Here is a 288358-nt window from a genome sequence, read left to right as displayed (position 1 = left end):
CTCTCCTCTCTCCTTCTCACTGCAAATCTCTGCTATCTTCTACTTTCTCCTCTCCCCTCCAACATTTCTCCACCAATTAGCAGTGCTTCTTCTCCCACTGGCTCCTGTCTCATATGCCATAAACAGGCTCAATCCTCCCTAAGCTTGGAAAATTCTCCCTTGACCTTACTATTCCATTGACTCTTCCCATTCTCATCTTCTCAACCAGACTTTTCTTAAACAAGTTGAGCACAATGTCTCTGCTTTTGTTTACTCCTTAATGTACTACAGCCTGATGTCTGTAGTACATACATGTTGGCAGAGTCTCCACCCAACGGCCAGTTGTGACATAAAACTACCCCCTATAGTGCCTGTGTTACTTGCTTTTCTGTAATGCAGAATGCTCAACTCTGAAGCTCTCTAACTCTCCACTTTAACACAAGTTTTCATGGTTTTTCCTTTCTCTCATCACTCCATCTAAGCCTCTTGCTTGACCCTCAGTCTTTTAATATGGGCTTCCCTGGAGGCTCAGTGGTAAAGAATCCACCTGCAACACAGGAGCTGCAGGAGACGTGGGTTTGATCCCTGGGTTGGAAAGATCCCCTGGAGGAGGAATCGGCAACCCACTTCAGTATTGTTGCTAGGAAAGCATACTGGACTAGGTTGCCATTTCCTCCTTCAAATTAAAAAGAAATAAAAGTAATTGTGTTCTTAGTATCAGACTGATAGAAAATGAAATGAAATGAAATGAAACACAGTTACCAAGCATCTGAGCATATAATGCTTGAAAAAGAGCACATACTCTTGGTAGCTTGTATTTCTACAGGTCATCCAAGGGAAAAAGGCATGCATCCAACAGCATCTGAATGGTGTGCTGATGGTCCGCCTGCCAAAGCAAGAGACATAAGAGACACTGGTTCCATCCCTGAGTCGGGACTATTTCCCTGGAGGAGGGCACAGCAACCCACTCCAGTATTCTTGCCTGGAAAATCCCTTGAACAGAGGAGCCTGGTGGCTACAGTCCATGGGGTTGCAAAGAGCTAACACAACTGAAGCAACTTAGCAAGTATGCACAGGTCTTTAGTATTTCCATGTTTAATTATGTAACTCTTTTCCTTTCACCACATTCAGTCTCTCTAATATCCACTCTTAAACATTTAAATTTTATCTGTAACTACATCAGGATGTACAATATGGATTTATTATGGGGATGAAATATAAATGATCTCTGTTCTTATCCAAGGCAAATCATTCAATATCACAGTGATTCAAGTCTATGCCCCAACCACTAATGCCGAAGAAGCTGAAATTTAATGGTTCTATGATGACCTACAAGACCTTCTAGAACTAATACCCAAAAAAAAATGTCCTTTTCTATAAGGGACCGGAATGCAAAAGTAGGAAGTCACGAGATACTTGGAATAAGAGGCAAATTTGACCTTGAAGTACAAAATGAAGCAGGGCAAAGGCTAACAGAGTTTTGCCAAGAGAACACACTTGTCATAGCAAACACCCTCTTCCAACAACACAAGAGACAACTCTACATGTGGACATCAGCAGATATAAATACCAAAATCAAATTGATTATATTCTTTGCAGCTGAAGATGGAGAAGCTCTATAAAGTCAGCAAAAAACAAGACCTGGAGCTGATTGTGGCTCAGATCATGAACTCCTTATTGCAAAATTCAGACTTAAATTGAAGAAAGTAGGGAAAACCACCAGACCATTCAGGTATGACCTAAATCAAATCCCTCGATGATTACACAGTAGAAGTGACAAGTGAATTCAAGAGATTAGATCTGATAGACAGAGTGCCTGAAGAACTATGGACAGAGGTTCCTGATATTGTGCAGGAGGCAGTGATCAAGGCTATCCGCAAGAAAAAGAAATGCAAAAAGGCAAAATGGCTGTCTGAGGAGGCCTTACAAATAGCTGAGAAAAGAAGAGAAGCTAAAGGCAAAGAAGAAAAGGAAAGATGTACCCATTTGAATGCAGAGTTCTAAAGAATAGCAAGCAGAGATAAGAAAGCCTTCCTCAGTGACCAATGCAAAGAAATAGAGGAAAACAATAGAATGGGAAAGACTAGAGATCTCCTCAAGAAAATTAGAGATACCAAGGGAAAATCTCATGCAAAGATGGGCTCAGTAAAGGACAGAAATTGTATGGACCTAACAGAAGCAGAAGATATTAAGAAGAGGTGGCAAGAATACACAGAAGAACTATTAAAAAATGATCATAATGACCCAGATAACCATGATGATGTGATCACTCACCTAGAGCCACACATCCTGGAATTCAAAGTCAAGTGGGCCTTAAGAAGCATCACTACTAACAAAGCTAGTGGAGGTGATGAAATTCCAGCTGAGCTATCTCAAATCCTAAAAGACAATGCTGTTAAAGTGCTGCACTCAATATGGTAACAAATTTGGAAAACTCGGCAGTGGCCACAGGACTTAAAGAGATCGGTTTTCATTCCAATCCCAAAGAAAGGCAATGCCAAAGAATGTTCAAACTACTGCACAATTGCACTCATTTCACATGATAGCAAAGCAATGCTCAAAATTCTCTAAGCCAGGCTTCAACAGTATGTGAACTGAGAACTTCCAGATGGGCAAGCTGGTTTTAGAAAAAGCAGAGGAACCAGAGATCAAATTGCCAACATCCTTTGGATCATCAAAAAAGCAAAAGAGTTCCAGAAAAATATCCACTTTGGCTTTACTGATTATGCCAAACCCTTTGCCTGTGTAGATCACAACAAACTGTGGAGAATTCTTCAAGAGATGGGAATACCATACCTCCTGGCCTGCCTTCTGAGAAATCTGTCAAGAAGACAGATGCAGGTCAAGAAGCAACAGTTAGAAGTGGACATGGAACAACAGACTGGTTCAAAATTGGAAAAGGAGTATGTCAAGGCTGTATATTGTCACCCTGCTTATTTAACTTATATGTAGAGTGCATTATATGAAATGCCAGGCTGGATGAAACACAAGCTGGAATCAAGATTGCTGAAGAAATATCAATAATCTCAGACATGCAGATGACACCGCCCTTATGGCAGAAAGTGAAGAAGAACAAAAGAACTTCTTGATGAAAGTGAAAGTGGACAGTGAAAAAGCTGGCTTAAAACTCAACACTCAAAAAACTAAGATCATGGCATCTGGTTCCATCACTTCATGGCAAATAGATGGGGAAACAATGGAAATCATGACTGACTTTACCTTCTTGGACTCCAAATTCACTGTTGATGGTGACTGCAGCCATGAAATTAAAAGATGCTTGCTTCTTAGAAAAAAAATCTATGACCAGCCTAGATAGCATATTAAAAGGCAGAGACATTTTGCCAACAAAGGTCAGTCTAGTCAAAGCTATGGTTTTTCCAGTAGTCATGTATGGATGTGAGAGTTGGACTATAAAGAAAGCTGAGTGCCGAAGAATTGATGCTTTTGAACTGTGGTGTTGCAGAAGACTCTTGAGAATCCTCTGAACTGCAAGGAGACCAAACCAGTCCATCCTAAAGGAAATGAGTCCTGAATATTCATTGGAAGGATTGATGCTGTAGCTGAAGCTCTCATACTTTGGCCACCTGATGGGAAGTACTGACTCACTGGGAAAGACCCTGATTCTGGGAAAGATTGAAGGCGGGAGGAGAAGGGGAAAACAGAGGATGAGATGGTTGGATGGCATCACCAACTCGATAGACATGAGTTTGTGCAAGCTCCAGGAGTTGGTAATGGACAGGGAAGCCAGGTTTGCTGCAGTCCATGAAGTTGCAAAGAGCTGGACACAACTGAGCAGCTGAACTGAACTTAAATAAAAATAAGCACATAAAATATTCAATACCATACTTGCAAGATAGGAAATCCTCAACAAAGTGTGGTCACTATTTCAGAGAATTTTTAACTCTGCTCTAGTTTATTTGATAGTTCCCAAATATGACTCCATCACATAACTCCTTGATGAATATTACCTAAATCTATGACTATGCACTGAGTCTGTATAACCAATGACAACATTCAAGATATATTCAAATTTAAACTTTCATATACTTTCTTACCTGCTTACCTCTAATACCTCCTTCAACCCCCAAAAATGGTCTGTCGCTCTTCCTTACATATTCCCAATTTTCCCTGAAGGCAACCTGTCTCTCAAATCTAAAACATGTCATTTAAATTCCTTTCTCTTGGATCTTGCTCACTACACATTGACCTCACTATCCCCACACCCAACCTCTCTCCTCAGGTGTTAGAGTCTACCCACTCATCAACCAGAACCTACTCTCTTCTCTAAATGACCCTGTTGATTTCAGGTTCCTGTCATCTCATTTCTGAACTGCAGCAACATCCTTATGGTAGCCTCTTAGTCATCACCTCATTAGTCCATCTGAAAATCATCTATCTTTTAAATTCCAAATAATTAGTTCTCTATCCTATACAGTTGAATTTCCATCATCCCAGAAAAATTAACTGTTACGATCTAATCATTGTTAGGGTCAAGCAACATGAAAGGATAAGATTTGAATCTGGGTTCATCTTCTTTGTAAGTATATGATCTATAGTAAGACACTTAGCTTCGCTTTGCCTCATTTTCCCCACCTGTAAAACGGGTACAGCAGTTATGTGGCCTTGCTGTTATGAATAACCTGAAAAATGATAAATGCTCACTAAGCTTTAGCTATATGTACATGTGCAGAATTATGTAGGTCTTATTAGGCAGTAATTTATCATTTTTATTATACTAGGCTGTCTTGTCTTCATTGCTGGATTATAAGATCTTTTAGGAAAGATTTTACACTATGATAAATCTCTGTATCTCTAAAACTTAAGGCTGTGCCTGACATTTACTAGCTCTTCAATAAATATTTGTTGAACAAATGTACAAAATAATGAATATTTGCTGTTGTTATAAAGATATTAGTGAGTGGGAAATAATAAGAACTCAGCAGCTCCGTCACAACCGAGAATCCTTTATTAAAAATCTTTGGCTAATCTCCAGTTGCAACAAGAACACAGTTGTAAGTCAATATTCTTTACTCTTGGATGCCGCAAAGTATCTTTCTGAAGGTCGGGGAGTGGGAATCAAAACAACAAGCTTTGTTTTAGTTGAGTTTTGCCTTGGTTAAAATGATCACCACTCAGTGTGGTACTACTAATTATCTTAGGGTACTCAAAAATCTAATTAATGATTTTATGCATTTGAATAATATCTTATAACAGCTAATTATTTACACCTAGTAAGTACACTGAAGTAAAAATAAAAATTTCAAATCCATAAAGGAAAATCAGTAAAAAGGAGTTTTGGGGTTTGCAAGCTTGGCCATGACTGGCTTAATACTGTGATATCAGTAAAGAACACTCTCCTTAACTCAGGGACCTCTCTCCTCTTCCTCACCCCAAGGACACTTTGCAATGCAGAGTAACCACCCCCTACCCATGAATATTTAGTCCTCAAAGGCCCCAAGAAATCAGTCATCATAGCTTTCCATTTGAATATACATCACTGTGAGGTTCAGTCTCATGAATTAGAGTTGTCTAGGAGAAGACTCTTGAGAGTCCCTTGGACTGCAAGGAGATCCAACCAGTCCATTCTGAAGGAGATCAGCCCTGGGATTTCTTTAGAGGGAATGATGCTGAAGTTGAAACTCCAGTACTTTGGCCACCTCATGTGAAGAGTTGACTCATTGGAAAAGACTGTGATGCTGGGAGGGATTGGGGGCAGGAGGAGAAGAGGATGACAGAGGATGAGATGGCTGGATGGCATCACTGACTCAGTGGACATGAGTTTGAGTGAACTCTGGGAGTTGGTGATGGACAGGGAGGGCTGGTGTGCTGTAGTCCATGGGGTAGCAAAGAGTCAGACAACGACTGAGCGACTGAACTGAGGGGAAGAAAGAATTCGACAAAAGCTTCATATTTAGCAATCGTAAATTTGAGGATAAGTCCGCAGACCTGCCCTAAGCTTGACTGCTGGGTGAACTCTTGTGCCTATGTCTGCTCTTCACTCCTCATACCAGCATCCCACCACCCAGGACTGAATGTGATGGACTTTTCTTTGAAAGCATCCAGTTTCATACTATAGTTGTGGGGTTGACTTCACTTCCTTCATAATCCTCATTTTGTGTAATCAGCCCTTAGTGGGTAACTGCTGTGCTTCAGTCAGTAGTTTACAGTGTTGGAGATAAGATTTTATTGCCAGAAAACTAAGATCGTGGCATCCAGTCCTATCACTTCATGGCAAATACATGGGGAAACAGTGGAAACAGTGGCAGACTTTATTTTGGGGGACCCCAAAATCACTGCAGATGGTGATTGCAGCCATGAAATTAAAAGACGCTTACTCCTTGGAAGGAAAGTTAAGACCAACCTGGACAGCATATTAAAAAGCAGAGATACCACTTTGTCAACAAAGGTCCGTCTAGTCAAGGCTATGGTTTTTCCAGTGGTCATGTATGGATGTGAGAGTTGGACGGTGAAGAAAGCTGAGCGCCGAAGAATTGATGCTTTTGAACTGTGGTGCTGGAGAAGACTCTTGAGAGTCCCTTGGACAGCAAGGAGATCAAACCAGTCAATCCTAAAGGAAATCAGTCCTGAATATTCATTGGAAAGACTGATGCTGACGCTGAAACTCCAATCCTTTGACCACCTGATGCGAAGAACTGACTCATTTGAGAAGAACCTAATTCTGGGAAAGATCGAAGGCAGGAGGAGAAGGGGACGACAGAGGATGAGATGGTTGTATGGCATCACTGACTCAATGGACATGAGTTTGGGTAAACTCTGGGAGCTGGTGATGGACAGGGAGACCTGGCTTGCTGCAGTCCATGGGGTCACAAAGAGTCGAACACGACTGAGTGACTGAACTGAACTGAACTGATGGGGGTTAATACATGCTCCTTTTTGTATTGATGTACTGTTTCTCAGTAAAAGAGAAAGACCCTGCAAAGTTCTGTATGATTCCTATTATCCTCTCCTAAGACCACTTCCCCTGAAGGTCGTATCTCAGGTGTTTGGGGTATAGTTAGTGATCTCTGCCTTGTGCTATGTGCTTAGTCACTCTGCCTTGTCTAATTTTTCGACCTCTTGGACTGTAGCCCATCAGGTTCCTCCTGTCCATGGAATTCTCCAGGCAACAATACTGGAGTGGGTTGCCGTGCTCTTCTCCAGGATCCTCCCTGGTTGGATCTTCCCAACCCAGGGATCGAACCCAGGTCTCCCGTGTTACAGGTGGATTCTTTACTGTCTGAGCCACCAGGGAAGCCCAATCTCTACCTTGAGATCATCCCTGATGCCAGGCAGAAGTTTAATAATAGGCTGTGGGTAAGTATCTTCAATTTTACATGGTTAACATCTAATTTCTTTATATCTTTAGATAGAAGATAGATAGATCTTAGCATACGTGTGTGCTAAGTCACTTCCGTTGTGTCTCTCTCTTTGCAACTCCATGGACTGTAGCCCTCCAGTGTCCATGCGGTTTTCCAGGTAAGAATACTGGAGTGGATTACCATGGCCTCCTCCAGGGGATCTTCCTGACCCAGGGACTGAACCCAGGTCTCTTACCTCTCCTGCATTGATGAGAGTTCTTTACTGCCCCAGATAGATAAGAATAGTGATATAAATATATGCACTAATATATCACAAAAATTCACTTTAATATAGTATCCTCAAATATGATACTTACTCTTAATGCCTTTTCTAGGGGGAAAAGACCTCCTTTTCTTAATACACATGTTTATAGTGCTACATATATCTGAGAAAATAGTTACTGAATTTTGAAACCTACAAGGCTACCTAAAAATTTTAAGCTTCAAAAGACACCAAGTAGGAGGGTTCCCTTTTCTCCACACCCTCTCCAGCATTTATTGCTTGCAGATTTTTGGATCGCAGCCATTCTGACTGGTGTGAAGTGGTACCTCATTGTGGTTTTGATTTGCATTTCTCTAATAATGAGTGATGTTGAGCATCTTTTCATGTGTTTGTTAGCCATCCGTGTGTCTTCTTTGGAGAAATGTCTATTTAGTTCTTTGGCCCATTTTTTGATAGGGTCGTTTATTTTTTTGGTGTTGAGCTGCAGAAGTTGCTTGTATATTTTTGAGATTAGTTGTTTGTCAGTTGCTTCATTAGCTATTATTTTCTCCCATTCAGAAGGCTGTCTTTTCACCTTGCTTATATTTTCCTTTGTTGTGCAGAAGCTTTTAATTTTAATTAGATCCCATTTGTTTATTTTTGCTTTTATTTCCAGCATTCTGGGAGGTGGATCATAGAGGATCCTGCTGTGGAGGTGGGAATGCAAACTAGTACAGCCACTATGGAGAACAGTGTGGAGATTCCTTAAAAAATTGCAAATAGAACTACCTTATGACCCAGCAATCCCACTTCTGGGCATACACACCCAGGAAACCAGAATTGAAAGAGACACATGTACCCCAATGTTCATCGCAGCACTGTTTATAATAGCCAGGACATGGAAACAACCTAGATGTCCATCAGCAGATGAATGGATAAGAAAGCTGTGGTACATATACACAATGGAGTATTACTCAGCGGTTAAAAAGAATTCATTTGAATCAGTTCTGATGAGATGGATGAAACTGGAGCCGATTATACAGAGTGAAGTAAGCCAGAAAGAAAAACACCAATACAGTATACTAACACATATATATGGAATTTAGGAAGATGGCAATGACGACCCTGTATGCAAGACAGGGAAAGAGACACAGATGTGTATAACGGACTTTTGGACTCAGAGGGAGAGGGAGAGGGTGGGATGATTTGGGAGAATGACATTCTAACATGTATACTATCATGTGAATTGAATAGCCAGTCTATGTCTGACGCAGGATGCAGCATGCTTGGGGCTGGTGCATGGGGATGACCCAGAAAGATGTTATGGGGAGGGAGGTGGGAGGGGGGTTCATGTTTGGGAATGCATGTAAGAATTAAAGATTTTAAAATGTAAAAAATAAAAAACTAAAAAAAAAAAAAAAAAAATAAAGGCAAGGAAGAAAAAAAAAAAAAAAAAAGACACCAAGTAAGAAAGCCTGGATCTTGAGGGGGCCAGATGTAGGTCCAGGGGTTGGTCTATCACTTGCCTTAGTGAACTCGGCCAGTCTTCTCTATCAGTCAGGACCTCAGTGTTCTCATCCATAAAGTGAGTAGAGTCCTTCTCTGACCACTCTGTCTCCACCTCCAATTCGCCATCTGTACCAACAGCCTGCTCCTCCCATCGACACACTAGTATCTATAATTTTCTCAACTTGTGATTACTTGATCAAGCTGATGAATATTCTCAGAGCTGAACCCAGCATCCTTGTGCAGCACACACCCAGATCTAATAGTTAAGTTCAAAGATTCTTCATGATTTTTAAAAAGAGTCCTTAATGTACCGTAATGAGGCCTGGGCTTGAAATTCTTCTCCTCTACATATAAATTTTGTGACTGTGGGAAAAGAACTGAATTAATATTTTAAATCTAATTGCTAATCTGTGGAAATTATATGGAACATCTACCTACCTTCCTTTATGGAATTGATATGGGTCTTAGAAAAGATAGCTCCATCAAAGCATCTAGCGCACATAAAATTCTCTAACTGCACTTTAACTTGAAAGTTTCAATTTACCTTTAGGAAAATTCATCATTAGCAAAATCCAGCTTGTTTTGTTCTTCAAGGTCAATGTGAAAAAAACAAACAAAAAAAAAGGTTACTGCTTTTGTAAGAAAAACTGCAGAAATTTTTAGTAATGACAATTATATAAAATATTAAAAACATTTATAGAATTACCTGATGCTAGAGTAATTAATCAGTTAATATGACTTTAGGTTAATGGAGGATAAAATTTTTGCCAAAGATTAAAAGGATACCTAAGAGAAAAATTATCAATTTTAAAAGAAGACTGAAAGAGTAAAACTTCAATAATGTTGAATTCTGGCTATTAACATGGCCCTGAGTAACCACAATCTAAAAATTCAGAAAAACTGCAATCTAGCAATAATAACTGCTAATAACAATACTGACAAATGCAATAACAACAGTCAATATGCATTTATGACTTCTTATGTCAGAACTATGTTTCTGTGTATTAAATCTCATCGAATTTTCTCTACAGTGCTATAAAGTTAGTTTCTGCTAATACTCACATCTTATAGATGAGGAAACTGAGGCTTAGAGAAGTTGAGTGAGTTATCCAAACTCAACTTTGGAGATTCTGAGGTTATCACTAAGAAAACAATACTTGAGACCAGATGAATGAAGACAACACTTCTGGGTACGAGGCTAGGGCTGCGTCCTTCTTTATTTTGCCTGACAGCCTGAGAAGCCATTTGCTGCAACTACTCAGTTGCTGAATATTCAAGCATTACATGCGTTAGTAGTTCAGCTGTGTCTCATTCTTTGGGACCTCGTGGACTGTAGCCTGTCAGACTCCTCTGTCCAAGGAATTCTCCAGGCAAGAATATTGCAGTGGGTTGCCATTTCCTTCTCCATGGAATTTTCCTGACCCAGGGATCGAACCCAGGTCTCGTGCATTGCTGGCAGATTCTTTACTGTCTGAGCCACCAACAACTGCTCAAACAAATGAAACTGCTGTTAGTCTATCTCTCCTGCTGAGACACATATGGACAAAGAGTGTATGTCAGGGGACTGTTACTCAGGTAAACAAGAAACCAGGTATCAAACTAGCAGGAAGACAAAAAAGCAAGGCCTGTGTGGGTCCACACCATCTCCAAACCCCCTCCCCATGACAACGTAGGCATCAAATAAGATCTCAATATACCCACAGGGATACTAATTTATTATCATAATTACATAATTAAATGACTAGCATTCTTTCTCTGGGTACCATCTAGCATTTCTTCTTTGGGTACCATTTAAAATCACAATTATGTAATTAAGTACTTAAAAGTATTGTTTCTTCATTCTTTTTTTTTTAAGTGAATTATTTCATCCAGTTTTTAGTTTTGTTGTCAATGCTTTCATTTTAGATATTTTCCATTGTACTCATTCTCTATTTTAATGATCTCTTTGGATTAATACTCAGCCCAGAAAACAAAAATCTGAATTAAATGTACTTTATACATTTAGCCAGTAATTTAACTTTCATGTGTCAAGCATTGTCTAAAATTTCCAAATTGGTATATTCAACTTTCTGATGGAATAAATATAAAAATAATTAAATATTTTCTTTAATAGATGGTTCAGGATTTTACAAGATTCTGAGATACTTGCTATAAACAAACAAAAAACCAGAAGACATATTACTTTATTTTTCTGTTTATTTCATCATTAGAGAATCAAGGTGATGAAATGACCTCACCAAGATCACATATCTAGTTAAAGATTACCAGGGCTAGACTAAGGTCCCATGTGGATTCCTCATTAGCCTTGTTATTCAATGTGTAATGTGAGGACATCAGAAGGACGAGGGAGCATGCTCAAAATATAGAATCTCAGGCCCCACCAGATATACTGAGTCAAGATCCACATTTTACAAAATCCTTAAATGACGTGTGTTACATAAAAGTTTGAGGAGCTATGCTCTCTAGCACACTGCCAATTTTCCTAATTTTCTACCTATAAAATACTGTGGCCCTAAGGAAGATGAATTAGCCTAGAACTTAAAAAGAAATTTAGAAAAACTAAGGCCTGGAAATTTTTAAAAACTTATATTGAATAATTTCAAATGCATATTTTTGTTTTTAAGCAGCCTTTCAAAGAAAAAACTCATGATTATATTTGTAATTACAAATATAAACTGTAATCTGTATATGTGTTTAATATAATATGTATGTATATATATTTACATATATACTGAAAGAGTTGTGTATCTCAGATTTTTATTGGGCTTCACATTTCTTCATCCCTAGACATCTACACAGGAGAGCATCTGCAGAGCCCATCAACCCATCTTTGACAGATCAGGCCATCACCTATCAGAAGCACACCATTGCCACCTACTGACTCTGCTATAGAAAAGCTAGTGAATTGTCCTCTGCATAGACTTAAATGATTACCAGGAAAAGCATCCCAATTTATGATTCAAAAAGTAAAATCAATATACCATGTGCAGTCTACTGACCAATGCAGAAAGCCTCATACCTGTGTTAAATGAGTATTGAAGAACCATTAGTTATGATAAATTCCTGTCTTCATCCCACCTTGTTCCTTGTCTGTATATGCTTCTGTAAAAGGGCTGCTTTCTTTCCCCTATATTTAGTTTAAAATGCATTAATATCATCATACTTTAATATCTTTCTATCATGTAAAGACAAATTTTTAACCTCTATTTTATTTTTCTCTTCAACTCTGATTAATTTGCACCCAAAACAATCTCCATTCTCTTCCCTACATCATAAAATACCTGATCTTAAGAAAGGCAACTATATAGACAGTTCTAAAAATGTTTAAAAACCAGCTTCAAATGATTACTCAGAGTTGATATAATCAATTGAAAGAACCTTGAGAATCTCAAAATTTTCTCCAAGAAGCCCCAGAAATTCCACTGGTTAGCAAAGATAATTTTTATCACAGCTGTTTTCTTTTTGATGATAATTAATTATGGCATCTTTTAAAGAGATCCATTAAGGGAGAACAATTGCCTACCCCAAATATTTCACCACTGGATAGTGTGATACCCTGTTGAAAAGGGATGCAAAATATCCCTCATATCAGAGTTACAATGAAGAAAATTTCTGCATTTCTCTTTTAAACATCTTAAGCATCTATGAAGAGAGAATGTTACTTCAATATTAGCAAAATTTAAAGAGATGAATTCAAAAGAGAAGAAAGTTAATTCCTGAAGATGTATGTACTTTCAAATCGTAAAGTGTCAATTTAGTGTGTTAAGAAATGACTAAACATAAAATTCTCAAAAGGAATGAGAACAAAAGGAAATTGACTTTTAAGGGTTTCTCGGATTAAAATTGATAAGAAATCATGGTCGTTAGCATTGGGCAGTTAAACAAGCAAAGGGAATTTTACCCAATACTTTTACAATAGGGAAGAGAGATTGAAATCTACTGCAGCACAGACATCCCCTCTGGCGCTAGCAGTAAAGAATCCACATGCCAGTGCAGAAGATGCAGGAGACACGGGTTCAGTCCCTGGATCAGGAAGTTGCCCGGGAGGAGGAAATGGCAACCCATTCCAATATTCTTATTGGGCAAATCTTACGGACAGAGGAGCCTGGAAGCCTACCGTCCATAAGGTCACAAAGAGTTAAATATGACTGAGCACATGAACGCCCTGCTACTGGAGTGCAGGATGGCAGGCTTCTCAGTGGGGGATGAGCTAGTGGCAAAGCGATGGGGGACTTCAGAGCAGAGGCTGGTCCGTAGGATCAGGCTATTTATATTTGCTAACTGGTGCTTATTTGTCAGGTTCCTATGAAACCGGCAAAAGGCTAAAAAATGTATATTCTAAGTGGTAAAGGAAGAATCTATAATTGCAATTTTCCTAAAGTAAAGGTTCAAAAAAGGAGGGATGGAGTCAGGGGCTTATATCAAGGAAGAAATCTACCTAAAGTTTAATCAAGCTAAGGGAGTTAAAGCCTTCTAGGTCAACATCCAGTTGTGTTTAGAAGTGTGTTAAGAAGCTTTAAAAAATATTTGTTTTTTGCATTCATAAAATATGAGTAGGAAATAAATAACCTGGATTTTCTTTACTGATTCATAAACTGGCTCTGAAAGTAATTTGAAAAGAGAATTCTTAACTTATAACAAAAGTATTAAAATAATTGAATGATCTAGCAACAAGAAGGCTCTGAGGGCCATACTCATTCAAACATGTTAGTTTTTGCAAGCTTGTTTTAAAAGTCTATTCATCTAGTGCTGTAGGTGACTCTTTATTTTCATTGGGTAATTCTCATTTTTTTCTTAAATTGAAGATAATTTATTTCCACTTTGAAACTGTATTAATTAGCTATTCCCCTAAAATCATTACCGTGGAATCATCAAAAACAATGACATTTCAATGACATACAACAATGAATATTTATTTCTCATGCTTTTGCAGGTTTAGTTGTTTTAGGTAGGGCTTGATGGAGTGATTTAATATTTGCCCACATCCTTTCCCCACAATTAGCATGCAAACGCAAACATATCCTTCTCAGGAGAATGGTAGAAGCACCACAGCAAGCAGAAATACACGAGGTCTCTTAAAGACTAAGCATTCCATTTCTCCTGCCTAACACTGGCCAAAAAAAGTCACACAGTTGAGACCAGCATCAGAGTGGAGAAGCACTGCCAAGTGACAAGGCAAAGGGCACAGACACAGGGACCAGTGAAAAATTAGGGATATTAATGCAATCTACATATTGATAATAGATGTCATTATTAAACAGTCATTGAAAACTTGCTATATTCATAGGAAAATGTTGAAGACTTCTCTTTTTCTCTCATAAAAATATGATAAGGTCAAAGGCTAAAGGAAACACAACTAGCATTAAAGAACAAACACCATTTAATTGAGTGGAAATGGAGAAAAGGCATTGTGGAAGAGGAAACACTATAAACAGTACACCAGTTGAGAAACATAGCATATTCAGAAAGATTTCATTTGAAAGGAGTAATGAGCACATGAAAAGTAATCATTGGAAATACTGTTGAGAGAAAATATCGATATCCTTCACAAGACCACCACCTCTGTCCCATTGCTCAAACATAAATTGCCCTTGGAGTAAGTTTTCCTTCTGTCTTTACCCTCCCTGGTTGACTCGATTTCAGCACTCAAATTTAAGCAAATGTCTCACAAAGCTGAATTTCCGGTCATCACCACTCTCCTTATCAGTTCAGTTCAGTTCAGTCACTCAGTCGTGTCCGACTCTTTGCGACCCCATGAATCGCAGCACGCCAGGCCTCCCTGTCCATCATGTCCATCGAGTCAGTGATGCCATCCAGCCATCTGTTTTCTAAATATCTATAACAGAATATCCTACAAAAGAAAGTTCTTTACAATTGAGTTTCCCTCACTCCAGCACATTTTGTCTCTTGTATTCCTCATCTCAGGCTTCTCTGGTAGCTCAGCAATAAAGAATTGGACTACAATGCAGGAGACTGCCTGCAGTACAGGAGATGTGGGTTTGATCCCTGGGTCAGAAAGATCCCCCGGAGAAAGAAATGGCAACTCACTCTAATATTCTTGCCTGGGAAATCACATGGACAAAGGAACCTGGCAGGCTACTGTCCTTGAGATCACAAAAGAGGTGGACATGACTTAGCAACCAAACTACCATACCACTTCTCATCTCAGTGATCAAACCAGCAGGTCCTCTTAGCTAAAAACCTAGGTGACTTCCTAGCTTCACCCCTCTACCTAATTTGGCCATGTTTGACCATTCAAGTCACATCGATTCTTCCCTTTAAACACATCATAAGTCCCTCTTTCCATTTCCACATTAAGGAGTCTTACTTGCAATATTATGGGACTCTGAAAACTTACCTCATGTCTCCAATACTTTCAAAGCCAGAAAGACCTATCAAAACTGAACTATTTCATCACTATGATCCCCGTTATAAAAATTGCAAGGGCACAGCCCCATAGTTAGAGAATTCTCTTATACGACCATTCATTTGCATAAGGTCCCATTCATTCAGGCAGTAGAGATACATAAGTGAAGAACACAGGCAAGACATCTGCTCTCACATAAATGACATTCTGGTGGAGCAAAAATAATCAAACAAGCAGAGAACTACAGAACATGATATATTTTAAGAGAATAACAAGCACTGTGAAGAAGGTAATGAAGCATAGTGGGTAATGGACAAAGAGCAATCAGGTGTGAGGTGTCTATTTTGGAGTCTAGTTAGGAAAATCATGCTGCTAAGAGTTGATGATGATTTAGATTCAAGCTGGGAGCAGTGAAGAGGTGATGAAAGATATATTGAGATCCAAGGTACATTTTGAAATTTTGAGGTAAAACTGACAAGTTTGAATTATAGGTTAGGTATGAGAGATGAAGGAAAGAAGAATCAAGGACAGTTTCTGTGTGTTTGGACAGGACAATTGGGTAAACGGCTGTGCCATTGGCTAAGATGGGGAATCCTGGGAAAAGAGTAGTTGACAATGGTGGAGTCATGAGCTTTAATTTTACAATGTTTCATTTGAGGTGCTGATAGTACACATGAAATGATTGCTTCATGGGGCTTCCCAGGTAGCTCAACTGGTAAAGAATCCACCTGCAATGCAGGAGACCCTGGTTCAATTCCTGGGTCAGGAAGATACCATGGAGATGGAATAGGCTAACCACTCCAGTAATCTTGGGCTTCCCTGGTGGGTCAGATGGTAAAGAACCTGTCTGCAATGCAGGAGGCCTGGATTCCATCCTAGGTTGGGAAGATCCCCTGGAGATGGGCATGCATATTCTTGCCTGGAAAATCCCCATGGACAGAGGCGACTGGTCGGCTACAGTCCACGGGATCCCAAAGAGTTGGACAGGACTGAGAGATGAAGTACAGCACAGTTGCTTCATGATGCAGAAATTAAAGGAATTAATTGATCAGTGAACCGTGGAAATGCAATATGCTTTAAGTTAAATACATCAGTTGGAGTGGAAACTTTAGAAAGTATATATTAACGCACTTGCCTGTTTTGCATTATGATCTTGCTAGTCACTAAGACTCTCTTTCTTAATGATGAGGTAAGACGGTGCCATGGGTCATGATTAAGGTAGAGGTCACTGCTGTTTGCCTGCGTGCCCAGTCAGGCAGCTGTGTCCCACTCTTTGAGACCCCAGGGCCTGTAGCCTGCCAGGCTCCTCTCTCCAGGGAATTTTCCAGGCAAGAAGACTGGAGTGGTTTGCCATTTCCTCCTCCAGGGGATCTTTCCAACCCACCGATCAAACCTGTGTCTCTTACATCTTCTGCACTGGCAGACACATTCTTTACCACGGGTGCCACCTCGGAAGCCCAGAAGTCACTGTTAGGACCCATTATTATTGAAATGTCCTTCCATTTTGACTAAAAATGTAAGATTTGTAATTGACGCACTAGTCTTGAGAGCTATTATACTAGCATATCTATAATTAAGTCTAAAATGTCAGATTCTTCCAATCATTTCAGCATATAGGTGAGGTCATCTTTTCACTGATTCAAACAATCATTTAACAAATATGTATTAAATGTTAATACTTCTTATGGACTGGACTCTGCTTAGTTTGGTAAAAGTTAGTCTATGAGTCTTGCTACCCAAAGCTCAAAGAAGAGAGGAAGTCATGCAGTGGAAGGAAAAACACTAAGTCCACTTCCTCTAAACTCAGAAATTGTGGGAAAGGGGAGAGAGAAATGCTCAGACCCTCAGTGCCTGTCTCTTCTCACCTCTTCACTCCACACTTCAAGCAGTCCCTTGAAGACCTCATTTTAACATCCACATGTGTATGAAGCTCCAAAGATGATAAGAAACAGAGCTCTGTATTAAGGGGCACAGTGAAAGGAGAAATGTACATTCAATGAAAATGATACCAACCTGGGCTCAGCACCACACCCCTTAAGGCAGGAGAGTGAATTGGAGGAAGTGGCAACAGGAGGCAAATAGAGAAGTGAGTTTGTGCTGGGGGGCCAGGTTCTTCACAACCTGTGCTTGGAGTGCCTGGTGAGGGAACACTTGAGCCAGGAGAGTCCCGGGTGAGAGCAGGGACTGCTTTAAATATGGCTTCAAGCTTGAGCTCCAATGCCAGAACCACAGAATTCAAGCGGTGGGCCCACTACATGGATGGTTTTCAAACTAAGGCTTGTGTAACTGTCCAAGTATTATGTAGGCATAGACAGTTTTAAATAAATTATTTTCCAGATCCTCAACTTTCATAGCTTTTTCCCTAAATACTGATATGACTGGGAACATACTTGTATTCACAACACCCTCATTACAATTTTACAAGAAAGGAACAACCTCACGCATTCCAAATCTTGGTAAGAAAACTGCCCTGCAGGGTGAAATAGAAAACAAATATACGGTTCAAGTTATTCATTTTAGAGACCCCTTTTTCCATGATAAATCAAAATGTCATAAGCACAGAGGACTTCTAATTTTCTCTTATTTATACATATTTCTATTACAGTGGGATCATGATGTTGGTAATGGAGTATTTTGCCCTGAGTTGTAACTTTCTGAATACTGTGTATAGGTAGTTGAGTTCGGTAAAGATATCCTTTTGTTTGACACTTCAATCTATTGTCAAAGAAGGCATAGATTTTGAAGCAGGCTCCCACAGAGAAAAGGAAGCGTTGAAAATAAATATTGAACACTAAAGATGGCTTTTTGCAGCAATTTGTTTCATGTATTCTCAATACGCATCTCTAGAATTCATCATTTACTAGTTTAAAACAGAAAAACACCTTCAAACAGATGAAGCAGTAAAAGCTTGTGACATTGGCTCTTTAAAGGTAACAAATGTTTTCAAGGACTACCTTTCTTGAAGTCTTTCCTGATAACATTGGTTGAAACCCACAGGTAAAGCTTTCATTTAATTACTGCCAGAGTTATATTTTTGAACTCAATATTATAATTAAAACCTGTTATACCAAATGAAATATTTGCTCATTTTATTTTATATTACAAAGTATTTATCTACTTATTACCATGAAAAAAGTAACATACATGCTAGCTTTCAGAATGTTAATTTTACTGGTATGTATCATTCTCTTTTATAAAAAAATTACATAGGGAAAATTATATTCTAATACCTAATGAAGTTAATAGAATTACTTTCCTATTATTTCTTAATTCTCATTTCACTATTTCCAAACTGAAACAACTGAATTAGATGTACATTCTTTAAAAGAGCATCATGATTGTTACATGTTGAAATTTGTCTCTGCAAAAAGATGTTGAAATTCTAATTCCTAGTAACTATGAACATGACCTTAGTTGAAAATAGGGTTTCAGTTCAGTTCAGGCACTCAGTCGTGTCCGACTCTTTGCGACCCCATGAATCGCAGCACGCCAGGCCTCCCTGTCCATCACCAACTCCCGGAGTTCACTCAGACCCACGTCCATCGAGTCAGTGACTCCATCCAGCCATCTCATCCTCGGTCGTCCCCTTCTCCTCCTGCCCCCAATCCCTCCCAGCATCAGAGTCTTTTCCAATGAGTCACCTCTTTGCATGAGGTGGCCAAAGTACTAGAGTTTCAGCTTCAGCATCATCCTAGTTTAGCCAGGTGACAAAGTTAAGACGAGGCCAATGAGATGGGCCTAATCTGATTTTTATCCTTAACAAAAGGAGAAATTTAGACACAACAAAACATACAGAAGGAAGATGTTATGAAGACATTGTGAGAAAGTATCTACAAGCCAGTGGACATCTAATGCTACCAGAAGCTAGGAGAGAGGTATGGAGCTGATTCTTCCTCAAAGCTTTCAGAGGCTCAGTGCTGCAGAAACCTTGATTTCAGACTTCTATCCTCTAGAATTAGAGACTTAAATTTCTCCTGTTAAAGCCACCCAGTTTCTGGTACCTTGTTATGACAGTCCCAGGAAATGAATACGATGCCTTTTATCAAATGACATTTTATATATAACATAATTTCCCAAATACAGTGTATAGCAAAATTACATGTAATAAGAAAAAGCCTACTGTTTAATCTTGAATTAGATTATAAAATAGGTGAATTAATTATATTTAAACATTTCAGTCTTAATTAGACAGCTTATAATAGTTCATTATGTTATGTCCATATCTGTTTCTTAGGGATTGTGAATAATATATTCTCAAGCACATATTGATAAATTGATTTCATTTGAAAATGGATCAGAACACATCTGACAAAACTGCTCTGGTTTGACAGTGGGGATAGGATGTTAATTCACTTTTATAATAAATATTTTTCCATACATTTGAGGAGCTAATGTTGCTGCTTCTTGAGAAACCTGTATGCAGGTCAGGAAGCAACAGTGAGAACTGGACATGGAACGGACTGGGTCCAAATAGGAAAAGGAGTACATCAAGTCTGTATATTGTCATCCTGCTTATTTAACTTATATGCAGAGTACATCATAAATGCTGGGATGGAGGAAGCACAAGCTGGAATCAAGATTGCCAGGAGAAATATCAAAAACCTCAGATATGCAGATGACACCACCCTTATGGCAGAAAGGGAAGAAGAACTAAAGAGCCTCTTAATGAAAGTGAAAGAGGAGATTGAAAAAGTTGGCTTGAAGCTCAACATTCAGAAAACGAAGATCATGGCATCTGATCCCATCACTTCACGGAAATTAGATGGGGAAACAGAGGATACAGTGTCTGACTTTATTTTGGGGGGCTTCAAAATCACTGCAGATGGTGATTGCAGCCATGAAATTAAAAGACGCTTACTCCTTGGAAGGAAAGTTATGACCAAGCTAGACAGCATATTGCCAACAAAGGTCCGTCTAGGTCAAGGCTATGGTTTTTCCAGTGGTTGTGTATGGATGTAAGAGTTGGACTGTGAAGAAAGCTGAGCACCGAAGAATTGATGCTTTTGAACTGTGGTGTTGGAGAAGACTCTTGAGAGTCCCTTGGACTCCAAGGAGCTCCAACTAGTCCATCTTAAAGGAGATCAGTGCTGGATTTTCATTGGAAGGACTAATGTTAAAGCTGAAGCTTCAGTGCTTTGGCCACCTCATGCGAAGAGTTGACTCATTTGAAAAGACTCTGATGCTGGGAAAGATTGAAGGCAGGAGGAGAAGGGGATGACAGAGGATGAGATGGTTGGATGGCATCACCAACTCAATGGACCTGGGTTTGGGTAGACTCTGGGAATTGGTGATGGACAGGGAGGCCTGGCATGCTGCTGTTCATGGAGTTGCAAAGAGTTGGATATGACTGAGCGACTGAACTGAACTGAATGTTGTAGTTCCAAGAGTTTGGTGACACACATTATAAGATAAAAGTGTTTTACCAAAAAGTTGCACTGGAAGATGTGTAATGCAATTAACTAAGTCCTCAGCCGTCTCCGACTATATTTGGCAGAGCTGCCTCTAAGTAAAAGATATACTTGTCATGTTGTAATTTGGTAACCTCTTTTTAACATATTAATCAGAAACTGACAATGTGAAAAACTAATGGCACGCCACTCCAATACTCTTTCCTGGAAAAACCCATGGACAGAGGAGCCTGGTAGGCTGCAGTCCATGGGGTCGCTAAGTCGGACATGACTGAGCGACTTCACTTTCACCTTTCGCTTTCATGCATTGGAGAAGGAAATGGCAACCCACTCCAGTGTTCTTGCCTGGAGAATCCCAGGGATGGGGGAGCCTGATGGGCTGCCGTCTATGGGGTTGCACAGAGTCGGACACGACTGAAGTGACTTAGCAATAGCAATGACCAAGTAACTAATATTTTTGTAAGTTAGTAAGTTTCTAGATTTATACTCTGAACTCTATTAAAAAAAAACATCTAATTTAATCAATTATTTTAAAAATTTTAATGATAAATCTACAATGATAAATCACTATTTGGCTTTTGCTTCATTACTACAAAAGAAGGGAACTCTCTTGATGGTTCAGCAGGTAAAGAATTCACCTGCAATGCAGGACACACAGGAGATGAGAGTTTGACCCCTGGGTTGGGAAGATGCCCTGGAGAAGGAAATAGCAACCCTTTCCAGCATTTTTGCCTGAAAAATCCCATAGACAGAGGAACCTGAGCTACAGTTCATGGAGTTGTAAAGTCCAAAGACTTGCAAAGAATCAGACATAACTGAGCAACTAAGCACATATCAAAAAAGAAAACAATGTAATATGTAGCATTGTTATAACAAACTCTTTTCAATCCTGTCATACATTTTGAAATGGCAATAATTTCATCTCTCCTTTATGGTCATGCTTCAGCCCTGTAACTCTGAGACTCTTCCATTCTAACTGTGGGCTTGCCTGCGACTTTGTTTTGAACAAAGCAGTTAGCAAATGTAATTCCAGCAAATACTTCAAAATTGCTTGTTCATTGGAGTTTTCTTCCCTGCTGCTCTTATAACACCATTGTCAAGTGAGTAGTAGTCCAGGCTAGCCTCACGTCACATCAGTCGTCAGTCGTGTCTGACTCTGTGCAACCCCATAGACGGCAGCCCACCAGGCTTCCCCGTCCTTGGGATTCTCCAGGCAAGAACACTGGAGTGGGTTGCCATTTCCTTCTCCAATGCATGAAATTGAAAAGTGAAAGTGAAGTCGCTCAGTCGTGTCCGACTCTTAGCGACCCCATGGACTGCAGTCCACCAGGCTCCTCCGTCCATGGGAGTTTCCAGGCAAGAGTACTGGAGTGGGGTGCCATTGCCTTCTAGAAGATAAAAGACACAGGACTTCTGTCACTCCAGCTCATAGTTAGACAATGGCTAGATGTGAAAATGAAGTCATCTGAAATCGGGCAACAGCCAGCTAATCTTGGAGATTCATAAATGAGTGCAGGCCAGTTGATATCAGATAAACCTGGTTCAGACCAGAAAAAGGGATAGGGTGAGTCAAACCCAAACCACTGACCTGAATAATCATGAGCTAAATAACCTTATTCTTCATTTTTATTTTCTTTTGGACATGGTGAATGCATATCTTATTCTTAAAACCTGTTTATACTATTCTCCATATGTGAAATCCTTTTAATGCTAGAATATAAGTTCTAAGTGGTCAGAAACACAATGAGATTGGTGTCTCACTCAGAGTTACATCTAGATCCTACCCCAGGTCTCAGGACATAAATGAGGCTCAATAAACATATTTTGAATGAGTAAATCTTTTCCATCTATTTTCATCTCTTTCTCCTCAAGTTCCAATGCATGCCCCAGCTGTTCAATCAAGACCAGTGCTCCTTTTGCTTTTTTATAGCAATGATCAAACTTCTGGCTGGATGGTATAGTATGAGAATTAAGAGCACAGATTTTGTTGTCAGATCACCCAGGTTCAAGTCCTAGCTTTGCCACCTATCTGATACAGTAAGTAGTTTATATTATGTGTGACTACGTTTCTTCATATTTAATAATAGCCCCTAACTCTAGACTTGTTTTGAAATTTAAATTTATATGTAAGACATTAAAAGCATCACCTGGTTTATTTTAAACACCGTGTATGCATCAACAGTTATTGACCAGTTGTGCTATTAGCTGGGCTTCCCAGGTGGCATTAGTGGTAAAGAATCCACCTGCCAGAGATACAGATTTGACCCCTGGGTCGGGAAGATCCCCTGGAGAAGGGAATGGCTACCCACTCCAGTGTTCTTACCTGAAAAAAGTCCATGGACAGAGGAGCCTCGTGGGCTCCCATCCATGGGGTCGCAAAGAGTCACACACAACTGAGCATACACACAGGATGCAGGAGTGCTTTTATCTTTAGTACAAATTTGGTGTTTATCAATAGATATCATTCATATGCTTTGGGCTTGTTTCTTTACTAACTTGTGAGCACTGCTGCCTTGGTAAGAACATTTCTTCACTGTCTCTACAACCCTGAAAACCCATACTTCACACTTTCTAATCTAAAAGTTAATCAGTTTATTCAATAAGACATTTTTAGTATTACATAAAATACTATTATAAATCACTAAATGACTTTTAATGTATACAATTGATTTTTAACAAGTGGAGCATTTTATGAAGTCTGAGCTTAAATTGAATAATCCTTTTTATAGCAAAATGACAACAGAGTATTTTTATATATAATTAATAATTCAACAATCTATGGCTGTACAACTACCATTAATTTTGTAATCCATCTCATTGCTGTGGTAATTCCCCACAAATCCTATTTAAAATAATTCACTACTAACCCTACTTCATAATAGTCACAGGTTTCTGCTTGCATCCAACTTCCTTATGCATCCTGGAAAAACTAAAACTTGCTAAAATATGCAATCAGTGAAACATAATTATTAATGTCTTTCGGCTTACATCCTCACTTGAAAAAAGTTATGGAGACTTTCTTCCATGAGTCATGGTCCGATGATTTATGAACAAATCTGTTTACTTGCAATTGCATAATTTCCAGAATAAAATTGATGACACATCATTAAGAAATTCTAAGTCATTGACAGCTGCTTCAAGAAGTACTGATTCTATGGTTGTCTGAGGTTTGGAGGAAAGAAAGGAAATGCACTTGTCATCACTGTTTTTTGGGCCAAATGAAGTAAAAGAAGCACTGAGATCCATTCAGATGAGACCAGAATCAAGAGTAGACCATGGAGAAACAAGATTTGAAGGACTTCAGCAAACAGTTGAAAGAAATATTACTCAGGAACACCAAGAATAAACTCTGCTGCTTTCTCTTCATGGAAAAGGAGTGGCCTTGTCAGTGCAACTTTGAAGCAACAATCCAAAGCCGAAAACTGGTAAACATTTTATTTTTCTAAAACACATTAACTATTAATGCTGCTGCTGCTGCTCCTGCTAAGTCGCATCAGTCATGTCCAACTCTGTACAACCCCATAGACGGCAGCCCACCAGGCTCCACCGTCCCTGGGATTCTCCAGGCAAGAACACTGGAGTGGGTTGCCATTTCCTTCTCCAATGCATGAAAGTGAAAAGTGAAAATGAAGTTGCTCAGTCGTGTCCAACTCTTGGCGACCCCATGGACTGCAGCTTACCAGGCTCCTCCATCCATGGGATTTTCCAAGGAAGAGTACTGGAGTGGGGTGCCATTGCCTTCTCTGAACTATTAATGATTGTCTATTAATAGTGAATATAATAGCATTAATAATAGTGTGAAGTCAAATGGTCCTTAGAAGCATCACTGTAAACAAAGCTACTGGAGGTGATGAAGTTCCAGCTGAGCTATTTCAAATCCTAACAGATGATGCTGTTAAAATGCCGCACTCAATGTGCCAGCAGATTTCAAAAACTCAGCAGTGACCACAGGACTAGAGAAGGTCAGTTTACATTCCAATTCCAAGAAAGGCAATGCCAAAAAATGTTCAAATTACCATACAACTGCACACATTTCACATGCTAGCAAGATTGTGCTCAAAATCCTTCAAGCTAGACTTCAACAGTACTAGAACCAAGAACTACCAGATGTTCAAGCTGTATTTACAAAAAGCAAGAGGATCCTCTGGTTCATAGAAAAAGCAAGGGAATTCCAGAAAAACATCTACTTCTGCTTTATTGACTACACTAAAACCTTTGACTATGTGAATCACAACAAACCTTGGAAAATTCTTAGAGAGATGGGAATACCAGACCACCTTACCTGCCTCCTGAGAAATCTGTATGCAGGTCAAGAAGCAACAGTTAGAACCAGACATGCAACAACAAACTGGTTCAAAATTGGAAAAGGAGTACATCAAGGCTGAACACCATCACCCTGTTTATTTAACTTCCATGCAGAGTACATCATGTGAAATTCTGGGCTGGATGAAGCAGAGACTTAAATCAAGATTGCCAGGAGAAATATCAACAACCTCAGATATGCAGATGATATCACTTTAATGACAGAAAATGAAGAGGAACTAAAGAGCCTCTTGATGAAGGTGAAAGAGGAGAGTGAAAAAGCTAGCTTAAAACTCAACATTCAAAAATAAGATCATGGCATCTGGTCCCATCGTTTCATGGCAAATAGATGGGGAAAAAGTGGAAAGTGACAGAGTTTATTTTCTTGGACTCCAAATCACTGTGGACAGTGAATGTAGCCATGAAATTAAAAGTCGCTTGCCCCTCATAAGAAAAGCTATGACAAACCTAGACAGCATATTAAAAAACAGAGATGTCATTTTGCCGACAAAGGTCCATATAGTCAGAGGAGAAGGGGGCAACAGAGGATGAGATGGTTGGATGACATCATGCACATAATGGACATGAGTTTGAGCAAACTCCAGGAGATAGTAAAGGACAGGGAAGCCTGGTGTGCTGCAATTCATGAGGTCGCAAAGAGTCAGACACGACTGAGCAACTGAACAACCAAGCAAAACCTGGACAGTGTATTGAAAACAGAGACATTAAAGAAGGCTGAGCACCAAAGAACTGATGCTTTCAAACTGTGGTGTTGGAGAAGACTCTTGAGAGTCCCTTGGATAGCAAGGAGATCAAACCAGTCAATCCTGAAGGAAATCAACCCTGAATATTCATTGGAAGGACTGATACTGAAGCTGAAGCTCCAATACTTTGACCACCTGATGCAGAGAGTCGACTCATTGGAAAAGATCCTGATGCTGGGAACGATTAAGGGCAAGAGGAGAAGGGGGTGACAGAGGATGAGATGATTGGATGGCATCACTGACTCATGGACATGAGTTTCAGCAAACTCTAGGAGGCAGGTAAATACAGGAAAGCCTGGCATGCTGCATTTCTTAGGGTTGCAAAGAGTCAGAGATGACTGAGCGACTGAACAATAATATAGCATTTGTTAATAGTACATATAACTGATATACATACATCAGTTATCTGAATTGGTTAGGTATGCTTACTGATGGTGTGTGGGTAAATGTTCAACAATCATCTTTCCAGCAAAGGAGATGTGTATGTGTGCACATTTGTCTGTATATATATATTATATATATGTATTTGTCTGTCTGTATATATATTTATAAATGTTGCTGATATAAAAGATGTGTAGCACACAATTTACAAATGATAGTAAATTATGCATTATCTTTTATTGTAAATTCTTTATAACCAATGGGCAGTCATAGATTTTTTTATTGATTTTTGTCAAACTCATATCTATAGCCAATTTTGATTGTAACTGATGATCAAGTGCAGTTTTGACATAGATGTCGGTTATCTCTTTTTGTTTTTGTAGAAGTCAGATAAAAATAAACAATGAAGATGAATAATGGATTTTTACTCACCCATCAAAAATGTGAGTGACATCTTTCCTAAATCAGGCAATCGTTTTGAATAATGGAAGGATGTTTTCGCAATTTTGTATGTGTATGCCATTCATAATTTAACAGGTAATAGAAATAACACAATTTTAAATTTAATTTACTTTATTAACATTTCCTCCATCACATCTGAAGACAAAACAATAAAGCAAAGCCTGAATTGTAAAGTTTGCCAATTTCTATGATATAAAATATCCCTGTATAGATGCTTTCATATTATAATCACAGTAGTACACTATTATATAAGATTTCCACTACACAGATACAATAGATATAATCTTACTTAAAAGCATTGTCTATACAAACATATGCTAGTATAGTTAGGAAGTGATGAGATTTTAGTATGTTTTTCCTTTCATCTTTTTGAATACATCATGTCCCTCCCTTCTGGCTTGCAAAATTTCTGCTGAAAAGTCAACTTATAACCCACTGGAAGTTTCCGTGTATATAACTAGCTCCTTTTCTCTGGCTGCTTTTAGGTTTTTCTCTTAATCTTTAATTTTTGGTGTTTTAATTATAATGTGTCTGAACGTAGACCTCTTTGGTTTTATCTCGTTTGGGACTCTCTGTGCTTTCTAGACCTAATGTCTGTGTCCTTCCCCAAGTTAGGGAATGTTTTCTGTTATTACCTCTCTTTTTTTTAAAGTTTTTATTTATTTACTTATAATTTTGGCTGCACCAAGCTTTCTCTCATTGCAGCGCGTGGGCTTCTCAGTGTGGTGTCTTCTCCTGTTGTGAAGCATAGCCTCTAGGCGCATAGAGTCAATACTTGGCCTCGCACAGGATTAGTTGCTCCACAGCATGTGGGATACTGCCGGGCCAGGAACCAAATTTGTGTCCTCTGCATTGGTAGGTGGATTCTTAACCAATGGACCATCAGAGAAGCCCCGATTATTTCTTCAGGTAAGTTCCCCACCCTTTTCTCTCTCTTCATCTTCTGAGACCCCAGTGTGAATGTTAGTACACTTGATGCTGTCCCAAGAAGTGTTTTAACTATTTTCATTTTAAATTTTTTTTTCTGTTCAGATTTTTATTACTCCATCTTCCAGATGGCTGGTCTGTTCCTCTGTATCATCTAATCTGTTGATTCCTTCTAGTGTATTTTGTATTTTCAGTTATTATATTATTAAGCTTTATTTAATGCTTCTTTATATTTTATAACTCTTTCGTAAACTGCTTACTGTTTTTATTCACTCTTCCTCTGAATTCAGTAAACATCTTTGTGATCCTTACCTTGAACTCTTTATTGGGTAGATTGCCTATCTCCAATTTGTTTAGTTCTTTGTTTGTTTTTTTCTGAAAGCGAAAGAACGTGAAAGTGAAGTCACTCAGTCGTGTCCGACTTTTGCCACCCCATGGACTGTAGCCTACCAGGCTCTTCCATCCATGGAATTTTCCAGGCAAGAATACTGAAGTGGGTTGCCATTTCCTTCTCCAGAGGGTCTTCCCAACCCAGGGCTCAAACCTGGGTCTCCTGCATTATAGGCAGACGCTTTACCATCTGAGCCACCTATTCTTTCATTTTGAACATATTTCTCCATCTCCTCATTTTCCCCAGTTCTCTCTGTTTATTTATATGTGTTAGTGAAAGTGAAGTCGCTCAGTCATGTCTGACTCTTCACGACCCCATGGACTGCAGCCTACCAGGCTCCTCTGTCCATGGAATTTCCCAGGCAAGAGTACTGGAGTGGGTTGCCATTAGGTCATATATGCTTCCTGATCTTGGAGAAGTGGCCTTATATAGGAGAGGTTCTAAGGGGCTCGGCAACACACTTCTCCCTGTTTGCAAGAGTTATCTGCTCTAGAGGCGCCTCCTCTGTAGGCTGATTGCACACTTCTGTTGTAGTGAGACTGACTGCTTTGGCTGCCCTCGTAAGCTAATCTGGCCTCCAGCCCAGTTACCTATGAGACCCTGCCTTGTGCAGTGACTGCCAGCCTGCTAGATGGCAAGGCTGGTTTCATTCATGACTGTCTGAACAGCCCAGGGAGAATCAAGGCTGGCGCCAGTCCACTAGAGGCCCAGACTGAGTCCCACGTAGCAGTCCTGCATAGCAGCAGAGCCCTAAAAGGGCTCAGGACTGGTGCCGACTTGCTGGAGAGAGGGCAACACTTTTTTTTTAATATATTGAAATTGTCATTTCTGAAAGTAAATATTGTATTTACTTTATTTTATTACTGTTGTATGCACAAGGAAGCATTGACTTTCAAAGTAGGTATAGCGTATTAGTCTTCCAGGGCTACCATGACAAGATAACACAGACTGGGTGGCTTATGCAACAGAAATTCATTTTCTCAAAGTTCTGGTGTGTAAAAGTCCATGATCAAATGTTGGCAAATTTGGTTTCTGTTGAAAGCTCTCTTCTTGGCTTGCAGTCTCCTCACTGTGTGTCCTCCGATAGCCTTATCTCTGTTCCTGCAAGGATTAAGAGAGAGGAAGAGAACTGACATCTCTTCCTCTTCTTATAAAGACACCAACCCAGTTAGATTAGGACCCTGCTTTTATAATCTCATTGAACCTTAACTTTCCTAAAGACCCTATCTCCAAATACAGTCCCAGGGGAAATTACTGTTTCAAATATGAATTTGGTGGTGACACAATTTAGTCCATATATAGTCCATAGCATATAACATTTTAAGAAAAAATAAAAACAACTGCAAACACTTAAAACATTATATGCCAAATACTATTCCAAGAACTTAATGTTTACCAATATACTTATTCCTCACACAGCTCTTCTGGCTAGATCATTTTATTACCGCTATTTTCACATAAGATAACTTAGGCACTGAAAGGCTAACTTGTTCAAGTTTGGCTTGCTTCTAAGATAGAATTCGCATAATAGAGCCAGGGTTCAAACTTTAACTTTCTTCAAAGACCAGACTGAATCAATCTGCTAACATCATCAGTCATGTTAAGAATGGGACACTAAATCCCCAGATTGTTTCTCAGCTTTATGAAGAGAAGGACAGTCAGTATCAAGCAGTTCATACTGAGGCTCATTGGCTTTTATGAAGAGGCATTTTCATTCATCTGTTTGAATTGTAAGAAGAACATTAAGTCTTTCTGGAGAAAATTGTCAGTTACAAGTTGCTTTGCTCATGTACATGCAGTGCAGATATATTTGCCCATTTGCACAACTTACAGTTACTCTGACAAGAGGGGCTTTCATCAGCATTCCCTGTGCAAGAAAAATAAATGGAATAATTGAGAAGCTGAGCTATGGAGTACACCACTTTATTGAGCCAGCTTGGATCTTTGGTGTCTAAATGGCTTATTAATGAACTCATCTGAATAATTCACTAAATGTATTATGAACATTATGCAGAGGCATTTTAGAAATGTTATAAATGACCTGGCTTCCGTGGTGGCTCAGACAGATTTCCAAACCAGATGACAGTAATCCGTGAATAAGGAAAAATTTGCCTTTACATTCTTTATTTTTCAAAACTTGACCTATTCACAAAATAAACAGGGGAGAGTTACTTCAGATGACTTCATCAACAAAATTTGTTTTGGAAAGTCATTCATACCATTTTCTTTGGAAGAGCATTCCCAGTATTAGATTTTAAGAGTGAAGACAGTTAAATATTTCAATTCTTTCCAATTATCTGTACCACTGGGTTGATTTCAGCAAAACTAACATGTCATTTTTTGCTGTAAAATCTTATCTTCATCTCAAACTAATCAACCTGAATATACCTTCATTATAACCCTAAGCCTAACATAAAGAACCCTCACTGAATAATTTTAAAGTGAAAAATATTGGTAAAATTTGTCAGACTCAGTATTACTTATATATCACAGTTCTTTTTTAAAACTTGTTTTTCTTTTATATTTTAACAACTATATTCTAGCTTATTAATTGTAGTTTTTCTCAATAATAGACAATAAAGTTTCTTTGTAAACAAATATTTTTGAGTAAAAAATCAGTATCTAATAAATAATAATAGGAGTACATGCATACAACAAACACAATAGCAGTGCATTTCAATGACTAAGAACTAGGAAAAGACACTTTACAATATACTTTAAAAATCTAATATTATTATTGTTACTCAACCAAATCAAAAAGTTATTTGCAGTATTTGGAAAATGAGAGCCACAAACTGAAAACTGTATCATAAGATTAAAAGTTAAGTGAGCATATATATTTACAATTTATTGCTATTGACAGGAAAGGAGACCCAAGTCCATTGTTATATTTTCTATATAATCTTATTAGACATTTCACTTATGTACCCTTCTGCTGATCTCTTGTATAATCTATAGTCTGTGCAGTAGTTTTTATATCGGTTTAATTATGTGGTTACTTAATCTGTTTCATATCTATTTCCCGGACTACAGCCTACCAGGCTCCTCCATCCATGGGATTTTCCAGGCAAGAGTTACTAGAGTGGGGTGCCATTGCCTTCTCCTAATTGTAAGATGTTGGAAACAGGAATTATCTATTGCAGGCATTTTGCACCTAGAACTGCGCTATGCATATGATGTGGTTAGAGAGATATTTACCAAATAAATTAGCATTACATGATATGGAAAACAACACTGCAGAATACGGGCTTCTTTCAGAGACCCTCAACTAAAGCCAAGGCCATAAACTTTAAATGTCAACTCCAGTTGTAAACATCGTTGCTTTATCCAAGTGCAAGGGGATGATACTCATGCTGGGCAAGTTGGGTAGACTTTTGTACCAACTCCACAGACATATTTTCCAAGATTCCTGCAAGGGATATTTAGCATCAAGAGCAATCACATTCAGAAAAGCCCTAAATAATGGCATTCCCATCAGTTATTTTATTTATAATTTCTTCAATCCCAAGTGAAATTTACCAATAAAATGTGTTTATATTGCATTGGCCGGAAATAATAACACTTTATAGAAAACACCAACCAGACATTTTGACCAACACAATGCCGTAAGCAATGCTGTCTAGTAACATAGCTGACTTTTTAGCTTTATCATATTTTCAGAGAAAAAACTAGGAAGTTAGCTGAAGGTCAAATTTTCATACAGAAGGAATAAACTATTTAGCTAACTCTTTACACACAGCCTCTTTATGTCTAAAAGTTTTACGATCACACTGTCTGATCAAGAGCAAGCTTTTCAAAGATAGATGAGGTGACTAGAACTGAGGACAGCTCCTCTGGAAATCCATCCCGTTTGGTTGTTGTTTAGTTGCTCAGTCATGTCAGACTCTGTGACCCCATGGACTCTAGCCCTCCAGTCTCCTCTGTCTGGGGGATTTCCCAGGCAAGAATACAGGAGTGGTTTCCCATTTCATTCTCCAGGGAATCTTCTCAACCCAGGGACTGAACCTGCTTCTCCTGCATTGGCGGGCAGGTTCTTTACCACTGACCCACCGGGGAAGCCCTCCCATTTGCTTGGGGAATGGAAACTTCTTCCCCTTCTCAGTTAGCCAGTTCCACTAATTACATAACTTTTTCTCCAGTCTAGTTGTTCTTTTGCCACATTCCTCTTCCTACCCTCACCCTACTTTCCCCCTCAGGCTCCATTTTATCTACTCCATGGAAATGGAACTTCTGACTCTGCAAGTCCATGGCCAAATATTTCTGCCTTACACTCTGAGTCTTAGTTTCTGCTTCAGCAAAGGCTGGGAATGCATTTGTTAAGCCAACAAGATATCATTGGCTAATGCTTCTTCCGTGGTAGGCACGCCTCTGGGAATGGAGGTGAAACAGCGAATGAGACCCATGAAGCCCAATCTCTGAGGGACTTACATTCTAGTTTTGTAGATAGATAATAAAAATACCAAATAAAGAAGCAAGAAAAAAACGTCGAATGTGTTGATGATATGCAATGAATAAAGATTTGTTGAAATGATAGAGTATCTGTATAAACTAACTAATCCTTCCTTTGTGCATTTTACCCCATGGTCCACAAAAAAGTGACAAAGTACAGGCCCTCAAATTTTTTAATATCTGTTAAGAATATGTTCAGGTGTATGTAATAGAAACATATAATAGATAACTAATGAGAACCTACTGGATAGTACAGGGAACTCCACTCAGTGCTCTGTGGTGACCCAAATGGGAAGGAAATCCAAAAAAGAGGGGACATATATATATACGTGTAGCTGATTGACTTTGCTGTACAGTAGTAACTAACACAACATTGTAAAGCAACTATACGCCAATGAAAATTAATTTAAAAAATAACTTTCACACACAGTGGACTTAAATAATTGGGACTTTATATTTTTTTTCTCAAATCACAAATTTTTTAGTGTTTATTTATTTAGCCAAGCTATATAGAACAGTGTCCCTGTGACTCAGTAGGCCTTTCTCCCATGATCACAAGTGGCTTCTATATTTTCAGATATAGCACTTGTAACTCAGGAACAAAGAGGGAGGAGTCACAGCATATATTTTTTCAAAACTGCCCCTGCCTTTCCCCCAAGAGAATTACACCTGGGGCTTAGTCTCATAAGGGAGTGATATAGTCACTGCCAGCTACAAAGGAAAATGAGAAAATTGGGGAGATATCTACCATTTTAGGCTTACACAAACTGAGACCTAGGACCTAGGGCCTGCTAGATTGTTACCTCAAACAAAATCAGAGCACTTTTAGCAAAGAAGCGGTAGAAGGTAAACCTTTCTTGGGCAAGTAACAGTGAGTTCCAGTCATTGATTTTTCATTAGCCTAGACTTACAATCTATAAGAAGAAGAAATATACTGCTTGTTTGTCCATAAATTCTGAAGAAACTATGATCTTGAATTTCATTTCAGTCTTTATTCAGAGTCCTCTGCACCAAATACTTGAATAATACTAGACCTCAAGCGGGATGATGTCAGATTTCCTTAATTCACCCACAGACAAATCAATAAGGATCCACATGCTTTATGTTTGTTTAGAAAATCTTCTGTTCTTCACTTTCTAAAACAAATAATGACACAGGACAGCACTAAAACTCAGTGATAATGAGAAAAAAAAAACAATTATTCTGATATAAGGCTAATGGGCCTCAGCATGAGAGGAACGTGGTAGAGAAAGTTTAAATGTCTCCTCTATGGCCTGAAGGGTATTTCATAACAGAGGGGAAAAAAAACAATTGGGATTAGAAATGAAAATTGGGGGAAAAGACTCAAAAGGAGAAGCACATACACTTCTGGCTTAAAGTAAGAATTACCATGGCCTTTTGGAAGTGAGACAAGATGGTTGTACAATTTTCTGATCCACAAGACATCATTTCATTATTTTGTAGAAAGAATTAAAATGGAAAAGAACTCACAATGACATTTCACTCCACCAGCAATATCAGAATGCACAAATAGAGAATGGCAGTATATGTTTTTAGAACCCTGCCCCAGTCTCTTATTGTATGTTGGCTGCTGCTGCTGCTGCTGCTGCTAAGTCGCTTCAGTCGTGTCCAACTCTGTGCGACCCCATACATGGCAGCCCACCAGGCTCCCCTATCCCTGGGATTCTCCAGGCAAGAACACTGGAGTGGGTTGCCATTTCCTTCTCCAGTGCATGAAAGTGAAAACCGAAAGTGAAGTCACTCAGTCGTGTCCAACTCTTCACGACCCCACAGACTGCAGCCTACCAGGCTCCTCCATCTATGGGATTTTCCAGGGAAGAGTACTGGAGAGGGGTGCCATTGCCTTCTCCATGTTGGCTTCTGAGAGTTCATAAATGCACCATTCTCTAGAGAATTTTTCTCTGCAGGTGGAAGCAACCTATCAGGACAGATTGACCTCCTTCCTCTCTGCTCCCTCCTGCACCATCAAGCAGCCAACAGCCAATGACACTAGAATGGAAAAGACCACCCTTGCTTCAGAGCTGAATCAACTCTATTATTTTACTCCAGAGCTCCTTGCGGGATCAGGCAGGACCTAGCTTCCTGCTGACACCACATCTTCCCTAGGCTATATGCCCCGTCACTTCCGGAGTCTTTCACTCCTTTCTCAGTAAGATACATACATCTGAATACTGACTCAGGCTCTGTGGCTTTGGAACTCCATGCGACATCAGTATGGGACACCCCTCTCCACCTGTGAAAATTTATAACCTCGGAGGTTAGTGAGGACCACGGAGGCCACTTTCTACAGAGGAATGTCCCATCAGGGTTTCCTCCTGCTCTCTTGGTTGTAGTGCAAGTTGGTAGTAGCAGCTTCTGATGTCATAGGTCTGTCTCTCCTCCACTGAGTCTCCACAATATGCACGCACGCTCTGTCGTGTCCAACTCTATGAGGCCCCATGGACTGTAGCCCACCAGGCTTCTCTGCCCATGGGATTCTCCAGGTAAGAATACTGGAGTGGGTTGCCACTTCCTACTCCAGGGGATCTTCGAGACTCAGCGATCGAACCTGAATCTTTTGGGTCTCCTACACTGGCAGGGAGATTCTTTACCACTAAGGCCATCTGGGAAGCCTATTGTGTCTCCACAGGGTCATTGCTATTCCTGTAAATTATTGACCAGCAAGCATTCTCTCTTCCAAGTCTGCTTCCCAATGGGTCTCTGCTTTCTTTTAGTCCAAGCAGTGCTTCAACCACCCAGAGTTCTCTTTTGCAAGCATTGATCCCTTTCTGGGAATAACTTGGCAGAGGAGAAAAAGTGTGAAGAGTCTGAAACTGGCAGCAGGAAGCATAAGATGCAGGGAAAATGGTGATTTTTAGTTCACTCCTAGATGTTCATCTCTGGATAAGAGAGTCATGACACAGATTTCCAAATTTCAGTTTGAGCAGTGTTTTTTCTCACCTGGTCCTGACATAGACAACTAAATGTTGGCATAAGACCCAGACTCTTCTTACTATGACTCAGCAACAGCAGTTCTGGTAGCAGGTTTATCCTTCCAGATAAACACACAAACATATGTGTGTTTCTGTGTGTATGCATGTGTGGATTATATACATATATACACACACATATAAGTGTATATATCATGCATGAGTGCGCAGTCATGTCTGACTCTTTGCTGCTCTATGGACTGCAGCCTGCCAGGCTCCTCTATCCATGGGATTCTCCAGATAAGAATACTGGACTGGCTTGCCATTTCCTCCTCCAGGGTATCTTCCTGACACAAGGATTGACCCCCCATCTCCTGTGTCTCTTGCAGTGGCAGGTCAATTCTATAATACTGAGCCACCTGGGAAGCCCAAGTATATATATGTATACATGTAAACACATAGGTTCCTTCTGTAAGGTTCATCTTGTAAGTTTTTTATATATAAATATTAAAGTTCCATTACAATGCTTATTTATTTAAATCCACTCCCAGGGTTATGGATTATATGCATATATACACACATATAAGTATAAATATATATATTACACACACACATATATATATGTAAATGGACTTCCCAGGTGGCACTAGTGGTAAAGAACCCACCTGCCAATGAAGGAGACATAAGACACATGGGTTCAATCCTTGAGTCAGGAAGATCCCCTGGAGGAGGGCATGGCAACCCACTCCAGGATTCTTGCCTGGAGAATCTCATGGACAGAGGAGCCTGGAAGGCTACAGTCTATAGAGTTGCAGAGTCGGGCACAACTGAAGTGACTTGGCACACACGGACACATACATGTAAATATATATGTTCATTCTGTAATTTTTTTACATAAATATCGAAGTCCCATTACAATGTTAATGCATACATCTACTCCCTGGGGAAGAAGGAGGAAAGAGGATATATTTCTTTTAATTTTATAGGGAGACAACATGTAAAATATTACTACAATATTTCCTGCATTATTCTAAAAGGTTAAAAGTAAATGAACAGATCTAGTCCCTTTTATTCTCTTTCTATAAATAATTTCATTACTTTATTAACTCTGAAAATCTGCTAGAATTTTATTTTTAAATTCAGTTCCTTAATGCTATAATGCAATCCAAGAAAAGCACTTTAGAAAAATTGTTACAATTTCTGGTGGTTAAAATCACTCAGTTTGTGCTGCCTAGTTTATCCCTAAGGTTTCTAAAATGTTTATTGTGACACAAGAGCCAAGTTCTATAATGTCTTCCTTCACAGCAGAGTTGACTAAAAGCTTTCGTTTTCCCACATGGAGGTTTCAAGGCAATAACTTTGCATAGTAAAGAAAGTTGCCATCATGTCATTTTCAGGAAAGTCAAACACACACCCTGATGAAGCTGTTGACAGAAATATAAGTGAATTATGGCTTGGCAAAGCATGAAGCCATTAAAGGAAAAATGTCCTCCAATTCATCCCTAAGGATCAGCAGATTTTATACTTGACAGCTTTCCTTTGCCTAATGGAGTTTCAGTGGGAATTATAGCAGCACAGTTTGCATTAGATGATCCTTTATTTAATATGTTGAAATACGGCTCCTAGTTAAAGTAAGCTCCAGAGAGACAGAGAATAAGGACCAAGGAGTCTTGCCTAGAAATGCAAATGAGATTTCATTTAAAACCTAACAGTTACACTTGTTGTGAGCAATATTTTAGAGAGAAATGCTTCCTTAAATGAGTGATAGATTGGATGGCTCAATGGTTTCCTCCTGGTTTTAAGTTCTCTGAGAGTTTTTGTTTATTTTTTTTCCTTTGTTTGTTTTTACAGTTTTTCAGTAGGCTGTGCTAAATCTATCAAAAGAAGTTTGCTGCTGTTGCTGCTAAATCGCTTCAGTCGTGTTCAACTCTGTGCGACCCCATAGACGGCAGCCCACCAGGCTCCCCTGTCCCTGGGATCCTCCAGGCAAGAATACTGGAGTGGGTTGCCATTTCCTTCTCCAATCAAAAGAGGTTTAGGGATCCTTAAACCTAATATTGACTTAACTTTTTGTCGTAATTGAGACAAGTTATTTTTTTGCTTTATATGCAAGAGACTTACTTGTAGAATCTAGATACAGTTGGCTTCAAAAGAGTGAGAATTTCAAAAGAGTAAATCATAAAAAGCGACAAAATAATAACATTTACTGTATACCTTGCTTTGACCATATGCTACTGTATTATTTCACAAAGAATTCTTTCAATAGGCCTAAGTAGCATCTGGTGCTCTATTTTCTTGGCACTAGAAACAAATTGTCTTTTAAAAAATTATAAGAAGTCCATAAAAGCTTCTTTTGTTATTTTGTGTCCTCAAATGAATGTGGTGGGTAATCATTACATTGTTCTAGTTTTATTCAGAAATGCACAACTGAGTTTACTTCAACACCTTTCCTTCCAGGAAAGAGGTTGAGCAAATCTCTGTGGTCCTGGCTGAATTTATTCAATCAAACAGAAAAGAGAAAATGCTCTTTGTGTAGGGCCATTGATTGAGCATATATAAAACTTTTGTATGTTCTGGATTTAATTATGTATAGTTTCACTTAAGAATGTGCTGAGGTGTTTATTTTGGGGACCTCATTAGAGGTCAGCTGGCTGATGATTCTGCTGTGAGCTCCATGTCCATTGTCATGCACTAGGCTCCCAGCATCTGTGGAGCACACAGGCCCGTTGTATAGAGACTGCTGTCTTTTTGTAGCTATAAGCTATCAAGGAATGAGTGTGGACCAACCAGTTTGGCTAGATCGACTTAGATGAAATCTCTATTTGAAATACGAAAAAAATAAAATCAACATATCTGGAAAATTAAAATCGAACATTGGGAGAGTCCAGAGAGACTCAATATCGGCATGGAAAGTAAACTGAAAAGTGAATTAGGGAATCTGGTTGTTAGAGCATTAATGCCAATCCTGGCTTTCTCACCACCTGGTTTTGTGTCCTCGGACATTTGCTAGGTCTCAGTTTTACCTCTGAAGTGGGGTTGTTGAACTAGATATTTTTAATTTTTCAATAACCCTTGCCTTGTTTATCCTGTTTTTAATCTCTTTCAGAGCTCTAAAAACTGTACTGAATTCAATACTTGCCTACATGTACATTGCTTTGACCCAATTTTTCAGCTGAAGCTGATCATGCCAGACATCACCAGAGAGGTGAAAATACAACTGGGGTCAATTTAACTTTTTAGTATAGTTAATACACAGGCATTTTTGCCATTTGTGAGCTGACTTATTCTTTGTTTTGAGCACTTGCCACACTTAATATATGTAGCAATTGCTTGCAATTTAGCAAATTGACCTTGAGTAATGCAGGGATTAAGGGTGTCAATTCCCCACACAGTCAAAAATCCCACTCAATATAACTTTAGAACCTCCCTAATTTTAGCTACTAATAGCCTAATGCTGGCTGGAAACCTGACGTAAAAGTCGATTAACTTATCTAAACAGTTGATTAACACATATTTTGTATGTCACGTGTATTTTATACTATATTCTTACAATAAAGTAAGCTAGAGAAAAGAAAAAAATGTTAAGAAAATCATAAGGAGGAAAAAGTGCACGATATTTGCTGTACTATATTTATTGATACCGCAAGTTTATATCATCTGTTTACAAGATGAATTATCTGCCAGTACCTACATCAATGTTGTCTTACATGATACAAAACGCCAAAGCTGTTATACATATTATTAACACCAGTCATCAAAAATGAAAAGATAATGTGAAAAATAAATGCATATTTATTTACAGGTATAGCAATTCACACATTGATATCAAGAAGCAGCAATATGATCGCTATATGTATTAATATACAACATATATTGTCTACTGTAATGGATGTTGCATGTATGGTATGCAAGGTTTTTGTGCAAAAGTTTGAGTGAATTTTAACTTTTTATAATAGATTTATGAATATTTTTATGGTAGTAAGTGGAAAAATTGACTAGTATCTACATGTATCTTATGCATTAGTTATATATCTAACATTTTCTTAATTTTTAAGAAAAAATATCTGAGGTTATTGACATTTCTCCAGGCAATCTTGATTCCAGCTGTGCTTCATCCAGCCCACCATTTTGCATGATGTGCTCTGCATAGAAGTTAAATAAGCAGAGTGACAATCTACAGCCTTGACATACTCCTTTCCCTATTTGGAAACAGTCTGTTGCTCCATGTCCAGTTCTAACTGTTGCTTCTTAACCTGCATACAGATTTTTCAGGAGCCAGGTAAGATGGTCTGGTATTTCCATCTCTTTAAGAATTTTCTACAGTTTTTGGTGATCCACACAGTCAAAGACTTTATTGTCAATAAAGCAAAAGTAGATGTTTTTCTGGAACTATCTTTTCAGTGTTCTGGATTGTAATTCAGCTGTGTGTGATGCATGCTAAACCGATTCAGTCATGCCTGACTCTCTGCAACCCAGTGGACTGCAGCCCCCCAGGCTGCTTTGTCCATAGGATTCTCCAGGCAAGAATACTACAGTGGGATGCCATGCCTTCCTCCAGGAGATCTTCCTGACCCAAGGTTCAAACCTGCACCACTCTCTTACATCTCCTGCATTGTCAAGTGGGTTCTTTACCAGTAGTGCCACCGGAGAAGCCCAATTTGGCTGTACTTTTCACATAATAAGCACTGAAATAAAGGTTCACAACAGCTTCATGAGTAGTAAATGCTAGGATAAATGTCAAGTATTACCCTATTTTTTGGTGGTGAAAATGTTTAAATATGCATATTAGATCACACAAATCCATTCCATTGGAATGAAATATCTATTAAATAGTGACAGCTAGAATTAATAAGATCAACAAATATCAGTATCACTAGTTATAGTTCTTTCTGAGTGCCCTGCATCATTTCAAGTTCTTTACAGGTATAATATCATAATTTCCACACAATCCCATCAGTGTCATCCTGACCCTCATTTATCAGTGAGATTAAATAATTTGCCAAAATTCCCACAGTTGCCAAATGGCAGAAAGTGAAAGTCACTCAGTCATGTCCAACTCTTTGGAACCCCTGGACTGTAGTCCATGGAATTCTCCAGGCCAGAATACCAGAGTGGATAGCCTATTCCTTCTCCAGTGGATCTTCCCAACCCAGGAATTGAACTGGGCTCTCCCGCATTACACACAGATTCTTTACCAACTGAGCCAAATGGCAACGCTGGAATTCAAACCATGGTGATATGAAACCGAAGCTCACTGTGTGAGCCTGTAAATAAGAATTGTCTGTCTCTAAACAGTGGAAGTTAAAAGAACTGATGTTTTGATAGAAATTTTTCTAGAGCAAGATTTGGAAACTGCAATCTATGAGCCAGTTCTAGCCCTCCACTACTTCTGAAATAAAGTTTTGTTGGAACACAGTCATGCTCACTTATTTACACCACGTCTATTGCTGATTTCTCACTATGGTGTCAGGGTTGAGTAGTTAACATCAATACTCTACGGCCCCTCAAGACGAAAATATTTACTATCCCACCCTTTACAGAAAATGTTTGCAGCCTTCTGGTCTAAAGAAGTCTTTTACTCAGGCTCTTCATGTCTAATCAACCTTCTCTTTTCCCTTCCCTTATAATTCCATAATGAAAAGATGTCACAAATTATATATATCCAAACCCATTCTACCTGTCTTTGAATTCAAAATACATGGCATTTTTTTTACTTTTTTTTTTTTACCATCCAAGCCATTTTATTATTTATTTCTTTTTCCTCAGTAATTGCTTTAAATTAACTTTGTTAATATGTATTCTATTAACAGAGGCTTCCCCTGTGGCTCAGTGGTAAAGAATCCTGCAATGCAGGAGTTGCAGGAGATGCTGGTTCCATTCCTGGGTCAGGAAATCCCCTGGAGGAGGGCACGTCCACCTACTCCAGTATTCTTGCCTGAAGAATCCCATGGACAGAAGAGCCTGGAGGGCTACAGTCCATGGAGTTGCAAAGAGTCGGACATTGCTGAAGCAACTTAGCATGTAGGCATGCACATTCTATTACTATATGTTAACAAACATATGTCAATAAGTGGCTTATCCTCTTATTCTCTTGTGCTGATCCTGGACCAGTTTGCTCTCAGATTCATTTCTCCTCCTTTTTCCTTTGCATCTATCCCAGGGGATCTGATTTCTGCAGGATGTATTTCACAAGCTGTTCTGACACTGAAACCCAGAGGGTTCCACCAATGGATGGCCTCTGGGAGATGGGAGATAAAAAGAAATCAGGGTATTTATCTTCTTCCCTACATCTCCTCCGTGGTCTAGTGTGGTTCCAGCTTACTGTTGGTAGGGAGGGTGGGAAATCTTGGGTTCAAATAATACCCATTTCTCCCTTTTTAGATGGTTCAAACCTCCTTCATGGCTAATTTCTGGACTATCTCATTCATTTGGCTTTGTCAGCCTTCCATCTCTTGTGCAGCCATCCCCCTGCATTTAATTAATTATACCTTTAGATGTACATTCTTGATGTGATTTTGGTTTTGAGGGGAGGAGGGGCTTGACATTGACCTATACAATTCTAATTTTGTTGATCTTTAGAAATAGACTACACTCTTTTTTATCAATATTTTAATTAAAACATAGTTGATTTACAATGTTATGTTAATTTCTGCTGTACAGCAAGGTGATTCAGTTATACATATATGTATATATAATATATTATTTTTTAAATATGCTTTTCCATTATGGTTTATCACAAGATATTGAATATAGTTATCTGTGCTATACAATAGAACTTTGTATTTAATAAATGGACTACACTCCTAACATTTTGTTAATTTATCAAACATGACTTTATTTAAAAAAAAAAAAAGACCCTGCAAGAATTAATTAGTCAGATCCTTTACATATGACATATGTTCCAAAACTCATACTATCACTAATGGAGCAGTCCTTCAAATAGAATTTTCATGAAACAGCAATAGCCAAAAAAAAAAAAAAAGAGAGAGAGAAAAACTGTTTTTAACTAGCTTTGAACTCTGTTTATAGTTAGCAGGTTTCCAAATTCCATAGGAAAATATGAATCCAAACTCACATTAGGCATGATGTATTTTTTAGCAGAAAATATTTTAAAATATGAGTCTTGAGACATAAATTATTACTGGAAACTTCAAAGTGAAATATAGTACATGGGAATTAAAGAAAAAATTCTCTTTGTTATTTCCTTTTGCTTAAGCTAAATGCTCAATAAGAATTCAGCATAAAGACAGTACGCTTTAGGAGTATAAAATCTCCCAAGTTCCCTGCCTTTCTGAATATTAAAAACTAAACATGGCTTATAACGTGATGCTCAACTGAAAAAAAAATGACAGTCAATAGACAATTCCAGTTTTAAGAGGCACAATGCACTGTGCTGTTTAAAAAGCTTTTAATATTTATATTGCATTTCACCTGTTACATAGATTTTTCACATTCTATACAAAATGCAATGTTTTTCCATTTTTTTAATTTCAAAAAATTTGTGATAAAAACACATTATAGGATATGGAAACCTCCCTGAAAGAATCCATCTATGAATTTATGGCACCTTTTTTTTTTTTTATTAGAAACAGCAACTAGTGTTAGAAAACACTTTTCAGTTTCTCTGCATGCCTAAAGTGGAATGGCATTAACAATGTTTTTTGCTGCCTGAAGATTCACTGACTTTCTTATTATTTTCTTCCTCTACTCTGAATTTTGCAACCTCTTTCTAATCTCATTCCTAGTATGTTCTGTAATAACATGGCAAGAGTATGCAGTCTGCATTGTCCAGGGGTAAATCCCAGATTCTCCACTTCTGACCTGGGAATGCTCCTTACTTCCCTGAGTCATCGTTTCCACACACACAAAATGTTTTTAATTCTGTCTTTTCCACATGATTCTGTTAGGACAAACAATTTTAATAAAGACACTAAAAATACATTGGTGGTGTTTTAGGCACTAAGTCGTGTCCAACTCTTGTGAGCCCATAGACTTAGCCTGCCAGGCTCCTCTGTTCATGGGATTCTGCAGGCAAGAATACTGGAGTGGGTTGCCGTTTCCTTCTCCAGGGGATCTTCCCAAACCAGGAATTGAATCCAAGTCTCCTGCATTGCAGACGAATTCTTTACCAACTGAGTTACAGGGGAAGCTAAAATACATTATATAAAATACATTAAGTATTTTACACATTAAATTAAAAGATGTTTTATTTATTTATAATAAAAAAATACATTAAGTTCCTCCAAATTATGGGCACTCAGCATACTTTAGTTTCCACCACTTTTAAATTTTCCCTTTGTGCTAAACCCAGTACTTAACATTGTGAGTGTGCGCTCAGTTATGTCTAACTCAGTGTGACCCCATGGACTGTGGCTCATCAGGCTCTTCTGTCCATGGGATTTTCCAGGCAAGAATACTGGAGTGGGTTGCCATGCCCTCCTGCAGTGGATCTTCCAGACCCAGGGATCAAACCCACGTCTCCTGGGTCTCCTGCATTGGCAGGCAGATTTTTTACCACTAGCACCACCTGGAAAAACCAATAAATGTCATATATTCCAATATCTGCATTCACTTTCCATCGTTTGAGTTTGGATTATGTTTTTCTAAATATGCCTACTTCAAGAACGGGAGGAAAACATTAATACAAAGCAATATGCAAAGTTGCCTTTCTGTCTGATTTTAGTTTCTTCCAGGAATAATAACTATGTATCTCTGCCCAGCTAATTCAACCTTAAACAACCATTCTAAAGGACTGTGGGACTCTCCCTGATTTACTTTTCTCTCCTTCAATCCATAGGAAAGTCTCTGAACCCCTGCTCTCTTCTCCTTGCCAAGACTGCATAACACAGGAGGGAATGCATGGCCAGATGTGGGGAGAAGAAATTTCAAGCACAGAAAATCTTGAAGCATAGCTTTGTAGCATCATGATGGCTTCTGCTCCTGAAGACCTATAGGATGGGCCACTGGCAAGGAAGGCCATTCAACCAGAGCAAGTAACCAGGCTGTCATAAGTGATACTCCCATGATTCCATTAGAATAAGATGTGTGAGATACCAAAGCCTACAGACAAAAGGCAAATTGTGAATTTTCAGCTGTGTAGAGAAGGTACATTTACTTCTCAGGAGTAAAAGCCAATATTTAAAAGACATGTATTCATTTCACTGATTTTTTTCAGTTGTGACAGAAATATACTATTCATGGAAGTCGTTAAATTTCAATGAAGCTCAGGCAGGACACTTTTTGACCTGCCTGCACTGACTCTAAGTTAAAAGTTTACAAGTCAGCTCACAGAAGGAAGGGTCAGAATTTCTGCTGCTACAATGGCCATACAGCTCATATTTTTATTGCAGAGGTGTAATGTATAGTCCTGAGAGAGATGGGAATACCAGACCACCTGACCTGCCTCTTGAGAAATCTGTATGCAGGTCAGGAAGCAGCAGTGAGAACTGGATGTGGAACAACAGATTGGTTCCAAATAGGAAAAGGAGTACGTCAAGGCTGGATATTGTCACCCTGCTTATTTAACTTCTATGCAGACTACATCATGAAAAATGCTGGACTGGAAGAAACACAAGCTGGAATCAAGATTGCTGGGAGGAATATCAATAACCTCAGATATGCAGATGACACCAGAAAGTGAAGAGGAACTCAAAAGCCTCTTGATGAAAGTGAAAGAGGAGAGTGAAAAGAGTTGGCTTAAAGCTCAACATTCAGAAAACGAAGATCATGGCATCCAGTCCCATCACATCATGGGAAATAGATGGGGAAACAGTGGAAACAGTGTCAGACTTTATCTTTTGGGGCTCCAAAATCACTGCAGATGGTGACTGCAGCCATGAAATGAAAAGACGCTTACTCCTTGGAAGGAAAGTTATGACCAACCTAGATAGCATATTCAAAAGCAGAGACATTACTTTGCCGACTAAGGACCATCTAGTCAAGGCTATGGTTTTTCCAATAGTCATGTATGGATGTGAGAGTTGGACTGTGAAGAAAGCTGAGCGCCAAAGAATTGATGCTTTTGAACTGTGGTGTTGGAGAAGACTCTTGAGAGTCCCTTGGACTGCAAGGAGATCCAACCAGTCCATTCTGAAGGAGATCAACCCTGGGATTTCTTTGGAAGGAATGATGCTAAAGCTGAAACTCCAATACTTTGGCCACTTCATATGAAGAGTTGATTCACTGGAAAAGACTTTGATGCTGGGAGGGATTGTGGGCAGGAGGAGAAGGGGACGACCGAGGATGAGATGGCTGGATGGCATCGCGACTCGATAGACGCGAGTCTGAGTGAACTCCGGGAGTTGGTGATGGACAGGCGTGCTGCTATTCATGAGGTCGCGAAGAGTCGGACATGACTGAGCGACTGAACTGAACTGAAAGGGCCTCTTGGTGAAGGTGAAAGAGGAGAGTGAGAAAGTTGACTTAAAACTCAACATTCAGAAAACGAAGATCATGGCATCTGGTCCCATCACTTCATGGCAAATAGATGTGGGAAACGATGTAAACAGTGAGTTTATTTTCTTGGGCTCTAAAATCACTGCAGATGGTGACTACAGGCATGAAATTAAAAGACATTTGTTCCTTGGAAGAAAAGCTATAACAAACCGAGACAGCAAAATAAAGAGCAGAGATATTACTTTGCCAGCAAAGGTCCATCTAGTCAAAGCTAAGGTTTTTCCAGTAGTCATGTATGGATGTGAGAGTTGGACCATAAGAAGGCTCAGCATCGAAGAACTGATGCTTTTGAATTGTGGTGTTGGAGAAGACTCATGAGAGTCCCTTGGACAGCAAGGAAATCAAACCAGTCAATCCTAAAGGAAATCAACCCTGAATATTCATTGGAAGGACTGATGCTGAAGCTGAAGCTGCAATCCTTTGGCCACCTGATGCGAAAAACTAACTCATTAGGAAAGACCCTGATGCTGGGAAAGAATGAAGGCAGGAGGAGAAGGGGACAAAGGAGGATGAGATGGTTGAATAGCATCAGTGACTCGATGGACAAGAGTTTGAACAAGCTCTAGGAGATGGTGAAGAACAGGGAGGCCTGGCATGCTGCAGTCCATGGGATTACAAACAGTCAGCCACAACTGATGACTGGTTACTGTGTAATATTGTATCCCTTCAATGTTAATTAGTCTCAATGGCCATTAGTAAGTTTTGTCCAGCTATCTTTAGAACAGTAAATTAAATCCTCTTTTCATCTAAACTATCACTCATGATATCAGTTTGCACAGTTATTTGGGAAGGAGGTGGACTTAAATTACCACCCAAGAGGTTCTTGCCAAATTACCCAACTTTCCTCTCTATATTAGATATCTCAGCCCTTTTTCCACTCCATTTACAAAACTCTGCATAACTACTTCAGATTTGTGACCAAACTGCCACATCATATCATAGAAATATTTGTTTTAATTATAGCTGTGCAATTTGCAATTATGCTTTAATTTGACGTGATTCCTTCCCATCACATCAGTGTCTGACCATGTCATCCAAGTGGTTCAGAGCTCTTGGTGGATGCATCAGAAGTAAAAGCCAAAAGAGTATGTGTAAACCATAATTTTTGTTAGCTTATCTGCTGAGTCTTACATAGATTTTTCAGGTTTCAAATTATATAACCAATAGAGTGAATAAGCAAAATACTTCAAATCCATTCAAAAAATGATATTCTTTATCCCTAATCATCCATTTAGACTTGGCAGGTTCTTTCCCTGAGTTCTGGAGGAAATCACAGTCAGATATCAAACATTTGTTTTGACAGTTTTATTGAGGAATAACTGACATAGAGTAAACTGAATATATTTAAAGTGAACAGTTTGATTAGCTGTGATATGGAAGGTATAAGTGTGTAAAAATAAAACCAACTGTCACAATCAAGTTAGCACATCACACCCCAAACTTTCATCATGCTCCATTTTATTCCCTCCCACTCTCCCTTTCTACCCTTAACTTTTGTCTACAAGCAGCTACTGATATGCTTCTATGAATTAGTTTGAATTTTCTTGGGTATTATATAAATGGAATCATGCAGCCTGTATTCTTTTAAACTTTATGTCTTTCACTCAGCATAATTGTTTTGAGATTCATCCATGTTGTAGCATGTTTCAGTAATTCATTCTTTTTTTGCCTGAGTAGTATTTCATTGTATGGATAAAACATATTTGCATATTCAGTCACATGTTGATGGACATTTGTGTTGTTTTTAGTTTTTCTCTATTATAAACAAAGCTACTGTGAACATTCATATATAAAACCTTGTGTGCACATATCTTCTGTATCTTAGGATTAGATGAAGATTTCTTACATGCAAAATTAAACACAATTCAAAAAGAATATTTGAAACTCTACTCTTGTTGAAAAGAAAATATTTGCAAATCATATATATTATGGACTGATATAACAAACATATATTTTTAAATATCAAAACTCAATAATAAGAAAGCAATCAAATTAAAAATCGGGAAGAGATTTAAATAGACACTTAAGCAAAGACAATATATGAATGGCAAATAAGCACATGAAATGATGCTCAAAATCATTTTTCTTAGGAATGCTTAAGCTAAAACCACAAAGAGATGCCACTATACACATATTCAAATGACTAACATTTAAAAAGCCGACCATACCAAGTATCAGAGGAATTCTAGAAAAAAGGAGACATTCACACATCATTGGAGAAAAGGTAACATGGTTATAACAACTTTGGGAAATGGCTTAGCAGTTTCTTAAAATGTTAAATATATATTTCCCATATGGTACCACAATTCCACTCTTGGTGTTTGCTCATGATAATGGAAATATATGTGAAATATTTTTTATCACTCTCAGGTAATAAAAGTTCTTCTAGCCATATTTAGTCACCAAAATAGTCTTTATAATAAGTTATATTTCCACTTTCAGGTAGTAAATTTCAAGCTATAAAGTTCAAGCTTCCTCTCCCCCCAAGCTCAGTCTTCCCTGATGTTGGCACCTAAAGAGACGTAGGGCTCAGTGACAGACTTCTAATTCTCTCTCCTGCCATCAAACCCTCTACTTTTGCACCACTAGCCAAGATTTCTGATTCCTCCAGCGTCTGGCCTAAGAGAATAAAAACATATTCAGATTTTAAGGTGATAATATCAGGATAACCCGGTTTCTCTGAATGTTTCATATTCAAAACTGACTCCCTTTTAATGGTCTTTGGGGATTTTCTGGAGAAATCCTTCTCATATCACTTCGAGTTGCTGAAATGTCTTGTCACAGATTCTTGACATGGGTGTTGCACTTTCTGAATGGAGATCTGTGATTCTCAATTGTTTAGGGGAACCAAGATATAATGGCCCTATAGATAGGTGTCATGAGCAGGATATTAGATGGTTGCAAACCAGCTCTCTCTGCACACGGTCATAGCTTATCCACAAAACATGCTTATAACCTGGTTAAGCTTAAATGACTCCGTGAGTCCAGACTTCTGTGAAATGGCTATCTTTCTTCAGAACTAGCTTTAGACAATCAAATAAACGGATCAAGTTTTCTGTAGCCCTTGAGTTTCACGGACACAGTTCAATCTCTCCAAGGGCTGCAGATGAACAGAACATGCCACTAATCTTTCCTCTGTGAGGACAGAGACCAGGACTCTTCATGCCCTTTCAAAATTTATTGATACTGGAAAATGAAAAAATAATCTTTAAACTTGCCAAGCAACCAGAACCTCAGCAACTTCAAATCTTTTATACTTAAAAATGCATGGGGAGCTAAACAGCACAAGACTAATTTGGGGGCATGTCTTTGCAACTCTACTTCATTAAGCTCCCATCATGTTTTGTACTGAAGGGCATTCTGGAGAAAATAAATCCCTCTCCAGACCAGAAATGGCGATGTAGTTCTAGAAAAAGAAAGTCAATTAGCGGTACACCTCTAAACATAAATTACTTCCATGAATCTAGAGTGTGTCCTGCACTAAAACAGTAGAAAAATTTTCCTTAAAAAAAAGAAAACATTGCAAACAATTGAGAATCTCAAAATATCTGAGAAAATATAACACCACGGGTCATTACTGAAAAAAAATCAACAATATAATGTACAAATAAGAAACAGATTCTAGAATAATATGAAAAGAACTTTCAAATAAATAATCTAATATCTCCAGGGAAAGATAGGAGGGAACTTATCTACAAACAACAGGAATGAATAGTTATAAAGAAGAAATTAAAAAGAAAAAGAAGATCCAATTGCTAAAACATTTCCTTAAGGGTGCAGATAAACATTAGTTGGAATACAAGTAAAGAACAAATTAATGAGTCAAAATATAAAGAGTAATTTCCTCACATTATGCTTTAAAAGAATAAATAAGGAGAAATGTGAATAAATAGATAAGAAACAAATAGAATAGAGAATATTTAATACTCATACAAAAAGAAAATAAGTAATTGGAAATAATAGTAAGGTAATTTAAGTGAAAAGTAAAGGGATGTAAAAAATCTATAGCATACTGACAGTAATCAAAACAAAAATTTGGAATTGCCATATTATTACAAGATAAGAAGACTTCAGGGCAAAAAATATTACTAGGGCTAAAGGGTGCCATTTCATAACAAAATGTGATCAATTCAGTAAATGGACATAACAGTACTACAAGTTTTTGTATCTAATAATAGTGTTTCAGCTGAAGCAAAAATGAATAGAAGTGCAAAGGGGAAAAAACAACTCCGCAATAATAGCTGGAAATTTTAGCACTCACTCAATAAATGATAAAAATATGCAAAATTCAGGAATGAATGAGAAAAAGGAGCCACATTATCAATACATTTAATCCAATTGACACTTATAGAACACTCCACCCAATAACAGCACAATGTACATTCTTTTTAAATAAACTTGGAAATTTTGTCAAAATGGACCATTTTCTGGACCATAAAGCAAGAATCCATAAATTCACAAATAACTCAAGTAATAAAAAATATGTTCTCTGATAAAAATTAAATATTAAATGTCAAAACCACAAAGGTCTCTGGATAATCACCAAATACTTTGAAACTAAATGACACACTTTTGAACAGCCCATGAGTCAAAAATAAATAAGAAGTTTAAAAGTATCTTGAAGTGGATGAAAATGAACACACAATGTGTCAAAATTTGTGGAATCCCATTAAAGCAGGCTGCTGCTGTTCCTGCTGCTAAGTCGCTTCAGTCCTGTCTGACTCTGTGCAACCCCATGGATGGCAGCCCACCAGGCTCCCCCATCCCTGGGATTATCCAGGCAATAACACTGGAGTGGGTTGCCATTTCCTCCTCCAATGCATGAAAGTGAAAAGTGAAAGTGAAGTCACTTAGTCTCGTCCAACTCATAGCGACCCCTTGCACTGCAGCCCACCAGGTTCCTCTGTCCATGGGCTTTTTCAGGCAAGAGTACTGGAGTGGGGTGCCATTGCCTTCTCCGATTAAAGCAGGGCTTAGAGGGAAATTTTTAGCACTAAACACTTGTAGAAGAAGAAAGAAAGTCTCAAATCAATGACCTCAGCTTCTTCCTGAAGCAACCAGAAAAAGAAAGCAAACAAAACCCAAAGTAAGCCAAATGAAATAATAAAGATCCTACTGTACAACACACTGGATTATATTCAGTATCCTGTGATAAATCTTAATAGAAAAGAATATATAAAAGAATGTGTGTGTTGGTCGCTCAGTCATGTCTGACTGTTTGCAACCCCATGGACTATATATAGCCCACCAGGGATTTCCATGAAAAAGAATATGTATATATATGTATAACTGAATCACTCTGCTGTACAGCAGAAATTAACACAACATTGTAAATCAACTATACTTAATAAAATTAAACAAAAAGGTAAATGAATACTGTGATATATTCATACATCAAAATGCTACTCATCAATATAAGGAAATGAAGTATAGATACATGCCACAACCCAGATGTACCTCGAAATTATTATGCTGAGTGAAAGAAACCAGAAGGAAAAATAAGTACATATGATTTCATTTACTAAAATTCTGAAGATTGAAAACTAATCTACAGTAATAGAAAGTGGACCCGTGGTTGTCTGGAGGTAGGGGGAGTGATGTGGGAGGGGAGAGTAGAAGGGATTTTCAAGGGACAGAAAGAAAAAGGAAGGGGGGTGAAGAATATTTTCATTATCTTGATTTTGATAATGGTTTCCTATGTATCTAAATATGACAAGCGTTATCAAGTAGCATGACTTAGGATATCATAGATGATGATGTCAATCGTACCTCCTTAAAATTGCTGAGAATATTTTCAGAATTAAGAACCACCCATTCCAGGCTTGGCAGGAGTCAGAGTGACCTACCTGACTCACCATGCCTTGATTCAAAGCTCCCAGAGCACAACAGATTCCCTTTCCTGCCCTTGCCACTGAAACCTGCATGTATACCCGTTGTTGGGCACAGCCACCTGCCGTGAGTGGAAACACCAGTTAGAGGCGGCCGCCCAGCAGACAGGACAACTTGCCCTCCAGCCCTTCTCATTTAGAATGCAGGGTGTGGCTCTGGACCTCTGCCATCAATGGATGTGTCTGAGTCTTGCTGCTACCACTTCCAAACTGTGTAATGCTAAATGCATTTGTTCTCAGACCTCATTTTCCTAATCCGTATAAAGGGTACTACTATAAAACCTACCCCACAAGGATTCTTAGCTGAGGATTCAGTGAGTGAATCAATTTCAGTTTGCAGAATCATTTTTGAAAAACACTATTCATCTACAATTATGCTTACAGTAAGATGAGATGGTCCAAAGAGGCTACTGGTGCTTACATTGTAATATTGATACATCCTTTCATGTCAAGGAGGGCAGTCCTGAGAACTATAGACACTCATCATTTCCATTTCTAACAACAAAAAAAATGAAATGAAATGCTTTTTTAAAAAAAAGATTAGATCAGTTTTACTTGAGAGTGTCCTTTGAGTGATAAAGTACATTGCAACATGTAAACCTAAGTTCCATTTCAAGTGCAATTAGCAGAGTAGACAAAACGAAGGAATTCAGTTACTACACTGTGGGAAAAATGCTCTTGAGCAAAACGTCTCCTGCTCTGTCACCGAGATGCAGAGTCTCACTAATTAGAACGAATTAGGATGGTAGGGCTCCCTTGAAGTGGACTCAAGACTGGCTGACGTGTAATCAACAAAGAGTAATGATAAATGACAGGGTGCTGAGTTGGGCTGATGTGATTAATAGAACCTATAGAAGTCCAGGCTGCCTTTTATTTGGCTTTTAGTATTTTTCTGAATGGATTCAAGAAGGATTTTTTTTTTTTAAGCACATCAGTTTAAATAAACAGAAGATAGTGGAGGTGACAGATGCTTTAAACCCCAGAAAAGTCAAGCAGAAGATAATAAAGATAGTATTGCTTCCCTATGCTCAGATAGGGCTGTTTGCAAAGGGCTCTCACATTCTTTTATTTAACCCTTTTATTGACATGGTGAATTAGATAGAGCTGGCATTAACCCCATTATATAATTGAAGAACTAAAACTCCGAAAGCTTGGGTCACAAGTTCAAGGTTGTATTGCTAGTAAATTTCAGAGGTGGGTCTACAGCAAGCTGTCTCCTGTATTTTTGTCTGCTCAGCATCAGTCATCTTAAAATCTTATCTTAAGATAATACCCTGATTTTGTGTGGGGGAACCACCACTCTCCCTCTCTAGATCAGGTAGAATTAAAGTGACTAAACCACTCACAGGTTCATAGTGTGTTTTTTAACTCCTGCTGGATTCATCAAGCAAAAGGCGATCTCATTCTCTCCTGGTTGCTTAGCTGGAAACATAGACCTACCAAAGGTTACCACATGTCATAGAGAAAATGTCTGCCTAACAACTAATCCCAATTAAAGGAGAACAAAGCAAGAAAAGGAGAGAAAAGGAGATATCTGAGGTCATCATTTAAATTCCTGAATGTACTATAGCATCTGAAAGTGAAAGTGTTAGTCACTCAGTGGTGTCCCCTTTTGTGACCCCACGGTAGCCCCTGACCATGGAATTTTCCAGGTAAGAATACTAGAGTGAGTAGCCATTCCTTTTTCCAGGCGATCTTCCTGACCCAGGGATCAAAACTCTCTCCTGCACTGCAGGCAATTCTTTACCATCTGAGCCACGAGAGAAGCACTGAATGTAGCATCCAACTGCACAAAATCAGACTTACTCTTAAAATTTGTAAGTTATACAAGCCAGTAAATTACTTCTACATTTTGTTTAATTTAGCCTGATTTTGTTTCTGTCACTTTCGCCTGACAAATATAGGCAAGAATTCAGGTCTTTGGACCCATGTTAGAATTCTTTCCTTGGTAATAACAATAACTATAAAAGTATGATAGCTCATATTTATTAACTACCTTGAATATGCTACTACTCTTCCAAGTACTTGACATATATTAACTCTTTTCATCCTTACGATAGTCCTGTGAATTGAAATGCGAAATAATGCACATTTTATTCATGAATAAACTGAGAGCAATTAAATAAATTCAGCTATAATACACACCCAGTAAATGGAGGAGCTAGGATTTGAACCCACTCAGTCTGGCCACAGAGTCAATGCTTTTCATTATAAGGTTATACTTATTTTTTTAACCTGAATTATTCCCTGATCCATATGAGACCAGTGGTTGGGTAAATGATAGTTTCTGGTAAGCAGCTAATAAGACACATGGAAAAAGAAAGCAGCCTCCATCCACTCTCAGTCTAACGGTCAACTTCCATTAGGGCAAAATCCTAGTTGGAATGAAAATATCCCCTTACCTGCTTTGCTTTTTCACTATGTATTCTAACTCACCACTGAGAAATGAGACAAAGGAGCTTCTCATTTTTAAAATATTTATTTACTTGACTGTACCAGATCTTAGGTGTAGCATGTGGAATGCAGTTTCTGGAACATGGGCCCCCCTGCATTGGGCGCTGGGAGCAGAGTCTTAGCCACTGAACCACCACGGAATTCCTGAGATGTAGGAACTTTGATAAGGTTGACGATCTAATTGGAACAGGTACATTGTATTATAAATTTTTAAAATGTCCTGCTTTCTTGATGTGTCAACATCCTACAAACTGACTGTGAGCATCCTATCTGGGTGGCCAGATACACCAGTGTGATAATGCTGGTCTTTGCCCCAAGCTCTCTTTCTTGCCCTCCCCAAATGTGACCTCCCGCCATTCAAACACACTCTTACACTTTTCGCTGGCCTACTCTACTGTGACTTCCAATAATGGCACTTGCCTACAGCAACCCCCTCAGCACCCCACCTGTTTAGTTGAGCTCTCTCTCGGAGCTTTTCCCATGGCTCCCTACATGGGATGCCTCCTTTTTCTAGAAACTGTTCATGTACGTGTCTTGCCATAGTGTTATTCCAAGTCAGCACAGAGAGATGATCAAAAACCCTTTTAAAAATAATATAATTATTCCTTACAACACATGTGTACATCTCAAAGTCTATTTTCTGTACTCTACCCTGGATTGTTCCCACTGACTGCCAAGTCATGCCTTGGTTTACTTAGCTAATCTGGAGTCATAAGAGTTACAGACACAATAATTACTTTGAAATGAATTTTACATGTTACCAAATGTGTCCCCATACATATTTAATTTGATTGCCCCCAATAGGTCTCTGTAGCAAGTGGGGCAATAAAATACCCATCTCTGAAGCTAAGAAATCAGAGACTCAGATGAGATGTGTCTTGTCTAGGGTCACTCCACTGTTGAATAAGGAGACAAACCAGTTTCCCTTCCTCTATACCATTCCACGTTTTATTGTTTTCTTGGGTGAATGTTATATGCTTCTTCAGTCTAATCTATAAAATATGACCAATTTCCATCTCCTTAGATACGTTCAACTCGAGGTTCACAATTTTTACCTCTAACCCATTACCTGGCAACCTCACTGACATTTTTATTATTTGCCCTCTAGATATCTACGGGAGAAGGCAATGGCACCCCACTCCAGTACTCTTGCCTGGAAAATCCCATGGATGGAGGAGCCTGGTAGGCTGCAGTTCATGGGATCATGAAGAGTTGGACACGACTGAGCAACTTCACTTTCAGTTTTCACTTTCATGCACTGGAGAAGGAAATGGCAACCCACTCCAGTGTTCTTGCCTGGAGAATCCCAGGGAAGGGGGAGCCTGGTGGGCTGCCGTCTATGGGGTCACACAGAATTGGACACGACTGAAGCGACTTAGCAGCAGATATCTCCACTCAAGTTCAGTGGCCTTATTTGCTGCCATTGGCCTCCACCTTTACTTTTACATTGATAGAATGCCCTAGGATGGACTTGAGCATCCCAGAGCCTTGGTGAACTTTCATCATCTTTAACTGAAAAACCACAAACAGTCTTCTTCTCAACACTTAATCTTTCAAACTGCTCTCCACTTCCCTAAAAGCTCCTTCTCTCACTTTCACCCTCCCAAACCTCCCAACTTGACTCTGCAGAACAGTCACATGGTCACAGATGGAAGGACTTCTAGTCCACCATTTTTAGCAACTGATAATCTTTTCAATCAACCATAAAAATCAGCATACATGTGCATCACCTAGGTGTTCAATATGCAGAATAAAGGGAGAGACTTATACACCCAGGCCTCCTTATATTCTATCCTGGTCCCAGATTCAATGACATTTCTTCAGTCCCCAACAGAGTATACCCATGAGGTATTCCAAAGCCTAAAATTTATAGTATCATAGAGCAAAAATGAATCTGATTTTAGATTTAGGTAGCTTATCTTCAGAGACAAAAGGAGGACCTCTACAGTTACGGTGGGCTATTTATTGTAACCCACAACACCAAAATTTATAGTGACTTAGCAATTATCAGGCTACACTACTACTCTATTTCTCAAATTATAGTCCAGTTTAGGATGACAGATGCATACACCAGAGGCCCAGCATCTTTCTGGGCCTCTGGGTTCCTCTGTTTTAAACTGGTGGACGGAAAAAGAACAGGGCCCAACAGGAGATTTCAAAGGGCCTGGACTGCCCCAGGTATACACCATGCCGGCTCACACTTCACTGACCAGAATACAACCACACAAGCACATTTAACAGAAAGGGAAGCTGAGAAATATGAGAAAGCTTTCTCAAAAACCACTTGGGAAATGACAATTAAACTTATCATGGTGATCAGTTTGGAGTGTAAAGAAATATTGAATCACTATGTTGTATACCAGGAATCGACAACAAGTTGTAGGTCAATTATACTTCAAAAACAAACAAACTCATAGAAAAAGAGATCAGATCTGCGGTTATTCCAGGTGGGTGGTGAGGGTGGGGGAACTGGATGAAGGCAGGCAAAAGGCTCAAACTTCCAGTTATTAAAATGAATAAATACTAAGTATATAATGTACAATATGATAAATATCATTAATACTGTCACATGTTATATATTAAAATTAAGATAGTAAAACCTAGGAGTTCTCATTACAAGGCAAAAATATTTTTCTTCTATATCTTTAATGTTTTATTTATATGAGATGGTGAATGTTCACTAAACTTACTATAATAATCATTTAATAATGAATAATCATTTAATTCCTTCATTTAGAAACCAGCCATGGGTCTCTCCAGGCCAAAATCAAGGTGCTGGTAAGGCTGCATTTCCTTCTGGAGGCTCTTAGAATGGATCTGTTTCCTTGTCTTTTTCACCCACATTCCTCGGTTCTGGCTACTTTTCTTCCATCATCAAACTCAACAGCATTGCATCTCCAACCATGCTCATGGAAGTACATGGCTCTCTGATACTCTTCTTCTGCATCCTTCTTCCAGTTAAAAGTATCTTCATGATTATATTTAGATACAATGGGTCATTCAGGATAATATCTCCATTTTAAGGTCATCTGATCAGCAAATTTAATTTCACTTCACTGTGTAAGGCAACATATCTACAGATTCCAGAGATTAGGACATGGACATTTCAGGAACCATTATTCTGCCTGCAATAATTACTATTCTAGGAGAGCTATTGAAATGGAGAGATCGGCTTTGACTCTATGTGCATTGAGACATAAGGCTCTCGCCGAAGTTACTGTGTGTTCTTATAAAAGTGGGATGCAAGAAGATGGAGACGGCAGTAAAATGTTAGTATTTGCAAAAGAGAAAGGTCAGAGAGTGGCTGAAATAGCTGTTTTTATGAAAGCCTTTGTAAGTGTCCAGGCACAAAGTGTACTGCTCTGGAACAACTTTGGGGCTTTGAAAGACAACTCTTTGTTTGGGTTCTGGCAATCTTCTGGAGCATCAGAAAGCTCTTTCAGGAAACTTCAAGGGCCAGATGAATCAAAATAGGGGAAAAAAGAAAACTGAAGTACTTATACTCACTATCTTGTCAGCATAAAGGATATACTTCTTTGGAGAAATAATTGAGGTCACTATTTTGGGGATCTTAAATCCATTGTTCAGATGATAGGAGCTACTGCTAAAATTTGGTCTCAAAAAGCTAATTCCACTTGAAAAACCCCTTGGAGACCTTTAAAGCCTGGACAGGTAGATGATAGCTAGATAATAGATCAGTAGATAGACAGAGATATGTAAAATATAATACTGTTTTAATTCCTCTATGTATTTTAATTATCTTCTATCATTAAATATGATCAAAACAATTATTAAAGCATTCGCTTAACTACTGCTTCTTTTGTTACCATGTTTCAGGTAGAATTTGAAAGTATTATTTTGTTCTTGTACATTCTGCTACATTTTCATTCATTTAAACAATATTAATTTGTACTGTCTATGCTTCATGGATATATTGTAGCAGCACTGAAAGCAAAAGTTGCTTGAAAGAATCTCCTTCCTTGTTGTTGTTTCCCAAAACCAAACCCACCAAAGATATGGAGGTGTGTCTCCTAGAGAGAGAGAATAAATTTTACAGTGGAAGTCTATCTGAAGAACACATAAAGAGAAGGAAGATCTTTCACAGACTGAAGGAGACCTTTCTGAACACCAGTAATGAAGGCAGTTGTCTGTGGTGTTCATTAGGAGCTGTCTGAAGCCCTCTGAAGCACTGCTTCAAACCGATTTCAAGAAGGTGCTAGCCCTTGAAGGGTTCCAGACTGCAAGAGGACACCAGATTGCAGAATGAAATTGCTGCACGGCAGGTTTGGATATTTCAGCCATGTGGTCTCCCATCTCCACAAAACATCTCATGCTTTAGGTATGACCTAGAAGCAGCAGAACCAGTGGGATCCCTGAATGTCTCAGCAGTGATTGCATCACAGTTTACAGATAACAAGCAGGCATCCTCAGGATCTGGCCAGTAGCATAAAATTCACAGTACATTGCGCTTCCCCGGAGAAAGAGGGACACAGCAATGATGGAATTGGATTTCCTGCCCCTCAGGGAAAGGAAGCTCAAAACTTAGCTGATTTAAAAAGACCAACAGATGTGTGCCTTTGTGTTAATTTATAAACAAAGATTCTAATTGGCTCTAGCCTCCCGCTCCAACCCTTCTCTCCATGACTTCATTGTTAGCAGTAGGTTGTCTGCAGACACAACCTCAAGCATTGTTATGTTACAAGTACAGCTCTTACAGCTTCCCTGGTGGCCCATTGGTAAAGAATCTGTCTGCCAATGCAGAAGATGCATGTTCAGTCCCTGGGTCAGGAAGATCCCCTGGAGAAGGAAATGGCACCCATTGCAGTATTCTTGCCTGGAAAATCCCATGGACAGAGTAGCCTGGAAGACTGCAATCCATGGGGTTCCAAAATAGTTAAGACACAACTTAGTAAATGACTAAATAACAACATACCCCTTAACTCTCTACCCACCACCTATGAAGGAGCAAATTGTTACTTTGGTTTCTTACATATCTATCAAATAAGCTTTCCTGAACCTGTTCTTTCTATGGGATCACTAACAATCATCCTGAATCGTGGGTTCAACCAGAACATCTACAAAATGCTAACTTAGAGCACTGAACTAAAGTAATTCAGAGACTACCCCTCCACCCATCCCCAGTGAGAGAATCATGCCTTTTTAGAAACCAAGATCCCAGATTGCAGCAAAGGAGAGGTACAATGAATAACTATCGAAAAGCGCTTCTCGCTATTGGTTTGGAGGTAAGAAGCACTTCCAGCTCCAAGATGGATATGTTGCTGTTGGGGCCAGTGTGAGGAAAGCAGGAGAGACTCCATCTTGAAGACTGAATGTGAACTAGGCCTGAACCCTGCCCAAGAGTAAGGAAACCGTTGTTAGTGAAAACCAGGTCTCCTGGAGACGTACCTCCCCACAGATGACAAATGGAGATTGTAGTTGAGGTCAGGCTGCCTCTGTTAGATTAACCATGGAGAAACCCCCCTTTGATGTATAATCATTACCGCACCCCTCCCCGCTTTAACATTAATTGCTTGTTCTCCTAGCACCTGCTGCTGCTGCTAAGTCACTTCAGTCATGTCCGACTCTGTGCAACCCCATAGGCGGCAGCCCACCAGGCTCCCCCATCCCTGGGATTCTCCAGGCAAGAATACTGGAGTGGGTTGCCATTTCCTTCTCTAATGCATGAAAGTGAAAAGTGAAAGTGAAGTCACTCAGTCGTGTCCGACTCAGCGACCCCATGGGCTGCAGCCCACCAGGATCCTCCATCCATGGGAGTTTCCAGGCAAGAGTACTGGAGTGGGGTGCCATTACCTTCTCCACTCCTAGCACCTACTTGTTGTAAAACTCAATCTTATACAACAAAGAGGTTGCTAACATGTGACCAGTCACACAGTGGAGGGTATAAAACTGGGCCTCTCAGAAACATCAGAGTCCTTGTTGGGAACTGTTTTCCCTTGCACCCACTGGCGAAATAAACTGTACTCTACTGTCTTTCATGTCCTCTGAGGTGTGTTTTGAGACTCTAGATTCCACAACATTGCAACAAAAGTTGCAACTTTTGTTCTGTCTTTAAAGTGTTCATAATGATAGGATTGGCTGGTTTTTTTAGAAATAACAGCAAGGAAGAGAAAGAAATATCTAGAGTAATTTTGGACTTAAATTACTCAGATACAAGTGGTCCAATGATCTCTATTTTGTCATTATTGATGCTGAGCTTTGCTTATGGAGAAAGATTTCATGTCCATTATATTTTAGGGTCAACCTTACTTTGTGATTTACTATCAATCAAAAGAAAAAAAACTTACTTGCTTTTCAGAAGCTGTTAAGATTCTTGTAGGTAAATAGGAAAGTATTTGGAGAGAAACATAGAGAAGATACATAGCTAAATAGCAGCAACAGAAAAAATTAATGCTACTATGTGCTAAGATATGGATTATCTCATTTAACTGATAAAAATGTTATGAAATTATAAATTAAAAATAATTTAAACTCATCCTTCCTATTCATGGGTAACATCTGTTTACTGAGAAAAACACAGCAAAATCTAAAATTTAAGAATTATATTTTATTTGGTGACAAAAATGAGGATTTAAGCCTGCAACACAGTATCTTGGAAAACTTTGAGGGACTGTTCCAAAGAAGAAGAAGGAAAGGCAGGATTTACAGGAGTTTTTGCAATAAAGACCATGTACAGAATATCAAAAGAAAACTGTTAGTTAAAGAAAGCCAGATATCTCAAGGAATTTAGTTTCTTATTTATGAGAATATGCAAGATTCTGGGCTCACTGAAATCATTCCTTTGATGTACACTCACCTATCTGGAGCCAGTATCATGCTTACTCATTCTGAGTCTACTCCGGGCTTCCCCTTTGGGGACAGCTATAATGTGATGACTTGATGACTTCAGCATCCTTTGTTTACTGATATGGCAGGTACCCCAGGTGACACTAGTAGTAAAGAACTCACTTGATGATGCAGGAGACATAAGAGATATGGATTCCATCCCTAGGTCAGGAATATCTCCTGGAGGAGGGCAGGGCAACCCACACCAGCATTCTTGCCTGGAGAATCCCATGGACAAAGGAGCCTGGTAGCCTACAGTCCATGAGGCCACAAAGAGTCAACAGGATTGAAGCAACTTAGCATGCACAGGTGGCAGGTTATGTTTTTAATTCACATATCAAAATCTTATTATTTTATAAATATTTACATTATAAATTAGTGAATATCTTCTTTCACACAAATGAAAATAGTGTGAATTTTATCATACCTAAAGTTGTTAACACCAGAATTTCCTGGGACTTTTATTTAAATATTTAGAAATATTAAATAATATGAACAAAGGCATGCTCAGATAATGCTTAAAATCCAAAATAATAATACCTTTTTAAAAAATTTTATTCTGGTAGAAAATATTTAAATACAATATTCCTTTCTTTTCTGGTTAATAATTCTCAGGGACATTTTGAGATCAGAATTAGCATATAATTATTCTTTTCCTAAAACCTCTGAAATTAGAGTTGAGCTGACAAAAGAATATTTAAATCCAAGAACTTTTGAAAAATTACTTCTGAGTCAGTAAGAACCAACTTTATTTTATTAAGTTTTAGATTTTTTTTTTAAGTCTTGGATACCTCAAGGTGAGTAAGAGGGCTCTGATACTGAAAAAATTTACAAGATGGTACAAGGAAACTAAGTTACTGAAAAAGTGAAAGCAAGGTTTTTCTAGGATGTTGAGAATTTTAAAATACTAAAATCCAGCTCCTTAAATGCACAGAGTTTTGCTACTTTGGAGAATCCCCATAAGCTGCTTCCTCTCCCTAGAATGCTTACCCCCACCCCAGCCAGCCCCCAATTCTTTAACTGCCTAATTTCTGCGTATTCTTCAAATTACTTCCTGAGGCAAGCTTCCCAGACCTCTCAAACAATCGTTTGCCTCCCTGGTAAATGTTGATATAATCATTCATTTTCACAGTTTATGATACTATCTTTAGTTGTACAAATGTGTTTGTCACCCTTACGAAACTGTAAAATCTATTCCATGAAAACAAGAGCTGTATTTTCCTCATTCCCTGCTATATTCCTGTAAGGCGAGTGTGGAGAAAAGAGAGTGAGCCAGGCAGTTAGGCAAAGAAAAGGGAAATTTATTAAAGGGAAATGAGAGTATGACTGGACGTTAAAGAGAACCGGTGTCCTCCCTTTCTGACGGGGTCTTTCTTATACCCTCCCTGCCAATGAAAAATTCTCTGAAAGGATGATGGTTAATTTTTAGCCTGTAGCTGAGTCCTGCGCTCACATAGCCAGAGGTCTGGAATCCAGTGGTCTCATAGCCTTGAGAAGTTAGGCATCAGCAGGAAAACAGAATGTCTGTTGGCCAATTTGGTCAATCGCAAGAGTCACTGTGACTTTATCCTTTGTTTGTGAGGTCAACATAATGAGCCATTTAAACAATGAGCACCCATGTAGGCCCTATCAATTCCCAACAGCCACCATGATGGCTGGAGTATATTGTATATTCCATAGATACTTGATGAAGAAATGAGAGAGATAATAGGAATCTTTTGAGAAAAAAAATTATCATCAATAATGCAAAAATAAAAAATCATTTTATTTACCATAACTTTGTATCGATAATATCAAATTCATTCATTCTGTTATCTAACCAAACCTGTTCTACTCACCCTCATGCAGTAAGGCCTTAAATGTTTAGATGTTTAGAACAGACTTTTGGACGCTGTGGGAGAGGGAGAGGGTGGGATGATTTCGGAGAATGGCATTGAAACATTTATACTATCATGTAAGAAACAAATCACCAGTCTATGTTCGATACAGCATACAGGATGCTTGGGGCTGGTGCACAGGGATGATCCAGAGAGATGATATGGGGTGGGAGGTGGGAGGGGGTTTCAGGATTGGGAACTCATGTATACCCATGGCTGATTCATGTCAATGTATGGCAAAACCAATACAGTATTGTAAAGCAAAATAAAGTAAAAATAAAAATTTAAAAAATTTAAAAAATGAAAAAAAAGCTAATCTACTGATGCCAGGTAATGATGAAGGAAAATAAGCATTCACTGGAGGGTGCCAAGCAAGGAATATAGGCAGGTGATGCTCAGAAGATCTGAACTCCCGCAGTGGATTTCAGGGAAGGGTTTTTTAAGAAGGGGTGAGAGAAAGGGTCACAGGGTGCCTGATCATCTTGTGAACACACTTCTGTTTGCTTGGTAATGAGGTCATTAGGAGTCAACATCTTCAACGTGGTTCCAAGTTGTCTGAGATCTGTGTATATGCCTGTGGTCAGCATGCAGTTAAATTTCAATAGCTGGCTTTCAGTATCTGAGACATAGCTCAAAAATATGACTCAGAATGTTATCTATAGCCCTTTAAGAGGAACTCAATGTCTTGGCTTTGCTTAATAGCTAAATGATTATTGTTTTGTCTTGCTTGCTTATTTTCCTTTGCTTCATTTTTCTCATTTCTCTGATTAAATTTGCTCTTTGGAACTTAGGGAAAGCCTAGAAGGATAAAATTTTTCTACAAACAAAAGGCAGGCAGAGGATATTGGGGAGTCTGTCCTGGAAAAGCCCTGTAGAGTCCTGCTCAGTTATAATGACCAATTTTCTTTGATTTTCCTCAATCTTAAAGGAACAGGTACAGGGCAAGAAAAGGAATAAAATTTGGGATAGAGAGATTAATCATAAACTCAGCAGAGAAACTCAGTTTTAGGGTGACTACTGAAAAGGTAGGTAATTTTATCCCGTTTTATAGGAGACGAAAGAGGCATAGATAGGAAAGTTCTTTTTCTGGGGTTTCCAGAATTGCAATGGACCCTGAAACCTGGCAATCTAACCACAGAAACCATGTCCATTTTAACTAGTTCTTAATTTATGAAGATAAAATAAGATGCACTTTCTAAATGTCTACCTCAGAATCTACTAACCACTATAGATATTCAACACATGATAATTATTACCTAATTCTTAGTAGCATGCCTTGACGAGTCTTGGGAACTGTTTAATATTACAAACCAATCTGTGTTCATAGAAAAATGCATTACTAAAGCAAACTCAGAAAGTCATTCATCCAGTATTGAATGTCAGGTCTGTGCAAGACTGTTGGAACCATGCTGTGAGATGAATGACAGAGTGATTAGGATCTCTGCTCAGTTCACTGCAGTATGAATGGACTCTGAGATCCATCAGAATGATGAGGCAAGGATTTAAACATAAGCATTTCTCTCAGGAGACAATCCCAGGAAACATCCCTGAGGTTTGGGGAGCAAAACAGAGAAGTGAAAGGAGCCCAAAAAGTGCGTTATCAAGAAATTCACCTTTTGAGAAGGCCATATTCCACTGGCAAGCAGAGAGACAAGAACTTCAGAGGGATTTGTGCCAACGGGCAGAGAGACTGGTGGAGAAGGAAATGGCAACCCACTCCAGTGTTCTTGCCTGGAGAATCCCAGGGACGGTGGAGCCTGATGGGCTGCCATCTATGGGGTTGCACAGAGTCGGACACGACTGAAGCAACTTAGCAGCAGCAGCAGCAGCAGAGAAACTGGAGTATCCATACCTCAACTTCCCATCCATCATTGGCTGTAGGCTTCTCTGGGAGTATTAATTATCTAGTTCTCAGCTCGCCTTGCTCTGGAGCTGAAAGCACTCAGATAAAGAGTAAGAGGTGTTCAGTTAGCAACATTGTATGTATGGAGACCATACTGGGCATGAGGGGCTATGGAAAGGGCACTGGCTGTATCTATAACATACGTTGAAAATGAGAACAGTATAAATTAGAAAGTGATAAATGCTCTGATATTGCAAGGACAAATAAACACTAAAAATTTCCCTGTTGACAGTAAGGGAAAATATACCCCTCCCCTTCTTTTTCTTAGAGCATTTACTTTAGAATATTTGTAGCTGTATATTCCCATCATTACATAATATTGATATATTTGAAAGCATTTCATACATTTAAATACTTTTAATTCAATTATCTCCTCTGTCTCCCTACATATAACTCCGTACATGGAAAAACTCAACACCATGCAATATATAAACTAAACCCTGTCACTCCCACATCTGTGCCATGAGCGTGTGTCATCAAAGGCAGTGGAACATCACAAGCCTACCTTTGAGAAACTGGGAATCTTCAGAAGAAAACATTTGTGGTTTCAGATCAGAAGTACACTGACAAGCAAGACCGTGCTGCATCAGCTTCACACTGTCAAAAACCTGAACAGATGATTTACAGGTGAAGGATTAGACGCTGTGACTGTTTATTCACACTCAGGAAACAAGGAAGGACATTTTATAGGCTCAAGAGATATTTGGTGATGAAAAATAAGCAAAATCTCAAAAGGACAGCTAGAACTCATAAGAGAAAATAATCAGGATGTAAATAGTAACAGATATTATCTTGGTACTGAAATCTCTCAAATAATTTCTATTGTATTGGGAATTACTGGGAGGGTGAGGGAGTTGGTTTGTAGAAAATATTCTCCAAGTAGAAAATATTCTGGCGCAATCAGCAGTGGAAGTGAATGACTTATAGTTGCTGGCAAAGAATTAAGCATTTCTGACTTTAAAGGGTCAGGCATAACAAGTTCATGAGTTTATGAGTAGAGCTCATAAGCCATGCTGATAGGAAGTCAAATATCTATAAATTCAAGTCTCCATAATCTGTAGTCTGTCTTTGGGAAAATCTGCCATAGACTTCTGGTTTCAATGACTTCAACTCTCACATTTGGAGCATTTCTCACCTGGTCCTTTTCAAGTGTATCATAATTAATATAACTTCCATTTGTCTGTGGAACAAATATTTATTGAACTCTTCTAGCTAAGCCCAACACTTAACTGTGGGAATTCTGTATTGAAAGACAGGGATCCACCCTCAATCAATTTTTTTTAAGTCCTACTGTATAGCATAAGGCACTATCTTCAATATCCTATAATAAATCATAATGGAAAAGAAGAATATAAGAAAGAATATGTGTATGTATAACTGAATCACTTTGCTGTGCATCAGAAATTAACACATTGTAAATCAACAATACTTCAATAAAAATTTTTTACATAAAATAATGGATAGTAATAATATGAGCAAAAAGACTCATCAAATGAGATATTGCAAAAACAAAGCAAAACACTTTTTTACATTGTGAAATATATAAATAAAATCATTTCATTTATTTAAAAAATAAACTATCATAATGTACTACAGTAAAAACTTCAATGTGGGGTGATTACTGATCCAACTCTGCAAACATTTACTAAGAATCTTATTTGTGCCAAATAATGTTAGATGCTGACGAGCAAACAAAATAAACCAGGATATAATCTAGTGCCAATATGTGGCCCTGTTTAGTCATAATGCAAATTATGTTCTAGGGTGTAGACAGACACCTAGACATTTAGATCTTGGATCTGTAGTCACAAGTAAAGTCAATTGCTCTTCACACATAAGAGCAACTAATTAAAGGTGGTGTTTGTGAAGTGCACACCATGATATATTTCTCAACAATAATTATTTCCAATGCTTTTCTAAGGCTTGTAAAAGGTTTCTTATGTCGTGACTCAACAAAAATTCAATTTAGTTTACTAATGTGGCCATCGTTCAAAAGAACTGTTGCCATTTATAGCTTATTTATAGCTTATGCCATTACAACTTTTTACTGACTGAAGGCTACATAAAGTTTGTTTTCTCTTATTTGTTTATTAGTTTTTGAAAAAGAACTTTTACATTGCTCTACTTCACAATGTGAAGTGCCAGATAGTCTGACCCTAGGGAGGGAGAAATGAAATGCTTTTTCAATGCATTCTCCAATTCTTTAGGTCAGCTATTTCAGAATGTGGGGCTTAAGCAACCCCCTCTAAAACAACAGTTTCTATTTTTTAAGTAACTAGCCCAGCACATGATTCTGAGTCTTGATGTTTATTGATATTATATATATATAAATTAATAGCAATTTAGATGTATTCACCCTGGGTGTTTTGGCATTGAATGGAAACGAATTATGAGTCAAGTGCTAATGAATATGGTAGACATTATAATCTCTTCTTATACTCTAAAATCATGGTATAAACTTGGAGAAAATCAAGTAAATATAAATACACAATTATATATTCTTTTTAACTCAGAATAACTTATTGATCTGCTGATCTATGACCAAAAGATACTCAAGAGTTGGTGGTCATGAGCTTCTAGACTAGTGGGTCACATGTGCAAAATAGGTAAGAGAAAATTTGGCTAAGATTCTGGCAGCAACATTCCAGTAGAGAGATGAGCTATGATGGCTCATGGGTGACTCCCAACTTCCTAAAAATCCAATACAACCCTGAGACCCCAAAATAAGCCAATGTTTGATCTTCATGTATGGCCAAGTTCAGCAAAATTTTAACTGCTAGAGATAAAACCACTTTAAAGAAATGTTTAACTGAAAGAGATAAGTCCCTAAACTGAGTTACACCCAGGAAAGAAGTTATTGAATTAACAGAAGTATGCTGGTAATACTGGGCCCAACATCTGGCATGAGGTGAATTAACAAATAATTCTGTTTAGTCTTCCTTAACTTATTATTGATCTATTTTTTTTCTGATGTTAACTATGGAATTTTTTAAAAGTCACATAAATTTACACTTAAGAACTTTTTTTCATAATTTTTATTAAAACAAAATAATCCTGTCTGAAAACTATTCAAGAGTTCACAGGACAAAACCTGCTTTGAGAGAATATGTCAAATTTCTACTTAATGAGAAGATAAATATACCCGATGATGCGCTTTCATTCTAAATCATTTTAGTTGTCTGACTCCTTGTGAACTTACAGACTGTAGCCCACCAAGCTCCTCTGTCCATGAGATTCTCCACACAAAAATACTGGAGTGGGTTGTCGTTCCCTCCTCCAGGACATCTTCTTGACCCAGGGACTGAACTCACATCTCTTATGTCTCCTACTTTGACGGGCAGGCTCCTTACCACTTGTGCCACCTGGGAAACCCTTATACCTGATTATCCCTAGGCAAAAAACCATGCACCTACTAAAGTCCTAAGAGGAGACATGTGACATGTGAATTTTAATGTATGAATTTGTCTTTCTCAGTGAGCATATTGGAAAAAAATGAGAAATTTAGGACTTGACTTTTTTTCATTTTTGAGATTTCATTCTCTGCTTAGGAAAGGGAAGATTAGAAAGATGGTAAGAATCTGGAACTAAGTGATGGCAGATATGAAAGGAAAGAAGTGAGCTAAGTGTAAGTTATGAGAATGAAGAAAGCTTGGGAAAAAGTGATTGAAGTCATCAGCCCCTTCACTGGCACAATGCAAGTCTTTAGAGATGCTGATGAACACGTAGTCTAGTGCTCTGGCCCCTTTTTAAACCACAGGATGCCCATGTTCTTGGCCATGATGTGACCATAAAACTTCAGGTACATTCGAAATATTCCTGTATGAGGTACATTGGCCCTTTGGGGCAGTGTATATGGCAGTTAGCTACAATAGAATCAGAGTTTTACCAGATAATAATTCTTTATGATTACATTTAGTAAAATCCTTTGCTTTTCTCTCCTAACATTCCTTTAGTTTTCTTCTTCTAAAACAATACTCCAAAGTTCCTGTAGAAAGCTATGTTCTCCCTACTTTACTAGCTTGCTTGAGGACTCGGGAGGTTTGACTTCAGCAGACAGCTGTAATTAGCCACAGTGGTCAAGGGGTGAACATATGACATATTAAAAAACAGTGAAACATGATGGAGCTTTTGCTAGGACTTCTCAAGCGGAACATTCCATCCCTTTCTTCCGCATACAGCAAGTCTATCATTGCTATTTTTCCAACAGCATCCTCTCAGTTCATGTCTCTGTGTTTCATTTGGTAATTTGCAATATTTCAAACTTTTTCATTATTATTATATTTGTTATATTACTCTGTGATCAGTGACCTTTGATGTTACCCTTGTAGTTTGATTTGAGATGCCATGAACCACATCAATATAGGACAGCAAACTTATCTCAGCAAATGCATGTCTTCTGATTGTCCCATTCCCCCTCTCTCTCCCTCTCCTTGAGCTTCCCTAGTTTCTGAGACAGAAAGATATTGAAATTAAGTCAATTAGTAACCCTATACTGACCTCTAAGTGTCCAAATTAAAGGAATAGTCACACATCTCTCACTTTAAGTCACAAGCTAGAATGATCAAGCTCAATGAGGAAGGCATGCAGAAACTCAAGACTGGCCAAAAACTAAGCCTCTTGTACCAAACACCCAGGTTGTGGATGCAAAAGAAATGTTCTTGAATGAAATTTACAGGTGCAGGAGGGCCAAGAGGAGCTACTCCCTGTCCAAGGTCAGGAGGGGTGGCCGTGAGTAGATACCCCTTATCCAAGGTAAGGAGCAGCAGCGGCACTTTGCAGGAGCAGCCATGAAGAGATACCCCATGCCCAAGGTAAGAGAAACCCAAGTAAGATGGTAGGTGTTGCAAGAAGACATCAGAGGGCAGACACACTGAAACCATAATCACAGAAAACTAGCCAATCTGATCACACAGACCACAGCCTTGTCAAACTCAATGAAACTAAGCCATACCCTGTGGGCCACCCAAGACAGGCGGGTCATGGTGGAGAGGTCTGACAGAATGTGGTCCACTGGAGAAGGGAATGGCAAGCCACTTCAGTATTCTTGCCTTGAGAACCCCAGGAACAGTATAAAAGGCAAAATGATAGGATGCTGAAAGGGGAACTCCCCGGGTCAGTAGGTGCCCAATATGCTACTGGAGAAGAGTGGAAAAATAACTCCAGAAAGAATGAAGGGATGGAGCCAAAGCAAAAACAATACCCAGTTGTGGATGTGACTGGTGATAGAAGCAAGGTTCACTGCTGTAAAGAGCAATACTGCATAGGAACCTGGAATGTCAGGTCCATGAATCAAGGCAAATTGGAAGTGGTCAAACGAGATGGTGGGCTTCCCTGGTAGCTCAGAGGTTAAAGCATCTGCCTGGAATGCAGGAGACCCGGGTTCAATCCTGGGTCAGGAAGATCCCCTGGAGAAGGAAATGTCAACCCACTCCAGTACTCTTGCCTGGAGAATCCCATGGAGGGAGGAGTCTGGTAGGCTACAGTCCATGGGGTCACAAAGAGTCGGACACGATTGACCAACTTCACTTTCACTTTCAAATGAGATGGCAAGAGTAAACGTCGAAATTCTAGGAATCAGTGAACTAAAATAGACTGGAACGGGTGAATTTAACTCAGATGGCCATTATATCTACTACTGTGGGCAGGAATCCCTCAGAAGAAATGGAGTAGCCATCATGGCTAACAAAAGAGACCAAAATGTAGTACTTGGATGCAAGCTCAAAAATGACAGAATGATCTCTGATCGTTTCCAAGGCAAACCATTCAATATCACAGTAACCCAAGCCTATGGCCCAACCAGTAATGCTGAAGAAGCTGAAGTTGAATGGTTCTGTGAATATTTACAAGACGTTTTAGAACTAACACCCAAAAAAGATGTCCTTCTCATTATAGGGGACTGGAATGCAAACGTAGGAAGTCAAGAAACACCTGGAGTAACAGGCAAATTTGGCCTTGGAGTAAAGAATGAAGCAGGGCAAAAGCTAATAGAGTTTTACCAAGAGAATACACTGGTGATAACAAACACTCTCATCCAACAACACAAGAGAAGACTCTACTCATGGACATCACCAGATGGTCAACACCAAAATCAGATTGATTATATTCTTTGCAGCCAAAGATGGAGAAGCTCTATACAGTCAACAAAAACAAGACCAAGAGCTGACTATGGCTCAGATCATGAACTCCTCATTGCCAAATTCAGACTCAAATTGAAGAAAGTGGAGAAACTGCTAGACCATTCAGGTATGACCTAAATCAAATCCCTTATGATTATACAATGGAAGTGAGAAATACATTTTGGAGACTAGATCTGATACAGTGCCTGATTGCCAGGATCTAGCCCCGGTGGATCCAGGGTGATTCGAAGGTGGGGACGGAGTCGGCGTCTTCAGAAAAATACATATTTAATCACAGATATAGAGAGATTAGAAATGGATAGTGTAGTAGGAAGATTAGTGCAGAGAAAGAGGCTGAATAACTTGGATTACGTGGAATAGCATCCATGCTCCAGATGGGAATTCAGCCAGAAAAACTGGAGCAAGAAAGAAGCGACATGGGGAAATCAGTCTTTCTGGAAACTGATCCGATTTCATTATTTTTGGGTTTGCTTATATACCTTTTGTTACACATAGGGATGAATACAGAGTCACGTGGGGGTCAGCAGTCCTGACCTTTATCAAAATCAGGTGCTTCACATAAATGTATAAAAAAAAGGTCTTAGGGATATTACATCATCTTCTGGCCATGAGTGAGACCTGCTGACATTTTATGATCCTTTCTTTCTGATAACCAAAAAACTTATTTTTTCCAAGGGTGTTTTTTCTTAAACCAGGCACCACCCTCCAAATAAAGTTACATTCCTATAGGGTGAGGGTGTAGTGAGTTACAATCAAGAAAGGAATTTATTTAACCCAAGGTTAACATGATTAGTCTTAAAGGTTAATACTTATTTCTCCTATATGCTTAAAGGTTAATACTTATTTCTTCCTATATGCTAGTTATATTCATTATAAGGGTAGGGAACATGGAGATTTAGCAGCAAACATCAGCCCAACAAATGAAAATCCTTTCACAAATGCTCCCCTTAAGATCTACTTAGTCTTAAGATATTGATAAAGTTACATTTTTATGTAGCAAGGACACAGTGATTTATAACAAAGCACAGTGATCTATTACAAAAGAGAAAATCCATTAACTCAAAAAGTCTAGTATTGCTAACATCAAAAACTACAGTATTTCCTTTGCTATATTCCAAATACATTGATTAATATATTCCCAGGTGCCTAAGGATATGGAGGCCTGGCAACAATCATTGACTCAACAAGAAGAAAAAGTCCTATGCTAATTAAGATTCTCAAAATACTCCAAAACTCTCTGTGCTGTTTATGGTTAAGAGGTAGTAAACAATCATGTGCCTAGTGGCAGCAGTATGGATAATCCTGTCACACAAGCTAGTCTGTCAGCAGAGAGGTTTGACCTGAGGCTTCCTTGTCCCATCCAGAGCAGGGAATTAGCAGCAATTATTGACACAACAAATGAAGAACACTTCACCAATATAATTCCTAACCAACACACTATACTAATAATTTCTAACTCCCCAAAAGAATTTGCCTTTAGTAAGTCTAAAACATCTCGTGCCTCTCAGGTTAGGAGGCTGTAGACAATCACATTTGGCCGGACGAATCTATACAGGTGGGCTAGATATCCTTCAGAGGAGTCCGTAAGCTGAAACACTCTTGTCACGCCCAGGAATTTTTATTGCCTTGGAGCTGCACATTTACTCCTTCTCCAAGAGAAACGGTTATGGGGGAGAGCCCCCCGTAAAGTCAGAGGTGTCGGTGAGAGCATAAAACAGACTCTGGTTTTGGGGTTAGATGCTCGGGAACAGGGGGTTTCCTGAGGCTTGATCATGCCTTTGTGTATGCCAAGCCTCGTTCCTCATGACCTTTGCCATGGGCGGATTTCCTCACGCTGGCCCCCGGCACCTGATGAACCATGGACAGAGGACTGTGACATTGTATAGGAGACAGGGATCAAGACCATCCCAATGGAAAAGAAATGCAAAAAGGCTGTCTGGGGAGGCCTTACAAATAGCTGTGAAAAGAAGAGAAGCAAAAAGCAAAGGAGGAAAGGGAAGATATAAGCATCTGAATGCAGAGTTCCAAAGAATAGCAAGGAGAGATAAGAAAGCCTTCCTCAGCGATCAATGCAAAGAAATAGAGGAAAAGAACAGAATGGGAAAGACTAGAGATCTCTTCAAGAAAATTAGAGATACCAAGGGAACATTTTCTGCCAAGATGGGCTCGATAAAGGACAGAAGTGGAATGGACCTAACCGAAGTAGAAGATATTAAGAAGAGGTGGCAAGAATACACAGAAGAACTGTACAAAAAAGAGCTCCATGACCCAGATAATCATGATGGTGTGATCACTCACCTAGAGCCAGACATCCTGGTATGTGAAGTCTAGTGGGCCTTAGGAAACATCACTATGAACAAAGCTAGTGGAGGTGATGGAATTCCAGTTGAGCTATTTCAAATCCTGAAAGATGATGCTGTGAAAATGCTGCACTCAGTATGCCAGCAAATTTGGAAAACTCAGCAGTGGCCACAGGACTGGAAAAGGTCAGTTTTCATTCCAATCCCAAAGAAAGGCAATGCCAAAAAATGCTCAAACTACCGCACAATTGCACTCATCTCACATGCGAGTAAAGTAATGCTCAAAATTCTCCAAGCCAGGCTTCAGCAATACATGAACCGTGAACTTCCAGATGTTCAAGCTGGTTTTAGAAAAGGCAGAGGAACCAGAGATCAAATTGCCAACATCTGCTGAATCATCGAAAAAGCAAAAGAGTTTCAGAAAAAACATCTATTTCTGCTTTATTGACTATGCCAAAGCCTTTGACTGTGTGGATCACAATAAATTGTAGAAAATTCTGAAAGAGATGGAAAAACCAGCCCACCTGACCTGCCTCTTGAGAAACCTGTATGCAGGTCAGGAGGCAACAGTTAGAACTGGACATGGAACAACAGACTGGTTCCAAATACGAAAAGGAGTATGTCAAGGCTGTATATTGTCACCCTGCTTATTTAATTTATATGCAGAGTACATCATGAGAAATGCTGGACTGGAAGAAGCACAAGCTGAAATCAAGATTGCCAGGAGAAATATCAATAACCTCAGATATGCAGATGACACCACCCTTATGGCAGAAAGTGAAGAGGAACTCAAAAGCCTCTTGATGAAAGTGAAAGAGGAGAGTGAAAAAGTTGGCTTAAAGTTCAACACTCAGAAAATGAAGATCACGGCATCTGATCCCAACACTTCATGGGAAATAAATGGGGAAACTATGGAAACAGTGTCAGACTTTATTTTTGGGGCTCCAAAATCACTGCAGATGGTGACTGCAGCCATGAAATTAAAAGACGCTTACTCCTTGGAAGGAAAGTTATGACCAACCTAGATAGTATATTGAAAAGCAGAGACATTGCTTTGCCACCAAAGGTCCATCTAGTCCAGGCTATGGTTTTTCCAGTAGTCAGGTATAGATGTGAGAGTTGGACTATGAAGAAAGCTTAGTGCTGAAGAATTGATGCTTTTGAGCTGTGGTGTTGGAGAAGACTCTTGAGAGGAGTCTGCAAGGAGATCCAACCAGTCCATCCTAAAGGAGATAATTCCTGGGTGTTAATTGGAAGGACTGATGCTGAAGCTGAAACTCCAATACTTTGGCCACCTCATACGAAGAGCTGACTCATTGGAAAAGACTCTGATGCTGGGAGGGAGTGGGGGCAGGAGAAGAAGGGGACGACAGAGGATGAGATGGCTGGATGGTGTCACCGAATCGATGGACATGAGTCTGAGTGAACTCCGGGAGTTGGTGATGGATAGCGAGGCCTGGCATGCTGTGATTCATGGGGTCGCAAAGAGTCGGACATGACTGAGCGACTGAATTGAACTGAATTCCAGTGAACACATAAATAATAAGAAAGGAAAATAAGCTTATTGGTGATATGGAGAAAGTTGTAATGGTCTGGATAGAAAATCAAAACAATCACAACATTCCGTTAAGCCAAAGCCTAATCCAGAACAAAGCACTAACTCTTCAGTTCTATGAAGGCTGAGAGAGATGAGGAAGCTGCAGGAAAAAAAAGAAAAAAAAAAAAAGCTTAAAGCTCTCAAAGGTAGATTCATGAGGTTTAAGGGAAAAAAGCCATCTTCTTAACATAAAATACACAGTGAAGCAGCAAGTACTGACGTAGAAGCCGTTGCAAGTTATCTAGAAGATCATGCTAAGATAATAAATGAAAGTGACCACATTAAATACTAGATTTTCAATGTAGATGAAATAGCTTTACATTGGAAGGAGATATCATCTAAGACTTTCATAGCTAGAGAGGAGAAATCAAGCCCAGCTTCAAAGTTCAAAGGATAGTTTAACTCTCTGTTAGGAGATACTGCAGCTGGTGACTTTAAGTTGAAACCAATGTTCATTTACCATTCTGAACATATGAGGGCCCTGAAATTTATGTTAAATATGTGCTACCTATATTATCAATAAAACAACAAAGTCTGTACGACAGCACATCTGTTCACAACATGATTTTCTGAAAATTTAAGCCCACTGTTGAGAGCTACTGCTGAAAAAGAAAAGATATTTCTTTCAAAAAATTACTGCTCACTGACAATGCACTTCATCACCCAAGAGCTCTAATGGAGATGGACATGACTACTGCTAACACAAAATCCATTCTACTGCTCATGGCTCAAAGTGTAATTCCAGCTTTCAAGTTTTATTACTTTAGAAATACATTTTGTAAGGCTGCTGCTGCCACAGATAGTGATTCCCCTGATGAATCTGGGCAACTAAATTGAAAATTTTCTGAAAAGGACTCATCATTCAAGATGCAATTAGGAACATTCATGATTCATGAGAAGAGGTCAAAATATCAACATTAACAGGAACTTAGAAGAAGTTGATCCAAATCCTTGTAGATGACTTGGAGGGGTTCATTCTTCATTGGAGGTTACTGTCACTGCAGATGTGATGGAAACAGTAAAAAATAAAAATTAAAAAAAAAAAGACTAAAATTCAATGTGGAGCCTGAAGATATTACTGAATTGCTGTAATCTCATGATAAAACTTTAGGGGATGAAGAATTGCTTCTTATGAATGAGCACAGAAAGTGGTTTCTTGAGATGGGATCTACTCCTGGTAAAGATGTTGTGAACACTGTTGAAATGACAAGGGATTAGAAATATATAAACTTAGTTGCTAAAGCTCCCTGGGTTGGGAAGATACCTTGGAGAATGAAACGGCAATCCACTCCAGTATTCTTGCCTGGGAAATCCCATGGACAGGGGAGCCTGGCAGGCTACAGCCCTCGGGGATGCAAAAGTCAGACAAGAGTTAGCCACAAAACCACCATGAAAGTAGCATCAGAGTTTGTGAGTATTCACTCCAATCTTGAAAGAAGTTTTACTATATGTAAAGTGATATTAAACAATACTGCATGTTCCAGAGAAATTGCTCTTTTTTTGTTCTTGTGCTTTTCTTTTTATTTATTTTTTTCCTTTATTTTGCTTTACAATACTGTATTGGTTTTGCCATACATTGACATGAATCAGCCACAAGTGTACGTGAGTTCCCAATCCTGAACCCCCCTCCCACCTCCCACCCCATATCATCTCTCTGGATCATCCCCGTGCACCAGCCCCAAGCATCCTGTATCCTGTGTCAAACATAGATTCATTTCTTACACGATAGTGTACATGTTCCAATGCCATTCTCCCAAATCATCCCATCCTCTCCCTCTCCCACAGAGTCTAAAAGTCCATTCTATACATCTGTGTCTCTTTTGCTGTCTCGCATACAGGGTTATCATTACCATCTTTCTAAATTCCATATATATGTGTTACTATACTGTATTGCTGTTTTTCTTTCTGGCTTACTTCACTCTGTATAATAGGCTCCAGTTTCATCCACCTCATTAGAACTGATTCAAATGTATTCTTTTAAATGGCTGAGTAATACTCCATTGTGTATATGTACCACAGCTTTCTTATCCATTCATCTGTTGATGGACATCTAGGTTGTTTCCATGTCCTGGCTATTATAAACTGTGCTGCGATGAACATTGGGGTACACGTGTCTCTTTCTATTCTGGTTTCCTCGCTGTGTATGCCCAGCAGTGGGATTGCTGGGTCATAAGGTAGTTCTATTTGCAATTTTTTAGGGAATCTCCACACTGTTCTCCATAGTGGCTGTACTAGTTTGCATTCCCACCAACAGTGTATGAGGGTTCCCTTTTCTCCACACCCTCTCCAGCATTTATTGCTTGTAGACTTTTGGATCGTAGCCATTCTGACTGGTGTGAAATGGTACATCATTGTGGTTTTGATTTGCATTTCTCTGATAATGAGTGATGTTGAGCATCTTTTCATGTGTTTGTTAGCCATCTGTATGTCTTCTTTGGAGAAATGTCTATTTAGTTCTTTGGCCCATTTTTTTATTGGGTCGTTTATTTTTCTGGAATTGAGCTGCATAAGTTGCTTGTATATTTTTGAGATTAGTTGTTTGTCAGTTGCTTCATTTGCTATTATTTTCTCCCATTCAGAAGGCTGTCTTTTCACCTTGCTTATATTTTCGTTTGTTGTGCAGAAGCTTTTAATTTTAATTAGATCCCATTTGTTTATTTTTGCTTTTATTTCCAGTATTCTGGGAGGTGGATCATAGAGGATCCTGCTGTGATTTATGTTGGAAAGTGTTTTACCTATGTTCTCCTCTAGGAGTTTTACAGTTTCTGGTCTTACATTTAGATCTTTAATCCATTTTGAGTTTATTTTTGTGTATGGCGTTAGAAAGTGTTCTAGTTTCATTCTTTTACAAGTGGTTGACCAGTTTTCCCAGCACCACTTGTTAAAGAGATTGTCTTTAGTCCACTGTATATTCTTGCCTCCTTTGTCGAAGATAAGGTGTCCATAGGTGTGTGGATTTATCTCTGGGCTTTCTATTTGGTTCCATTGGTCAATTGCTCTTCAAAGGAAGAATCAATCAATGCAGCAAACTTCACTGTTGCCTTATATTCAGAAATTGCTACAATCACTCCTGCTGTTGCTGCTGCTAAGTCACTTCAGTCGTGTCCAACTCTATGTGACCCCATAGACAGCAGCCCACCAGGATCCCCCATCCCTGGGATTCTCCAGGCAAGAACACCAGAGTGGGTTGCCACTTCCTTCTCCAATGCATGAAAGTGAAAAATGAAAATTGAAAGTGAAGTCACTCAGTCGTGTCCGACTCTTGGCGACCCCATGGACTGCAGCCTACCAGGCTCCTCCGTCCATGGGATTTTCACTCCTAACCTTCAGCAACCACCACCCTGACAACAATGAGGCAACCATATATGATCCAGTAATCCCACTTCTGGGTATATATTTGGATAAAACTATCATTCAAAAAAGATACATGCACCCCCATGTTCATAGCAGCACTAGTTACAAAGGCCAAGACACGGAAACAGCCTAAATGGTGATCAACAGATGAATGGGTAAAGTAGATGTGTCCATATATATAATAGAATAGTTCTCAGCCATAAGAAAGAATGAAATAATGTCATTTGAAGCAACATGGGTGGACCCAGAGATGATCATACAAAACGAAATGAGTCTGAAAGACAGAGACAAATATCATACAGGATAACTTATACGTGAAATGAAAACATGACACAAATTAACTTATTTATGAAACGGACAGACTCATGGACATAGAGAACCTATTTGTGAGTGCCAAGTGGGAGGGGAAGAAAGGGATGGAGTGGGAGATTCGAATTAACAGATGCCAACTAGAATGAATAAGCAACAAGGTCCTACTGTACAGTACAGGGAACTATACTATTTCCTGTAAAGAAAATCATAATGAAAAGAAACCAAATGAAAAAAAAAACATAATGAAAAAGAGAACCAAAATATGCATGTATGTAACTGAACAATTTTTCTATACAGTAGAAGTTAACACAATATTGTAAATCAATTATACTTCAATAAAATAAATTTAAAAAAACAATGAGACAACCAGTGAAAGATAAAGACTAAGGAGATTGCTAGCATCTTTTCAGTGGTAAAATACTTTTATTAAAATATGCAAATTATTTTTTTAGACATAATTCTATTGTACAATTAACAGACTATAGTATAGTGTGACCATAACTTTCATGTGCCCCAAAACCCAGAAATTCAGGTGAGTCGCTTTATTGCAATTTTTGCTTTATTGTAGTGGTCTGGAACTGAATCCATAATACTTCTAAATTATGCCTGAATATAAACAAGAAATTACTATATTTTTATTAAGCCAATTTTATTAATAGTAACAGATTGTGTGGACCTCTGCCCAAAATAAAGAGAGGTTCTCCAGCATAGCAGAAAAGATTTAGAATCATACACATATGTGTGCTCAGTTGCTTTAGTGGCGTCCAACCCTTTGTGACCCCATGGACTGTAGCTCACCAGGCTTCTCTATCCATGCGATTACCCCGGCAAGAATACTGGAGTGGATTGCCATTTCCTCCTCCAGGGGATCTTCCCAACCCAGAAAGCATATACACATTTTCTGCAGCTCATCATTGGCAGCAAGTTTCTTTACCACTGAGCCACCTGGGAAGCCCAAGAATCATACAATCTGTATTTGAACCCTACTTCTACCACTATGAAAACTTTGTGTAAGTGAATTTTTATTAACTAAACTGAAATATTCTGAGTTTGCATGCAAGTTCGGTCATGTCTGACTCCTTACACCCCATGGACTGTAGCCCACCAGTCTTCTCTGTCCATGAGATGTTTTCAGGCAAGAAGGCAGATTCTTTACCACTAGCGCCATCTGGGAAGTGCTGCTTCCTAATTATGACTTTAGGAAAGTTATTCTACATTTCTTCCCTGATAGCTCAGTTGGTAAAGAATCTGCCTGCAATACAGGAGACCCTGGCTGGATTCCTGGGTTGGGAAGATCCCTTGGAGAAGGGAAAGTCTAAAGTCTACCCACTCCAGTATTCTGGCCTGGAGAATTCCATGGACTGTTTAGTCCATGGGGTCTCAAAGAGTCAGACACAACTGAGTGACTTTCACTTCACTTCATTCTACATTTGTCCTCCCATCCTACCTGGCATGGGTGATGAATTCCAATTTTTCATTTAGTTCTAAACCTCTGATACTATAGTTGTTAAATTCAATCATTACAAATTAATAATATGTTAATCAGTATGCTCCTTACATCAAAATAAAAAAGGCACAGTTTGTTATCTATATTAGGCTTGTTACCCTGAAGTAGCAATTTGGGTAGATAACTCCAAAAATTTGTGAGATTACAAGTCATTTAAATATAACTGCCACCCATTTACCTTCGTTCCTTCCTTTCTTTCTCTCTGAATAGTTTAGCCATTAGGAGGGGCAAGCAAGGAAGGTGTCAGTGTAGGCTGGGAACAGTGTGGCCATGAGGAGCGATGAAGAGTGTGTCTGCTCATTGGCAGGTACACTGCAGGTTGACAGCAGAGCCTAAGCAAGGTGGGGATAACATCTTCGTAAGTAGTAAGGAGGTGGCGGCAGCAGCAATGGGAGACTGGAAACATACTGGAAGGATGAATTCACTAAGGAATACATTGAAGATTATGTAATCGCTGCTGAATTGGAATTGAAGGGATCAATATGACTAGATAGATAAATATCTCCTATGTCCACTGAGAAGGCCTGGAGCAGTGACACCCCAGCAGAGATAAACACTAGATATAGTGTTCAGATATTGGTTTCTAAATACATATTTCCATTAGAAGAAACTAGAGTTCTTCGATGAAATGATCAATTTTAAAGCTCAAGCTAAAAACTGAACTGAAGAAAATTTGAAAAAATTAGCCTGGAAAAATCTTTATTAAAAAGGAGAAAGTGCTCAAAAAATAATGAAGACATTAAAGAACAAAAATTTTAGCTTAAAAATATCATCTAAATAAACCTACCTAAGGAGACAAAAGACCAGTATACAGAAAACTATAAGATACTCATGAAAGAAATAAAAAACAAGCCAAACAAATGAGAAGTATATCATGTTCTTGAATTTGGAAGAATCAATATTGTGAAAATGACTGTACTAACCAAAGCAATGTATATATTCCATGTAAATCCCTATTGAATTATCAATGGCATTTTTCACAGAACTAGAGCAAAAAGTTTCATAATTTGTATGGAAACACAAAATACCCCAAATAGCAAAAGCAATCTTGAGAAAGAAAAATGGAGCTGGAGGAATCAATCTTCCTGATTTCAGACCGTACCACATAGCAACAGTCATCAAGGCAGCATAACACTGACACGAACACAGAAATATAGACCAATGGAGCAAGCTAGAAAACCTAGAGATAAACCCAGGCACCTGTGAACACCTTATCTTCAACAAAAGAGACAAGAATGTACAACAGGAAAAAGAGTGTCTCTTCAATAAGGGGTGCTGGGAGAATCAGACAGCTACATGTGAAAGAATGAAATTAGAACACTTCCTAACACCATACACAAAAGTAAATTCAAAATGGATTAAAGATCTGACTAGAAGCTGTAAAACCCTTAGAGGAAAACACAAAACATTTTTTGACATAAATCACAGCGTAATTTTCTCTACTCACCTCCTAGATTAATGCAAATAAAAACAAAAATAAACAAATGGGACCTAATTAAACTTAAAAGCTTTTGCACAGCAAAGGAAACCATAAACAAGAAGAAAAGATGGCCCTGAGAACGGAAGAAAATAATCGCAAATGAAGCAACCGACGAATCCCCAAATATACAAGCAGTTCATGTAGCTCAAATCAGAAAAACGAACAACCCAATTAAAAAATAAGCAGAAGACCTAAATAGACATTTCTCCAAAGAAGACATACAGATGGCTAATAAACACACGAAAAGGTGCTCAACATCACTCGTTATTAGAGAAATGCAAATTAAAACTATAATGAGGTATCGCTTCATACCTGTCAGAATGGCCATCATCAAAAAAATCTACAAACAATAAATGCTGGAGAGGATGTGGAAAAAAGGTAACCTCCTAGCATGGTTGGTGGAAATGTAAACTGATACAGCCACTGTGGAGAACAGTATGGAGATTTCTTTAAAAACTAGGAATAAAACTACCATATGACCCAGCAATGCAATTTCTGGGTATATATCCTGAGAAAACCATAATCGAAAAAGACACATGTACTCCAATGTTCACTGCAGTTCTATTTACAATAACTAAGACATGCAAGCAATCTAGATGTCCATCGACAGATGAATAGATAAAATAAGTTGTGGTATATGTGTATATATATATATATACACACACACAATGGGATATTACTCAGCCATAAAAAGAAACAAATGTGAGTCAGTGAGGTGGATGAACCTAGAGCCTGTTATACAGAATGAAGTAAGTCAGAAAGAGGAAAACAAATATTGTATAACAATGTATACACATGGAATCCAGAAAAATTATATTGATGAACCTGTTTCCAGAGCAGGAATAGAGAGGCAGACACAGACTTATGGACATAGTGGGGGAAGGAGATAAATTGAGAGGGTGGCATTGAAACATATATATTACCATATGTAAAATAGATAGCTAGTGGGAAGTTGCTGTATGACACAGGGAGCTCAACATAGTGCTCTATGACAACTATGTGGGATGGGTTGGGGGGTTGGGACAGAGATTCAAGAAGGAAAGGACATCAGTATACTTATAGCTGATTCATTTTGCTGTACAGAAGAAACTAACCCAACATTGTAAAGAAATTATCTTCCAAGTAATAACTATTTTTAAAAAGTAAAAGAAAAATTAAAGTGGGAGAGCTGCCCATTGAGACTCTCTGGCCATATTTAGAACAATTTGAATAACAAATGACTATTTCCCTGGTGGATCAGATGGCAAAGAGTCTGCCTGAAATGCAAGAGACCCACGTCTGATTCTAGGTTGGGAGGATTCCTGGAGAAGGGAATGGCTACCCACTCCAATATTCTTGCCTGGGGAATTCCATGGGCAGAGGAGCCTGGTGGGCTATAGTCCATGGGGTTGCAAAGAGTTGGACACAACTTAGCAAATAACACTTACTTTCACTTTCATTTAGCAAATAGTCATTAGCAAATTAAAAGCCATTTACAAAAATATGAATCTGTGAATCCATACTAATATAAATGAATAAATGAGTGCTGATAAGAGAGTATTTTCTCTTGGCATAATTTCAACTAATAAATATAAAGTAAATTATAGAATTAGAAAAATCACAATATGTTATAGTAATATCAATTTACCCAAGATATATCAGTGGATGCTAAAATGAATAAAGTTTGATGTACAGTGGGAACATATACAATCTTACAATCACTCTTTACAAAATACTTATTAATCACAAAAGGACAATGAGTTATTTTACATGGAGAAACTAGACAGATGTCACTTTAATCAAATGGTTGTTAACATCACGCATAACTAGATAAATTAAAATTTTGTACCACCTAACTAGAAACAATGAAAAGAAGACAGCATTGTTTCTCTGATATTATTGCCAAAAAAATGCATAACCTGAATCTAAAAATATCAGGCAAATCCCAACTGAAGAACATTTTACAAGGTGACTGACTCTCATCTTCAAAAATTATTCACATCCGGAATGGCAAGGACAGACTGAATGACTGTTTCTGATTGAAAGACATTAAAGAAATTGTAATGTGCACTCTTGGTTTAAACTCGGGAAAACTGGTGAACTTTAAAGAGGGGCTAGAGAATTAATGATGATAATATAGCAATGTTAATTTTGATAATTGTATTGTGATTATGCAGGAGAATGTCTTTGTTTATAGGCATTATACACCAAATTATTTGGGCATAATTAATATTATACCATTTCCTAATCCTTAAATGACTAGAGGAAAACTAAATTCTTTGTGTATTCTTATAAATTTTATCTGTTTGAAATTATTTTAGAATTTCAATTATTTACTTATTTTATTAAATAATTTAATTTAATGTAATATCACAAAACCCAAAAGCTGGAGATAACCTAAAAGTCCATCAAAAGCATAAACAAGTTGTAGTGCATTTATATGACATAATACCGATAGTTAAGTAAATGTAAAGAAATACTGACGCATGTGATAATAGCGATGAATCTCATAAGCATTATGCTAAGTGAACAAAGGTAGACACAAAAGGGTAATTACAGTAAGATTTTGTGTATAAGAAATTCTAAAACATGCAAAAGTGCATATAATAATAGAAATCAGGTCTGCCTAATCCTGGAGGATGGGATAGCAGGAGGGTCTGACAGCAAATGGGCACAGCAGAACTTTTCAGAAGGATGGAAATGTGCTATGCTCATTGGGATGGTAGTTAGGCAGGTGTATACTGTTGATAAAAGTCTAAATCTGAATTTTATCATATACAATTATATCTCAGTACAGTTGACTTAAAAAAAAAAACTAAAATATTGCCAATATAAAAAAAAGCAACAAAGGAAAAACCTGTAAAACATCAATAAAAACAAAAAATTTAAAAAGCAAGTTGCAACTGTTCTCTTTGGAAGCATTTAAATAAACAGTCCTGAAAGGGTAAATTACCTGTTTATTTACTTAAATTTAATGAGCTAGCAAATGTAATAAGCTTATAAGTATTTAATTTACTTATCTTTATTTTAAGGTTATGTATTTAATAAAATCCTATTATAGAAACAAAATTTCTAAACCCAACCACTTCATTATGTAAATGTATTGAAAGTTTGCCTTATCCTAATAGCTTAGCTTAATTTTAATTATGCATTGTTGAAACAATGTTGTTGTGTTTTAACAGTAAACAATTCAGTTCGCATTATGATGGGAGCAAATGGCTTGATTGGCCATTGGTCACGGAAAGGAATTCTGTGACTTCATCATCCACATCTCCTATAAAGTTTTTGAAATATTCTATACCAAAACCTTTGACTCTGGTGTACCTGAACACACCTTATTCTATTCTAAAATTGAAAGCATTTTTAATTGCCAAAAGACTAATATCCTTTAGGAGCAATATCCCAAACATTCAAGGGGACTATGAAAGTCACTCAGCCATGTCTCTTTGCTACCCCATGTCCTGTAGCTTGCCAAGCTCCTCTGTCCATGGGATTCTCCAGGCAAGAAAACTGGAGTGGGTTGCCATTCCTTTCTTCAGGGGGTTTTCCTGACCCAGGAATGGAATCTGGGTCTCCTACATTGCATGCAGATTGTTTACCATCTACCTGCAGTGGAGATATAGGAACATATAATGTGAAATACAGAGAAAAGGGAAAATGATTTGTGTAAAGTGCATCATACAAGAGAAGCATTGCAAGGCTTTATACTAACTGGGCCTTAGATTAGGCTATAATATTCTAGCTCCTTGCAAAACGTTCCAAAGTGTCAATAAGCTGTTAAGGGCTGGTATCTTGAGAGTCTACTCATAACCCATTCCTTTTAAAAAATTATTTGCAGACTGATTATACTGGAATAAAAAAGAAAAGACATCTGTGATTTAAATATCAAAAATTATGCCCCATAATTTTGCTCCTCAGTTCATGGGTGGATTATTCAGTGTCTTTAAGAGCTATCCCTAAATTATTTAGAGGAAACTAATCTAAATTCTTCTGCCGCCTGAATTATTTAGGACATAAATGTTTTCTGTTGAATGTTTCTGTGGTCACATATTGTGTCTTGGCCCAAGTGAATAAAATTAGCTTTAATGCAATAATACAAAAGCAATATTTAGAAATAATACATGAAGTAATTGTCATTTTTTTCTTATAAAAATGATGAAGTAGATATTGGCAATAATATACATTTCTTAATTTTTTTCAGTAAAGGCTTATGCCAACAAGAAATGCTCCCCTCTCTCTCTCTCTGTCTTTCACTTATCTCTCTTTTTCCTTATATGACAGTCAATTACAATGAAAGTTTTGCAGTCAGATTTTTAGCTCATTTCTAAATCTGCCATTCCTGGTTCAGATTTCCTATTACCTATTACAATATTTTATATTAGCAATAATATTCTTACCAGTGTGGCCAGTTATCTTGCCGAAGAGAAGTTGGCAATCTGTCATTTGATGTGAAATCCAGTGCATTCTCTCTGGAGTGTAGCTTTGATTATATTGCTAAGAGATAAAGCTGTACTTTATTTGTCCCACAGGCTTAGGAACATGCTACCTTGAAGCCTCTAGAAGTCTCATTTTTGTAATTAAATTTAATTGTCTCTCATTTGCTGGCACTTATAGTAAATCTATAACCACGTGGTTTGAGTTTCAATTTTTATTTCTCTTTTCATCTTCTTATACGTTAGAAAGATGGGAGAAAGGAGAGGAGTAGTCAGGTAAACGTTCCAGAATCATAGGACAGCAGGAAAAACAAGAATGTGGAAATGACTTAATGAATCAAAAAGGGAATATGAAGGCAATAATGCCATTATTTTGCTCTTTAGAGACTCGCTTGAATTAAATTAACATATTCCTGAATTGAATAGTAGTTTGAATGTAATGAACATCCTTGGTTAGTGGTTTATAATTTCAATTAACAGAAGGCAACTTGAGACACATGAAGAGAAATAAAAATATAGCCTAGACTCATGGAGGAGGTAGAATTTGCTAGATAGACACAGATATTTTGCAGAATCCAAGTGACTCCAGGTCTCCAAAGAGACTGCAACAAGGAATTGGAAACCTGGAGTCCATAGGTTCGCACAGTCACATGACTGAAGGGCTAAGCAGCAGCAGAGCCCTCGCTGCACCCCTAACTTGCTCCTCTCTGGACTTACTTTTTATTTGTCTGTCTCCATAGAACCTTGAATATTCATTGGAAGGACTGTTGCTGAAACTAACACTCTGATACTCTGGCCACCTGATGTGAAGAGCTGACTTATTAGAAAAGACCCTGCTGCTGGGAAAGATTGAAGGCTAAAGGAGAAGGAGGCAGCAGAAGATGAGATGGTTGGATGGCATCACCGACTGAATGTACATTAATCTGAGCAAACTCCAGAAGACAATGAAAGACTGGGAAACCTGGCGTGTTGCAGTCCACGGGATCGGAAAGAGTCAGACATGACTTAGCGAATGAACAACAACAGATCAGCTTCCCAGTCCACACGGCATGCAGACTCTGGCTAGTCCAGAGTTCCCAAGGTTAGCTCTGGTATGTTCAAGAGAAGCCCAAACTCACCTAAAATTCCCTGGAAGAATATTCTTACAAACTTGTTGAGCCAAATGCCTTCCCACTATCCAAGCAACCTATCAACAAGGATTTCATTATGTGGCTTTGGGGGCTTGGGTTTTCATAGTTTTCCTTAGCAAAGGAGAGATTATTGGTTCATGAGCTGGGCAGATACTTACTATATACCCGCCATAGAAACCTGTAGCTAAACCATTGTAAAGCAAATTGTCCTTTTAGGTCATGTTCTTTAGCATTCTAAAGTACCTTACTAAAGTAAAGTAAATTTTAAAGTAATTTACCATAAACTGAGAAGAAATTATATATTTTGCCTATACAAATAGAAAATACTTTGTATGTTGAATGTTCAATTTTCTTTCTCCAATGTCTATTTTGTCAATATATTTCAGGTTTTTGTATCTGAAAAATAGTTTCCCATATTTCCCTGAAGTTGCCATTAACAACTAAGCTGGAGAGTTCACTGTCAATTTATCATGACCTATTTTCCCTTCCAAAGTCAATTCTAGGACTGTAAAGGTAAGGAATATATTCTATAATTCCCACCATCCTCTCCTTGGCCTGGTTCTGAGTTAGGACTTGCCAATGAGAAGCATTTGCAAGAGATTTGTATGAAGTGATTATTTTTCCAGAGGCAGTTTCTTTCAGATGTGTGGACAAGCATGAGACCCAGAGTCTTCCTAGGGAACCCAAGAACCACCAGCCTCGCCACTGAAACCTGAGCAGGTTGTTGGGAGCTTCCTGGAGATGCTTAAGAATTCCAGAAGCTTTCAGATGAGAACTTAACCATCTACTTGAGTTTTCAGACTGAGGTCTTAAATCGTGGCTCCCTTGACCCCAACTCTTTCAATAATTGTGTACCTCTTTAATTTATATATTAAATATTTTGTACCTAGAATACACAAAAAGCCTGTGTTCTCCATTGCACCACATCTTATAAAAAGATAATTGTAATCTGCTATCAGCTTTATTTTTCATAAGCTATAATATGTAGCATCCTCCTGAGTCCATGGTCTAACCACTCTAAAACTAAATTCAAGATCCTCAGTTGTATCATGTTCATCTTAAATAATACTTCTGCTTATCTGATCTAGAATCTAATCACTTTCACTCATGGTGAACAAAATTGTCAAATTCAGAAGTCCCACAAAACATTGCATATATTTCTTTTTAGAATAATATAATGTCATTACTTTCAAAAATATCATTTGCCCTGAATATATCTGAAAGCCTGTGGGAATGAAACTTGGCAACAGTCATAAGTTGGTCTTAAAGACGGACAGTTCAGTCAGTCATCATCAAAAAATTGCCTTCAAAACTTCTACATTTCCCTTTAATGTACTACTTTGGATGTGACTGTCAATCCAAGTGTGTCCCCTAAAAGTTTTCAGGGATAAAGTACATCGTTTTTGAAATACATTCAGAACTCCTTTGGAACACTTACTGCTGCCTATTGATAAGGTCCTTAGCATATAACACATGACTCATCTTCCCATACTTTCCTGGTACGTATTTGTTTTTATTAAAACTAGTTTTGACTGCTGAATTTGCCTTGGATATTGAATTTGTATAAAGTTCACATCAGAGCACTGGGAGGAATAAGCACAGTATAAATAAATCAAATCCAATGAATAAAGCATTAGGTGGGCTGTGCAACAGGACAGAAGTATCTGTATGTTTGTAGGAAATTCAATACAAGATGAATGGTTTGGGAAAACATGTGCACAACTAGGAAAGTGCTCCAAACAAGCAGCCCAAAGGCAGTAAGTCTTTCATTCACACACCAGTGGCCCATCCAGCTCGAGTTTCCACGGTCTGTGAAACCCAGTTGCTGAAGCTCTCTTTTCTCTTTGAAATCAAAGACACTGAATTCTACTATGAATTTCACACATTAACATAAACATGTCCACAGTTAGCTGATTATTCTCTGGGCTAGAATATATGAAAGTTACGAGATGAAGCTTATATTTAATTAAAAGATGTTGGTGAGGATAGATTCATAATTATCAAAGGTTTTCTGAAAGTCTTTCAGCAGAATCTGACACCCAGCAGTGGGCTGTGTTATATTGTTATATCCCTAGTTAGAGTTTCAAGCAAAAATTTGTCTTTCAAATGGCAGTAATTCCCTTAACTCATTTTCTTACTATAGAACAATGTCTGTTAAAGCAAACACAGGCTTCCAGGATGTGGTATGTCAAGCAGTGAAAAGTAGCAGTGCATATTTCACCACCATGCACAACCTTTCACACCATGAAAAATGTCACTATCTTTAACCCAGATCTGCAATGTTGGCAAGAGTTTGAAGATGTCTGTAAGACTGAAAAACAAAAAACTGATCATTTTGTTTCAATTACATTTAATTTTCATGTGTTGATTAATTTTACTGTTTACTATGTAGAGAAAAAACATACGAATCTAATTATGTTTCTATTTTTAACCAATTTTTCCTATATCTTAGGCAGATATACCTCAAATATTTCAAACTACTAGGGAAATGTTTTGCATATTTTCTGAATATTGTGAAGCATCATATTTTTAGAAAAAATTCTAGTTTATCACTTGGCTTTTAAGACAGCAATATGAGGAGAAAGAAAACATGAAAGAAACTAAGAAATTTCTATTCCCACATGCTGAACTAATCTTCAAAGAAGAGGAAAAGGCATAAAAAAAGAGCAATGGAGGATGATGGCAGGAGGCTGTCATCTGCTCAGAGAAAGTTGAATAAAATTTTTTTTAGAGAAGTGTTAGAACATCTTCCCTCACAAGCTGTATATAAGAGGCAACAAAAATTTCAAGAGAGCCCCTATCTACATCAGATCTCAGGAGACATTTTACTAAAAATTTACAGTCAAGTTCCTTGTCCAAAACATTGAATCACATGAGTTTGTTCAGATCTTAGAATGTCACATCTTCCATTCTATATTTGAGCTCATAATCTATAGTGCCACCCATATGCAAAAAAAAAAAAAAAATCTAGAAATACTAGTAATCTTTGTGTTAAGACTGCCTGAGCAAGGACAGATTGATAGAATGTTTTTGAGCAATATCGTGCAAATGCAGTCAGGGAAATTGTCTGGGGGAAAGTCATATTTATACTTGCCATGAATTTTTTGTTCATATTTGTTCAATGGATTGTTACTTTAGCCCATAAACGTCACTGAATAATTCAATTTAAAACCTCTTTTAAAGTTGTCAGATGAAATGTCAATACTAGTACATTCCACCAAGCAATATCTAAATCCTATGTTACTTTTTTTTTTTAACAAATACAACTAGATATTCAGTGCGAGGCCAGCCTCAGACTCAGGACCATGCTCCTACCTGTGGACTCAGGCACCAGACTTTTTCCAGTACCAGGTTGGGCCCAGGGGACCGAAGCTTCAGAGTTGCCCCTACAAAGACAGTCAGTAGGCCCACTCCTATGAATCCAGACACCAGACCCACCTACCTACTGATCCAGACAGTGCAATTCTCATAAAAATTCCAATAGCATTGCTTTTCTGAATAGAAAAAAATATATATTGATTCTAAAATTCATTTGGAGCCAAAAAACTCTGAATAGTCAAAGAAATCTTAAGCAAGAAGAAAAAAGCAGGAGGCATTATACTACCTGATTTCAAAGTATATTACCAAACTATAGTAATCAAAATAGCATGAAACAGGTATTAAAACACACACACACACACACACACACACACACACACAGACCAATGGAACACAATAGAAAGCCCAGAAATAAATCTACATATTTTGGTCAACTGATCTTCAACAAAGATGCCAAGAACACACAACGGGGAGGTGAAAATCTCTTTAATAAACAGTGCTGAGAAAATTGGATATACACATGAGGAAGAATAAAACTAGATCCTTATCTCACTCCTATACAAAATCAGCTCAAAATGAATTAAAGTTTGAAATATAAAACCTGAAAAGGTAAAACTATTATAGGATTAGAGAAAATGCTTCTTGACATTGGTTGGCAATGATTTTAAACATCTGACCCCAAAAGTACAGACAACAAGAGCAAAATTAGACAAATAGGGCAGCACCAAACCAAAAAGCTTCTGCACAGTGAGGAAATAATCAATAGAGTGAAAGGACAACCTACATAATGTGAAAAAAGATTCGCAACACACACATGTGATAAGGGCTTAATATCCAAAATACATAAGGAACTTAAGTCAACAGCAAGAAAACAAATAACCTGATTTAAAAATGAGGAAAAGATGGAATAAATGTTCATTCAAAGAAGACGTAAAATGGCCAACAGGTACAGAAAAAGGTGCTCAACATCACAAATTATTAGGAAAGTAAAAATAAAGATGAGATGTTGTCATCTCATATCTGCTAGAATGGTTATTATCAAAAAGACCAGGGATAAATTTTGCAAAGGTGTGGAGAAAAGTGAATGCTTGTGTATTATTAGTTGGAATGTAAACTGGTGTGGTTGCTATTGAAAACTGTGCTAAGATTCCTAAAATAAAAATAGAACTACCATACGACTCAGCAATGCTACTTCTGGGTACGTATCCAAAGGAAATGAAGCCAATGTCTCAAAGAGCTACCCCGTGCCCTTTTGCTCACTGCTGCATTATTTGTAGTAGCCAATATATGGAAACAACCTAAGCATCCATTGATGGATGAATGGAAAAAGAAAATTTGGTACTTATATACCATGAAATATTATTATTTAGCCTTAGAAAAAAAGAAATCTTGTCATTTGTGACAACATGGATGGACTCAGAGACTATTCTGTTCAGTGAAATGTCAGGCACAGAAAGACAAATACTACATGATCTCATTTATATCTAGAATCTAGAAAGTTTACATTTATAATTATATTGATGATGTGTATAAAAGCAGAGAGTAAAATGGTGGTGACCAGGAGCTGAGGGCTAGGAGACGTTGGTCAGAGGACACAAAGTTTCAGTAATGTAGAATGAAGATTTAATGATAGTCACTATAGTTAACAACACTATATGTATTTGAAATTTGCTAAAAACACTGGATCTTAAACGTTTTTACCATTTGTGTCAACGGGCTTTCCAATGGCTCATCAGATAAACAGTCCGCCTGAAATGCAGGGGAAAGGGGAGATGTGGGTGTGATCCCTGGGTCAGGAAGGTCCCCTGGAGGAGAGAAATGACAGCCCACTCCAGTACGCGTGCCTGAAAACTCCCATGGCCAGAGGAGACTGGCGGGCTACAGTCCACGGGGTCACAAAGATGTCATATTATATATTTGAATGTTGCTAAGAGACTGAATCTTAAATGCTTTTACTGTATACACACAAAAAGATAACTGCAAGGTGATTAAAAACAGTTAATTAGTTTGACTGTGGTAATAATTTCAAAATGCATACATATTGCAAGATATCACAAGGTACAGTGTAATTATGCACAGTTTTTTATTTGTCAGTTATACTTCATTAAGTTCAGTTCAGTTCAGTCGCTCAGTCATGTCCAACTCTTTGCAACCCCATGAACTATAGCACACCAGGCCTCCCTGTCCATCATCAATTCCATGAGGTTACTCAAACTGATGTCCATTGAGTCAGTGATGTCATCTGTCTCATCCTCTGTCATCTCCTTCTTCTCCCACCTTCAGTATTTCCCATCATGAGGGTCTTTTCAAATGAGCCAGCTCTTTACATCAGGTGGCCAAAATATTGGAGTTTCAGCTTCAACATCAGTTCTTCCAGGAATATTCAGGACTAATTTCCTTCAGGATGGACTGCTTGGATCTCCTTGCAGTCCAAGGGACTCTCGAGAGTCTTCTCCAACACCACAGTTCAAAAGCATCAATTCTTTGGTTCTCCACTTTCTTCACAGTCCAACTCTCACATCCATACATGACTACTGGAAAAACCGTAGCTTTGACTAGACGGACCTTTGTTGGCAAAGTAATGTCTCTGCTTTTCAATATGCTATCTAGGCTGGTATGGCTGAGCAACCGAACTGAACTGAACTGAACTGAGGTTGGTCATAATTTTCCTTCCAAGGAGTAAGCATCTTTTAATTCCATGGCTGTAGTCACCATCGGCAGTGATTTTGGAGCCCAAAAAAATAAAGTCTGACACTGTTTCCACTGTTTCCCCATCTATTTCCCATGAAGTGATGGGACCAGATGCCACGATCTTCGTTTTCTGAATGTTGAGCTTTAAGCCAGCTTTTTCACTCTCCTCTTTCACTTTCATCAAGAGGCTTTTTAGTTCTTCTTCACTTTCTCCCATAAGGGTGGTATCATCAGCATATCTGAGGTTATTGATATTTCTCCTGGCAATCTTGATTCCAGCTTGTGCTTCCTTCAGCCCAGCTTTTCTCATGATTTACTCTGCATATAAGTTAAATAAGCAGGGTGACAATATACAGCCTTGATGTACTTCTTTCCCTATTTGGAACCAGTCTGTGGTTCCATCTCCAGTTCTAACTGTTGCTTCCTGGCCTGCATGCAGATTTCTCAGGAAGCAGATTAGGTGGTCTGGTATTCCCATCTCTTTCAGAATTTTTCACAGTTTATTGTGATCCACACAGTCAAAGGCTTTGGCATAGTCAATGAAGCAGAAATAGGTGTTTTCTGAAACTCTTGTTTTCTTGATGATTCAGCGGATGTTGGCAATTTCATCTCTGGCTCCTTATATTTCATTAGTGCTGGGAAGTAAGGATGATTGAAATTTACACAGTTCGTGTAGATATAGGTGAAAAGTTCTGAAGGAAACATCAAAGTGTGTATTTATGGTAATTTCTTTTTCCTATTGTCCATTGTTTTACAAAAAGCTACAATAACCATGTATAAATGTAATATTCAGAAGTAAGTTTATATATATATCAAAAACACTCCTACTACTAAGATATTTGAAAAGAAAAATGTGCTGGCATCAACCTACTGTAACATTACTTTAATTTTTCCAATTACGCAGGTCAACCTCTTCCTAACTATCATGGAGTTAGTAAGGAGCAAATATCTCTCACATAACCTCAGATTTTCCAGAATTCTGGATGGGGAGATCCTGTTTCCGAGCATCCGCTGACCATTTAAATCTTCAATCCATTTTGCTTATTTGATTATTCCACTAATGGCATCGTCTTCATAATCACAGGTCACTGGTGAAGGAAGATACATCCTACACATTTTGACAACTAGTATTTGTCACTTTTTACTGGGATACACTTACTAATCCAGATTCCCACTAATCCAGGCCACAGTAGAGGAATCAAATCTATACATTTTTTAAATTCACACTCTCATTCCTAGGCGCTTTTCTCCAAAGCATAGTGATAAACTAGCTTAATGTTAAAACAAAACTTTCTCATCAGCTACAGGATATGCTGGAAAATATTTCCACCAAGAACCTATACATTTTTTATTCTAACCCAGGTTCAGTTCAGTTCAATTCAGTCACTCAGTCATGTCCGACTCTTTGCAACCCCATGAATCGCAGCATGCCAGGCCTCCCTATCCATCACCAACTCCCGGAGTTCACTCAGACTCACGTCCGAGTCAGTGATGCCATCCAGCCATCTCATCCTCGGTCATCCCCTTCTCCTCCTGCCTCCAATCCCTCCCAGCATCAAAGTCTTTTCCAATGAGTCAACTCTTCACATGAGGTGGCCAAAGTACTAGAGTTTCAGCTTTAGCATCATTCCTTCCAAAGAAATCCCAGGGCTGATCTCCTTCAGAACGGACTGGTTGGATCTCCTTGCAGTCCAAGGGACTCAAGAGTCTTCTCCAAAACCACAGTTCAAAAGCATCAATTCTTCAGAGCTCAGCCTTCTTCACAGTCCAACTCTCACATCCATACATGACTACTGGAAAAACCATAGCCTTGACTAGATGGACCTTGGTTGGCAGAGTAATGTCTCTGCTTTTGAATATGCTATCTAGGTTGCTCATAACTTTTCTTCCAAGGAGTAAGCATCTTTTAATTTCATGGCTGCAATCACCATCTGCAATGCAAAAAAGCAAAATCGCTGTCTGGGGAAGCCTTACAAATAGCTGTGAAAAGAAGAGAAGCAAAAAGCAAAGGAGAAAAGGAAAGATATAAGCATCTGAATGCAGAGTTCCAAAGAATAGCAAGGAGAGATAAGAAAGCCTTCTTCAGTGATCAATGCAAAGAAATAGAGGAAAATAACAGAATAGGAAAGACTAGAGATCTCTTCAAGAAAATTAGAGATACCAAGGGAACATTTCATGCAAAGATGGGCTTGATAAAGGACAGAAATGGTCTGGACCTAACAGAAGCAGAAGATGTTAAGAAGAGATGGCAAGAATACGCAGAAGAACTGTACAAAAAGGATCTTCACGACCCAGATAATCACGATGGTGTGATCACTCATCTAGAGCCAGACATCCTGGAATGTGAAGTCAAGTGGGCCTGAGAAAGCATCACTACGAACAAAGCTAGTGGAGGTGATGGAATTCCAGTTGAGCTGTTTCAAATCCTGACAGATGATGCTGTGAAAATGCTGCACTCAATATGCCAGCAAATTTGGAAAACTCGGCAGTGGCCACAGGACTGGAAAAGGTCAGTTTTCATTCCAATTCCAAAGAAAGGCAATGCCAAGGAATGCTCAAACTACCACACAATTGCACTCATCTCACACGCGAGTAAACTAATGCTCAAAATTCTCCAAGCCAGGCTTCAGCAATACGTGAACCATGAACTTCCACATGTTCAAGCTGGTTTTAGAAAAGGCAGAGGAACCAGAGATCAAATTGCCAACATCCGCTGGATGATGGAAAAAGCAAGAGAGTTCCAGAAAAACATCTATTTCTGCTTTATTGACTCTGCCAAAGCCTTTGACTGTGTGGATCACAATAAACTGTGGACAATTCTGAAAGAGGTGGGAATACCAGACCACCTAACCAGCCTCTTGAGAAATCTGTATGCAGGCCAGGAAGCAACAGTTAGAACTGGACATGGAACAACAGACTGGTTCCAAATAGGAAAAAGAGTGTTTCAAGGCTGTATATTGTCACCCTGCTTATTTAACCCAAGTTACCCCTAGATATCTGACTGAACTGGAGTAGGAATGAAGCTGACCCAAAGATAGAGACAAAATCTGACATGGTTTTCATATGAAGCTAAATTTAAATATGGACTCAGTTATAAAGGTAGTTACTAACTCCATATTCTAGAAAATAGTAGGGGAAGGTAAAGAGGTGGAGAGAATACAGAGGTTAGCTGATACTTGTAATGAAAAATGTAGAGATAATGGGGAAGTGAGACTGTGTGGATCACTACTCTCATTTCTACAACTGGTCATAAAACATGGTTTATATTGACAGATTTCTTCCTCATTTTATTTCACGTTAAGTCTCCCTCGGTCAACACATAGTGGGCTGGGTTCTTTTCCTGGGAGAATGATCCAAACCTATATTTCCAGGTTATCTTACCTTAGGATCGCTCTGCTTTTATTGTGAGACTAGCAACTTCCATTGACCTTTATCACTGACTGTGGCAGCTGGGGGAGGTGTCTGAGAAACTGCCCGGTCCCAGACAGCCTCCTGCCTACACACTTCGTATAGCACCAACTACTTTCCATTGACGAACAAGACCAATCAATCAAACAGTAACACTTTTTTCTGTAGATCTGATGTCATCCAAAGCCAGAAATGACCTTATCAATGTCTCGACTTTCATTTCCACAAACTGTTATTTTGGCTCCCAATGAAAGCATTCCTTCTTTGAATACTAGGATATTGATAGCCTGACATCATGGGGACAAAAAAACAAAAATATTTGGAGCCAAAATATAACAGTAATATTGAGAGGATTCATCCCTGTTGGTTCCCAGATTAATATATTCTGATTATGCAAAAACCAGTCCCATACCGGAAAAGGCAATGGCACCCCACTCCAGTACTCTTGCCTGGAAAATCCCATGGATGGAGGAGCCTGGTAGGCTGCGTCCATGGGGTCGCAAAGAGTCGGACACAACTGAGTAACTTAGCAGCAGCGGTCCTGTACACTGTCTTTGGGGAAGAGTGTATATTAGACTCTAACTGCTTAAATTTTTACTTCCCAATTTCCTTACTTCTTTTAATATCCAATTATTGTCTTTTACCAAACCAGTCTTTCTTGGAATAGATAACTTGACTGCAAAGACATCCATTGCTTACAGGATGAAAACAAAGCCCTGTGCTTTCAAAGATTTTACAGTGTTCCCAATCTCTAATCCAGTGTGGCAGGTACTAAAAAGTACACAAGTACTTTATGCATGTTAATTTAATACTCTTAATAACTCTGTGAGTTAGGTATTCGTGTTATTCCCATTTCATAAATAAGAAAATTTAGGCACAGAATGTACAAGAAACTTGCCTAAAGTCACACAGTTGGTAAAGGGCAGAACTGGGATTCAAAACCAAGTCGTCTGAATCCAGAGCCTGTGCTCCTAACCGCAGTGACATACTGGGATCATCATTTTCTTTAGGATCACGTAGAACCTGTGATGGATGTTTGCCAACCTCCAAGCATTGTTGCTAAGTACCTCGTTTTCCACTTGCTTGAGTTCAGAGCTGGGCATGATTTTCCAGCCATCTTTACATGTAGAAATTCTAGATATTATTAAAGACACTGCTTTAAGCTAAGCCCCCCAAGAATTCTCCCATGTTCAAATATTCTGTCCTTTGGAGCATCTCATACTATTTAGTGTCTTTACCAGACATCTGAGAACCAACAACCTACATTGAGCAGAGTGTGTGTTCTATTTAACTGTAACCTGTCTTACAACCACATCATGCCAGGGACAAAGTCACATCATAGTCATTTTGTAGCCCTCACAATGCCTGGCACATTTCTTAACTGAGAGTCCCACTTTTAGTTTTGATTCCAGAAACTCAGAGAGTTTTGACAATTACTTATCACAATAACATTGTTAACAAATTTAAATATTTTATTCAGAGACTTCTACTTTATAAAAAGGCTCAAAGATCCTCCCCAATTTCCATTTCTGAAAACATAAAAGGAGAAGAAAATGGCAGAGGACACATTTGGTGGGGGTACCATACTGCTATAACTATTCACATATTTATAACAGCAAAGCATTCATACCAACTCTGAAAAAAATATACAGAGTACAGACAACTTCACCTTAGGGAAGAATGTTCTGAAATACAGAGAGATTTCTCTTTCCTGTGAATACACGCTACAATATTTCCTAGCCAGAAAACAAAAATGTGACAGAAAATATATTGACAATTCTTGTTTCCAGGCAAAACCTACCATAGACAGGAAACCACTCAAAACAGATCTCTAAAGGTCAAAGCAAATATGTACACTTCACAGCGATGAGTGGCATCTGGTCTCCCAGGAAACTGCACCTTAGATCTGGCACCTGTGCTTCTCCTTAGGGCTTTTCAGGCTTCACATCTTCGTCCATGAAATGCAAAGCAACACACAAAAATATACAATACTCAAAACAGGGACCAAAGCAATCAGAAATTATTTTATTTTTAAAAAGTTTAAAAGATCTCTATTTTCCATTAGTCGTAACATTTTTCTTTTATTGTATAAAATAGTCACTATATCTAGCACCATTTTCTAGATAATACAAATATTTTGCTTTCTAGCTGATCTGTCTTTTTGGTTTTTTTTAGCTGATCTTATCTTTTAGATGCTCAGATAACATTGATATTAATATTTTTCTAACAAGTGGATGGAAAGAAAAGGTTTAAGATCACAGAAAATAGAAAGGAAAAAAGTAAATACTTAGCACAGAATGCTAAATGAGGCATGTGCTGTGTCAAGAATCAATACAGATTTTTCTAGATATTAATTAGTAGTAAGACTAGGTTTCACATATGTTTTGTTACACATAAGCAAAGATTTCAGGATGTCTTATATTCTTCTCTAAAAGCTGTATTCCTTTTAAAGTCACCTTGCTACTGAATCATAGATTTTTAGTTTTCCAGTGTGTTCTGTACTATTTTTAATGGAAAAGTTCAAAAGTTCAGAATAGGGCCAGAATGAAAAGTTTCCATTCTTTCTTTTCTTAGCAGAATTATACTTTGAAACATGGATACTCCTCAACAGTTGAAAAAATGTTTTCTCCCATCAAAGAATTTCCAGTGGTTCTCTCTGAAGAGGAGTGCTTACTGATAAGAATTCATGAAATAGCTTCCAATAAAGCAAAAAAGCTTCAGTATGTGCACTGAGACTGTCTATTTTTTTAATTTTTTTAATTTAATTTTTTACTTTAATATAACTTGTATATATTTGAGGTGTACAGCATGATGATTTATATGCACAGTGAAATGGGGCTTCACAAGTGGCTAGTGGTAAAGAACCTGCTTGCCAATGTAGGAGACTTAGACGCTGGTTCGATCCCTGGGTCATGAAGCTCCCCCAGAGGAGGGCACGGCAACCTACTCCTCTTGCCCAGAGAATCCCGAGGACAGAGGAGGCTTGTGGGCTACAAAGAGTCAGACACGACTGAAGCGATTTAGCATGCATGCACATAGTGAAATGATTACTACAGCCAAGTTAATATATCACTTAACCACTACCTTTTGTGTGTGTGTGTATGTTATACTTGCAGTCATGTTTGTGTGGTGAGAGCACCAGAAATCTGCTCAATTGGCAAATCTCCAGTGTTCAATACAAGATTACTAACTATGGTCATCATGCTATACACTAGATTTATAAAACTTTCTGATCCAATAACTACCCCTTTGTACCCATTGACTAACATCTCTCCATTTGCCCCACCTCCCCTCCCCTAGTAACCAATCTTCTACACTCTGCTACTATGTATTCAACTTTTTAGATTTCACATATAAATGAGATCGGCAGTAGACCTTGTGCTAAGTGAAATAAGCCAGACAAAGAGAGAAACTAAGTGAAGCAGATGTGGAAGTGTTTCACCTTTGCCAAGAAGCAGGTATCTTCCCAAGTAATTGAGTCTTCAAACACTGCAAGTCAAACCCAGGCTGCACTTAGAAAGGCTGGTGGCTAAGCAATACCAGCTGCTGATGAACCTGAAGGGCACTGAGGAAGGTAAGGATGAATGACTTTTAGCATGTTATTAAATGCCCTTGGTTACTGTTACCATCACATCAGTTAGCTAAAGTTTTCTTAGCCAACTTCTGCTTTGCACACTTTTCAGGTTGACAGATGCTCCCTGCTCCCTCTGTGATACACTCCTTCTGATGCTTCCAGCCTGCTGAATGCATGCAACCAGGAGAAACACTCCTCTCTGCCTGCATGTTTCTGCTACCAGCAAACAAATCTATCTCCTAAGCGTCCTTTGTTTCTTCCCAAATCTGTTGCCTTACAGCTTGGTTTATAATTGTCTGTATAATTATATAAGTAAAAAACATTAGGGCTTCCCTGGTGACTCAGACAGTAAATAATCTGCCTGCAATGCAGGAGACCCAGGTTCCATCCCTGGGTCAGGAAGATCCCCTGGAAAAGGGAATGGCAACCCACTCCACTATTCTTGCCTGGAGAATTCCATGGATAGAGAATTCTATCCATAGTGGGCTATAGTCCATAGGGTTGCAAAAAGTCGGACATGACTGAGTATTAATTAAGTATAATAGTTTATTATAACAGAATATTATATAGACTGGTTAAATCTGAGCACAAAGAGGAATATACTTATTCTATGGAAACTAAGTTTAATACCTTAGAGATCACTTTGTGAAGTCATGTACAAACAAAAAATTACTGTCAAATTATTATAGGTGAGGAAACTACAAAATAACAATGCACAAGTCTAAAAGAAAGTTATAGTCATATTTCCTGCAAAAAAAAAAAAGTCGAAATTTTTCACTCTGCTTTGAGGAGCTACAAACTTGCGTCTCTGACATGTCTAAGGTTTGTGCATGAAACACCAGACAAAACTGTAATTGATACCAATGATTTATGTTTTAAAAAGACCCTGGGATGACAAGAAGATTTTAGAAATTACCATATATTTATATTGTTAGGCATGTGTCATCTTTTGATTTCTCCTTCTTAATATTTTTAAAATATTTGTTCATAGCCTGATTACATTAGTCTATGTCCTTTGCCAACAACCAGCATTTCCTGGCTTTTGAAATAAACAAATAGTTGCAGAGAGGAAATTACAAGAGCACAGAAGCATAGGACAGACCTTTGTCTTCATTTCAACACTACCATTTTTGTAGATGTTTATTTGGGGGCAACTTTGCTGTTTACTTGACTGAATTCCCATTTTATCCCCAAAGTAAAGGCAGCTCACATGGACTCTTAGGGTACAACAAATTTGGGTAAATTTCAAGACTTTAGAGAAATGTATTAACATTCTGAGTCACAGTTTGTTACAGTTGTGAAAAATAAACGAGATATCTTCTAAAAAGTCAAGCAGGCAGAAGTGTCCAATAAATGTTAGTTCATTTCCTTATCTGGTCAGTAAAAGGATATACTGAAGGTGCATAATTTTCATGGTAATTAGAAATTTATTCTATGCCTCTGTACAGTACTTAGTGTTTTTAAAGTACTTTCCCATATATTCTAATTAATCCCACATGACAACAGTGCTGAATAAATATATCAGGTTTAATTACCTCACATTTACATTATAAAACTGAAACAGATAGATGTGCAGTGTCTAAACCAAATTCTCTGTAAAAGTTAACACAAATTTATGTTTAAATAAGGCTATTATGAGCTTATTTTCTGAGCCTGTTGCTCTCATTAACTTCTGCAATTCTACAAGATGCCTGAGATTTTCTTTTAAATTTCATTACTCTTTCATAGTGCTCTTCTTTAGAGCCTCACAAATAACTAGCAGAAAACATAACATTTTAATTCCATGCCAGTGCATGAAAAATAGAATAAAGATAGAAACCAAATTCCTCATGAACACAATTGAACATCAATGCATTTTTATTTTTCTGAATTCATAGTCCAAGATGGGGCCTGAAAATTAGAATGTATTTCTCCAGCCTGATTGAAACCCCAGACAAGAGAATATTTTGACCACAGTTGGACTTGCAGAAACATAGAAAAGTCCTGGGTTTGATTCCTGGGTCAGAAAGATCCCCTGGAGAAGGGTATGGCTACCCACTGCAGTATTCTTGCCTGGAAAATTCTATAGACAGAGGAGCCTGGCAAGCTATAGTCTGCGGGGTCACAAAGAGTCACACAACTGGGTGACAAACACTTTCACTTCAGCCAAGGCCTGAGTAGTCAGAAATTTCTGGATAGGCTCTCAGAACTGTGTTCAAATTGTGATAAGAAACTGTTCACTGAAGCAAGAAACTGTTTTCCTATTTCCTGTCAGAGGGGAAATCTACCCTCAAGTAGCCATAACTTGTACCACTGTCTTAATTCTGGTCATACTTAACTTCCTGTTGCCTCCCACCTGTGATGAAGCCATTCTATAAATTAATTTTTCCTATTCTTTAGCTTCATATAAGTGGAATCACATAGTACATTTCCTTTGTATCTGGACAAGTTTATTCATAAAATGATTTTAAGATTCATCCATTCACTAGGCAGTGTCTACCTGTATTAATATACTACAAATTGCTTATCATTTCTCCTCTCAGTGGGCATTTGAAATCTTTCTGCTTTTTGTCTCTCATGAACACAGCCTCCATGAAACTTTTATACAGTGTGGATGTATGTTTTTATTTCTGTTGCCTAAACAACTAGGAGTAAAATTGCTGAGCATACAGCTAGAGTATGCTTACCTTTATTGTTGTTTAGTCGCTATGTCGTGTCTGACCTTTGTGACCCCAAGAACTGTAGCCCGCCAGGCTCCTCCGTCCATGGATTTCCCAGGCAAGGATACTGGAGTGGGTTGCCATTTCCTTCTCCAAGGGATTTTCCAAACTCAGGGCTGAAACTCATGTCTCCTGCATTGGCAGGTGGATTCTTTATCACTTGTGCCACCTGGGAAGCCCAGGTGTTTACCTTTATTAGAAACAAGCAAATGGCTTTCCTAAGTGCTTATGCCATTTAGCATTCTCATTAGCAATGTATGAGAATTTAAGTTATCCCATATATACACCAAACTTTAAGTTTTCAGTTTTTTAATTTTAGCCATTCTAAATTTTATATGGCAGTATCCCATTGTGGCTTTAATTTGCATTCCCCTAATGGAGAATGAAATGGCAGCCCACTCTAGTGTTCTTGCCTGGAGAATCCCAGGGACGGGGGAGCCTGGTGGGCTGCCGTCTATAGCGTCACACAGCATCGGACACGACTGGAGAAACTTAGCAGCAGTAGCAGTAGCAATGATTAATGATACGTATTTTCTCTTTGTTTTTGGCCACCCACGTATATTTTTTTGTGATGTGTCTACTATCCATCTATTAGATTGTCTTTATTATTTATTTTTCAGAAATACATATATATATATATATAGATATATGATATGGGAGGCTTCCCTTGGTGGCTCAGATGGTAAAGAATCTGCCTGCAGTGCAGGAGACCTGGGTTCGACCCCTAGGTTGGGGAAGATCCCCTAGAGAAGGAAATGGCAACCCACTCCAGTATTCTTGCCTGGAGAATTCCATGGATAGAGGAGCCTGGTGGGTTATAGTACATGGGGTCACAAGGAGTCAGACATAACTGAGCAACTAACATTTTCACTTTCGTACGTAGATATAAGTCCGATGGCAGATATTTGTGCTGTGATTATTTTCTCATGGTTGTGGCTTCCATCTTCATTTTTTAAAACATTGTCTTTCAATGAAGAGATTTTAAATTTAATTAAGTACAATTTATCATTTTTTTATACTTAGATATCTTGTGACTAGTTGAAAGCATCTTTGCCTATCCCAAGATTGTGAAGATATTTTCTTGATTTAGCTTTAACATTTCAATAGTTTCTCAATTTAAACACTATTGGCTAGACTAGACAACCTTTTTTTGAGGGGAGGTGTGGTCCTATGCTTTGTGGGATGTTAAGCAGTACCTTGGTCTCTAACCCCTAGGTGTGGTAGCATTAAGGGTAGTAGCCGTGGTAGCAGTAGTTTTCAAGGTCAATTTTTCCATATAGGAATCTAGTAATTCCAGCACTATTTGTTTAAAAGACTCTCCATTTCCCATCGTCTTGAACTGGCAAAAATCAATAGAAATCAATTTGATGTTAATATGTGTGTTTATTTCTGTATTTTCTAGTTTATCCCATTGATCTCTTTGTCTATACTTTTTTCTCTGTTCAAAATTTTCTTGACTATTCTAGATTGCTTGCATTATAATATACATTTAGAATTATTGGTTGGATTATACAAACAATTTTATAGGATTATAATTGAGATTATTTTGGAACTGTAGACATCTTTAAAATGATGACTTCTGATCCATGAAGTTATGGTATATTTCTCCATGTATTTGGGTTCTATAATTTCTCAGTAAAATCTATGTCATAATTTTATTTTTTTATTTTTTTTATTTTTTTTATAATTTTAAAAGCTTTAATTCTTACATGCATTCCCAAACATGAACCCCCCTCCCACCTCCCTCCCCATAACATCTCTGTGGGTCATCCCCATGCACCAGCCCCAAGCATGCTGTATCCTGTGTCAGACATAGACTGGCGATTCAATTCTTACATGATAGTATACATGTTAGAATGCCACATAATTTTAAACATAGACAATTTTAAATACAAACATCTTTTGTAAAATGTATTCCACATACTTGATGTTTTCTGATACTATTATAAATTGTACTGTTTCAGTTTTATACTGTTTGTTGCTGTATATATTTCTAATTTCTTTATAAAGAGCAAATCTAATTATTTTGCAAGCTTTATTCCAGAATTTACTAGTTTATAGATTCCTTTTGATTTTCTATATCACAATCACATTGTTTACAGACAGTGAGATTTTTTTTTCCAATTTTTATGACTTCTTTTTTCTTGCCTTATTTCACTATCTAGCACCCCCATCATAATGTTGAATAGAAGTGTTGAAAGTGAACATTCATGCACTCTTCTTGATCTTAGGGGTAAAGTATTTAATATTCTACCATTAAGTGTGCTGCTAGCTGTAGAGTTTCATATTCAGCAAATTCCTTTCTCTTCCATGGGTGATGAGCTTTGTTCTTGCAGGCAATCATATACTGAAAAATATCACAATACCATGGAAATTTGGCTTCAGGTCTTTCAAGGGCAAGTCTGTTTTGTTTCTTCCCTGAGCTTTACAACATAGCCCTTACTTCTTGGCCTTAAGATAGGGCCCTTGTGAGAGTTCAGGAAATATTTATTATTTACCACTTCAACTCCAAATTCTTACTTTGCACCATAGGCAGCTGCTGAAATCTCTGCTCAATTCTTTCACCTCCTGGACACTTCCTTCCTCTGTGTATGTACATTAGGAATCAGCTAAAGACTTCAGTGGAATTTATGAGCTTACATGCTCCCCTCTCTTGGGTTCTCTCATTTCTTAAAATTTTCCATTCAATTCCAGGTACTCTGCTGCCTCAAATTCCAGTTTTATCTTTTCAAATCAGTAACTTTGTACTTTATGATCTATATTCTGTGAAAACTGGAAAGTGTTCTCAGAGGGTAAGCTGGATAAATGTAGGGTTTATTTTGTTTCCTTTCTTCCAGTGACTGAAATCCTTCTGATTCTTTTCTAGTTTTAGTGCTTTCTAATATCTTCAACAGTTGTTTTTTCTTATTTTGTTCAGAGTAAATATGTGTATAGCAGAAAGCTTATTCAGCCAAAAACTGCTCCATTATTACCAGATTATAACTATCCATATTGGATATCTTACAGTCCCTCAAACAAAAACTTTTCTCTGATCTTAGAGTTCCCAAATATGCCATTTCTCTACCTAAAATATCATCTCTCTTACTCTTTGACCAATTGGCTTCCAACTACCTATGATGTCTCTGTTTAAATATCAGTCACTCAACAAAGTCTACTCTTAAACTATTTCCTAACTCATCCAGGTTTGCCTTGCTGCTACATATTCCCGGAGCACCCTGTACTGTTTCTGTAGTAGTTACAAGGTTCATCCTGTGTCTGGTTATCTGTTTAATACTTCCTCTTTCTTAAGAGTGTAACCTCCATGAAAGCAAAAGCTTTGTTTTGCATTCCACGCCTGGCTGACTAGAAAGTACTTGGTAAATATTTATATCTTTTTGCAAAACCAAGATGTAAAATATTTTGATTACCTTGTCACAGATATTGTGAAGGTGATTTATTAAAAACCATTCATAAAGGAATCCACCAGAGCACAGACATGTGTACAGGTAGGTATTAGCTGATAATTATAGTAAAATTTACTTTTGTCTACTTTGCTAACATTTTCTACTATATGTTCAAACTATGTAATATTTTGTGTCCAGCTCAAGAGAGTGGCAATAGTAGAAAACAGCTGTTTAAAAATATAAATTCAGAGAAGTCTGGCAGCTTTTGTATCATCACGAAAAAATACATTCAATAACATTAATGATTTATCATTAATATCATCAGCCCCAAGACTACTTTTACAGCTTTAAAAATAATTTACTGCTTAAGCATAAGTAAGATATTCTTTTCCACTAACCAGAGCTCTCTTCTTCCCTACAGCTGAGGCTCACATATTAATAAAATGTATGCATCTGTAGAGCTGAATGAACTGATCCTAGACAATAGGGTGGCATTGTGATAGACACCATTGGATATATTTATATTTTCTTTAAAAAATCAAACACAGTTAGGGAATCAGACTTTGAATATCTTGGAATTTTAGCAGGTCCTCCATTAATTCCAGTTAGAAACCAGGATCTAGCACAGGGCTTGGCACACAATAGCTGTTGAATAAACATTTATTTAATACATTAATGAAAGTAGTCACGGCAAAAATTCCAAACAAAGGAAATTATAATAAACAAAGTTTATTGATTAATCCAGAAACATAGCCATTAAAAAAAAGTATAAACCAAATTATTGCTTTCAGTCAATGAAACCAGGTGCTCCGTGGATGTGAAGTCTAACCCAAACAGCTCTTACAGCGCTGAAGACCATTCTCGTTGCAAGCTGTGCACTTCAGGGCCTTGAAAGAGTCTGTAAAGCAGTTTCGAAACACTGACATCTTGCTCCCATGGCAGACAGAGCATGGAAGAAAGCCAAAGCCTCCACACGAGGGACACTCGTGTGGATGCTGCACCCTCTGGATAGGTGGCAGGGGACAAGAAGGATAGGATTTGTGTTAGTATGACAATGCCATCAGCCTTCCTGTCTTTCTGTACTGGACTGTTATAAAACATTAGCATATGACGGTGGAGGACTTGCAACCATCTACCATTATAGTATACAATAGATGCACAGGAAATGCTCTCTAGCATTTCCTTTATTGTCTCATTGGTGGCTATCAACAGCACAAGCTTGGTGCATAAAGGTTGGTACATTTTAAGTTAAAGGGCACATCATTTGAAAACACATATTTACAGATCAAAGAAATTCAGAAGATGGTAATTTGCCTTAAAGGAAAATACTATAACTTTCCTTTTAGTATCACTTCCTAGTTTTGTATTTTTGTTTATAGAATAGCAGCACTGAGTCTGGAAAATAACAAAAAATAAAAGCTGGATTGGAGGAGCCTCTGTCAACTGAAGATCCATCATCATATTGAACGTATAAATAATGCTTTGTTTTTAAAAAGCACTTCCAAATACTACATAGAATCTTCTCCCATCTCATCCTTCACATATAAGAATACCTTCTTATGTAAAGCAACTAATTCAAACATCATTGTGCTGTGCTGTGCTGAGTCTCTCAGTCGTGTCTGACTCTTTGCAACCCCATGGACTGTAGCCCTCCAGGCTCCTCTGTCCATGGGGATTCTCCATGCAAGAATACTGCAGTGGATTGCCATGCCCTCCTCTAATATCATTACCTTCGTTTTGCATTTAAAGAAACAGACATAGAAATCTTGAGACTTACCTAAGTCCATAAAATTACCCACCATAACTATCAGCCTTTCTACCTCAAGTAAAAATAAAGTACCCATTACAGCATAATGAAATTAACTAGGAAGCATGCTGTTGTTGTTGTTGCTGTTGTTTAGTCAAGTCGTGTCCAACTCTTTTGCTACCCCGTGAACTATAGCCCCCCAGGTTCCTCTGTTCATGGGATTTTGCAGGCAAGAATACTGGAATGGGTTGCCAGTTCCTTCTGCAGCGGAGCTTCCTGACCTAGGGATTGAACTGTAGGTCTCCTGCATTTGCAAATGAATTCTTTATACTGAGCCAGCATGTTAAGGAAAAATTTCCATACACATTTCCATTCTCTTTTTTGAACATATAACCTCTGCTGGAGTCCACACATGGCAACCATCTGCTGGTGGGAGCTTAGGAGCCGTTACAGAATGAATACAAAGAGAATGGGAGTTAATACAAGCTTCTGACTTGCAAAATAGGAACTTTCAGCAATGTTTGAAAGCCAACTTTTATGATAAGAATAATTGCCAAAATACACTTGGGAAATATAGATACACACACACATGCACACACAGACACTCAGACAAACATACCTTACATACTTAGACATACATACAGACTTTCCCTGGAAATTCACAATTGTACTTAATAAAGTCTCCAAAAAATCCAATGGAAAAGGAAACCAATTAACTAGGTTTAACCCACCTTTTTCCCAGCAAAAAATTCTTTCCTAGAAAGCATCTACAATTTTCTCATAATCAGTATCCTGTGGACTGTTCTTTGGGAAAAAAAACATTAAGGATCTGATTGCTTTAAAATTTATATATTTCCAGACCACTTTTCAGAGCTGCATATTCTGTATTCGGTAAGATTCATTTACAGTTACCATTTGACTTTGCTATTAGATTGAGATAGCAACATTCATGTCATATCTTATTTTTAGCAACAGAATTACTTTGATGGAAAGTAGTGATTTCTAATCTGAAGGACACAAACAAGAAACGTCAAATTTGTAGAGATTCAAAGCTCTACCAAAAAGTTAGATTGTATGTAGCAATTTAGTTTCTCTGTAGCTGGGTTTTTGTCATTTCCCTGTGCAAGAGTTGACCAAAAAGTGGTGCATCGGACTTATAGTTTTGCATGATATTAAAATGTCTTTAGAAAAAAACTTTGAATAAAAACAAAAGCAGCGAAGAAAGAGTGTAGTCTAAAAACAAAATATAAGAGAATTAGTAAGTAATGCTCTTCTTATCAAATTTTAGAAAAAAATATGATAAGGTAGATAGGCCCTCAACATGCGTTAGAACCAAGCCAGAGATTATGTTAAAAATATTTAATGACTTACATAGAAACAACACCAACTAGTCAGAAAGGACTTATAAAACCCTGAGTCTAGGATGGCACCCATTAGTGCTGGATTGTAAATAGGTTTGGATTTCAAGTAGAGTGGGATCATCAAATTTTGCAACTAAAAATATGTGTTGCCCAGTTAACTTGAATGTCAGATAGACCATAGATAAATTTTTGTGTAGATATGCCAAAGATTATATGGAACACACTTAAAATAAAATAATTATTCATAATTTAATTGAGGTTTAAATGTAAGCAGACATCCTATATTTTATCCGGCAACCCTTATAGGGTAGTTGCTTTTATGGAAGAGGAGAGCTGCTTGGGAGTCGTGGTGTAGTAGCTATTTACTAACCAGTATATGCAGAGTACATCATGAGAAACACTGGGCTGGAAGAAGCACAAGCTGGAATCAAGATTGCCAGGAGAAATATCAATAACCTCAGATATGCAGATGACACCACCCTTATGGCAGAAAGTGAAGAGGAATGAAAAAGCCTCTTGATGAAAGTGAAAGAGGAGAGTGAAAAAGTTGGCTTAAAGCTCAACATTTAGAAAACGAAGATCATGGCATCTGGTCCCATCACTTCATGGCAAATAGATGGGGAAACAGTGGAAACAGTGTCAGACTTAATGTTTTTGTGCTCCAAAATCACTGCAGATGGTGATTGCAGCCATGAAATGAAAAGACACTTACTCCTTGGAAGGAAAGTTATGACCAACCTAGATGGCATATTGAAAATCAGAGACATTCCTTTACCAACAAATGTCTGTCTGTTCAAGGCTATGGTTTTTCCAGTAGTCATGTATGGATGAGAGAGTTGGACTGTGAAGAAAGCTTAGTGCTGAAGAACTGATGCTTTTGAACTGTGGTGTTGGAGAAGACTCTTGAGAGTCCCTTGGACTGCAAGGAGATCCAACCAGTCCATTCTGAAGGAGATCAGTCCTGGGTGTTCTTTGGAAGGAATGATGCTAAAGCTGAAGCTCCAGTACTTTGGCCACCTCATGTGAAGAGTTGACTCATTGGAAAAGACTCTGATGCTGGGAGGGATTGGGGACAGGAGGAGAAGGGGACGACAGAGGATGAGATGGCTGGATGGCATCACTGACTTGATGGACATGAGTTTGAGTGAACTCCGGGTGTTGGTGATGGACAGGGAGACCCGGCGTGCTGCAGTTCATGGGGTTGCAAAGAGTCGGACACGACTGAGCAACTGAACTGAACTGGACTGATAAACCTTAACAACTAGTATAAACATTTCAATATTTTTAAATTCTTCAATAGCATAAGATTTTGCCATAAAATACATTCGTGCTGGCAAGCAAAGAACAACAAAGTTAGAATGAATTTGAGTGCTAGGGAGTTTCCTAGGCTCATTCACCATCTATGTCACTTACTCCAATTACCAGGCTTTTAACACAGAGAAATAATGATAATAATAAACGCACAACCAAATTAAAAATTATTGAAACCAAGCAGAACCCTATAAGGCTTTCCTGGGGACAAACACCTTCCTACCTCATCCCCCACCTCTTGTTTATAGAAAAGCTTTAGCCTCCTAGCCTTCCCTGAGTTCCAAAGAGAAAATTTAATCAGAAAAGTGAAAAAAATGCAGAAACAAATGAAAACAGTCAGGCTAAACAAAACAATAATAGTTTAACCATGAAAGTCAACTCCTTTTGTTACTCCTCAAGGGCAAAAGATAATATCCTGAGCCATATCCCTGAACTGTTCTGCAGATACTAAGATTCCCACCCACACCTTGCCACATCAAGTGTTAGTTTCTCAGTCACATCAGACTCTTTGCAGCCTTATGGACTGGACCCCCCCCCCCCGCCCCCCAGGCTCCTCTGCCCTTAGAATTCTCCAGGCAATAATACTGGAGTGGGTAGCCATTCCCTTCTCCAAGTGATCTTCCTGATCCAAGGATCAAATCCCAGTCTTGTGCATTGGAGGTGGATTCTTCACCATCTGAGCCACCAGGGCAGCCTCAAGTGGAAGAAGTGAACTGCATGCTGATCACTAGTATGTAGACACCAGGAGGGGTTGGAATCAGAAGGTTGAGGATGTTAACTCACCCTGTCACCTCACCACCAACCAATCAGGTGGATGTCCATGAGCTGATCAAGCATCCTATGACCCTCTCCCTCCTTTTATCTTTAAAAACCCTTCCTTGAAAGTCACTGGGGAATTCAAATGTGAGCAGTCCATACTTCCTTCTTGGCCCCACCCTGGATGCCTCACAATAAATGCTGTATTTTCCTTCACCACAATCTGGTCTGAGTAGATTGGGTTTACTGTTTGCACAAGTGGACCCAAATTTGGTTTGGTAACATTATCTTATATCTTGGGCCTGGAACATGACTTACAAAGATTACTTTCAAAGGGCCAAAATATCAAATGTTAAATATATGATGAATCTGCTATTTAATAACTTCTGTGCAACTTGGAACACATAAACTTCCTAAAATGAAGTTAATATATAAACACTAAAAGCCACAGTGTCCATTTTAAAGAGAATCACAGATAGACCAAGGTCATCCTAAAACAACTTTGTCAGAATTATGCAATGCTATGGTAAAATTTGTCTTTTACTTATACGGTTGTTGAGACAATTTAATGAGTAAATTCATATGAAGTGAATAGAATACTGTCTAACACATAGTAGCTACTCAGTAAGGCTAGCAGTTAATAGCCATTATTTTATTAATAAATCCTAATCTGAAGAGACTTCTATTAACTGCTGCCTCAAGCTAAATTGTTTGTGGTCACATAACACAGTCATTTTCTACCACTAATATAGTCATTTTATTTAAACACCACTTCTATACTTGGTCTTCTGGTCTAAAGCCTTGCCACTGTAAGAAAAGGAGAGTAAATGCATTTTGATTCACACGTGAATTCTGATGTCTTGGATCACAGCATTGGAAAGATTCTGAGGCCATTTCCACTCTCAAGAAAATTCAGCCTTTTAGCCATAAACTTGGGAGAGAAAAGAATGGCTTACCCACCACGTAAAGCTGTATAGTCAGGCCACTCCACATGGCTGTTCTCTTGCTCCCTACATCTGCTGCTCATTAGTCTCTGCTTCACCTACACTCTACTTGCATGACTGACCTTCCTTGATTTTTAAAAACTTTGTTTATTTATTCTTTTTTTTTTTTTTTTGGCTGCACTGGGTCTTCGTTGCTGCATATAGCCTTTCTCTAGTTGCATCAAGTGGGGGCTACTCATTGCAATGCATGAGCTTCTCATGGCAGTGGCTTCTGTTGCTTCAAAGCATGGGCTCCAGGCACATTGGCCTCAGTAGTTGCTGCACCTGGACTCAGTAATTGTGGCTCACGGCCTTAGTTGCCCCAAGGGATGTGGCATCCTCCTGGACCAGGAGTTGAATCAGTGTCTCTGCATTGGCAGGTGGATTCTTAATTAACCACTGGGACCACCAAGGAAGCGCCTGATTTTCCTCTTAATTGTAGAGCCTGATTAGTAAATACCTATACACTTGTCCCTCACCCAAGTTTGTCATTGTTCTAATCTTTAGATGAGAATGGCTCCCCTTTGACAGCTTAATGAAGGGAAGAACTCTGCCCCAGGAGGGTACATAGCCTAAGGGGATAAAAGAGGAAATCCTCCTCTGCTGATTTCCCTAGTAACCAATGAGCCAATCTACAGCATTTCTCCCTATAGCTGGTAGTCTCCTTCTTCCTCCTGGTAGTGAAGAGCTCTGCTGCTGTGTCCAGCCTGCCATCTGCCTCCCAGCAGTGGGATGTTGCTCCAGGACCCTTCTGCTTCAGATGTGGTGTTGTTGTTTAGTCAGTCATGTCTGACTCTTTGCAACCCTGTGGACTACAGCATGCCAGGCTTCCCTATCCTTCACCATCTCCCAGAGTTTGCTCAAACTCACGTCCATTGAGTTGGTGATGTCATCCAACTATCTCATCCTCTATCATCCCCTTCTCCTCCTGCCTTCAACCTTTCCCAGCATCAGGGTCTTTTTTCTAATAAGTCAGCTCTTTTTATCAGGTGGCCAAAGTATTAGAGCTTCAGCATCAGTCCTTCTAATGAATACTCAGGGTTGATTTCCTTTAGGATGGACTGGCTTGATCTCCTTGTAGTCCAAAGGACTCTCAACAGTCTTCTCCAACACCACAGCTCAAAAGCATCAATTCTTCAGTGTTCAGCTTTCTTTCTTGTAAGAAAGATGTGTAAGATCTCCCATCTATTAAACTGCTGATGTGTCTGTCACTGACTCTGGGCTCTTTCTTCAGCAAATATAGTAACTGCAGGCCGGAAGGCTGCAGCTCAACAAGAGTCTATATCCAGTATCTGATGTAATAGAGACATCATTTTACAAATGATGAGACAAAGATTTTTAATGAGTAAAAGTGAATGCTCAGATCACAGAGAAATTTGAAAACAGATTTCCACTTTCAGTAAAGAAGTTGACTATAGACAATTTGATCTTCAAACAGGTAAGAAATCTAGAGTAGCTCTTCAGTGTCCTGACACCCAGCAAAGCTACAAACCAGGCAGACCTGATTGATAACAGCACCCAGTAAGAGTGCTGAATCTTCAGAATGCCCCTCCTCCTCACAGCGGTTTGGATGGAGGCATGTTCCTTAGGGATAGCAGCAGTGCTTGTGCTCAGTCATAGCTGACTCTTTAGAGGTGGAATTTCGGAAAAAAGGAGTAAGAAATCATCTTCCCTTTTATCTCTATCTGTTCATCTATTCTTGGCCAGGGACTTAAAAAAAAATAAACCCAGTGGGCTCATTCCACAAATAAGTTTACATTGCTAGGCACTGAGTATGGCATAGGAGATACAGCCATGAGCAAGAATTTCCCTGTTCTTTTAATAAATAGCTCTCAGCTACAAATAAGGATTTATTAGTGAAATATTGACTAACAATGACTAATCTTATCAAGTGGCTATTACAAACCAGGCAATTTTCTATTCACTTTATATGAATTCACTCTAAATCTTCTCAACAATCAAGTAGAAGGCAGATCTCATCATAGCACTGTAGAGATTCTGCATTATTTGAGGATGGCCTTGGCTCCCTGGTGGCTCAGCTGGTAAAGTATCTGTCCACAGTGCAGGATACTGGGTTGGGAAGATATCCTGGAGAAGGCAACGGCAGCTCACTCGAGTACTCTTGCCTGGAAAATCCCATGGACGAAGAATTGATGCTCTTGAACTGTGGTGTTGGAGAAGACTTTTGAGAGTCCCTCGGACTGCAAGGTGATCCAACCAGTCCATTCTAAAGGAGATCAGTCCTGGGTGTTCTTTGGAAGGAATGATGCTAAAGCTGAAACTCCAGTACTTTGGCCACCTCATGCAAAGAGTTGACTCATTGGAAAAGACTCTGATGCTGGGAGGGATTGGGGGCAGGAGGAGAAGGGGATGACAGAGGATGAGATGGCTGGATGGCATCACCGACTGGATGGATATGAGTTTGAGTGAACTCCTGGAGTTGGTGATGGACAGGGAGGCCTGGCGTGCTGCGATTCATGGGGTCACAAAGAGTCAGACACAACTGAGCGACTTCTCTTTCTTTCTTTCTTCTCTCTTTTGGCCTGTTTGTGTGATTCCATATAAAAATTATGATGTAGCTTTTAGTATTTATATATTAATTTTATTTTAGGGAATTTATCTGTGGTCTTTGAATATATTCACTCCATACCACAGTCATCTAAATTGAAGCCTCCAAGAATTCCCTAGCCTTAAACAAAGGACTAGAGGATAAGAGTGGAGTTCATGAATGATTGTGAAATGGGTTTCTTTTGTGGCACAAACTCAAATTTCATAAATACAAAGAGCTTTTTGCTGTTCTCTAATGCAGAAACAGGATGCTAAGATCAAGAGTATTTAGTGTTTTTTTTCAAGATTAAGGAATGAATGCAATTCTTATTTTTAACCTCAGATCATCTAATCTTATTTTAGGAGTACTGGGAACTCTCTTAAGTGTTCTACCAAGGAAGAAGCAACTTATCTGACTCTCTGTAACCATAAACTCCCTCATCCAGGTTATCTATGAAGCAGACTCACTCCACATAATAGATTGTCACAAAAGTGAACACTTGGCATACAGTCATCTCTGGATGATCCACCTTTGTCTATGTATTTTGTTCTAAACTATAGTCAACAATTTAAAGTTGGCTTTAAGCTCAACATTCAGGAAACTACGATCATGGCATCTGGTCCCATCACTTCATGGCAAATAGATGGGGAAACAGTGGAAACAGTGGCTGACTACTTTTCTGGGCTCCAAAATCACTGCAGATGGTGATTGCAGCCATGAAATTAAAAGATGCTTACTCCTTGGAAGGAAAGTTATGACCAACCTAGACAGCATATTAAAAAGCAGAGACATTACTTTGTCAACAAAGGTCCGTCTAGTCAAGGCTATGGTTTTTCCAGTGGTCACATATGGATGTGAGAGTTGGACTGTGAAGAAAGCTGAGCACCGAAGAATTGATGCTTTTGAACTATGATGTTGGAGAAGACTCTTGAGAGTCCCTTGGACTGCAAGGAGATCTAACAAGTCCATCCTAAAGGAGATCAGTCCTGAGTGTTCATTGGAAGGACTGATGCTGAATCTGAAACTCCAGTACTTTGGCCACCTGATACAAAGAACTGACTCCTTTGAAAAGACCCTGATGCTGGGAAAGATTGAAGGCAGGAGGAGGAGGAGACAACAGAGGATGAGATGGTTGGATGGCATCACCGACTCAACGGACATGGGTTTGGGTAAACTCTGGGAGTTGGTGATGGACAGGAAGGCCTGGCGTGCTGCAGTTCACGGGGCTGCAAAGAGTCAGACATGACTGAGCAACTGAACTAAACTGAACTGAACTGAACAAAGATTTAATTCAGCAAATGCTCGTTAAGTGCCTAGGAGGCTATTCCCTGTCTGATCAAGCCATTAATAAGCAGAATCGTTTCTGATCCTTGATTTGCAGAGTTATGAAAAGCTGACACAGTCGAAATTTGTTGTTATATTCCTAAATATATAAGCTAGATTTGTGAATCTGATTCTTGATCCAATGGGATGTACAGCCACAACCCTATTTTAAAAGATGTTCCAATTTCAGAAAGAGGCACCCAGAGCACATGGCCTGATCACCTAGGTAAGTAGGTGGTACTCTGCTGCTGTAACCTCTGAACATGCTGTGGCCACCCACTGCACGGAGAGGGAACATCACCCAGAATGTTGCCTCTCCAGGGAGGGTCGGGCCAGCCTTTGAAAGCTCCAATGCCTCACACAGACAGCCTGTGCCATTTCCAGCATCCTTGGTGTGTGGCTGAGAATCTTACTTCTGTTCTTCCTGAATGACAAATCAGACTTTAAAAGGAAAAAAAAAAAACACTGAAAGTGAACACTATATTGGCAGCCTCATAGCAATGACATCAAAATGTTTGCTCGAATCTTTAGAAAAACAACAAGGCAGAAAAGCGCATTAGAGCTTCTCTACCATCTGAGATTTTTAATTCAGTGTCTGCCATAACAAGGTGCTTGCTAATACATCTCAGGGCTGCCCTGACTTCCTCTGTGTGGGTACCAGCAGATCAGCTATCCATCTCAGTTATTGTTTGGGGGTAATACTTGGACACTCTTTTCTTTTGATCTTTAGCTTGCTTATTAATATAAGTAAATATACAAATAAATTTTACCCCCCAAATGGTGGTGTTATTCATCCTTTGCACCCAAGCATTCGCTTACATAAAATAAGTTATTTAATCTTCTTTCAGCTAGCCTTATTGAACCCAAGTCTTGTAGCAGCTATTGCTATATTTCACTTGCTTCTGCTACCCATGTTTGAAGCCACTGACAAGTCACATCAGCAAATAATGCCTCCTCAGGTTTCCAGGGAAAGTTTTACTTGGGCGGGACGTATGCTAAAATTCTTAGGCCAGAAAACTTGAGATGACTTGCTGACACCATTTTTGAGGGCCCAGCTGCAGCCACTAAGCCGCTTTCCTCTCCACTACTGGGGTAATTGTTAGAAACTGGGGCCTGAATCACAAAGACCAGGAGAGTCACAGTCTGCCATGCAGCACCCTAGTAACAGCAAATTAGAACTTGGTACGAGCTCTCTGGTTTCTCTCTAAAGGTATTGCCTATTTGCCCATTTCCTGTTCAATGCCATACTAGCATAAGAGCCAAATGTTACAAATCCAGTCTGTTCCCTGGACCTAATACTCTGCCTGTCTCCCAGTAAACTTCTCACCTGGGTCCTGTCACATATGGTCAGGTTTCCCAGATACCAACTTGCCACTTAATTTGAGAGTGAAGGCAGCACAGATTTATGGTTCACAGATTCAAGGAGTCAGGATTAGAATCTTGAGTCAAACACTATTTACAAGGTCTGGAGCAACTAACCTAAACATCTGGGCCTCCACTGCCTTGTCTGAAAAACAAAGACAGTAACAGAACCCACCTTGCAGTGTTATTTTGAGGTTTGAATAACTTAACACATATAATACCGGAATAGGAACAGTACTGGCTACTTAGAAAGAAATCCAGTGTTTCCTACCTCAGGAATATTTAACTCCTGTTTTATTGCCAAAAGCTAACATCAGAAGAATTGGATGTGCTTGGATATGAATCTTGTCTTTTGTCTGCTTTTCCTGGTTCTTCCAACTGCTTCTCCAAGGCTAGTCTCTTTCCCTGGGTAAGTTTGTTTAAACCCTAGCTCCTTCACAGGCAGTTTAGGGATATCTGGATGGCTGCAAATTCTCTACCAGTTTTCTTATATGGGCAAAGCAGCCCAACAGAGTTATAGCTCTTACAACTCCTACGAATGGTATAAGCCAGTACCATACCATTGTATTTCAACATTAAGAATAGACTTAAATGTTTCTGAATTATTTATGGCATCTGTAGAATTGAGACAGACTTAATGAAGAGAATAAAATCCTCTTTCCAAGATTCTTTGAGCTGAGAGAGAGAGGTTATATTAATATATAGCATGATAGTATTAATCAAGTTGCCAAATGAAGGAATTATAGACTCAAAGGAAAAAAGTCCAGGAATAGCTAAGATAAATCATCAATCTTTAAAAAGAAGAGTAATGAGGGACATTCACTCTATAGGATCCTAAAAGGTGCTATCAAACCACAGGAATAAAAATAGTACAATATTGGTAAAACAAGAACAAACAGATCAGTGGAAATTATTAGAAAGCTCAGACAAAGACCTGAACATATATGGGGATTTACTATAAAATTGGCAGTGAACATTCATTGGATTATTGAAAAAGCAAGAGAGTTCCAGAAAAACATCTACTTCTACTTTATTGACTATGCCAAAGCCTTTGACTGTGTGGATCACAACACACTGTGGAAAATTCTTCAAGAGATGGGAATACCAGACCACCTGACCTGCCTCCTGAGAAATTTGTATACAGGTCAAGAAGCAACAGTTAGAAGTGGACATGGAACAACAGACTGGTTCCAAATAGGGAAAGGGGTATGTCAAGATGTATATTGTCACCCTGCTTATTTTAACTTATATGCAGAATACATCATGCAAAATGCTGGAGTGGATGAAGCACAAGCTGGAATCAAGATTGCCAGGAGAAATATCAATAACCTCAGATATGCAGATAGCACCACCCTTATGGCAGAAAGTGAAGAAGAACTAAAGAGCCTCTTGATGAAAGTGAAAGAGGAGAGTGAAAAAGTTGGTTTAAAGCTCAACATTCAGAAAACTAAGAATATGGCATCCAGTCCCATTACTTTATGGCAAATAGTTGGAAAAACAGTGGAAACAGTGACAGACTTTATTTTCTTGGGCTCCAAAATCACTGCAGATGGTGACTGCAGCCATGAAATTAAAAGATGCTTACTCCTTAGAAGGAAAGTTATGATCAACCTAGACAGCATATTAAAAAGCAGAGACATTCCTTTGCCAACAAAGGTCCATCTAGTCAAAGCTATCATTTTTCCAGTAGAAAATAGAAAATTCCATCCATTTTCTCACCTGTATGGATGTGAGAGTTGGACTATAAAGAAACCTGAGTGCTGAGAATTGATGCTTTTGAACTGTGGTGCTGGAGAAGACTCTTGAGAGTCCCTTGGACTGCAAGGAGATCCAACCAGTTCATCCTAAAGGAAATCAGTCCTGAATATTCATTGGAAGGACTGATGCTAAAGCTGAAGCTCCAATACTTTGCCACCTGATGTGAAGAACTGACTCATTTGAAAAGACCCTAATGCTGGGAAAGATTGAAGGCAAGAGGAGAAGGGGACAACAGAGGATGAGATGGTTGGATGGCATCACCAACTCAATGGACATAAGTCTGAGTAAACTCCGGAAGTTAGTGATGGACAGGGAGGCCTGGTGTGCTGTAGTCCATGGGGTCGCAAAGAGTCAGACATGACTGCTTGACTTAACTGAACTGAAAATTGGCAGAACAAAGCAATAAATAAATAATACATTATTTAATAGAGGATGCTGGAAATCTCACTATGTATAAGAAAATGGAAATGGATCCTCCATTAATGAAAGAACCAGATATTAACAAGTATAAAGTGAATAGAAGAAAATGTAGGCTGATATCTTCTGACCTTAAGACAGACACATACTTCATAAATAAAAGTTAAAAAGCACAAAAGTAAGGAAAAATGGTGGGTTAGATTATATCAGAAGGTTTATATTGGATGAAGGACACCAAGAAAGAATCTAAAAATAGAGAAGAAAATATTGACAGTATTTAAAACCAACAAAAAGTTAACATCTAGACTATAGAAGGATCCTCTGAAAGTCAACAACAGCAAAAATTCCAAGATTTTTAATGGGAAAGGATAAGAATATATAACATAAAGAAAAGAAAGAAAGAAAGTGAAGTTGCTCAGTTGTGTCCGACTCTGTGACCCCATGAACTGTAAACTACCAGGCTCCTCTGTCCATGGGATTTTCCAGGCAAGAGAACTGGAGTGTGTTGCCATTTCCTTCTCCAGGGATCTTCCCGATCCAGGGATCAAACCCGGGTCTCCCGCATTGTAGGCAGACGCTTTATGGTAATATACAACATATAGAAGAAGAAATTTAAAATTTCAACACGCATACAAAGAAATGCCCAAACTCAATGGTTATCAGAAAAACATTATTAAAATGATAAGGCTATATATTTTTATCCCTACTACCTTGGCAAAAATGGAACAATGTAAAACATTGTGGGGAATGTGAGAACATAGGAAACCTCTTTCTCTGTAGGAGGGAGTATTGGATGGTACAAACATAATGAAGAGCCATCTGGCACTACCTGGAAAACTGGGGATATGCATAAGCTGTTATCTAGTGATTTCTACTCTCAGAGAAATTCACAAACGAATGTGATCAAGGTTACTCCTTGCAGCACTTTATTTGAAGGAGCAGTTAGAGGACATGAGTGGATGAGTAGATAAAAAATAGTGTGTGAGCTAAGTGCAGCTGCACTGTCCAAAATATAAGCTATTTGTCAGATATGATTAATTATATTATTTATTTAAAATTTTTATTTGATTTGAGTTTAAATCAAATAGAGTTAAATAAAATTAAAAATTCAGTTCTTCAGGCACACTAACTATTCTTTAAGTGCTCAGTAGCCACATGCATCCAGTGACTACTATGTTGGGTAGGATACAGTAAAAACATCTCCATCATCAAAGAAAGCTGGATTCAATTGTACTGTCATGGAGAAGTGTGAAGCAATTTAAAAAAAGAGATGAAAGGTTCGCGTAGTAATAATAGGTTCGTAAAAGCCTAGTGCCTATAGAAAGGAATTTGAAACACAATTAGGTGTGTTATATAACATCATTTGTATAAATAAAAGTATGCAGAGAAACTAATAATACACATTGAGTTAAATCACTTAAATTAAAAGGGACACATTAACCAAATTGATGGTTTCATCAAATTGATGGGACTGGAGTAGAATGTAGGGACAAAAGGAAAGAAACAAATCCATCTATACAGATTTTAGAGCTGAGAGGAGCTTTAGGTTATGAAGCACACACCATCATTGTGTTTGTTCTTCTGGGCAAGATTACAATATGAATAAAACATGATTCCTAACACCAAGGAGCATATAGTTCATTTGGGACACGACTCAAATGTTCAAAGAAAAGGGGTAAGAAAAATTAAATGACTGTGATAAACACCAGAGAAGAGGGATACAAGAATGAGAAGGTGGGAAAAATCTGGAATGATGTAGGAAAGATGCGATGCCACAGAGGGGCCTTGATGACGGTGGAAGAGAATGAGGCAATGGAACAATAGGGAACGGAGTAAGAAGCCATGAAGTGGAAGGAATGGAAGAAAATCAGGAAAGAGGTCAGCAAAGGAGACTGGGAAAAAGAGCTGCCCATGGCACACCCAATCCATGTAACCACATTGCATGGTTCACCTGGGAAAATCTGAGTCATGTTCACTGTCCCAGAAAAATTACTAATGCACCTTTTTCACTCTCAAGATGACCCAGTTAGGCTATAAAATATATAGAATTTAATTCTACATACAGAGAGAAATAGGCTGGTAAAATTGAGAGATATTAAGGACTTTCTGGGTGTATACTGATTTGATACATTATATATCCAAATAAATATTTCTGAGATGTTGTAATTACAAGTACAGGAACAAAATTAAAAGGTACACAGTTGGAGAAATAAGTTTTTCTGTTATCTTTAGAAATGGTGAGCCAATCTTTGGGGAAAATGAAAATAATTTACATAAAAACCGTTATTTGTGCTTCCAGACAATGGCCTGACTTGAAATACCTCATCAACATCTCTATAACAGAGAATTAGGTTCTAATAAAGCTGACTGGAATTTTCACCTAATACTATGAGGTTGTTAGACACTAACACTAAGTCACTCTAGCTGGAGAAAACCTCACGGCAGGTGGTAGCAAATTAAAACTGCCACACGTATCCTGTTACATATTTGTAAGAACATGCAGGGAAAAATTCAATTAGGGAAACTCAATTACAATCAGAATGTGTTGAACATTTTGATTACTGAAAATAAGTTGCTAAAAGCACAATTACCTCAATTTTGGTTAAGAGGTCTTGCAGTTCTCCTGATTCGTTCATTGACAAAATTTTCTCAGCACCCTATTAACAAGAGAGGGTAGGGGAGAAAGAAAATCCATTTTGTTAGTATTTGAGAAAAAAAGTTCTAGATGGGAAAGTTTAACCCAGAAAATACTGAACAGGATTTTTCACTTCAGATCTAAATAAACCTAAAACCAGTCTTCCCTGGAGGCTAAGTGGTAAAGAATCTGCCTGCCAATTCAGGGGATGCAGGTACAATCCCTGGGTCAGGAAGATCCCCTGGAGAAGGGTATGGTAACCCACTCCATTATTCTTGCTGGGAAATTCCAAGGACAGAGGAGCCTGGCAGGCTACAGTCCATGAGTTCGCAAAAGAGGCAGACATGACTTAGCAACTAAATAACAACAAAACCTAGATCCAGGAAACCAAAGGAATATAAATTTCTCTTTCCTTTCACATATTCTCCCATCTAGTAAGGCTAATAGTGGGCAAAAGGATTCCCAGCAGAAGTTGAGCGATGGGAACCCACAGATATCAGATGAAATCCAGATATGGAAGATTCCAGGATAGCCTTCAGAGTTGTTCAGGAAGCTGAAGCCAGCCACTTGGGAAAGGAAGCCTCTGAGCAAATCCCCAGCCTGGGCTACCTCTGCCCTCTTCCAGGCGGTCCTGGACCTCCCCTCCTGAGAGTCAAGCATGTAAACACAAGAGCAACTAGCAGTAATAACAAAATCACTAAGCACCCACAAAAGTGCATATTGTGAGTAGACACCCGACATCATCTAATTTGATGTGGTGGATTCTCATAATAGTGTAAATTGAGCCTCAGTGAGATTAAATAACAATTCCAAGGTCACCCAGAGAAAAAGCAGAGTTGGAACTAGAACACCAGCAGGGGATTTACTTGAGAGCTAATATTTTCAACTTTTAAAATTTTACTGTGAAAAGGAAAACAGAGGCAATGCACACTTTCCCACAAACCCATCGTGTCTTTTGGAACTACTCCATTTTCCTTTCCCTTCCAGCCTCTACCTACCTTTTCCCACTCTATTTCCCAACATCCAGCCATAGAGGGGAAAGAAGGAGGACATCATTATTTCCTATCAAAGACAAGACCATCTCTGCCTTTTTCACATCATATCCCTGGCAAAGAAGAAGGGTTGAATCCATTTTTGATTTGGGGTAGGAAATGGCAACCCACTCCAGTATTCTTGCCCTGAAAATCCCATGCACAGAGGAACAAAACAGGGCTACAGTCCATGAGGTCACAAAGAGTTGGACACAATGAGTGAATGAGCACTCATGAATGTCATTTTTGATTAATCAAGACAGAAATATCATCACATAAAAAAAAATACTTCCTGGATTCCTGTTTGTGCTGAGCAGGGTGGAAAACACAAAGACTCATTTAAAAAATAAAAAAAAGCCCTCATGTTAGGAGATTACTATACATTTTTATGTAAATACACAACCAAGTAACCCTCAAGGAGAATGGGAGATGACTGCTAAATGAGTGACGCAGGAAAAGAATGAACCAGGAGATCCCAGCAGGAAGAAAATAAGATCTGCTTATGGGGAGCAGAAAAGGCTTTCTGAAGTTGGTAGCATTTGATCTGGACTTTGAAGATTCCAGATGAGGAAAAGCCTCATTCCTAGGTGAGGCTTTTAAGACAGGCAGGAAACTCCACCAGGGATATACAGGAGCCTTTAGTTTTGCATTTTATTTACATCAGTTTATTTTATATTGGTGCTAGTGGTAAAGAACCTGCCTGCCAATTCAGGAGACATAGGAGATGTGTGATCCCTGGATTGGCAAGATGCCTTGGAGAAGGGCATGGTAACCCACTCCAGTACTTTTGCCTGGAGAATCCCATAAACAGAGGAGCCTGGAGAAGCCCTGGTGGGCAGAGAGTCAGAAAAGACTGATGTGACTTAGCACACAGGCACGCATATCATGTTAATCACAGTCAGGAATGTCCAACAAAGTATAGTGAATGAAGATATAGGGCTACGGAAAACACATTATATTCCTTTGTTTGTCAGTGGTTTTGCCAGGAATACAGATATGACTTACTTAGAGTGAGAACAAACTAAGGAAACACCAAAACAAAACATTAAAAGCCTAAAATGTGGTAATAACTGGTATATTTCACTCTTGCTACATTCTTTTAGGAGTTACAGGGGACATGGGTTCTCTGCATAAACTAAAATGGGAAAAGCCTCAGGAAATTTGGTACGTGAACTAAGCAGTAAGGAAAATATATCACTCATTTTTCTTCAATGAAAGAAAATGTACCCCAGTGACTACAAAAAATATGAATGTACCCACGCAGCCATCATGCATCTGCTTCCCAGATCTTTCCTTATCTTAGCAAGGTGCCTTACTCTGCTGTTTAGAATACCATGCACAGGTCAGGAAAGGACTATCTCACTACCCCAGATGCATGAAATTTACTCTCTTCAGCCAAATCATTCCAGCACCATCAGTACTACAGGAGCAGACTCCATGTTTCACGAGAAACTCAGGGTGTGCTCACATAAGCCATGTAAGGAAAGGCAGGAGAGTCTACACTCTTGGAGACATCTGCATGCCTATGGCACAAATGGTGGACCAAGTTCTTGAGGGAGGAAAAGCTCTGCTATCTAATAGAGACCTAGGAGCTAAGAATTTCCACCCCCCTCACTGCAGCTGCTCGATGTGGCCTCCGCTGCAGCTCCATGTGGCCAGACCTCCTCTGGTTTCCTTGGGAGGAGCCCGCTGGTCCCTGAGCTATGTACTGAGCTGTTACAACAACCAAAATTGCCTGCTTGCCCACAGGGTTCCACATCTGCACCCTCCACCTGACCTTGTCCTTGCTGAATCTAAGTGCAAGATCCTACAAGGAGGACAAAGGCATCAAATGGTGTCCTCTCTGCTCTTCGGCAGCAGCAACAGGATGGGAATCTCAGCCTCATTGGCAAAGACTATGGGCTTTCCTGGTGACTCAGCAGTAAAAATTCTGCCTGCCAATGCAGGGAAAAATTAGATTCCTCCCATCCCGAGCCTTGGGACATTTACCAGGGTGACTCTCAACCTGATATTTACCAAGGTAACTCTGTCTGCACTGCATTTATATATTCCAAAGGTCTTATTCCATACTGTTTTCCATCGAGAGCTTTCCAATTATTACTTGACCAATAATGAAGCCCTTGTGTCCAAAAAAGGGAGTGTATTTCCTTAAGCATCAGCATTCTTGAGAAATAGTCTTTTTTCCTGGCTGGTGTTTGGCTAGGAATGTCACATGTGAGTTTGTTGCTTTTAAAATATAACTCTACATACAAGTCCACGCAAGTATAAATTAATAAATGATTCTATTGATTGGCACAGTTTGCCAAGACTGCCAATATACCTGTGGAAATATTTCTAGTATATTTTTCAATTAATGTAGAATCATGTTTTTTTTCTGAAAATTAATATCTTCCTGAAAATAATGATAATAATGATATGTTAAGTGGTTTACAGACACTGGCTCTTTTAATCATCAGTGTGAAGTAAGTATTATTGTCACGATTTTTGAAATGAAGAAACTAAAGTGTGATGATAAGGGCAGTATCCCAGGCCTTTCTGTTAGTCAAATACAAGGCCTGAGGTACCTCCCTTATGCTCTTCATACTTTAGTTTCTTCATTTCAAAAACTGTGATAATAATACTTACTTCGATCATTTACATATGATGGTGTAGCACGTGGGAAACAGAATGATGGCTATGCCTGAGCCTTAAGTTTGATTCTAGCCAGCTCCTCCACTGAAACAAAGTTTTCTTAGCACAGTAGTTTACACAATGCAATGCCTTACATAAGATTTTAGAAGAATTGGCTGATATAATAAATAACCCTTGCCTTTTTATTAACTATAAAACATTAATATTTGTTTTTGTTATTGTTTAGCCCCTAAGTTGTGTCTGACTCTTTGTGATCCCATGGACTGTAGCCTGCCAGGCTCCTCTATCCATGGGAGTTCCCAGGCAAGAATACTGGAGTGGATTGCCATTTCCTTCTCAGGGATCTTTCAGACCCAGGGATCAAACTCAGATCTCCTGCATTTGCAGGGACTGGCAGGTGGATTCTTTACCACTGAGCCACCAGAGAAGCCCATAGTCTCCAGGTCACTACAGAAATGGCTCTTGAACCAAACAATATATGATTCATCTCGCCTGCTTAAACCAGGTTCCTTTTCCCTCTCTAATGCCTTCCTGCACTTATTTCTCTCTATATATTTTATTATATCTTTGAGTGACTGGGATGAAACCCAACATCCTTAGCACCATCTACAAAGGCCTTCACTATCTTTTTGGACCAACCTTTCCAGCCCTGTGCTGTCATACCATATGCTGATCCTCTGAATTTCTCCCATTTTCCTGGACACACCACATCCTTGCATAATATAAGATAACATGCCTTTGCACATGCTCCATCCTTTTGCCTAAAGTTTCTCCTATCCTCACCATCCTCTTCTGGGAAACTCCTATACATCCTCCCAAACCCAATGGAAATGTTACCTTCTTAATGAAATGTCTTTGATTTTCTAAGACAAAAATCAGTCCTTCCCACCTCTGTGCTCTTAGCCCACGCTGTGTCCCACTGCACAGCAATCCTCGTGGTGATGACAGGGGCTACAGCTTCAAGGACAAGCACTTTCTGGAATGCACTATACACACTCAATAAATATTTGCTAAATTTATGTCTTCTATCTTTTTGTAGTAAATTCAATAATAAACTCCAAATGGCAGTTTCTTATAATAATTGCCAATTGAAAAGGAAAATAAACAAGGTCATGAATCAACATGTGCCTTGGTGGAGGTAAACTGGCAAGGGACCAAAATAGAAAGACAGATACCTAGAGTAGACAGAGGGATAAAGACAATGCAAATGATTTCCTCCAGTTATCACTTCTCTCATCTGGGCACATGATAGGAAGCAAAGAACAAACCACTGGCAGTTGACTTCTGATGAAGCCCAGGAGGCTAGGACTGTCAGGTCCTGGCTGCTAAAGGATCCTTCCGCTGTGTAATCAGGAGAGCAGATGGCAGAGCTGGTGTTTAAGCAACTCAACTACTACGCAGCAGGATGCCTGCCAAAGGATGTGTTCAACAAATGTGTATTGTTATGGTTGCCATGTGGCCCAGAATGGAAGGTTACATCCACCCCAGAGATGGGCCACCTGAGCCCAGCTGACAAAGGCAGGATTGACTTCAGGAATTAGCTTTGGATCGTCTCCAGCACATGAACAAAGTCCACCGAGGCCCTGGTATTCTACACAAAACACTTAGGCTTGGAAAGTGTTCAAAACAGCTGAAGCAGTATCCCACCAGTGTCTAAAAAAACCAGTAAAGGCTCCTGTGGATAATTTCATTCTAAAAAGCACAGTATTCCTCTGTCCCTAGCAGGCAGAAGTAAGCGTAAAATTAAACTAGCTGACTTGTTTTGTGCAATTATATAACACAGACTTTTGGTGTTAGAAAATACCTGCCAAAGACTGATTTTAGTTTTATGTAATTAATTTTTTCAGTGTGGTTCTAAAGAACAACTTCCTATGGAGGTTAATCTTGATTGTTTTTTATAATAAATCCATATCATCAAAACAAATGTTCATAACAGTGTATATTATTTTCTTTCCTATGGCAGAAGGCCGCCTCCTTTTGCCTTAATATTAATATCAGTTCAGTTCAGTTCAGTTCAGTTGCTCAGTCATGTCTGACTCTTTGTAACCCCATGAATCACAGCGCGCCAGGCCTCCCTGTCCATCACCATCTCCCGTAGTTCACTCAGACTCACGTCCATCGAGTCTGTGATGCCATCCAGCCATCTCATCCTCGATCGTCCCCTTCTCCTCCTGCCCCCAATCCCTCCCAGCATTAGAGTCTTTTCCAATGAGTCAACACTTCACATGAGGTGGCCAAAGTACTGGAGCTTCAGCTTTAGCATCATTCCCTCCAAAGAAATCCCAGGGCTGATCTCCTTCAGAATGGACTGGTTGGATCTCCTTGCAGTCCAAGGGACTCTCAAGAGTCTTATCCAACACCACAGTTCAAAAGCATCAATTCTTCGGTGCTCCACCTTCTTCACAGTCCAACTCTCACATCCATACATGACCAGAGGAAAAACCATAGCCTTGACTAGACGGACCTTAGTCGGCAGAGAAATGTCTCTGCTTTTGAATATGCTATCTAGGTTGGTCATAACTTTTCTTCCAAGGAGTAAGCGTCTTTTAATTTCATGGCTGCAGTCAACATCTGCAGTGATTTTGGAGCCCAAAAAAATATTAGTATCAAATCATATAAAAGTGATACCAAGTTACCAGGCTAAAAGAAGATAGTATTGAGGGTTGAGCAGAATAAGCCAGAAGACTGCATTATTTAATAGATTTAGATTGTCACCTACTGTGTCACAAAATTTTCTCCTCATAAATTGAATTTCAGAATACAGTGATTAAGCTCACAAAAGTGTATTTTTTTAAACTGAGATATAATTGACATATAGCATCTAACTGTTTCTAGGTGTATGACGTTATGATTTGGTATTTGTATATACTGTGAAATGACCGCTATAAGAAGTCCAGTTAACACTCATTACCATACATAACTACAACATTTTTTTTTATGATGAGAACTTTTCAGATATGCTCTCTTAGCAATTTTCAAATATACAGTATAGTACTATTAACAACAGTTACCATTCTGTACATAATATCATATAACTTATTTGTTTTATAACTGTAAACTTGTACCTTTTGACCCCCCTTCACCCATTTTATTTTCACCCACTATACCTTTGGCAAACATCAATCTGTTCTCTGTATCTATGACTTTGCGGGATTCTTTTTTTTTTTTAATTTTTCTTGTGGGGGTTAGATTCCACATGTAAGTGAGATCATATTGTAGCTTTCTTTATCTGACTTACTTCACGTAGCACAATGCCGTAAAGGACCATCCATGAGATCGCAAATGGCAAGATTTCCTTCATTTTTCTGGTTGAAAAACATATGTATCATATTTTCTTTAACCACTTATCAATTGATGGGCAGTTAGGTTGTTCTGTATCCTGGCTATTGCAAATAATGCAGAAATGAACATTCAGAGTGCATATATATTTGGAGTTAGTGCTTTTGTTTTCTTTAGATAAACACCCAGCAGTGGAATTGGTGGATTATATGGTAGTTCTATTTTAAGGTTTTTAAGGAACACCCATACTATTTTGCACAGTGGCTGCACCTATTTGTATTTTCACCAATAGTGTACAAGGATTGCCTTTTCTTCACATCCTTGCCAACACTTGTTATTTCTTGTCTTTTTGATGACAGTCATTCTAACAGGTGTGAGGTGATGTCTCATGGTTTTGACTTCTATTTTCTTGAGAATTACTGACACTGAGTACCTTTTCATGTACTTGTTGGCCATTTATAAGTCTTATTTGGAAAAATGTTCATTCAGACCCTCTGCCCATTTTTTTGATTGCATTATTTGCCTTTTCACTATTGAATTTATATTTTGAATATTAACCCTTTATTAGATGTATGATTTGCAAATATTTCCTCCCATTCTGAAGGTGGACTTTTCATTCTATAGATGGTTTCCCTTGCCGTGCAAAAGCTTTTTAGTTTAAGGTAGTCCAACTTGTCTATTTTTACAATCAAATGATTTTTTAATAAGATTCCAGATTAAATCCCAGTGTCTCCACTTACAAATTAACTTGGACAAAAACTCTTTAAGACTCAGTTTCCTTATTTGTAAATTGTGTATAATAATGTGTACAGTGTTGTTGGAAAGATGGCATGAAATGATATGAGTCTAGAACTTTGTATAATGCGTGATAGGAATTCAATAAATAGTAGTCATTTACTTGTTTATTATTATTATTATTATTGAACTCCCCAAGGACATTTATAAGCTAGAATCTATTTCAAGCTCTCGAAATCTGGTTCACAAACATTTTCCATCCACAGTCAATAAATAATAAAAGGTACATGCAAATCAACAAGAGTCTCACAATTGTTTCGGGGTAATGTCACCATAAAGGGACTGTAATAAAAGGGGGGCTCATATAAAACAGTGGGATGAAAAACTCAGTTGTGTAACCTATTGAAAAGGTGACATACTTGAGGACTTTCCAGACAATAAAAGTTCTTAGCTAAGTTGTAGAATGGCTAAAGTATTCTTTATTATGGGAGATTTAGTAAGCTTTCAACTAGGCCTCTGAAGACTCAAAAAAGGACAGTTAGTGAAAAACTTCATTGATGAAAATTGAGTTGATTATTTTTCTGGGACACATGGATATTTAATTACTCAGCAGGAAAAATATTTGAGAAAGACTCATATGGTGAGAGTAATTGAGAAATATAATTAGATGATAAAAATGTCAGTTAAAATTTCATCAATAGGAGGGAGCTCCTACTTGAAGGGGGTTTAACCCAGATGGGATCCAAGGATGTCTAAACACAGATGGGCTAACTAAAGAATCATCACTGCAGCAGTCAATGAAAATTACTTTATTTTGTCATTACTACCTTAGTAAATTTGAGCAAACTCCAGTAGACAGTGGAGGACAGAGGAGCCTGGAGTGCTGCAGTCCATGGGGTCACAGAGAATTGGACAAGACTTAGCAACTGAACAACAGCAACACAGTAAAATTATCAAAAGATCAAAGCACCGCTCCTACCTAGCTGCTACCTAGAAAGACATCTCTAGTGAAATTCATGCTCATGAAATAAAGTAGCTATACTATTTTTTCATAAAGTTCTACCATGTAAAAGGGTCATGGGTTATCTAACATTTTTGTTTAATTTATGAGAATAAACGCAATGCATCTTTCAGGATCCCAGAAGGAAATTGGGATGTACAAACAATTTAGCTGAAGAGCATTTAATGAGGGACCCATTTACAGAAGTCTGAACAGCATTAAGTAAACCAACAGGCTTGATGAAGCACCCAAGTGCTGGCAAAAAGAGGAAGCTGTTACCACGTTTGAGTTTAATGTATACAGAGCACAGAGTCGGACACGACTGAAGTGACTTAGCAGCAGCAGCAGCAGCAGCAGCAGCAGCAGCAGCAGCAGCAGCCCAACAAAAGATGTAGTCGTGGGAAAGGGACCAAGAGGAATTCAAGGTCTGCCTAAGGTGCACCTCAGAATGAAGGGAGCAGAGAAAATAAATACCTCTGTTTCCTGCCTTCCTCAGATTTCCTGCTCTAGTCTCCTTCTGACTGATGTCAGAGGGCAAAAAGCACTTGAAGTCAGATACTAAAGGCATTTGAGTGGTGCAGTTTGTTAGGTCTGCCCACAGCAAACCAGAGAAGGAGAGAATGAATCTGGAAAGGAAAACAGAAAGAAATGAACCCAATCAGCCACAAATCAGATGATTCCTTTCATTCTTTTGGGAGTCCATTTAGTATGTATCTTCAAAACAAGAGAACAAGGATGATGGTAATCCTCCTTTAATCCTAAGGGGAAGGAAATCATACCAGTAACAAGATCTGCTAAGAAGGTTTTAGCACTAGGGTTAAACTGGTGGGCTCAGCCACACATTAAATCCTGTCTCGACTACTTATTTGCTGTGTGAGTTTGGGCAGTTAATCCCTCCAAACCTCAGCCTTCTCAGCTATAAAATGAAGAGAAAAATATCTCTGCCATGCAGAGTTGTAAGAAATAAATGAGATAATGCCTCTTATGTGTTTAGCATGGCTTCCCTGGTCTCTCAGACAGTAAAGAAAGCACCTGCAATTCAGTAGACCCAGTTTCCATCCCTGGGCAGGAAGATCCCCAGGAGAAGGGAATGGCAACCCACTCCACTATTCTTGCCTGGGAAATCCCATGAACAGAGGAGCTTGGCAGCTACAGTTCATGGGGGTCACAGTCAGACACAACTGAGCAACAGAACAGGCACACATAGAGCCTTGGAAATTAAAATATGTGTTTCTTCTTGTTTTCAGCAAACTTGCATAAGTCATGGATGTTTCATTTAGCTTAATTTCAGAAATGGCGTTTGGAAAGACATTGCTTTCTTTTCTGAAATCAACTTCAGTGACCTTCTCACAGTGGGACTATCTTCCTTCTATAATAGTATGGGGAGAATACTAATTACCTCTGTTCCACTGTTATTATCCATGCTCCAGTCTCCTTTGTAGTTAGAAAATCCTCCGAGACCTCTTTGGGCAGAGCATACAGTGAGAGCCTATTTTTCTCAGCCTCTGTGTGGTTAGCTGCAGCCATACGACTAAGTCCTTGCCAGTATATGAGCAGCCCCCAAGCCACACTCTTAAATTAGGCAGATTGTCTTACACTTTCTCTTTTAAATAAAACTGGGAAGCATGGAGTGAGGCTCACCCTGAAGGGAGGTGCAGTAAGTTAGAAGAACCGCTTATAGAAAAGAGACAGTCTGTACCCCTGCACTACCTCCAACTCAGACTTCTTTGAGAGACAAATATACATCGTCTACCTTGTTTAAAAGAATAACCTATGTGTGATTTGGGCTTCCCAAGTGGCACTAGTCATAAAGAACCTGCCTGCCAATTCAGGAAATGTAAGAGACACAGGTTCCATCACTGGATGAATAAGATCCCCTGGAGAAGGGCATGGCAACCTGCTCCAGTATTCTTGCCTGGAGAATGCAATGGACAAAGGAGCCTGGCAGGCTACAGTCCATGAGGTCACAAAGAGCTGGACACTACTGCAGTGACTTAGCATGCACACACATGCATGATTCACATAGACGACTGAAAAATAGATATATAGACTGATATAGACATATAGATATATATGCATATATAAGTATAGATGTGTTTATATATATATATATATAGAGAGAGAGAGAGAGAGAGAGAGAGAGATTTATGTTGAGATAAGCTAGAGATAGAGACAAAGAGATAGGATGAGGAAGACATCAGACAGAGTGACTTAGAAACCAGCACAAATCCTTGGGTACTGCCCAAAACTTAATGTTTTGTTGTTGTTGTTGTTGTTGTTGTTGCTTTTAGCTACAAGATTTAGGGAAAAAAAGTAAAATAGAGTGACAATAATAACCTTGTCCAGAGAGAATTCTTGTAGCTATTTTCAGGCTCTTTTCCTCCTCTTTACCAGGGGCTTTTCTTGCCAGGACTATCTCCCGTTCCAGAAAAGCAAATCAAGGCACTGATTTTGAAGGCAGGTTCAAGAAGGATGAATCAACTCAGGTCTCTAAATCAGGACTGAGAACAAAGCTTGGTACTCCTTTCTCATTTCCTTTTGTTCTGGCCTCTGTGACCTCCAAAGAAACGGACCTTACAATTTTCTCAGAGTACAAGGTGTCCGTGATTCATCTCCTGGCTGTTTCAGCGGGTAGGACAATGCCAGGAGGGCAGTTCTCAAGGGACGTGGGGGGACGGAGTGAGAGCAGTGACACTGTGGCAGAGCCTGGGAGAAGCCTCTTCTCTAAGCAGAAGCTTAATGAGCATGTGCTCTGCAAGCATCACTTTTTGAATCTGCACTGCTTCCCTGCAAGCCGTCTTTTAAAATCCTAGTTGTAAAAATAGAGAACATAAGACTCAAAGGAATTGTAAAAGTATTCTAAGAGTGCCTGTTTGAGGTCAGCCTACGGCTGACAGTTGGCAAGGTCAGGATTGCAATCTGAATCTCTGTGTGTTAGTGGCTCAGTCATGTCCAACTCTTTGCAGCCCCGTGGACCGTAGCCTGCCAGGCTCCTCTGTCCATGGGATTCTCCAGGCAAGAATACTGGAGTGGGTAGCCATGCCTTTCGTATTTTCCCCACCCAGGGGTCAAAATTGGGTCTCTTGCATTGCTGGCAGAATCTTTACCATCTTAGCCACCAGGGAAGCTCTAATCTAAGTCTACCTGGCTCCAAAGTCTATGCTTTTCTTCACCAAACTTCACTTTTTTCACTTATAAATATATACATATATATGTTTTCAAAATAATACCTAACTTTAAGGGATACTATGAGGATAAAACATGATACTAACACACGTTGTTACTGTTTAATACAGAACATAGAAAGTGGTTAATAATAATATCTGTTAATATACTTGCTATTACTATTATTATTGCACTAAAACACTATAAAAGCAGTATATGGTAAATTTTGTCTAATGTTAACTGATAATAGATAGTAAAGAACACAGATTTTAGACCCTGTCAGTTCTTAAGCCTCATGGAGTGTTTCAGCATTTCATTATGCCCTCAGTGAAGGCAAACTTATGCTGTAAATTTCTGACCTGTGCATCTCTATTTTCCTTCCTGTGAAGCACAAAAGCAAATAGATGGAAATAGAGGTCATTTGTTAAAGTACCTAGGCTCTCAGGACTGTTTCAGGAACTCTAGAGAGTAAATATATAGTCTCTTGTTTGAAAGGTGGGCTAATCCATGAAATGATCATTTATCTTCCACCCATTTAATAAGGCAAAGTACAGTCACAGATAAAAGTTAATATACTAAATAAGACAAAATAAATTAAGAGAAATGAAAGCACACCTAAAACAGTAAAAGGTAAAATTTTAAAGGAGCTTCCAAGAATAAAAAGAAGTTTAATGTAATCAATGAAAACTAAATGAAACTAAGCGAATAAAAGCTGGGGAAAATATACTAGAGAAATAAAATATTATAACCAAAGTCACAGTAGACTAAGAAAAGTAAGATACAGAGAGCCCAGAAACATTTTAAAAATAAAACAAAAAAATACTTGAAAATATAAAATTAACCAGTTAAGACATTATGAGGTGTGAAAATAATGTCAAGGAATTTTATTAGAATGTATAAATGAGGCTGCTTCTAAGACTCAAAGCATAAATCCTCATATGGAAACTATCCAGGCTTTTAAGGCCAATTACTTAGTTCAGTTCAGTTCAGTCAGTTCAGTCGCTCAGTAGTGTCCAACTCTTTGAGACCCCATGAATCGCAGCACGCCAGGCCTCCCTGTCCATCACCATCTCCCGGAGTTCTCTCAGACTCACGTCCATCGAGTCCGTGATGCCATCCAGCTATCTCATCCTCTGTCTTCCCCTCTCCTCCTGCCCCCAATCCCTCCCAGCATCAGAGTCTTTTCCAATCAGTCAGCTCTTCTCATGAGGTGGCCAAAGTACTGGAGCTTCAGCTTCAGCATCATTCCTTCCAAAGAAATCACAGGGTTGGTCTCCTTCAGAATGGACTGGTTGGATCTCCTTGCAGTCCAAGGGACTCTCAAGAGTCTTCTCCAACACCACAGTTCAGAAGCATCGGTTCTTTGGTGCTCAGACTTCTTCTAAACTATAAATGACATCACCAAGTAGACAGGTACTCAAATCAACATTCTACCAGTTGATCTTGACTCCTTGCTCATCACCCCACATCCAAGCAATCAGGAAGTCCTATCTATTCACCTACAATGTTTATTTTGAAACCATCCATTTCTTGTCACTTCTATTGCTAGCATTCTGTTTCAAAGGTCCACTATTTCTGAGGTTTTATTCATGCTCGCCATCAATCTCTCCTCCATGCAGAGATCAGAATAACCTTTTACAAAGCCAGAATGGTCACCTCATTTGTCATTCCCCTCATTAAAAACATTGAATACCTTTGTCTTCCATTTATACCAGAAGCCAGACCTCTTACCATGACCTGTAGGATCCTGCACAGCATGTCTCCTTCTAATTCTCTAAACTACTTTCACAGCCTCACTTCTGTGTCAAGCTCATGATCTTCCCATAGGTTTTTCCTTCAATTTTCTTATAGCACCCAAAACATGCCAGTTCTTTCCTGCCTTAGAGCATCAGCACCTGCTTGAATGCAGAAAAGCTCTACAATCAGAATTCCCAGCTCCCAGGGTGGCTTCTATGGCAGCCTCATTGTAATGTTCCAAGTCTTAGCTTCAAGTCTCGGATCCTAAAACAGACCTCCTCTGATCACCCAAATTAAATAAACCCTTTTTCTAATTACTCTCAATCTTAGACCCTGTTAACTTCATAGTAATTTTCTATCTGTAATTTAGCACCTGTTCCTAATATTTGCCTGTCCCTCTCCCCCAGTAGAATGTAAGCTCCATGAGACAGGACAACAGCTATGTAATTCAACATTGTATATAACTGGCACTTGGCATGGAGCCAGACGCATCTGCGTGTCTCCTAAATACTTCTGAATGAAATTTCATGCTGTGGGCTTCCTTTTCAAAGCTTTGGCATCCCTAATAGACAAAAATCCTTCGCATCAGAACCAAGGAACAGAAAGCAAGATGCTGAGTCCTGGTGCCCTTCCCCTACATCTGGCATCTCTTGCCCCATGTGTACTGTCTCCCACAGATATTAGTGTAGGATACCTCAGTACAGCAAGAGGAAATACTGCAGCCTGGCTCCTTAATGCCTGTAATTTGCAATCTGGTCACAGTCTCCCTTCCTGCAGCGATTCTTTGTTCTTGAACAACATAAGGTTGAACAACACGGCATTGCCATTAGTGCCACTTATTATGGTTCAACATAACAAACACACATTGGTCCACAGAAAAGAGGACGTATAATTAAAGCTAAAGAATGTGCTACAAATAATAAATTGCACCCAACCAATCTCTCAAAGGTTATTGCAAAATAAAAGTATATTTTTAAATTAAAGTTTTTAAGTAAATTAGGATTAAATTTTAAAATTTAACTGAATTAAAAATATCTCAGAGACTAAACTGTCACTCAATACAGGTCTCATTTACATCAGACCATAAGCATGAGTACCTTTATTTCCGGTGAGACCAAAATAAACTATCATCTCTTTGCTCCTGGTATTTACAAAGATTACAGAGGACAGGAACCAGGAAAAAGCATAGCATTGGTTCCAGTAGGCTGGCCGTGAGGGACAAAATCAGCTAAAATATAAGAAGGATATTCAACACAAGCCCAAACAATTACAAGCAAACATTCAGAAGTTTTCAGCAAGATACATATACTGCTAAGAGTCTACATTTTGAAGAGTAAAAATAAATAGATTTCTTCTCCAGAAAAACTCCACATAAATCGAGATATCTCTCCTCACAGTGCAAAATAAATAACTGTCACTATTCCTGACATCAGTGTTTTAAACTGGATCCTTTTCAAGAGTCAAAAACTCAATGAAGGAATAAGGTAGACCCTTTGCAAAGTCTAGCATCAAGCTTCATGTCAAACCATCCTCCACTGAGTCCTGATGCTCCATAGCACTTGCTCAAGGTGAATTCAGAGACTAAGCAAGACAACTTTATTTGGGGCAAGCAAAAGAAACAGAGTAGAGTCTCACTGCAAACACAGTTTACAGATGAACAAAGAAGGTAACTTTGAAGGTATTATAAAGGTATCCAGTAATCTCTGAGAAAGATGCAGGAATTAAATTGTAGAAGGAAAGAAATGCTTATAGCTATGCACACTGTCCCCAGTATATGACTGGAAAAAGTATGAATTGATAATATAGTCCTCACCCTTCCCCCAACATGTTTTGGTAATAACCCAATCAGCATAGGCTGATACATCACAATAGGTTAAAAAATGTACATTAAATAGAAGTCAATCTCCAGCAACCATCTGATATCCAACCATCTTAGGAATTTAGTGGGCTTGTTGTTTACTAACTGATGCTTACAAACCAATGAGCCAAACATATACTTTGGACTGGTTTAAGAGTTTGTCTGCTGCTTAGGAGTTAGTGAATTGACACTATTCTTTTAATTCAGTGTATGATGATTTTATACAAACTTTTAAAATTTTCTAGCAATTGCTCCAAGCAAGATATCTTTTAAAGGTTAAAGCTGTTTGGGGGGAGAAGTCCCAATTTGGGGGTATCGAGGGAAAAAAGTGGGCCTGGGGCTGGGATAGGAGTAGAAGCTCAGAAGGAGCACAGGAGAACGGCTTCACTGCTCTGTCGGAAACAAAGACTCTCTTTCCTTTCAAAGAAAGGGGAGAGGACATTTAGGTTGCTTTCAGGTCTTGGCGATTATAAATACTGCTGAAATGAACACTGGGGTATATGTATTTTTTGGAATATGCTTTTCTCCAGAAATGGAACTGCAGGATCATAGGGTAGCTCTATTTTTAGTTTTTTAAGGAACCTCCATGCAGTACAGGCTGCACCAATTTACATTCCACTAACAGTGTAGATTCATGGGGTCGCAAAGAGTCGGACACGACTGAGCGACGAAACTGAACTGAACTGAACTGAACAGTGTAGAAGGATTCCCTTTTCTCCACATCCTCTCCATTTACTTTTTGTAGATTTTTTTGATGATGGCTATTCTGACCTATGTGAGGTGATGGGTCATTATGGTTTTGAGTTGTGTTTCTCTAATAATTTAGTGATGTTGAGCATCATTTCATGTGTTTTTTAACCATCTATGTGTCTTCTGTGGGGGCCTTCCCAGGTGTCTCAGTGGTAAAGAATCTGCCTGCCAATGCAGGAGACACAGGAGACCCCAATTCAATCTCTGGATTGGGAAGATCCCTGGAGGAGGAAATGGCTACCCACTCAGTATTATTGCCTGAAATATTCCATTGACAGAGAAGCCTGGAGGGCTATAGTTTAGGGGTCACGAAGAGTCGGACACGACTGAACAACTGAACGCATGTCTTCTTTGGAAAATCGTGTATTTAGATCTGCTCATTTCTTGACTAGGTTGTTCTTTTTTTTTTTTTTTTCTAATTGAGCTGCATGAGCTGTTTGTATATTTTGGAGATTAATCCCTTGTTGATTGCTTCATTTTCAAATATTTTCTCCCATTCTAATCTTTTAGTTAAGTTTACAGTTTCCTTTGTTGTGCAAAGGAATTTAAAAAGATACATGTGCCCAAAATCTATTAATTTGCTAAGCATTTTTAAAGCATTTTTTAAGCCAGTTTGTAAAATTTCTTTGCAACATACAAAATTGAATCAATGACTACAGGTAAGAAAAATAAAGGTGAAAAATATTTTTCTTCAGTTTAAATTTATGTTTTCAGAGGTAATTATTTCTTTTCTGCCTTATGAAAAAGCCAGGAAGCACCTGTAATGTTTAGAATGAATGATTTCCTTTTGGGAAATGCTATAAATGTGGGATTCAAGTTTGCCTTGTTGCAGATTTTGTGGTTTTTCTGTTTGTTTTTAAGAGCATGAAGAGATTCTTTTTTTTTTTCTTATAAGACCTCTGATGAATTTTTATTCAGTCATTTATATTTTTAAAACATCATTAACTAGTAGTTCTGTAATATATTGTCTTCAGACTGTGATTTTCATATTTTCCACTTTTTGAGATAGATTGAATTGGTATTTGGCTCTACTTAGTTATATGTACATGGAGCATATTGATTATGTAAAACATATGGAGCTCTCTATTGATGAGGTTGAAGTTTCAGTATACATACCTTTCAAGTGTATTTCTATATTAATAAAAGAAAGGAATTTTTCAATCAATAAAAATAGGACTAGAAAGGGAAGGGAGGAATTTGGCAATTTTTTAGGCAAAGTACAGTAGAGTTATGAAAGCATAATCAAGTTTGGTAGCTGAGAGTACAGACTCTGGATTTAGAAAGCCTTGCTCTAGGAGTAAACAACGAAGTAGGGCAAAGGCTAATAGAGTCTTGTCAAGAGAATATATTGGTCACAGCAAACACCCTCTTCCACCAACACAAGAGATGACTCTACGCATGGACATCACCAGATGGTTGATACCGAAATCAGATTGATTACATTCTTTGCACCCAAAGATGCAAAGAATGGCTCTATAGAGTGGGCAAAAGCAAGACCAGGAGCTGCCTGTGGTTCAGATCATGAACTTCTTGTTGCAAAATTCAGACTTAAATTAAAATAAGTAGGGAAAACCACTAGACCATTCAAGTATGACCTAAATCTAATCCCTTATGATTATACAATGGAAGTGACAAACAGATTTGAGGGATTAAATCTGATAGAGTGCCTGAAGAACTATGGATGGAGGTTCATGACACTGTACAGGAGGCCAAGCTCAAGACCATCTCCAAGAAAAAGAAATGTAAAAAGGCAAAATGATTGTCTGAGGAGACCTTACAAATAGCTGAGAAAAGAAGAGAAGCTAAAGGCAAAGGAGAAAAGAAAAGATATATCCATCTGAATGCAGAGTTCCAAAGAATAGCAAGGAGAGGTAAGAAAGCCTTCCTCAGTGATCAATGCAAAGAAATAGAGGAAAACAATAGAATGGAAAAGGCTAGCGATACCAAGAAAATTAGAGATACCAAGGGAACATTTCATGCAAAGATGAGCACAGTAAAGGACAGAAAATGTATGAACCTAACTTAAGCAGAGATATTAAAAAGAGGTGGCAAGAATACACAGAAAACTATACAAAAACATCTTAATGACCCAGATAATCAAGATGGTATGATCACTCACCTACAGTCAGACATCCTGGAATGTGAAGTCAAGTGGCCCTTAGGAAGCATCACTATGAACAAAGCTAGTGGAAGAGGTGGAATTCCAGTTGAGCTATTTCAAATGTAAAAGATGATCCTATGAAAGTGCTGCACTCAATATGCCAGCAAATATGGAAAACTCAGCAGTGGCCACAGGACTGGAAAAGGTCAGTTTTCATTCCAATCCCAAAGAAAGGCAATGCCAAAGAATGTTCAAACTATCACACAATTGCACTCATCTCACAGGCTAGCAAAGTAATGCTCGAAATTCTCCAAGCAAGACTTCAACAATACATGAACTGAGAAATTCCAGATCTTCAAGCTGGATTTTGAAAAGGCAGAGGAACCAGAGATCAGATTGCCAACATCTGCTGGATCAACAAAAAAGCAAGAGAGTTCTAGAAAAACACCTACTTCGGCCTTACTGACTACATCAAAACCTTTGACTGTGTGGATCACAATAAACTGTGGAAAATTTTGAAAGAGATGGGAATACCAGACCACCTTATCTGCCTTCTGAGAAATCTGTATGCAGGTCAAGAAGCACCAGTTAGAAGCGGACATGGAACAATAGACCAGTTCCAAACTGGGAAAGGAATACTTCAAGGCTAGATATTGCCACCCACTTATTTAACTTGTATGCAGAGTACATCATGCAAAATGCCAGGCTGAATGAAACACCAGTTGGAATCAACATTGCTGGGAAAAATATCAATAACCTCAGATATGCAGATGACACCACCATTATGGCAGAGAGTGAAGAAGAACTAAAAAGCCTCTTGATGAAAGTTAAAGAGGAGAGTGAAAAAGTTGGCTTAAAACTCAACATTCAGAAACTAATATCATGGCTTCTGATTTTATCAGTTCATGGCAAATAGATGGGGAAACAACGGAACCAGTGACAGACTTTATTTTCTTAGGCTCCAAAATCACTGCAGATGGTGACTGCAGCCATGATATGAAAAGATGCTTGCTTCTTGGAAAAAAAGTTATGACCAACCTAGACAGCATATTAAAAAGCAGAGACATTACTTCGCCGACAAATGTCCATCTGGTCAAAGCTATGGATTTTCGTAGTTGTGTGTGTATCTGAGAGTTGGACCATAAAAAAGCTGAGCACTGAAGAATTGATGCTGTTGAACTGTGGTATTGAAGAAGACTCTTGAGAGTCCCTTGGACTGCAAGGAAATATAACTAGTCAATCCTAAAGGAAATAAGTCCTGAATGTTCATTGGAAGGACTGATGCTGAAGCTGAAGCTCCAGTGCTATGGGCACCTGATGCGAAGAACTGACTTATTTGAAAAGACCCTAATGCTGGGAAAGATTGAAGGGGGGAGGAGAAGGGGATGACAGAGGATGAGATGGTTTGGATGGTATCACAAGTCGATGGACATGAGTTTGAGCAAGCTCCATGAGTTGGTGATGGACAGGGAAGCCTCGTGTGCTACAATCCATGGGTTTGCAGAGTCGGAGACGACTGAGCAACTGAACTGAACTGAACTGAACTGAGATTTTGCTCCACCACTTCTGCTGTGGATCTTTGGGTAGGTTTCTTAATCTCTCATAACCCCAGTCCTTTTATTTTTAAAAGGGGAAATAATAGCATCTACATCACAAAGCTCAGAGAATTTAGTGAGATCTTGCATGTGAAGCAGTTACCACTGTGCCTGTTTCAAAGGGCTCAGTAAATATAAGATTTTTAAAAAGTAATAAACTCTCTCCTATTTTATAAGTTTTATATTCAGATATGGTGAGGCCAATTAGTAGACAATTGACATGCGACAGCATGCATGCATGCATTGGAGAAGGAAATGGCAACCCACTCCAGTATTCTTGCCTGGAAAATCCCAGGGACAGAGGAGCCTGGTGGGGGGCCGTCTATGGGGTCGCACAGAGTCGGACACAACTGACGCGACTTCGCAGCAGCAACATACAATCAGTTATGTCTGACTCTTTGCAACCCCATGGCTGTAGCTCACTAGTCTCCTCTGTCCGCGGGATTCTCCAGGCAAGAATACTGCAGTGGATTGCCATTCCATTCTCCAGGGGATCTTCCTGACCTAGGGATCAAACCTGGGCCTTCTGCATTGCTGGGAGATTCTTTGCCATCTGAGCCACCAGGGGAGCTCTTATAGCAATAATACTCAGAGTTCTCAAGAGGAAGGAGCACAGCAGGTCATGCATGGACCAAACACTGAATACAGCTTTTGGCCAAAGAACATGTGCAAGAGGCTTTCCTGTGGTTTCCACAGGAAAGGCAAAGCAGGGGGGGCAGGTTTAGAATTGGCTAATTTGAATAGCTGAAATGGACCCTGAGGGAAAAGGGTTGTCTAGTGGCCAGCTTAGCCTTAGAATGACTGGAGCAAAGGGACAGAGGCCCTGAGTGTGAGAGAGAAGACAGCTGAGGGTATGTTCTCAGGGTCATTGGTTTGCATGTGAATGGCTCTCTCTAGGAAGTAACTCTCTCCAGGAGGGCATGCCTTCCAGTGTCAGCAAGGCCCCAGATGTCAAAGCGTCAGAAAATACAGAAAAACAAGACTTTTTTTTTAATACATCTTCAGCTACACGTTTGATTCTCTTCTGCCACAGATTTTAGTAGGAGTTTGAACATTTGCCAGGAAATGGCTTGTATAAATAGAACACAATGTTTCTGTTTATTAAAATTGCCATTTCCAGATCTACTCTGTAATCAATAATAACCATTACCATAAAAGTATCAGGATAACATGTATATCTTAAATTTACAGTGTTATATGCAAATATATTTCCATTTTTTCAATTAAAAAAGACCACACAGTCAGCAGCTTGCCAGGCTATATATATCCACTAACCTATCCAGAGACATACAGAGAACTTTGTACGTCATTCGTTTGCTCAACAAAGTGGCAAAATGGCTACAGACCAAGTATAAGAGACTAAGTAGTGGGAACTATGTTAGAAAAAGGAGGAGAGATAAATAATATTCAGGAAGTAGAATCAAGACTACTTGGGGTCTAAGAGACAATAACCAAGGATGGCCATTCCATTGTGAGGAAAGATAAAGAGAGGAATATATATGCATAGTATAAGGCAGTCATATTTTAGTCCTATGTCTGTTTTATTAGTATAAGATATTAATTTATAAAATTTATAATAGTTACTGGAGTTTATTTTTTATACAGTCAGTACATTATTTTACCATCTTTCATAATTGCTATTTTAAGGCTACATTACAGAATCATCCTCAAAACACTAGTAATTAAAGATGACAGCTCTCCATAGTAAATCTAAGCATATAGAATTTATGGTTTTAAATAAATTCACAGCTGTCTAAATTCACAACAAAGAGAATACTTGACAATTTTTAAGGGAAAAAAAGGCTTAGTCACAGGCAAATCTGTTATTTTACTGGAGCTATAAAGATACGTCCTCTAAATACGTAGATTATTAGTCAAGACTTCTTCACTGTGCAAACCAAAGGACCCACATATCAAAAGGCACAAGTTGGGAAAAATTAAGACCATTTATTCCCCAAGTAACTTTAGGTCAAAGTTAAAGATGATTTATTAGGATTATAAAATAGCACCGAATGTAGTAAATTTATGTCTTTGTTTTGTTCCCTGTCATTTTGTAACCAAAGATATTTCTACTCTGCCATAATGTGTATTTTTAATCAGACAGTATTAGCCACAGCAGAGCAAACCACAAGTCACAAGGACAGATGACTATAATTCTATTTATGTTAGAGATAGAGTTCTGTGACATTGCATATAAAGCAGGATTTATAAATCAAATTAAATTTCTACTCCTCTTCCATAATAATTTTGCTTCTAATGAAATCATTTTGACCCTAAATCTCAACTTTAAAAACATATTTTTAAAAATACACAATTTTTTCTACAGTGTTCTAAAGTAATATCACTAGTCTGAAAAAATAGCACCCATTTATTGATTAAATGCTGCCTATGATAGAGTAGCATAATGAAGAAACCTGAAAGCTTCAGGATGTTTATATGGGAGGAGTTCTCTGTTAAGATTAAACAGTAGCAGGTAAAGCCTAGTATTGTCTGACATCTGTCCTGGGCAAGTATATCATAGTTTTGCTTTACACAACTTTTAAGGTCTCAAACTAAAGGAGACCTTATCCTCAGCTGACTGACCCTCCAATTTTTCAAAGATAAAAACTGTCTACTCTACACATCACCTTAGAAGAGAACTGCTAAAAATCTAAAATATTTCCTAATTTACCAATTCATTTTATTGATCTAAAGCATGGCATGCATATACTTCATGTTCTATTTAAAGCAGTAAATGTACTTCTATTTTAGTAAGATTTGCACTATATGTGGCTTACCTCAATGCCACTCGATTCAGCTGTGTCCATAGGATTATGTATACACTGTTTGCAATGAGGATGTGGTAAACTAGTGACTCCTAGTGGTTGGTACATAATTGTGCAAATATATATTTCCAGCACAGTCAAAAAGAATGGGAAAAATAGAATATACTACTTCTTACCCTTCCAAACAAAAAAGATTATTGCCACCAGAAATATTTTTAAATGAATAATTTCTACATATGCTAACAAAATACATGTTTAAATAAACATTTTATAACTCTTTTTAATTAAAAGCACATTTCAAACTGTGCAAAGAATAAAAACTCAAATTTATTGTTGAATATACTGTTACCTGACCTGTTTCTTGAGAAACCTGTATGCAGGTCAGGAAGCAACAGTTAGAACTGGACATTGAACAACAGACTGGTTCCAAATAGGAAAAGGAGTACATCAAGAGTGTATATTGTCACCTTGCTTATTTAACTTCTATGCAGAGTACATCATGAGAAACTCTGGGCTGGAGGAAGCACAAGCTGGAATCAAGATTGCCAGGAGAAATATCAATAACCTCAGATATGCAGATCACACCACCCTTATGGCAGAAAGTGAAGAGAAACTAAAAAGCCTCTTGATGAAAGTGAAAGAGGAGAGTGAACAAGTTGGCTTAAAGCTCAACACTCAGAAAACTAAGATCATGGCATCTGCATAGATGGGGAAACAGTGGAAACAGTGTCAGACTTTATTTTGGGGGGCTCCAAAATCACTACAGATGGTGATTGCAGCCATGAAATTAAAAGACACTTACTCCTTGGAAGGAAAGTTATGACCAACCTAGATAGCATATGGAAAAGCAGAGACATTACTTTGCCAACAAAGGTCTGTCTAGTCAAGGCTATGGTTTTTCCAGCGGTCATGTATGGATGTGAGAGTTGGACTTTGAAGAAAGCTGAGCGCCGAAGATTTGATGCTTTTGAAGTGTGATGTTGGAGTCCCTTGGACTGCAAGGAGATCCAACCAGCCCATCCTAAAGGAGATAATTCCTGGGTGTTCATTGGAAGGACTGAGGCTAAAGCTGAAACTCCAATACTCTGGCCACCTCATGCAAAGAACTGACTCATTGGAAAAGACTCTGGTGCTGGGAGGGATTGGGGGCAGGAGGAGAAGGGGAAGACAGAGGATGAGATGGCTGGATGGCATCACCGACTCAATGGACATGAGTTTGAGTGAACCCCGGGAGATGGTGATGGACAGGGAGGCCTGGCGTGCTGCAGTTCCTGGGGTCGCAAAGAGTCGGACACGACTGAGTGACTGAACTGACTGATACTAAGCTACAAAAATAACTCAATTCTCCCATCTCTGGAATTTTGTCTTAAAAGTATAATTCAATAGTAACAAAAGTCTATACTCACATTATTTATAAAGCAAACCTCAAAACCAGGAACCTCAATTTCCAACAAGAGGGAAATGTTTTAACAAATTCAAATGTGTCACCAATATGACATAATAAAATCATTCTCAGGTTTAATTACAAGTACTAGGGAAAGTGAAAAACGTTCTTGGTAATATATGCTTAATAAACACTGTAAAAATGATCCCTTTAATGTGAATGCCTCCATAAAAGTACATATATGCATATATTTATAAACTGGAGGGCAATGTGAAACAAAGAACATGATTGCATTAAGGTGATAACATTATATTTTTCTTTTATTAAAAAAATTTTTAGCATACTTTCAGGTTCACAGCAAAACTGAGAGGAAAGCACAGAGGTTTCCCACATATTCCCTACAGGTTCACATGCATAGCCTACCTTGCTGTCAGCATCGCCCACCAGTATGGGACATTTGTTACAACTGAGGAACTTATACTGATGCATCATTATCACCCAAAGTCCAGATTGTACATGAGGGTTTACTTGTGGTGTTGTATGTTCTGTGAGTTTAGATAAACGTTTAATTATGATATGTGGCTTCCCTGGTGGCTCAATGGTAAAGAACTCACCTGCAAATGCAGGAGACATGGGTTTGACCCCTGGGTTGGGAAGATCCCCTGGAGGAGGAAATGGTAACCCACACCAGTATTCTTGCCTGGAGAATCCCATTCACAAAGGAGCCTGGGGTTACAGTCCATGGGGTACAGTCCATGGGGTCACAAAGAGTTGGACATGACTGAGCAATTAACACACATAACAAACACGCACACAATGTTTCTTAGTTGAAAATTAATCATTGGAAAGTAAAGCTTATGGTTCAGACATTGACACAATAGGATAAGGTAAAATTCTGTACCCTCACTATATTTTCCCACTTTTGCAGCTCAAGCAGAGATGCATCAAAGAATTAATAACCCAGAGCCTAGAAAAAGCAAGAAGCAGACAGATAACAGAAAGATGAAGGGAGTGTTTCTGAGATGTTACAGAAGTGGACTGCTCCCATCTGGTCAGGAGCGTATTTTCAGCTCTTCCTTTAATTTCATGTATGTTTTACCTGTGACAGATAAAACACTCTTCATTAGGAAGGAAGGAAAGGAAGGAAGAAGAGAAGAAAAGAGGGAAGGAAAAAACAGGAAGAAAGAAAGGAGGAAATCCAACCATTGATTAGAGGAAACTTTGCCATTTTCAACGATGAAATGAATTTTAATATGCATGATATTTGCTGAAAAAAAAAGGAAAGGAGAAAAAAAAGAACTTCTCAGAAAAACTACATTTTAATTCTTCTTCTCCCCAAATTGGGAGTGCAATAAAAAAAATGTAAGAAACTTTAAAAATAGATAAACCAAAAGAACCACACACATTTTAACATCTTTATAAAAATATTTTAAAGACTTTTTAAGAAAACCATTTTAATTGTATTTTAGTGATCATAGTAAAACATGTGAGTATTTACATCCTCCACCCACAATCACCTCACTCTAATATTCTGAATGTACTGATACTATCGTATCAGTATCAGTCCACGGGTTCGCAAAAAGTCAGACACAACTGAGCTACTGAACAACAATGATACTATAAACCATCAGTCCCAAGGGTTTTGGCAACAGGGACCAGTTTCATGGAAGACAATTTTCCCACAGAGGGAGGGGGGAGGTTTCAGGATGATTCAAGGGCATTACATTTATTGTGCTGCCTCTGACCTGATAGGAGACGGAGCTCAGGTGGTAATACAAGCAGTGGGCTCAGTTCAGTTCAGTCGCTTAGTCATGTCCCACTCTTTGCCACCCCATGAATCGCAGCAGCCAGGCTTCCCTGTCCATCACCAACTCCCGGAGTTCACTCAGATTCATGCCCATCGAGTCAGTGATGCCAACCAGCCATCTCATCCTCTATTGTGCCCTTCTCCTCCTGCCCCCAATCCCTCCCAGTATCAGTGTCTTTTCCAATGAGTCAACTCTTCCCATAGGTGGCCAAAGTACTGGAGTTTCAGCTTTAGCATCATTCCTTCCAAAGAAATCCCAGGGTTGATCTCCTTCAGTGGGTAGTGGCTGTAAATGCAGATGAAGCTTCCCTAGCTCACCTGCCAATCACCTCCTGCTTTGCAGCCGAGTTCCTAACAGGCCATGGATCTGATCTGTACCAGTCCATGGCCTGGGGGTTGGGAACTCCTGCTATAACCATGCAAAGTCATTTTTCTCAACATGCTATTTGCCTGACTCAAGTTACTAAACCTTGTAAGCTTCTGAGTCCCAGTATAAAACAAGAGGGCTTTGAGGTCACTGAAGAAACGGCCTGATCCACTATGAATGAATCAAGTATAATGTAAACAAATCTAATTTTCAACCCTTTTCAAAACTAATAATAGAATTCTAAGCAGAGAAATTGTGACCAGAGAAAACAATGAAAGTTATGAATCTGGACAATAAAGTGTTGGCAATTTTCAAAGGTAGGAAAAATAACTGCAGCATAATACATCTTACATTATAATATATAAAGCACAAAATCTCCTTAAGTTAGTCATCTGTGTTGTAATTGATTTGAAAGAGTGACTTTGTGGTGTGCAGAGAAATGGACATTTCAATAAAATGATTATCCCAGCTTTGACTTATAGCACTCCCCTTTCTCCTATTAATTATCAAACACAATAAATTATTTAGCTCTCTGAAGAGGACATTTGGTCAGCTTCATTTTAATGCCAAGCCTATGGTTGTATTCCAGAATTTTTTTTTGGAAACAGTCATATGGATTTCTGAGTAAGATGGTAACATAGACCCTCTATCCTCACGGTCACTACATCAGAAAGCTGAGCTAGATATAGAGATAAATGGATTAGGAAAGAACAGAAAGCTATGAACTCAAGAAGTCTTTCCAGATAACTCCATCTTTCATTACTCTTTTTTCCCTTGGATATCCTATAGCACTTATAATCTGAAGAAAAAAAAAAAACAGCTATGTATACTCCATATATATACACGTGTCTTCACAGTCTTACAAGTTTCTGGTGTACAACCATCACAGCTTATTTTACTACTAAATCTTCCAAAAGCCCTGGCAAACACATAACAGATTCTTACTCATTTATTAATTGGTCACTTCAAAAGTATTTAACTAATCAATGATGGGAAATTCAGGAAAAATGGATCAAGTGTCTTTCTACAAAATAAAAAAAGATAAACCCTCAATTATATTTTCACTCCTAACACTCTAATAAGTTAGTATACTATGAATTGTAATGCATTTAAAATATATGTGTTTGAACCTAGGGGGAAAAGTGATGTTGAGAGAATATTTATTATGAATAACCTCCCTTTAATCTCAGTTCATGAGAGTTGGACTGTGAAGAAAGCTGAGTGCAGAAGATTTGATGCTTTTGAACTGTGGTGTTGGAGAAAACTCTTGAGAGTCCCTTGGATTGCAAGGAAATCCAGCTTTCCATTCTGAAGGAGATCAGCCCTGGGTGTTCTTTGGAAGGAAAGATACTAAAGCTGAAACTCCAGTACTTTGGCCACCTCATGCAAAGAGTTGACTCATTGGGAAATGAGAGATATAGAGATAAATGGATTATAATGCTGGGAGGGACTGGGGGCAGGAGGAGAAGGGGACGACAGAGGATGAGATGGCTGGATGGCATCACTGACTTGATGGACATGAGTTTGAGTGAACTCCAGGAGTTGGTGATGGACAGGGAGGCCTGGCGTGCTGCGATTCATGGGGTCACAAAGAGTTGGACACAACTGAGCGACTGAACTGAACTGATTGCATCCTTTGCCTAAGAAAGGACTGAGATTGGCTGTCATTCTGCATCATTGCTCTTGGTCAATGACAGAATGGAATTGATTTATTTCTCATTTTTATTAGAAGGTAGCTCTTACCCTTTTTTCCCAGGGATAAAATATAATAGAGTGGAGCCAGGATTCTCAACCAGAGTCCCCATGCCAACATGGCACTCTCCTATACCCTGGTCCTTCAAACCACCTTCTCACACCTTTGGCTACACGTGTGTAACCACTCTCTTGGCTCTCTTGACTCACTCAAGGGAAAACTGAAACCTGAAGCTCGAAGGTCATTTCAAGCTCCAGAGCACAGCACACTCTGAACCATGTGTGACATCTGAGGAACCCAACGAGAAGAACAAGGAGGAAATCTCGTGTTCTCGGTGGACCCCAGAGCCACCAGATTTCTGTCTGGAAACCTCAAAGAAGGATCATAAGGAAACTCAGTGCAATCAGTATGGAGTCAAGCTATATTTATATATGTCAGAGAAAGCTAACCTTCTATAGAGATCTAAGTTGATCTGTTATTTCTTCAAGGAAATCCCCATAAGTCCCTAGAGTTCCTTTTGCCCTGATTTCACCATCTACATCTTTCTCAGAACTCAACTGAATCACATCCCATTAGAAGAAATCAAAGATGTTCACAGGTTAGGCATAGCACTAGATTTCTCTCTAGAAATCTCTTGTGCTAGGAACATGTGTGGCATGAAATTCTGGGTGTTCTGCTGCCACTCCTTGTTGAAATCCTACTCACTTCACAAGCACAGCACAAATGCTGCCTCCTTAGTAGAAACTTCCTTCATTGCCCTGATGGATATGTGTCTTTCTTCTTCTCCTTCTAAATAAACGTTGTTTCACCATTAACTTAGCACTTAGCACAACTAGCTTTCAATTCAGTTCATTCGCTCAGTGTTGTCTGACTCTTTGCAACCCCATGGACTGCAGCTTGCCAGGCTTTCCTGTCCATCACCAACTCCAGAGCTTACTCAAACTCATGTCCCTCGAGTTGGTGATACCATCCAATCATCCCATCCTCGATCCTTCCCTCTTCCTTCTGCCTTCAATCTTTCCCAGCATCAGGGTCTTTTCAAATGAGTCAGTTCTTCACATCAGGTGGGCAAAGTATATTGGAGTTTCAGCTTCAGCATCAATCCTTCCAGTGAATACCCAGGACTGATTTCCTTTAGGATGGCCTGGTTGGATCTCCTTGCAGTCCAAGGGACTCTCAAGAATCTTCTCCAACACCACAGTTCAAAAGCATCAATTCTTGAGTACTTAACTTTCTTTATAGTCCAAATCTCACATCCATACATACTGGAAAAGCTATAGCTTTGACTAGATGGACTTTTATCAGCAAAGTGATATCTCTGTTTTTCAATATGTTGTCTAGGTTGGTCATAGCTTTTCTTCCAAGGAGCAAGCATCTTTTAATTTTTAGGCTGCAGTCACCATCTGCAGTGATTTTGGAGCCCAAGAAAATAAATTGTGTCACTGTTTCCACTGTTTCCCCATCTATTCGTCATGAAGTGCTGGGACTAAATGCCATGATCTTAGTTTTCTGAATGTTGAGTTTTAAGCCAGCTTTTTCACTCTCCACTTGCATCAAAAGGCTCTTCATTTCTTCTTCACCTTCTGCCATAAGGGTGGTGTCATCTGCATATCTGAGGTTATTGATATTTCTCCCAGCAATCTTGATTCCAGCTTGTGCTCTATCCAGCCCGGCATTTTGCATGATATATTCTGCATATAAGTTAAAATAAGCAGGGTGACAATATACATCTTGACATACCCCTTTCCCTATTTGGAACCAGTCTGTTGTTCCATGTTCACTTCTAACTGTTGCTTCTTGACCTGCATACAGATATCTCAGGAGGCAGGTCAGGTGGTCTGGTATTCTCATCTCTTTCAGACTTTTCCACAGTTTGTGGTGATCCACACAGCAATGGCACCCCACTCCAATACTCTTGCCTGGAAAATCCCATGGACGGAGGAGCCTGGTAGGCTGCAGTCCATGGGGTTGCTAAGAGTCAGACACGACTGAGCACCTTCACTTTCACTTTTCACTTTCTTGCATTGGAGAAGGAAATGGCAACCCATTCCAGTGTTCTTGCCTGGAGAATCCCAGGGACGGGGGAGCCTGGTGGGCTGCCATCCATGGGGTCGCCCAGAGTCAGACATGACTGAAGCGATTTAGCAGCAGCAGCAGCACACAGTCAAACGCTTTGGCATAGAAAATAAAGCAGAAGTAGATGTTTTTCTGGAACTCTGTTGCTTTTTCTATGATCCAACAGATGTTGACAATCTGATTCCTGGTTCCTCTGCCTTTTCTAAATCCAGCTTGAACATCTGGAATCTTATAGTTCACAATCTGTTGAAGCTTGGCTTGGAGAATTTTGAGCGTTACTTTGCTAACATGGGAAATGAGTGCAATTGTGCATGTTAAATGAGTACAACAAGGGATTGGGGGGAGGAGGAGAAGGGGACGACAGAGGATGAGATGGCTGGATGGCATCACTGACTCGATGGACATGAGTTTGAGTGAACTCCAGGAGTTGGTGATGGACAGGGAAGCCTGACATGCTGTTGCAAAGAGTTGGACACTACTGAGCGACTGAACTGAACTGAGCTTACAGTGATATGATATGTATCCATATGTACCCTCCCCCTCCCCCACAACACACACTCCTTATATTTTGATTCTAGAAGGCAGGGGCTATGTATGAAAGATCTCTGAATCCCAAACAGTGTACAGTGATGTGTACATAGAGACACTCAGGGTTTGCTTAATGACTTATCCTCTTGTTCCTCCCAGGCTTGTCAGGACAATAATTTTCACTATAGCCTAGAGACAGTGCAAAGAGAAGTATCCAAACCCATCCCATCCGATTGTAATCCACCACTCCCACCCTGTATTTCAGCGATATTTCCCAAGAAATTAAAACATGATGAAACTGCTAAAAAGAACTTTAGACCTTTCTTTCTTTGTTTTCCCAAGTCCTTCAGCTGAACTTTTTGTTTATTCAAATCTTCCAAGGGAGACCATATGTGGAATACAATAACAGGTATGGATGTGAGGGTTTGGTTTGGCATTTCAAAGAGAGATTGAAATCCCTCCCATTCATACCATCCATCAGATGCCCACTAAAGAAGAGTGAAAGGAACTTCTAGGGAACCACAGAGAACAATTTGATAACCACTAATTCTTATTTTGTTGGCCATACCACTCAACATGTGGGATCTTAGTTCTCTGACCAGGGATGGAACTTGCACCCCCTGCATTGGAAGCACAGAGTCTGAAACACTGGACCACCAGGCAAGTCCTGGTAATCACTAATTCTGATTCAGTCTCCACAGTCCCTGAGACAGGTCACAAAAGTCTAAGAGACAGGTTGAAATTCACAACAAATGGACAAGAAATGGGAAACTTGCTGGTTTCCTGCAAGACTGGCCTTGATTACAGCCCAGAAAGGAGGCCAGTAATGAGCCGCTGACTTTAGTATTTCAGGGCTTGTCGCTGAACAAGTGGTTTGCTTCATTTTATTCATTCTATTCATCCTTTGAATCTGATCCAGAGAATAAACACCATCAGGACCAAACATATGGTCATGTCATTAGCTTAATTTTTTATTTTAGAAAGAAAGGCATCTTGGGCTAAGCTCAACCAAATTGGGAGTCCAAGGGGTGATTAAAAATTAAACAAAACCATAGCACAGTGTATCGCAATCCTACCTGAACATAAGGAAGTGTGCCGCTTGGCACAAGAGCTATTTACCTTGTCAAATCCCGTGTGAGATGTTCACTCGGTTGTAATCATATATCATACCAAAGTAACAAACTAGATATTTATAGATAAATAGGTCTTAAGGGCTAGAATCTTTCAGAGAAAATATACATGCACTTTCCATTAATTTTTTCCAGTGAAATGTAAATGAATGGTATTAATGTTTGATTCAGGATTTAGCTAATTGTTTTAAGTTTTTGAATTATCATGTTTAAACAGTTCCTCCTATTTCATTTCTAGAAATGAAATCTGGATTTGAAGTATTATATGCAATCCATATATTTAAGATATTTAACTTTTAATTGAACACTAAAAAAGATATATAAAAAATGACTTCTATTTTCATTTATTTTCTTATACATTTAATATATTTTCTTATATTGTGAGAGCCCTCTGGTGGTTGAGAAGATACTAAATCTCTATATGCACAAAAGCAGATACAGAGTTCATTATCAACCAAAGTTTTCTTTACTGAGATACTGATTTCAAGGTTTATTAAAAATAGAGACATTAAATTTTCTATTAACTTTCACCTACTCATAGAATGGCACATTAATTTATTTTATTTATTTATAAATTAATTTATTTATTTTCATACATTTCTAGAATTTTTCAAAAAATCTTAAATGCATATATTGAAGGTGAAAGTGAATTTTAAATGGTACATATATTGAAAGTGAAAGTGAATTTTTTAATGGTACGTTAATTTATTTTATTTATTTATTTATAAATAAATTTATTTTCATATATTTCTAGAATATTTCAAAAAATCTTAAATGCATATATTGAAAGTGAAAGTCACTCAGTCGTGTCCAACTCTTTGCAACCCCATGGACTAAACAGTCCATGGAATTCTCCAAGCCAGAATGCTAGAGTAGGTACCCATTCCCTTCTTCAGAGGATCTTCCCAACCCAGGTCTCCCACATTGCAGGAGGATTCTTTACCAGCTGAGCCACCAGGGAAGCCTTATGTCTCTTTAAATCTAAATAAGAAAACACTGATCATGGACAACTACATTTTCTTTTCAATCAGATTAAGAATATTTAGCAATTTATATCTACGTTGAGATGCAGATAAATTGGGTCCTGGAGTCCCTTATTAGGTAGCATGTTCTATGTCTTCTTTTAACTTATGCCCAAGTTGAAAATTAACATTATTTTGTACTTGTATGGAACCATGGTCCAAAGGACGAAACTTAAGACTCAGGATTTGACATATACAAATAACTAAAGAGTGAAACTACCAGATTTATAAGTATCCTGCAACAGAGAAAATTACAGAAGGAAAAACTAAAGTGGCAAAGTCTTCAGAAAATGTGACAATGGATTTTTAATTTGTAAAATGTGCAAAATGTTACAGCTGAGCTGAGGAAGATATTATGGGACTTTCATGGGACAGACATCTTCCCCAGCCCATCTCTGCCTGCCTCTTGTTTGTAAAAAAAAAACCTGTTCAATCAGGCCTTCATGGATTTCCAAAGCACAAATTTAATCAGAGAAGTAAGAAAATGAAGCACAAAGGCAAACAGTCAAGCAAGACAAAATAATAGTAGTTTATCCATAACAGAATGTCGAGGATCTTTAGTTCCCTCTCAAGGACTGTAGACAACATTCTGAGCCGTATCCTTGAACTGTTTCGCAGATACTGAAATCCACATCAGGTAAGACAAAGTCAACTGACCGTTGACCACAGGCCTGTAGACCTCAGACCAGTTGGAAGGCTGGTGAAGTTGACTCTCGAAATACAGCTGGCTACCTCACCATCAACCAATAGAAGTATGTCCACAAGCTAGTCAGGCATCCTATAACCTTCTCCCTTACTTTGTCTTTAAAAACCCTTCCCTGAAAGCCATTGGGAAGTTCAAGTCTTCTAAGAATTAGCCACCCATACTCTTTGCTCGGCCCTGCAATAAATTCTGCACTTTCCTTCACCACAACCTGGTGTCAATATATCAGCTTTAGTGCACACCGCCAAGTAGACCTAAATTTGGTTCAGTAGCAAAGCCAGAATACATATTAAGGAAAGACTGTATGGGTGAAGCTGTTCCTTAGGTTTATTTAGAAATACTTAGTACCAGCATACCTCAAAGTTCCCCTCTTCTTAATAGACTCCAAGTGTTGGAGTAAAGTTAAATTGTGCATAAACAGATTTCAAGGTACTTACTACTATATGACTTTTCACGTCATTGAATTAAGTTTAGCATCCAAAATCTGAGATGAAGAAATTTTAATCATAATACTTCTGCATTTCTTTTGTGAGGTTAAGTGACAGAAAAACAAATCTGTAAGGAGAAAGGCAAAGATTTGGTCAATAGATCAAGGATATCACAGGACGTTACTCTAGGGTACAGGATTACTAAAGGAACAAGACAATAGAATGTGACTCTGGAAACTTGAGCGGGATTTGGTACATTGGTTTAGTTCCACACAAATGTGCTTGAATGCCAAACTGCTCTACAAATATTTTGCAGGCTTGTGGAGTGCTAAAGTATAACTAACTAGCTTTAGTCAGTTGAAAGTATGCAATCTTCCAACATGAAAATATCGCTGAGCACACAAGACTCAGGCAGAAAGTCAGGGCTCGATAATGAAGTTCTTCAGCCCAGTGGATTGCAGGGCTCACTGTCACCAGCACACCCTTTACAACGTGATGTAGGCAGCCCTCCCATCAACAGGTGGAGTCTGTTGTCTGCATCTTAAACCTGAACCTGACAATGTCACCTGCTCTAGTCAACAGGACAAAAACAAACAAGACTCAACCCAAGGCTTGAAGTGGGCTTCAGCTTTAGGGCTTGCTTTCTTTCACTGCTAGAAATACCATTCCTGCCATTTAACATTCCCCAGCTAGTCTGCTAGGAAAGAGGAAATCTGAGGAGACAATTTCTGCGTATGTAACTGATGTCATTCTAGACTACCCACCTCTGGCCAACTGGCCAGTAGACCATAAAAGACAGTCAAACCCAGCCAAAAGTGCAGTGTACAAAATGATTCTTTAAAACCACCAAGTTTTGAGGTGATTTGTTACACAGCAAAAGCTAACTGTTACAACTATTTTCATCATACCACCCAAACTTTGACTACAGTTTATTCCAGTCACATGGGCATATTTCTCTGGGGATGGAAGTTTAAGACATTTGATAACTACTTTGCTTCCTGATCTGAGGAATGATGTTAGCACCAGAATGAACTGCTTACAGAAAGAGAGTGACAGTTATCAAAAATCATAGGTTATATTTAATTTTAAAAATTTATTTCCTGTGCTATTAATTACTATCTAGCAACTACACATCCATAGAAAAGAGGTCTTGGGACCCAGCAAAATGCAACAAAATCCAAGGGTATTAGGAGTTCACTTGAGAAATATTTCAGTTAAAAATTACATGAGTCTTTTAAGTGACCTCAGACTCAGGATGATCAATTGTATGACATAGATGCTTAAGGTAAACCCAGGCACCACTATTAGAGGGATAGAGATCCTCCTGAGGAGATAATCATCTGGAAGATTGGTTCTAGCTTTGGGTGCTGCACTTAAAGACTGGAATATGTCTTAAGGAGAATAATTATGATTTTGAAGCTCAGAAAGTCATGAGATAACAGTAAGTATGAAATAAACCAAGGAGAAAACTTACCAACATTTTTGTATATGAAGTTTTGGTTAAGAGGATGAGGGAACAATTTTAATTCTAATTACTTTAGGTAGAACTAAGACTCATGGGTGAAAGAAGATAGATACAGGCTTGTTATCAACATGAGAAAAAAAAATCTAATATTTACAGGAGTACCACAATAGATTGACTTGAACAGTATGAGGTTTTGTCACTGGGTGTGTTCAAAGATTGTTCATCTCTGCCCAGGGTTATGGTAGCAAGAATTATGCACTGAGAGGGACATTAGACAGGATGACATTTAAGATTCCTTTCAAATCCAAGATTCTAATCTTCTGTATGAAACTTATACATGTGTTTATCTTCCAAATTTGAAACATAGTAATTAAGTAGATCTTCTGCAACCTCATCTTAATAGTCCCACCAGTCTCCCAGTGGTCTTAATCTGAGAGAATACAAGAGAGGGGAGGTGCTAAGAGAAGAATGTAAAACATTAATTCCTTCACCCACTCTATTTCTTAGTTGGGCACACACTCTAGATTTAATAACTTTGTTTTAGAAATAAGAGTAAATCAGATGTCATCTGTTCATATTTTAATACAATGAAATTCATTCTGAGTTGAATAAAGGTAAAATTAGGTTTACTATTAAAAAGAGAGGGAGGAAAATCAAAGTTTCATATTGTAAGGAAAAAATTATGATGGTATAGTGTCTTATACGTAAACTTCTCTTTCATTTTCAGAGGAAATAGGTATATTGTTAATAATTTTTAAATCTCGTATGTTATAAACTATTATTAATATGTTTTAATTAGCACTTTTAATTGCTTGGTATTAAAATCAAAAAAGTAACACTATTTAAATAACTGTTTAATATTCATGGAAAGGTATCATGAATGGCGATGGAATATTGCTAGTAGCCCACATATCAGCACAAATGAAACTAGTATCTGAAACATGACCTTGATGATAGTTTTTATATTTAAAACACTACCACTATTCAGAAGTTCAGACACTGTGCAGCATTCTGCCCTCATAGATCAGACTACTTGGAAATTAACATGTGAAAGTGAATTCAGAATAATACTCTGCACCTTTTCTCCTCTCATGACTTCTTGATCCAATCCTATATTAATTCTCTTTATTCTCTCTTTCTTTCCATGTATAGCACATAAATGTAAAGTTTTCTCTAGAGTTCTTGCTGTGATCTTAGCAAAGAATTACTTAGTGTGTGCCATGTTCCAGGCACTATGAGTTTTTATGCTTCATAATTCTCAAAATACCCAGTCATTCGTATTTTATTATTTTCACCTTAGAGAGATTAAATAACTAAACTAACATCCATTCCAGTAAGACAAATAGCTTACTCTTGAATTCAGATATCTGCTTCCACTGCTTTGCTACTCCTTTCTAGAAGGGGCTCTCAAATTGTGAAAATTGAGATCCCATGGAATACAATGTAAATCTTGACAAGTGACTAGATATGAGCAAGAGAAAGACAAGGTATCAAAGAAAACTGAGATTTGGAGTCCGAGCGACTGGAAGAATTGTGGGGTCATTTATCAAAACCAAAGAATTGGCATAAGAGGCTAATAATGAAGTTTTCTGTGTTTTTTAATGTCAAAGTAAAATAGCTGTAAAAAAATCAACATACCCTACAAGATTGTAACTGTATAGAGACTTGACAACTAGCAGAAGTGAAAGATAATAACAGATGTGGAAAATAGGAATCAAGAAATGTCAATGAGATTTCTGTTTGGGGGAAATTAGAAAACATTCAAAGCAGTTGGTTATGTGGACCACAACAGAAAACCAACAAGATATTCTCAGGAGTATGAAATAGTGGGCCTAGATAATGCTGATGATACAACTTTGTTGTAGACTTCTTTGCTAACATTTTGAGATTTTTCCAATAATGTCCTTGATGTGCTGGAATAAGAGAAGAAAAGCACAGGAAGCTGTACCAGACTGGGAACTGACAGAGGCGGAAAGTCAAGGGAGCCGATCCAGTGAGTGATACAGACTAGATATTATTATATTCATGAGTACAGAAATATAGGGAAGCAAGTGAAACCAAAAGTGTGCCTCCAATAGAAAGGGAGATGGATAAACAATACCAGTGGTAACAGAGCAAGTTCAATAATGGAGAGAGACTGAAAAACAGAAAATTGTGGTCAGAGCAGGACATCTCTAAGTTCAAAATCTTGAATGTGGAGTGTTTTCAAGTGATGAAATAATTCAGAATGTAAATATGCTGCTGAAGAGTGGATGAGTTTGAGCTCTAGAGTCCAACACTCCTAAATTTGAATCCGGGCTTGTGATCTGAAGATATTTAAAGAGTTTCTTACCTTCTCTAAGTTTCTTAATTTGTCAAACAAAATTTGGGATGATAGAAATGAGAGGGGTACTATTTACATTTTTATTTTAATAGATTGAAGAAAGCTTATCAGAGTGTATCATTCAAGCTAGCTTTTGCTATCACTGTTGTTGTTGCTCTTTGGGATAGGCCTGTACACACTGCTATATTCAAAATGGATAACAAGGACCTACTGTAGAGCATGTGGAACTCTGCTCAATGTTAGGTGGCAGCTTGAATGGAAGGGAAGTTTGAGGGAGAATGGGTACATGTATATGTATGGCTGGACCCCTTCGCTGTTAACCTGAAACTATCACAACGTTATTAATCAGCTATACCTCAATACAAAAATAAAAAGTTTAAAAAAATCCTCAGTTATTCAGGAAAAAAAGGACAAGGAAGCAATCACATGACAGATTATTGCTTCATTTATACTCCAAGAGCTTGACTTAAAGCTTAAATTTCAAACTTCCCCATCCTGTACTTTCTGAAGTAGGCCAGGAACAAATACTCCATGACTCTGCACAAGGATGCTTAAAGATTGAATATTTGCTGTACCTATTACCAAATAGGTAATCCATGAAAAATTAGTAGATCTGAAAGCTCAAGGGATTCTTCTTTCATCTAGATCGCTGGGAAAAATGTTAATGATCAAGGAAATGACCAAAAAGATGAATTCCGAAGAAAAAGGAAAAATTAAAGATCTAAAATTCATCTATTCCACAATTAAATGCTAAAGAATCTAAATCAGATATGATTGTAATTACTTGTAATGAAGTGAGTTGCTTACTTGATAAAATACTCAAGGTAACTAAGAAGCGAGGGTATACTTCAGTAGGCTCCATCTTGAAAGTACTCCTTTTAATGAAAAGTTAATTATCTAGGGATAAATTCTCAGAAAGCCTTGATATTTAAAGAAGATTGTGTCTTATGTACAGTGAGATGGTCTACAACTTTCAACAGATTTTCAAAGCATGTAACTCCAACATTTATAAACCACTTCTCACAGGTATATGGTAAATATTTTAAAGAGGTTCAAAACCAAAGAGTTTCAAAACCTAACAAAACACTTAAGTTTACATTGATGGTTTATGAAAATAGTTATTATTGCATATAACACATTCCCATAAAGAAACACCAAATTTACCAAAGATTCCCTCCTATCAGTCCACCATCTCCTCAACCCTCCTTAACAGAATGAACACTAGGGAGTTGTCTGATTCAAGCAAATAATTAGTGTAAAATATGCAGCTTGAAGAAGCTTATTCTAGTCAACTACTCAAAAACATCTTTGCTCAGTGTGGCAGATACTAACTTCCTACTCAATATTCATGATGCTTTATTCTAAGAAAAACCTGGATTTTTTTTTTCAACATATCAATGTGTCCCTCTGGAAGAGCACAATTCTATTTTGCAACAAAGGTGAATAACAAAATACAAAGTTGGGTGAGATTTCTGGATGGATTCTTTAAAAGGGCACTCCTTTAGCTAGAATGTACTTCTCTCTTTTCTTTCTCATTCCCATCCTGCCTAGAATGCAAGTATGATATCAATACTTATATTAATTATAGGAACATTAGGCCCATTAAACCTCAAAGATAGAAGGTATATGCTAAGAACTATAAAATAGAAAGTGGTCTTAGGTGACATCATGGAACTTTATACCCTCCCAGGATCATCTTCCTGTACATTTTTTATGTGAGAAAAGATTAAACTCCTAATTTTTAAGGCTTCAGGACTTTTTGTTTGTTTAGAGACGTTTTCTGTAAAAATAAATAACTGTTACAGAAAAAAATGTATTTCATAAATGGCATGGACATCAAGCCTGAAAATTTCTCTTTGTTATACTGCCTAAAAGTGGATGACTTAATGATTCATTTTGATAAACAGTATAACGGTTTTTAATGGGCTTCCCTGGTGGTTCAGATGGTAAAAGAATCTGCCTGCAATGCGGGAGACCTGGGTTTAACCCCTGGTTTGGGAAGATTTCCTAGAGGAAGGCATGACAAATCATTCCACTACTCTTACCTGGAGAATCTCCATGGACAGAGGAGCCTGGTGGGCTATAGTCTGTGGGGTCACAAAGAGTCAGACACAACTGAGTAACTGAGTACAAGCACAGCAAAATGATTTTTAATGGATTGTTTATATGGTAGTAAACATTAAACAACAAAGAACTATGACCTTTGAGAGGCAGGGAGTAAATGAGTGAGTTCTATGGATTCCCAGGCTCATTTGATAATAGCTACTCAAGTTATATTCAAGAAGGGAGAGTTTAAACAGAACCAGGTAGATTCCTTGAGTTAAGGGAATAGACCTAGAGCCCAGGAAGCTAAGATGGCTAGCATTCATAGGACAGAGAATAAAGAGCTTCACAGAGAGCTCCAGAGATGGGCAGAGGGCCCAGCTTGAGTTCAGCAGGGTAACGTTTAGTACATCTATGTAAGGAAACTACTCAAGGCCAGCAAAGGACCACCTGAAAGTATGAAAAGTGACAGTATTTGGGGGAAGGGTTGGGAATACTGCCTGTTGTCACCAGCCAGACTGGGGTATTGAGTAAAGTTATCAAAAGATCACATCCCCATCAGTTCAGTTCAGTTCAGTTCAGTTCAGTAACTCAGTCATACCTGACCCTTTGTGACCCCATGAATCACAGCACGCCAGGCCTCCTTGTCCATCATCAACTCCCGGAGTTTACCCAAACTCATCTGGTCCCATCACTTCATGGCAGATAGATGGGGAAACAGTGGAAACCGTCAGACTGTATCTTTTGGGGCTCCAAAATCACTGCAGATGGTGATTACAGCCATGAAATTAAAAGACGCTTACTCCTTGGAAGGAAAGTTATGACCAACCTAGATAGCATATTCAAAAGCAGAGATATTACTTTGCCAACAAAGGTCGATCTCGTCAAGGCTATGGTTTTCCCAGAGGTCAGGTACGGATGTGAGAGCTGGACTGTGAAGAAAGCTGAGTGCCAAAGAAATGATGCTTTTGAACTGTGGTGTTGTAGAAGACTCTTGAGAGTCCCTTGGACTGCAAGGAAATCCAACCAGTCCATCCTATAGGAGATCAGTCCTGGGTGTTCATTGGAAGGGCTAATGCTGAAGCTGAAACTCCAATACTGTGGCCACCTCATATAAAGAGTTGACTCATTGGAAAAGACTCATGCTGGGAGGGATTGGGGGCAGGAGGAGAAGGGGACGACAGAGGATGAGATGGCTGGATGGCATCACGGACTCGGTGGACAAGAGTTTGGGTGAACTCCAGGAGTTGGTGATGGACAGGGAGGCTTGGCTTGCTGTGATTCATGGGTTCACAAAGAGTCAGACATGACTGAGCGACTGAACTGAACTGATGTCCATCAAGTTGATGATGCCATCCAACCATCTCATCCTCTGTTGTCTTCTTCTCCCCCTGCCCCCAATCCTTCCCAGCATCAGGGTCTTTTCCAATGAGTCAACTGTTCGCATGAGGTGGCCAAAGTATTGGCGTTTCAGCTTTAGCATCAGTCCTTCCAATGAACACCTAGGACCCATCTTATATAGGATGGACTAGTTGGGTCTCCTTGCAGTCCAAGGGACTCTCAAGAGTCTTCTCCAATACCACAGTTCAAAAGCATCATTTCTTCAGTGCTCAGCTTTCTTCACAGTCCAACTCTCACATCCATACATGACCACTGGGAAAACCATAGCCTTGACCAGATGGACCTTTGTTCGCAAAGTAATACTGAGGAATAATTAGTTTTGTATGGTTGGATGGCATCACCGACTCAATGGACATGAGTTTGAGTAAACTCTGGGAGTTGGCGATGGACAGGGAGGCCTGGCATGCTGCAGTCCATTGGGTCGGAAAGAGTGGGACAGAACTGAGTGACTTAACTGAACTGAGACACTATTCTGGCCCTGCCTAGAAAATCTTAATAACAAACCCAAAATAGCAAACTATTTCCAAGTAACTTGACTGCCTTTCATCAAAAAGTACAAGTATATATATATATATATATATATGAATACAAAAATATCCCAATAAAAATACTTTGATCCAACCAGGTATGTGGAATTCAAGCAAAAATTACCAGGAAGGCAAAGAAGTGGAAAACAGTACTCAGAATTTCGAAACCAACCCAGAACTGACACAGATAATGAAAGTGTTAAACAGATTAAAAGTTATTATATGATCAAAGGGCTAAAAAAAGATATTGAACATGTTAAGTAGAGACATGAAAAATACATTTTTTAAAGATATCAAATGTCTAAAGATAAAAATTACAGTATCTGAGGGGGCGGTCCTAAGACGGCGGAGGAATAGGACGGGGAGACCACTTTCTCCCTCACAAATTCATCAAAAGAACATTTCAATGCTGAGCAAATTCCACAAAACAACTTCTGAATGCTGGCAGGGGACATCAGGCACCCAGAAAACCAGATCATTGTCTTCAAAAACAATGAACCTCTCTGGGTGTCCCTCAATGTTGAGAAACTTTTCATCTTTAACCTAGATATTTTATCATGGTGCTGTATAGATGGAGAAGTCTTGAGGCTACTGTAAAAATAAAACTGAAAACCAGAAGCAGTAGGCTTAAGTCCAAATCCTGTGAACATCAGAGAACTCCTGACTCCAGGGAACATTAATCAATAGGAGCTCATCAAACGCCTCCATACCTACACTGAAACCAAGCACCACCCAAGGACCAACAAGTTCCAGAGCAAGACATACCACGCAAATTCTCCAGCAACACAGGAACACACCCCTGAGCTTCAATATACAGGCAGTTCAAAGTTCCTCCAAAACCATTGACATCTCATTACTCATTACTGGACACTTCATTGCACTCCAGAGAGAAGAAATTCAGCTCCAGCCACCAGAACACCGACACAAGCTTCCCTAACCAAGAAACCCTGACAAGCCACTGATACAACCCCACCCACAGCGAGGAAACTCCACAATAAAGAGAACTCCACAAACTGCCAGAATACCGAAAGGCCACCCCAAACGCAGCAATATAACCAAGATGAAGAGACAGAGGAATACTCAGCAGGTAAAGGAACAGGATAAATGCCCACCAAACAAAACAAAAGAAGAGATAGGGAATCTACCTGAGAAAGAATTCTGAATAATGATAGTGAAAATGATCCAAAATCTTGAAATCAAAATGGAATCACAGATAAATAGCCTGGAGACAAGGATTGAGAAGATGCAAGAAAGGTTTAACAAGGACTTAGAAGAAATAAAAAAGACTCAATATATAATGAATAATGCAATAAATGAGATCAGAAACACTCTGGAGGCAACAAATAGTAGAATAACGGAGGCAGAAGATGGGATTAGTGAAATAGAAGATAGAATGGTAGAAATAAATGAATCAGAGAGGAAAAAAGAAAAATTAATTAAAAGAAATGAGGACAACCTCAGGGACCTCCAGGACAATATGAAACACTCCAACATTCGAATTATAGGAGTCCCAGAAGAAGACAAAAAGAAAGACCATGAGAAAATACTTGAGGAGATAATAGTTGAAAACTTCCCTAAAATGGGGAAGGAAATAATCACCCAAGTCCAAGAAACCCAGAGAGTCCCAAACAGGATAAACCCAAGGCAAAACACCTCAAGACACATATTAATCAAATTAACAAAGATCAAACACAAAGAACAAATATTAAAAGCAGCAAGGGAAAAACAACAAATAACACACAAGGGGATTCCCATAAGGATAACAGCTGATCTTCCAATAGAGTCTCTTCAGGCCAGGAGGGAATAGCAAGACATACTTAAAGTGATGAAAGAAAATAACCTACAGCCCAGATTACTGTACCCAGCAAGGATGAAGGAGAAATCAAAAGCTTTACAGACAAGCAAAAGCTGAGAGAATTCAGTACCACCAAACCAGCTCTCCAACAAATGCTAAAGGATATTCTCTAGACAGGAAACACAAAAAGGGTGTATAAACCCGAACCCAAAACAATAAAGTAAATGGCAACGGGATCATACTTATCAATAATTACCTTAAACGTAAATGGGTTGAATGCCCCAACCAAAAGACAAAGACTGGCTGAATGGATACAAAAACAAGAACCCTATATATGTTGTCTACAAGAGACCCACCTCAAAACAAGTGACACATACAGACTGAAAGTGAAGGGCTGGAAAAATATATTCCATGCAAATAGAGACCAAAAGAAAACAGGAGTAACAATACTCATATCAGATGAAATAGACTTTAAAACAAAGGCTGTGAAAAGAGACAAAGAAGGACACTACATAATGATTAAAGGATCAATCCAAGAAGAAGATATAACAATTATAAATATATATGCACCCAACATAGGAGCACCGCAATATATAAGACAAATGCTAACAAGTATGAAAGGGGAAATTAACAATAACACAATAATAGTGGGAGACTTTCATACCCCACTCACACTTATGGACAGATCAACTAAACAGAAAATTAACAGAGAAACACAAACTTTAAATGATACAATAGACCGGTTAGACCTAATTGATATCTATAGGACATTTCACCACAAACAATGAATTTCACCTTTTTCTCAAGCACACACGGAACCTTCTCCAGGAGAGATCACATCCTGGGCCATAAATCTAGCCTTGATAAATTCAAAAAAATTGAAATCATTCCAAGCATCTTTTCTGACCATAATGCAGTAAGATTGGAGAAGGCAATGTCAACCCACTCCAGTACTCTTGCCTGGAAAATCCCATGGATGAAGGAGCCTGGTAGGCTACAGTCCATGGGGTTGCTCAGAGTCGGGCACATCTGAGTGACTTCACTTTCACTTTTCACTTTAATGCATTGGAGAAGGAAATGACAACCCACTCCAGTATTCTTGCCTGGAGAATCACAGGGATGGCGGAGCCTGGCGGGCTGCCGTCTATGGGGTCGCACAGAGTCAGACACGACTGAAGAGACTTAGCAGCAGCAGCAGCAGCAGCAGTAAGATTAGGTCTCAATTACAGGAGAAAAGCTATTAAAAATTCCAACATATGGAGGCTGAACAACACGCTTCTGAATAACCAACAAATCACAGAAGAAATCAAAATATGCATAGAAATGAATGAAAATGAAAACACAACAACCCAATACCTGTGGGACACTATAAAAGCAGTGCTAAGGGGAAAGTTCATAGCATTACAGGCATACCTCAAGAAACAAGAAAAAAGTCAAATAAATAACCTAACTCTACACCTAAAGCAACTAGAAAAGGAAGAAATGGAGAACCCCAGGGTTAGTAGAAGGAAAGAAATCTTAAAAATTAGGGCAGAAATAAATGCAAAAGAAACAAAAGAGACCAAAGCAAAAATCAACAAAGCAAAAAGCTGGTTCTTTGAAAGGATAAGTAAAATTGACAAACCATTAGCCAGACTCATCAAGAAACAAAGGGAGAAAAATCAAATCAATAAAATTGGAAATGAAAATGGAGAGATCACAACAGACAACACAGAAATACAAAGGATCATAAAAGACTACTATCAGCAATTATATGCCAATAAAATGGACAACGTGGAAGAAATGGACAAATTCTTAGAAAAGTACAACTTTCCAAAACTGAACCAGGAAGAAATAGAAAATCTTAACAGACCCATCACAAGCACAGAAATTGAAACTGTAATCAGAAATCTTCAGGCAAACAAAAGCCCAGGTCCAGACGGCTTCACAGCTGAATTCTACCAAAAATTTAGAGAAGAGCTAACATCTATCCTACTCAAACTCTTCCAGAAAACTGTAGAGGAAGGTAAACTTCCAAACTCATTCTATGAGGCCACCATCACCCTAATACCAAAACCTGACAAAGATCCCACAAAAAAAGAAAACTACAGGCCAATATCACTGATGAACATAGATGCAAAAATCCTTAACAAAATTCTAGCAATCAGAATCCAACAACACATTAAAAAGATCATACACCATGACCAAGTGGGCTTTATCCCAGGGATGCAAGGATTCTTCAATATCTGTAAATCAATCAATGTAACTCACCACATTAACAAAATGAAAAATAAAAGCCATATGATTATCTCAATAGATGCAGAGAAAGCCTTTGACAAAATTCAACATCCATTTATGATAAAAACTCTCCAGAAAGCAGGAATAGAAGGAACATACCTCAACATAATAAAAGCTATATATGACAAACCCACAGCAAACATTATCCTCAATGGTGAAAATTGAAAGCATTTCCCCTAGAGTCAGGAAAGACAAGGGTGCCCACTTTCACCGCTACTATTCAACATAGTTCTGGAAGTTTTGGCCACAGCAATCAGAGCAGAAAAAGAAATAAAAGGAATCCAAATTGGAAAAGAAGAAGTAAAACTCTCACTGTTTGCAGATGACATGATCCTCTACATAGAAAACCCTAAAGACTCCACCAGAAAATTACTAGAGCTAATCAATGAATATAGTAAAGTTGCAGGATATAAAATCAACACACAGGAATCCCTTGCATTCTTATACACTAATAATGAGAAAGTAGAAAAAGAAATTAAGAAAACAATTCTATTCACCACTGCAACGAAAAGAATAAAATACTTAGGAATATATCCACCTAAAGAAACTAAAGACCTATATATAGAAAACTATAAAACACTGATGAAAGAAATCAAAGAGGACACTAATAGATGGAGAAATATACCATGTTCATGGATCAGAAGAATCAATATAGTGAAAATGAGTATACTATCCAAAGCAATCTACATATTCAATGCAATCCCTATCTAGCTACCAGCGGTATTTTTCACAGAGCTAGAACAAATAATTTCACAATTTGTATGGAAATACAAAAAAAAAAAAACTCGAATAGCCAAAGCAATCTTGAGAAAGAAGAATGGAACTGGAGGAATCAACTTGCCTGACTTCAGGCTCTACTACAAAGCCACAGTCATCACGACAGTATGGTACTGGTACAAAGACAGACATATAGATCAATGGAACAAAATAGAAAGCCCAGAAATAAATCCACACACCTATGGACACCTTATCTTTGACAAAGGAGGCAAGAATATACAATGGATTAAAGACAATCTCTTTAACAAGTGGTGCTGGGAAAACTGGTCAACCACTTGTAAAAGAATGAAACTAGAACACTTTCTAACACCATACACAAAAATAAACTCAAAATGGATTAAAGATCTAAATGTAAGACCAGAAACTGTAAAACTCCTAGAGGAGAACATAGGCAAAACACTCTCTGACATAAATCACAGCAGGATACTCTATGATCCACCCTACAGAATACTGGAAACAAAAGCAAAAATAAACAAATGGGATCTAATTAAAATTAAAAGCTTCTGCACAACAAAGGAAAATATAAGCAAGGTGAAAAGACAGCCTTCGGAATGGGAGAAATAATAGCAAATGAAGCAACTGACAAACAACTAATCTGAAAAATATACAAGCAACTTATGCAGCTCAAGTCCAGAAAAATAAATGACCTAATCAAAAAATGGGCCAAAGAACTAAATAGACATTTCTCCAAAGAAGACATACGGATGGCTAACAAACACATGAAAAGATGCTCAACATCACTCATTATCAGAGAAATGCAAATCAAGACCACAATGAGATACCATTTCACACCAGTCAGAATGGCTACGATCCAAAAGTCTATAAGCAATAAATGCTGGAGAGGGTGTGGAGAAAAGGGAACCCTGTTACACTGTTGATGGGAATGCAAACTAGTACAGCCACTGTGGAGAATAGTGTGGAGATTCCTTAAAAAACTGGAAATAGAACTGCCTTATGACCCAGCAATCCCACTGCTGGGCATACATACTGAGGAAAACAGAACTGAAAGAGACATGTGTACCCCAATGTTCATTGCAGCACTGTTTACAATAGCCAGGACATGGAAGCAACCTAGATGTCCATCAGCAGATGACTGGATATGAAAGCTGTGGTACATATACACAATGGAGTATTACTCAGCCATTAAAAAGAATACATTTGAATCAATTCTAATGAGGTGGATGAAACTAGAGCTGATTATACAGAGTGAAGTAAGCCAGAAAGAAAAACACCAATACAGTATACTAACACATATATATGGAATTTAGAAAGATGGTAATGATAACCCTATATGCGAGACAGCAAAAGAGACACAGATGTATAGAACAGACTTTTGGACTCTGTGGGAGAGGGCGAGGGTGGGATGATTTGGGAGAATGGCATTGAAATATGTATACTATCATGTAAGAAATGAATCGCCAGTCTAGGCTCGATACAGGATACAGGATGCTTGGGGCTGGTGCACTGGGATGACCCAGAGGGATGATATTGGGAGGGTTGTGGGAGGGGGGTTCAGGATTGGGAACTCACGTACACCCGTGGCGGATTCATGTAATGTATGACAAAACCAATACAGTATTGTAAAGTTAAAAAAAAATTTTTTTTATAAGAAATTACAGTATCTGAGATTTTTAAATATACACAGATGGGAGTAATCGAAGATTAGATATTATAGAAGAAAAGACTAGGAATCCAGGAGACATAGCAATAGAAGCTACCCAAAATGAAATGAAGTAAGCTATGGAACTACTTCAAGCAGCCTGATAGAGATGTAATTAAAGCCTCTTTAAAATAATAAAGAACAGAAAATAAAAATAACATTTCAAAAAAATAATAGCTGAAAGTTTTTCACATTTGACAAAAACTAATAAAACAACTGATTCAAGAATATCTTTGAACCCTAAGCAAAAGAAAAATGAATAAAATTACACCAAGATATACCATAACTGAGGTTCTCAAATCTGGTGATAAACAGAGATGCTTAAAGGCAGTTGGGGTTGGCGGTGATGAAGAAGACATGTTACAAACAAAGAAATAAAGATCAGGGCGACAGCATGTTTTATCAGAAGTAATGGGAGAAGACAGAGGTCCAACACCTCTAGACTACTGGAAAAAAAATCCAACCTATAATTCTATATCTATCCAGAAAAAATATTTCTTAAAGATAAAAATGAAATAAAAACTTTTCAGACATTTAAATACTGAAAGAATTCATCCACAGCAGACCCACACTACAATAGCAGTGTATAAGAAGTCTTTCACATAAAAGAAAAGTGATGTCAGATGGATATGGTGCTCTATATCAAGGATTAAAGAGAATCAGATATTAAAATTCTGGGGGCTACAATACTTTCAAACTCACTTGAATGAGGGCATCACTACCCTGATAATGAAACCAGACATAGTCATTAGAACAATAGAAAACTACGTTAAGAGAAAGACCCATGTTCAGCAGGGGACTGGGCTTGGAGGAAGGGATTAACTACTAAATGACATGAAGAATATTTGGGGGCTTATGGAAATGCTGTATACTTTGGATGTGTTGGTAGATACATGGGTGTACACATTTGTTAAACTGTACAATTTAAATGTGTACAATTTATTAAGTGTAAATTGTACCTCAATAAAGCTGGTTAAAATAAAACTAAATAAAAGCAGCATATCCAGCAGATACCATGGTTTGTCTCACTCAGTAACCTACCCCATCACTTTATAGACTGTCTTCCTGTGCTATAGAGAGAATATCGGGGTGTAGAGGCTAGAAACCTACAAAGCACATTTCCCATTTTCTCTTGCTGCTTTCATGTGTGACTTATTTATTGACCACAAACAGATACAGATCACTCAAGACTTTACTTAGGAAGAGAATTTTGTAAAAAGAAGGGTAGAGAACAAATCATCTATTATGCTGATGAAGAGAATTTTGTAGAAAGAAGGGTGGAGAACAAATCATCTATTTGCTGGTGAGGACCATGGCAAAGACAACAAGTTACTAGAGCTGGTCACTTCCAGATTGTGGCGAAGGCTTCCTTGGTGGCCCATTTCTGCAGAGAAGTGTTGGAAGTAGTCTCTAAACAAGCGTAGAGTCTATATTTCTAGTGTGTCTACTAGCAATGCTCAATAATAATTTCTTCATTCCTAAGTTGAATAAAATAGTACTTTAAATAGATACAGAATTTCCAAGCAGTCACAACTCAATATCAGCTAATTTAAGAGACCCCTCTAGAACAACAGCCTCTCCATTCCTCTCTCTGTTAGAGAGGAGGCCCCTGTTGGATTCATTCTACATGTTTCATAGCTATGTTCCAATGTGGATTTTGTGGACTCTTACTGTAGAGGTTTATGGCTGGTCCATAATCAAGACATAATTTTTAACTCATTTCCAACTGGAATTTATAAGATTATTTATGTCCAAACTATTGGGACATAATCTTTTCACATCAAGATTTTCTGATGCCAAAAACAACAGGACACTTACTCCAAGGACTTTGCCAGCAAAGGTCCTTGATTAAAGGTCTTATGGTTAAAGCTATGGTTTTTCCAGTGGTCGTGTATGAATGTGAGAGTTGGACCATAAAGAAGGCAGAGAACTGAAGAATTGAAGCTTTTGAAATGTGGCATTGGAAAAGTCCAAGAGAGTCTGTTGGACTGCAAGGAGATCAAACCAGCCAATCCTAAAGGAAATCAATCCTGAATGTTCATTGGAAGGACTGATGCTGAAGCTGAAGCTCCAGTACTATGGTCACCTGATGGGAAGAACTGACTCATTGGAAAAGACCCTGATGCTGGGAAAGATTGAAGGCAGGAGGAGAAGGGGAGAAGAGAGGACAAGATGGTTGGATGGCATCACCGACTCAATGGACATGAGTGTGAGCAAGCTCCGGGAGATGGTGAAGGACAGGGAGCCTGATGTGCTGCAGTCCATGGGGTTGCAAAGAGTTGGACACGACTGAGAAACTGAAAGCAACAATGGCAACCCCAGGGAAATTCCAAGCTGAATTTGCTTCTACCTCCACCAACTCCCCCTCTACTACTGAGCATTGCAGGGCCATGTAGATCTGCTTTCTAAAGTAATTTCTTTCCCTTGACTGTTGCATTATTTCCATCTTCAGGTTTTAGTTTGGCTGGGGAAGAGTCATCAGAAAAAAAAGAGCATCTCTGTCAACTCTTCCATTCTTGCCCTCTGATGGAGCCCTGATAGCTTCCCTTCAATGAAAACAACTGAGCTCCTTTGGCACCACCCACCGTGAGTCTGGCAGTAAAATAGGGGAGCTGTGAATTGTCCTTTTCCTCTCCTTCCATCTCATGTTCTCCCACGTTTTGTCTCCATATTCCTCTGTTTGTGTCTACTTCATTCTCTGGCTCTGGCTATTTCTCTCTCTCTCCATCCTTAAAGACAGTTGTATTTGTGCAGCTGATTCACACATCTTGATTTTTCTCATTTACTTAAAAGTTAACTAAATCAGTTGGTTCTATATAACTGTTTAAAACATCACAGATGTTAAGGAAACTACCAACATCAGTTTCTCTTCCTCTTCCAGAATTATGCTTCACCACATGCCAAAACCCAGCAGAGGGCATCCTTCCATTTCAGATGCACAAATAGGGAAAAGGTTCTACAAGCCCAACAATGTCCTCTATTTGCAATTGTGCATGGAATCTAAATCAAGTGGCTATTGCAGGAGGGGAATTTGTTATGTAAGCTGTTTTAGACTGTTTATCTCCGTTTTGAATTATAAATCTAGAAGTAATTCCTCTTTTATCAAAAAAAAGGAAGGGGGGTGAACCTCTCTTCAGACTTGGGGAATCAGCTTCAAATTTCAGAAGCAACAGGGTAGCATGTGTGTGATTCTTCTACCTCTAGGTTACTTTGTGTGTAATAAAGTGATCACAGAGACAAAGTCATTGAGAAAGAACTCTGCATTCAATCTCCTTTGTCTGTCATGCTCTCCCTCTGTCCCTGAAACTGAAGGACAAACCACAGGAGAGGCACTTGGGCAGGTTAGACTGAGAAGGAGGAAGAAGATGAGCATGGTTAAAATGAGAACAGTGGGTGAAGCGAAGTCACTCAGTCGTGTCGACTCTTTGTGACCCCATGGACTGTAGCCTACCATGCTCCTCCGTCCGTGGGATTCTCCAGGCAAGAATACTGGAGTGGGTTGCCATTTCCTTCTCCAGGAGATCTTCCCAACCCAGGGATCAAACCCGAGTCTCCTGCATTGCAGGCAGATGCTTTACCATCTGAGCCACCAGTGGGTGGGCTAAGCTTATTACCCACTAAGTGATCTTAGAGATCACCCACTAAGATCAACTGTGCAGTTTCACAGAACTTAAAACATCACATTGAAAAATATCTTACATTGTCAGAAGAATTTTTTCCCAGTTTAAAAAGCAAATTCTGACAATCTTTTACCAGTGATTTTCTTCCCAGTGTGGATATGTTCTTCAGATTTTTTCCCTTGTGGAAGAATGTCTTAAAGAAGGAAAGATATGAAGAGACAATATAGCATCATTCCTACAGCCATTTAATGTATGTTTTTGAGAGCTTTGTGACAAACTCTCTTCTAGGTGCTAAGAATATAGCAGCAAACAGACCAACAACAATTACTTGCCTTGAGGTGATGTGCCAAAGTACAAGGGTTTGGGGAATTGGACTGACCTAGCATGGAGTCCTGGCCCTGCCAATTACCCAGCTATGTGACTTGGAGCAAAAGAATATTCTCTTTTTCAAAACAGGGATGAAAATTGCTACTATTTATTGAAAACATACTTTGTTCCAATCATATGAATTGATTAATATTTTATATCATTATATAATTGATACATTATATAATAATGGGGCTTCCCAGGTGGCCCTAGTGATTAAAAACAAAAAAAAAAAAAAAAACCTCTTGCCAATGCAGAGGACGCAAGAGACATGTTTTGATTTCAGGGTCAGGAAGATCCTCTGGAGTAGGAAATGGCAACCCACTCCAATATTCTTGTCTGGAAAATTCCATGGACAGAAAAACCTGGCACCTGCAGTCCATGGGGCCTCAGAGAGGTAGACACGACTAAGCAACTGAGCATACACACGCATGTGTAATAATAACATAATATAATACATACATATATAATAAAACCCTCACCATTAGCCTAAGAAAAGTTCTACTATTATTCTCATACAAAAGAGCAAACCAGGTAACAGAGTGATTTACACATTTCCCAGCATTAGAAGTATCAGAGCATGTTGAAACAATGCTGCCTGACTCCAAGGCTATCTTGTCTTTTAAGCAGTGTTCCAGAGAGTTCATTTCTAAAGTTAGACTGATGGTTAGATGAGATAACACATGTAAGCTGAGAGTATACTATAGTGCTTTTTAAAATCTATATATTTATCTGTCATTATTATCTGTACCATTGCCATGGATATCTGGGACCTCAGGCTCAACACTTCAATCAAAATTCTTCTCGTTCAGAATCAATCTGTGTCCAGCTCTGGTTGAAAGTAAGACTACATGATGTCATAGCTAGTGACTCATGGCTTTTCTGCATTAATCTTTCCATAAGATGGCAGACTGCCTCTAACAGCCACGGCTCTAGACAGGACATCAGATACAAGCTCCCTGTAACAAACAGGAGCATTTCCTGCTAAGAAAAATCTCTGGCTTTTTCTTTCTCTGAAGCCTGAAGGTTAAGACCAGATTTGAAAAATTAATATGTACTGACTTCTCAGTATACTCAAGGCACCAGAAATATCAAGAAAAATACAGAATGCCATGTAAATTAATTATTGCAATTCACTTTTTTCTTCTCTGATCAGTGACCTTGTCAGCCCTACATCCCCAGCCACTGGCGTCTCTCAGCTCTTTGCTCTCCCTCTCTCCAAAGTGTCCCCTCCAGAGCCCCCTTCTTGGGCTTCTTACCGATGACACACATTCATAGATGGATGGGGGCTATTATGCTAATGGTGTTATTCAGAGAGCAGTGGAGGAGTCATGTTTTTTGCTGCTCTGGGAATTCGCTCTGCTCACTGTAAGCCTGCATTTGTGTCTCACACTCCTGCATTCCTCAAATCAAGAATCATTTTAAACAACAAGAAGATAAAATTCTGGCTACAGGCCCTATTTCTTATTGATTTCATTTCATGACTGTCATCTCAGTTTCATTAAGTAGGAAATTTTTGATAATGTAGTATAGGAGAATTCACAAATGCATATCTCATATATTCTGTTTTTCTTGCCTGCACTTAAAAAAATGTTTTTGTCCCATATGTCAAGCTTCTCAATTCAAAACTCAAGTTAACTAACAATTTTTAAAATGTATTTCTATTCAAAAAGACAATTCCATGCTGATTTTGTCTCACTACAACTCTGTAGGGATGAACACTGTAGTGATACATCATTTGGGTTAGAAATAAGTGCTTCAAAACTGCTGGATTGAACTCTGAAAATCAGTAAGTATGCTGGTAGCTATGATGCAAGTTGCTTTGTCATAGGTTTACAGATTTCTATCAACACCGGTTGGGTTCAATAAAAAAGATTTTCCTTAGCAGACACTTACCCCTAGATAATGGCCATCAATGAACACAACAGGGAGGGAAGGAGCTTCAGAAACCCGCCGGCATCGTTCATCTAACTCTTTTCCATAGTCACCATTCAGAGCAATGTTTTTCTCTTCAAATTTGACTCGATGGTTCTGGAAGATCTTTCTAACCAGTTCACACCTTTCAAAGGTTGTCCGTACCACACGAAGGCAAGTGGTATAAATCACTACCCGGTCAAATTCCAGCTCAGCTGATGGTTGCTGAAGGAAAACATTCTAGTGTAAATATTTTGCATTTGCTCTCTTCTCATTATTTTAAGACAATTAACATTTCAGCCAATGACTTAGGTGTTAAATGTGTACAAGTTGAATAAGTACCATATTTGTCAATTCTAAGACATGTCTTTATATTTTAGAACATTTGTAATTGCAATAAAAGTGACAACATAATTTAGATGACATAATTTAATTGACAGTATTTTTTTCCCTTCTTAGTAGCATATCAGATAATGGTGCACCTTAAAACTGATGATGCCTCACATGGCACACCATGTGAGGAAATAAGGAATGGTAAAATTACTTTTCTCATCTTTTGTAGACATCATTCAATTATGATAGTGGCCTCTTGTACCCAAAGTAAAGCATGGGACAGAATAGTCAACATTAAAATTTAACCATTTGAACAGTCTTCTCCTTATCAACTTACCAAATTTTAAGGTTTTTTGAGCCACAATTTCCTGAGAGTAGAGGACCTATATCATAGGGCTGCTCTGAGGTTTAAGTGTGCGAGTGTGAGTTCTGCTGAGTGGCAGGCTTCCTTGTGCAGTGAGAGGTCGCCACCACTAGGAACAAAAGGTTGAGTGGCTCAAAGAGAGTGTATAGAAACCAAGACCAAGGTGGGCAGCAGGTAAAAGCCAGACATGGAAAGGAATAAAGGAAATAGTACACTGCAACAGAGGCAAGCAACTCTCAAAACCAAGGTGAAGACTCCTAAGAAGAGAATCCTTTTTTGTCTACATTTCCTGCTACATCAGGAATCAGTGACTGCAACACTGCGAGCGCCATATCAGCTAGGTGGTCCCGACGTCACCAGGACAACATCATCCTCTTCCTCTTTATCATAGTCTTACTTGAAGGAGGCCGAACAGAACCCAACTACACATCGTGAGTTCAAGGGATACATGAGTCTCCACGGGGCTACAGTTGTTGAAAGACAACCATGCAACTTGTAAACTCCTGTGAAATCAAAACTTTGATTGGAAACCATTCCAAGGAGCTAAATAGTAGAACCAGAAGGTAGGATACTAAGCTCCACCATTTTGTAGTCAAAGAAAGTGAACCACTCAGCCAGATGCGAACACACAGGTAGTCCTGGAAAGGTATGAAGTGATGAAGACGGCAATGCAATGGCCTACACTTCACTGAGAAAGAGGACATTTTGTTTTTCCTGATGGTGAAATGTACTAAAGACATAAGAATCATTTCTTCCCCCAACAGAATTTAGAGGCTGAGTTGAAAACCAGAGCTCTGGAGGGGCAAAGCTTGTGTCATGAATACTGGAGTGGGCCAGGAGTAAAAGAGGTAGGTACTAATGAGGGGCAGGGAGAGAGTCATTTGAAAAGGGAAAACAGAACTCAGCTTCAAGCAATTCCAGGATTTCAGTCATGCCACTTAGTGTTGTCAAATAAGATGATTGTAAATATAAACTTGAAACCTGGATTTTTATAAGAAATTTTCTGCTTTCTAAATAGTGGCACCTCATTAAAAAATATATTGAGACGCTTGGACCAATATCACTGAAGGCTGAATTTGGCTTATAGACTGGAAATTTATTAACGCTGGAAGGGAGAGAGTCCTGGGGAGTTATATCATATATTCCTGGATAATGTCTCTGGCTATCTGTGTCTCTGAGAAGTTACTGAGCCATTTAGCTCAGTTTCTTCATCTGTAGAATGTGATAATAGCAGTAGATACCAAACAGATTTGATGAGTAGATTAAGTAAGAGAGAATAAGAAAACAACTAGTGCAGGGCTTAAAATTAAGTACTGTGTTAAGTTATAACTGCAAAAATGTTACACTCCACATTGTGGAACTTTTAAGAATAAAACCACAAGCAAAAATAAATCAGTGGAAAACATTAGTGAAATTAATAATACAAAAAAGAGAACTATTAGATTAAGAAGCATTGATCTTCAAAGAGGGTAACCAAATGCCCAAGAGCCTCTGGTTTCTCTTCATACATTTATGGACATGCTGGGAATCACTGAACTCACTGTAAACATTGCAGCTTTTGGAAGAGCACTAAGATTCTCTTCTTCCTAATGATTTTATCTGGGTAATTATGCATTGTTCCTCTGGCTGCAAAGACTTATAACTGCATTTGTTTCTATCAAAATGCTTCACTTTTTTCAATAATATACTTATTGTTTTAAATATTTGATAAGAAATACAGTTCCCCTATGTGAAGAAGTGGGAAAGTTTAAGATTGGACCATTCTGCTACTACAACTGACTCACATAGGATTCTCTCTGCTAGGAAACAAATGCTTGGTACCACTTTCCTGTGTGTCTCTAAGAAATATACATTTAAAAAACAGTAACAGCATGAATCCTTACTGGGTGGCCATGTTAAATGCTGTCTAGTGCAAAGGGTAACAAAAATATTCCTATACAGCTATTGTTGAGGATTAGCTTTGTTGACTGAAATCAATGATTCTACAATAGTATTTGATATTAGAATAAACTAGGGAGCTTTTAAAAATCCCTAAAGCCCAGTCCAAGCACATGCCTGTTAAATCAGAATCACAGGGTGGGACTTCAAACCTGAAGTTTGTTTTTTTTTAATTCCTATGGGTAGACCCGGGTTCAATCCCTGGGTTGGGAAGATCCCCTGGAGAAGGAAATGGCAATCCACTCCAGTACTATTGCCTGGAAAATCCCATGGACAGAGGAGCCTGGTAGGCTACAGTCCATGGGGTCACAAAGAGTCGGACACGACTGAGCGACTTCACTTCACTTCACTTCATGGCAATTTCTGGCTTCCCCAGCAGTAAAGAATTCGCCGCAATGCAGAAGACACAGGAGACATAGGTTTGATCCCTGACTCAGGAAGATCTCCTGGAGAAGGGAATGGCAACCCATTCCAGTATTCCTGCCAGGAGAATCCCATGGACAGAGGAGCTTGGAGGGCTTTAGTCCATAGGGTCGCAAAGAGTCAGACACGAAGCCACTGAGCACACAGCACATGGCAATTTCAGTGTGCAACCAAGTTCTAGAACTAGTTAGACACCAGTTGGAAATGCAGAATCATGAGCTGCAGCCCAGATCTACTGAATCAGATCTGCTCTTTAACAAGTTTTCTAGAAAATCTGGGTTTACATTCTATTTTGAGGAACCCTAGTAAGTCACATAGACAGTTTGACTTGACAGAAAACCTAGGTTTATGCCCCTTTAAAATAACTGCTAGTCATTTACACAGTCATTAGAATAAGTTGCCAAATATACGCTAGGCACTAGATATATAATGGTGAGCAAACAATATAATTTCCTAACGAGCTCATAGTTTAAAGTAATAAACAAAAATGTTACATAAATAAATATAGAATTATATATAAGCTGGTAAGTGCTGCAAAGGAAATGCACAAGTTGTTAGAAGAGGCTATGGCAGAAGGGTCTGTTTTGTTTAGAGGTTAAGAAAGCATTTTCTGGTATTTGAGCTCCGATTAAAAGGAAAAGAAGAAGTTACAGAAATTAACTAGGTAGAGAGCATGGGGGAAAATATCATAGACAAGTGTAAAGAGGTTGACATGGAGGAAGATGGCATGTTTGAGATTCTGAAAGAAAGTCTTATGTGAAACACAAAGAAGGAGAATTATAATAATACTGAATGATTCTGTACATATATATATATATATAGGATCAATATCATGTGTATTTTACAGACACTTTAAACATCTATGGCCTTTAACTTAAAAGCAATGAGAAACCCCTGGAGGTTTTTAAGGAATATGGGAGGGGTTTACATATTTTAAAAATAAGTGAAGCAGATATTTGCACAAACCTAGCAAGTGCCATTTTTGCTGTAGTTGTTTAGTCGTTAAGTCTTGTCTGTCTCTTTGGAATCCCATGGACTACAGCCCACCAGGCTCCTCCGTGGGATTTCCCAGACAAGAATACTGGAGCGGGTTGCCATTTCCTTCTTCAGGGATCTTTCCAACCCAAGGATCAAACTCATGTCTCCTGAATTGGCTGGCAGATTCTTTACTGCTGAGCTACCTAGGAGGCTCAACAACAGTGTCATTATTAGTATAGTCTAAAGGAATGATGCTCTCAGGGTTGTGTAATCCACACTGTGAACCATCATTTCCATTCTCATTCCCAACTCCCTTGGTCTGGGAACTCAGACTGAATCTGGGATAAATTCAAGGTAAGAAATAATGTTATCTTGTGTAAGTAATTAAGTAAATAAAAATAATCTTATTAAACAGTTTTTTATATGATTTGAAAGTAGATCTTTCTATAAGTAGAAGCGGGTTGAATGATTTCTCAAGGTTGTTTCCAGTTTTATGATATGAATTTTAAATGATATTGCCTTGGGGGAAAATAATCCTCTTCTACACTTGCTTCATTTTCTTTCCCTCAACAGATTTGTCAAAGCATCTGGCCAGAAATCTAAAAATAGCCTCTCAGTGGTTAGCTGTCCCTCTTCTCCCTTCCTCAGTGTTACCATGGGAATAGTGTAATGAAGGATGGAGGCGTCTGAGAAAGCTCTAAGAAGCCCCTGGCATCTGCAGTCTGCTTGTTCTGAGAGAGTCGATCTAGGTGATAATAAAGGCAAGCCATTGCCTCCTTTCCATTGATTAAAAAAAGATGAATCTTCAGGGTGCCCCAAAGCCTCACAACAACCCACAGCAAAGATAGATGTGTTGTCAAGGGAGAGCACTCGCTGTGAATGAGACTAAAGGGTGTCTACATAGCCTTGAACATATATCTTCAAGCTGCACCTTGCCTGGCAATCACCACTGTCAGGCAGTAAGTATTGTAGTCATCGAGGCATCTGGGAACACTTCTTCTAGAGCCCCACATCCACTGTAACTCCCACTGCCTCAGGCCAAGAATTGTCCCCACTGCTCCCTGATAGAGGGTCAGCTTCGTGTAAACTCACCTCCGCAGGCTTGGGCAGATCTGGTGGATTATTTCCACTCGACCCTTTGCCTGTCCAGGTGGCCCTGGTTTGACAAGATCTCCTGAAATTGAGGTCCCTAGACAACTCCAGGAATTCAATTCTTAAATAAAACTAAAAAATATAATAAAGACTGACATTTTAAAATGCTGATGGCAGTGTGTGCATGCGTGCATGCTCAGTTTTGTCCAACTCTTTGCAATCCCATGGACTGTAACCCTCCAGGCTCCACTGTCCATGGGGATTCTCCAGGCAAGAACACTGGAGGGGTTGCCATGCCCTCCTTCAGGAGAACTTCCTGACTCAGGGATCTAACCCACGTCTCCTGCTATGGCAGACACAATGCTAATAACTTCACATTTACTTAATCTTCCCAATAATTACATGATGTTAGTATATTTATTTATAGATCTAGAAACCTAGGTTCAGAGAGAACAAGTGTCCTCAACAGGATGATGGAGTTAAAATTACAGCAAAATTAGAAAATTGGAGCCCAGATGTATACACTTCAAAGTCCATGTGTTTCCACCCAGCCAAGCAGAACCCCTGAACAACGCTGTTGCTTTGTTACCCCTGCTCCAGGATTAAGTTATTGCCAAAACAGACCACTGTAGAACTAATTCAAGGCCCATGAAATAACACTGATGATTTAAAGAGGTTTGTCTCTTTACCAAATTATGCTCCCACATTTAATAGCAACATCCCAGGAGGGGCAATTTTAACTTTAATTTCAGTCTAAAAAGATTCCTTTGACATGGACAAGGTGCAGAGACCTTTTCTCTGTCTGAAGGCAAAGAGGTGAAGTGATTAGCTCAGAGCCATGCAGCATGTCAGAAGGCTAGCTGGGACTGGACCCAGATTTCCTGATTATTAGGCATCGGGCCAACCCGCTGGCTCCAGGAATCAATTTTATATACAAGACACTTGCCTTTGGAAGCAGGGATGTGGGCTTTACTTAGTAAAGGGCAGGAATTCTCTCTCTCTCTCTCTCTCTCTCTCTCCCTCCTTGTGCCACTCTGTAAACCCCTGTGGCTATATGCGTATTCTGAGATGCTTCTTAATAATAAATTTAAATAAATAAATAAGTTCCTGCCTGCCTTGTTTCAAAGTGCCTTTTGAATTATTTCACTTAACTACTGTGATGTGAAAACCTACTTTATCCACACTGTCCTACTCTCTTATCTTAGTTTCTGAATCTGACCCCACTCTGACCATACTCCCTACTTAGTTCTGAGGGTACCCCCTCCCACACTTTGACCACAAACACCATGAGTACCTTCTCATGTTCCTTTGTAACATACGGGTTAATAAGTACTATTTGCTGCATGACTCCAGTGTGTGTATACACACACACACACACACACACACACAGAGTTCCAGGGCTGCACAGGGGAACTTTACATGTGTAATGTTCATTTATCATAAGAGATAAGGATTATTATCCAAATTTTACAGTCAAAGAAACTGAAACTTGAAGGTAAATTTAAGGTCAAGGCTATGGTTTTTCCAGTGGTCATGTATGGATGTGAGAGTTGGACTGTGAAGAAAGCTGAGCGCTGAAGAATTAATGCTTTTGAACTGCAGTGTTGGAGAAGACTCCTGAGAGTCCCTTGGACTGCAAGGAGATCCAACCAGTCCATTCTGAAGATCAGCCCTGGGGTTTCTTTGGAAAGAATGATGCTGAAGCTGAAACTCCAGTACTTTGGCCACCTCATGCAAAGGGTTGACTCATTGGAAAAGACTCTGATGCTGGGAGGGACTGGGGGCAGGAGGAGAAGGGGATGACAGAGGATGAGATGGCTGAATGGCATCACTGACTCGATGGAGTTGAATCTGAGTGAACTCCGGGAGTTGGTGATGGACAGGGAGGCCTAGCATGCTGCGATTCATGGGGTCGCGAAGAGTCGGACATGACTGAGTGACTGAACTGAACTGAACATGCCTCAGAGGAAAATGGAGCAGAACCAGAATTTTAACCTGAGTCTTCCTCCTAAATTCTTGCTTACAGCCTTAGGAAGATACTCCACAACCATCTTAAATACAATCAACAAATGGTCAAACCATTCCAGAACTGAGTAGTGAATAGTACCATGGAGAGACTATCAGAGGGACTATCGGAGGGACCATCCTAGAAATTCCCATTGCTCCTCCCTCCACTTCATTCCAGTGTCTCTGGGTACATATCACCTCCTCAGACATACCTCCCTCATCATCCCATGTAAAATAGACTCTCCATCCCCTAATGCAATTCTTTCTTTTAGAATACTTAGTGCTGCTGGACATTATTGTGTATGTTTATTGGCTTATCATCTCAACAAATAAAACATAACCTAAATAAAACAAGGGCTTCCCTGGTGGCTCAGTGGTAAGAATCTGCCTGCCAATGTAGGAGAAATGGGTTTGATCCCTGATCTGGGAAGATCCTCTGGAGAAGGAAATGGTAACCCACTTCAGTATTCTTGCTTAGAGAACCCCATGGACAGAGGAGTCTGGCATGGACAGAGAGGTCACAAAGAGTTGGATATGACTCAGTGACTGAACACACACACACACACACACACACACACACACACACACACACAAATAAAGCAGAAATTCATTTTGTACACAAGAACCTAGAATATGACCTGGTACATAGATGCTCAGGAAATACCTCCTGACCTCTTCTGCATACACTGAATTAAGACTTGATTTGAATCTATCTCTTAGTAACAGAATAACCTTGTACCAGTTAATCTCTTTGAGTCTCAGGTTTTTTATTTGTAAAATAGACATCAGTGCTTACTTCATGGGAAATTGTGAAGATTAAATGATTAAATGAATAGAAAAATCCTTAACATGAATCCTGATACATAATAAATAATAAATGTTATTTCTTTATTATTAATATCATTATTACAAAATGTTCTGGACACACAACAGAAATAGTACTATCACCACAATTATTATCATCAACAAGTCCAAATTCACACAAGTCATCAACCACCTAAGTTTGAATGGAAAAGTTTAACTTCATAGTTACATGATGATCAAAAAATAAATATCTTTAATGCATTAAATTACTACTTAAATTTGCTTGGATGTGCCATCAATTCTAAGAGTAGAAAACAATAGAGAATACATGTAAGATGTCATAAAAATCCCTCCTTTTCTAAGTTCAGCTGCCCTCATGGTGGCATGAAAGAAACACATGAGCATAATCTCTTCACACAAAGATTTCACAACAGTGAATACACAACAGTGTATTCTGTTTTCACAATGCTCCAAGATCACAGAAATAAATGGATTTTATTTTATTTCAGTCATTATATTTCATTTCCCTTCATGCTTTAGAAGTTATCTATTTGTCCAAATCAATTACTGAGTTGGCCTAGACATTAATTGAAAAATCAATGAACCTAATGAATCGTCCAGACCAAAGAAATAAATTTTTCCAGAAAGTTAAACTGAAACGATACTGATTTTCCAGCACATCAGAGTTAATGGAAATGAAGGTGCCCCCTCCCACCCCTTGACCTTGGAGAGGGGGGTCACAGTTCTGCCAATTAAGCATTAATCTAACACGGAGATTTCACTTGAAAATTTAGACTTTTGTCTTTTCCTGAAACAGCAGAAAACTCGACAACACTGGTTTTGCTGCCTTCCTCTGCAAAAGCAGCTTGACAGCAACTCTTCACTTTAGATGACACATGGCTCTTGTTGTCACATTTAATACCATTTCCTTTATATCTAGACAATGTCTCTCATCAACATTGCCTGCATTGTCCCTTTAGGTCTTGTTTGTAATATTATATTTAGTCCATGGCTTCTCTTGTGGCTCAGCTGGTAAAGAATCCGCCTGCAATGCGGGAGACCTGGGTTCTATCCCTGGATTAGGAGGATCCCCTAGAGAAGGGAAAGGCTACCCACTCCAGTATTCTGGCCTGGAGAATTCCATGGACTCTATAGTCCATGGGGTTGCAAAGAGTTGGACACAACTGAGTGACTTTCACTTTTGGAGAAGTAAATGGCAACCCACTCCAATATTCTTGCCTAGAGAATTCCACGGGCAGAGGAGACTGGTGGGCTATAATCCATGTGGTTGCAGAGTCAGACACGACTGAAAATGGCTTAGCACTACCATCCAGTCCATATGCACACTTTACATGGGAAGAAATTGAGACTCACACTTTAATTATTTGAATCAAAGTATTTTTTTTAGGAAGCAACATGTTGCAGGGGAAAGAAAATCCATCTGGAGCCATTGTTTTGGCACTCAGTACCTGCACAAACTTGGGGAAATCAGTTTACTTTCCTGGGATTACTTTTTCTCTTCTCTCATATAGGTACAGCTATAATCTAGCCCATGAGGGAGTTGTAGGGTCATAGGTAAAAGACACCTGAAAGAAAGAGAAAGTGAAAATTGCTCAGTCATTCTGACTGTAACCCCATGGACTATAGAGTCCATGGAATTATCCAGGCCAGAATACTGGAGTGGGTAGCCTATCCCTTCTCCAGCAAATCTTCCCAACCCAGGAATCAAACTGGGGTCTCCTGCATTTCAGGTGGATTCTTTACCAACTGAGCTATCAGGGAAGCCCAAAGACACCTGAAGACACTGTAAATTATAAAACTTTACAGATACACCAGCCATCATTATCCCCCAAAGTCACACAGCTTGGAGAAGAGGAACTAGGATCTCATGTTAGCCACCTTTCTACCAAACCAAAGCATCTCTCTTCTGACATGAATATTTGGTTTCTATAGAAATTGTCGCAAACACAATTTATTGGCATTTGCAATTCTGCTCATTTCTTCAGGTAACACAATATTGATGTGAACGCCAAAAATCATCATTTCAGGAGCATCCCATCCCAAAATGATGCACTTACCCATAGTGAAAAACCAGGCAGCAAATGAATCAGAAACATCTTACAAATGGAGATACTGAAAAACTACATTGTCCCTCTCATCCTATGAAAGATTCAAGTGGCAAAACCAGAAGAAACTGAACTAGAGTGTTTAACAATAGCATCAGAATAATAAGTGCTTGGTCCTGCCTTGACCATTTTCATAGTGCCTTTCATCTTTTTATTTTATAAAAGCTCTGGTGCTTTCCTAAAGGGAAATGTGCCCTTTTTATTCCATTCTCCCAAAGACATACACATTATGAATACAAAATCAAACAATAAAAGATTAAAATCTTTCTGGATTTTCTACATCAAAGAAACTGCCTGAATAATCAGCTAAATGTAGTCAGTCCTCTTTAGTGGGTTGGGATATGATAAGAGTCTACTCTAGAGATTGAAATACTTGCATCGCATCTCAGCTTGATGCTTTCATAAATGCCATTGTTATGAAGAGGTGACCTCAGTCTTTGTAGAAGTCCCAGAATCAACTGAGAGTCTATTTCAAAGCCAGTGAAAACTCAGAGGTTGAGAAAACTGGAACCAGCCTCAGGCAAATCCCTCATCCCTGCCTCTTCTTTAGGCTTCCAGGTTTAACTCTTACGTCACTCTGACTTTTATGAATCTCATGGTCCAACCTCACCTAAATATGCTCTTTTCCAGATTCTAAACACTGTATTTAGGGAAAGAAACTGCTGGAGAGCATTGATAGGAAGCTTGGAAGTTGGCACAGGAAGCTTATACATGTATCTTATGAGCACTGAGTCCTTTAATTATATAAGGAAAATAGGTGCTATCATTATCTTAGCTTTGCAGATGAGGAAACAAAGTAGGTGACAAGCCTAAACTCAGACAAGTAGCAAGAGATAGACCCAGTATTTGATCTAACTAATTCACAGAACTCAAATCTTTATATGATCCTATAGGTCACATCCTGACTTTGACTCCATTTTCCCCATCTCATTGAGTAAATAGAAGTTAGAGGGACAGATATAGGATTTATTACTCCTAAAGTTTCATAAGTCATGAGTCATAAAGGAAATCAGTCCTGAATACTCGCTGGAAAGACTGATGCTGAAGCTGAAGCTCTAATACTTTGGCCACCTGATTCAAAGAACTGACTCATTGGAAAAGACTCTGATGGTGGGAAAGACTGAGGGCAGGAGGAGAAGGGGACAACAGAGGATAAGATGATTGGATGGCATCACCAACTTGATGGATGTGAGTTTGAGCAAATTCCAGGAGCTGGTGATGGACAGGGAAACCTGGTGTGCTGTGGTCCATGGAGTCACAAAGAATTGGGCAGTTTGGTTCAGTTCAGTTCAGTTGCTCAGTCGTGTCCGTCAGAAAGTAGGTATCCATCGGACACAACTGTGCAACTGAGCTGAAATGAACCCTAAAGTTTCATAATGTTCTAGGGCTGTTGTATCAAATTACCACAAATGTAGTGGCCTAAAACAACAGAAATGTAATATCTCTAAATTAATTATCTCCAATTCTGGAGGTCAGAAGTCTCAAATAAGTTCCACTGGGCAGAAATCAAGGTCTTGGCAGGACCACCTCCCCTTTAGAAGCTCCAGAGGGGAATCTATTGCCTCATTTTCCCCATCTTCTAGAAGTCACCTGCATTCCTTGGGTCTCCATCCCTTCTGCCATCTTCAAAGTACAGCTAACCCTTGAACAACACATCTTTGAACTGTGCAAGTTCATTTATACACAGATTTTTTTTCAATAATAAACACTACAGTACTACACAATCTGATCCAAGTTTGGTTGAATCCTCAAATGCCAAACTGCTAGCATGAAGAAACGCAAGACAGTGAAGGTTGACTGAATGATACAGGATTTTTGACTGTGTGAAAGGTCAGTGTCCCTAACCTCCATTCTTGTTCAAGGGTCAACCATATACTGTAACAACCTCTGTTTCCATGGTCACACCTTTTCTCTGATTCCGCCCTCCATGCCTCTTTCTTACAAGGACCCTTGTGATTACATTGGTCCCATCCAATAATCCAGAATAATATTTCCATCTCAAGATCCATCAGTTCAGTTCAGTCATTGAGTCGTGTCCGACTCTGCCACCCCATGAATCACAGCACGCCAGGCCTCCCTGTCCATCACCATCTCCCGGAGTTCACTCAAACTCACGTCCATCGAGTCGGTGATGCCATCCAGCCATCTCATCCTCTGTCATCCCCTTCTCTTCCTGCCCCCAATCCCTCCTAGCATCAGAGTCTTTTCCAATGAGTCAACCCTTCGTATGAGGTGGCCAAAGTACTGGAATTTCAGCTTCAGCATCATTCCTTCCAAAGAACACCCAGGGCTGATCTTCAGAATGGACTGGTTGGATCTCCTTGCAGTCCAAGGGACTCTCAAGAGTCTTCTCCAACACCACAATTCAAAAGCATCAATTCTTCGGCGCTCAGATAGCTAACTACAAATGCAAAGTCCCTTCTGCTGTAAGGCAACATGTTCGCAAACTCTAGGAATTAGGATGGGGCTTCCCAGGTGGCTCAGTGGTAAAGAGTTCTTTACCATTCCTGCCAATGCAGGAGGCACAGGAGCTGCAGGTTCGACCCCTGCGTTGGGAAGAGCCCCTAGAGAAGGAAATGGCAACCCACTCCGGTATTCTTTCCTGGGAAATCCCATGGACAGAGGAGCCTGGTGGGCTATAGTCCATGGGGTCTCAAAGAGTCTGACCTGACTGAGTGACCGGGCATTCAGGAATTAGGATAAGAACAGCTTTGGGGTTGGGGAGACTATTGTTGAGTTTATGATAGATATATAGGCAGGTAAATAGAGATAGATTGACTTTAAGGTCACAGATCATAGGTTTAGGAGTAAAAAGACTTCAAGTTACACAATCTTAAAGAAGACAGGAAACTTGGAAATCATCTAACCCAGCTTGAACAAATGTGTGACAGTGTCAAGAACACACTCAAACTTCTAGTAGACTAAATCTTCCTCATTGTAACTATTGGTTTGCTAAAACACAAAATAAGGGTATTTATAGTAAGACAGGCATGAAACACATTGTTCTTTTAAGACCTTGATACAATCGTTTGTGAGCAGGACTTTTCTCCAAGTTGCTACTGAAGAGATGGAAAGAGTTTAAAAACAAGCAGGTGCATTAAAGAAAGATTTGCTCGATCTTTATCAATTCAGTGTGTCTCATTTCTCTTTTCTACTCTTTCCTATCTCTTACCTTGCAATAAGCTTTGCTCAAATTGTCAAACAAGCCTTAGAAATTGCTCTGAAAATCAGATGTTAAGCATGATGAAACAAGGGAGGGGCTTTGTGTTACATGAAAAGAAAAGCACAAATAAAAATTTTTGAAATTTCTGCATAAAGCCAGAGGTTGAATTTGTTTATGTATTCCAAAAAGGAACCTAGCTAAGTCTTTCAGTTCAACTTCAAAGCAAATAACCATTAGATTTCAAAAGCAAGAAAATGTTGCCTTTTCATCTCATTTTCCCCAAATTATGTTGCTTTAATAAAAGGAACTAAATTGTGAGGTACATGAAGCCTACAGGAGCTGATGTGAAGAATAATACTCAAAACCTTAAAAGTCATATTTTTTTTTCAAGTGTATTCTGTACTGTCTGGGATGACCAATGTAATTTTCTAAAGGAAGATAAGCACTTGATATTGACTGCATATTCAAATAAGAAATAAATGCAGGTGTTTTTAAACAAGATTGATCACAGTATTATCAGAAGGAAGAAACTAAAAATATTCTTCACCAGACACTGCTTGCTTTGATATCAGAACTCCTTCAGTTCAGTTCAGTTCAGTCACTCAGTCGTGTCCAACTCTGTGACCCCATGAATCGCAGCACGCCAGGCCTCCCTGTCCATCACCAACTCCTGGAGTTTACCCAAACTCACGTCCATTGAGTCTGTGATGCCATCCAGCCATCTCATCCTCTGTCATCCTCCTCTCCTCCTGCCCTCAATCCCTCCCAGCATCAGGGTCTTTTCCAATGAGTCAACTCTTCACACGAGGTGGCCAGAGTACTGGAGTTTCAGCTTTAGCATCAGTCCTTCCAATGAACACCCAGGACTGATCTCCTTTGGGATGGACTGGTTGGATCTTCTTGCAGCCCAAAGGACTCTCAAGAGTCTTCTCCAACACCACAGTTCAAAAGCATCGATTCTTTGGTTCTCAGCTTTCTTCACAGTCCAATTCTCACATCCATACATGACAGCTGGAAAAACCATAGACTTGACTAGACAGACCTTAGTTGGCAGAACTCCTTACTGGAGCTAATTATCAGATTTTGGAAATTCAGTCATTAGGAAAGAGATCTGGCTGAATTATTGAAGGAAATAATGTCTCATTAGGTGGAAGATTTTAATATCAGCCATTTTATTCATAATTCAATCAACATATGCAGCAGAAAAAAATTCATTGATGATTTTTATGCTACAAGCATCATATCAGATGAATAGATTCATTATCACTATAATCCTCACAATATAAAATGCAATGATATTGCTATTTCATTTTCAATTGACAAAGTAAATAAGTCACAGGGAGATTGCAAACTTGTTCAAAGCACAAATTCATAAAAATGTTTTCCATTGGCATACATAACATCCATCTTTCCTAGATTTCCTCTTACATGTCTGGCTATCCATGTTCAGCTAGAGTCACTCTTCCCCTAAGAATTCTCATTCCCATGGACTCTCAGCTTGGACCTTCTCCTTCTCTCTGGATGAGCTCATCAAAATTTCAATAACTAATTGAAAGCTGTGAACTCCCAAGAGTGTATCTTCAGCTCAGACTGCACTCCAACACTCCAGACTAGATGTCCAGTTATCAGAGTAACATCTCCACCCAAAGGGACACACCCTTTATACCTTGCATTGAGAATGCCTGAAACTAACATCATTGCCATTAAACCTAGTTAACCAACTGCTGAAAATCTGGGAATGGTCCTGATTTCTCCAGCACTTTCCCTCACCACCCCCATTTTCCATAAATCAAGTATCAGTTCTTTCTATATATGTTCCAAGCCTTTTTCCTTCCCTCTATCCCCACTTTTACAGCTTTTACTTTTTAAAAAGATGTGGAAGTTGAGACTCAGAGATACAAAATGACTTGCCCTGGATTATACAGATGTGATGTGGAAAACTAGAATTGACCCCTAGCAAGTCTACCTCCCAAATCGATAATGCAGTGCTTTCCACTAATTGGTCTCATCTCAGCCCTTTCATCACAGGCTGTGTGACTTCTTCTTGCATTCAAATGCAAATGCAAACATCTCTATTTACCCCTTATGCTTCAATCTACGCTTCCTTGTGTCAATTATTAGTGGCATTATGTCTAACAAGTAGATTGTGAGTAACTTGGAAGCAAAGTTCAGATCTTCAAGTCTTCCATTGTTGTCTGCTATTAAAATAGAATTGAGAATAGAGAAAGAGGAAAGTGGAGAGAGAGCAAGGGAAGGAAAAGGGGAGAAAGGAAGGGAGGGAGGGAAAGAAGGAAAAAGAGAGCAAGATGAACTCTTAAAATTCTTACAGGAGACAAGATGCCTCACCATCACTCCTCAAAGTATGGTCCATAGACCACTTGTATCAGATCTCCTGGGACGCAGTCTTAGTACCATCACCCCTGCCCACAGATTCTAGTGCAGTAGCCCTGCCTGTGCAGTAAGTACCCCAGACAATTCTTATCCAAATTACAGATTGCAAATCCCTGAAACCGGAAGTCTCTCCGGTGTTCTTGCCATCTTTATGAACAGCATATTCTATTTGTCCCCATGGAGGGTAAGCAAATACTCTATAGGAAATTTGCCTAATCCTTATGACTATCAACTTGTAAGACTTGTCACCTTATTCTCATTTTCTCCTTCTTACTGAAAGAAGAGTTCCTAATTAAAACCTCCCACTGAGTTGACAGGAAGTCAGGTTCAGGTACCTATGCTGTCCTTTCTCGATTTTGTGAAAGAAATGTGACAGTGAAATCTTATACAAAAGCCAATTCCTTGTCAAAGCACTCATCTCATTTTAAATAAATGTCCATCTCACGAACTTTTCTGTTTGTATGTGCTGCCCTTTGCATCAAACTTACCAGATTCAGAGTGTTCAAAATTAATGATGTCATCTTTCTTTCTCTTATATTTTGTAGAAATGATTCATTGTTGTTTCCATGCCCACAAGCAGAAGAGGTTTCTATTAAAATGCCCCAGGCCCACACAAATAATTTTAGCTTGACTCCCTCTTTTACAGAGAGCACAAAAACAAGCTGTGAACTGAAAACCTTGTGAGCAGAAGTTAAAATGATGTGCTCAGGTTGCTGTTTTAATTTAGGAGCTATGCCAAGTTAATAAGGAAAAAAAAATCCTGATAGTTTCCTAACCTGACTCATTTATATCATTTTAAAAAGGGAAGAGCGATATTGCCACATACCTTAAGTCTGTTTTGTTTTGTTTTTTTATGTTGCTTCTTAATTGTGAGGATAACTTTGTCCTTGAGAATTTACACATTCTCCCCACGGACATGTATTATAAGATGATAGCTCAATTTTAGGCCCTTCACTCTATTGTCATTCAAGAGGGACTTGATTTGAGCATTCTAACTAAAGCACACAGCATGCTGTAATGAATGGCTTAGGAATCAGAAGTCCTAGATCTTACTTCCAGTTTGGTCACAACTTGGAGGCCTTTCTATATCCCTCTGGAACTCATGTGCTTCTCTGTTAAATGAGAGGGATGGACTAGAAAAAGAGCTAACTTTTCAAAGGTTTTTTAGGAGCTATGCAGGTAAAGCAAATGTAAGAACCAAAATGATAATATAAAACAATAGGGGGTAGCAGGGATTATGAAAAACTGGATTTTTATGCTCTCTCAAAAACTATTTAAGTTAATTTTAAAACACTGTGTTAACTAAGCCTCTGAAAGTCAAGTCCAGCCCATAGACTATCTACGATCCCTAAACTAGATAGTTTTTCCAGTACTTTCTACCTCCAACCATACGTATTTCTGAAATCACAAGTAATGGCAATTGAAACCATCTTATAATCTAGATAATAATAATAGTTAACATTTATCTGGTGCTTACTATACATCAGTCTCTTAGCTAAAGATTTAATTTACAGTAACTCATTTTAGTCCTTATAACGCTGCAATGAGGTAGGTATATAATAATAATACTATTATTATTATTATTTAATCTGCTTTCCCAAAGGGAAAAACTGAAGCATATGTAGTTTAAATAACTTGTCCAAGCTAATCCACTGACATTTCTGTATGTGTAAGAATTACAATAGTACCAAACAATAGAGCAAGCCAGGCTTAATCAATTTCATAATTACTTCAATATTTAAGTTATAAACCTTAATCAAGAGGCTTAATGAAGGATAAAAATAATACTTGAAAGTTAGGAAATATTTCAAATGCAACATTATTTAATGTTCTACTCCATTAAAATAATAAATGATAAAAGTTATTTTTAATGCCTCTATATTACTGAAATAGCCTTGTGTGCTCAGAGGACTAATTGTTATTAAAAACTAGAGAGTAAGAATAAGGATACTTTTTTACAAAAAGTCAACTGTCTAAAATGTTGATAATTTTTAAAATTAAAGAAAATGTGTTTATCAGTGTCATATGAAAGTTAATATAGTCATAAAATCAGAATAATAAAACTAGAAAAGGCTTATAGAAACCAATGATTACTATTCCTTGACCCAATTATTAGATCATATTATAGCTGCAATATGATCATAGGAATTAACTATTTTAATCCAAAATACCAAATGAGATTGATAACCCTTAAAAGTTAATAGTTTGAATTTCTGGTTTCAACTCCAACATGTAGAGTTTGGAAGCTGTTACTTGTAAGAAGAAAAAGTTGTGCAAAACTAAAATCAATTACTTTTCTGGGTCCATCATAGAAGTAAGGTTGCAAGGCAAACTGCCACCTTGAAACCTGGAGAGACAGATGCAGTCAGAGAGAGACAGCTGAGCTCCACTTACCTGGAGCTGAAGTCCTTGGACACTTAAGTGATAATTTTGATAAACTGTTAGAGGTTGAGTGTGGACTAGCATGACATTGTGAAAAAGCAAGGGGCTACTCTTTTAGGTGGCCCCTAAAACTTTTATGAGTTTTATTTGTGGGAACTCCCACAGATTCTCACAGTAAAGAACCGAGAAAATGCCCCAGGCTCTGGCAGGAGGCAGGGAAAAGAAACCCCTGTGAAAATGCACTCTAAGACAATTCCTCAGTCCTTGAATGTGAGTTACACAGTGACCTCCTCCCAAAAAGCACAGTGTGGAAGATGGGAGAAAGAGTAATCTGACAAGCATTCTCTCTCTCAGCCAGGTGATCAAATTTAGCTTCACCTGTCCTAAGTCAAGTTGATAGCATGTACATTAAATACGATGTGATGAAAATGTTGCCTTACCTCTGTGATTTTTCCCCCAAAACACAGAACTCCAGTCTGATCATGAGAAAAACATCAAATGAATTCCAGCTGAGAGATATTCTTCAACATTCCTAAGCAATACTTCCCCAAACAATCAAGGCCTTCAAAACCAAGGAAAGTCTGAGAAACTAAGTGAAATATGCTATTTAACCTGTGTTCCTAGAACAGAAAAAGGACATTAGGTGAACACTGAGGAAATCTAAATCAACTATGAACTTTAATCTCAAAAAGTCTACAAATAACAAATGTTGGCAAGCATGTGGGAAAAAAAGGAACCCTTCCACTGTTCATGGAAATGTAAATTGGAATAGCCATGTAGAAAACAGCATGGAGATTCCTCAAAAAATTTAACAACAGGACTGCTGATATTATACAGCCCATCAATTCCACCCCTGAGTATGCATCCAGAAAAAATAAAACACCAATTCAGAAAGTTACATGTGCCCCAACATTCACAGCTGCACTATTTACAACAGCCAAGACAGAAACAGCCCAACTGCCCATCAATAGATGACCGGGTAAAGAAGATGTGGTACATATCACACAATGGAATACTACTCAGCCATAAAAAAGAATGAAATCCTGCATTTGCAGCAACATGGACAGACCCAAAGAATATTTTGCTTAATGAAATGTCATACAGATAAATACAAATATTTTAGTATTGCTCTAAAAACTAATACAAATGAATGAAAAGCAAAACAGACTCACAGATGTAAAAAACAAACGTGATTACCATAGAGGAGAGGAAAGGTGAGAAGGACAAATTAGGGGTATGGGAATAAGAGATATACATTATATGCATAAAATAGATAAGCAACAAGGACATGTTGTATAGCACAGAGGTTAGAACTATCAATATTATCTTGTAATAATTTTCAATGGAGTATAATTTGTAAAAATACTGAATCACTATGCTGTATATCTGAAATTAACATAATATTAGAAATCAACTATATATCAATAACAACTAAAATGTATCAATATTGGTTTATTAATTATGTCATATACACCATACTAGTTTTAAGATGTTAGTAACAGGGGAAATAGGGTGTGGGATATTTGGGAACTGTTTATTTTATCCTCACAATGTTTCTAAAAATCAAAAATTATTCCAAATAAAACATTTATTTATTAAAAGACAGAGGCTGAATAACATAATAAATCTAACATGGGTAATTAATTAATGTGAAAATATTACCAATTGCTGTAACTCTGATAATTATTCATGAAAATTAGAGAGCTGGATGCTGTTCCCTCATTAAAGGCCAATTTTCACCTTGGTATGTGGTCTTAAATATCAACAGATTCTGGCCTACTGTAATTTTTTATCGAAATAATATCAAAAATAAAATGACAATCCTATTTTCTAATATTTTTATCATTTGACAAAGAAGTGCAATCTCTCTAAAGAAGGATACTTCTCATCCTGTATTGCCCTCACCCAAATAAACATATGCCAGGACTACAAATCCCAGGAGAAAAGTGGGTAAATATCTGATGGAACATTTTGTTAACTGAATTTTATAAAATGACAAATTTTTCCTAGCGGAAAGAAAAAGTAGGATGGGGGTTCTTTCATGCAATATCGCATTCTCCCCTTGAAAACCATAGTTAATATAAATAAGAGTTGGGGAAGTCTTAGAGTGAAAAAAACATATTATCCCACTTTGTATGACCATTGTATAATTTTTCACAAAGCATTTATTAACACAGGAAGGAACACCAGACTTCCAAATAATACAGTGCATTCAGATCATTCAGGAAGAAGAAATTGAATTTAAATAATTTTAAATGCCATTCTGTTTTCTCTGTGACAATATTTCATTAGAAAATATATTTTGCTGACTATGACCATGTCATAAAGTGTGCAAAAGTAGATTCTATTAGCTTGTTCTCTGAAAACCATGATGCACCTACTCGCCAGCAGAATTTAAAAGCCACTGTTTAGGAGATCAGAGTAGCAAAATATTCTGCCATCAGCAGGATGATAAAGTAGACCTTACTTTCTTCAAATGAGGCTCTTAAGAGTGGCTTATTCTTGACTCTGTGTGATTTCAATACCTTTAGATCATGAAATTTTTGCACCTTCTTTTATGTCCCTGGATATATTCTAGTATCTTCTGGTTTGTAGTCTATGGTACCTTGAATAGAATTTGTATCCTACTGTTGTGTGAAAGTTGTATAAATCTTCATTATTAATATGTTGAATTGGTCCATAGTGCTTTTTAGGTCTACTATATCCCTCCACTTTTCAGTCTATTCATTCTACTAATTTTTAAGAGTCTGATACTAACACCCCAACTAACAATCTTAACTTATCTACTTAAAAATAATTGTAATATATAGTGGAACTATATGTAACTGTGTTCTGTATTTTTGAAGTCTCCTGTAATTGTATAATAATTTTTAAAAAAAGAAGAAATAAGAGTGGTTGGTTCTTAAGAGTGATTGATACAAGGCTTGCCCAATGTACGAAGCACAAAAATCTTATTTTATACATTGGTGTAAACAAGCTGCCCTCTGAGAGACTTGAGTAGAATGATATAAACCACAGGGGAAAGTTCACAGAAGAACATTCTGTAATAGGTCACATTTGGAAAGATTCTTAATCCTGCCAGATGCTTCCGCCTAGCATTCATGCCCCTCTGTCACAGTCTACTTATCCTTCATTGCATGTCCAGCCCGCATCTCAGACTCCTTCAGCATGAACCTCTGCTCTCACAAAGCTCTTCTCTCTTCACCTGCAGATGAATTTCATTTCTGAGACTTGCTTAATACTGTGCCTATCTGACAATATTCTGACTATCTAAAAGCCTCCTTCCTCTTCCTCCCCTCCACATTCTGCCCATCCTTCAAAGTCTAGCTTAAGTCACACTATGCAAAAAGCCCTCCGGGACCTCTCCTGGCCTCAACCACTGCTTTCTTCTTTCTTCCTATAGTGCCTTCTCTCTATGATGCTGACTTTGTCACTTACTGCATAATGTCCGGTTTACTTCTCCAAATGTGTCCCATGGAACAGCCAGTGTTTCTTTAGTTTTGTTTCTGCTGACCACCTCTTAGCACTAGAAATCTGTTTACCCCCATCATGGAGAAAATGCTAACCGCCATTGTTTGCATGTCTCTGAAGGCATATGTGTGTCTTTTGCTTTGACAGCAGAGAATGTCTTTCATTTGATGGTGACCTATCACTGGGATGTCCAGGTTTAACATATGGAGCATAATAAATACCTGTTGCCTTGACATGTTCCTGAGCAGTCAGGGTTTCAGGCTTTTCAAAATAATCTGCTTCTTCAAGGAACTTATTTAAGAAGTTTTCTCCCCTCATCAAAACTAAGGGTATGGAATCTGCTCTGCAGTCTGCAATCAGAATCCCAGTCCTCCATAGGAAACATTCTTAAAACATGTATTCTATTCCAAAGAATAGAATCTTTGAAAGATTCGAAGAAAAGCATCTTTGACCATAGGAATAATCTTTGTCCGTACCCCTGAGCTTTCGCTGAGCTCACTCATGGGACCTCATCTACTCTTATGCCAGTCTCTGTACATGGATCTGTATGTTGTTGTTGCTGTTCCGTTGCTCAGTCATGTCTGACTCTGTGACCCCATGGATTGCAGCACACCAGGCCTCTGTGTCCCTCATCTCCTGGAGCTTGCTCAAACTCATGCCCATCAAGTCAGTGATGCCACCCAGCCATCTCATCCTCTGTCATCCCCTTCTCCTCCTGCCCTCAACTTTTCCCAGCTCCCATACTTTGGCCACCTGATGTGAAGAGCCGACTCACTGGAAAAGACTCTGATGCTGGGAAAGATTGAAGGCAGGAGGATCTGTATGAGACACTAGTTTTAGCTGTTACATATGTGATTCTTATTCCTGCAAAGTTTGCTCACACATCAGGTCTAATACAAACAGGTATGTGAAAATATTTTGTATAGAACAAAGAGAAGTCAGGTAAACACTCTACTGAGTGATAGAGCAAGTGACTAGGAATATGTGTAGTGTCTGTTTGCTAAGATAGAGAACTTGTTCTGCTTCAGGCAACCCAAAATCTCACTCCAAGAGATTAACATACTCAAGAAATTATATGAACTCTTTGAAAAGAAGTGCTAATCCATGTGTTTAGACATAAAAAGCAGACTCTGTGGGTACCTTGTATGTGTGTGGGTGTGTGTGGTGCAGAGGCAGGGTGTTAAATTGAATTACCATTTGTTTCATGAAAAAATTGTCCAGTGTATCTTGTCTTCCCTTTTTCATTGCTTGTTTATCACTAAAATATCACTTAGGATATGACAAATGGTGTGTGTTGCCAGGAGCCAGCGTGAGGAACTCCGCCCATGGAGAAGGTTATGGGGAAGGAGGCTTCGGCATACGCAAAGGCGGGATCAAGCCTCAGGAAACCCCCTGTTCCCGAGCATCTATCCCCAAAACCAGAGTCTACCTACTTTATTGTTTCATGCTCTCACCTATACCTCTGACTTTACAGGGGGCTGACCCCCATTACCTCTCTTGGAGAAGGAGTTAACTTACAGCTCCAAGTCAATAAAAATTCTTGGCCGTGACAAGAGTGTTTCAACTTACGAACTCCTCTGAAGGTTATCTAGCCTGCCTGTACAGGTTCATCCAGCCACATGTGATTGTTTACAGCCTCCCAACCATAAGAGGCACAAGATGTTTTAGACTTACTAAAGGCAGATTCTTTGGGGAAATTAGAAATTATTGGCATAGTGGGTTGGTTAGGAATTATATTGGTAAAGAGTTTTTCATTTGTAGTGCCAAATTTGTGGCGCCATTAATTGCCGCTAAGTCTTCGTATTTTCTGCCCTGGGCGTGACGAGAGTGTCTCGGCTCAAACCTCTCTGCTGACAGACTAGCTTGTGCGACAGGATTATCCATACTCCTGCCACTATGCACGTGATTGTTTACTACCTCTCAACCATAAACAGCACAGAGAGTTTGGAGTATTTTGAAAATCTTAATTAGCACAGGGCTTTTCTCATTGTTGAGTCAATGATTGCTGCCAGGCCTCCATATCCTTAGGCACCTGGGAATATATTAATGTATTTGGAATATAGAAAAGGATAGATCACTGTACTTTGTTATAAGTCACTGTGTCCTTGCTATGTAAAAATGTAACTTTATCACTATCTTAAGACTAAATAGATCTTAAGAGGAACATTGGTGAAGGGTTTTCATTTGTTTGGCTGATGTTTGCTGCTAAATCTCCATATTCCCTGCCCTTATAATGAATATAACTAGCATTAGGAGAAATAAGTATTAGCCTTTACGATTAGTCATGTTAACCTTAGGTTAAATAAATTCCTTTCTTAGTTGTAACCCACTACACCCTCACCCTATAGGAATGCAACTTTATCTGGTACCTTCAGAGGGGCGGTGCCTGGTTTAAGAAAAAACACCCTTGGAAAAAATAAGTTTTTTGGTTATCAGAAAGAAAGGATCATAAAATGTCAGCAGGCCTCATGGCCAGAAGATGATGTAAAACCCCTAAAACCTTTTTTTTAATACATTTATGTGAAGCACCTGATTTTGATAAAGGTCAGGACTGCCGACCCCCACGAGACTTTAAAATTTCCATTTGTCTCTATCTGTAACAAAAGGTATATAAGCAAACCTAAAAAATAAAGAAATTGGATCAGTTTCTGGAAAGACTGATTCCCCCATGTCATTCTTTCTTTCCCCTTCTGGCTGAATTCCATCTGGAGCATGGGTGCTCACCATATCTACTTACTTGCCCTGGCTTTTAAGTTCCACACGAGAAAGAGCCCAAGGAGGGACACCTTCTAATATTCAAGTGGCACTGGTGGCCCAACGTAGATGGTGCAAACTCCTTGTCTTGGAGTTTTATTGGTATCCCATGTAAACCAAGTTATTCAGCCTCTTTTTCTCCACTAATTTTTCCTACTACACTATCCGTTTCTAATCTCTCTATATATCTGTAATTAAATAAGTTCTTTCCTAGGACGTCAACTCCATCCCCACTTCGAATTACCCTGGATCCACCGGGGCTGGACCCCAGAAGTGGGTAGTTTTATGTATCTATGATGTCCTATCATACATATATAACATACGTGTATGACATGTATAAAGCAGCATAAAACTGTTTTAGCTTTCCAGTTCATGCTCATAACTTTGCTTTATCAAATACTACTAAGTGAAGAGGCCTACTTAAGGATTCCATAAATGATCTGTTCCTTTCCAATTTAGAACTGCCTCACTTGAATATTTAAAATAATAATAATTAAAAATTAATTTTTAAGCTTCAATGTTAAACCTGAAGTAGAGGTCCCCATTCCCTCAGCTCCATTTGGCTATATCTTTCCTTGCTTTTGGCTCACTTGGAAGAAGGAGGTAGAGACACCATGTGGTCAGCTTTTTACTTCTTTTTCTCCCTCTACAGAGCATTGACTCCTTATTCTTGTAGATAAGAGGAAGGCAGCCCTCTTGCCTCACTGTGTCAGCATGCTCTCTTCCCCATGATAGGTCATGGCAGTTTCTCTAGCTTCATGACCATGGACAGATGGGAGTGGTGCTTACTCGAATAGGCAATGCAACACCTCTTAACTTTGGCAGTCCCTTGGGAGGTGTGACCATCCTTCTAGCTGATGCCCAGCTCAGGGTTTCAGGCAACATCCCTCTGATTCATCTGCTCCTCGTTCATAAAGCCCTGGTTCCTAAAAGACTGCAGCCTCCATTATCATTGGCCAGGTGTATGGGTAGGGTCTCACTTCCAGACTTACTTAAACTGAGAGTAAGACACAGGATGTGTCCCGGCTTCCTCTCTGCTCAGTAATTTCTCACCATGCCTCTCTCCCTAATTCTCTTTCCGCTGTTTTCCTATGCACTTTGGAAAGTTATAAAACTCTCTCAGGAAGCACATGTCCACTGGCTGAGTAAAGTGGTCATCTCTCCTTCTTTGAGGCTCCCTAGAATCATAGATGATTCTCTCATCACTGACCTTCCTAAGTTTAGTAAAGAAGCAAACATTGGTCTCCTTTTATCTCTCTCCACCTCAAGAGATAGGATAGCAGTCAATGAAGGAGGAGGTTTTCCCAGCGAACCTTCTGAGAGGTTCAGTTCAGTTCAGTTCAGTCGCTCAGTCGTGTCTTACTCATTGCGACCGCATGAATCACAGCACGCCAGGCCTCTCTGTCCATCACCAACTCCTGGAGTTCACTCAAACTCATGTCCATCGAGTCGGTGATGCCATCTTGCCATCTCATCCTCAGTCGTCCCCTTCTCCTCCTGCTCCCAATCCCTCCCAGCATCAGGGTCTTTTCCAATGAGTCAGCTCTTCGCATGAGGTGGCCAAAGTATTGGAGTTTCAGCTTTAGCATCATTCCTTCCAAAGAACACCCAGGACTGATCTCCTTTAGAATGGAGTGGTTGGATCTCCTTGCAGTCCAGGGACTCTCAAGAGTCTTCTCCAACACCACAGTTCAAAACCATCAATTCTTCAGCGCTCAGCTTTCTTCACAGTCCAACACTCCCATCCATACATGACCACTGGAAAAACCATAGCCTTGACTAGACGGACCTTTGTTGGCAAAGTAATGTCTCTGCTTTTCAATATGCTATCTAGGTTGGTCATAACTTTTCTTCCAAGGAGTAAGAGAGGTAGGCATCCCCAACTGTTGCTGGCTCTCTAACACTCAGGAGCACATAACTCCTTTCACATTTAGCTTTGGTCTTGGCTGTAATTTCAGGGCCAAAGGAATTGCAACAAATAAACTGCAAACAACTATGAGGACAGAGATGCTTCACATTTCTTTAAGTCCCTGCACATAGCACACTGAACTCCCACTCAAAAAAAAAAAAAAAAAACAAACAAACAAACAAACTTGGATTTATTCTAGAGCCACTTGTGTTGGCTCTTAACTGTGTGACACAATCCTTGCATCTTGAGGATGCTCACCTGCTGGTGACGCTGTACCAACCAGAGAGTTTGAGTCATATTTAAATTTGTCTTTATGAATTTTGAGATGCCTTTAACCACATTTGAAGCAGCTGTGGGTGATATCAAATCAGGAAGGACATGTCACCAGCTCTTTGGTATTGACATTCCAAAAAGGACTGGAGAGTTAAAGGGATGAACTAGAATGCTCTCTGGATATCACAGCACGGTTGTATCTCTCACTTCTAAAAGACTCCTATCTCAGAGCCGGTACTCAGTAAATTTTAGCTGGCAGGCTGATGGAACAGCTGGATAAGAAAATGTGCATTCAATATGGTAACATACTTGAAAGGTTTCCTGAACTGTGTGGTCAGGCCACCTAAGGCGGCTATTCTTTTGCTCTCCGTACATCCCCTGCTCAACCAGTATCTGCCTCACCTACACTCTACTCACCTGACTGACCCTCCCTCGTATTCACGAGCCTAACAAGTAAATGCCTATGTACTTGTTCCAGCCCCAGCTGTAATTGTTTTCATCTTTAGATCAGAGGTATTTCCACTATGATAGCTTATCAAAGGGGTGGTGAGGGGCATGCCCTCTGCTTGTTCCCATAAGCCAACTGGATGTCAGTTCCTCCTATAATTGGTAACTTTCCCCACCCCCGGTAGTGAAGCCTGCCACCAGAACCTGCCTGTTGTCTGCTGCACACTGCGGAGCATCACTCCAGGACCCTTGTTTAGACAAGTAAGATCCCACAGCCATTAAGCCAATGATGTCTCTGTCACTGATTTCAGGCTTTTTCTGCAGTCTTGAGGCTGGACAAGTACAGGGCTTGCAGGATGGAGATCTACATGACAACTTTCTCACCATTTGACATTTGACAAAACATTGACATGGGAATCTTTCTGTCAGTTTTGACTGTGATCTAAAAGTGAAAATAAATAAGTAGGTGCCAAAAACCCCTGGATCCTAAAAGGATGTTCTCCAGAATGAGTAATCAGTGTGATGCATGAACCAGTCACAAGAGCATCACTTGGGAGCTTGTTGGAAATGCAGAACCCCAGGCTGCAACACGGACCTACTTGTCTGATCATATCCTGAGTGTTAACCTAGAAAACCAACTCCCTCAGTCTCTTTTGAGTACTACTGCCTATTTCAAAGAGAGCTAAGTTAGAGTATTGGGGTTCAAGTACCATTTGTTAAAAAAAAAAGAAGAAGACGACAACCTTTTATCTGTGTTTCAGGAAGGCTGAGCTAAACACGCAATTTATCTTTACCTATATCCCACTATATTCCATGTCATCGCTGACATATAATACTCGCCACTGCTTCTACTGTTTGCTATAGAGTTTACACCTAAGACATAAATCATGTCTTAGGCTCATAAGAAATTTTACTAGCTTGATTACCCTCTGATTACTGCTGTTATAGCAAAAGAAAAGAAAGGAAAGAATGGAGGGAAAGAATTAGCATCACTGAGTGCTTTTCTATGTACAAGGTTCTTCCATATACATTATCTGATTACTATGTCCATTGTAGCTCTGCGAAATCTGAGGTTCAGAGAGGTAGTAAATTGCATGCCTGTGGACAGCAAATAAACAGAGGAACCGAGATTTTAACCCAGACCTCAGTGATACCACAATATTCTAATCTGAGGAAACCGATATTATATATATATTAAAATAAAAAAACATGAACCTATATTTTGATCACCAGCCTCAGTATTTAACCAGTGAGAGTCAACATTAACGCTGTGATCTGGATGCCAGAGGCTAATGAACTGCATAGAGGGATGAAGGAAAGCAAAGGCAAAACACACAGAACCTGATGAGAAATGCACATGTCCAACACAAACTTCTGGATATGCAAAGACAGGCTCACTGGTTGGTTTAGAAAAGACATAGAAATTAAACTGCTAAAAGAAAAAAGCTGAAGAAAGAGGAAGAAAGGCCTGATTCAGACAGTGCAATGGTCTAGAGAAATTCCCCATGATGAAGAGTGGCTGATGAAATTTTAGTACAGTGAAATATAATAAGTCTGAGGTTGCTCTTTACCAGTGCAGGACTAGTCTGGAACCCCTTTCCCTCAGGCTCTAAGCGTTTAGTATTGATAACAATCTCCTACACACAAATGTCTTATGATGAAGAAATGAACAAGGGTGATGATAGGTGATAAAGCAGGGCAGCTAAAAGTGAGATATAGAATGGACATAGAATTAATGTAAAGAATCCCCTGAAAACAAAAAATCAGAGCTTAGAGGTTAAGGGTCTAGATGCTGGTTGAGTTCATATCTCAGACATCCTGTCTACCACTAGTATAGGTGACTAAGATAAAAATTGGTACTGAGAAGTGAGGTGCTGCTATAACAAATACCCAAAAATGTAGAAATGGTTTTGAAACTGGGTAATGGTGGATATGAAAGTTGGACTGTGAAGAAAGCTGAGCGCCAAAGAATTGATGCTTTCAAACTGTGGTGTTGGAGAAGACTCTTGAGAGTCCCTTGGACTGCAAGATCAAACCAGTCCATCCTAAAGGAAATCAGTCCTGAATATTCACTGGAAGGACTGATGCTGAAGCTGAAACTCCAATATTTTGGCCACCTGATGTGAAGGACTGACTCATTGGTAAAGTTCCTGATGCTGGAAAAGAATGAAGGCAGGATGAAAAGGGGACAACAGAAGATGAGATGGCATCACTGACTCAATGGACATGAGTTTGAGCAAGCTCTGGGAGATGGTGAAGGACAGGGAAGACTGGTATGCTGCAGTCCATGGGGTCACAAAGAGTCAAACACGACAGTGACTGAACAACAACCACCTGATATCAAAGAACAGGACCCCAGAGGAGCCCTGGGGGCATGATTCTTACTCCAGCAGAGAACCACAGCATGGGTGGGGCCACTGCAGAAAGCCATGGAGTGAGCAGGGCCATGCTGAGCTGTGGGGCTTGTTGCCACTTCAGTAAGTCCAGAAGGTAAATCATCAAACCGGGATTAATCATCAAAGAGGACTATTCTTAAGCCTTAAGAACTCATGGAGCTTGCCTTGGTAGGTTTGGGACTTACTTGGAATCTATATCACAGGTCACCCCTTCCTTCTTCCATGTTTATCCGTTTTAGAAAAAGAGAGTCTATCCTATGCCTGTGCTACCATTGTATTTGGGGAACACATAACTTGTGTGGTTTTACTAGATGGAAAGTATGGAGGAATTTTGTCTCAAGATGAATCATACCTCAAGTTTCACCCTTAGCTGCTTGAGATGATATTTAGATAAAACTTTGGACTTTATAAAGTTGATGCTAGAATGAGTTAAGACTTTGGGAACTTTTGGGATGAAATGAATGTATTTTCCTTGTGAGAAGGACATGATTTGGGAGAGGGGTCAAGGTAGTAATGGACTGAATATTTGTATCTCCTCAAAATTCATGTTAAAATCCTAACTTCCCAGTGTGATGGTACTAGGAGGTGGGACTTTGGGAAGATAATTAGGTCATGAAGGTGCAGTTCTAATGAATGAGATTAATGCCCTTATAAAAGGGACCCCTATAGAACACCTCATTGCTCTGTTGCTCCATGTGAGAATACTAGAACTGCTGATAAATCAATAAGCGGGCTCTCACCAGACACCAAGTTTGCCTGCACATTGATCTTGAACTTTGCAGTTTCCAGAACTGTGAGAAATAAATGCTGTTGTTTAAGCCATTTGCTCTGATATTGTCTTAGCAGCCCAAGTGGACAAAAACAGTGGTCTTAGATGAGTACTTGACCTCTTTATACTTCAATTTCCTTTCTTCTAAAATGGAAATTATAGTAAAACTTGGAGCATATCCAAAGTTGAACTCAAAGAAACTCAGATTGAGAGAAACATCAAAATAAGTTTAAAAAAAAAAAAAACTTGTGAAAACCTAGAATAGAGTACTGCCATGCTGAATTACTCTTCCCTTAGGAACAATAGTAGGGCAGCTAGAAGAACTTAAAAAATATCAAGAATGTATCTTCAAGAAGATGTGATATATATCCATGGTGGAATACTACTCAGCCATTTAAAAGAATGAAATAATGTCATTTGCAGCAATATGGATGCAACTGGAGATTATCATACTAAGTGAAGCACTAAGTATATACTAAGTACTTAGTACATACTAAGTTAGAAAAAGACAAATGCCATATGATATCGTGTATTATGTGGAATCTAAAATATGACACAAACGAATCTATCTATGAAAAAGAAACAAACTCTCAGAGAACAAACTTATGGTTGCCAACAGGGACAGGCTGGGGAAAGGATGGACTGGAAGGTTGGGGATATCAGATGCCAACTATTATACACAGAATGGATGAGCAACAAGATCCTACTGTATAGCACAGGATGTTCAAATGTCTTGTAACAAACCATAATGAAAAAGAATATATATACACATATATGTATATATCTTTGTTGCTCAGCAGACATTAACACTTTACAAATCAACTATATTTAAAAAAATTAATAAATATTAAAAAATTGTATCTTCAGGTAGAAAGCAAGAAGGTTAGAACTCATTTCAAAGAAACATTTCTCTCAAGGAGATTTGAAATGTTAGGTAAAAGCAGTTTGTTCCATGGCAATATTTAATGAAGCAATTAATGAGTCAGAGTGAGCTGAACTTCTCCCACCCAGAGGTATTCTATATTGCAGTTCTTGCTCATTTACTGTCAGAAGTGTCTAACTCAGCTTCAGCGTCTGATCTTTGGAGGTGGTGAAAATGTCTGAGGGATCAAATGAACCAGCTGCCTGTCAGTACAACCCCTCCTCCTCCACTTTTTGCCTCTGTCAAAGCAAGTGCTTTCTCTTCTCTCCCACTTGCCCTTCTACTCCATCTCATTAAACCGCTGTAAAGATGGCGGAAGGGCACAAGCCCAAATGACTCCATTTCATTTATACTGTGAAGAAGGAAATTGACTGTAAATTTTTTACATGCACGGATTCAGCATATTTTTTGAAGACATTTATATCTGAGAGTGCCATTCTAAGAAGGCTATTAAGGAAATTGCTGAAATAAATTACAATGATAAGCAAATTGCTGAAAAAAATAATAAAATGACATTAGCAAAATATGGTTAATTGGTTTGCTGAGATGTATTCTTAAAATGAACCTCTAATTAGGGTGCTGATGTACTTTGTAAAAGGACTATTTGCTTCTAGGATTGAATTATTCCAAGGTTTTCTGCATTCTTTGAGTAAAACAAAGGTGGGGCTTTATTTATGGATCTACAGTTTTCACGTTCTGCTTCCATTAGCAATTTGCCCTCCCTAACACCCTCCCAAATTCCTCACTGACCCTATCTCTTTTGTCTAATTTCCTTCCTCCTTTCAAAACATGTAATACTTGCCCGAGTTAAAGGCGCATTCAATCTAAACACGGGATCTGTACCTTCTTGCCATATACAACTCAAAATGTTTTTAAATATCTTCAGACATCTTTCCATGCTTTTAGAAAGGGCTCACAAACTTTTCTTTTTCACTGGGAAGGCTCACAGCAAAGGCATACAGCACTAGACACTGAGGTGCTCCGTCACTAAGTCGTGTCCAGCTCTTTGTGACCCCGTGGACTGCAGCCTGCCCAGTTCCTCTGTCTTTGGGACTTTGCAGGCATGAATACTGGAATGGGTTGCCATTTCCTGCTCCAGGCATCTTCCTGACCCAAGGATTGAACCTGGGTCTCCTGTTTAGAAAACAGATTCTTTACCACTCTGCCACCTGGGAAGCCCTACAAACAAATTGCAAAAAGCACCGAAGGGTTTCTTCTAAAAAATGCATACTGTTTACAGGGCCACAGTGGAAATTCGATCCCTCAATAAAGCAGTCAATGTCTTGTGAAAGCATGTCAGTTGTTAGACTTCCCTGACCTCCAAACCTGAAAAAGCAACCTGCACCTGCCCCTGTTGTCTACAACAACTGTCATTCCCAATCTCCTCATTCTATGGAGATTTTTTCACAGAATTTATCACCACCTGAAGGTGCATTGTGTATTAATTTAGTTATATATTTGCTTGATTATTATTTGCTTTCCAAATAGATTTAAGTTCTCAAAAGGCAGGAATTTTGGATTGTCCTTAGGGTATACCCAGCTCCTAGAAACATACCTTGCACGTAACAGGTGCTTCATTTGTTTTTGCTAAGTAAAGGAAAGAAATAGAGAAAAAAGGGACAGCAGAAAATAGTGATTAGGGAAATTGGTTTTAGAGTCAGAAGGGACTGAATTGCAACACAGGGTCATCGCTTCTTCTGTTCCTGTTACCACTTTTGCTGTTTTAATTGTCTTTTTATTTCAGCTTTATTGGGGTATAATTGACCAAAACACTGTTAAGATATCTGAAGTGTGCAACAGGATGATTTGATCTACAATATTCATTGTGAAAGAATCCCCCTCGTTGAGTTAATTAAGATATTCTATCATCTCACATATTTACCTTTTTTTTAAGTGAGAAGATTTAAGTTTTTACTTTATCTGTTTATCCATTGATGGACACTTATCTTGTTCACATACCCTGGCTATTGAAAATAATGCTGCAATGAATATGGGAGTACAGATATCTCGTTAAGACACTGCTTTTGTTTCCTTTAGATATGTTCTTAGAGTGGAATTTCTGTATCATATGGTAGTTCTACTTTTAAATTTCTTGGAGAGAACATACTCCATAGTGCCTGTACCAGTTCACTGATTCTTACATGTATGAATTTGGGCAGATTATGTAAGTTCTCTGATCATCTATTTCCTTATACATAAAATGGTATTGATTTTTTATCTCATCAACAGAGTTGTTTTAAGGATTAAATATGATAATTTAGGTAAAATCATTAATTCATCAATTATTATTCCTGGTATATTACATGTGTGTGCACACATATACACACATGTTTTAATATACAGTTCTTACCTTGTTTCACATAAATATTTCTAAAAGCATGACAACTGTGATGAGGTATGTCAGTAATTGAGTGCTTGATGAATTTGCAAGTGAATTATAGGATCTGATTCATGTATCTAGAGCCCTCCATAAATTAGGGTCCCTCTCGAGAATCAGATCCTCTCTCTTTGTTGCTCTCTATTGCTTGCTGCATTTTAGATCATCTAGGGAATTGCTTGTCAGCTTGAGTATCACACTCAGTTGTGCAACTGGTGGCAGATAGTTTATTACTGATTATAGCTGCATTATTTATCAGGGATTTACCTTTTAATATAGAGTTCAAGGTTACCCCCATAATAACGTCTCACTCACATTCTAGCTTTTGAAATGTTCTCCTGAGTGAGAGAAGATGCAGTGAAGTTAGCATATCGGAGGCTGTACATCATCTTCCCTCTTGCACATGGGATGATGCTCGGTAAGTGAGCAGTATCTATTATCTATGTCTCAGAAGAAAAAATACTGGCGCATCTTTGGAGATTTTTAAGAATTGGTGTTTGTGGGAATTCTGTGTATGTGCATTGCCTAGCCTGGTGACAGATGGAGGCGTAGAAACATGGGGCCAAGATAGAAAGAGAAGGGATTAAATTGGTAATTTGCATGTTGCCCAGATACATTTTTAAGCCAAATTACAAGTATGCTATTTGTATAACTGTGAAGTAAAAGAAAATTTCTATACACAGAAAGCAAAGATCAAGATAAATATTTGGCTAAATAGTCCTCTTTCTTTTTTACTGGCAAAGCTACCTACTCTAATAAGAGAGGTATTTTGTCCGCATGCATATTAGGATATTGAGAGATTTTCTTACTGGCCCTGGAATGGGTCACTCAGATTGTAAACTGAGAAGGTAGAGCATAAATTACCTAATAAGAGGGCCCAACAGTCCCTTTGGGCTTATTAAGAAACAAGCAAGTTCTGCCATCCTCCAACTACCTTCCCATCCCACTTCCACCCCTCCCCCCACCTTATATAATGAGAGGATGAAAGAGAGATGAGGTTCATTACAGAGGCAGTGGTTAGCATTCTCTCTAAGGACAACATTCTTGCCCTCCTACAGCCATGCCCATCCCTACAAGATGAGGGACATAGGGACTTGCCAGTCTGAAGCCTAAACCCTCTTCTAGGTCATGTTCTGAGTACTCCAGAATTCTCTCTCCAAATGGTCCTAAGCCTGCTTTCAGAATTTACACAGACTTCTTCCCTGGGTCCACTCCCCTGAAGAACAAAACCTCTATGCCCCCAAAGTAGCCATGGGGTGGCTGTTTGCAGCAGGTGGCAGGAGGTAAAACAGAGCTTGAACTTGTTGGCTGCAGTGACTATACACAAGGATACAGGGCCAACATCAATGTGAAATCCAGGAAAGATAAAGATGGTAGCCTTGGGCCATGGGTGGAGAGGAGGACAAGGATGGTTCATTCTATGCCATCATGTTAACATACAACATTACAAGGAGTTCATGGACTCCACAGTCCAACTGGCCTTGAAGGTCAATATGAAAAATGTCTATCAAAATAAGTGCATGGAAGACATCTATTCAATACTTCATTTGCTTGATATACAACTTCTTAGTATTTAGACATAGGATGTCTTGGCTTCTATCCATACTCATGACACAGGCCCCCCAAAATTTTAGGGGTACCTGGCAACAGAGGGGCACCTGGGGAAGCCAACTAGTGTTAGTCAAGAGATTAAAAAAAGAAACACTTGTCACCTTCTATTCACTTTTCTCCTTCCTGCACCATAGGCATGGGGACCTAGAAAAGGAAGTGGGTGAAGGAAAGGCAGGCAGGTGGTATGTTCTAGAATCTGATCACATCTCTCATCTCTCCAGGTCTTCCCAGCCCTAAGTCACATCAGCAGGGGGAGAGAGAAAATCTAAGGGTTAAATAAGAGAAAGAGAGCTTTAAGTGTAGACAAGCTTGGAATCATTATCATATTTGTCCAGGATGTTGATGAAATAAAAAAAGATTGGATCAAACATGTTTCAGATGGTGATATAAAAAAAATTAAATCAATTTACTGTTTGAATCTCATCAAGTTCAGACTATTCAATGAACAGTTTGGTGATGACTGAGTGTGCAGCTACAGGTTTTTCTGGGTACCAATGCCCCACCCCAAATGCTCAGGAGAAAGTTACCTGCAGCTCTGTCAAAGTGTTTCCTGTGTGGCTGTTCAGTACCCAGAAGCAGGGTATGGTTCTGAATTTCCAAATTTAGAAGATCTTTAGAAAAACAATCTATAAATGAGTAAAAGTAGGCATGTTGGTACAAATGAGCTTTGTGTTGAAAGCATTTATTTTCTGCGATAGAGATTTAAAAGGAAATTATTGCAACCCCATAGTGAATGATAACCCCACAGTGAAGTGAGCTAGGAATAATTTATTGGCCTCTGCTTACTAAGGAAGACAGAAGAAGAAAAACCAGAGGGAAATGGTTAAAAATTTCAGAGAGAACTCTTCAGTTCTTCATACTATTAAGTATGAATTTCATCAGGATTAGTGGAACAGCTCAGTATGAGAAATGAGAGAAGAGTGAAAAGTGTTTGATTATCTGAAAAAAATTTTAAAGACATTTTCTAAGAAATAAAGGAGAGGGGAAAAGGAAGGCATAGAAGGAAGGAGGGAGGAGGAGAGAAAGGGAATCTTAAATCCTGCAGGATTTATTCAGTTTGACAGAGGGGACACTATTCTGTGCACTGCATGGAGCTGTGATTTGAAGCAGAACCTCTGTGCCCTGGTTCATGGATGCTCTGCACATTCCAAGTTGACACATGCTCTAGGCTTTAGCACCTCTCAACATGATACACTGCTCTTTGCTATTTCTATGTGACACTTTGTCGCAACATATATTTCATAATTTCATAACTGACTTTCCTGATGTATGCATTAAGGACAGATGGCAGGGGTAGCAAATTAAGTTCTCATACTAATTCATCATAAGCTGTAAAAGAAAAAAAAAACTTCTTGGCTGAATGGGCGAGTGCATGCTTAGACATGTTCAAGAGTTCTGTTTCATTGAGATGCTCAGTGCTTCTGCCCCAACCTCCCCCTTCACCTTTCCAACACTGCTGACTTCATGAGAAGCAGCTTCTTCTAGAAGTGTTTGCCACTGTTCCCACTGGCCTATGATAAACTCCCTCTGCAGTGAAGCAGAAGAAGCACACTACAGAAGAGCTCTGCCAGTGGATGGTCAGCAATGCAAACCTCCTGCCTTTTTCCCAGACGCGAGCCAGACTTGTTACTTGCCTCTCTGAGGTCCAGGATCCATTCCCTTGTGCCACAAAGGCTGCAGTGCCTTCCAAAGAGCACAGAGGATCAAGGTATACATAATTCCACATATTCCATATCTTTTATGGCAAATCACATAGTAGGATGCATTAGACTCCTTGACAGATATAGAAATCAGCTGATAGATTTCCAAATCATTAATATAAATGGAAAGGAACACTTATAGAAATTTTCATCTCTAGAAATTAAAATTTTAAGCTCCAGATAGAAAATAAAAAGTGAGTTCTGGGATTTTTTTTTTTTTTTAACCAGTATGTGACATGGAAAAACCCTGGAAAAGACCCTGATGCTGGAAAAGATTGAAGGCAGGAGGAGAAGGGGATGACAGAGAATGAGATGGTTGGATGGCGTCGTTGACTCAATGGACATGAGTTTGAGCAAGCTCTGGGAGCTGGTGATGGACAGGGAGGCCTGGTGTCCTGCAGTCCATGGGATCACAAAGGGTCGGACATGACTGAGCGACTGAACTGATGTGACGTGTTCTTGGAAATGGCCTTGTGCCTGCCAGTGAAGCGTATTCTAAAGGATCCAATGAGAACAACCAAGAAAACATGATTTAGTCAGTTTCTCTGTCGTCCAAATGTATTATTTTCATATTCTATTGAGCTTTCAATTCTGAAGGCATTGATGGCTAAGAGGTCCAAAACTTTCTATGTTGGTATCACAGACTTCTGTTCTGTTTGGAATCCAGATTTATCCCTGGAAAGGGATGAAAATTCTACAGCGCATCTGTATTAAGTGGAAAAACAAAAGCAAACGGCACACTTTAAAAATACCATGTTAAAAAAAAAACATGTTTAATAAAGACTAAGAAGCTGGCTCAGGACCCCAAATCCACGTGCCCATGAAAGATAAGCAGGCAACACAAACAAGAGGGACTCGGGCCAAGCATGAGAAAACAACAGAGTGGATATAAGGATAAACACCAAGGACCCCTGGACTTGGAATAAAGGAGATAATAAAAAGCATTAAAGACAGAGGCATGATGGAAGATGCAATTGTATCTGACAGGCCAACCACTACACAGCTCTAGCTGATATCTCAAGAGAAAATACGAACCCAGATTTGTCAAGACATGCCCCTGATACAGGATGATGTAAAATCTTCTGATTTTAAAATAACTGAAGCTAATACAGGCTGTCTTTAACTCAAAACATTATTAAATCATTATGATAGCTATTATTAAAATGACAGCAAGCAGAGCTCCTAGATTGAGCCTTAGATTCACCCTCAGATTTAGCGTGTAGACCAAAGGGGAGAGTCTTCTAGTACTTTATTCATGTGAGTAAACCAAGACACCTATTGGAAAGAATTCGTGTATCAGAAGAGAGGTGGTCAAGCACAGGACCTTGTTACAAAATCAATAACAGGTAGCAGAGATGGGATCAAGCGTCCTTTCGGTCGTCACCCTCTTCTTCAAACGACAGAGCACATCGGTGCAGAACCCACGGGTACCTTCAGGGGCAGAGGCAGGGGGTGTTGGGAGCCTCCACAAGAGTGGGAGGCAGAATATGGAGCTAGGAATGTAAAGGAGAGGATGGAGGGACACCATAACGTCACTGGCCAGGTCTAGTCCTCACCAGCATGGCTTTTCAAACAGTTATTTGCAAAGGAATCACCAGGGCTCTTGTTAAAATGCCATTCTGATTTAGTACGTCTGGCTGTGGCCCCAAATCCTCTGTTTCTAACAAACTTCCAGGTGATGCTGAGGCTGCTGGTTTTAGATGACATGTTGAGAAGCAAGGAGTCCTTTGACCTGGGGATTTTAGTGCCTCAGGGGAAAAGAGAAAACTTCGTTAAAACTAGAGTTGCTCAAGAAATATATGACTGCAGGGATATCCCTGGTGATCCAGTGGTTAAGAATCCACCTTCCAACACAGGGGACACAGGACTGATCCCTGGTCAGGGAATAAGATCCCACATGCCACCAGACAACTAAGCCTGTGTGCCACAACTCAGGAGAGAAGCTCACTTACCGCAATGAAGACCCAGCACAGCCAAAAAAAAAAAAAAGAAGGAATACACGACTGTGATTCTAGGCACACCCCTTCATGAAAGTGAGGCTGGTGTGGCAAGGGAGACACCACCAGAGGAGTTTCAAGAAATATTTTATGCATATAAGGGCTTCCCCAGTGGCTTGGATGGTATAGAATCTGCCTGCAACGCAGAAGATCTGGATTCGATCCCTGGGTGGGTAAGATCTCCTGGAGAAAAGAATGGCTACCCACTCCAGTATTCTTGTCTAGAGAATTCCATGGACAGAGGAGACTGGCAGGCTACAGTCCATGGGTCACAAAGAGTCCATCAGCGACTAACACTTTCACTTTATGATATAAAGTATGTTAGTTGCTCAGTCATGTCGGACTCTGTGACCCCGTCGACTGTAACTCACCAGGTTCCTCTGTCCATGGGATTCTCTAAGCAAGAACTGGAGTGGGTTGCCGTGTCCTTCTCCTCATGCAGATAAAACTGATTCCAAACCACTGTACCTTCAGATACAAGTGTATGTTGGCTGGACTGGAATCTTAAAATGCTTATTCATCAGTTAGGTTCCACAGTAGATCTCATAATATTGCAAAACTAAAGATGAAGGTGAACAGTTCGTGGGTTTCCTTTATCCCTATCATTATGTCTAATTCTTACCTTGCTCCCTATTAGAGACTATGGTGTATGCTTCATAATCCCAGTTGATCCTTTTCTGCCCAGAAATACTAAGGTAGCTTTTATGCCTAGCACAACTTCTTTCACCATGAAATTCATTCACTCTAGAAGCTCTTATCTAAGAAGCCCTCTGTACCTCCTGCATCCTGACTGTCCACCTGTTTTAGAGACTATTTAATTAAAGCGAGTGTCAGTGGCTCCATTTGTCATTCCCCATGTAAGTGAAAGGAATCATAAAGTCATGAGTCGCTGCCCGTGAAGTCCTGGCTGGTGAGTCCCCAGCTGAGCTGCAGACATACAACATTTTCATTGGTAGCTGTTCCAACCCTTCATTTATGATTAATTACTCTGCAGGAGCAATCTGCCTGGGACTACAAAACGAGTTTCATTCATCAGCAGTGAGCATGAGATTAATGAAAGCCACAAGCTCATTAGAATGAAACACTAAGCTTTCATTTGTGCTATCAGTACTTGAGGAAATGGAACACATTTTTTTCTTCTTTATATATTTCTGCTTCCAGAAATAAAATCAGATTTGGTCAGTACAGTCTCTTAGTCATGTCTGACTCTTTGTGACCCCATGAATCGCAGCACACCAGGCCTCCCTGTCCATCACCAACTCCTGGAGCTCACTCAGATTCACGTCCATCGAGTCGGCGAAGCCATCCAGCCATCTCATTCTCTGTCGTCCCCTTCTCCTCCTGCCCCCAATCCCTCCCAGCATCAGAGTCTTTTCCAATGAGTCAACTCTTCACATGAGGTGGCCAAAGTACTGGAGTTTCAGCTTCAGCATCATTCCCTCCAAAGGAATCCCAGGGTTGATCTCCATCAGAATGGACTGGTTGGATCTCCTTGCAGTCCAAGGGACTCTCAAGAGTCTTCTCCAACACCACAGTTCAAAAGCATCAATTCTTCAGCGCTCAGCTTTCTTCACAGTCCAACTGTCACATCCATACATGACCACTGGAAAAATCTAGCCTTGACTAGACAGACCTTTGCTGGCTAAGTAATGTCTCTGCTTTTCAATACGCTATCTAGGTTGGTCATAACTTTTCTTTCAAGGAGTAAGCATCTTTTCCTTTCATGGCTGCAGTCACCATCTGCAGTGATTTTGGAGCCCCAAAATATAAAGTCTGACACTGTTTCCACTGTTTCCCCATCTATTTCCCATGAAGAGATGGGACCGGATGCCATGATCTTCATTTTCTGAATGTTGAGCTTTAAGCCAACTTTTTCACTCTCCTCTTTCACTTTCATCAAGAGGCTTTTTAGCTCCTCTTCACTTTCTGCCGTAAGGGTGGTGTCATCTGCATATCTGAGGTTATTGATATTTCTCCCGGCAATCTTGATTCCAACTTTTGCTTCCAGCCCAGCATTTCTCATGATGTACCCTGCACAGAAGTTAAATAAGCAGGGTGACAATATACAGCCTTGATGTCCTCCTTTTCCTATTTGGAACCAGTCTGTTGTTCCATGTCCAGTTCTAACTGTTGCTTCCTGACCTACATATAGGTTTCTCAAGAGGCAGGTCAGGTGGTCTGGTATTCCCATCTCTTGAAGAATTTTCCACAGTTTATTGTGATCCACACAGTCAAAGGCTTTGGCATAGTCAATAAAGCAGAAAAATCAGATTAGACTTTTATAATGCCATGGATTACACTTTTGACTATTCATATATGTATCTAAGATATATATAATATAGCTATATATTATATGTGATATATGTATAATACGTAAAAAAAATTGCAAATGTATCAACAGCTTGTGAAAGCAATGCATAAAAGCACATTACAAAAGCCATCCTCCTATCAGTGTTCATTTTAAGGGAGTAATTATTGGCCTGGTTTCCTCCCAAGCTGCCTTCTTTGACCCTAAAACAGTGACACACTATTAAAGTGAAAGATAGTCAGGAGATGGAGCAGAAACTCCTATTCTCAGTTTTCATCAGCACATGCATCAGTTCATTGAAAATCTTTAATTAAATTTTAAATACCCTGGAGACTGAGAGTGCCCTGGATATGAGAAACAGCAGAAGACCTCAGATCGCAAAAGTTCTTGTCAGTGCTCATATAAGGATGGTTTCCTGAATCCAAATCACTCTACAGATCTTTCCCACAAAACTAACATCCACAAGGAACAAATTAATACCACACATGCCTCATACATTCAGCATCACTAGAAAGGAGAGAAGAGCATGAGCTTCAAATCAATGCAAATTACAATAGTGCTCCCTCCTTCTACCATCATCATTCGCTTTGTCCACCAAAAAAAAAAAAAAAAAAACAGATAATGATGTACCAGCAGCAGTGAGCAAATCCACCACCCAGACTTTGGTTTCCAAATACCATTTTGCACCGGAAGGTTCCAGAGCTCTTTGGAGAAATGATCGATTCTTGAGATATGCAGGAAAAGTCAGCCTAGAGCATCTTGTGCCACAAGTAAGGAAATGCTCAAAAGATTGATGGAGGCATGTCAAAAAGACACCAGCATCACTTTTAAGGGGCTCCCACTAACCAAAAGTGGAATATTTAAAGTATCAAAATAAAAACATTGGTAGATTATAACTCAATGATAAGAATCCATGAGTCTACATACTGATATAAATAGATAAATAAATGAATCTATAACAAAGGAGAAACAAAGAGTCTCCCTTACAGGAAAATACTGATCAGTCACTATAGGGGAAAAATATCATTTTGCAAACATAATTCTGAAAATTAATACAGGCAAATATCATCATTGGGTGCTTAATCTTGGTTGTAAAAATTTGATGAAGAACAAGAGAATCACATGGCCTCAAGTACCTCCGAACAAATTATTTAGCAAGTAAAGTGGGGAAAATGACTAAGCAGTTGAGAAATTAGAGAAGACCATAATAAAGTGATCAAAATTAATATCACTCTTAGGGAAAAATGAATAACATGTACCTTCAGATATGATACCCCCATAATGGTATTTTATCGTTTAAATAATATCCCAGCCAAAAATGTGTAACTTGAGGAAACATCAAAGAAACCCAAACTAAGAGATATTCTATTAAACAACTGGCATATATTTTTCAAAATGTCAGTGGCACAAAAGACCAAAAAAGGCTGAAGAACTACCATCTTAAAAATGCCAAATTTTATTTGCTATATATTCAGATCATAACTACATTTCAGCTTCTGTAGTTTTTCCTGGCATTCATAGCTTACTTTCTTTCCTCTGGCTTTCAGTGCCTGTATATCTCAGGTAGCCCTCTTTAAGCAGGAGGACTTTTCTCAATTACCATTTATTCTGTTAATCCAATCTGAACCAACTGCTCTCTGGATCTGCTGAAGACTTTTCATCCTGGAATCTTCCTTTACTGCTCTTCTGAGTGGGATTCAGTATTTCTTAAATTCCAAATCTTCTCATCTCTTGGTTTGTACCTTTATTTTTTTACAAAAGTACATCCTTAAATAACATTACTCTTCTGAAACGATGTGAGCAAGGTTAGCTCTCTTGAACTCTGAACATGAGGAAATATTTTTGTTCTAGGCTTATACTTGTACTGGCTTCCCTCCTAGGTCAGTCAGTAAAGAATCTGCCTGCAATGCAGGAGACATGGGTTCAATTCCTGGGTTGGGAAGATCCCCTGGAAAAGGAAACGGCAACCCACTCCAGTATCCTTGCCTGGAGGATCCCATGGACAGGGGAACCTGGGCGGGCTACAGTCCATGAGGTCGCAAGAGTCGGACACAACTGAGTGACTTTCGCTACTACTACTATACTTGATTAGTGGATTTATACAGGTGTAGGATTGGGAGTAGAATTATCTGTTGGCTGGAATTTAATTTATTTGTTCAAAATAATTTTCTCTAAGAGATATCCAATCAAATGGCATTGCAACTTTAGGTTTAGAGGTGCCCCAGCTCCATGTTCCAAGCAGCATTGTGTTGTATTATTCAGTCCCTAAGTTGTGTCCAACTCTTTGTGACCCCATGAACTGCAGTGAACACCAGGCTTCCCTGTCCTTCACTATTTCTCGGAGTTTGCTAAAACTCAAGTCCATTGAGTCAGAGATGCCATCCAACCATCTCATCCTCTGTTGCCTCCTTATCCTTTTGTATTCATCTTTTTTTTAAAACTAAACAGCAATGTACTCATTATGTAATTTTATTAGATGAATGGATGGGTATGAAACAAAGAGGTAAAAGTAGTTTTATGCTGGTAGAATTATTCTATGATTCTTGTTTCTTCCTTACACTTTTTATATTCTTCATGAATTTCTAATAGTGAGAATATATTTTACAATCGTATTAATATAAATATATATGGATATATTCACAATAAAAGCGAAAGCATATCTGGCTAGTTTTCCTTACAGTTTTCATTTACGAGGTCCATCTACCTTATTTTTCTTCCTATTCAGTAAAATAAGCTTTAAAATGTAGCAATTACCTTTCATATAGTACAGGGGTTATTACCTGGGGCACTGATTTTCTCCTAGACAGAGTAGTTTGAGCTGTCCAATCTCTTCTGAACATAGTTCCCGAATTTTGGAGAGTTTCCCCCTCTGTAATCCCCAAAACATAGCCAGAAGTCACTGTCCTAGGCCCTCTTGTTGCTGACATCATACACGTAATGGGTGTTGCCAATCAGATGCATCACATGAGTCTTCAGCTGGCAAGCTAATGTTATAAGGATGCCGAGATGAATGGCATTTATCCCAGGTGAATACAACCACAGTGGCTCAATGGTCATCTTTCCCAGCATCAGGGTCTTTTCCAGTAAGTCAGTTCTTTGTATCAGGTGGCCAAAGCCTAGGAGCTTCAGCTTCAGCATCAATCCTTTCAATGAATACTCAGGGTTGATTTCCTTTAGGAATGATTGGTTTGATCTCCTTAATGTCCCAGGGACTCTCAAGAGTCTTCTCCAGCACTACAATTCGAAAGTATCAATTCTTCAGTGTTCATGGCAACCCACTCCAGTATTCTTGCCTGGAGAATTCCGTGGGCAGAGAAGCCTGGCAGGCTACAGTCCACGGGGTCGCAATGAGTTGGACTTGACTGAACAACTAACACACAACCTTCTGTATGGTCCAACTCTCACATCTGTACTTGACTACTGGGAAAACCATAGCTTTGATTAGATGGACCTATGTCATCAAAGTGGGCTATGTTTTTTAATACACTATCTAGTTCTATCAAAGCTTTCCCTCCAAGAAGCAAGGGTCTGTTCATTTCATGGTTGCAATCTATCTGAAGTGATTTTGGAGCCCCCAAAAATAAAGTCTATCACTATTTTCACTGTTTCTCCATTTATTTGCCATGAAGTGATGAGAACAGATGCCATGATATTAGTTTTCTGAATGTTGAGTTTTAAGCTAACGTCTTCACCCTCCTCTTTCACTATTATCAAGAGGCTGTTTAGTTCTTTTTCACTTTCTGCCATAAGGGTGATATAATCTACATGTCTGAGGTTATTGATATTTCTCCTGGCAATCTTGATTCCAGCTGGTGTTTCATCCAGTCCAGCATTTCTCATTATGTACTCTGCATATAAGTTAAATAAGCAGGGTGACAACATACAACCTTGACATACTCCTTTCCCAATTTGGAACCAGTCTATTGTTCCATGACCAGTTCTGTTTCTTCCTGACCTGCATACAGATTTCTCAGGAGGCAGGTAAGGTGCTCTGGTATTCCCATCTCTTTCAGAATTTTCCATGGTTTGTTGTGATCCACACAGTCAAAGGCTTTGGCATAGTCAATAAAGCAGAAGTGGATGTTTTTCTGGAATTTTCTCCCTTTTTCAATGATCCAACAGATGTTGGAAATTTGATCTCCGGTTCCTCTGCCTTTTCTAAATTCAACTTGAACATCTGGAAGTTCACAGTTCACGTCCTGTTGAAGCCTGGCTTGGAGAATTCCGAGCATTACTTTGCTAGCGTGTGAAATTAGTGCAATAGTGGTAGTTTGTGCACTCTTTGGCGTTGCCTTTCGTTGGGATTGGAATGAAAACTGATCTTTTCTAGTCCTGTGGCCACTGCTGAATTTCCTAAATTTGCTGACATATTGAGTTCAGCATTTTCACAACATCATTTTAGGACTTGAAATAGCTCAACTGGAATTCCATCACTTCCACTGGCTTTGTTCATAGTGATGCTTCCTAAGGCCCACTTGATTTCACATTCCAGGATGTCTGGCTCTAGGTGAGTGATCACACCATCATTGATTATCTGGGTCATGAAGATCTTTTTTGTATGCACATGAAGTACACTGCATTAAATAAACAGGGTGACAATGTACAGCCTTGATGTACTCCTTTCCCACTTTTGAAAGAGACTGAAGCGACTTAGCAGCAGCAGTTGTTCCATATCTGATTCTAAATGTTGCTCTTTGACCTACATACAGGTTTCACAGGAGGCAGGTAAGGCGGTTTGGTATTCCCAGCTCTTTAAGAATTCTCCACAGGCAAAGGCTTTTGCATAGTCAATGCGGCAGAAATAGACGTTTTTCTGCAATTCCCTCGCTCTCTCTATGATCCAACGGATGTTGGCAATTTGATCTCTGGTTCCACTGCCTTTTCTTTTTTTTATAAATTTATTTATTTTAATTGGAGGTTAATTACTTTACAATATTGTATTGGTTTTGCCATACATCAACATGAATCCACCACAGGTATACACGTGTTCCCCATCCTGAACCCCCCTCCCTCCTCCCTCCCCGTACCATCCCTCTGGGTCATCCCAGTGCACCAGCCCCAATCATCCTGTATCATGCATCGAACCTGGACTGGCGATTCATTTCATATATGATATTATACATATTTCAATGCCACTCTCCCAAATCATCCCACCCTTGCCCTCTCCCACACAGTCCAAAAGACTGTTCTATACATCTGTGTCTCTTTTACTATCTCGCATACAGGGTTATCGTTACCATCTTTCTGAATTCCATATATATGTATTAGTATACTGTATTGGTGTTTTTCTTTCTGGCTTACTTCACTCTGTATAATAGGCTCCAGTTTCATCCACCTCCTTAGAACTGATTCAAATGTATTCTTTTCAATGGCTGAGTAATACTCCATTGTGTATAGGTACTACAGCTTTCTTATCCATTCATCTACTGACGAACATCTAGGTTGCTTCCATGGCCTGGCTAAATTCAGCTAGAACATCTGAAAGTCCTAGGTTCACGTACTATTGAAGCCTAGCTGGAAGGATTTTGATCATTACCTTGCTAGCGTGAGAAATGAGTACAATTATACGGTAGTTCCCTGGTGGCTCAGACAGTAAATCATCTGTCTACAATGCAGGAGACCTGGGTTCAATCCCCAGCTTGGGAAGATCCCCTGGAGAAGAAAATGTTAAGCCACTCCAGGACTATTGCCTGGAAAATCCCATGGATGGAGGAGCCTGGTAGGCTACAGTCCATAGGGTTGCAGAGTCGGACACGACTGAGCGACTTCACTATATAGTCACTATGCGGTAGTTTAAACATTCTTTGGCATTGCCCTTTTCTGGGATTGAAATGAAAAATTGACCTTTATTGGTCCTGTAGCCACTGCTGAGTTTCCTAAATTTGCTGACATATTGAGTGCAGCATTTTAATGGCATCATCTTTTAGGATTTGAAATAGCTCAGCTGGAATCCCATCACTTCCACTAGCTTTGTTCTCAGTATTGCTTCCTAAGGTCCACTTGAATTCACACTCCAGGTTGTCTGAGTCTAGGTGAGTGACCACACCATCATGGTTATCTGGGTCACTAATACCTTTTCACATCCTGTGATTTCATATGCTATGATTCTTGCCACCTCTTCTTAATCTCTTCTGCTTCTGTTAGGCCCTTACCATTTCCATCCTTTATTGTGCCCATCTTTGCATGAAATGTTCCCTTGGTATCTACAATTTTCTTGAAGATTTCTCTAGTCTTTCCCATTCTGTTGTTTATCTCTGTTTTGTTGCATTGTTCACTTAAGAAGGCTTTCTTATCTCTCCTTGCTATTCTCTGTAACTCTACATTCATTTGGATATATCTTTCCCTTTCTCCTTTGCCTTTTGCTTCTCTTCTTCTATCAGTTATTTGTAAGGCCTCCTCGGACAAATGTTTTGCATTCTTGCATTTCTTTTTCTTTGGTATGGTTTTGGTCACCACCTCCTGTACAATGTTACAAATCTCCACCCATAGTTTTTCAGGCAGACTGTTCTCCAGATCCAATCCCTTGAATCCATTTGTCACATCTGCTGTATAATCATAAGGATTTGATTTAGGTCACACATGAATGGTCTAGAGATTTTCCCTATTCAGTTTAAGTTTGAATTTTGTAAGAAGTTCATGATCTGATACATAATCAGCTTCAGGTCTTATTTTTGCTGACTGTATAGAGCTTCTCCATCTTCAGTTGCCTATACATATGTATGAATACATATATAGGTGTCTGTGTATATATATTTTATATATATGTGTGTATAAGTATATACATATATATCTATGTATATCAGAGACCTATTTGGATACTTCCCTCACTGCTTTCAAAATATATCAATGTTTTAACTTATTTGGAATGGACTTAGATTAGATTTTCTTTTTAGGTAAAAGCAAGGCATCACAAAATCAAAATGCACTCATTCTTTTAGTCCTCAAGTACCTAAAGGACATTTATTATACAGTCAAGTACTGTAAATTTAAAATACAGTCCCTTATAAACCTATGTGGAAGGCTGGGTAGTAAACAAATTTGGGTGTTAGCGTTAGTGTTGTAATAAGAGCTATAATAAGGATATTTCAAGAACTACAGAAGCATTTAGCACTAACTAGGGGGAACCATGGAAGCTTCCAGGAAAAAGTCACATCTGGTGTTAGCTGAAAAGATTGTGTTAACTAAGAGAAAAAAGAGGCAGCATTTCAAGAAAAGAAATGAGTATACACCAAAAAAAAAAAAAGAATCAGGTTATATTAAACGAAAAGGTCTGATTAGGATACCTGTATTGGTGTGCACAGGCTGTAAGGAGACCATGTGCAGGGATGAGACAGGAAGAGTAAAAAGGAAACTCACGGAAAGCTTTACAGGTCTTGTGTGTCGGCAGACTTTTGTGTTCCACCCCACAATCATGGCTTCAGGAAACAGTTCCATATGAGTGTTAAGTCATTTTGCACTGACAGAAACTCACTGCAAGTTTGTGTCACACATCTTTGGCTTTCTGCCCCAGGTTTTCTCCAACTGCTCAGTGAGAGGCACTGGAGGAAGACCACCCAGCTCTTAGGTATTACAGCACAGAAATGTGTGCATGGACGGGGTGGGGAACATGTAAACCTCTTGGGGCAACCCTCACCAAAGGGGAAAAGTTCATAAATGCTTACCCTTATGGCTGGTGTGGACTCTGAAAGGTGTTAGAGACAATCCCAAGAAGGCCCCAGTGGGAACCAGGATGGAAGGAACCCTAGTCTCCCATGACAGTGATTAAGACATCTCCATATCAGCTTTATCCCCTACATTCCTCAATCTCTCCCTTCTGCCCTGAGATTACTCCCCAAAAAACTACCCACACACGGACCCTTATTTTACACTCTGATTTTGAGAGGAACTCAGGCTCATATCCCAGGCTGAGAAGTTTTATACGTAAATGCTACAGAAAACAATTTGCTTACTTTTAGCAAGGGAGTAACATGATTAGATTTTTAGTTCCATGAGGAAATGATCAGCCAAAGGCAAGCCTGGGGGCTGGAAAACAAAATAGGAAGCGTTTCTTCATGTCTATTGCAATAGAAACTTACTAAGCAATCCCCAGAAGTAAATAGGCTTTTTAATGAGAAAATAACACTAATGACCTTTAAAAATGGCTAACCAGATGGCACTTTCTGATTGCATTTTAGGAAAAGGAAAATGCACTAGCTCTGGTTCCAGGAAAAATGACTAATTAGTTAGAGTTTGGATTTTGGGGTTCTCTTGCTGTTCACGTTATCCTATCTTGCAATTCTTTTTAAAAAGCATTTAGTAGCCATGATCTCCTGGTATACTACTTCCAGGAGAGGGAAAAAAGCACTGATTTGTAGTATTTGCTAATCTCTGTGCTAGGAACATTTCCACTTTGGCCAGTTTCTAACTGCAATAGTTTTGACAACCAATTTGCAGATTTTATGAATACATAACCATCTTCATCCCACCACATCACTGCCATTTTCCACAGGAAAGGACTCAGGCTACTCAGAATTCTCACAACCAACTTCCTTTCTATCATTTGGAACTGCTTTCCAATGCGGTGCTATAGTGAGAGATCCCAGTATCCTGAATTTGGATCCTTTCCTCACTCAGCATCATTCCTCCACTGTCTCCAGGTACCATCGTATGTTTCCAGGGTGTAGTGGATGCTGTGGGGTCTATCCTTGACTCTCCCTTCCCTTCACCATTCTGGTACTCTATCTCTGTTGTCATGAGTGGTGGCTGCAAACTGTTCTCAGCTTCCTCTCCCTTTAGACAGAGAAGTACTCCCTTCGTCTAGGAGACTTGGGTGGGAGGGCAATTATGGACATTACCCAGAACCACATACTGGCCCACCAGTATTAACAGCTCATCTAAGACATGATGGGCAAAAAATACTAAGTGCCTGACTATAAGACACATATGCTCCAGAATGTGGGAGAAAATCCCAATAAAGATCCAAGAATTTGCAACTCCTGATGAATTATTTAGGAGTCTGGTGGTCTAGGGCATGCTGGAACTTCCCCTCAAATGGAAAGGATGAGTTGTTGTATTTTGCACCTTTTCTTTTTTGGCCACTCCACACGGCATGTAGGATCTTAATTCTCCAACCAGGGGTCCACCATGCTCCCCCTGCACTAGAAGCACAGTCTTAACCACTGGACAGCCAGGGAAATCCCTGTACCCTCTATCTCTAAGTAAAAAATGCAGTGCTGGATAGGGTTAAAAGACACACATCCATTTGTAAGTGGCGCAAAAGTTTGCCAGTCTTACAGTAAGGCTCACAAAAAGAAGGGCTTTGCAATAGCTGTAGGCCAAAGTACAAGTAGCCCTGAAGAGCCCAGCAGATCCCATGTTACTAGAGGTGTCTGAAGTGGACAAGGACACTCTGTCAAATCTCTAGCCAGGAAAGACGTAGCAGCAACCTCTAGGTTCTGTATCAAAATCACGCTGTCTGCAGAAGAAACTACACAGTATTTGAAAAGCAGCTTCTGGCATGGCCAAGCCCCTGGTAGAAATTGAGCATTTACCCTTCCAGACTAATATAATTAGTCTGGATGTATACTACTTTATAGATGTATACTGTCACAACCACAAAGTCATTTAAGATCGAGTAGGTCTAGCAACAATTCATCAGAAAATGAAATAAGATCAGGCTCAAGCAGGTTCAGAAGGCTCAAGTAAGCTACTTGAATAGGAAGGAACACTGGCCCTACCATATACCACATCATGCAGAACTGGATAGAGCTATAGAATAGCAGCCTGAAAGCATAGATGATGCATCAGCTTGGTGATGACACCTTGTGGGAAAGGATATCATTCCTCAGGATGCCAATAACATCTTAAGCCAATGGTCATTATAAGACACTATATTGCCAATATCTAGAATGCATGGGTCCAGGAACCAACGGGGAGACAGAAGAACGATCCCATTCACCATCACTTACAGTGATTGACTTGTGTTTTCCATTCCTACAACTTTCAGTCAGTTCAGTCTCTCAGTCATGTCTGACTCTTTGCAACCCCATGAATCGCAGCACGCCAGGCCTCCCTGTCCATCACCACCTCCCGGAGTTCACTCAGATTCACATCCATCGAGTCGGTGATGCCATCCAGCCATCTCATCCTCTGTCGTCCCCTTCTCCTCCTGCCCCCAATCCCTCCCAGCATCAAAGTCTTTTCCAATGAGTCAACTCTTCGCATGAGGTGGCCAAAGTACTGGAGCTTCAGCTTCAGCAACATTCCATCCAAAGAAATCCCAGGGCTGATCTCCTTCAGAATGGAATGGTCGGATCTCCTTGCAGTCCAAGGGACTCTCAAGAGTCTTCTCCAACACCACAGTTCAAAGGCATCAATTCTTCAGCACTCAGCCTTCTTCACAGTCCAACTCTCACATCTGTACATGACCACAGGAAAAAACATAGCCTTGACTAGATGGACCTTTGTTGGCAAAGTAATGTCTCTGCTTTTGAATATGCTATCTAGGTTGGTCATAACTTTCCTTCCAAGGAGTAAGTACCTTTTAATGTCATGGCTGCAGTCACCATCTGCAATGATTTTGGAGCCCAAAAAAATGAAGTCTGACACTGTTTCCACTGTTTCCCCATCTATTTCCCATGAAGTGATGGGACCACATGCCATGATCTTCGTTTTCTGAATGTTGAGCTTTAAGCCAACTTTTTCACTCTCCACTTTCACTTTATCAAAAGGCTTTTTAGTTTCTCATCACTTTCTGCCATAAGGGTGGTGTCATCTGCATATCTGAAGTTATTGATATTTCTCCTGGCAATCTTGATTCCAGCTTGTTTCTTCCAGTCCAGTGTTTCTCATGATGTACTCTGCATATAAGTTAAATAAGCAGGGTGACAATATACAGCCTTGACGTACTCCTTTTCCTATTTGGAACCAGTCTGTTGCTCCATGTCCAGTTCTAACTGTTGCTTCCTGACCTGCATACAGATTTCTCAAGAGACAGGTCAGGTGGTCCTGTATTCCCATCTCTTTCAGAATTTTCCACAGTTTATTGTGATCCACACAGTCAAAGGCTTTGGCATAGTCAATGAAGCAGAAATAGATGTTTTTCTCGAATGCTCTTGCTTTTTCCATGATCCAGCGGATATTGGCAATTTGATCTTGGTTCCTCTGCCTTTTCTAAACCCAGCTTGAACCCCATGGAAGTTCACAGATCACGTATTGCTGAAGCCTGGCTTGGAGAATTTTGAGCATTACTTTACTAGTGTGTGAGATGAGTGTAATTGTGCGGTAGTTTGAGCATTCTTTGGCATTGCCTTTCTTTGGGATTGGAATGAAAACGGACCTTTTCCAGTCCTGTGGCCACTGCTGAGTTTTCCAAATTTGTTGGCATATTGAGTGCAGCACTTTCACAGCATCATCTTTCAAAATCTGAAATAACTCAACTGGAATTCCATCACCTCCACTAGCTTTGTTTGTAGTGATGCTTTCTAAGGCCCACTTGACTTCACATTCCAGAATGTCTGGCTCTAGATGAGTGATCATACCATCATGATTATCCGGGTTGTGAAGATCTTTTTTGTACAGTTTTGTGTATTCTTGCCACCTCTTCTTAATATCTTCTGCTTCGGTTAGGTCCATACAATTTCTGTCCTTTATTGAGCCCATCTTTGCATGAAATGTTCCCTTGGTATCTCTAATTTTCCTGAAGAGATCTCTAGTCTTTCCCATTCTGTTGTTTTCCTCTATTTCTTTGCATTGATTGCTGAAGAAGGCTTTCTTATCTCTTCTTGCTATTCTTTGGAACTCTGCATTCAGATGCTTATATCTTTCCTTTTCTCCTTTGCTTTTCGCTTGTCTTCTTTTCACAGCTATTTGTAAGGCCTCCCCAGACAGCCTACAACTTTAGCTATCATTAAAACCTTGGTCCCAAAAGGGGATACTTCTACTAAACAGCATAGGACAGGGCCCATTAAACTTAAAGCTACAGCTGACATGTCGTTACCTTGGGCTCATTATAACAGTAATCCAGCTGTCATAAAAAAGGAGCTATCACACTGGATGGGGTAATTGACCCTGACTGTCAAAGGGATAAACTGTTGCTATATATTAGGGACAGATAAAAATCAGTTTGGTGCTCAGGTGCCACTTGTGGTACTTACTTGGTTTTAAATGTAAATGAGCAAGTACAGCAATCACCAGAGGCTCAGAATCCCCTGGGACTGAGAATACAGGTACTCAACCATGCCAGCTATGGTTGTGCTAGTTAAGAGGAGGTGGTCTATAGTGGAAAGTAAGAGAGGGATAAAACAAAAATCACTCTAAGACTAGCTACAGTGTGGGGGTTATAATTTATCCCACTAGCTCCCCACTAACTGGGGCATGGCTGTGCCTGGGTGGAATAAATTCCATGGGAGAAGCAAATAAGTCTGAACAGTGCAAGAAGTGGACTGTAGTGGATGCTCCAGGTTTGCCCCTAAATGCTGGGTCAGCCACCACCACCACCCCCAGCCACTGTGAATATTGCCTGCTAAAAGCTCACAGCTTCCCCTTTGTCTGGATCAATGTTTCAGCAGAATGGATGATGCCTTTTTACTACAGACATTTATATACACACATAGACACCCAACAGCCAATGACAGACAACACAGGCATGACAAACGCCAGCCCCTTCCTGAAAACGAGGACAAATCCATGTTATAATTTGTATTCCAAGCATTCAGGCTGAAGCTAGTCTCTAGACAAGATTGCTTCTTTGCTTAGCTTTCTTGCCACCCTAAACTGTTCCCTCCATCCCTTTTCTTCCGAGAGTGTTCCCTCAATAAATCACTTGTCTCAAGAATCCAGTCGCAGGTTCTCCTTCAAGGGAACTCCAAATGAAGACAAAGGAGATCTCTGGAGTCAGAAAAATAATGGAAAAATTTCAGATGGCAGATCAAAATAAAGGTCAAAATATTTGGGGACAAATGTTTTTTCATTGCTCTTTCATCAAATCGGGATGTTGTCAGCTTACGTCATGTAAAATAAATTAATATCTGACTTCCAAATTTGCTATAAGGATTGAAGAAACAGTATTAGAAAAAAGATGTGTGTGTGTGTGTGTTTGTGCGTGTGTGTGTGCACATGCTCAGTCATGTCCCCCTGGACTTTGCAACCCCATGGACTGTAGCCTGCTAGGCTCCTCTGTCCATGGAATTCTCCAGGCAAGAATACTGGAGTGGGTTGTTATTTCCTACTCCAGGGGCTCTTCCCCACCCAGGGATTGAACCCATGTCTCTTGAGTCTCCTGCATTGGCACGCAGATTCTTTACTACTGCTCCACCTGGGAAGCCCATAAGAAAGGTACCTAAGTTAATTTCTGTATGTGCAGGCATTCAAAAAAAGATTGCTCTCATTATTAATACCAATAGAATTTGCTTAAATAATTTTTTTAAAGCTTGTTTGTGACTAGTGGAATCTGGAAAGCAGCAGCAGCAAGCTAAGAGGCTTGCTGAGAAAGGTCTGCCCTGCTCTGCATGCAGAGAGCTGCTCTCTCTTTGTTCTCCACAAATGGGAAGTGAGTCTCCCTCCTTGCCTATGGAGCCCTGAGGGGATGCTTCCAAGGCAGGCGTGGAGGAGGAAGCTGTGGGAAGCTTCCCTGTGACTCAGTAGTCACTGTGTTTTGTATTTTATTTTGTTTCTGATTTAATGAAGGCAAGCAGGAGGGAAAAAATAAAGCCATATGCACTGTATAGAAGTTCATTTCTGTTTCAGGTGGCTCAGCTTAGGTCAAGTGTGGCTGACGTGCACCTTTTAAAAATTACACAATCAGGCCCTACTCTAGATATAATAGATAAGTAATATACTTAGATGTTTATGGCTGTGAGTTAATAATAAGTTGTTTACCATCCCCTCATGTCATTTGATGTTTGATGGCATCACTGATGCAATGGACATAAACTTGGGCAAACTTTGGGGGTGGTGAGGGAAAGAGAGGCCTGGCATGCTGCAGTCCATGGGGTCGCAAAGACTTGGACATGACTGGACGAACAACAACATGTCATTTGAGGTTTCTGAAGTTCTAGTATTAGAATAATGAAAGCCATCTGGTAAAAAGGTTCAAAAAACTTTTTTAAAAGGTAAAAAGCAACAAGAAAAAGGTCTAGGCCTGAGAAAACAGTTATGGCAGCCATAAATCAAAAGGAATGGATACTGAAAAAATATTTGTCTTTTCTTGAAAAGACAAGAAAAAACAAGGACAGGTAAAAACAATGCACACAGATTATACTGTAAGATCACTATTAAAATGCTTCTGTATGGTCCAATGTGAGTCAAATTGTATAAAGTAAAAATTAAGTCATATCACAGTTCTGGGTGGAATCGGATGGCTGGGTGGCATCACTGATTCAATGGATATGAGCCTGGGCAAACTCCAAGAGATGGTGAGGGACAGAGAGGCCTGCCATGCTGCAGTTCATGGGGTCATAAAGAGTCCAGCACTACTGAGAGACTGAAAAACAACAATCAGAGTTCTGGGGTAATGGTGTGGCAGGCACGGTTGCTTGCTTACCCAACAGCTGTTTCAAACTCCAGTCTCCATGCTGTCCTCTGCCACAGAGGCAAAGCCATGACTCATATTCCCAGGCTTCTATTATAGCAAGCAGTAGCCATGAAACTCTATTCTGGACATTAACTGAAAGATAATTCTTCTGAGAAATTTCTAGAATTCTCTTTTCTTTTCTGATAGAAGAGGCGAACCTACGAAGGAGCTCTCTTTTGCCACCGCTCCCTTTCTGTTTTTGACTCTGGTCTGGCAGCCATCTTGGATCCACGAGGAATTTCACAAATAAGCCAAGGATGATAGAGCAGAAAACAGGAACTGAGTTGTTTACCCCCTTATCAAGCCACCAAACAACCTCAGCAACAGCCTTTTCTGAACATCTCCTGAACTGATAAAAATGAATGCCTGTATTTTAAGCCATGTCTAGTAGTCTACTCTGTAGCTTATAGCAAAATACATCCCCTATAAACACAAATAATCCCTTGGATTAGGGTTGAAAGGTATAAAAAGTCAATCCAGGCTATTACTAAAGAAGAGATGGGAGTTATCTCTACCCAGAAGGAGCAAGCCAGGCTTTCAGGATGACAGGCGTTGTGGAGGAATGCTCAGACACAAGGCACGTGGGTGGCTGGCTGAGCTCACAGGTACAGAGCCAAACAGACACACATGTGGCCTAGCAGCCTCAGGAGGTTGAAAAGAAAATGGAAGACAAAGGTCCACGCAGAGGCCAGAGCCAAGACCGGATCTGGAACGGAGGAACTGACCTCAGGAGAACAGGTTTGTGTAGCAGAGACTAAGCCAAGTCCAGGGCCAGCAGCTGAGTTTTTTCCCAAAGAGAAGTGAGTGCAGCCAGCAAAGCCTGCTGTACCATGAAGTCTTTTCAGGAAGTCCCACGCAAGCCCTAGTTTTAAAAGATGTTATGTGAGGAGAAGAGCATCTCTAAAGACTTACAGAGTTGGGTTAGAATTCCTGCCTCTGTCTGTTTGTAAACCCTACAGTACTCACCATGTTTGACAGGAACTATGAGTTTATCTTTCTCATGAGAAGGAATTTAGCTCCTCTGAGGATAGAAATCATGCTTTGTTCATCACTCTGCCCTCACTGCCTAACAGAGTACTTAGTTAGCAATGATTGATTCAGTTTGTTTGAGGGATGAATAACAGAAATAACAGTTTTATTCACCATGTACAATGTGCCAGGCATTGTGTAAAATGCTACATACTCAGTAGTTCATTCATTTCATGGGAAATAGTTACTATCATTATCCCCACTTAACCGATGAGGAACCTGGGGTTTACAAAAGTTAAGTAAATTTCCCTAGGATACTCACCTCGGAGTTTCAGACTCTGATTCAGAAACCAAGCCATCTCCCTCCAGAGAATACTCTTACCCATTAATGGAGGGAAAGAGAGCACAAAAAGCATTTAAGACACTACCAGAGAATTAGGACATTTGTTCCTTCTTTCTCTCAGAAAGGAAACTGGGGCTTGTTTCTTAGACACACTTGGTTCTTTCCTTACTCTTGGGAATAATTGATAGCGCTATTTTTAAGAGCCCAGACATAAAATGAAGGCATACAAGACGGCAAACCCAAACGTGCAGACACACTTCAAGCCTCTCATGTGCTACATCAATAGATTTCATTGTCCAATAAGAGTCACATGTCCAAGACTACAGTCAAAGTTTGTAGAAGCGCACTCCTGTCTTCGGGTAGCCATGGCAAAACTATGTCAGTGTACCACAGGGAAAAGGGAGAAAAAACAGCCAGTAATGTAATCTACCACAAAACCTTCGTTTTCTCATAGATAAAATAAGCTTACTACACCTACCAGTTGTGGTATATAGACTAACAGCCACTCCAAAGGGGCCACGCCCTAGTCCCCACAACCTGCGAATACCTTATCTTAAGTGGCAAAAGAGATTTTGCAGAAGTGATTGTGTTAAGGATCTTAAAGTGGAAGGTTTGGCCTGGATTATACAGGAAGGCTCAGTGTAATCATAAATGTCTTTATTAAAGAAAAACGGAGGTAGAAGAACTAGAAGAAGAGATGTAATAGTGGAAGCTGAGGTCACAGTGATGCAAGACCGTGGCCAAGGAATGCGCAGCCTCCAGAAGCTGTAAAAGGCAGGAACAGAAAGATCATAGTCCAGTTAAAATCTGCACTTTATCCCCATGAGACATTTCAGACCTCTGATCTCTAGAACTGTAAAGTAATAAATTTGTGTTATTCTAAGCCACCAAGTCTGTGGCATGTTGTTTCAACAGCAGTAAGAAACTAATACATTAAGTGAGTCATTATCACTGTCCAGGAAAGTCCTGAATATGGATACTGCAGGCTTTATTTTTCACATACCCAGCATGATTGATCTGGATGCCAAAGGCCTTGTTTTCATTTCAGGGGGCAGTCATGAGTCTTGTGTCATTGAAAAGAGGTTTACTTGGGACAGTTTGGAAGGAGTTCAGCAGAATCTCAGGACATGAGAGGGCATCACTTCCATTAGATGCTCTGCAAGCCATATGCTGGTAGCTGTCAAAGGGAGGTGCTCATGAAATAGCCATGGGGTGACATGTGAACCTGGCTCTGCAGCAAAGACAGCAAGCAGTCAAGGAGAGCTGCTCTGCCAGCATTGGTTGCTTCCAGATCCCCCGTAAGTAGGGTTGTCCACAGCTTCTCCATGCTGATCCAGTTCTAATCCATGAAGCCCCGAACCCCAATCTCTAGACCCACCAACTTCCTCTAAGGTCAAAGCCCATCACCTCTCTTCCCTTCCTAAGATGACCTTCATTTAGTCTCCACCAGTCTGGGACTCTAACTTCTCCTCATTCTCTTTCCACTGACCTGTTAGAGCATAATTCCCCAGCGCCTCCTCTTCTACAACAGACTATCTCTTTCAAATAAATACTTTGGTTTTCACTATTCTTTCCAGCTGTGGACTAGCCAAGCTTTCAGAGTTTTCACATAATAAAGATCTTTAATTTCATAGCATTTCTTATGTAAGAGATACATAATGGAGGAACTTAATTCTTTCTTGGCTTAATTTTGTTGTTTAAAGATCAATAAAATAAGGAATTCTTCTCTAATTTGGTCTATTAACTGTGGGGGAGATTACATGAACAAAATGCAAATATTGGGTTGGCCAAAAAGTTCATTTAGGTTATCACATCTTATGAGGAAAAAATTTAACGAAATTTTAGGTCAACCTAATACTTCTTTCCTTCTAATGAAAGGTTCTAAGACATAAATTGTCAGCAGTTAGGTGAGATAATGAATTATTAGAAAAATAAAACTAAGCAAAGGGATCCAAATTCTTAGTTGAATGGATTTGCATATGTAAATAAACTGTCCTTAACCAAAAAAAAAAAAATTGTATATTTTATTCTGTGTATTATTTTGAAAATTCATTCCAAGCAATAATGATTGAGGGATTCATATAATTGTATAGTATGCCAATTTATACACCATTAAATGTTCATATTGCTTTTATCCCAAGTCCAAAACACTGGTTTTAGGAGAAAATATCAGAAACTCTGCAAGCATGAATATGCCACTCAAAGGATGTTTGTCTAATCCTACTGTTATACTGCTTTTATAAAGTTTGGAAACATCAGGTGTTAATTCTCTAATTATGTGGTAACCATGGGCTGCCAGTAAGAGTTCATCAAACCATTTCAAGTCATCTTGTAGAATCTGCAGGTTTGCTCAGTGTGTTGTTCTAAAGTCAGAATTGAAATAGCTTCATGGGACCTTCAAACAATTAATCTTCAAACAATTACAACCAAGCTCCCACAAATTTCAATTCATGATGATACAAGGATTCTGATAAATAGAGGAAAATGAAATATTCCAATTTAGATATTTATTGTGCTAAAGAGACAAGATTTTAATAAGATTCACAGGACTTGGATAAGTGAGTACTAAAGGGCAGAGTATTTCAGACTATTGGGGACTTATAAGGTCAAAATAAGTATCTTTAATTACATAGATTACCCTTCAGTTCTTATATCTTGATCAAAGTGAAATTAGAAAGAAAGCAAGAGTAGCTCACGAAAAGAATGTAATATAATGACAGTCTAACAATAAAAAAAGACTAAAACTGAGAAAAATATAAGCATTGGCAAATGAAGAATGGGAGCATGCCTATGATAGGTCAATGAGCAAACAGAAGGCGAAAATCCTCTGGAGATAGGATACAATGTCAGTGTTGTATCTGAATTCTCCCAGGAATCACTTTACACAACCATTCATAATATACTGTTCAGTCTTCCATGGAGGCAGAAATTAAGTTTTATTCTTCATCTTATCTAGCATAGTCCCGGCTCCGTAATAGATATGCAGTAAATGGCTATTAAATAAAGGATTGAATGAACATTAAAGATAACTCATATCAATTAAAGATAACACATCAATTAGAGAATTGATGGGAGCAAGCTACTAATACTTCACCATGCAAACTCTATTCCTATCCAATATAAGAAATCTCCAAACACAAAGAGAAGGAAATAACCACTAAGAGTATGTCACTAAATCCATTAACTCAAAGAGAGAATATTTATTGAGGTCCTAATTAGAATCACAGTATAAATACTGTTATAAAGAGTACCAAAGGGATGGCACGTGGAAAGTGGTCACAGTACTCTACAGTTTACAACAATTCTTTAATTGTACATAATAATATATCAGTAGCTGGTGACTCAGCAGTAAAGAATCCATTGGAAACACGGATTCAGTCCTTGGGTTGGGAAGATCCCATGGAGAAGGAAATGGCAACCCACTCCAGTATTCTTGCCTCGGAACTCCCATGGACAAAGGAATCCAGCAGGCTAAAGTTCATGGGGTCAGGTCGCAAAAGAATCAGACATGACTTAGTGACTAAACAACAACAGTACCAACTTCTATTTTGGTGCTTTTTTTTTTTTTCCTGCTTCTTTGATGATGTCGCCTAATTTCTTAATGTAGCTTCCTGCACCATTTGAAATTGTATCAAAAATTCTAGAATTTCTTGCCCACCGATAGCTAAGAAGGCAATATTTCCATTAGTAGATGCTTGTTTTGATAAACTATTGCATAAGAATCCCCCCAGATAAATATGATTTTAAACCCCACAATTTAATGTTTCATATACAGAAATGAAGTGCAACCTGTAATTAATTGATTAATAATGATACTACCTCGTAGAGTTGCTATGAAGAGCAAATATGCCAATGCACATAAACAATGAGAACAGTGCCTGGCATTCAGGAAGTACTTAATCAACCTTTACCATTATCATTGTTTTTCCAGAGAAGTCCAAATAAACCACTGGGACTTAAGAGTCATCAAGAGTATTGCTTCCTTTTTTCTGGAGTATTATTTTATTATCAAAGCTAGATTCAGTGAACCAGAGATGGATGAGAAGTATGTCCAGAAACTTCTGCCAATACAGATAAATAGCTGTGTGCTAAGGTCAGTGAGCAAAGCTGAGCAGCTGTTTCCTTGAGTGAACCAAGCCATTTCCCTGCTGTCTTAACTTCTCCAATCTCATGACACTTCAATCAAATGATGCTATAGAATTACAATTTAAAACTGAATAGAAGCTATTTAGCTGCAGAAAAACCTCCCGTAGGTGAAGATTGAAAGTTCAATGGACGATAAATTTAAAAATCTTCTAACCAATTGTTGAAATTTCAAAAGACCAGATTATATCATAACATGATATATTTATTCCTACATATCTTCATATTTGTTATTACAACGTTTCAAAAGGCAAAGTGAGGAATTTTTGTATAGAGTGTTATACTTTTAAAAACAAACAAAGCCAAAACAGTGAAAGATAGTTTTCTAGCTTTGGGTCAAATAACTGATTTCTCTGATATCCAACTATTTAAAAACAGACATCATCATAATAATATCCTCCTTATTTCACAAAAATTTTAGTACAATTAAGCAAAATAATGTTTGTAAAACCCTTTGCATAATATAATTGTTCTGCATTATTGTTTTATTTTATTTGTCTTAAAACATTAGAATGCTCATAAATACAAGCTCACAAGCTAGAGATATGCATATACATACACAGATGGAGGTTACATGTCTAATTTGAGTTCTTTGAAAAGAGCCACCAAATTATAGTGTGTGCTGTAGTTACTTTACTTTTTTGCATCTATTTTTCTCTAATACAGAAATGTCAAATCTGTAGAAAGAGAGGGACCTAAATTTATGGAAATTATTTAGGCAATTCTAACAGAGTATGCTTACAAAGTTTGAAGAAAAGATCAAGAAAAGATTACTGTCTGAAATGTAATTTTATAAGAATAAATTAGAAAACATTAATGACCTTAATTATCTGCATCACTGACCACTGTAAGAGCCTTTGGAAATAATGTTGCTGCTGAGAGAAAAGTGTATCTCATACTTAATCATATGAACTGGGTGGAGAGCTTGAGCAATACAGTTGTGTAATTTGTCTTGCATGAGATAACAACGAATAATTGTTTTAAACAAAAAATAAATTTTCTAAAATTTTCAAATAATAAGGAAAAGTATTATCTAGATAGAAATATCCTTAAAACAGAATTTCTTAAAGAGAACTAAAAAAGAACACCTACACTGGTAAGATTTCTGGACCTGTTTCTAAATCAACTAGAGATGGATAAATTAGGATACCAATAGGAAACCTGTCTATCAGTATACCTTTATTTATCTCTGACTCAGTAAACACCCTCCTGATGGTCTAACCTGATCAGAGTGAAAAATCATAGATCAATACATATCTTATTTCCTCATTAAACATTGAAGTCATAAAGAACACTATGAAATATTTTTCATTTAAATTTCCTTTTACGTCCTGGTCAATAATTCTTGAACTTTACTATATGCAAAGTGAAGTGAAAGTAGCTCAGTTGTGTCTGACTCTGCGAGCCCATGGACTGTAGCCCACAAGGCTCCTCTGTCCATGGAATTCTACAGACAAGAATACTGGAGTGGGTTGCCATGCCCTTCTTCAGGTTACCATATGTAAGGGTAACATAAACAGCTTCTGATACATGCCTATTTCCAGGCCATGACTATATTCTAGGCTTTCAGATTTCCAAATCGGCCCCCCTTAAGCATTACATCCTGTGATCTCTAGGAGAGATAAAAAAGTCAGGCATCTGAAAACTCATAATTTAGACCAGCACCAGGCCCTTGAGTGATTCACCAACAAACCACAATCTACAAGGGCCACTGGATAATCCAGGTGACCTTTTCCCTCTGGGTCCATCATCACCTTTAAAAACCTTGATTCGTACTGCACACCTTCAATAACCCAGAATTCTATAGGGCAATTAGTTGACAAATGAAATAAAAATTTTTTCTAATATCCTTTTTATAGACAACTTCCTATTAATTAATAAGTGCTGCTCAGAAGTATAAATGTTTGGAGTAAAAACTATTTCAGTGATTATTCTTTGCACAGTTGAAAATTTTGCAAGTCACTTACCAGAGATGGTAATAACATAATGGAAAACTAATAGAGAGAAAGCAAAGTGATTTGCATGGTTTTTCAAAGATGTTATTTATATTTAGGGTTTCCTCTCAAGTTTCAGATTGAGTGTTTTAAGATTTTATAACTTAATATCTTAAAGGAAGAGCAGGAAGAACAACCTGATCGTTTTTTCCAGCACAGTTCCTTTCTTCAAGATTTGCTGTGCATTGGAAACTTAACCAAATATCCAAGATAGGACTCCTGACTCCTCAGATTCTCTCCTCCTTGAGAGAAATTGCTACATTACAGTTCCATCTAGTTAAATTTGCTGCTTACTTCCCAAGGGATTTGGAAAATATACAGAGATCCAGGGAAGAGGTACTTCTGGCCCCTATACCGACCTATGAGTGTAATTGAATGGTAACTTCTGCTTTTACCTTCTGGGGCTTCTCTGCTACTGCATGTGGGATGCCTATGGACATGACTGACTCAGTCATCCTAAGACATATGCCTAAGACATTTGTCATCCCTTATTGACATACACATCTCTTAGCAAGCAGCAGTATCCAAGTCAGCTGTCAGGATAATACTGGGGGGATGTCTGTGCTGCTCACACAGACAGTGATGTTAATGGAGCCCCTTGAAATAGTGCAGCAAGCAGCTCTGATATAAGGTAGGAGCTCCTTTAACATTTGTCCTGGAAAGATGGGCGAATATCCCCACAATGATGGTGGCAGTGATAATAATGATGATGAAACTAGTGATAATGGCCACAATTTGTGAATATAACGTGCTGATTTCTATACAGTTATTAAAAAAAAAAAAGAATGACCAACTTGGGGGGAAAAAAAAACTGATTGACTATCAAACTCTGAGAGACCTCTGCTAGTAACCATTATTGTCTTCTTAAAGCATGGAGTGAATAGAATGAGGTTACATTATTAGAAAATGACAGTCTTGTTGGATTTTTATCTTAAAAAAAAAAGATGAACAAAATTTTATGCTAGTGCCCATTATTTGTTTTCATACCTTACCCAAGACACCATGTTGTATTTAACTGCGTTGAGCAGCTTCAGCTGCATGCAACAAATTCTGGTAAATTCTCTTTTCATTTTTTACTCTATTACCAATATCTTCAAATTTTCCTTGTTATGGCTTCTTGGATACACCCATCATTTGAAAGTGGTCATTTAATTTTCAAGTACACGGGATTTTGTTTATAAAGTATCTTTAATATTAATTTCTCATTTTGATGCTAATTTTTCATTTAGATGCTTTCTTCTCTGCAATTACCCTCTCTCCTTTTTTCAATCTAACTTTTTTGAAGCATTTCATGACTAAGTCAAAGATCTCTCTTGGTAAAGGTCACACTGCACTTGAAAATATGTGGGCTATCTTCAAATATTTTTGATATTGATCTAGCATAATTCCACAATGATAAGAGAATAGACTCTGTATGATTTCAATACCTCTAGACCGTGAAATTTTTGCACCTTGTTTTATGTCCCTGGATATGTTCCAGTGTCTCCAAGTTTACAGTCCATGGGAAAGTGAATAGAATTTGTATCCTACTGTTGTGTGAAATGGAGAAGGCAATGGCACCCCACTCCAGTACGCTTGCCTGGAAAATCCCATGGACTGAGGAGCCTACCTACAGTCCATGGGGTCAACAAGAGTCAGACACGACTGAGCGACTTCACTTTCACTTTTCACTTTCATGCACTGGAGAAGGAAATGGCAACCGACTCCAGTGTTCTTGCCTGGAGAATCCCGGGGACAGAGGAGCCTGGTGGGCTGCCATCTAAGGGATTGCACAGAGTCGGACACGACTGAAGCGACTTAGCAGCAGCAGTAGTTTTGTGAAAACTATATAAATCTTAATTATCTTGAATTGGTTCATAGTGCTTTTCAGGCCTAATATATCCTTCTACTTCTCTGTGTATTCATTCTATTAATTTTTGAGAGTTTGATATTGAAACACCAAGTAAAACTCTTAATTTATCTACTTAAAAAATAATTGTAATGTATAGTGGAACTATATGTAACCTTGTTTTGTATTTTCTAAGTCTCCTATAAATGTGTTACTATACTTTCATAATTAAAAAAAATTAAAATATTTAAAAAAGATGTAATTAAGCATAAAAATCTAAATAAATATTGTAACCTAATCTAGGACTAAAATTTTGACCTTGGAATTTCCTCTGTTTTGTATTTGAGTTTATAACCTCATTAGGATTAAGCCACAGAGAGGAAAAGCTTTCCTCTTGCAGGCTTTGAAGGTTTAAGGTATTTACTCATAAATGATAGGTTTCTTGGGAGATTTGAACAACAAATTCTAATCCAAGGGCCAAAATTAGTACAGGAGTTTTGTAAATAACCCTCCAAATTATAAAGCAGGTGAAGTCATGACAAGCTAAATTAATCACAAGAATGCAAACAGTTATAAACGTAATCGTTATAGTGTCTTGTTCTACACTTTAGCAATAACAATTTCTGCACTGGGTGAAACATACAGGGCACTGAGATGAACTCAGCCTAATGACTAGAACACCACCTAGGATTATTTTCAACCTAGTGAAACATACTCACCAATTTCTGATGTTTGGTTTTCAACCCCCACTCCTAATCTATAAAATCTGTCATAGGTAAATTCTGTATATGGAAAAAAAAAAATTTGAGCTGAAAAGCTTTTACCCTTTAGTTTCTTTTCTAAATCCTCATAATGTGACCTTTCCCAATACTTCCTTTAAATCAAAAATAAAAGTCTTTGGTTAAATTCCCCACCGCTCCCATGTCCTTATTTAATGTCAAGGCACTGGAATATTCATCATGAGAGATCATTTTATTTAAATATTGAAAATAATATAAAATGGTATTACAATGAAAAAATATTGGCTTGCTACTTTAAAGGTAGTGATTATGAATTCCATTCATGAAATGAAGATTCCTGTTTTTAACAGAAAATCATTTCACCAATGCTCCCAGGCAATTTCAAAACCTTGTATTAACATAAGATTATTGCCAATGGCTCCAGGATGAATAATGCATTCCTACATTACGGTGCATAATCTATCATATTTTAAAGACGAACTTCTTACTATAAAATCTGGATCCAAACTATACATTTATAGAAGAATAACTTTTTCAAGTACTGCTCTAGAGTTCTTAAGTCAAATTAATGGAGTAAAGTACCTTAGATGAAATGTGCAATCTCACCAGGAAAGGGAAAAAGTCAAATCAGCCTTTTATCTTCATAACATTCCAACTAAATCCAACTCCACTCAACGTAGCACTCAATCTTTTCTAGTTTAAATGTCTACACAAGTGATGACAAATGGTAAACTGTGTATTAAGGATGAGTAACCAGAAATTAATGCCTAAACTTTGCTCAAATGCTTTGAACACTATAATCTGTCTTCTTCCCTTCCTTGGCTAAGAAACACATATTGTTTTAGTCATTATGTATTAGAAGACTACTTAAAAGTTAGGAATTTGGCTTTGAGAAATCAATCTAGTTTGCTAAGCATTTGACCATATTTTAAATTGATGGCTGTTGAGACAATAGCCTAGATGCAGAAGTGACTCATAAAATGTGTCATAGTCATGACTAAGAGAGGCTTGCTTTAAACTGGAGAACAGAGGTGTTGAGACAGTGAGTTAGAAACAAAGATCAGGAAGGAGGGACAAAGTACAAATGACTTACCTGTAATACTTTGGTCAAATTGTTAAATAGAGCTTGTCCAGCACTGACTTTATATTTAACACCTCTGACTGTGCCATTCTTGCTTAAAATGTTGACTCTTCTTGTCCCAAACCCCTTCTCGCTGGCTGCCCTTGCTAACACCAGTAAGTTATCCTGGTCATTCTCCTGTTCATCACCTTCTGATCCTATGTGGCCATTCTGCTGTCCATCAGACTCACTGAGCCCATCTATGCCACAGATACTGGCACATTCAGAATCCAGAGAGCCTGCTGGCCGTCCATCTTCATACACCTCCCTCAGAACTCTCCCACTGTGAGATGATGCTATCCGAAATCGGACTTTCCGTGGTCTGTCAGTTTCTGGCTTCACCTCCCGCTTCAGCATGGTCCCATCCACCCACATAATAAACAGTTCACATAGTTCTGGATCCCTTGTTACTGCATTAGTCTACCTGCCACATAGCAATATCAGGGCCTAATTCTAGTGGCAGTAGCACTTGCATGAAACTAACATCGAAAGGAAAGAAGATTCCCAGGAACTTACAGTGCATCTCTGCTATTAATAATGAATGTGTGTGTGTCTGTGTGTGTGTGTGTGTGCGCGTGCGGGCGCGCGCGCGCTATGGCTACCTTTAAACTAAAACCTGCAAAGTGATCCCAACCTTTAAATATTAAATAGCCATGGTGGACTCTTCAGCAAGACAAGTGCAAGAAAGTAGCAAGCAATGAAACAGAAAGTAAGTATGAGGCCAAGAAATGAAAGGCTTGAACTTTGAAGCCAGTGGTGAGTGTTGAAAAGGATCTTAGCAGCAGAAATACCTCTGAAATTCATAGGGGAAACCAGAGATAAAATATGGAATCAAATGTGTAGGATGGGAGGTGTCATAGGCTTCTCACAGTGCCTATTCCTTCTGTCTTTCACACTCATAAAAAGAGGCAGTGAACATACTACATGCTTGCATAGGGCTATCAATATCAATTCTTATTAAATCATCAATTAGATTTCACCCACATTTATACAATGAATTTTCAATCTACACCTTCATCTTCGTGCACAAGTAGTTTTGCTAAAGAATAGCTTTTCAACAGACTATAAGAAGAAATAACTTTTCTTTTGTTGCTTTCCCACTTCTGGGAGCAGAAAACACTCCTCTCTTTGACAGAGGGAAAGGTTTTGGAAAGGAAATATGGAATTGCAAGGGAAGAATGGAAAATCCTCCAAGTCAGCCAGATCAGCCAAGGCAATCCAGGTGATTAGCACTGATAAATGTCATACCCAAATCACCCATGCATAGAGAAGGGTCCTCCTTACACTACGCTCAGTGGATTTTCTGTCACTTTGGCAGGCACCTGAAGAAGTTCCTAAGATACAAAGGCATATTGAAATTTACACCATAGTGAGTGCCCCAACCAATCTAAACCTCCAGATGGAGGCCACTCAGCTAGCTCTCACGGACTCTTTTACTTTAATGTTTATAAGCTTTTACCTGATTATAAACTTAATTTGTGCTTATTTCAGAAAATTTAGAGAGTAATTAACAGTACAGAGTTAAAAATAAAAGTCACAACTACTGTCGCTAGAGATGGTAACAATTCTGTTAAATTTATTCCAGTGTATACGATGCTGAGATGCTCTGATACATACAACTACATTGTCCAGCCTCTTGCATTTAAGGGAGAAAGAACAAATGCCTGGCTTTTGCCGAGGGGATGCGTGCAAAAGTGACAGGTATTTGTGGACCAAGGCAATTGGCAAGACACTGTATGTCATTCTATTTCTCTTTCTTCCCCATCTGCTAGCTGGATGGGGAAGAAATATGGGCATATGGGCACATTAGGAATCGTGCCATATATGAGCTAGTCTGAGTCACAGGGAAATTCATAGCTATGACCACTGCATTGGACTACAAGTAAATGAAAGTATCTGCTGGTATAAGAATATGTGCATCCTAGGCAAAGTAATGTCTCTGCTTTTGAATATACTATCTAGGTTGGTCATAACTTTTCTTCCAAGCAGTAAGCGTCTTTTAATTTCATGGCTGCAGTCACCATCTGCAGTGATTTTGGAGCCCAGAAAAATAAAATCTGATGCTGTTTCCACTGTTTCCCCATCTATTTCCCATGAAATGATGGGACCGGATGCCATGATCTTCGTTTTCTGAATGTTGAGCTTTAAGCCAACTTTTTTACTCTCCTCTTTCACTTTCATCAAGAGACTTTTTAGTTCCTCTCCACTTTCTGCCATAAGGGTGGTGTCATCTGCATATCTGAGGTTATTGAGATTTCTCCCAGCAATCTTGATTCCAGCTGCTGTTTCTTCCAGTACAGCATTTCTCATGATGTACTCTGCATAGAAGTTAAATAAGCAGGGTGACAATATACAGCCTTGACGTACTCCTTTTATCTAGTCAAGGCTATGGTTTTTCCTGTGGTCATGTATGGATGTGAGAGTTGGACTGTGAAGAAGGCTGAGCGCCGAAGAATTGATGCTTTTGAACTGTGGTGTTTGTTGGAGAAGACTCTTGAGAGTCCCTTGGACTGCAAGGAGATCCAACCAGTCCATTCTAAAGGAGATCAGCCCTGGGATTTCTTTGGAAGGAATGATGCTAAAGCTGAAACTCCAGTACTTTGGCCACCTCATGCGAAGAGTTGACTCATTGGAAAAGACTCTGATGCTAGGAGGGATTGGGGGCAGGAGGATAAGAGTACGACAGAGGATGAGGTGGCTGGATGGCATCACGGACTTGATGGTCGTGAGTCTGAGTGAACTCCAGGAGTTGGTGATGGACAGGGAGGCCTGGCGTGCTGTGCTTCATGGGGTCGCAAAGAGTCGGACACGACTGAGTAACTGAACTGGACTGAACTGAATGTATAATATACCCTAGGTAATTATAATTCAGACACCTGTCTTAAGCTAAAATAAAAATCAACCTGTTCTTTTCAGTGGGTAATCTTTGTAGTTCTTTTTTTCATTCAAGCAATAAATATCCCACAAGCATCTACTGAGTGCCCCCCAAGGGTAGCAGGAGATGATAGTAAATATAAAGATATATAAACTTAAGACCCATACCTTCCATTGGTTATCTAATACTTAAAAAAATTAGCTATAGCTCCACACAGCATATTTTCAGATGCACAGAATCATTCTTTTTTAAAATAACCTAATTTCTAGTCATCACCAACAAAACACACCAATGCTATTCTCAACAGTTTCCACTCTCATTCTGTTTAGAATTTGTTCCCAGCTGCTCAATATGAATATAGCACTTTCCAACTACTCCACTTGCCACCTTTTTCCACTATCAGTTTATTATTTCCTGCATTATAATCAGGGCTTCCCCAGTATCTCAGTGGTGAAGAATCCATCTGCCAAGTAGAATATGCAGGTTTCAGCCATAGGTTGGGAGGACCCCTTGAAGAATGAAATGGCAGCCCTCTCCAGTATTCTTGCTTGGAAAATCCCATGGACAGAGGCACCTGGCAGGCTACAGTCCATGAAATCACAACGAGTTTGGCACAACATAGTGACGAAACCACAACAACAACATTATCATTGCTTTGCCAGTTTGGCCTCCACCCTTGAGCAAGAATTTCCTTCTTTTCCTTCAGATGTACTCTTACAATCATTTATTCATTTAACAATATTTATTGAGCACCTACTAAATGTCAAGAATTTCTGGATCTATACAAGCATGATCCTTGCCTTTAGAGGTAAACAGATAACAGTCAGTAAACAAATAGAGGTAATAATAAAAATTGTAACAAGTATTACCAAGGGGGAAGGTGGATACAATTAGAAAATATAAAAGAAGGGAGCCTACTTTAGAAGAATCACAGTAAGCCTCTCCTAATAGGAGGCATGAAACTAGGGCCTACCAAAGTTAAAAGATTGATCATGAAAGACTTGGGGGCAACAGTAATTGAAAGTATTTCCTCAGCTGAAATTGTAGTTGAAAAGGCCCTGAGGCAGAAAACCAGAAGTTTGTCCAAAGAACCTAAAAAAAGGCAAAGTGGCCAGAGAGTAATTCCCATTTACAAAGCTCTTCTCAAAAGAGGGCATGACTAACAAGACCTTTCCTTCCTAAGCTAAGCCTTGATTTATACAACCCCTCAAAACATGAAAAAACACCCCATTTCCATGAAAAACCACATTACCAATACAGAAATATTTCAAGTTTGACACCATTGGGCATTTATTTATTTAAAATATAAAGTTAAAAATTCCAGAAGCTATAGAGGGTCGAATATTGTATTAAGCAAGGTGGAACTACTTTGGAAATTAACATTAATCATGTATTCAATGAAAAAAGTACCCTCTGTTCAATTCCTAGTAGAAACAGTACTCTAGCAGCTAGACCTAGGCCTGGATATTTCTTGTTGGCATTAGTTTTTTTATCAGAATATCAAATTACTTCCTTATTTGCAGAGAAATATAACATAAAAATATAATTATGTTTTTACTCATCTTGTCTCCAAATATTGCCCCATATACCATTCTGTGTGATTATTACTGCATGGTGAAAAATAATTTTAGCCACATTCCTAGCATTTCGAGGATAATTGTTTAATCCCTTGGATCACAAAAAAATATGTGCAAAATGTCTCCATTTGTTGCTATTCTATAGCTATCATATTTACTGTTTTATTTTTTGGTTTTGAAGAAATATTGCCAGTCATTGGCAAAGTAATGGTCTTTTCTCCAGCAACACATGTTCCTAGAGAAACAATAAATCACAACTTATTCCCAAAGTGCTGTTCTCAGAACTTTTGTTTGAATGGAAGGAACATATCAATTTTTATTTTCTAACTACATTGGCAATTAGAGAGGGAAAAGATTTACTAACCATCAGTAAGGGCACTAGTGATAAAGAACCCACCTGCCAATGGAGGAGACATAACAGACTCAGGTTTGATCCCTAGATCAGGAAGATTCGCTGGGGAAGGGAATGGCAACCCACTCCAGTATTCTTGCCTGGAGAATCCCATGGACAGAGGAGCCTGGCAGGCTGCAGCACCTAGTGTTCCACAGAGTCGGACAGGACTGAAGTGACTTAGTATATACACATGCACAACGATCAGTAAAATAGGGAAAGTAAGCTACCCCTGAAACTTTTCAGCTTACCAAATATTGATATTTTCTTAACCAACATGAATTTGCAAATCAAAATTCACAGTTCAATATTCATTTGACGTGCAGAGAACTTCTAAATCAAAAATGAAACTGAGTGCATTAAAGAAAATATTTGTTGAAAACAGAACTACTAATACATAACAAGAAAGAGTGATGATTTCTTAGTTTATAGATTAGTGGTTAAGAATGGCGGCTGTGGGTATACACAGCACTGGGTTTAAACCTTGGATATACCATCCCCGAAAATGACCTTGAACCTCAGTTTCTTCATTTGTCAAATAGTAGATTTTATTGCTCAGAATGTTTGGCAAGTATAGGGAACAAGGTATAAAGAAGGTTGAGAAGTGCTTGCAAACGAGACTCCCAACCAGGGCTGAACATTCTTGCAAACGAGATGTTCTGCCCAGTGTAGGGAACTAGGTATAAGGAAGATTGAGAAGTGCTTGCAAACGAGACTCTCAGCCAGGGCTGACATTCTTGCAAACGAGATGTTCAGCTAAGAATCCTGTTTGTTCCCGTGGGAAAAGAACATTTCTTGCACACAAGGATGTTTCTCTGATTCCTCAAAAGGAACAGACCCAGGGACAAAACAGATTCTAAGTTGATAAGGAAGTTCCCCAAAACAAAGTCTTAGCTGCAGTAAATAAGCCAAGGTAAAGGTTATCTCGCCCTGTGCCTGCGCACTGTATAGTCTCTGAATCATAGTGCTTGGCAGCTTGCCCTGTAGGTTGTTGTGCAAGGGATATAAAATAAAGCAGCTGTAAGAAGCAAGTGTTAAAATATAAAGATTCAAACCACTCTGCAGTGATGGTGTTTCATTCCGTTGCCAGCAGGCAAGACTGACTAGAATGATGTATATACAACGTGCTCAGAATGCTGTTATCAGATGATAGCTATAAATTCTTATCATTTACTTAAAATAGCTAGACACACATACAGTCATCCCTAGGTATCTTAAGGAATTGGTCCCAGGACCCCCACAGATATTAAAATTTATGGATGCTCAAGCCCCTTATTAAAATAGCACAGTATTTGCATATAATCTACACACATCCTCCCTTATAGCAATTCTTCAAATCATCTCTAGATTACTTATAATACCTAATACAACGTAAATGCTATTTAAATCGTTGCTAGTGTATGTCAAATTTAAGTTTGTTCTTTGGAACTTTCTGGAATTTTTTCAGATATTTCCACCTGCAGTTGTTTGAAACCAAACCATGAGTGTGGAACCTTATGTATACAGAGGGCTTACTATACTGTTTGGAGGACAGTGAGAAGAATGTGGAGTCACGTGAACATGATTAACTGAAAAGGAATCAAAGCAATTTTTTTCTAGTCTGACTCTAGGTCTTCAAGGCTGAACTATTCTGTCAACACTTAGATCCTGGGAGAAGGGCTCCAGTTTGCAAAATCTTATTCACTCTATACAATTCTGGACCGTTGACTATACATTAAGTGCTGTACTGGGAGCAGGGGTTTTCAGTGCTGGCTTATACCTGTCACCATGGATCCAGAGAGGCATGGTTGTCTCAGAGTCTCAGGGCTGCTCAGTAGACTCAACATGCACCCAGCATTTCTATCATATAATTACCTAAACTCTTTAAAATTAGCATAGCCATCAATGAAGTAGGACCAATAAAGAGCTCCCAGAGAAACAGCTTCCCAAAATAGACTTTTACAGTTCAATTCTCATCTTTCATTTCCCAACTGTATTTTGTAGGATGTGTTACATATAAATAGCAACCAGAAAAATGTTTGCTGAATTAAGACTAGCTAAATTCAGTTTTAATGTCAGAACAAACTGACCTCACATTTAGGAGATACATAAATAACAGCTAACATGAGTACTTTCATCTCTTTCTATCCTACTCCCAGTCTACATATAAGGTGGGAATTAACGTCTATTTACTTTCCAGGCAAATGTCAAAGTTATGGTTTTTTCTATAGTCATGTATAGATGTGAAAGTTGCACCATAAAGAGATTTCATGCTGAAGAACTGATGCTTTCAAACTGCTGTGCTGGAGAAGACTCTTGAGAGTCCTCCGACTGCAAGATCAAACCACTCAATCCTAAAGAAAAACAACCCTGAATATTCATTGGAAGGACTGATGCTGAAGTTGAAGCTCCAATACTTTGGCCACCTAATGTGAACAGCTGACCCACTGGAAATCTTTCCCTGATTCTGGGAAATATTGAAAGAAGGAGGAGAAGGATGAGATGGTTGGATGTCATCATCAACTCCATGAACATGAGTTTGAGCAAATTCCAGGAGACAGGGAAGGACTGGGAAGCTTGGCGTGCTACAGTCCATGGGGTCGCAAAGAGTCAGACACAACTGAGTGGCTGAACAGCAACAACTTTCCAGGCAAAATATCTTTAATGCTATTGGTGTCATTAAAGGCATCATCTACTCTATATTAAAAGTTGTTGAATGCTAGAGAGTAAATAGTATACTCTGCTTGTAGAATTCAGTCCCAGAAAAATCAAAGAACAATGAATCAAGTTTACTTATTTAGGTGTTGAAACCTTGACTTGGCTACCTTCAACTTATAAAAGCCAAGAGATTCAAACATCCAGTCTACTTAGCACCAAGTAGCTATATGCTCAAGTTTCATTCTCAAGCATAAAACAAGGATTTTGCTAGTTTCTATTGAATAGGGAATTTCCTGTATATTGTATAGCTAAGAAACTTCAAAGAAAAGTTCTTTCAAAAGATTGGAAGACAGGTCACTTTTATGTTCTTCTTTATTCAGATTGTCAGTATATAGAATACTTATACGGAGAAGACAATGGCACCCCACTCCAGTACTCTTGCCTGGAAAATCCCATGGACAAAGGAGCCTGGAAGGCTGCAGTCCATGGGGTCGCTGAGGGTCGGGCATGACTGAGCGACTTCGCTTTCACTTTTCACTTTCCTGCATTGGAGAAGGAAATGGCAACCCACTCCAGAGTTCTTGCCTAGAGAACCCCATGGACGGGGGAGCCTGGTGGGCTACCGTCTATGGGGTCGCACAGAGTCGGACACGACTGAAGTGACTTAGCAGCAGCAGCAGCAGAATACTTATAAACACGTTTTATGGTAAAAAGATTTTTTAACTACTCCATTATTACCTGAGGATATTGGCGTATGAATCTGATATCTCTTAATTCCCAATGAAGAGGAAATCAATGAGTGAACTTAAAAATACATTTATCCTACACATGGGATGCTTACTTCTCAATATTCTGCATAGAATGATAACAAAAGTAAATCCAAAGGCCCCAGGATGGAAGAAAGATCAGATAGGATGAATGAGTATGGCTCTCAAGAATAAATATTAATGAGTAAACCATCAAAAAGACTGAACTGGGGGAGAGTGTCCAAGATGGCAGAGTAGGATGATTCTAATCTCACCTGCTCTCCTGAGCACACCCAAGCCACAATGACCTGCAGAACAACCATCAGTGAAAAAGACTGGACCCTCTCAGAAAAGTTCTTCAAACAACTGAAGACATAAAGAAGGAACACAACAAAATATAGGAGGGATGACATGGTATAATCAAATCTCATACTCCATGGATGGGCAACTCAAAAACTGGAGAATAATTATATTGCAGAGGTTCTGCCACAGGTGTGAGAGTTCTGAGCCCCACATAAGGCTCCCCACCTTGGGGGGTCTGGCACCAGGAAGATTAGCACCCAGAACATTTGGCTTTAAAGGCCATCAGGGCCTAATTGCAGGAGCCCCATGGAACTGAAAGAAATAGACACTTCACCCTTAAAGGGCACACACAAAATCTCATGTGTACCAGGAAAGTGAAAGTGAAAGTCATTCAGTCATATCTGACTCTTTGAACCTGTGACTCTTTGACCCCTGTGAACTATAGTCCATAGAATTCTCCAGGTCAGAATACTGAAGTGGGCAGCTGTTCCCTCCAGGGACTCTTCCCAACCCAGGGATTGAACCCAGGTCTCCCACATTGTAGGTGGATTCTTTACCAGCTGAGCCACCAAGGAAGCCCTCCAGGGCGAAAGGAGTAGTTTAATATGACGATGGGCCAGAACTCCTTCCTGGCTTTGGATAGTCTTCTGGAGGCAGGGTGGAATGGAGGATGAGGCTTACCCTGGGGATATAGACACTGGTGGGAGAAATACTGGGGAACACTCAAATACTTCCATGAACAATGCTGCTGGGGGCTGCCATCTTGGCCAAGACTTGGCCCCAACCAACAACTGATAGATACCAGTGCTGGGATGCCTCAGGCCAAAAAACTAACAGTGGTGGGATACAATCCCAACCATCAGCAGACAGGCTGCTTTAAAAACTTCCTGAGCCCATAGCCACCTCTAGACATGCCCCTACCCATCAGAGGGCCAAGCACCCCTGGCCAGACATGGCCCTTCCCAACAGTAAGCCTGCACTAGCTTCACCCATCAGGGGGCAGACACCAGAAGGAAGAGAACTACTATCCTGCAGCCTGGGGAGTGAGCCTACCAACAGCAAGCCAGACCCTATCCTGGGACCAGCTGGGCCCCTCCGACCTACTAACAGGCCAAAATAACCTTCAGGACACCCTGGGCCCCATACCAAACTGTGTCAGGAACTCCCATTAGTGATCTGAATTGAGCTCTCAGATCCCAGGGACCTGCCATCAGACTTCAGGAACCAGCTGCAACTGCCACTAACCCCAGGATCTGGCTTCACATGCCAGTGACAATATGCCTAGAACATTTGAGATCTTGACTCCACCCATAGTGAGGCATCATGAGCCCCAGGGCCCACTAGGGCTCTGCAACCAACCACCTTGTTACCAGGCCCCACTAAATAGCAGCAAACAACATCCTCATAACACAGAGCCTGGCAACCAACCAGACCAGGGACTAACCAAGCCTACCAGGCTGCCCACATAGTCAGCCTGCCACAACAGAGGGACCCAAATAGCCCATTTAGGGGGGGCCACTAGAGCATATACCTTGGGTGACCGTAGGGGAGTGCACTTCTAGGAAGCATAGGACATCTCTTACAGAGGGTCATTTCTCCAAGGTCAAGAAATGTAACTAACCTACCACATACCTAAAAATACAAAGAGCAACTTAGACAAAAAGAGGTAGCGGAGGAATATTTTTCAGATGAAGGAACAAGATAAAAACCCCAGAAGAAGAACTGAGAGAGGTGAAGATAGGCAATCTACACAAGAAACCATTAAGAGTAATTATTATAAAGATGATAAAAGAATTTTCAAAGAAAATATATGCACAGAGTGAGAAGTCAGAAGTTTTAAAAAACTAGTTAGAAAATATAAAGAACCAAATAGAGGTGAATAATACAATAACTAAAATGAAAAATACACTAGATGAAATCAATAGTGACTAAATAAGAATGGATTAATGAACTACGAGACACAGTAGTGGAAATCACTGCCACCAAACAGAAAAAAGAAAAAGGGCAGTTTAAGAGACCTCTTACAACATCAGGGGCATTAATATTTGCATTATAGGTAACCCAGAATCCAAGAAGGAGAAGAGAGAAAACAGAGGTCTGAGAAAATATTTAAAGAGATAATAGCTGAAAACATCCCTAACCTGAGAAAGGAAACAATCACCCAAGTCCAGGATGTGACAAGTCCCTTACAGAATTAACCCAAAAGGGAACACACCAAGACATCCTGTAGTCAAAATGACAAAAATTAAAGAATTAGAGAGAATATTAAAAGCATCAAAAAAAAAAAAGCAACAAATAACATACAAATGAACTCCCATAGAGTTATCTCCTGATTTTTCAGCAGAAATTGCAGACCGGAAGGGACCAGACTCAAATATATAAAATCAGAAATGAAAAGGAGGAAATTACAATTGACACCACAGAAATACAAAGGACTATAAGAGACTACTATAAACAACTATATGCCAATAAAATGGACAACCTAGAAAAAATTACAAATTATTCAGTTCAGTTCAGTCACTAAGTCGTGTCCGACTCTTTGTGACCCCATGAATCGCAGCACGCCAGGCCTTCCTGTCCATCACCAACTCCCTGAGTTCACTCAAACTCACGTCCATCGAGTCGGTGATGCCATCCAGCCATCTCATCCTCTGTCATCCCCTTTTCCTCCTGCCCCAATCTCTCCCAGCATCAGAGTCTTTTCCAATGAGTCAACTGTTCGCATGAGGTGGCCAAAGTACTGGAGTTTCAGCTTTAGCATCATTCCTTCCAAAGAAATCCCAGGGCTGATCTCCTTTACGATGGACTGGTCGGATCTCCTTGCAGTCCAAGGGACTCTCAAGAGCCTTCTCCAACACCACAGTTCAAAAGCATCAATTCTTCGGCGCTCAGCTTTCTTCACAGTCCAACTCTCACATCCATACATGACCACTGGAAAAACCATAGCCTTGACTAGACAGACCTTTGTTGGCAAAGTAATGTCTCTGCTTTTGAATATGCTATCTAGGTTGGTCATAACTTTCCTTCCAAGGAGTAAGCGTCTTTTCATTTCATGGCTGCAATCACCATCTGCAGTGATTTTGGAGCCGAAAAAGAGAAAGTCAGCCACTGTTTCCACTGTTTCCCCATCTATTTCCCATGAAGTGATGGGACCAGATGCCATGATCTTAGTTTTCTGAATGTTGAGTTTTAAGCCAACTTTTTCACTCTCCTCTTTCACTTTCATCAAGAGGCTTTTGAGTTCCTCTTCACTTTCTGCCATAAGGGTGGTGTCATCTGCATATCTGAGGTTATTGATACTTCTCCTGGCAATCTTGATTCCAGCTTCTGCTTCTTCCAGCCCAGCGTTTCTCATGATGTACTCTGCAAATAAGTTAAATAAGGAGGGTGACAATATACAGCCTTGACGTACTCCTTTTCCTATTTGGAACCAGTCTGTTGTTCCACGGCCACTTCTAACTGTTGCTTCCTGACCTGCATACAGATTTCTCAAGAGGCAGGTCAGGTGCTCTGGTATTCCCACCTCTTTCAGAATTTTCCACAGTTTCTTGTGATCCATACAGTCAAAGGTTTTGGCATAGTCAGTAAAGCAGAAATAGATGTTTTTCTGAACTGTCTTGCTTTCTCCATGATCCAGCAGATGTTGGCAATTTGATCTCTGGTTCCTCTGCCTTTTCTAAAACCAAAGGAATATTACTCAGCCATAAAAAAAAGAATGAAATAATGCCATTTGCCGCACTGGAAAAAGAGAGCATCATAATAAGTGAAGTGAATCAGAGAGAGAAAGATAAATATCATATGATATCACTTATATAGAGAATCTTAAAAAAATAATACAAATGAACTTATTTATAAAACAGAAATAGTATCACAGATGTAGAAAACAAACTTTGGTTACCAAAGGGGGAAGCAGAAGTGGCAGGGTAAAATAGGACCTTGAGAAGTTTGGAATTAACAGGTACACACTACTACATATAAAATGGATAAATAAAGCTCTACTCTATAGCATAAGGAACTATATTCAACAACTTATAACAACCACTAATAGAAAAGAATCTGGAAAATAACATGTATATTTGTATTGTTCTGAATCACTTTGCTATACACCTGAAAGTAACACTACATTGTAAATCAACTATATGTCAATTGAAAAAAATACTGAGTCAGACCCAAAAATACTCAAGGTATTCTTGATATCATAAAGACCAGGTTTATACTTAAGATTTTCCAGAATTAGGACAGAAACAAAAGAACAGAGGAGCCAAACTATTAGAAACATCAGCAAAAGCCCCCTTTACCAATCAGCAGCATAATTCAACAGAATATCAGTGCTGAATGTGGTAGCTTGGAAGTCTAAATCCCTAGAGTGTCAATTTACTATTCTATAGTGACAATGTGCTTATAGAAAATAGAAAGAGCCTCAAGAATGTTCAAATCTATTTCAGATAAAATGGCAGCACTCTCAAAGACTACCTGTTGATAAATTTTTCTTGGTCATTTTCTTTAAATTGATGAAAAAGTAGAATGTCAAAAGAAACACACAAAGCTGACTACATATATATATATATATATATATATACACACACACACACACATATATGAAAACCTTATCCTGAGACAGACTGCCTGTCTTATTCTTGTGGTTGAACTGTTTTTAAATCACTAAAAGTTCAACATAGATTATCTTTCATTAATAAATGGCATATAGTTAAAATGAATGGATACTGCCACTTTAAAGTACCACAAGTTATATTTCATAATTGTGTTTTCTTTTGCTTTCAAGAGCATGATGCTAGCATGAAGCATTGAGACATTCTAATTCTATTATCCTATCATCGTTGCCAAGGTAACAGGGCCCTGTTGATTCTACTGTCTGAGATGAAGGTTAAAATTGGCAAGGAAAGGAAAAACAGGGAGCCAGCAAGACAAAAAATAAAATAAAAATTCTATGTTCATGTAGAGATCTGGAAATGTTTTTGTGTTCCTGGTAAGATCTGGGTCCAAAAGTAAACTAGAAAGTTTTTTAAGAGCACAAAAGTGGTGCCCAAGAAAGACCAAGGGAGTTTCCCTGAAGAGAAGACATGATGGGTTACGAAATGTGAGCTCTTGGTTGAAAAATCACATCACCTCACAAAACACAGAGCTCATTCAACTCTCCCAAAGTACCAAATACACCTTAAAGAGATGGACTTTGCAGACATGTATTTGCAGCATCTTTTACAAAATGAGTTAATGCAGTTTCCAAAGCTTTGGAGCTTTTTCATACATAAGCTTGAAACTTTAAGATAATTTAACTAACTTGGCTTTCATCTGCTTGGTTTGCAAATAGAATCTTTTCCCACTATGAATATATGGCATGTTAGAAACGAAACTAAATAAAAATAATCATTTACAATGACTGCCCACCACTAGAAGATGTTCACAAAAGGTGCATGAGATAATCCTTGTTCTCAAAAAGTTTATCATCTTCCTGAGAGAAACAAAGTAAGATTAAGATTAAATTCATACCAAGAAGGAAATATGTGTGCAAATGGTAAAACATCATTCCTATCAAGCTAAAACTAGTGATAGAACATGGATCATCACACCTCCTCTGCCTCTTCATTTTGCACCAGTTGCAATGCACAGGGATCACTCTTGATTTGTGGCTAAAAGAAGTATGAGAGAGTGATAAGAGTTTGATATATTTTGCCTTGGCAAGGAAGGCATGAGAGAGTATAGGTGATGGATGTGAGGGAATAATGGAGATGTTATCTTGGTTTCTGTTTAGCTCTCAGAAACTTGGAATGCTTTGAAGCCCTAATATTGCAAGGATGACAGCCAGAAGCCAGAGGTCTCCTGGAAGATTCACGGAACTCTAGGAATGAATTTTGCTCCTTTGGGAGTAGGGAATAAAATGAAACGAAGAGTTAAGAAGACCGTCCTTCATCCCCACTATGTATAAGAACTCCCACATCTCTGACATCCTAGAGATAAAAATCACTGGAAGCTTTAGAAAACACTACTATTGGGCACAGACACTGTGGGCTCCCAAGGGGCAGAGGCAGCTGCTGACATCTGTCAGGCATATTTAGGCAGCTTCAAGTGTGATGGGTAATGATCGGCATAAGCCAAAGGGAGAATACATTCCACACGGGGCTACACTCACAAACAGTTGTGCCATTTTTCAAGTGAGACTCACTGAACCCCCTTTTCTTTAATTCTAGAGGTTTGGGAGTTGGGAACCTTGAGGTCCATCCATCCATCCATCTATTGAAGGCTGGAGTCACTGTAACTGAGAAATCATGTGTTCCCTCCAGCTGCGGAAGCTGCAGCACATATTCGCCAGTGCATTAAATGTGCAAGACCCAACCTGGAATGCTGTCTAAGGAGTTACAGAGGCATCTGAGGGTCCCAGGATATTTGAGTATTTCATCCATTCTATGGCTTGCATTTTTCACTGTGTTAACATCTCTGAAATTATTGGGCATCTGACCATCAAATCACCCTGCGACAGTCATGACAAAGCTGTCACTGCCGGCACAGTAAACTTGCAGACTCTTGTCACTGGCTTGGGAGCAACTCTGAGGCAATGGTGTAGCATACTTTTGAGAAACATTGCAACATCAGTACTTTTGACTGCAGGAAGGACTAATAGCCCTGTGTTAAAAAGCACACATATCAATTACTCTGAGTGGAAAGGTGATTCATAATCATTAAACTCTGCATATGAACACATTTAGAAACATCCTAATTAATTTGTTTCACATTTATTTGCGTTTATATGTATGTTCAAGAGTAATACATATGAGTAATCTATGTGTAAATATACCTTTAAAAGCTTTTTCCATATGTTTAAACTAAAAATTTCAAGTCACAAAATATTGTGCCTTGATTAAATTAAAAGCAGGTTTGTTTGTTTGTTTGTTTTTTTACTTTCCTAGAGGTTTATAAAATAAAGATGCATCTTACAGCTAATATTAATAGCCCCTTAGAGTCAATGAAATATGGGCATATGCCACAATGTTCATATACATATCACTTTTATTTAACATCCAGAGTAACAGGCAGCAAAGAACTTCATTACCTGGAAACATGTATTTTTACTAGAAGCCTGTCAGGACACTGGGGTCCCGAGAATGGTTCATTCACTTATTTGCAGTCTCCATACAGTCACCTTTCTAGCCAATAAAGTCAGCCTCAGAGGGATATCCAAGACTTCTTCCTCCAGTTTCCATCTCCTCCCCATCTTCCTCCTCTGCTCTCTGCTCTCCTCCAAGGACACCAGCTCCATCTGACTCTCACTCTGTGTGGTCAAAGCCAGACTCTGGCTCCTCTCACCTTTCTATGGGATAGGCTCAGATCTTTCATATATTTCAGAATGGAGCATCTCTGAAGCCACCAAGATTTCTCTTGCCCATGTTGATCACCTCTCACAGCACAAATGCAACCTGCCAGCTGTGAGGATGGGGAGGAATGAACTGCGTTAAATAGACAGAGAACACTGCCTTTTATCTTATTTAATCTCATAATATTCCTGAGAATGTGGTAGTGGTTTAGTTGCTAATTCGTGTCCGACCCATGTGACCCCCATATCTGTAGCCCTCCAGGCTCCTCTGTCCATAGGACTTCCCAGGCAAGAATACTGGAGTGGGTTGCCACTTCCTTCTCCAGGGGATCTTCCCAACCCAGGGATTGAACCATCATCTCCAGCATTGTGAGTGGATTATTTACCACTGAGCCACCAGGGAAGCCCCTTCCTGAGCATAGGGGATTATGAAATATCCATTTTATGGATGAGAATAAATAGTTAGTCAGGCAGTAACTCTACATGGGCCAATAGATTCTGGAGCTGGAGCAGCCCATTAATGGTGACTGACGATGGGGAAAAATAATCTTATATTTTACTTAGAACAGTAATAAGCAGGGTGTGTGTTAAAAATAATCCTTCATATATGTTTACAAGTGATTGTTTATTAAGAAATTTTTAAGCCTTAGAAGTGTTCTAATTTGATTTTAAGCAAAACAGCTATCATTACTTCCATTTATGTTTACACAATTTTTACAGAGACTAAAAGAAGTCTATAGATTGCATATACTATAGCAACATAAAAAAATTTCAAAACAATTTAGAAAAGAGAAGCATAGGAAAAATAAAGACAGGAGTTAAATATGAATATATCCACTTTCCAGACTGAAGAAAGTGAAGTGAGACACAAAGAGATTAAACTCTTCTCAGTTCATTGTTGATCCCACAGCTGGGTCCTATGTCAATGAAACATTTGAAGTTGAATGTCTGTAACCTTTCAGAAAGTGAATCCTCATCTTTATATTTTCACTTTTTCCTTTGCAAATCCAATTGCTTAATTTCTCAATTCATTAATTTATTCAGCAAATATTTTTAGCATATTTCATGTACCCGGTACTGGCCTCGATCCTGCCTGTGCAAACACAAACAGAACTAATCCTCGCTCATACAGAAAGTGACTTGCTTTTCATCTTCCTCTTAAAGTTGTCATACAGTTCAAATACCAACACAGAGTGATTGAATAGGAATATTTTAACCTCTAAAATTTCCCAAGGTACCTGCAATTATTAGTTTTAAAATGGTAGTATCCTAAAAATAGTGTTCTTCACAGAAAATAATTCCCTTTTTTCCAAGGAAGTAGACAAGAAAAAAATGAGATGTTTCCTAGTATAAAGTCTTCTGTGAGCGCTCCTATTAAGGATATAGTTGTCCTTGATAAATAATTAACCTAAATTATTCTGCTCTGATACAAAGCACAGTGCGTGGTGAATAACATCTTATCACTGAAAGAGAACATTTTTATGTAAGGTTATTTCATTTTTTTCCTAAGTTTTCCTCACTCCTTTAAGAAAAGTCTAGCTAAATTTCAGATAACGCAGAATATTACACTTCAGAAAAGAATAATGACCAGCACTCATCTTTCTTTTTCTTACACTAAGGTTTCTAAAATTCCTTTTATGTACATCATTTTGTGCATTACATGCATACAATCTAAAAGGCTAATGACTCTCTTTCAAAGACTTCTTAATCAAAGCCTATGAATCTGCTTAATTTTTGTTTGTTGAAATAAATTCTTTTTAATATCAGATATTTTGTTCAACATGTCAATATTGAATTCTCCAAAAGTAATTTATAGCAAATCACTGAAGATCTGAAAGTATCATAGTATCACCCTAACATTCAATACAATGAGTATCTCTTTGTATCAAGGATGGCGAGGGGAGGGGTGAGTGTGTGTGAAGGAGTAATCAGTACATACATCAAACACTTGAGATATTAAATCACTGAAGAATGAAACAAACATTGGCTTAATTTTACTCAACTTGATAAGGAAATTTACAAGGAAGTCTAGCATATGAAAAGTAAACAGTTGCTAAAACTGGGCAGTTTATTATTTTAATTATATTCTATCCTAAGATAATTCCATCCAATGAGTTTAGGCACTTAGTTTCTGTATCCCTCTACATAAAGGATATGAGATACCTGATTGTGTTGTTTATTTCCATCAGCTACATGCATGCACAGCAATTTGATAGAATTGCTCTGGAACTCATGTTTTCATTTCTTTTCAGTTTATCCTCTTACTTAATGAATTACTTCTAATACAGTCAAAACTTCATTACTTTCCTGTAACCGAAATATTTCACTTATCAACACTCCACGATTGCTAAGATGTAGATCCCTGTGAAAGTGAAAGTTGCTCAGTCATGTCTGACTCTTTGTGACCACATGGACTGTACTCCACCAAGCTCGTCTCTCCATCGAATCCTCCAGGCAAGAAGATAGGACATAAACAAGTCTATCATTAAGGCAATATGATTATCAAATTAAATAGTTGAATCACGGGTATTTGGACATGAGTCAGAATCTATTTCTTAGGTCTAAATATCCAAGATTCAATTAATTATTTTGATAATTATATTGGCTTAACTGTAGACTTGTTTATGTCCTATCTTGGAATAATATTTTCTTGAATATTACAAAACAGAGCATCAGTTAAACAAATGATGACAGTCCAATAATTAAGACCTAACTTTGAATATAACATTAGAATATTGTGCTAAATCTAAAAAAAAATATCCACTATAGAACACTTTTGGAAGTAAATTATAAGACAAGAAAATTTCTATTTTTAAAATATATAGACAGAAAGTAAATTAAATACATAAATGTTTGAAGATGTGTGGAAAACTGAGGGCCTCCTAAAATAATTGATTGGTGTATACACTTATGCAAACCTTCAAGATCTCTTGACCCACAAACCCCACAAACCCACTCACAGGTATATAACCTAGAGACATGACCTCACAAGTCCCTAAGGGGTCATGTACAAGGAGGTTTATTTCAATACTGTGTGGATTGCATTGGGACACTGGAAATAATAGCTCTTTAAGTGCTATGTAGAAATTTGGATCAATGCACTAAATTTACACATAATTGTGATATACAAAACAATACACAGTATTTATATTGAATAAAATAATTCAGAAATAGGATGAGTTCTACAGACAATAACATATCATGTCAATAGAAGAAAAACAAACGCATGCACAAATAACAGTACATATTTTACACAGGCAATATAAACCAAAGTATGTTCCGTAGGTATATTTAAGTCAGAGGAGGGAAACGGTACTGGGAGTATGGGATGGGTGGAGAGGAAAGGCTTTGCATGGATCAGTGGTGATAAAATCACCCAGAACAGCAGGATGGTATGAATCTACCCCACTGTCAGCAGAAAATAGATATGTGATCATCTCATGGTTGAAATAATATGATTACTATTTGTGTCTGTGTGTCTGCTTTACTGCATTTTTAGATGAGAATGTCTTATCTTCATAATAAATAAAGCAGAGTTATTCCTCCGATTTTTCAAGATGTATTTAGACAGGCTTAATTTACATGCAATATAGTTCATCCTTTTAAGGCTAGAGATTAAGGAGTTTTGACAAACATAGAGAGGCTCCTTGTATTTTAAGTGACTTGCTTGAACCAGATCTTCTGACCCAAATCCAGTGCTCTTTCCACTATGTCAAAATACATTTTAAAATTACCCACAAACTTGCACTCATTTCTATTTTCACTTCATAACACGTCATACCATTTTTGGCCTTGAAAAATTAATTACTATAATAAACGCCTCCATAGAACTGCAAGTGGGAGGACATCATGAAACAGGCCCTTTGTTATGTGAAACAATGGAATTGAGAGAAAATAATTTTGGGTGATGAGAAAGCAGAGACCAGACAGGAGATTGGGCTACCATGAGCCTGATATCTGCTTTAGTGCATTATAATGACTAACTTATATTTTCTGGATAATATTTGACCCATCTTAGAAGTATAGGAAGCCAAAACTTTATCCATTTAAAATTATGCCATTCTAGAAGGAAAGGTAACTTTCCATTCACTCCCGGTTTCCTTCTCTCCACATGCCACAGAGCATTTTGGGGCTCCAGGGGAGCTCTGGGAGAAATGTGAAGCAGAGACAAGCAGCTAGACAGGCATGTACAATAAGAGTAACATTGAGAGGTAAGAAAAATGAGCTGCTGGTGTCCAACTGACACAGCATGGCGAGTCTGGACCCAGCAAGATGGATATGGTCTGAGATCAGCCACCCAGACAACAGATGATACTCCTATAGCTGGCAGGACATTGTCCCCAACTAGACTGGCAACAGCTTGTAGTCTGGCTTAGAAATCAGATCTCATTCACCCCAAATAAATTAATTAACACCCACCCCTCTGAACTAAATAGCCTTGTCTGCCTGCCCAGCTTCTGTCAGCATTCTTTCTTCTTTAATGCTTGTGCCTTCTCTGAGCTTTCCAACTGTCCACAGAGCTGCCAAGCAGGCAGTTCCTGTTCTTCAATTCAGTTTTATCATGTCAGGAGATTGCAATCAAGCCTTAATAACATTCTGCAGCCTGGGAGACATTAGCTGCCCCTAAAGCTCAGCTAACTTCTTCTTCAAGGCATCTGTTCAGGATAGATCAAGGTCTGCCCAGGCTCAGCCAGCACCAAACCCACACTTCAGAAAATGGACTAACACTCTCTGTTTATTCCTTCCTTGGGTCTCTTATTCCGATCAATCAGAAATATGCCAAGATCATCAAATAAAGGTCTCTAATCTAAAAGATGACCAAGGACATCTTGAGAAGCATTTTCTACTAAGCTGTCCAGGTGGCACTCAATTTATCATAAAGCTGTGAGAATAAGATTTTGCATTCGTTGAGTCCTTGAGTTTCCAACTGTTCTCACATGCCATGTCTTACACTTCAGGTCAAAGAAATGGGATCAGAAGAAGCTGATTTTGCAAAAGGATCACTCAAAGAACTTAGAGAAAATTTTAATTTTCAATCAGGTGATGATGTTGGCAGCCAAAGTGGTCAGACATTCCATCAGTAATTGTTTGCAAAGTCAGACATCTATTACCGGAAGCACAAGAAGTTCTATATGGATAGCAGGACAAATTTGAGCTTTAAAAATTAAAACAAGTACCTGGGTTTAAAATGGAATGCCTATATGTGTGTTGCAGGAAAATTTATAAAGACATTGGTTTCTCTTTCGTTCTCACTGCTTTAGGAAATAGTAAGCAAAGTCCATCTCTTCATTTTCCAATCACCAAATAAGCCCTCACAATTCTTATATAATTCTCAAGGGGCATACCCCAAAATAATATTCTAATTAAAGTTTTTTTCTATCCAAGAGTAGGGGTTCTGAGAAATAGATTTTATGATTTAGAATCCTTCTAGTGAATGTGTAGTTGACAGAGCATTAATAGTATCACTTGGCTTGAGAGCTTGTTAGAAATGCTGAGCCTCAGACCCTGCCCAGAGCTACTGACTCAGAATCTGCTATTTAACAAGATCCCCAGGGGATTCCCATGCACATCCAAATTTGAGACATGCCGGTTTAGAACAAGGAAAGCAGAATATTATATTTGTATAGACTGTTTCTTACACCCATATATGATGGGGTAAATCCACACCTGCCAAACTTGGATGCTGACTGAACCTCAGTTCAAAGAAATGTGCAATTTTAAAGCTATTAATAGTATTGATTTACAGGGATAAACAGTGTGGATTAACCCCATCATTTTATAAGGAAAAGAAGGAAAATATGCTTCTTTACCCTTGATAACTACTACTCTACAGAGGTAAAATGCATTCATTAGGTGACAAATAGTACCAGTGTGCCTGAGACGAAGGGGGATTTCTGGGGACCAGGGACTTCAAGCGCTAGAACACAAGTGCCTGCTTGTGTGCTCAGCTGCTCAGCTGTGTTTGAATTTGTGTGACCTCATGGACTGTAGCTCACCAGGCTCCTCAGTCCATGGAATTTTCCAGGCAAGAATACTGGAGTGGGTTGTCATTCCCTACTCCCAGGGAAATGAAGGACAGTCCTAGACTAAAAGGACTGGCTGGCTTGTTGATATCTCTCCAAATGTTTATTTTTCTAAAAATCTTAAGTGATTATTCTTTATATGTCCATAATCTTTAATTTTTTTTTACAGAGTATAACCAATCTTTCTCACATTACCTAAGGTCAGAACCCATCTTATTTTAGAACCAATACTCCCATTTGTTGGACTTATTTTTCAAAGGAAACTCCGGGGAGTGTGGAAACAGGCTATCACAGCCTCCTATGACATGGGAGACTGGATCAAGGGAGGGCAGGCTGCAATACTGGAATAAGAGGTGAAGATTCCAGCGAGGAGACACATCAGAAGAGAAAAAAAGCAAAATTCAAACTTCCTGTTGGCTTCTCAATTTGGCTTAATGGCAACTATAACAAGCCTGAAAATTTGCCTATGGTACTGTGTGTCCTCCTTAGGGACTGTGTATGGAACCTGCCCGGGCTTCAGGGACCTCTGACCCAAGCCAGATCAATAGGCAGCTCTCGCTGAAAAACTTTGAACTACACAGCAACACTTTTCACTAGTGTTTGTGGCCACTGGAATTTAGGGGCATCCTTGGGGTCATCACTGTTCAGCATCTGCATGAGGACACTGAGAAAGCTGTTTGTAAAAACGAGGAAAGAGGAGCTACAGTTATCCACAGGAAAACACAAAAACTGAGTTGCAGCAGCAGGACAGAAACAGAGAGGCTTTGGGGCCTGGTCTCATTCCTACAGCTGCCTTCGGTTCAGTTGCAAGAATGCAACTTGCCACCCTGTTTGCCTCCAGACAGCTCTCAGGGGACTTGGTATCTGAGGAGCCCCACACTGGGAAACAGGCTCCCCACACTGGGCCCTGGCTTCTGCCTTTTGGCTTCAGGCACCCTCCTGTTTATCATTCGGGCCATAGCAATTGACCTCTCACATTCTCTCATCTAGACTCTCTCTAAGTCGACTATTTGGCCCACTTTCCTTTTCAATTTCTAGCCTCACAGTGTCTTCTTAGAGTCTAGGAGCAAAGTACTACAGTCTCACCCTCAGGTCCAAATGCTCCAGCGCCAGGTCAGAGTTCCACAGGACTAGGGCATTTTGGAGGCTCTGCAAATCTCTCTACAGCTATACGTTCCAGCCTGAAATCTCCCCAAAGAAACAGTCTACCTCCCACAAGATCCAGTAGCCAGGAAGTCACAGTGGCAGGACCAATGAGCCAGGAGCTAACTGCCTCGCATTAAAATGCCAACTCTGAGTCAGGGCGTGTAAAGTTTGGTAAAAATTTTGTAACTGCCCTGTGCTTCCCTTCCTTTGCATGTAAAATCTTAGGTCTAATCAGATGAAACTGTCATTTCTGTAGGTCAAAACGATAGAGTATAAATAACTTCATATGGATAAACTTAATATTATACCTGTCTCATGGGTAAGTGAAGACTGGAGTTTTTAACCAATGTTTTTAAGCACCTGGCCTCAATGAGTCATAGCTATTAATCTCAAGGTGCTGTTGCTGTTTTTACGCAGCACAATATCTCCGTTACCATAGGTACTTTATGATGGAGAGGAACTAAGGAGTTCAACCTCTCCAAGCTGCTAGATCGCCTAGTTTACTAATCCCAGAGTGTAGTTTTGTGACAGAATATGGCCTTCCTGAGCTGGGCAGGGTACATGGAGAACAGGTGGCAATAAGAAGATAGCTATAGGGTTCTCAGGGAGCTGAACTGTGAAAGTCCACACCAGCAGGGTAAGCGGCTCAAGCTCTTTCAGGACATCCAGAAGAGGCTCATGCGTGAGGCAAAGAGCACACCCAGAAAATAGAGGGGGCAGTTTATCCTACAGCAGCCATTAGGCTTTGATTGAGCCAAGTCTCCAGACAGAAAGGACTTCACAAAATAGAGCCACAAACTGAGTCCAGCCTTTTACAAAGCAACCTCTCTATAACACCATCTTTCTGTACCATAGGGTGGAAAAGGCTGGCATCTCGAGATGCTTCTACTTCCACACTGACAGTCACCTGTATCATGGGTCAGGCTCCAAAGTGGCAGGTCAGCCAGTCCTCACACAGCTTATCCTTGGGGGTAGGCACACCAGAGTGCAATCCCCTGATCTTAAAAATTCTAAAGTTTTAAGTTCCCAATGACCCAACTCTTTGGGATAATTAAGCATTCCCTATTCCTGAACCACTTCCCCTGAAATAATCACCCCCTCCACTATTTCTCTTGGTGTCTGTTCAAACGTCACACTCTCAGTAGGGTGACCAGGTTGCCTGGGACAGTCCCAGCTATGTCTGTCATCCCAGGATAACTAAATAATGCTTTTTTGGTCCTCAAAGAATCTCCATGAGACAGTAAATTATATAGTCATCCTGCCTTCCCTGACAACTTAGATAAAATCTGTTACTATTTTTCTTAGCCTGCTTTATTATTCTTCATGTTTTCTGATGGTTTTTCCTCTCACAGTCTCTCCTTTCCATGTGAGCTGCTCTAAAACAAAGACTTAAACAATTTTGATAAATGCTATATTCTTTCATCTAAAACAATGACTGGAAGGCTCTTAGAAGGTGTATCAAAATGTTTTTCAATTAGTTGTAAAATTAAGAAATGAGATCATTTTAATTATCTTATGAAATTATAATAAAGTTAACCAACTAAGTCCATACCTAGTCTTTTCTTAAAACATTTTCATATTCTAACAAAGCAGTATGCTTTCACAGATTTGTTTTCTTGGTATGTTTCTGCCAACCTGCCCAGAACCCACCACCCTCCCCATACTCAGTGGAAGGTGTGGCGAATGGCATTTAGAAGGTATCTTTTCAAATGGTTTGCCTTGGCCATGCCCCTATACATAATGTCTGTTCCAGCAGCTCTACCAAGTGGGCAGAGACAACCCTGTCCCTTGCCAGCCCAATCACACTATTTGGAATTAGAACACAGCAGTTGCAAAACTTCCAGCAGAGAAGATGGAGAAAGCAGCCCCTTGCATTCCTAGGGATTTCTAGCTCTTTCCTCCTCATGAGGCCTGTCCTGCCATGTATACCTCTATTTAAGCCAACTGTTTACTTAACCTGGCTTGAATAGCTTTGTGTGGCTGGTGGTACAGCGCTAAAGGATCCAACTGCCAGTGCAGGAGACGTGGGTTTGATCCCCGAGTCAGGAAAATCCCCTAGAGGATGAAATGGCAACTCACTCCACTATTCTTGCCCAGAAAATTCCATGGACAGAGTGTGGAGGGCTACAGTCCATGGGGTCACAAAGAGTCAGACATAACCGAGCATACCCACACACGTTGCTTACAACCAACAAACTTAAGTCACTGAGGGAATTTCACCAAAATGGTTCTGTATTATTACTACAAAGCACTGTCCAGGCAAAAACTCCTAGGTGCTCACTTCCCTGGAATCAAAAATTCCAAATGCAAAAATCTTTAACTGTCTGGAGCTGATCTGCTCATAAACAGGCTTAAGGAAAATGGAGCCTTTGGATGAAAATGTACTGATGGTTCAAAGTCACTTGATGACTTCCTTTATTTTCACAAGCCAACTGGGCCTTTTCAACAAGATGTGATTATCACTTAAGCATAAAATATCTAAACCAGAGCTTCGTTATGCCTCATCTTCCTCTTTCTAATCATCTCCACTTCTGGCAATAACACTCCTCTTTTTAGCAAATTTCTACTCTTCTCAACCCTTTTCCCTTCCTTTGTCTCTCTCTACCTAGAAAGCGCCATAAGCACTGTTTGTGCCCCCTTCAAAATACATCTCAAGTCTGTCCTTTCTCCTCATTCTCAGGAGTATTCACTTAAGCTCAAGTTCTAATGTGAAAAGAAAACTGCATTCAGAATTGACAAGGTTGGGTTTCTTCTAAACTTCTCTACTCATTGTCTTTGGATCCTGTATTTTTAAAAGTAAAAATACAAGCCAGAGGATTTGAATGGATAAACCCAAGGCCCCAACCTAACTAAAACAATCGGGTGGATGAATGATTATTTCTTATCTAATAAATTCACTCTTTAATAAAATTCTATGCACACTTTACCCCATCAAAGTGTTCCCACACACTATTTTTTCTTTCCTTTCTACTTTTTCATTTACTTTCTTTTCAGTTACCTCTCTCCCTAGTCTCATTTCCTATTTCTATTCTGAAATATCTTGTTTCAGCTTTCTCCGCTCTTGATTTTTATGCCTTGGCACCTGAGCACATGAATCAGTTCCAGTTTTAGAAGGCACAGCTGCACTTTTATGGGAAATGGAAAAGGACAAAATTTCTTTTTTAGCAATCTGGAGAGAGCATCTGGCTTTTTTGATTGCTTCTTTACATTTCACTTTTCAAAGGAGTAAATAACATTCTGGTATCAACAAAGCACCAGTGGCCCTGAGTGCAACCCCTTGCTGTGAAAGAAGATAAAGATAAATAACCTGGCTTGTACATTTCCATATTTCATGAATGAGCTCTAGCCTCTGGGAACTGCTTCAGAATCAAGTCTAGGCTATAACTCGGTCAATGATTCACTGCATATCATTATTCAGAAGTCTGAATTTCTTCAGCTCCATCAGTGATCCTTAACTGCATCACACCCCATGTCTGTTTTTGTACCAAGCATTTTAATAGTCCTTTTACTATCCTGGAATAAAATACATAGCACTGTAATCCACCTACATATATATAATGCATTCATTCCACCATTTCTTCTCCATAATTCTAAAACCCATAAGCTCTGAAATCTAAAAACTCTTGCCAGATTTTGGCACCTAACTTCACATGGTTGCATCCCCTGACCTGAACTGATGAGAGTAATTTATTCTATTTATCCCACCTATTATGAATATTTGCAACAACAAAATCAATGTGTTTGGTTACAGGAGCTCTCCCATATTCCTCCAAGAGTGTTACATGCTATCAGGAGTAGGTACTTCATTGGTTTTCTAAAATCTGAAAAAGACTTAAAACACTTCTGGCTAAGAGATTCAGAAAATGGCTTTTGGAACTATATAACCAACCTTCACACAAAAGCTCAATATAACACTCAACACTAGCATGAAGAAGAAATTAAAAAATGTTAACTGGTAAGAAACCACACATACTTCATTATGTAAGTGCTGAGACCTGACTTACGGAAGATGTGTTGAAGTAGTCTGGTGCCTGCCATGCAACATAGAAGCATCCATATAATAAGACACACATGGAAACTGGCAGGGGTCCTGTCAACCACTCATATACACAACCAACACAGTTTCACAATGTTTTGAAATGATGAATCACTTTTGAGAAATTTTCAAAAAGTAAAATATCATACTCTTCTCAATTTACATATCAGTTGCACTTCCTAGTAAATAAACTGCATATTAAAACCACATAAAAAGCACCTGTGTTCACACGTCAGCTGGAGTTCATTTCCAGGTTAAGATTGTTTGAGATGTACAGAGGATATGTATACATTTGCTGTGTAGGGCTCTCCCACACATGGCAAGACAATTAGAATCCCTGGACCCAACTTTATTAAATGACAGTGAAGACTCCTCCCAAATATTTAACAACCCAAACATGCTCTTCCACAATTTCCGGAATGCCTCCCTGGGGGTGGTACTTCCTTTCCAAAGCAGAATGCCTGCTGGGGGTGGTACTTCCTTTCCTAAGAATGACTGAACTAATGTATATTCTTTCTCCCAAACCACATTATTATAGGGAGATTTGGAAAATAAATGAAGGAGGCGCTGAATCCTATTCTGGGCCTTTCTGATACTCTAGAGTTCTCAGATAACTCCCTTCCCAGCTAGTCCCATCTAAACAGGAATCATGGTCTCAAGGATATTAACAGTGTTCTGTCTGTGAGCTTGCTTACCACCCCTGCTTCTTCCCCAAGATGTTCATTCTGTTCATTTTTCAACTGTTCATTCCATCCATGTGATCGAGCACATGTCATGTCAAACAGCAGGGATTCAAAACTTCTTAACTTCTGCCCTTAAAGCATTTCCAGTGCAATCTGACAAGCAGCACAGAAGAGATGCATGAAGTACAGAGAGGCAGAAGAGATGCTTAGTTTTCAGTGTAAAACTTCAGAGGGAGCATCAGCAAAAATTCACTAACATTTATTCCTGTTACAGTTCTCAAGAATGCTGAAGAAAAGTCTTTATGCAACAAAGTCAAACAGAAATAATTGCTTGCACATTTAAAGAAAAATATTACTTCTTTAGTCATCCTCTGAGGAAAGAAAACTGGATAGCAGTCCATTCATTCAAAAGCATGGTTTTTAGAAAACCTACAAATACAAGTTTATTGAAGACCTATAAAATATCATATAATTCTAAAGTCATTATTTTTATTATTTTTCCCAAACTAGGCTTTAGATTAGAAAATCTATCCAAATATTTCCTTTTCAAGAGTTCTTAACAATCCACCGATGCTACCTTGGTTTTCCTCACTTTTCTATAAAAAGGATACACACACACGCATATACACCCATACACACATACATACACACACATATAAACACACGCATACACACATATACATATATACAGTTCTTAGCATGGGTATCCAAACGCACTATTTATCCAAAAACATGGTTTTACCATTTCTTTTGAGTGTCTACTTAGTTTATAAATAAAGGGAGAGGGCAAACAAACAGCTCAGTGGTGGTAACTGTTCAAAAAATAGAACTAGTTCCTTAAATAGAAATGTTCCTGCAAATTCTTTTACTATTTTGCAAATAATATCATAACTAGAACTTACAACTGAGAAGTTGCTTTTCATATGTGGGAGGTATAAAAAAATATTCTATTTTCATAGTCTATTTAATTGGTTTAAATCATTTACTGCTTTTAATGCCAACATATTCTTGCTTTTTCATGTGTGAACTGCATTTTTCTTAATTTCTAAGAAACCAAATTTTGTCCTTTTAAATTGTAAAATCTCGCTTAAGATAAGAACTCAGAAATTTAGAAAGTGTAATTTGAAGTGAGAAACTCATTTTTGCTTTTATTGGTGTGTTTCCTACTGGATAGACCCATTCCTACTAGATAGTGTGTTAAAAAGCAAAGTCATCACTTTGCTGACAAAGGTCCATATAGTCAAGGCTATGGTCTTTCCAGTAGTCACACAGGGATGTGAGAGCTGGCCAATAAAGAAGGCAGAGCACTGAAGAATTAGTGGTTTTGAACTGTGCTGTTGGAAGAGACTCTTGGGAACCCCTTGGAAAGCAAAGAGATCAAACCTGTCAATCTTAAAGGAAATCAACCCTGAATACTCTTTGGAAGGACTGATGCTGAAGCTGAAGCTCCAACATTTTGGCCACCTGATGTGAAGAGCTGACTCACTGGAAAAGATCTTAATGCTGGGAAAGATTGAAGGCAGAAGAAGAGGGAGACAGAAGGTGAGATAGTTGGATGGCATCACTGATTCAATGGACATGAAATTGGGCAAACTCCAGGAGATGCTGAGGGACAGGGAAGCCTGGCGTGCTGCAGTCCATGGGATCATGAAGAGTTGGACTCAACATAATGACTAAACAACAGACCCCATTTTGGATGCTTCATAAATAATAAATAACAATGATAAAGCAACATTTACTAAGTATTTCCTGTGTGCCAAAAAAATGCTCCATATGTTACCTCTTTTATTCCTTAAAATACAACTATGAAATATGCAATATTGTCCCCATTTTACTGAGAAACCTGAGGTTCTGAGAGACTGAATGCCTTAGTCATTAAGGCAGAGCTTGGATTCAAATGCATATCTGGTTGAACCTTGCATTCCAGATTATAGACATCCTGGTCTCAGAACTGAAAGACCAATTCATTGATGCTCCTTTCTTTCACACTGCTGGCTGAAACGGGATTCCTGATTCCACATCCAGAAAAGGCAAAAGGCTTCTTATCCTTAAAGTTTCTTCTCTGTATGACCTGTACCCTTCACAGCCTTTGCACAGTAGAAATGTTTCACTCAAATAACTTTTAAGAACCTTTTAGAAGTATCAAGTCGGGGGAAAAATGGTCTCTAGAGGGTAGTACAAACTGGACCAGTGATAGATCTTTCATGAGCTGGATGCCAAAATGTCATGATTTTTATGAAATCAGAGATTAAATATTGCACAAAGTTGATGTGTTTTACAACTGACGTAGCTGGTTTCATATGCCATCATCTTCCAATAACTATAATTTTACTTCTGTTCCTGGGACATGTGGAACTCTTTAAAAAAAAAAAAAAAAAAAAAACCTGAAATGAGCATTTGGCTGAGCCCATAATGTACAGACTCAATTTTGAGAGTGGGCAGTGGGCCATGCTCATAGAATGTCAGAACTAAAAAAGAAACAGAGATAAAGCTTAGCTTCATCAATTTCACCAGTTTTTAAAGAAGAGAATCAGGGAGATCACTTGGATAGATAGGGACATCACACAAATGAGGACTGGCGTCCACTGGAGACATTGTTCCATGACTACTGTTCCATGCTACCAAGTCTCAATAATGGCTAAGAGATCATATTCACACTCTCAGGTTGAGTTTTAAGTTCAGTCTCTTTATTGTTATGCTGTGTACATCGTTAAATATACAGCAACTTGAAGCTATAAGTATTGTTTTGGATATTCTTTCCTATGAGTTTCTCTTGATGAATGCTAATCACCTGCTTCTCCATTATTTTCCCTTCTATTCCACACCTGTTGGGCTCCACAGCCTCTGGTTTTACAAATTTGCCTCAGCATTTATCTTTCTCCCCTCTCATATTTCGATGCCAAACTTTTTTATGTGCCTTTATTTGGAACAACAATGGAAGTGAAGCCTGACCGATGCCAGGGAAAAGGTTAAGATCAAAGAACAGTCTTACAATACAGGCAGGCTCGAACAAGGGACCCACTGAAGAGAGAATAGGGATCGGAGTGAGAAGAGAAGAAACTCGGAAGGACAGCATTAGGGTTGGAGAAAACAGACCAAAAGGAGTAATCAATATCCAGAAAAGTGCGGCAAACTCACCTTCCATTCAGATGAGTGCCTGTATTTGACGGGCTTCCCAGGTAGCATGGTTATAAACAATCTGCCTGCCAGCGCAGGAGATGCAGGAGCCACAAAAGATGGGGTATGATCTCTGGGTCGGGAAGATCCCTGGAGAAGAAAATAGCTACCCACCCCAGTATTCTTGCTTGGGAAATCCCATGGAAAGAGAAGCCTGATGGGCTACAGTCCGTGGAGTCACAAAGAGTCAGATATGACTAGGCAACTAAGCACACACACAGTCAATGATATGTGTTGGGAAAGTTGGGGCAGGGCAACAGCAGAGTCCAGGTAGGGTTCACTTTCAATGCAGTGTTAAGGTGGGTAAAGGGACTGGGCCAAGCTTGTGAATCATCATTCTCTGGGAACAAACACCATCATGAGACCTAGTGAATACAAGACCGTTTTCAGCCATGTATGGTAAAGAGGGAGGCAGTGAAGAAAGCTAGGTTAGAACTGGGCAGGTTGTCAGCGACCCTTCAGAATACATAAGGGTTCAGAGCTAAGGGCCAATCCAGCAGAACTGATGCAATGAAACAGAGACAGGAAGACATGCAGCCGTGTGGAGGGACCAACAATGCAGATACTAAGGCAAGGCTGCATGCAGCTCAGGGCCTAGTGGGCCTAGCACTGATTTTGTGGCTTTTGGCAGCAAAACGTGTCTTGTCTTCTATTGTTTGACAGATTGTAGTCTCCTACTTTAGTCTCTACTGAATCAAGAAATGAGTTAGACTTCAGTTCCCAAAGCTGAGCTAGAGAAAACTGAGGCTGGCCCAGGCCATGTGCGGCATGCAGAATGACATCAGAGGAGACAGAGAAATTGAAGGCAAAAGGAAACATGGCAGCTGAGCTAGTACTGCAGCACTAACTATGAAAGAGACTTGATATCCACAAAACAGCAGCTTTGAAAATATGACTAAGCCTGCTCCGAGAATTTTCCTTCTCTACAAAACAGGCACTGAACAGGCTAGCTTCCTGGACTCTAACCAGCTCAGGACCCACATGCTCCAAGGCTGTAAAATGTAACTCTCTGTGGTTCACTCTGGATTTATTGCCTGTAGTATCCAGCAGAGCCTGACACCCTGAGAGGAAGATTCCCATGCAGTTTTGGAATCACTGCTTCCATAAACCTAAATTCCTAGTCTTAAGCACCCTGCAACATATGACAGCTTTGGGGAGCAGCAAGGGATTCCCAGGTAGTACAGCGGTAAATGCAGAAGGTGCAGGAGACCTGTGCCTTTTTCTTGCCTACCCACAAAAAGAGAGAGGTTTAAAAACACACATATACTTTTATTTTCATTTTAATGGCTTTTCCTTAGGAAATTAATCATCTTTGTAATATGAGGAAGTATAGCGAAGATGATGTTTTTAAAGGTCTCTCTCTCTTTTTGTTGGTATGCAAAAAAAAAAAAAGTCAGATTGCTGTAGTGAAGGAAACAAAGATATTACTATGGAATCACATTTATTTTTTAAGAACTTTAACAAATTCTGAAATTCTTATGTTGTAATTATTCAAATGCAGCATAGTTCTCTACATATGCTCAAAAGGTTATACTTATAGTTTCTGAAAGAACGGGAAAATTTTAGGACACTGGTTTTACAAACCAGTTGGCAATAAACATAAGCATATAACTAAAAAAGATCAACGTGTGATCTTGATTTTTTTTTTTTCAATCTGTCCTGGCTGTTTTACATAGGGTCTGCCTGGAAGCGTTATCAGTAAGGTTCTTGTCAGGAAAATAGACACAATTCTAGGTTTTTCAGAGAAGAAATTTAATTGAGGCGATTGGTTACACCAATAGTAGATGAGGTCAGAGAGAAAACTGGGGGTGATGAGGTAACTCAGAAATGAGTAACTGAGTGTTCTGTTTCTTGATTTTTACATATCAGAGTATCTCAAGCTTCAGGGGTTCAAAACAACCATTTCTTATCCTTATCTTTCACAGTTCTGGGATCTGGGGTGGCTCAATTCACATCATGATGGAGGTTGGAGTCACCTTGAAATCTTACTTGCTCACCTGTGTTATAGTTGATGCTGGCTGTTGACTGGGACCTTTTAGCAGGGTGCTGCTGGCCAGAGCACTCAGACATGTGGCCTGGCTTTCCTTACAACATGACAATGTCAGACTTCTTCCTTGATGGCCCAGGCTTCAAAGGCAAGTAATCCAAGAGAAAGGTTAAAAGATATATCCCCTTATGCTGCTAAGTCACTTCAGTCGTGTCCGACTCTGTGCGACCCCATAGACGGCACCCCACCAGGCTCCCCCGTCCCTGGGATTCTCCAGGCAAGAACACTGGAGTGGGTTGCCATTTCCTTCTCCAATGCATGAAAGTGAAAAGTGAAAGTGAAGTCGCTCAGCAGTGTCTGACTCTTCGCGACCCCATGGACTGCAGCCCACCAGGCTCCTCTGTCCATGGGATTCTCCAGGCAAGAGTACTGGAGTGAGGTGCCATTGCCTTCTATTATGACTGACCCTCAAACATCACTTAGTGTCCCACCTGCCATATTCTATGCTTGATTAGTTAGTAAGTTCAGTCTAGATATAAAAGAAAAAGACATAACCCTCATCTCTTAGTGAGAAGAATGTCAGATAATTTGTGAATATGTTTAAAGACCATCAGACAGAGGAAGTAGCTACCATCTTTATGTCAAGAAGAAGAGAAAGAGTTGGTATTACAAGAGTCAAGAACTATGGCATCAGAGCTCTAAAAGCCTATGTTGGAAGCATGTGCTGGAATCATGGAGAGAGATGAAAGAGGAATCTAGGTCTTGCTGTTCTACACACAGTGATCCACAGAAACAGTCCTAATTATTTCACCATACTTCTTGCTCTTGTTGTCTTCATCTTAGAAAAATTGGCTGACTTGACAAAGTACTTACTGGTGCACTAGTAAAGTGATGAGTAGATTACTGATTTTTTTATGATAGCATTTTTCAATGAACAACACTATGTAAGTAGGCTGTCTGCTTTGTAGAAATGAAATATTTAAGGGTTTGATATATGGCAGTCTCTTTGATAAGTGAGAATCATAAGAAAAAGCAACTGGGCCAAATTGAAATAACCTAAGAGACACAATCTTGGGTTTGGAAACCAGTCCTGAATATTCATTGGAAGGACTGATGTTGAAGCTGAAACTCCAATACTTTGGCCACCTGATGCAAAGAACTGACTCACTGGAAAAGATCTTAATGCTGGGAAAGATTGAAGGCATGAGGAGAAGGGGATGACAGAGGATGAGATGGTTGGATGGCATCACCGACTTGATGGGCATGAGTTTGAGCAAGCTCCAGGAGTTGGTGATGGACAGGGAAGTCTGGCATGCTCCAGTCCATAGGGTCACAAACAGTTGGACACAAATGAATGACTGAACTGAACTGAAGAGACACAATAACCAAATATAATGTGTGGTCTTAATGTAGACAAATCAACCTTAAAGGACATTTTTCAGCCAACTTTGAAAATTTGAAAATGATCTTGGTATTAGATGAGATAAAAATTTACTGGATAGGAAAGATAAGGATCATTGACTAAGAAAAGCAGCTTACAAAACAGGATGCACAAAATTAATACGTTTACTAAGGCATTAATGGTGCTGATACCTAAGGGAATGAGAATGTAATGTCTGTTTCTATTTTGCTCATTTTGTGTTCTAACTTTCTCTAACTCATATGCACTATATCTGTATCTATAAAAGAAGCTATTCTATTAAAAACCTTTAAAAAAAATGACATATTTGTGGACTCAAAATCATATAGAACCTGTCTCAGATTCACAATTTCAAAAATGCAACATAAGGCTGAGAAACAAATTTATTTTCAAGAACCTTGAATCCAGACAGAACCCAGAGGCAGAGATATGATGCCCACATGGGGATCAATATACTTTCTCTTGGATTTAAATAGATATTAGTGATTCTGAACAAAGCACAAAGGAAAATCAAATTAAAGTGTCCCTCTAAACTGATTTCCTCTCTCTTGTCTCAGCACATGAAAATATCTAAGTCTCTCCATCTTAAACTAAACATGATGCCCCCCAACAGTTCTATCCTTGATTTTATCCTTCTTTTTATTTTTATTTTATATATTCCTACAAAGCAGATCATCATCTATAGTGATGACTCCCAAATACATATTTTCATTACTGATTGCTCTGCTAAGAACAGATAAACATTTCCATTGGAATTCTCAAAGGACCTTAGAATTCAAACTATCTAGCATTAAATTTAATCACTTTTGTTCTTGTGAAACATAATATTAATTTTAGATTTCTAATATATATTAATGATAGTGATATCAAGTCAGAAACATAACGGTCATTGAAAATTTCCTCCATAATCCCACTACCCATACATATTACTAGTCATTCATAGATACCCTGATAATCTATCTATGCAGAAAATCTATGTAGCTACTGAAACTAATAAATGAGTTTTCAAGGTTTCAGGATAAAAGATCAATGTTCAAAAATCATTGATTGTATTTCTACTAACAACCACTGGAAATTGCAGTTAAAATATATTTTTACAATAGTGTAAACACATGAACTATGGATAAGGGGCTTCCCAGATGGCACTGGTGGCACAGAATCCGCCTGCCAATCTAGGAGATGCAAGAGATGCAGGTTCGATCCCTGGGTCAGGAAAATCCCCTGGAGTAGGAAGTGGCAACCCTCCAGTATTCTTGCCTGGGAAATTCCATGAACAGAGGAAACTGGCAGGCTACAGTCCATGGGGCCACAAAGAGTCAGACACAACTGAATGACTGATCACACTTAGGAATAAATATGCTAAAATATGGACACTGAAAACTATAAAATATTGAGAAGAGATATTCAAGAAGATCTAACTAGATGGAGAAATATGTCATGCCTGTGGATCACAAGACTTAATTTAGTTAAGGTGGCAATCATCTAAAATGAATGTACAGATTCTAACTAGGTTGCAATCAAAATCTCAGAAGCTTCTTTATAGAAGTTGACAAGTAATTCTAAAATTTACTTGGAAATGCACAGGAACTAATATAGCCAAAATAACTTTGGAAAAAAGAACAAATTTCTTTTACCTTACTTTAAAATTTAGCATAAAAGTATTGGCTCCAAGATAGACAGCTTGATCTATGGAATAGAACAGATAGTACAGAAATATGTCGATTCATATATAGTTAATTGATTTTCCACAAAACTTCAAAGACAATTCCATGGAAAGTCTTTTTAAGATAGATATCTATACATATACAAATGTTAATATGTATATAGATAAACTTCAATCGAATTTTATACCATATACAAATATTAACTCAGAAATGGATTATAGATATAAATATAAAGTATAATGCTATAGAACCTCAGAAGCAAAGTATAAGGGAAATTTTCTGTGTTTTATTTAGGCCAAGATTTCTCAGAAAAGATATCAAAAGCACAATACATAAAATAAAATATTAATAAGTTGGATTTCATCAAAATGAAGAACTTCTGTTCTCAAAAGAGTTTGTCGTTCAGTCGTGACTGACTTTTTGCGACCCCATAGACTATAGCCCACCAGGCTCCTCTGTCCATGGAATTCTCCAGGCAAGACTATCGTAGTGGGTTGTCATTCCCTTCTCCAAGGGATCTTCCTGACCCAGGGGTTGAACCCAGGTCTCCTGCACTGCAGGGGAATTCTTTACTATCTGAGCCACTGTTCTCCGAAGTGAAGTGAAGTGAAGTGAAGTGAAGTCATTCAATTGTGTCCGACTCTTTGCAACCCCATGGAACACATGGAAATCTTCAGGCCAGAATACTAGAGTGGGTAGCTTTTCCCTTCTCCAGGGAATCTCCCCAACCCAGGGATCAAACCCAGGTCTCCCACATTGCAGGCAGATTCTTTACCAGCTGAGCCACAAGGAAAGCCCAAGAATACTGGAATGGGTAGGCTATCCCTTCTTCAGTGGATCTTCCCAACCCAGGAATCGAACCAGGGTCTCCTGCATTGCAGACAGATTCTTTACCAACTGAGCTATTGGGGAAGACCCCATCCTCCAAAAGGCATCATTAAAAAAAAAGAAAAAAGACAAAACAAAAATGACCAAACCATAAACTAAGAGAAAATATTTGAAAATCTCACATCTGATAACGGACTTTTATCCAAATACAAAGAGAAATATCAGACCATAATTTAAAAAATTAAAAAGAGTAAATGATTTGAACATTTTGCCCAAGATTTACTGATAGCAGATAAGCCCTTGTACAATGCTCAACATTATCCATCATTAGGGAAATGCAAATAAAAGCCATACCATGATACCACTACATACCCATTAGAATGTCTACATATAAAAGACTGGTCATATCAAGTCATAACAAGTATTAGGGGGCATGGATAACTGAAACATATGAGAATGCATGTTGCTGATGTAGTGAAGAAGTGAAGTGAAGTCGCTCAGTCGTGTCCGACTCTTTGCGACCCGTGGACTGTAGCCCACCAAGCTCTTCCATCCATGGGATTCTCCAGGCAAGAATACTGGAGTGGGTTGCCATTTCCTTCTCCAGGGTATCTTCCCGACCCAGGGATTGAACCCAGGTCTCCCACATTGCAGGCAGATGCTTTAACCTCTAGGAATGTAAATTGATGCTACTTGAAAAACTGTCTAATAGTTTCTTAAGCTAAAAACATACATCTACTCATTGGTAAAGACCCTGATGTTAGAAAAGATTGAAGGAGGGAGGAGAGGATGACAGAGGATGAGATGGTTGGATGGCATCACCAATGAGCTGGACCTGAGTTTGAGCAAGCTCCAGGAGATGGTGAAGGACAGGGAAGCCTACTGTGCTGCAGTCCATGGGGCCACAAAGAGTCGAACATGACTGAGCTGACTGACTGAACAACAACAACTAAATGACCCAGTCCTTCCAATCCTAGGTATTTGCCAGCATGTAAGAATTAAAGATATTAAAATTTAAAAAATAAAAAACTAAAAAAAGAAATAAAAGAAATAAAAACATGTGTACATTTTTAAAAAAATGTGTAGATGGATGTTTATAAGCAGCTTTATTTGTAACAGCTAAAAACTGGAAATAATCCAAATGTCCATCACTGAGAACATGGATATAAAAATTGATTCCTCCATTCAGACAATGGAAAAACCATTCAGCAATAGAAAATGAATAAACTACTAGGACATCAATAACTTAGAAAAAAATTTCAAAGTGATTATGCTGGCACCTCATTTTTTAGTAAACACATATATAAACCTAAAACTGATTTTTATTATTATTAATTTAATATTATTATGAAAACTGAAGTGGGTAGCCATTCCCTCTCCAGGGGATATTCCCAACCCAGGAATCAAAACCAGGTCTCTCACATTACAGGAAAATTCTTTACCATCTGAGCCACCAGGAAGCCCATAATATTATAAACTGCACACATTTATGCATTGTGATTTTCTACTCATCACCTTGTTGGAGGGGGTCATCAAGAAGACATGACGATCAGTTGACTGATGAGCTGAACCTAGGCAACCAGAGGCTCCTCACTGTCTCCCCTGCTGGAGTCATTTCAAATGTAGATCTGAGATAGCAGTATTTTGTTGAGACCATCTAGATATATATGTAACTGAACCCAGTTAAAACCTCTCCATAAAATTTTAAGATTCTGGTGGGTGGATGTGGAGATCATGGGGCTGCCCAAGACAAGTTTCACATGTAAGAGCTCCCTTGCTTATTAAAACTGCCACTTGCCTTGGACAAACATCTCTTTAGGTCTTCTGTCAATTTTTTAATCAGGTTGTTTATTTGTTTACTTTTGTTGTTCAGTCTCTCAGTCATGTCTGACTCTGCAACACCATGGACTGCATCACACCAGGCTTCCCTGTCCTTCACCATCTCCCAGAGCTTGCTCAAACCCATGTCCATTGAGTCAGAGAGGCCATCTAATCATCTCATATTCTGTGATCCCCTTCTCCTGCCTTCAATCTTTCCCAGAATCAGGGTCTTTTCCAATGTTTAATATTAAGTTATATGAGCTGTTTGTATATTTTGAAAGTTAATATCTTATCTGTAGCATCATTTGCAAATAGTGATATTTCCTCCCAGTCCATAGGTTGTCTCTTCACTTTGTTTGTGATTTTCTTTGCTGTGCAAAAGCTTTTAAGTCTAATTAGGGTACCATTTGTTTATTTATTTTTTTATTTCCAATGTTCTAGGAGATAGATCCAAAAATATGTTGCTGTGATTTATGTTAAAGAATGTCCTATCTATGTTTTCCTCTAGGAGTTTTTTGTACCTAGTCTTACCTTTAGGTCTTAAATCTCTTTTGAGTTTATTTTTGTATACAGTGTTAGACAGTGTTCTAATTTCATTTTTTACATGTGACTGTTCAGTTTTCCCAGTACCACTTATTAAAGAGACGGTCTTTTTCCCCCTGTGTATTCTTGCCTCCTTTGTCAGAGATTAATTGCCCATAATTGCATGGGTTTATTTCTTGTCTTTCTACTTTATTCCACTGATTATGTCAGTTTTTTTTGCCAGTGCCATATTGTTTTGACTACTGTAGCTTTGTAATATAGTCTGAGGTCAGTCAGTGTGATTCCTCAAGCTCCATTCTTCTTTGTCAAGATTGATTAGGCTATTTGGGGTCTTTTGTGTCTCCATAAAAATTTTAAAATTTTTTGTTCTAGACATAGAAGCAACCTAAATGTCCATCGACAGACAAGTTGTGGCCCATAGACACAACAGAATATTACTTAGTCATATTGGACTAAGAATATTACATAGTCAAAAAAGAATGAAGCAATGTCATCTGCAGCAACATGGATGGATGTGGAGATTATCATACTAAGTGAAATAAAACAGAGAAAGAAAAATATCATATGATGCCCCTCATATGTGGAATCTAATTGTTTAAAAAAAAGATACAAATGAACTTATTTACAAACAGAAGCAGACTCACAGATCAAAAATGACATTATGGTTACCAAAGGGGGAAATGGGGGGAGGGATAAGTCAGGAGTTTGGGATGAAACCCACACATTATGTAAGATAGAAGACCTATGGAGATCTACTGATTAGCACAGGGAACCCTACCCAATATTCACTGATAACCTATATGGAAAAGAATCTAAAAAAGAATAACTGAGTCATTTTGCTATACTCTTGAAACTAACACAACAGTGTAAATCAAATATGCTCCAATAAAATTAAAATATTTTTTAAAAAGAAATACGGAGACTCCAGAGAGACAAGATTAAGAAAATAAAAAACTTTTCAGTATAACTGTTAAAGCTTTACAAGTTAATAGAAATGCTTTCCCTTATATTTAGAATCAAACACCTCAAACTTGCTGCAAAATACTGTAGGCTCTGGGTATAAGACTTGGTTAGAGATAGATATGGAACAACAGACTGGTTCTAAATAGGAAAAGGAGTACGTCAAGGATGTATATTATCACCCTGCTTATTTAACTTATATGCAGAGTACATCATGAGAAACGCTGGACTGGAAAAACACAAGCTGGAATCAAGATTGCCGGGAGAAATATCAATAACCTCAGATATGCAGATGACACCACCCTTATGGCAGAAAGTGAAGAGGAACTAAAAAGCCTCTTGATGAAAGTGAAAAAGGAGAGTGAAAAAGTTGGCTTAAAGCTCAACATCCAGAAAACGAAGATCATGGCATCCAGTCCCATCACCTCATGGGAAATAGATAGGGAAACAGTGGAAACAGTGTCAGACTTTATTTTGGGGGGCTCCAAAATCACTGCAGATGGTGACTGAAGCCATGAAATTAAAAGACGCTTACTCCTTGGAAGAAAGGTTATGAGCAACCTAGATAGTATATTCAAAAGCAGAGACATTACTTTGCCGACTAAGGTCCGTCTAGTCAAGCCTATGGTTTTTCTGGTGGTCATGTATGGATGTGAGAGTTGGACTGTGAAGAAGGCAGAGCGCCAAAGAATTGATGCTTTTGTTTTGTTTGTTTGTTTGTTTGTTTTTAATTTTTTTTAATTTTAAAATCTTTAATTCTTACATGCGTTCCCAAACATGGCCCCCCCTCCCACCTCCCTCCCCACAACATCTCTCTGGGTCATCCCCATGCACCAGCCCCAAGCATGCTGCATCCTGCGTCAGACATAGACTGGCGATTCAATTCTTACATGATAGTATACATGTTAGAATTCCCATTCTCCCAAATCATCCCACCCTCTCCCTCTCCCTCTGAGTCCAAAAGTCCGTTATACACATCTGTGACTTTTTTCCTGTCTTGCATACAGGGTCGTCATTGCCATCTTCCTAAATTCCATATATATGTGTTAGTATACTGTATTGGTGTTTTTCTTTCTGGCTTACTTCACTCTGTATAATTGGCTCCAGTTTCATCTATCTCATCAGAACTGATTCAAATGAATTCTTTTTAACGGCTGAGTAATACTCCATTGTGTATATGTACCACAGCTTTCTTATCCATTCATCTGCTGATGGACATCTAGGTTGTTTCCATGTCCTGGCTATTATAAACTGTGCTGCGATGAACATTGGGGTACATGTGTCTCTTTCCATTCTGGTTTCCTCGGTGTGTATCCCCAGCAGTGGGATTGCTGGGTCATAAGGTAGTTCTATTTGCAATTTTTTAAGGAATCTCCACACTGTTCTCCATAGTGGCTGTACTAGTTTGCATTCCCACCAACAGTGTAGGAGGGTTCCCTTTTCTCCACACCCTCTCCAGCATTTATTGCTTGCAGATTTTTGGATCGCAGCCATTCTGACTGGTGTGAAGTGGTACCTCATTGTGGTTTTGATTTGCATTTCTCTGATAATGAGTGATGTTGAGCATCTTTTCATGTGTTTGTTAGCCATCCGTATGTCTTCTTTGGAGAAATGTCTATTTAGTTCTTTGGCCCATTTTTTGATTGGGTCATTTATTTTTCTGGAGTTGAGCTGCAGAAGTTGCTTGTATATTTTTGAGATTAGTTGTTTGTCAGTTGCTTCATTTTCTATTATTTTCTCCCACTCAGAAGGCTGTCTTTTCACCTTGCTTATATTTTCCTTTGTTGTGCAGAAGCTTTTAATTTTAATTAGATCCCATTTGTTTATTTTTGCTTTTATTTCCAGAATTCTGGGAGGTGGATCATAGAGGATCCTGCTGTGATTTATGTCTGAGAGTGTTTTGCCTATATTCTCCTCTAGGAGTTTTATAGTTTCTGATCTTACATTTAGATCTTTAATCCATTTTGAGTTTATTTTTGTGTACGGTGTTAGAAAGTGATCTAGTTTCATTCTTTTACAAGTGGTTGACCAGTTTTCCCAGCACCACTTGTTAAAGAGATTGTCTTTACTCCATTGTATATTCTTGCCTCCTTTGTCGAAGATAAGGTGTCCATATGTGTGTGGATTTATTTCTGGGCTTTCTATTTTGTTCCATTGATCTATATGTCTGTCTTTGTGCCAGTACCATACTGTCTTGATGACTGTGGCTTTGTAGTAGAGCCTGAAGTCAGGCAAGTTGATTCCTCCCGTTCCATTCTTCTTTCTCAAGATTGCTTTGGCTATTCGAGGTTTTTTGTATTTCCATACAAATCTTGAAATTATTTGTTCTAGTTCTGTGAAAAATGTGGCTGGTAGCTTGACAGGGATTGCATTGAATTTGTAAATTGCTTTGGGTAGTATATTCATTTTCACTATATTGATTCTTCCGATCCATGAACATGGTATATTTCTCCATCTATTAGTGTCCTCTTTGATTTCTTTCATCAGTGTTTTATAGTTTTCTATATATAGGTCTTTAGTTTCTTTAGGTAGATATATTCCTAAGTATTTTATTCTTTTCGTTGCAATGGTGAATGGAATTGTTTCCTTAATTTCTTTTTCTACTTTCTCATTATTCGTGTATAGGAATGCAAGGGATTTCTGTGTGTTGATTTTATATCCTGCAACTTTACTATATTCATTGATGATCTCTAGTAATTTTCTGGTGGAGTCTTTAGGGTTTTCCATGTAGAGGATCATGTCATCTGCAAACAGTGATAGTTTTACTTCTTCTTTTCCGATTTGGATTCCTTTTATTTCTTTTTCTGCTCTGATTGCTGTGGCCAAAACTTCCAGAACTATGTTGAATAGTAGCGGTGAAAGTGGACACCCTTGTCTTGTTCCTGACTTTAGGGGAAATGCTTTCAATTTTTCACCATTGAGGATAATGTTTGCTGTGGGTTTGTCATAGATAGCTTTTATTATGTTGAGGTTTGTTCCTTCTATTCCTGCTTTCTGTAGAGTTTTTATCATAAATGGATGTTGAATTTTGTCAAAGGCCTTCTCTGCATCTATTGAGATAATCATATGGTTTTTATTTTTCAATTTGTTAATGTGGTGAATTACATTGATTGATTTGCGGATATTGAAGAATCCTTGCATCCCTGGGATAAAGCCCACTTGGTCATGGTGTATGATCTTTTTAATGTGTTGTTGGATTCTGATTGCTAGAATTTTGTTAAGGATTTTTGCATCTATGTTCATCAGTGATATTGGCCTGTAGTTTTCTTTTTTTGTGGCATCTTTGTCAGGTTTTGGTATTAGGGTGATGGTGGCCTCATAGAATGAGTTTGGAAGTTTACCTTCCTCTGCAATTTTCTGGAAGAGTTTGAGGAGGATAGGTGTTAGCTCTTCTCGAAATTTTTGGTAGAATTCAGCTGTGAAGCCGTCTGGACCTGGGCTTTTGTTTGCTGGAAGATTTCTGATTACCGTTTCAATTTCCGTGCTTGTGATGGGTCTGTTAAGATTTTCTATTTCTTCCTGGTTCAGTTTTGGAAAATTGTACTTTTCTAAGAATTTGTCCATTTCTTCCACGTTGTCCATTTTATTGGCATACAACTGCTGATAGTAGTCTCTTATGATCCTTTGTATTTCTGTGTTGTCTGTTGTGATCTCTCCATTTTCATTTCTAATTTTATTGATTTGATTTTTCTCTCTTTGCTTCTTGATGAGTCTGGCTAATGGTTTGTCAATTTTATTTATCCTTTCAAAGAACCAGCTTTTGGCTTTGTTGATTTTTGCTATGGTCTCTTTTGTTTCTTTTGCATTTATTTCTGCCCTAATTTTTAAGATTTCTTTTCTTCTACTCACTCTGGGGTTCCCCAACTCTTCCTTTTCTAGTTGCTTTGGGTGTAGAGTTAGGTTATTTATTTGACTTTTTTCTTGTTTCTTGAGGTATGCCTGTATTGCTATGAACTTTCCTCTTAGCACTGCTTTTATAGTGTCCCACAGGTTTTGGGTTGTTGTGTTTTCATTTTCATTAGTTTCTATGCATATTTTGATTTCTTTTTTGATTTCTTCTGTGATTTGTTGGTTATTCAGAAGTGTGTTGTTCAACCTCCGTATGTTGGAATTTTTAATAGTTTTTCTCCTGTAATTGAGATCTAATCTTAATGCATTATGGTCAGAAAAGATGCTTGGAATGATTTCGATTTTTTTGAATTTATCAAGTTTAGATTTATGGCCCAGGATGTGATCTATCCTGGAGAAGGTTCCATGAGCACTTGAAAAAAAGGTGAAATTCATTGTTTTGGGGTGAAATGTCCTGTAGATATCAATTAGATCTAACTGATCTAATGTATCGTTTAAAGTTTGCGTTTCTTTGTTAATTTTCTGTTTAGTTGATCTGTCCATAGGTGTGAGTGGGGTATTAAAGTCTCCCACTATTATTGTGTTATTGTTGATTTCCCCTTTCATACTTGTTAGCATTTGTCTTACATATTGCGGTGCTCCTATATTGGGTGCATATATATTTATAATTGTTATATCTTCTTCTTGGATTGTTCCTTTGATCATTATGTAGTGGCCTTCTTTGTCTCTTTTCACAGCCTTTGTTTTAAAGTCTATTTTATCGGATATGAGTATTGCCACTCCTGCTTTCTTTTGGTCTCTATTTGCGTGGTATATCTTTTTCCAGCCCTTCACTTTCAGTCTGTATGTGTCCCTTGTTTTGAGGTGGGTCTCTTGTAAGCAGCATATAGAGGGGTCTTGTTTTTGTATCCATTCGGTCAGTCTTTGTCTTTTGGTTGGGACGTTCAACCCATTTACATTTAAGGTGATTATTGATAAGTATGATCCCGTTACCATTTACTTTGTTGTTTTGGGTTCGGGTTTATACACCCTTTTCGTGTTTCCTTTCTAGAGAATATCCTTTAGAATTTGTTGGAGAGCTGGTTTGGTGGTACTGAATTCTCTCAGCTTTTGCTTGTCTGTAAAGCTTTTGATTTCTCCTTCGTATTTGAATGAGATCCTTGCTGGGTACAGTAATCTGGGCTGTAGGTTATTGTCTTTCATCACTTTAAGTATGTCTTGCCATTCTCTCCTGGCCTGAAGAGTTTCTATTGAAAGATCAGCTGTTATCCTTATGGGAATCCCCTTGTGTGTTATTTGTTGTTTTTCCCTTGCTGCTTTTAATATTTGTTCTTTGTGTTTGATCTTTGTTAATTTGATTAATATGTGTCTTGGGGTGTTTCGCCTTGGGTTGATCCTATTTGGAACTCTCTGTGTTTCTTGGACTTGGGTGATTAT

At 38.9% G+C, this 288358-nt stretch overlaps 1 protein-coding gene across 1 annotated transcript; it reads right to left on the bottom strand.

Annotated features, from left to right (window-relative positions):
- Positions 1 to 106975: 106975 nt before the first annotated feature.
- GRXCR1 (glutaredoxin and cysteine rich domain containing 1) lies at positions 106976 to 243303 on the bottom strand. Its single transcript, XM_069594054.1, has 4 exons — positions 242902 to 243303; positions 176288 to 176530; positions 122309 to 122374; positions 106976 to 107155 (listed from the first exon to the last, which is right to left on the bottom strand). The coding sequence occupies exons 1-4, from the start codon at positions 243301 to 243303 to the stop codon at positions 106976 to 106978; spliced, it is 891 nt and encodes a 296-aa protein (XP_069450155.1).
- Positions 243304 to 288358: the final 45055 nt, after the last annotated feature.

The sequence above is a fragment of the Ovis canadensis genome, chromosome 6 (genome assembly GCF_042477335.2).
Source record: "Ovis canadensis isolate MfBH-ARS-UI-01 breed Bighorn chromosome 6, ARS-UI_OviCan_v2, whole genome shotgun sequence".
Classification (NCBI taxonomy): domain Eukaryota; kingdom Metazoa; phylum Chordata; class Mammalia; order Artiodactyla; family Bovidae; genus Ovis; species Ovis canadensis.
Note: the sequence above shows the minus strand (reverse complement) of the source record. Positions and strands in the feature narration are given on the sequence as shown.

Excerpts from the sequence above, each read along its gene's own strand:
- GRXCR1 (XM_069594054.1), bottom strand. The coding sequence starts at position 243,303 with ATGTGGGTGGATGGGACCATGCTGAAGCGGGAGGTGAAGCCAGAAACT. Across the intron at positions 176,531-242,901 it reads ATTTGACCAAAGTATTACAG|CAACCATCAGCTGAGCTGGA; the intron begins GTAAGTCATTTG and ends GTTTTCCTTCAG. Across the intron at positions 107,156-122,308 it reads ACCTCTTAACCAAAATTGAG|AGGGTGCAGCATCCACACGA; the intron begins GTAATTGTGCTT and ends CCACCTATCCAG.